The sequence below is a fragment of the Panthera tigris genome, chromosome F3 (assembly GCF_018350195.1).
Source record: "Panthera tigris isolate Pti1 chromosome F3, P.tigris_Pti1_mat1.1, whole genome shotgun sequence".
Lineage (NCBI taxonomy): Eukaryota > Metazoa > Chordata > Mammalia > Carnivora > Felidae > Panthera > Panthera tigris.
Window position 1 is genome coordinate 68,516,722 of NC_056678.1, and position 276,395 is coordinate 68,793,116.

Below are 276,395 nucleotides of genomic sequence, written 5' to 3' on the forward strand. Positions count from 1 at the left end.
CTCAGTGGATAGTAACTCTTACCTATGTGTGTGGGGGGATGTGTGAGTAAGTGGTAAGCGAGTGTGAGGTGAGCGTGAGGTATGTCAGGAGCATAGGAAGCAGGGATCCAAGGCAGAGGGGTGGGGAGGCGGGGAGGAGGCGTCACAGGCTAAGTGCTGGAGTACAACTCAGAGTCCGCAGCGCAGAAAGACAGCTGGAAGGGTGTTTCAGGCAGGGGGAACCACACGATGGTGCCACTTAGAGCCACTTACAGCTTCTATCAGAGCATCAGGCGGATGTTAATTTATGTCTGTTCCCCTCTCCAGTTTTGGGATGAAATTTCTCACGCTCTATTTTGAAGCTGCTTTATCGTTGCCGGTCCCTCAGGGGAACAAATGCTCTTTGAGCAGGCTCTCGTTCGCTCACTGTCCCAGCTCTAGCGGTGCCTGGTGCGTCTCAGGCATTTACAGACATCGAATGAACGAACGAATGAACGAACGAACGGACTTCTCTCCCTCGGCTCCCAAGGACTCAGACTGCCTCCCTTCTCTTCCTCTTGGGCGCTCCTTCCTCCCCACGCTCTGCCTCACCTGCCCGGCTGCACGGCCCCCGAGGCCACGGTCATCGAGCACAGAAGGCCCCAGTCACAGGCACTGGTGCAGGACGGCGCTGGGCCAGCTGCGCAAGAGGAGCCAGAAGCGGAAGGAAGGGTAACCGGTGGTACCACTGAGCCACGTGGCATCTATGGGGCAGGCTGGCCTCGCAGGGGTGGACCGTGGTGCCACCTGTCGGGGCTCCCTGGCCCCGGGCGGTGCTGGGAGGGCACTGACAAAGCCCGCCTCCTCCCTCCCTCCCTCCCTCCTCTCGGCTCGGCAGGAGTGTCGGCCCTGGTCCCCTGCGGGCTCAAACTGTTCTGGGTTTGGTGACACCGCGAGCGGGCTTCCTCCAATAGGCCTGGACTTGACTTCCGAGCCGTCTTCTGGGTCAGCGAAGCAAACCTCTCTTTATTTTTATTTTTTTTGTTATTTACTTACTTTGTGTGAGAGAATGTGTGAGCGGAGGGAGGCGCAGAGAGAGAGAGAGAGAGAGAGAGAGAGAGAGAGAGAGAGAGGGAATCCCAAGCAGGCTCCACATTGTCAGCACAGAGCCGGACGTGGGGCTCAATCCCGTGAACCATGACATCACGACCTGAGCTGAAATCAAGGGTCAGACGCCTAACTGGCTGAGCCCCCCAGGTGCCCCACAGACCGTCTGCCTTTTTAGTGAGGAGTGACCCTCTGGGGTAATTGTGTTCCTGAGTCGTGGGGCCACTGCTCTGTGGTCCGAGGCCAGCACCCGCTTCCTCAAGCATCAGCTTCTGGAAGCCCCGTGAGGCAGCCCCGTGAGGCAGCGTGTCTGGCATCCCCAGCTTCTCATCGCAGTCCCCCCACCCCCACCCCCCCAGGCTTCTGGCCACTCCCTCCCAGCTTGTCTGTGAGGGAGCTTGTCTGTCCTGCGGACAGTCCTGTTCCTCCCTCTTTCCTGCCTCATTGTCTGCAGCGTCCCGCCTGTCATCTCACACCTGCTGACTCTTGTGAGTTCTTTTTGGTTGTGGAGGGAAGAGGCGGTGCCATACAACAGAGTCTCAAGGGCTAATGTGTCCCTGAGAGGGAAGCACTGCTCCGGAGACTATCTGAGCAGGTGACCTTGGAGAGCAAGGTGGCTGAGTGTGCAAATTTGCAGGCTGGATGGCTCTGGGGGGTGGCAAGGCCCAGGGTGTCCCCATGGGAGCCGGTGTCTGAGGCCAAGGGACGGAGCGGTCAAACCAAGCAGGCAGGAAGATCACAGACAGTGGTGACGGGAGCCTGTGGCTAAGCTGCCTGAATGGGAACAGGTGCCAGGATTGGTGGCTGTCAGCACTGAGGAGGGCAAAGGCCACCCAGCCTGGTGGCTATGAGCCTTGTAGGAGCTGGAGTTTCCCAAGAGGCACGGGAGTGAAGGTCAGGAAGCTGATATGGGAAGGAAGGAGGCCACAGACACTCTATGCTGAGATCTGAGGGCTGGGGGGGGGGGGGGAGGTGATAAGACTCTATGCGAGAGGGCAGCAGGGGACAGTGAGACACAGTTGAGGCAGGGAGCAGGAGACAAGCTCTCAGAGGTTAGGATGTGCTGATCATCAGTAGGGAATTCCAGCGGGGATAGGAAAGGCAGGAGTGAGGCCTGAGTCAGGTGAAAAAGAAAGTGGGGGGCAGTTCCGAGTCCTTTCTAGTGACAGAAGAGGAGGGATCTGAGCTTTCTGTGAAGGTGGGCTGGGAGATCGGATCCTGTGCTGAATTCTAAAACCACACCGTGCTCAGCATAAATAACAACTCCACATCTGGATGACGCTTGAGAAGTTACAAAGGGTTTTAATTACATTGTGTTTTTCCCATTTCCTTCTCAAGGCAACCCTGTGAGGTGGGCGTTACCAGTGATGAACCAGGGTGACCTGAGAAGTGTCTGAGCTGGGATTAAAACCCCACTTGGGGCTGCCTTCTAAGTGCACTGATGAGTGCGTGATCTCAGAGTTGCTTCAAAAAAAAAAAAAAAAAAAAAAAAAAAAAGACGTTCCTGGGGACCGTCCTTTTTGCATCTGACCCATGGCCATTCCTTCATCGCTCCTGTGCCGTTTTCCGGCTCCTCCCACGCGGGTCCGGCGTCCTCTCCCCCCTTCTCCTTGAGTGACTCTGTGGCTCGCAGGAATGGGCTCCGGGATCCGTTCCGACGAGCTCAGAGATACGGGCCCACGGTCAGGGCTGGAGGCCACTGCGCTTACTCCTCTGGGACCGGCTGTCACGGCGGCGGGCCTTCGAGGAGGGGACAGACCCTCGCAGCTCCCGACTGGACTCCGCATAAAGTTAGGCAATCCCGTCCGGGGCTGGCCTGCAAGCCCCAGAGCCCACCCCGTCGGGGTCAGCGCTTTGCGGCGGGTCCCCGCACTTCCCTGGGGAAGAGCAGGCGGCGCCTCCAAACCCGCGCTGCCCGCCACGCGAGCGCCGGCCCAAGCCCCTCCGCGCGTGACGTCACGGCCACGCCCCCGGCGCCTCAGCCGCGGGTGGCTTCCGGGAGGACCCACATTCACTGCGGGGTACAGACAGATTAGCTTGAACACGTGCGTTGCGTTGCACAAATAAGGAGGCGGGTTCGCAGACCTCTTCAGCGTGATCTCGTTTGATCGTTTCCCATAATGTTTGTAGGGTTGGGTGGTAGGCAACGTGACGCTCACCTCGGGAAATTTAGAGACGTCCCCGCTACAAGGGGAATGGTTGTGTCCAGGTGACGGTAGGCTCTGGGCGGGGCCGGGCCGTTCCAAGTGATCCCTGTGGGGGAGCGTCTTTCGGGCGAAGGCCGCCCTGAGAGCCACGCCCCCCCTCGGCGTTTGGCGGTGGACGTGCCCACGGACAGGCCTCTCCGCGGCTGCGCAGGAGCAGCTCTCGGAGTACTCGCGTCGGAGCGGAGAGCGCGGCGGGGCGGCGGGGCGGCCGGGTGGCCGGGCGGCGGGGGGAGGACGTCATGGCCCCGCAAGCAGGCGCCCCGCGCCTGGTGCTGCTGCTCAGCGGGAAGAGGAAGTCCGGGAAGGACTTCGTGGCCGAGGCGCTGCGGAGCAGGTGTCTGCGGGGCGGGGCGCGGACGCTGGGCTTGGGGTGGGGTCGGCCGAGCCCGACAACTGCAGGGGCGGCCGCTCCGTGGTCGGGGGTCGTGGAGTCCTCCGTGCGCGATCCCGTCGAACCCCAAGATTCCTTTGTTAGGTTCCCTGTTGGGGTGTTAGTAGCTGAGGGTGCTCTGAAAGGTGGGGGGTCACCAAGGGATCCGTAGGTCCAGGATTCAGATTCAGCTTGAGTCTGTTTACCCTGAACGTCGTGGTCGAGCGGTTGTGCTGGACGAGAGCGAGGATCGCAAAGCGTGGGCGCACGCCGGTGGGTGGGGGACCAGGCGTTGCTGCTGGGGGGGGGGGTGCACCACAGGGGTCGACGAGGTTGTGGGGGAGGGGACCCGGGGCAGAGGTCGCCTCTGGCTCCGCACAAGGGTCCTACCACCTTTCCTGCTTGCCTTTCTCCTTGTCCCCAGCACAGGAGTCAGGCAGTGGACAGGAGCAGCGTGTGCAGTTGGACTGCTGGAATTCGCACCCTGACTCCCCACGTGTCCCCCTGTGACCTTGCACAGCATTCTCCTCCACTCCGTGTCTCAGTTTTGTCCTCTGTGAAATGGGGCTAAAGATAGGGTGGTTGAAAGGATGACATGAGACAATGCACGTGAAGGGCTCAGAACAATTCTTGCCGTCTAGTAAAGGCACAGGAAGTAAATGCTGGCTGGTATTTGCACTTTATCTACATTGGCTTCATTACTTGCAGTGTTGTTTTGAGCGTATCAGGTCTCACTCTGCCTCCGTTTCCTCGTGTGAAGCATAGAGCTAAGAACGCCTGTCTCACTGTGTCAGTGTTTGAGTGAAAGTGTCAGCACCTCACGGTCAGGGCGGGGACGGTGTACCTGGGTCCAGACACAGCACCCAACAGGTGGTGGATTGAGTACATCGGACACTGAAGGAGCGAGTGAATTCTGTTGTGATGACCAAGTCCGTGCACACGCATACACCCGGACCGTGAGAAAACTAGTTCAAGGGCCCAGCAGCGACCTCGTCGAGCCAGAGCATCGCCGGTGGCGGCCGTGCACGGTGTAATTGTGATGTTTGTTCTGCCTGTGAGCAGAACTCTCCCATTCCAGTTTGGGAATAATCCTGTAGGAGACCGAACAGACAGTGCTGTTCCGCTTTGTAGATGAGCAGTTAGGGTCAGGGAGGATGAGACGTTGACAGTTACGGATACTAGCCGCAGAAACGCAACTGCAGAGGGGCGCCCGGCTGGCTCAGTCCGGAGACCCTGTGACTGTGGATCTCAGGGTCATGAGTTCGAGGCCCACGTTAGGTGTGGAGCTTACTTTAAAAAAGGAAGGAGACTTCCGTCCCCTTCCAGCCTCGTCTGGAAACTAGGTTAACTGGGCTTGGACCTCCCTGTCCTGTAGGCTCGGAGCTGATGTCTGCGCTGTCCTGCGGCTGTCCGGGCCACTCAAGGAGCAGTACGCGCGGGTAGGTGGCGGCCTCGCGGCATTTGGTGGGTTGGAAGGAGCCTGCTGTGGTCACTAGCAGGGTCTCTGTGACTACCGTTGGCAGCGTGCTGGACCGTTTGGGGCCATTTTCACCTTGTCACTCGCTTCCGGGCCCCTCCCCCAGCGCGTATCCAGGAAACGCTGCGGACTTGAGCTGGGATTCTCCCCTTAGAAATGTAATCACCTGAGTTGTCAAGATGATCATTAAGTGAAGAAAGCAAGATGTAGAAATGTGCATAGGGAATACTCCATTTATATGTAAACGGAGGAGAGTTCTGAATACGTTTGCTTACACGTTCAGCCAGGTAACCTAACCGATATCTGTGGGGGGCCCTCCTTGGGTTCACTGTTGCCAGTGCTGGGGCTGTGTGAAGCCTGGGCAGGGTACACAGGCCACTGTCACTGGGTGCCTCCAGGAAGGGGCAAGCAGGGGCCGGGCAGAGAGTTTTCACTCTAAACAAATACATAACTTTTCAATTTTGGACCATGTGGATTTAAAGAAAAAAAAAAAGGATCGTAGGGGGCGCCTGGGTGGCTCAGTCGGTTAAGCGTTTGACTTCAGCTCAGGTCATGATTTCAAGATTCGTGAGATGGAGCCCCGCGTCAGGCTCCGTGCTGACAGCTCAGAGCCTGCTTGGCATTCTCTGTCCCCCTTGTGTCTCTGCTCCTGCCCTATTTGCACGCACACGTGTTCTCTCTCTTTTTCTCTCTCAAAAATAAATAAGCATTGAAAAAAAAAAAAAGGATTGTAAAAACTAAATGGGAACTTTTAGAGCCTTAGCTTTCAGACAGGGAGCCTGGAGGGTCAGATCAGCTTCCCATGCAGTGAGGAGCCCTCGTTGCTTGGATTTCTGCCCTTGACTTCTAGGTGCACTTTGGTCAGTTGGCCTGAGTCTGGTCTTCTGGGGCCACACAGAATAAATCTGCCCCCCCCTTCCATGCATCAGTCCGTATGCATGGCAGTATTCTCCTGTGCCTTTTGGTTTTCTCCCACCAGCTAAACAGACCCATTTGTAGGAGGTAGGGGATCCCTGTAGCCTTGTAGCAGCCTGGCGGGTCCTGGGGATAACAGGTGCAGTGGTTTTAACATTAATTCATTTATTATGTATTTTTTTATTTTGAGAGAGCGTAAGCAGGGGAGGAGCAGGGAGAACAGGAGAGAGAGAGTCCCAAGCAGAGCCCAGACATGGGACTTGAACCCACAAACCATGAGATCATGACCTGAGCCTCAGTCAAGAGCCAGACGCTCAGCCAGCTGAGCCACCCAGGTGCCCCTAAGATTTTTTTAGTGGGAACCTTTCCCAAATGACGTTAGAGGAGGAAGTTCCTGGTACCCGGTAGACAGACCTGAGGGTCTCTGGTGGGGGAGGTGCAGGGAGACAGAGGGTGGAGGAGGGGGCTCTCGGCCTGTCCCCCGGGGCCTGGGCACTTCTGGGGAACCCCAGGGTTCTGAGGAGTAGTTTGAAAACCACTGATCTACGCTCCAGAGTTCCCAGATCAGCCCCCACTCCAGACCTACGAGCCAGGCTGGCGTGGGTGTGGCGTGGGCAGGAGTTTGCATCTTAAAAACCTCAATAGGAAACGGATAGGCCAGCCTACCCCTGTACCACTCCTATTCCCACTAAAAACAACTCCACTGGCATCTGGCTGGCTCAGGGGGAAGAGCACGTGACTCTTGACCTCAGGGTTGTGAGTTCAGCCCCGTGTTGGGTGTGGAGCATACTTAAAAAAAAATCCAAAATGAAACGTCTAATGCGTTGCGTTTCTCAAGTCACCATGAGAAATCTAATGGAAACACAGAACCTACCGCTCCTGGCGGCCACTCTCCCTCCCTCTGCTAGAGAGCGTGGGAAACCAGTTTGCAGACAGGAGGTAGCCGCCGGCCTCGCCTCGGGCAGGGCACAGGAACCCAGGAAGTCGGTCGTGGCCCTTCAGTTTGCAGGGGAGAAACGAGCCCAAGAGGGTGGAGCTGCAGGGAGTGAGGAGAGTAGCTGGAAGCTGTCTCAGACCCCGGCCCGCCCCAGGGCCCTGGATGGACCCCTCATCTGGCTGTGTCCCTAGGGAGGGGAGGCGGGGGTGGTCCAGGCAGCTCCCCCTGCCCCAGGAGCACCTGCTGTTTCTGCAGAGGTGCCAGGAGCTTGGGGGGCGGGGGCAGCGGGATGCGGGAGGGGGCCGCCAGGTGTCCTGGGCCGGGGTGGGGCTGGACTGGGCCAGAAGAGGTGCGCTGTTTCACATTTCCCTCTTCGGTTGGAGGCTCAGCCTGTGCCCAGGGGACGCAGACTAATTTCAGGATTAGTTTAAGCCAGGAATCACTGGGGAGGTAAAGCTGTCGCAGAAGAGAAAACCACATCACACGACTTAAAGACACCGAAGTGATTTCTGGATTATCCCCAGGCTTTTCTTCCATCTGCTGCTGTTTGGGGTTCCTTACTCCCTGCAGCCCAGGGTCCTGGTGGCGACCTCGTGGTCCTTGCATCGGTCCCCGGGGAGGGGTGGGGGGAGAGGGCAGGGCTGCCCTCCTCCTGTTTCAGGAGGGACCCGTGAGGCCGGAGACCGGAGGTGCAGACGGTGCATGTGCTTTGGGCAGGAGCACGGCCTGGACTTCGAGAGACTCCTGGACGCCAGCACCTACAAGGAGGCCTACCGGAGGGACATGATCCGCTGGGGCGAGGAGAAGCGCCAGGCCGACCCCGGCTTCTTCTGCAGGAAGGTGGTGGAGGGCATCTCCCAGCCCGTCTGGGTGAGTGTGCTCAGGGCTGCGTTCCGCCTTTTCCGCCTGTGACTCCACTGGCCCCGCCTCCCGCCGCTTCTCATCCGTGGCCTTCTAGCTCCTGCCCCGGTCCCACGTGTCCCATTCGTCACCCAGCAGCCAGAACGGCCTGTTAAAAATAATCCAACGCTTGTCACTCCTCTGTTTGGGACCTTTGTCCATTGTTCCCACAAACCGCAGTGAAACCCTTCACGGAGACCTCTAGGCTTTGTGTGACCGGGCCCTGCTGCCCTGCCGGCCTTCTTGCTCCCTAGGCTGTCACTATACCCGCCTTCTCTCCGTTCCTCAGACACACAAGGTCCTTCTGGAGGCCGGGCCTTTGTGCAGTTCTGCCTGCCAGGACCGCCCTTTCTTTCCGTCCTCATCTGGTTCCCTCCAGCCCCGCTTACGTGGCGCCTCCACCAGGAAGCCTGCCCTGATACCTGAGCCTAAGTGATGCTGCCAGGTGCTCCCCCAGCACCTCACCCCTTCGCTCCGTCCTCGCTCTGGGAGCCAGTAGTATCTCCTTGGACCTGGCCCGGCTCCAGGTGATTTGAGGACGTATCAGGGCAAGAACGGGATGAAGCCCCTGCCCTCGGGGTGGGTGCTTACGTTATTACTGGGGCTGGAGGGAGTTAGGCCGGAAACAGATACAGAACGTGTCCTGTGGGGTGAAGAGAAATACTGAGGAGCAAAGTAAAGGAGTCCAGGGCTCCACGGGGGGCTGGGCTGCTGCCCTGCGGGGCGCCGGGGAGGTTTCCCCCACTCGATGTCACCTGAGCAGAGCCTGCAGGAGACAAGGGGCTGAGCCAAGTGGGTGTTTGGGCGGCCGGGGGGGGGGGGCACGTGGCAGGAGGTGAGGCCCGGGCTCTGGTGCTTCGGGGCCACTGAGCAGGGGAGAGGCGAGGCTGCTGGGAGGGGGCGGTGGGGCTGTGGCTCAGAGCGGTGGGCTCCGCTCGGGCCGCGAAGGCTGAGCCGGCTGGGCCGTGGCTGCAGGGTGGGAGGCGGGAGGTGGTTCTGAGCAGGGAAGGCCTGGGGAGAAGACGGGGAGTTCGGTCTCGGTCGTGCCGAGCTTGACGCGCCTGCAGACAGCGCTGACCGCACCGGAGGCCGCCGTCTGCCCCCCAGACTGGGCCCCGAGGGGGTGAGCGCCGGCCGCTTGGCTCCCGCCCCCTCCGCGCCCGCACACGGGTTCGCTGTGCCACATGTTTGGTAATTGGTGAGTGAACGGAACGTGTCCGCGTCGGAGGGGGAACAGCCGGCCGCTCTGTTCACGGATTCGGTTGTCGAACGCGTGCTCCCGAGGGTTCCTGTGCCGCACGGCGCGCCGGGGCCTGGGATGTGGCCGCGGGTGCGGACCTGGGGCTGGCGGGCAGTGAACACAACCTCCCGGCAGATGGTGACGGTGGCAAGAGCACTTCGTGGACAGCGTGTCTGGACCCAGAGAGACAGGAAGGGGGTCGGGCCGTAGGAAAGGCCTCCCGGAGGAGGGACGCCGGAGCGGAGATGGGCGTGGAGTGGGGGGCCCTGGCCTGCGCTCGTCCATGCAGAGGGAGCCGCACGCGCCAGGGCCCCGAGGAGGACGCGGCTGGCGTGTGGGAGAGGGGGACCGGCCGGCTGCAGCGGAGTGGATGCACGAAGGCCACGGGAGTAGTGCCGGATCTCGTAGGCCCTCGGAAGCTGGGGTTAGGGCTTTGGATCTTCTTAGAATGACGGGGCCCTTTGAGAGGTGGGGTGCCCTGGCCTGAGAAAGTCAGGCTTAGGTTGTGAAAAGTGCTGGTGAGCAGGGACCAGTTAGAGCACCTTTGTTTCTGGCCTCGGTTTGTCTGTCTGTAGAATTACTTTGTTGGACCCGCTGATCTGGCCTCAAAGCCCGAGGCTTCGTCTTCAGCTCAGCGGTGACCACGGAACGTGGTGTGTCGACGGCACACACGTGTGGGCAGAGCGGGCTGTGGACTGCGTGACCAGGGAGGGCTGCCCGCAGGGAGGAGGGACGGTGGGTGAGAATCGGGAAGGGGACCACACCTGTCTGGGCTCTATAGCTCCCCCATCCCCATGCACCTGCTTATTCCCTGGGGCCCTGTCCCGCCACACCGTGTCCTGTCGGTCACCTGCCCGTGTCTTTTTCCTGCAGCTGGTGAGTGACACGCGGAGGGTGTCGGACATCCAGTGGTTTCGGGAGGCCTACGGGGCTTTGACCCGGACAGTCCGCGTGGTGGCCCCGGAGCAGAGCCGACGGCAGCGGGGCTGGGTGTTCACTCCAGGTGAGCTGCGCCCGGCCTTGGCCCCCGAGGCTTGGCACGCCGGCCGCCACCCCACCGTAGACCCTGGCCCCCGCCTCCACGGTCGGGGTCTCCTGCCCTCTTCCTGGCAGGCTGTGGGGGCGTGAGCGACGGGTCGTGAAACGGAACCTGGGGGCCTGTGGCTCAGGACCATCCCCAGATTGGAACGTGGGTGGGGGAGGGTGTCCTCGGGCTAAAGGCTCCTCATGACCCGGGGCTGGTGCCCTTCCCTGTCCTCTCCAGGCCAGTGGGCTTCGCGCGATGTGTCCGGGACCCGGCCTGCCGGCCTGCTGGGTCAGCGGGCGTCCCGTGCGACGCACGGAGTGTCTGTGTGTGGTGGGCAAGGCGGCCCCAGCGGTGCAAGCCCGGGACCTGCCCTGTGGCAGCTGGGACACCGCTGAAGCCCCGCTCCCGCCCGAGGCCCCGTGGGCCGGGGAGCTTCCGCTCCCGACGCTGCAGTCTCCTGGGCGTGGGCACTTCCGCGGACACTCGACCTCGCCTCGGTCACGGTCAGCCCGCCCAGCAGCCGCCTCCCGGAGGGCCGAGCGGGGGTAGACGTGGAGCCGCCCTTCCGGCTCGTCTGGGGTCTCGTGTGGTTTCAGGAGGCCCTTCCACCCTCTGTGGGTGGTGGCCGTGTGGCTGGGCGGTGGCAGAGGGGAGGCCAGGACGGGGGCAGCTCCATCTGGGGCCCGCGGGCCTCCGGGGCTGGCCGGGGCCGACGTCACCTTGCTTCCTGCACAGGGGTGGACGACGCGGAGTCGGAGTGTGGCCTGGACGACTTGGAGGGCTTCGACTGGGTCGTGGAGAACCACGGGGACGCGGGGCACCTGGAGGAGCAGCTGCAGAGCCTGGTGGCCTTTGTCCGCTCCAGACTGTAGCTTTGGGTTCCGGGGCGCCCCTGCCGGACCGTGGTCTCCGAGGCCGGCTGGCGTGAGGAGAGGCCGGGGGCCCGGGGCCCCGTTCCTGGGGGGCTGGCAGGTGCCAGGCAAGTCGAGGCAGCCCCGGGGACCTCGTTTCTTTGTGGAGGGGACTGGCCGTGCCTGAACCGTGTCCACGGTGCCCGGCCCGTGAGCGTGGGTGGCCCTGCCTCCCCGTGGGGACGCTCTCAGCCCCTCATTCCAGGCAGGGGCCCGGCTCCCCAGCGTGGGTCCTAATAAACCGCCTTGGAGCCCACTCAGAGCCCACGTCTCTCCTTTGCCGCACGCGGGCACAGCCCGTCCTGGTGGCTGTGGGCCCCACTGCCCTGGCCTCCCCGGGCACCCGGCTCTGTGCCCCGCCCCCCCCCCCCACGGCCCCCAAACCAATCTGCGCGTGTCGCCGCCCAGACCTGCCGCCCAGCTCACCGTTCCCGACGCCAGCTCCCTGGCTCTGGAGGGCCGCCGGCGCCGTGGGCTCCTCCCTGTCCTCTTCTGCAGTGGCTGTCCCCGTGTCCCCCTTCCGATTCTCACCGGCCGGCCACGTCTGTCTGGCAGTCGTGACCCTGGCTCCCAGAGCCGTGCTGGCCCCCGGCAGGTGCCGGGAGGTTGGGGTGTGCGTGTCATCGCGGCACAGGCTTCCTCACCCCCAGGGGCCTCCGTTCCAGCCGTTGGGCCGGCGCCGAGCTGGCTCCAAGACGGGCTCTTGGGGGCCCTCAGAGCTGCCAGCGGAGGCTGCTTGTGAGCCCCCCGCCCTGACGCGTCACGCCCGCTCCGGGTGTGTGACCCCGAGGGAGCCTCCCGTGTTCACCAGACTCAGTCCCAGTGACTCGCGGTCGTTTCTGACAGGTTGTTCAGAAGTGGGGGGCTCCGGGGGGTCTCCGGGGGACGAGGGGACAAGGGGACGGGCTGTCGTGAGTCCCAGCCTCCTCCCCTCGAGGGCCCACGGATGTCTCGTGGCGCTTTCCTCAGGTCCGGGGGTGCACCCAGGGGACCCGAGGAATGAGCCTGTGCCTGCTTACCCAGGTCCCCAGCGCCTGGCCCAGCAAAGGCGGTGATGGCAGGGACGAGAGACCATTACTGAGCGCCTGCCAGGCGCCACGGGATGTAAATAGTCCGTCGGAAAGCGAAGAACGAAGGACGAGCAGAAGGTGTGGACGTGGTGAACCGTGTCGGTGCGGGTCTGGCGGCCACGGCCTTGGTGGTCACGCGACAGCCTGGGCTTCTGGGGTCACTGTCTGTCACCCAGAGGCAGGTGTCCTCACTCCCGTCGCACCAGGAACCACGCGAGGGCCCCGTGGATGCTTCCAGGGGCCTGCGTGTCCATCCCCCACGCTTGGGCCCGGAAGCCCTGTTTGTCCGCCTTCCAGGCGAGTGTCCCTCGGCCACCCTCCACCCGGAGCGTCTGTCCCCGCCCGCACACGGGGTCGTTCGGGGCTCGGGAGGGCCTGAACCTGGGTCGTGGGGTGCTGGAGAAAGGATCGCAGGTTGTCCTTTCCCCCCAGCTTTTTGAGATGTGATGCACACACGCCAACGTGTAAGTGTAGGCGTTCCGCGTGAGTGTCCGTGTGTGTCGTGAGCGGTCACCGCAGAGCACGGCTAGTCAGCGCCTCAGTGCCCCGTATGTCGTGTGTGTACGTGAGTGTGTGGCGTGAGGGTGTGCGGGGGTGTGTGTGTGAGGGTCTGCAGGGGGGTGTGGGGTGTGAGGTGTGTGCACACGTGTGTATGCGTGAGTGCAGTTTCCTCATCCGTCCGTCCGTCCCCGGGTGCAGTGTTTCCACGTCTTGGCTGTTGTGCGTGTGGCAGTGGTGCACGTGGGGGTGAGACGTGTTTTCTAGGTAGTGCTTTCCTCTCCTACAGGTGATCACTGATCACCGGTCGATCAGGGAGCCTCCCGTCGGGAGCGCTGGGGCAGGGGAGGGGGCTGGCGGGCCCGCCCCGGGAGGGCTGCCCACCTGGTTCCTGGCTCTGGGTATTTGGAAGAGTCACAGGACGTGGCCCGGGAGGCCGGCGGGTCCGTCCCCCGCCCTTCGACAGGTTGGCCCTGACGCCCTCCTCACGTGGGGGCCCGGTGGCCGACCAGAGTCACCTCTGCTGGATTTGAAGTTCCTCTGTACTTGGAAAAAGCCCCACGTTTCTCTAAATATCAAAGTCAAGAATAACCCCAACTTTTGATGCCCTGTGTTATGATGAGCGCGTCAGCTGCTTTTATGTCAGGACCTTCTCCCCACCCCGCTGTGCTCGTCTTTGCCAACTCTGTCTGCGGGTGTGGTATCCGAGGATTGCTGTGAAGTTGTTCTTATGTCACGTCGGTGCTATTTTTTATTTTTTAAAATCCATTCACGTTGAGAGAGAGAGAGCGCGCACAAGTAGGGGAGGGGCAGAGAAAGAGGGGGACCGAGGATCCGAAGCAGGCTCCAGGCTCTGGGCTGACAGCAGGCAGCCTGACGTGGGGCTCCAACTCACAAACAGCAAAATCACGACCCGAGCCAAAGTTGAACACTTAACGGACTGAGCCACCCAGGACCCTGGTACACGTGGTTTTAATAATGATCTGTAGCACTGACATTCTCTTAAAAATTTATTTGATCCATTTCTAAACAGCTTTATTGAGATATAATTGGTCTGTAGTAACCGTACATTTTTGAAGTGTACAATTTGGGGCTCCTGGGTGGCTCAGTCAGTTGAGCACCTGACTTCAGCTCAGGTCATGATCTCGAGGTTCATGAGTTCGAGCCCCTGCGTCGGGCTCTGTGCCGACAGCTCGGAGGCTGTACCTGCTTTGGAATATGTGTCTCCCTCTCTCTCTATCCCTCCGCTGCTCACGCTCTTGTCTGTCTCTCTCTCAAAAACAAATAAACATTAAAAAATTAAAAAAAAAAAAAGAAAGTTCATAGAATTGATAGGTGAGTTCGACAAGATTGTGGGATACAAGGTCGAGTCATAAAAACCAATTGTGTCACTGTTTATTAGCAACGAACGACAAAGGTTGAAATCGCAGTAGCATGAAAACGTGAGGTAGTTAGGGTCGGGTCTGGTGAAGCACATGCGAGGGGCGCCCGGGGGGCTCAGCCAGTTGAGCGTCCGACTCTCCATCTCGGCTCGGGTCGTGGTCTCGTGGTCCGTGAGATCGAGCCCCGCGCCTGGGCTCTGCGCGGACGGTGTGGAGCCTGCTTGGGATCCGCTCTTTCCCCGGCTCTGCCCCTCCCCCGCCCGTGCTGTCTGTGTCTCTCTCAAAATAAACTTGAAAGAATTATTTTACTGAGGTATAGTTGGAGCACAGCGTTGCAGCAGCTTCGGGTGTCCAGCGTAGCCATTTGACCGGCGCGTAGGTCATTGCGGTGCCCCTGGCCTGACTCACCCGTCCCCCGGCGGGCACCTCCCGCCCCTGCCCCACCCCCGTGCCCCCTGCGGCCGCCAGCTTGTTGTCTGCGTCCAGGGTCGGGCTCCTCCGCCTTCCGTGTGTCGTCGTCTGGATTCCGCACGTGAGTGGAGCCGTGTGCCTGCCCCCTGCCCCCTGCCCCCTGCCCCCCGCCCCCCCGGAGCCCCTGCGGCTTCCGCTTCTTCCGCCGCAGATTACAGCCGCCTGGCCGAGAGATCCACACAGGCGGTTAACAGCCCGTTCTAAAACGCGTTTATAACGAGAATTTATTTGGAAGACTTCACGGGTTTACTGCTCACTTTGGGCCTTTCGTGACGGCTCAACTGACCCGTTTAAAAATTTGGTATTTTGATTCCTCTCCAGACGGTGGATGTGCCTTTGGATATCTTTTTCTTTTTTTTTAAGTGTTTTTAAATTATTAAATCATTTTGGGGGGGGGGAGAGAGAGCACGCGCGTGAGCAAGTGGGGGAGGGGCAGAGAGCGAGGGAGATAGAATCCCAAGCTGACTCTGAGCTGTCAACACAGAGCCTGACGCGGGGCTCGAACTCACAGACCCCGAGCTCACGATCTGAGCCGAAGTCGAGTCAGAAGCTTGACCAGCCGAGCCCCGCAGGCGCCCCTCAAAGGATTCTTTTCGAAAGTGCTGCGTCTGTCTTCGGAGCCCCTGTGAACGAGGCCGTGCCGTTCCGTTGCGTCTACACGTGGACGTGGCCCCGTGGCCTGGTTCCGCTGTCCACTGCCCTTTGATGTTGCTGAGCCTGAGGCCGCCCTGAGTTTTGTCCCTCTGAAGGGAGCCTCCTCTCCCTGTCTAGATGCTTCTGGATTTTTTTTCCCCTTTATTTTTGGAATTCACATTCTGGCATGCTCCAAGGCGAGGCGGACACCTGAAACGCCAGTGCTCACGGTTCCCGTAAAGCATTTCTGAGGAACGACGAGGACGTTCGGGCGTCTCAGCCATCAAGTGCCCGTGTGGTCCGGCGTGCAGATGAGCGGCTGCCCGGGTGTGGCCTTAGCGTGACCTGAGCCAGGACCTGAGCCAGGACCCCCTCGTCCGACAGCCGGGTGGGGTGCTGAGCCCCTCTGTCCACCTGGGTTTTTAACCGTTTTCTTCCAGGGGGTCCAGAGAGCGTCCGGACCAAGCTGCGCTCCTCGGGGGCCCCGGCTGAGGGCGGCGGGGGCGCCCCAGGTGACAGGGACGTGGGCCCTGCTGCCTGCTGACTGGCTTTGTCGTGACGGCTTCCGGTTCCGGGGCTTGGGGGGGCGCTGTGTCAGGGACCGGGGGCTGCCTGGATACGTGATGTCCCGGGATGCACGTGTAATGGCCCCGAGCTCCAGATGCCGTGCTTGCACGTGAGGAAACTGAGGTGCGGTGAGGGGGCTGGTTTGCTCAGGTCCTGGAGCACCTGGCGGTGACCGGGTCCCGGGGCTCCTGAGCTCCCTCCGGGCGCATCCCCTGCCCTCCGTGTCCCCGAGAGAGCGCGAGACCTCTCCCACAGGGCGGCAGAGAACGCCCAGCCGAGCCCTCGGGAGCTCGGCCCGGTTCCTGCCCCCCGGGGAGGCCAGGGCCGCCCGGCGTGTCTTGCTCTGGTAAATCAAGCTGCATCCGGGCGAGGAGGCCACGGGGCCACTTCCCGGAAGGGGACGGTCCTGGCGCACTGGGGGACAAGGACCAGAGAGACGGGTGCAGACTCACACGTGCCGTTCCTCGGGGGCGCTGAGGGCACCCGCCAGTGGACGCTTCCCCAGCAACGTCCCCGTGCCGTGACGGCTCCGGTGAGTTTCCAGGCGCATCCAGCCCGCACCAGCGGCGGCCGGGTCCCTCGGGCTGGCCCTGAAGACGACTGCGGGCCCCGGGTGGGGCGCTGGGCCGGCACACCCGGACATGTGCGACAAATGCCACTGCGTGGTGGCGAAGCCGGGCCGGGCTGGCGACTCCCGCGTGCTTTCGCGCCGATGGCTCCTGTTCCCTTGTTAAAACTGAAGACACGGGGGACACGGAGAGGTGAAGGGACTTTGTCGAGTGTGCTGTGTGGTCGGGTTGGACTCCCTGTGGCAACTTGCCCCAGTCGGGCCCCTTCTGAGCCGTGGCCTTGGCTGGTAGCGTTGGGGACCCGGCTCCTGGGGTCAGGCGTGTTCCAGGGCGTGGTGCTCGTGCAGGAGCACAGGGCCGTGACCTCCTGGCCCACCTTGCCCCAGAGCAGGCAGCCACCTGGTAGGTCTGGGCCTGGAGCTGAACCTCGGTTCCCCCATCCGGCCCGCTGGCACCCGTGGAAAAGTGGCGTTTTTGGGAAATGAGTTCTTACTAAGAACTAAAGGATGGGGCCCCTGGGTGGCTCATTCGGTTAAGCGTCTGACTCTTGGTTTCGGCTTAGGTCGTGATCTCACGGTTCGGTCGGGCTCTGTGCTGACTGCTCAGAGTCTGCTTGGGATTCTCTCTCTCCTCCTCTCTCCCTTCCTCTCTCTGTCTCCCTCTCTCCCCTCCTCGTTCTCTTTGTCTCTTTCTGTCTCAAAATAAACAAACCATTTAGAAAGAAGCCAAAAGAAATAAAGGGAAACAGCAATCTAGAGATGGGCGTGTGAACAAAGGGCAGAGGGCTGATGCTGAGCCTGTGTGGTGCTGACTCCCCACTCGCTTCCCTGGGGCTCCCCACGCTGACCCTCCTCCTTCGTTCCCTCTCCGCATGTCTGGCTGGCCCAGAGTTTCCCAGGCCTCCCAGCAGGTCGTCTGGTGTCCTCGGGCCCTCCCAGAAGTTTCTGCACCCCTCCTCTGGCAGTGGGCCCTAAGCACGGGCCCCCTGAGGGGCTGCAGGAGCCCACCCTGAACGAGGAGGACGTGGGTGGCCAGGCAGAGTCTGCCCTGGAGCAGGCTCAGGGGCGCCCTTCGGTGGCCCCAGGCCCAGAGCGGCTTCTCTGCACACCTTGGGACCAGAACCCTCCCCGCATGGACCGCCCGTGGTTTTCTAGTTGAAAACCGGCGGGTGTTTGAGGTCTGCACTCAGCATGTCCTGGATGCGCAAGCTCGGGGCAGGTGCACGTCGGGGCAGGTTCACACCTGCTGTCCTCCTGTCGGTCTTTCTCCATGGGCCTCACTGTGGTGACATCAGTGGGATTGAACCCCACCAGCTCAGAAAACAGTCCACGCGTGGGGGTAGTGGGCCTGCCCTCGGTTCCTGCCTGCGCTCGGCTCCCTCTGCCCTGTGTCCCCATCCGGGCCTGGCCTCCCTCGGATTCCCCGTCGTCCGTCCTCCCCTGTGTCTGCTGACCTGTGGGCGCCACCTGGGCTCTCCCCTTCGCTCCTCAACGCTTAGCAATTCCAATTCGGCCTCTGCTCCCCTCTCTGCAAAGCCGCTCCCTGAAGGCCCCCCACCAGGGATGCAGCCAGCATCAGCGGCCACCCCCTCCCTCCTCCCTCCTCCCTCCTCCATCTCCTGCCTCTGGCCCCGCCCTATCTGTGGTGCCTCCTCCCTCTTCTGGTCCTGGCGGTTCTCTCTCTCCTCTGCTGGCCTCTGCCCTCTCTCTCCCTCTCCCCTGGCCAGTGCGTCCTGAGGTGACGGGGCTGACTTCTGAATGTTCTTGCTTCTCTGCACGGGTGCCCCACAGGCTCCCCTCGACTGGCCTCGTCCTCGCCCGCAGACCCGCTCCTGCCTGTAGGTGCATGTGCCGGGTGCCTGTCTCAGACTGGTGTTTGGAAACGTGATGAATCGAGAAGGGAAATACTGTCAAGGAAAAGTCACAAGTTTTTGTCTTTGGGGGTGGTGACTCCATCACTGGGGACAGGCAGCTCCCTCGTTCTGGGAAAGTTGCCCGAAAGGCGTTCACTGCTACTCCCGGGACAGAGGGGTGACGGGCCCTGAGCGTGCTTGCAGGGGCCCAGCCCCCCGACGCTTGGGCCAGAGGTCTGCGTCTGATGCGTGCTCGGTTCTGGGGTCAATCTGTGCATTTAACTGCTGTCCGTTCTGGTGTGCAGACTGTGTTCCCATTCGGCCTCCCGAGGCCAGTGAAGGTGCTGCCCGGGCGCCCCGGGCACACTGACACCTCACCTGCGGGACACTGAGGCCAGGGCGCTGGCCACAGGGCTGTAGTGGCTGGGCCGTGTGACCGTGTGGCTGCCTCCTCACTGGACGGGAAGCAGCGTGAGGTCCGTGGCCCTGCAGCTGTCGCGGGTGCCTTCCAGGGGAATCGGGAGACAGGAGATGTGTTATCATCCGAGGGACCTCAGAACAGGAGCGCCTCCTCCGGTGGGGGCCGGGGGGGGGGGGCTGTGGTTTCTCGGAAGAGGTGTCACCCTGGGATGGGAGGCTCCAGGTTGGCCTGCGTATTGGGGAACATGAACAGGGTGCTCACGAGGCCGCCACGTCCAGGTTTAAATTTCGTGGCACAGCTTCTGTGGACCCTGCCTCCTTGTCTGCGGACTCACGTGCGTCCCTCCCTTTGCCACAGGCCTGGACCACCTGCCTGCCAGTCGTGACCTCCCCTTTGTGTTTTCTGAACGCGGAAAGCGGCGCACAGATGTACACACCCAAACGCGGGAGTGCCAAGCGCAGAGGGCAGAGCGCCCCGTGCCGAGTCCCCCAAATAACCACTATTCACAAGCGAGCGTCTGCTCTCCCAAATTCTATGCACATATGAGCACACTGTCATTTCTTTTCAAAAACAAAACTAGGGTAGAATTGTACGTACCGCTCATCTCGTAACTTGTTTTCTCTCATTGAAATGCGTGGACGTCTTCCCGTGAAAATGCAGGTGAATCTGCCTTGTTCTCCTGCACGTGGTCTGCCATGCGGCTCTGCCGTGGCCGTGCGGTCGGTCCCTACTCTGGACGTCCGGGGGGTCCGGGTTTCTGCTTTGCCAACAGTGAATGTCTCTGCGCACATTTGTGGGAGTTTTTCTACAGGATAAACCCCCAGAAGGGGGAGTGCTGGGTCGGAGGACACGACCGCTGCCTATTTTAAACAGAGAGCGAATTCCCTTCTGGAAGAGGGACAGCTCTGTGCTGTTGCGGACCCGTCACGAGGATGCTGGCCCCACCCTCCCGGTGTGGCTGGCCTGCGTCGTCCTTGCTGGCCTTGGCTCTTGTCTCTGGCGGTCCCTCCATACCCAGCCTCTCTCCTTTTGCGTATTAATGTATCCAGTACCAGCGTCTAGCTGTGACCTTGCCAGCTCAACAAACCCGTTCATTCAAGGGGCGCCGGGGGACTCGGCTGAGCGTCCAACTTCGGCTCAGGTCATGATCTCACAGTTCGTGGGTTCGAGCCCCGAGTCAGGCTCTGTGCTGAGAGCCTGGCGCCTGCTTGGGATTCTGTGTCTCCCTCTCTCTCGCCCCCTCCCCTGCTTGTGCTCTGTCTCTCTCAAAAATAAACATAAGACATTTTTTTTGAAAAAATTAATCCAGTCAACACACAGTCGGCTGTTCAGTGCGCGCCCCGTTCAAGCACAGCGCAGAACGAAGACGGTGAGGTTCCCGCCGCTGTGGGGCTCCTTCCCGTCGCGGGATGCGGACGTCAAACGCACGAAGAAGCAAACGCCAGGCAGCCACCCAGGCAGCTGTGGCTGCCGTCCTGAGCGCTGATTCGGGTGTGACGGCTGGGGGAGGGGGGCTGGCCGAGCCGGGATGGCCGAGAAAGTAATTTCTGGGGAAAACAAGGTCGGGAGTCGGGGGCAGCGTGTGCGGAGGCCGGAAGGCAGGAGGGAAGGCAGCCAGGGCGGGCGCTGGGCAGAGCGGGGGCGAGATGTGGGTGCGGGGCCTGGCCGGGTACAGGTTTTCGAGCTAGGGCAAGAGGTTTGAATTTTAAGTGTGAAGAGAAGCCGTTGGAAGGTTTTCATCACGGCAGCGATGTGACCGAGTCGTTTTTGGAAGGTCACCCTCACTGGGGAGGGAACAGGTAACAGGGCAAGAGCCAAGCAGGGAGACCGTCAGGAGGGACCGAGGAGGTGCCTCCTCGGGCAGGAGCGCAGCTGTGGGGGGGGGGGGGAGCGGAGCGGACGGACTTTGGACGCAGTAACGAGGTAGCACACGAGGCGATGTGATTTGCTGAGGAGGGGACGCTGAGGGAGGAATGGATTTAGGGGTAGGGCGTCCGGAGTCTGTTCTGCCCAAGACAAAGTTTGAGAGGCTCATCAAACACCCACAGGGGGCCGCCCGGTAGGCGGTTGGGAACGGCGTCTGGAGACCCGGACAGGAGACCCCGGAGTTCTACATTTGGGAGCCAGAAGCACATAGGTGCAGTTTCCAGCCCCGGGGACAGGAGGCGGTCCCCCCCCCCCCCCCGGGGAGCGTCCAGAGAGGAGGAGGGCCCTGGGAAGAGCCCGGAGGTCCTCGATGACGCTGAAAGATGAAACCAAGGAAGCGGTGCTTCTAAGGCAGGAGGCCGAGAAGATGCAAATCGAGACCCAAAGCAAGAGAACAACCGCATTCAAGGAGGGGAAGGTTGGTGGGCACCATGCTGGCGGCTCGGGTGGAAAAGGAGACATTGATGATGTAGCAGAGGACGGGCCGGAGCCTGGTCTTAGGAGGGAGGAGGGTGGGATCCGACTCAGGACTGGAGCAGGGACACCCCGCGTCCTCCTGGGCGGTGGCGGGGGGCACCGAGGGCCGGACGGGTTCCTGCCAGATTCCATCCAGGTCTCCCCAGGACGCAAGAAGCAGACCCTTGGTGTGGTGGTGCTGGCATGGGGTGCTGGGGGGGGGGCGAGGGAGGGATGACGGGGGACACTTCCTCTCAGGGACCCACCTGAGGCTGATTTGCAACCGTCCCCAGACGTTTACTCAGAGGGGAGCCTCTGCCCTTCTGCCAGGCCAGCTTTTCTGCTGCCGAAGGCTGCTCCTTCTCTCCCATGGTGGGGCATCCCCCTCCTCCTTCTGTCCGTTGGAGGGGCGTCCACCCCCCCTTCCCCTCCCTGCTCCTTCTCTCCCTCGGCGGGGCGCCCCCCTCCTTCTCTCCCTCTGCAGGGCATAGGAGGTGGAAGGCAAGGGGTCTGGGACGGAAGGAGGAGAGGGGAGGCACGCTTGTGGGATAAAGCGGAGCCTCCCTGGCCCTGGGCAGGCAGGAGATGGGGCGGGGTGGGGGGAAGAGGGGGGCACTGGGCAGGCTGGACGGGAGCCGCCGTCTGTCCGAGGCCTCCTGGCTCTGTGGTTCCGGTGGGGCGGGCAGCAGGCAGGGGCGGTTGCAGGCGGGATTTCGGCGTGGGAAAGGGAGCGGCTGCGGGGCCGAGTGACTGGGGTGGAACCCGAGTGCGGTTCCCAGGGAGCAGGTCGGAAGTTGCCCTTCCCCTGACCCCTTTCTGCCATGAGCGGCTTTCCCACGGTCCCCAAGCCGAGCGGGGTGCCCTGCAGCCCTTGGCTCCCGTGCCGCACCGCCAGCTGGGGGCGGTTTCTGCAGGTGGCTCTGGCCCAAGGTGAATGCCAGCCTGTGGGAAGAGCACAGAGACTCCGCTTGATTCTCCCCACTGCCAGCAGGGCGGCTGGTCTCCCTTCCCCGTGCAGGGATTTGAGGCTCAGACCCCTCGCGTGACTTGCCCCAGGCCTCACGTTGGCAGCTGAGCCCCAACGTGGTCCCGGGGGGTTCCTAGATTTCTGGGAGGACAGAAATACTCTGCTGTTCTGGTGAGGTTTGCTGCTGTCTGCATGCAGACTGGGTAAGCAGTAAGATGGTCTTCTGAGAATTTGTGTAACGAGAGAGGCAGTGCAGGGCCCAGGAACTGGCCCCAAAAGCTTCTGTCAAGTCTCACCTCCAGCAGATATTAGCCTTGTTGCCTTGAGCAAGCCATTCCGGGTCTCCACCTGCTACCTGGGGCCAGTAATGCCCCCCCCCCCTCCGCCCCCATTCCAGGGCTGCTGTGAAGTTCACATGAGCCAATGTGCTGGAACTCATCAGCGGGAAGCTAACAGGCCACATGGAAGGCTGGGGTTTGATTTCAGCCCAAGAGAGAGAGGATTGTTTTTCAAAAGGAAAAAGGATTCATTGTACTTACTCGGGGATGTCATGATCACACGTGGATTTGTTGTTGAGGTTGTTGGCTGTGAGACAAAGGCACACGGGGCTGTGGGTGAGGAGTGCCCAGGCTGGGAAAATTCCAGACCCCACCGGTCTTGGTCTCCAGGCCCTCCCAGGCAGGAGGCAGCTTGCAAGATTGAAGATTCTGAATGACTGCACAGCTGGGTGTGTCCTTTGTTATGCCCTGGGGTTTCTCCAGCAGGTTCTCCTGACTTTGCACTCACTTGGCCTGCACTCACTCAGTGCCGGCTGGCTGAACGGAGAGGCTGGAGGCTGCTGGGCTGCCCTCAAGGTCACTTGGAGGTGACCAGCTGCCTGGCGGACTCAGCCCCCATCACTCTTACCTTTCTTGGTTCTTAGTGAACTGCTACTCATCCTATAGATCAAAGCGAAAGGACCTCCTCTCTGGAAAGATGCTCCCCCCGCCCCCCACTCCGCCGTGTTACCAGATGCAATTAATGGCTTTCTTCTTTGCTCCCGGATCAGTGAGGATGCTTTTGGTTGCAGGTAACGGAGGAAAATGAATTCCAATAGACTTATGCAATAAAGAGGATTCATCATCTCAGATGACCGAATTTCAGAAGTGACTAACTTCAGGCATGGTTTGATCAGGGCTCAGGCTCTCATTCCCATTAGCTCCCTAGACTCCACTCTCCTCTAGGTGCTGGCTTCTTTCTCAGGCTGACTTCTCCCCAGGGCACGGTGGCTGCCCCCACCCTGTGGACGACACATTCATCCTGCTCACGTGTGGGCTGCAAGAGAGAATGTCTTCTGCCCCAGCCACGGGGCAGAAGTCCCCTGTGGCTGGACTGGGCTGATCCGGATTAGGATCAGCTGTAAGGCTGGCATCCTGTGATTAGGTTGGCATCACTTCCAGGGCCTGAATCAGTCGTTGTGCGATACGAAGGATGGCTTGTGCCAGGCGGGGACCACCTGGGAACTGGCACGGGGTCCGTCCTACCCAGACACGTGGCTGCTACGAAGTACGGGGGTGGGGGTGGCTCCCAGAGGGAGAGCTCTGGGGGAGAAGGGGTGACGGCCGCCAGGCGTGCAGCCAACGAGGTCCATGGGCCCGTGGCGCTGGGCGCGCTGTGCAGAGGTCCTGCGCTAATGCATAGATCCGGTGACCAGCCCGACCCAAGGTCACCAGGATTTTCTCCCACGCTGTCCTGTGGACATTTTCATACATTGACGTTTTACATGGAAATCTGCAGTCCATTGTAAGTGAATTTCTGTACATGGTGTGAGGTAAGGGTCTAAGCTAATCTTTTTGCATATAGATTTCCAGGTGTTACAGTTATTTGTTGGAAGGGCTCTTCCCCCTCTGCTGAACGGCCTTTGCCCACTTGTTGAAAGCCAGGAGTCCACGGCTGTGTGGGGTCTGCTTTGTTCCACGGATCTTTGTGTCTATTTTTGTCCCAGCTCCATACTGTCTCAATTATTTCAGCTCAGTAATGACTCTGGAAATCAGGCAGCGTGCATCCTCCCACTTTCTTTTTCAAAGTTTGGCTTCTTTAGGTCCTTTGCGTTTCCACATAAACTTTAGAATAAGCTCCTAAATGTCTGTTAAGAAGCCCACTGAGGTTTTAATCGGGATCGCATTGAACCTATGGATCAGTCGGGAAGTTGGCCCCTGAACCATCTTGAGCCTCTGGCCCATGACCCTGCTATGCGTCCTGCCATTTCTTACATCTCTAATTTTTCTCAGCCACGTTTTGTGATTTTCAGGGCACAGACGGTGCATGTCCTTGATCAGAACTATCCCTGTGTCATAGTTTTGATGCTCCTGTAATTGGCATTGTTTATTTCAATTTCTGGTTGTTGATGGCCAATATGTAGAAATACCATGGAGTTTTCTATGTTGAGCTTTTATCCTGAAACCTTTTGAACTCACACATCAGTTCTAGTAACTTTTTTGGAGAGTTTTACCAAATTTTCTCCATAGATTATTGGATATTCATGACATCTCTGAATAAAGACAGTTTCGCTTCTTCCTTTTTAATCTGGATGCTTTCGATTTCTTTTTCTTGTCTTACGGTACTGGCCAGAACTTCATGTCGAATAGGTCGTGAGAGTGGGCAAGAATGATTCTCCATTCCCAGGGGGAAGCTCTCAGCATTTAACCGTTCAGTCTGCTGTTAGCTGTAGGCTTTTTGTAGATGCCGTGTATCGGGTTGAGGTGGTTTGTTCCATTCCTAGTTTTCTGAAGGGTTTTCATCATGAATGTGTATTGAATGTTATCAAATACGTTTTCTGAAATTATATCATATATATTTTTCTTTTTTAGTGAGTTCTACTCATTGATTTTTCAAGCCTTAAACCAACCTTGCTTTCCTTGGCTAAATCCCACTGATTGTGGTGTTTTATCCTTTTTATATATTGTTGGATTCAATTTGCTAAATTGTGGTTTAGAATTTTTGTGCCTGTGTTTGTGAGGAATTTGGTCTGCATTTTCTTATAATGTCTTTGTTTTGTGGTGGTATCTTGGTAATTCTAGTCTCATAGAATGAATTGGGAATATTTCCTTCCCTTCAGTTTTCTGGATGAGTTTGTGTAGAACTAGTGTTATTTAGGATTTACCACTGAAGCCGTCTGGGGCTTCCTTGTGGGGAGTTTTTAAACTACAAATTCAGTTTTTTGCTACATATAGGATTACTCACATTATTTATTTTTTCTTGTGTGAACTTTAGTGGTTTGCATCTTTCACACTAAACCAGGCTTTAAATTTCCTCTGAGCTGTCAGACGAGTTGGCATGGAGTTATTTACAATACTTCCTAATATCCTGTTGGCATCTGAGGATCTGTAAGGATGTTATCTTCTCATTCCTGAGACTAACAAATTTTCGACTATTCTCTTTTTCTGATTGGTCTGGCTACAGAGTCATCAATTTTTTAAAAATGTTTATTTTTTAATAACTTTTTAAAAAACATTTGTTTATTATTTTTGAGAGACAGAGAGAGCATGAGCAGGGGAGGGGCAGAGAGAGAGGGAGACCCAGAATCCGAAGAAGGCTCCAGGCTCTGAGCTGTCAGCACAGAGCCAGATGTGGGGCTCAAACTCACGAACTGTGAAATCATGACCTAAGCTGAAGTCAGACGCTTAACCAACTGAGCCACCCAGACACCCCCATTTTTTTTAATTTCTCAAAGATCCAGCTTTTGTTTGGATGGATTTTTTCTAATGCTTTTATGTTCTCTACTTCAGTGATTTCCAACCCTGATCTTCCTTTCTTTCGTTTACTTAGGGTTGTTTTCTCTTCTTTTTCCTGATTTCTTAATGTAAGAGCTGAAGTCGTTCACTCAGGGCCTTCTCTCTTTGGTGCAGGCGTTTGATCCCTGTAGCCTTACAGGCTATCAGCTCCCTACGTACCGCTTTTGCCCAAATTCCAATTTGTTGTGTTTTCTTTTTGTTCAAAATATTTTCCGTCTCTCCCCATCTCCTGTGCGGCCCGTGGGTTATTTGGAAGTGTGGTATTTAGCCTGTAAGTGTTGGAGGCTTCTGCGATCTTTCTGTTGCTGATTTCTGATTGAGGTTCCTTTCGGTCAGGGAATATTTTTATGTGGCTTAAATTCTTCCAAAGTGAGCGAGACTCATTTTGTAGTTCTGGGTTTAGTCTGCGTGGTGGCTCTTGTGGGCGAGCGGTGTGGACGGTGCTGTTGAAGGCACATCCTTACTTCTATGTCCACTTCATCCTAATCCTGCCCCTCTTCTCCTGCCCACCTCTTCTCATTCCAGGGGCGTCCTTGGCCCGTGAAGGGTACTGGGGTCACCGCCGTGGCCTCCGACCAGCTGTGACTCGACCCCTGGGCCCACAGGTGTAGCCCCCTTCTCTGAGACATTCGGCCCCATGGGAGGTGAAGGACTGAGCAAACCTTGGGTTCTGTTACGAGGAAGTAGGGGGGCCGTGGCTGGTGGGGTCTGTTACCTTCTGTCTGACTGTCTCCCAACGTGGCCAGACATCTGACCGTGTCAGAGTTTTGATCACCCCCTCCAGGGGCTACACGGCAACTTCCGAGTGTCAGGTCACCAGAAGGACACTGGGGGCTCCGGCGACCTGCCCTTCGTGCGCCTCTCCCCACCTTGCACCGCCAGCTCCCCGGCACTTGCCGGGGATCCCGGGCCGTGTCTGGGGTCCCTCTGGGAGCTGTGCACCCCACTCCCACAGCTCTGTGGTGCTCACACTTGTGAGCACTGGCCTTTCGTCCCAGGGGCTCGACGAATCTTTTCTGAACTGAACTACAGCCCTGTTGGCGTCTGTCCTGAGCTCCAGGCCTGTCTGGCCCGTGCACGGTTTGTCCCAGCCCCGGAAAAGTGCTGTGTCAGCACCTCCGGCCCCTTCTTTCTCCTGCATTCTGGGTCTCGGGGAATGTACCTTCTAGAGCTGCTCAGGGCAGGATTTGGGGATGATCCTTTCTCTCCTAACCCCATATCCCTCCTGTCACCAAGCCCTGTCAGTCCTGTCTGATGACTCTCCAATTTTTGCTCTTTCTCTCCACCCCGGCGGAGTACAGGCCCCACCCCCGGATGGCTGCAGTGGCCTCCACACTGGCCTTCCTGTCTCCAGCCTCGGTCCTATGCCCGCTTTCTGCAGCCAGAGCAGGGGCACCCCCTGCGTAAATCCTTTCATGCTCCCTCTTCTAACTACTTGTCCTGCTTGTAAGGCCCTTCGCACCTGCCTCCTACTTATTCTCTGGCACCTGTCTTAAGGAGTGCTCTCAAACTCACTGAGCACAGGCCATGTGGGATTATCCCCACTCTCCCCAGCGGGACTGGAAGCTTGCTCTCAGCCGGAAGTGAGACTATCCTGGCTTCTGCTCCCCAGCTGGCTCACGGGTCCTCCCATCAGAACTCAGTCAAGCGTTACAGACCCTGGGAAAGGACCCCACCCCCGCCCCCTCTCCAGGGAGACCTCCCAGCCCCGCCCACTCTCCGGGGACACTCCCGGCCCCGCCCACTATGCTGGGAGACGCCCCCGCCCCGCCCACTCTCCCCAGCTCCGCCCTCTCTCCAGGGAGACGCCCCAGCCCTTCCCCTCATTATACAGGGAGATGCCCTCAGCCCCGCCCACTCTCCTGGGTTGACACACGTGGCTCTCCCCACTGTCACAGACCCTGGCCCCGCACTGTATTTGTCACTTAACAATGTCTTGTGGCACCTCTGTGCTCCAGGCCCTAGGGTAACAGGTGCCCACTCCTTGGGGCTTCTGTTTCAGTGGGTGTCAGGCTGGGGGGCGCCAGTGCTAAGCACACACTGATTACCACGGACACCCTGATGGACAGGTGCAGGGTGTTACCGGAGTAGCCTGAGGAGTTAGGGACGGCTTCCCGGAGGAGGTGGTGGTCGCCTGGGAATCCTGCGGGGGGAGGGCCTGGCAGGCAGATGAAGAAGGTGGGGGGGGGGACGTTGCCAGAGTTCCAGGCAGAGGAGCCCTGGGTGGTGAGGGGTTGGGCTCTCCAGGGGCTGGGAGAGCGTGTGTGGCAGGTGGGGTGGGAAGGGCGCGGCACGGAAGAGAGCCAGGCCGCGGGGGGCCACCCACGAGGACTTGGCTTTTATCCCGCAGCTCTGGGAAGCCTTTCCAGGGTCTGAAGCAGAAGAAGGGGCGGCACGGTCAGATTTGCGTTTTCCAGCGATTTCTGTGCTGCCCTGCGGAGGCGGGTTTGAGGGCAGGGGGGACGGCGGTGGGGCCAGTTAGGTGTGAGGGATGTGACTTGGGGCAGAGGGGCAGGGACGGAGGGAGGGCGATGTTGGGAGCTGTCACGAGGCTGGGTCACCAGGACCGGGGGCACACCTGCCATGTGAGGTGCTGGGGCTCTGGGGGGGTGGTGTGGGGGACAGAGAGGTGGGCGCCGCAAGGAGGGACACACGTTCACCCCTGGCTTTCAGGTGTGGGGCCCGGCGAGTGACCCACTGGACAGATGCCCTCGGGCTTGCTGACCCGCTTTGTCCGCTGAGCGGCCGTCACACAAGAGCCGCTCCTCGGGTGACCACGGGAGAGCCCCGCTATGGCCTTCCTCACCTGGCGGGCTTCCTGTCCAGCTGGTTGCCCCGGATGCCATCGGAGAGGCACAGGTGCATAGCAGTGACTGTGTAGGTGTGAGAGAGGGAGGGGGTGGGAGATGGGGGCCTCGCGCTTCCTTAGTGTTTGCGGCTCAGCTGGGGCCGTGGTCTGGCCGCCCCGCCACTCTCTGGCCCAGGCACGTGGAACACTGTCCTGCCACTGCCACATTATGTCCCCAGACTTCCCCAGAGGCTTGGGGTTCTGTGTTTGCCGTCGTGGGGTGTGACACGTGGAAGGCACAGCTCACCCACCCCTGGCCGCACTGCTCAGTCACTCATTCATTCATTCATTGACTCATTCATTCACTCACTCAGTCACTCATTCAGTCACTCATTCATTCACTCATTCATTCATTCATTCATTCATTGACTCATTCATTCACTCACTCGTTCAGTCACTCATTCATTCACTCATTCATTCACTCATTTGTTCACTCATTCGTTCAATCATTCTTTCAGTCATTCGTTCACTCATTCGTTCACTCATTCGTTCACTCATTCATTCACTCATTCATTCACTTACTCATTCACTCACTCGTTCACTCACCCACCACGTGCTGGGCTCTGTGGAGGCTCCGGGTGGGTCATGGCAAGAAGACAGGCGGGTCCTGCCCCTTGAGCTCACCTCGTGCGCGTCCGGACACCAGGGGTGCTGCCTTTAGGGTCAGCTCGCGGGCCCCAGCGCACGTAGCGTCCCCTGCGCCCGAGCTGGCCGAGAGGAGGCCCTTCCGGAGCCCACGTCTGGTGCTGCCCAGACACACACACCTTCCTCCCAGAGGTTCAGGGCAGTGGCGCCGGGAACAGCAGGACCTGACAAGTGCCTGAGACTCGTGAGCGGCTGAGCACAGCCTGGAGCCGGACGGGGAGCGCGGTGCCACCTAACGAAGATGCCAGGCGGGTGGGGTTGGTGGTGGTGTCTTAGTGGGATGCAATTAATGTATCTGCGCGGCTTCCTTTAATGAAATCAGCGAGACAGAAAGTATCAGGTACACGCTCACTACAACTGCGCTGAAACCGACGGTCTCAGCTGTGCAGGGAAAGCACAATGCACAGAGAAGACTGCAGTCTGCTAAACGTTAACGATACTTCAGGTAGGTGGCTTATACATTTTCTCCTTTATTGTTTTCTGTTCTTTCCAGATTTTTATATGAGCAAGCAAATATTACTATGAGAATTCAGAGAAGTAATTTTTTTTAATGTTTATTTTTGAGAGAGAGAGACAGACAGAGTGCGAGCAGGGGAGAGGCAGAGAGAGAGGGAGACACACAATCCGAAGCAGGCTCCAGGCTCCGAGCTGTCAGCCCAGAGCCTGACGTGGGGCTCGAACCCACGAACTGTGAGATCACGAACTGAGCTGAAGTCGGCCACTCAACCGACTGAGCCACCCAGGCGCCCCTGAGAAGTAAATAAAAACACTGAAAGCCTCCTATGTGTACAGGTTGGCATAGATTAGAAAAGTATTTCCAGGGATGTGAGAAGGGCTTGGTGAACACCGAGCCCCATTGGCTTCAAAGTTCTGGGATTTGATTTAATTCCGTGTGAGCTGAGAAGCTCACGCTCTAGTCAGACTTCTTTATTTGCTCATCTGTTAGTTCCCAAGTGTGTGGCATCCCTGCCTGTTCCTGGTGTTGTCCCCCACGCCGGGCACACAGACGCGTAAGGACAAGCCACTCCCGCTGGGAGTCCCTACAGTGTCGGAGGCTCATGGCAGAGGTCACGGCTGACCCTGTTTGGGGCTGTGGGGATCAGGGAGGGTCTCACGAAGGAGGCTCGTTTGAACAGGGCCTTGAGGGATGAAAAAGAGTTCTCTAGGCAGCGTATCGAGGGACACAGCGTATGCCACGTTGGGGATTACTTTTGGAGACGCCCACGTGCGCTGTGAGGGACGCCGGGGTCTGTGGATTGTCTGCAGACTGCGGTCCTCCCAGCCGCGGGGCTCAGGAGGACAAGGGTCGAAGGTCTGAGCACACACGTCATCACGACCCCGGGGGTCCTGGCTGTGTCTTCCCCCTTTAACCAAGACTCCTGTGTGTCCCAGGCCTCTTTGGAAAATGACCGCTCGGCCTCTCAGTACCGCCTGGTCCCGGGTCTGGAAACATCTGGGTCCTGCCTGGCTGGAAAGACGGGGCGTGACCCCCTGGATCTCTGTCCTCGGCCGCGAGAAGGTGACCCACAGCTGGAAATTCCCACGGCAAGTGTCGGTGTTGACAAGAGTCCCTGAGAAAGTGGTGGCCGGGGGGCTGTGTGCCGAGCCCTCGAGGCCTTTCCCCTCGGGCTCTCCTCCTTCTGTCCTCTGTCCTCTGTCCTCTGCCGCGGCCTCCCTGCCCTCCACGTGTCCCCTCCGTGCGGCCGGCCCCTCGGCCTTCGAGCCGCTGGCGGGCCCTCCCAGGGCTGCTCTGTCCCCCAGCTCCGCACACCTCTCTCCTCCCTCCTCCTTGTCGCCTGCCTGGCTCTGGGTCACCCCCTTACTTGGTTCCAAAGAGCGAGCCCCAACTTGCCCATGAGGGTGCTCAGAGGGGGCGGAGTCGGCGGGCGCGTCTCTGGACAGGCGTCTCTTCAAGGAGCCTGAGTCCGTGACGTGAAAGTGTGAAGGGCTCTTCCACTCCGGCTCCCCGCTCCTGCGTGAGCGGACACATCTCCAGACAGGGAGCCGTCAGGTTTCCTGCAGGAAATTAAAGACCCGGGCACCGCGCAGCGGCGCCCATCACCTGCGCGGCCCGCTGGCCTTCGCCAGAGGCTTTGCTTCCCGGGTGCGTGGAGGCCACATCTTTAATAGGATCCCTTCCCCAGATCTCTCTAAGGAAGGTGGACGCGTGTCTTCTAGATAAGCGAGCTCACAGTAAGGCTGGCGGTTCTCATTTCGGTGCGAGCCAGCGTCTCACCCCTTCTTATCTGAGTCACAAGGACACTGGGCCGGCACCGTCCTCGCCGTCTACACTGGGGAGCTGTCCTGGTGGGGGAGAATCCTTATGGTGAGTGCATCTGGGCCTCCGGCTGGTCTGGTGGACGCAGTGCTGGGCTCGCTTCCTCCTTGAATCTCTGATTCCTTGATTCAGTGCTCAACCCGTCAGCATCTGCTTCAGAGGAAGACAGGCCCCAGTCTAGCCAACATGGCCCCCACCTGCCTCGGTGGGTGATTGGGGTAGCTCTGAGCATGTAACCTGTTTTTGACTAGTGAGACATGGAGGACAGTTTTCTGGGACTGTTTTCCTCTATTAAAAGAAGATCCAAGATTGGTGTGTCTCTTTACTGTTTCTAGACTTTGAAGGGTGGTGATGGGATGCCTGGAGGCACTGCAGCCATCTTGTGATCATGAGGAAGTAGCCAACATGCTGAAGACAGTAGGGCAGAAAGTCAGAAACAACCTCTGTTCATGGGGACACATGCCACCAGATTAATGGCCCCTAGAACGATTTTAACCTCTCCAGTCCTCAATGTGTGGGATAATAAACGTCCTTGTTTTGTGTTTTTTTTTTTAAGTTTGTGTATTTATTTTTGAGAGAGAGAGAGTGGGGAGGGGGAGAGAGAGGGAGACACAGAATCCGAAGCAGGCGCTAGGCTCTGAGCTGTCAGCACAGAGCCCGATGTGGGGCTAGAACCCACGAACCGTGAGATCATGACCTGAGCCGGAGTCGGACGCTCAACCGACTGAGCCACCCAGGCACCCCAAATGTCTTTTAAGAAGAATTTTAAAATATTTATTTTTGAGAGACAGAAAGAGAGCACAAGTGGGGGAGGGGCAGAGAGAGAGGGAGACACAGAATCCGAAGCAGCTCCGGGCTCCGAGCTGTCAGCACAGAGGTGGACACGGGGCTCAAACCCACGAACTGCAACATCATGACCTGAGCCGAAGTCGGACGCTCAACCCCCTGAGCTCCCCAGGTGCTCCTCTTTCCAGCCATTTTTAAAGGGACCAAGAGGGGAGGGGCCAGGTGCAGAGAGCTATTTCATGACATTTCGGCGCTGGAGAGAATTTCCTGCAGAGACCGGGTCCCTTCGCCACCGTTGCCCCAAGTACAAATCACGCCTCTAATGCCAGCACCAGCACTGAGGGGGAGGCAGATACACCCAGCTCTCAGTTCTCCATGGTGATGAGGGACGTGGATGGTTGGAAGCAGCAGATAATCCCGAACCTGCTTTGAGTCACCGGCTTCCGCCGCCCCCCCACCATCACTTTTGTGGTGCAGCTGACAGACCGCCACGTGGATGCCACGTGGGTGCATGTGTCTCTTCTCCCGTCTGGCGCGTCACTCGGCTAAGCTGCTTCAAAATGGCCAAGGCTGGGCCACCGGAGGAGAGGCGAGAGGCTAACCCGCCCCCCCCCCCACCCCTGGCCAAGAATAGGGCCAGCCTGGCTGAGCTTGGCCTTGGAGTCGGGCTCCCGACACCCCTTGGGCTAGTCTGGCGTCGCCTCCCCCAGGACGGGCAGCTGGGGGTCCTGTGGGCGGAAGCGAGCGCCGCAGATGTCGCCCCCCCCCCCCCCGGCCCCGTGGCGTGGCCGAGGGCTCCTTTGCTCAGAGCGCCTTCCCGTGGAAAGCCGCGGGCCTGGCCCTTTCCCTCCCGAGCAACCAACCGCAGGAACTGGGTGTGGCTGTGCTCCCCGCATTCAGCGCCTTCGTGCTCCTGATGCAGTAGTGGAGGGCTCCTTGCTGTCCCCCCTCCCTCTCCGCCAGCGGGACACCCTCACGGGAGAGGGATGCACCGAGCAGAGAAGGAAGGGGCGTTTGCCTGGGACCCGCCGCGTGCCCGCGCGGTGCTAAGTGCTTCCGGCCCGTTACACCACGAGGAGACTGGATCTTTCCGGTTCGAGCGGGTCCAGCCTTACCTAGGAGATACTGGCTGCTTGCTTGTCCCTGGCACTCTATTCTTCTGGAAAATTCCTGTCTTCGTATCCAAACACACAGATCGAGTCCCTGCAGTCCCAGACCTGGGGGTCAGGTGTCTCTGGATCCTTGTAGTGTTGTCCTTTCTCGACACTGGAAGGTCCATCGGCCAAGATCCGTGGGTCTGACAGCACGTGGGACCCTAAAAGTTCTTTGTTGGGCAAGGGGAGGGGGATGGCGCTTTCCCTGCCTTCGTTAGGAGGTGGAGCAATGCCCCAGTGACCACTGACGGGGCCAGACGCGGGATCTGCCGGGGCTGCCCCTCCTGGCTGGTTCAGAAGCTTCTCTAATGGGGGCGGAAACCAGAAGTCAGTACAAAGCCACTGGCCTTACACTCCGGGCTCACGTTTGCCTGTGCTGGAGGCTTAATCGCCAGGTTTGCAGGACGAAAAAGAACTTGCACCAAGAAAAGAGGGTTAGTGGCTCACCAGGCCTCCCAGAAGCCCCCGCGACCACGGCCACAAGGAACGTGGGAGCCGCCTCTTGTCACAAAATCACAGGCTCAGACGCAAGGAGGAGGCGGGCTTTCCTGCATTGCATCCCCCCATTAGGGTCCTGTTGGGGGTGGGGCACATACCCCCCACCCCCATTAGGGTCCTGGTGGGTCCGGGGCACATACCCCCCACCCCCGTTAGGGTCCTGGTGCGTCTGGGGCACATACCCCCCACCCCCGTTAGGGTCCTGGTGGGTCCGGGGCACATATTCTCTCTGAGGTCTGCGGCCTCACCCTGGTGCCATTCTGACCTGGGACTTTCAAGTGCCCAAAGGAAAATGGCTGAGATGAGAGTGCTGGGTCTTTGGGGAGGACACGGGCCTCATGGGGTCCCAGCTGCTCGGTGGAACAGGGGGACAAGAAGTGACTCACAGAGGCAGCTGCACAACACCGGGCTCTTGGCAGGTGCTCCCCGGTGCTGGCCGGGTCTGACCGTGAGCCGCGGTCCAGGTCCGGTGACGGAGCGACGGAGGGGTGCCCCCGGTGGGCCGCACACCCTGCCTCCCCATCCAGTGACGGGCGGCCTGGAAATCTGGAGTCGAAATATTCTCTTCTCCCCTGACCCTCCCGCATCTCCTGGGCTTGTGAGCAGGAAGACAAGGTTCCCCAGGTAGAGGTCATGGCCAGGTCCGAAGGGCCCTCGGTCTCGAGACGTGCCCTCCAGGCTGCTGCTTACCGGCACCTTCTACCACCGAGGGCTCCCTACAGCCCGGCATCCATTGGTCTGTCAGAAACGCTTGCCGTAGGCTGCGCCGTGGCCCCGGGAAGTCCGCGTGGGGCTGTGCCTCTGCCCAAAGCAGGTTCCTCTGCTGCAGTCAACACCAGGCCGCAGGGCTGCGCATCCTCCTGCCCAGGACGGCAGACCCTCCACTCCCTGGCCCCAACGTTTGCGACAGGACTGTCCTTGAGTGGCCGAGTGGCCTCGTGGTCCAGGATGGGCGGTGATTTGTGGCTTTCCTGAGCTGGGATGGGAGTTCGCTTGTTGTAAAATCAGCGTTGGACTGAGTCACCGCTCGTGAGTGAGCCTAGCTGGCTGCCCTACGCCTACTCTGTGGGGACTCTGTGGCCCTGTGTTCAGCGTTACTTCTGGAATTTCCACAGAGTCCGGACGTGGAAGAGCTTTCTGGTTTGCTGCCTGGATCTTACGGCAGAAATAAAACACGAGAGAGGTAAACGTGGGGACTTGGCAAAACCTTTGATCCCTCCCTCCCTCCCTCCCTGTCTCTGCACATGTACACAGATGCACACACGTGTCCGAGGGCTCTCACGTGTGCGTGTGTTTGCCTGTGTCTGGGTCTTTCTGTCTCCAGGGCCTTCCAGGCTGGACACGGGCTTCCCCCAGCTGCTCCTACTCTTACTCCAGGGTCAGTGCCGCGGGAAAGAGGCGCGTGGGGGCGGTCAGGGCCCGGGAAGGGGGTGTGTGGGGGCGGTCAGGGCAAGGCAAAGCTACTCTGCCCCCCTCATGGCCACACCCGAGTGGGGTGGGCACAGCCTACGAGGCCACCCCACCATCGTGCATGTGTTCAGCGGGTGTAGTGTAGACCCGGTGTGCTGTCCCAGAGGCCCTCCCATTAAAGGCCCGTTGTGGCCACTGGGGCCCTGGAGGGTGAGGCCAGCTGTGCCCTGCCCGCTAGCATGTGGCCTTTGGTTGAAAGCAGAGAAAGGAAGCTCGACGTTGGACCCTCTGTCCAGGTGGGCCTGAGGTCTCTGGGCAGGTGGAGGCTTGTGGTCTTGGTGACCTGGTGACCCGCAGGTGGGCAGCTGTGGGACATGGACAGGGGCGAGGGTGTCGGACTTCATGGTGCAGAGCTCAGTGGTGGGGAACAAGGTCTGGTCTCGTGGTAGGGACAAGAATAACAGTGACACTGTCCTCATCTCTTGGACCGATGTTCAAGAAGGTATTATGCTCTGGTCCTCAAGGCAGAGACACCATTATCGGTGGAGGGGCGCATGCTGTGTCCTCAGGCGGGGGAGCAGAGTGGCCACGAGTCCAGCTCAGAAGACCTCCGTGGTTGTCCTTACATAAGGGCCAGGGGCCGTCAAGGTCTCTCCTGCAGACAAGGCCCACGCCCGCTGCCCTCCCCGCCACGGCCCATTGCCACCCACCACCGCCCCGCATGCCCGCCACCCACACCGTCTTTCCCCGCTGCCCCCTCAGGCACACTGCCCACCGTCCGCGCCCCTGCCCTTCCCCGCCCCTGTCCACGCCCCCGCCCCGCCCACTCCGTCGCGCCGTCCACGCCCCGTCCACCCCGCCCACCATCCGCGCACTCCATTGCGGGGCCTCTGCACCCCCCTCCCTGCACCTGCCCCAGGGATGCTGTCCGAATGATTGATGTCCGTTTCGATGGGAGCCTGTCAAGACACCACTGCCTTTCCAATTCTGGCTAAGCCGACTGCGGTTTGTCAGTCTCCCTGCACGGGTCCAGCTTGTTGCTTCCAATTTCGTGCAGTTTCCATCTCGCCTCCCAGCTTCCCCTCAGCCCATCTGATCCTGCTCCCCCTGCGGCGCTTCCGCGAGGCCTCCCGCTGCTGCAGGCTTGGCGGTCGGGCGGCGGCTTGGGGACTCCAGCAGGGAGGGCGGCTGCGGATTGTCACTGAGGAGGGACAGTGTCCATAGCAACCCTCCAGCTGCCACTGTACCAGGAGGGAAGGGGGCAAAGCAGGGAAGTGAGCCAGATGCCTGCCCTTCTGCATTATTCATATCAAAGTGCTGGGCACCGAGGCCGGGCTGCAGCCGGGGGCCTGGGCTTGGAGGGCACGGGGCAGGGGTGGGGAGCTGGTGGGGAGGGGTGGGGAGGGGCGCGGGCGGGGGAGGGCGGAGCTGGCAGGGAGGGCAGAGCTGGCGGGGAGGGGTGGGAAGGGGCGCAGGAAGGGAGGGGGGAACCGGGGGGGAGGGGTGCGGGGGGGGGAGGGGGGAGCTGGTAGAGGGTGGAGGGGGAGGAGGAGCTGGGGGGGAGGGGGGAGAAGGGGAGCGGGGGGGGGAGCTGGCGGGGAGGGGTGAGGAGGGGGGAGCCAGTGGGAAGGGGTGGGGAGAGGCGCGGGGCGGGGGGAAGGGGGGAGTTGGCGGGAGGGCAGAGCTGGCGGGGAGGGGTGGGGAGAGGTGCAGGGGGGCAGGGGGGAGTTGGCGGGAGGGCAGAGCTGGCGGGGAGGGGTGGGAAGAGGTGCAGGGGGGGAGGGGGGAGTTGGCGGGGAGGGCAGAGCTGGCGGGGAGGGGGGAGCCAGTGGGGAGGGGTGGGGAGAGGCGCGGCGGGGGTGGGGTGGGGTGGGCGGAGGGGGGAGCCGGCAGGTAGGGCCAGGGTGGCGTGCCAGGGACGTGCAGCAATCAATCGAGCGAGGAGAGGCCCCTTGAGGGGACCCTGGCTCTGTCCCTTGTCCTCACCTCACTTGTGGGCCTAGGCGACCTCCCATCTCGGAGAGGGAGGCCATCCGTGCTGAGAGGGCGGGGCCTGGAGGCCGCTCGTGGCCCCTCCGCCTTCTCCTCCTGCATCACCGAGGGTGGCAGCAGGGGTAATTCTTCCCCGATGGGGGGAAAAGTCAAGGAACCTGCCAGGAGGAGCTACCTCTGCGAAATGTTCACGAGGGTGCATCCTGGCCCCAGACGCACCCCTGGGCCTCCACGGAAGGAGGCAGGTGGTTGGCGGGCGGAGGGGGGGGCGTTCTGCCTGGGATCTCCCCGCGCGCCTCCCGGGAGCAGGGAGTGCAGAGCTGTGCGCACCTGCCACCAGCAGAGGGTGCCACACTCCCCACAAACCGGGGCAGGCCGCGTGAGCGGAGTTGGGGGGGGCAGGTTGGTGAGCACCAGCCCGCTGGGCCTCAGTCCCGGGGCCGGAGCTGGGCCGCGAACCCCCGGGCCCTCCCTGCTTTAGTTGCCACCGGCCAGCTGGGGTCTGGGGAGGGGCCGACAGCAACAGCTGGCGTCCAGGGCTCAGGCCTCAGGTGCCCGCCGGGCCCCTGGGAGAGGTGGATCTCGCGGTCCCCTGACTCAGGAGGGTGGTCCAGCGAGGGCGGCGGCGAGGGGCTCACTGCCTCCCTCCGCACCGGGGGCCTTGGCCCTCCCCGGGGCAGCTCAGGTGCCTGTTCTGGGCTTGTGACACTGCTGGGGGTGCTAGCTTCCTCTGAGCCCTTGGGACTGGGGCCAGGAGCATGCTCTGTGCCAGGCACTGTGGTAGGCACTGGGGAGGCCCCAGGGAACGAAGCAGACAGAAACCCTGCCCCCAGGAAGCTGAATCTCTGCAGGGGCAAGGGTGCCCTCACCCATGCTACTACAGCGTGGGGCCGGAGCGGACACACCCCTGTGACCCCGGACGGGCCCTGTCAGTCCTGGGCAGACAAGCTCTGGGGACGAGGCTGAGAGCCGTGCCCTGGCCAAGCAGGGATCTGCAGGGGCCTTCCCTCGGCCACAGCACGGTGACAAAGTGCTCTCTCTCCCCAGTTCTCATGCCCTCTCTCCAGACACGGTGTCCGCACCTTTGCTCTGAGCCTTGACCCCTCGAGTAAATAGACACGGCATCCGGACTGACTCATCTGGCCGGACGCGCCAGTTTTCCCCCCAAAGCTGCCGCAGAGGCATTTAACCGTGTCTGATGTTCACAAGCAGTTGCGCAGGGAGGCACGGACGGGCCGGGTCTGTGCGCTCAGAGCGGGGCACCTGCTGGTGTGCCGCGGGCGGGACCGTGGTGGCTCTGAGCCGGACGGGCCGAGCCCCCGTTCCCTGCGGCTCCACACCATCCTCAGGCCTCGCCCGGACCCGCAGGAGCCCCGTCAGCCCCACAGACCCCCACCTTCCCGCTCCTTTTGTCCGACGCAGGTTCACGGAGAAGCTGGAGCAGGAGGCCCGTTTTCTCGGCGGCGGTGGCTGCATGCAGGGGTGGCCGGTGAGTGGGCAGACCTTCTGGCTTGGAGCGGGCATCTTGCCTCCCGAGAACTAGAGCGAGCCAGCCACCTTCTCGGAACCGGAGCTCCGTTTCCTTGTCTGCAGAATGGGACGCTAATCTTACCCCATTGGCTTGTCGAAAACACCGGAGCAGGAGCCCGGCTCCAAGTAAATGCCCCAGGGCGTGGCTCCTTGCGCCGGGTGTCCCCATCAGAGCGACCCGGGTGAGGTTTCAGTTTTTCTCCAGCAAAGCAGGAGGCTGGAGGGGACAGCGTGGTGCTGAGGGGTGGCCGGGAGCTGCTGGTGGGGGGTGCCATGGCCTTGCCTTACCCGTTCTCTGTTGAGGCCTGGAAAAGGCTGGGTGGGTTTTAGTTGTGAGCCCCCCGCCCGGGCATCTGGTCATTCGGGGACCCGGGAGAACTTTGCTCACCGGTCAGTGCCTCCTATGGCCAGTGGCAGGTAAGGGGCAAGCAGCGTGTCCGGGGCCAAAGTGCCCTGAACTCCCGTATCTGCAGACCCGCTCACTCCCTGCTTCCGTGCAGGTCTGAGTGCATGTGGGGAGGGGGGGTCGGGGGAGGTGCAGGGTTGTGTGTGTGCCTTACAATGTACACCATAAGCTCCTGTCACCAAGGGGCTTGTGGTGTGAATTACACACAGGGAAAAGACATGCACAGAGACAGCTACGGCACAAGGCGTGAGGTGAAGTCGTCCCCAGAAAGACACAAGGAAGGTGCTAAGGGAATTCAGGAGGGGATGATGTCACGCTGGGGGAAGGGGCAGAGGAGGGGAGGTCTGGGACGGCTTTGCGTGCTCGCCTTAAATTCCAGTAGGACCGGATACGGAGTGGGGTGGGGGTGGCATTCCCGGCGGCACGAGTGGGAAAGAGCGGGAGTCTAGGGTCAGAGGGGTCCAGGTCCAAATCCCCGACTAACTGGTGACCCAAGCGAGTCACTTAAACCTTTCTAACTATTGGTTTACAGAGTGACGGCATAAAGGATGGGCACTAGAGCCTTCCTGACCTGCCTTTCGGGACTGCTGGGAGGTGGGATGGAGTAGTTCATGTGCGAGTGCTGTTCGGACCCTGGAGTTGCTTTTATTATTAAAATAATAAGGCTTCTAGATAAGAACATGGTAATGGCCGCACCTGGATGGGCTAGTAAGCTGTTTGGTCCGATGCCCCAACCGTCCAGGGTCTGAGGGAGGGTGTGGTTGACTTTCTGATACTGTCTCTCCTTGGAAGGTTAAGGATATCCCTTAAATGCCAAGCCTTGTTATTTTATTTCTCTCTCTCTCTCTAATGTGTATTTATTTATTTGGGGGGGGGGGAGAGAGAGAGAGAGAGAGACAGAGGGAGAGAGAATGCCAAGCAGCCTCCACACTCAGTGTAGAGCCTGACGCGGGGCTCAATCACAAACTGAGATCACGACCTGAGCCAAAATCTAGTCAGATGCTCAACCAACTGAGCCACCCAAGCCCTCCTCATGGGATTTTCTAAAAACTATTATTTATCCTATATCTAAATTCCATCCGTCTATCCCATCCATCCACCCACCCTCCGTCCACCCATCCCTCATCCATCCATCCATCCATCCATCCATCCATCCATCCAATAAACCTTTATTGAGTAGATCCTTGCTTAGCTCTGGGGATACAGAAAAAAATGAGACCCCTTCTCTGTGCTCATTGAGTTCGCAGTCTAGTGGGAAAGACAGCCATATAAGCCACAAATCATCACTTTCCTTAACCCCGTTTTCAGACAGTTCTACCTTTGGCAGCAACAGTTTCCACAGAGCACGGATTATGGGACTTCAAGGTCAGTGATCTTAGGTATCATCTCTTCTATGTCATTCATTTCACCGACGGGGAAATCGTGGTGGTTATTTGTTGTGGAAAATGCTACAACGTCCTCTTGTTTGCTTCTGAATGACCTCTCCTGGATTTTAATTTCAGTTCAGTTCACCTTTATGAAACATCTACTATGGGCAAGATCTGCAATTACAGTGATGGACAAGACACCATTTCTGTCCTCAAGAAGGTCACAGTCAAGGGGGAAAAGGACACACAAACAGGTAACAGCCACACTGCTTGATAAAGACGGGGGTAGAGCACAGGGCGTGAAAGTACAGAAGAAGGGCCCCTGATCTGGATTTGGGGAGCTCAGGGGAGGCTTTCTAGAAGGAAGACCTGTGAGTCATCTCTTGAAGGGCAAAGAGAAACCTGTTAGATGAAGAGGACAGAAGGGCATGCCAGGCAGAAGGAAGCATGGCTTGTTGGAGGACCCGGAAGCGGGTATTATTGGGGCTTAAGGAGGGAGGCGGTGGGGCGCGAGCGGAGAGGAGGTGGGCGAGGGGCAGCGTGGTGTGGGGCTGGTGGCCAAAGGCCGTCTCTTCCTTCCCGGGCTTGATGAGCGCAGCCTCACTCGCTTCCCCCGAGCCCAGAAGCCCCACCGCACCCGCTGGCCTTCGTCCCTGAACAGGTGCCCCTCTATCTATTGTCCCTTGCTTTATTGAGCTTTGCAGATACTCCATGTTTTTACTTTGCAAATGGAAGGTTTGTGGCCACCTGGGTCGAGCAAGTCTATCGGTGTCATTTTCGTAACAGCATTTGCGCCCTCTGTGTCTCTGTGTCCTATTTTGGTAATTTTTGCAACATTTCAAACTTCTTCATTATTATATTTGTTATGGTGATCCGTCATCAGCGAGTACGACTTGTTGAAAGTTCGGATGATGGTTAGCAGTTTTTAGCGATAAAGCCTTTTTCAAAAAGATTTCAAGTAATCTCTATACCCAGCATGGGGCTTGAACTCACAACCCCGAGATCGAGAGTCAATACCCCCTGACGGACTCAGCCAGGTGCCCCGCGATAAGGTATTTTTAAATTAAGGTACATACGTTGGTTTTTGTAGATAATGCTATTGCATACTTAGTAAACTATAGCGTAGTGTAAACATAACTTTTTAAAAATAAAGTTTATTTATTTTTGATAGAGAGAGAGAGATGGAGAGAGCGAGCGTGCAGGACAGAGCATCCCAAGCAGGCTCCGTGCTGACAGCACAGAGCCTGACGTGGAGCCCGGACTCACAAACTTGGAGATCATGACCTGAGCCGAAATCGAGAGTCAGACACCTAACCGACTGAGCCCCCGGGCGCCCGGAGTGAACAGAACTTTTGTGTGCAGGGGGAAACCGGAAAATTCATTGGCTTGCTTTCTTGCGATATTTACTTTCCTGCAGGGGGCTGGGACCGAGCCCGAGGCGTCTCTGAGGCGCCTGGAGAGGCCGATTCGCCTGAAGGAAGAGCCCATCGTGTGGCTCAAGCGCCACCACCCCCACGAAGCCTCAGTGTGCTACCTCCGCCTTCAATGAGCCGTCCTGTCTCCACCACACTTGGGATCTCGGTCGCGGCTCCTTTTCATCCATGAAAGTATAGCCTCTGTGGTGAGACCATAAGCTCCTGAGGGCTGCCTGTGATTACGTTTAGTTTAATAAATACCAAGAAGACCGAGCCCTACTGATGTGGATTTCCGGACACGTGGAAAGTGCTGGGGCTTTGGGGTTGGATTTGATTCTGGCCATGCCACTAGGTCCCCGTTAGTAACTGCGGGCAAATTTTAACACCCGCCTGCTGCCTCAGTTTCCTCCTCTGTAAAATGGCTGATGGCTCCAAGTCACCGGTTGTTCTGAGGACCTGGGTGTAGCTGGGGGCTGGGGGACGGGCTGGGGCTTCCCAGCAGGGGGGCTTCGGCCCGCAGCAGTGGAGGGCAGGCGAGGCGACAGGCCAGGGTGGGGGAGCTGATGCCATCCGGGCCAGGCTGAGCAGCTCCCAGTGTGGTCCGGTGGGCTGGCCCGCGAATACCCGCTCGCATCTGTCCCTCCCCCCAACCCCGAGAGGCGGGGACCCTACTTTTATCTTGTTTTTTCGGGGGGGAAGCTGAACATCAGAAGGTAGTTAGCTGCCTGTGGTCGCGTGGCCACCGTGTGGCAGAGGGGACTCCAGCCTGGGCTCTCGGCCACGAAAGCCCGGGCTCTGCGCTCTCCCCACTCCAACAGGGCGGCCGCGTGGAGGAGCCGATTCCGTGGCTCCGCTGTCCAGCTCCAGCCATTTCCAGAAGAGTCTGCAGTGGACCTTCGGCTCTGGCACAGTTTGGTCCCCCCACGCTGTCCGTGACAGCAGGACATGGTGTAACAGTCCTTGTCTGGATCCAGAGGGCACAGCCGGGAGACTCGGAGGCGGGAGGCTGGCCCAGAAGGGTCAGCTGAAGCGGGAGGCAGGTCACGGTGCCGGAGGGGCACAGAAATGCCCAGGAGCCTGGCCCTGAACAATGATTCTCACAGCCCAGATGCTGTATCTGGCACTGAGAACCGATGCTAACGGCACGTTGGGCTACTAACAACTAATTTATTAGGAAATCATTAAGCCTAACAGGTGCTTTGTCTGGGGATGGGGGTGGGGGGAGAAGAGCAAGAAGACAGAGGGGAAAGGGAGGGAGGGCAGGGCATGCGGAGGGCGGGTGGGCTCTGGAGGGCCTGCACGGCCACGGGCAAGCACGGGAGACGCCAGGCTCGGGTCTGACCCGGGCGCTATGACTGGTGCCGGCGGGGTGGGGGTGCAGGGGGAACGACCACGTCGCTGGTGAGAACAACCACCATCGGGATTATTGTGTGCAGCCGTACTCGGGTTTCTGGGGTTGTGGCTTAGATTACAAGTAATATTTAGCTCTTAATCGCAGCCAACAGGGATTGCAGAGGTGAGGCTGGCACGCAGAGGGCTCTCTGGCCCGTTTGTTGGGAGCTCTGTCCACTTGCAGCTCGGCATTCAAGAGAGCTGCTTTAGAAACCCACTGTGTGTGTGTGCATGTGTGTGCGCGTGCACACGTGTGTGCACACGAGCATGCTTGTGGGCCAGTGCTCGCTCACCTAGGTACACACATGTGTGCACATACCGGGGTGTATGGCTCTCCTGCCTTTCCCCTTCCTGGACAGAAAAATCATTTCTCCCTCTGAAACCCCGGCTGTGCCTGGGGATCCCGTCACCTCCCCTTCCTCACTGATCCCTAAATCAGCTGCGGTTAGAAGGGGAAATGAATTCTGCTCTGCTCCCTTCTCTTTGGAACTCCCTTTGCACACAGTGGGAGCTTAATAAATACTTGATGATGGCTCTGAACCTGGGAAGCGGGCAGCTGTTCCCAGCTCTGACTCTCAGGGCCCCACAGGGCAGATCAGGTGGGGGAGTGGCCACGGCGGGGGGGGTGGGGGTGGGGATGGGGGGGGTTTCAGTCTTCCTGCCAGACGCTGTGGTGACGCCGCAGCGCCCGGGAGCTGGTCTGTTTCACACGCCCTGCTGTGGGAAGGCCGGTTTTCCTGCAAGCCTTCTCTGGGTCCTTCCCAGCACGCGGGCCACTTCATGGAGGACCCGCTTTGCCCTGAGCAGCACAGTGGAAAGGCCTCCGGGCGGACGGGATAAGCAGCTGTGGGTCCCGCTGACCTGGGTTCAAATCCCAGCACCCTCCACCGGCCCGGTGACATCTGGCAATTTACTTACCTGTGCTTGTGTGATCTGTTCTTCAGTTTTCATCTGTAAAAGGAGAATGATGACATCATTTGCATAGGGTTGAAGTGGGGGGTGGAAGTAACAAAGCGGCGCCTGCACGCTTACTGCCGGCGTTCAGTAGGTGAGCTTACCCACCTGGGGTCGGGAGACTGGGGGGCCCGTCTGCTCTGTGACCCCTGGAGCTGTAGCTCAACGTCTCGGAGCATCAGGCTGTGAACTGGGGACACCAGGCCCACGTCCCCGGGCGTCTGGGGTCGACCTGCGGTAGACCCTGGCCGGTAACGACCGGCGGCCTGCCCGCCCCACCCCCGCGTCAGGGTGCGCAGCCCCCTCCTTGCGAGGCCCCGCTCCTCCTCCCCAGCGCGCCGCGCGCGCGCACGTCCCCGTCGCCTCGCGGGCTTGTGCCACACCTGTCGCAGCCGAGAGGGCCGGCCCGGGGTGGGGGTGGGAGGGGCGGCGGAAACTACAGCTCCCAGCCCTCGCCGCGCGGCCCGGGCCGGGGGTGGGGGTGGGGGGTGGGAGGGGGGGGTGGGGGTGGCGGGCCCCTCCCCCGGGGAGGAGCCCGCGCGGGGGCGGAGTCAGGAGGCGGCGGCGCCCCGAGCCGAGCCAATGAGCCCCGCTGCCACCAAGTGGGCTGGGCCTGCAGCGGAGCGCTGGCCGCGGGAGGGGAGAGCAGAGCTGTTGAGCCCGCGAGGAGCGAGGCTGAGCCTGGCCGTGCGCGCTCCCAGAGGGCCGCCTCCTGAGACGGAGTTCCTTCCCCGCTTCTTCTTGCCCCAGGCCCCTCCTGCCCAGGGCCATGCACCCCTGAGTGGCGGCGTCTGGACCCCGGGCAGCCCCAGAGAACCGGAGCCGGAGAACGAAGACGGGGCCAGGACACCTGCTGGGGGCTTGGATGCCCGGCTGCCTCTGAGGACATCTTTGGAGCGAGGGTGGCTTTGGGGTGGGGGGTTGTGCCGCAGGGAATCCAGCCAGGCCCCAAGATGGACACTTCTGGGCACTTCCATGACTCGGGGGTGGGGGACCTGGATGAAGACCCCAAGGGTCCCTGCCCGTCGTCCGGGGATGAGCAGCCGCCGCCGCCGCCGCCGCCGCCGCCCCCAGCAGCCCCCCAGCAGCCCCCGGGACCCCTGCTGCAGCCTCCGCAGCAGCCCCAGCAGCAGCCAGCGCGTCCCCTGTCTCTGCTCGCCCAGGTCCAGAGCCAGCCCGTCCAGCCCGGCCTGCCGCACTCCTCACCCACGACGCTCAGGGGCCCCCCTTCGGCCAACTCCACCGCTGCCCTCCGCCCCTCCTCCAGGCAAGGCAGCCAGTTCAATCTCAATGACCACTTGCTCGGCCACTCTCCAAGCTCCACAGCCACAAGTGGGCCCGCTGGCGGCGGCCGGCACCGGCAGGCCAGCCCCCTGGCGCACCGGCGGGACAGCAACCCCTTCACGGAGATCGCCATGAGCTCCTGCAAGTACAGCGGGGGGGTCATGAAGCCCCTGAGCCGGCTGAGCGCCTCCCGGAGGAACCTCATCGAGGCCGAGCCCGAAGGCCAGCCCCTCCAGCTCTTCAGCCCCAGCAACCCCCCCGAGATCATCATCTCCTCCCGGGAGGACAACCATACCCACCAGACCCTGCTCCACCCCCCCAACGCCACCCACAACCACCAGCACGCCGGCCCCGGCCCCGGCCCCGGCCCCGGCCCGGCCACCTCCACCGGCAGCGCCACCTTCCCCAAAGCCAACAAACGGAAAAAACCAAAACATTGGCTATAAGCTGGGACACAGGAGGGCCCTGTTCGAAAAGAGGAAGCGTCTCAGTGACTATGCTCTGATTTTTGGGATGTTTGGAATTGTTGTCATGGTGATAGAGACCGAGCTCTCTTGGGGTTTGTACTCAAAGGTAGGGCTGCAGTTTCTCTTTATACCTTGAACAAAAGGAATATGTAGGTAGCAACAGAGAGAGAGGGGAGAGAGAGAGAGAGAGAGAGAGAGAGATGGATGGAGAGGAAAGGGAGAGAAGATTGATGGAGGGCGGTGGTGGGGAGAGGCGTTTGCTCAATTAGATGGAGCGCTCGAACTTGGCTTGCTTTCCCAACCCCGGGAGAATTCATTCCTCGCCTTCTGGGGGGAGCACCCCCCGTGCACTGTGTCTGTTGCAGACTCTGTGCCGGGGAGGTTGAAAGAGTCCCTTCTGAGAAACCGTTTTCCTCCTGGCTCACGCGAACCAAAGCGGAGCCCAGCGGCTTCACGCACCAATTAATTACACTCTGCCTTGATGTGCCTGCCAGTCCCCGCGACTCCCCCTCCGCTCCCGCCCTGCTCCACTCCATTTTCCCCAGGATGGAAGAGAAATAAATGTCTGGGTGGGGGGTGGGGACTCCATGCCTGTCCCTTCTCTGCGGCTTCTCCCCCTCTTCCCAAGTTTCTCTTTTCCTCCTCGTCCCCGACAGACTTTTGGGCAAAATAGAAACGCACCCGTGACCCGAGTCTCCCGGGGGGGGGGGGGCACGGGTGAAAACAGGGGCGGAGGGAACCCGCGGTCCTTTCCCTCGGGAGAGAGCACTCAGAATAAAGCTGCTGCCGCCTGACGAAAATGGCTACAGGTGTCCCCAGCAGAGCAGGTGGGTGCCGCCGTGGCCTGAGCCCCGGGGAGCACCTCTCCCTCAGATGGGCTGACAGGGCTCCCGGATCAGTCAGGTGGAGCGTGTGCGCAGCCGGGGCGGCTGGTGGCTGGGCTTCAGCCTCAGGCTTGGAGATCACGGCCTTTGGCGGGGGCGGGGGTGGGGGGGGTGGTGGTGATTCCCGGCAGGTGGGTTCCTGCCACGCTCGGCCTGCTGGGGGCCCTCGTGCTGCGGGCTGGAGGGCTCGGGGGACCCGGGCACTCATTGGACAAGCGGATTTCTTCCCACTCTACCCCTCACCCCCGATTTGTTGTTGGGGAGGAGGGTGTGTGAGTGCATGTGTGCGTGCTGGCCTGTCCCTTGGATTTCTCTTCCTATTTGTCATTTCGGGCAGGGGGTGGCTGGGAGGGGTTCAGCTGTTGGAGGTTTCAAATAGAGCCTGTTTCAGGCTGGGCCCAGCTGCTGTGGGGCTGTCACATTCCTTGTTGAGATGCAGCCGCAAAAACCTAGGAGGTGCTGATCGGATTTCCCTGTCCCCAGCCTCTCTCTCCAGCAGGGCACGGGCAGAACCGTCAAGCCACCTGAGTAGCCAGGACCTAGACTTCCTTCTGTGCAGAGGGTCCCCCAGGGCCCCAGCTGCTCAGAGGGGGCCGCCCCAGCTGGCTGCATGTCCGTAGCATGGGGTTTGAGCCCCTCAGAGAGCAGAAGTGAGTGGGGTTCCCGGCCGAAACAGCTCACTTAGTCATGCCCGAAGGCTGCAGCTCTCAGGGCCGCCTGGGGGGGGGGGGCAGGGCGCTGGCGGGGGGGGGGGAGGGGCTGTCCCCCTCGGCGGGGCTCTGGCTCCTTCCGGCCACCCGTGGGGACCAGGAGCCGTCACCGAGGGAGAATGATGAAGGCCCCGGGACTAGGAGGTGGGGGGAAGGGGAGAGACCAGCACCCCAGTGACCCCGGGGGTCGGAGCTCTTCGGAGGACCCGGCTTGGGGCAGGTCTGTGCGCGTGGTCTTCATGTCACAGGAGGGTTGCCACTGGCAGGAGAGGGGCCAGGGCAGGGAGAGGGCCTCACCCGGAGCCGGAGGAAGCGGGGTCCGGTGTGGAGCAAGGGTCAGGGGGCCAACGGGCTGGGTGTCCCCCGCTTCTAAACCGTTGGCGCTCAAGGCGGCACGAGGGGTTATGACCAGGAAGGTCCTGCTGGGCCCAGCTGGTGCGGTGGCTGCCTTGTGTGCCCCTGGGACAGCCCTGGCTGTAGAAACAAGGCTCCCTTTAACCCGCTCCCCTGCCTGCCAGCCTTCCCGTCTGCCGTCTATTCGGGAAGCAGCATTTCCTGGGGTCTCCCGTGTCAGGGCCCGTGGACCCAGGAGGAGGAAGGCGGCTACCCCTCTCGTCCCAGACACAAACAGGATCATTTTAGGGAATCAGAGTGAAGGTTGGATCCCAGCTCGGTCGCTTCCAGAGCTGGGATCTCGGACAAGCCATGTAACTTCTGCGAGCCGGTCCCCCAGCTGTCAGTGGGGAGAGCGAACTTGCTAAGTGTAAGGCTCCAACACGGGGCCTCATGTCATTGTTATTAATAGTGGTGATGAGGGCAGAGAGGTCTTTCCCACCAACTCTGGCTCCGGAATCAGCTGGGCCCTTGACAGACTGGGAGCTAACGCTCGTCAGTGGCGTGAGAAGTTGCGTCTTGTCGGGGAGAAGTTCTGAGAGGGGCTGGAAGCACCTCCGATCACGGGTGGGTGGTAGGGAGGGCACGTCTGCCCCCAGGCTCTACCGTGGCCAGCGGGTTTGGGGGAGGAAGGAGTGTCGCCAGCTGGGAAAGCTGGGCTGCCCTCTCTTTCGCTGGAGATCTCTGGGTGTCCGGGTGGCTTTGCTGACCCGTGTGGACGTAGTCCAGGCGGGCTGGTAGCCGTGCACTGGTGGGGGGCTTCCCGCTCACGGGCCCTCGGAGGGGTCCCCGCTGCTTCCCCGAGTGATTGAAGGCGGCTGACGGGTGCCAGACCTGCAGCTTTCTGGAGCTCTCTGTTTTCCTCCACGGGGCTGCGGACCCCCCTTTGCGTCTTTGGCCGATACTCGTTGCTGGGGGAGAATCTGCCACGTGGGGCTGGCTCTCTGGAGACGGAACCTGGCCCTGCCCTGAGGCTCAGAGTTCGTGCAAAAGGGAGCCAGAGTGAGGAGGTGAGAAGTCGGCCAGGGTGGTCCTCGGTCCCCTCCTCACAAGCCTGAGGTGACGCGGCGGGGGGGGGGGGAGGTGGGCCAAAGCAGGGTCCAGATGGCAGGAGGGGCGGGGCCATGAGTCCCCCCCACCCCGTAGCAGACAAGTGCCCGAGGCGACCCTCGTGGGCTCCGACTGGTTCCGGGCTATCCCTGAACTGGACGAAGAGTCTAGGGTTAAAAAAACAAATAGGTTCTTTACGTCAAGGGCGTAGACACCGTGGCAGGGCCGGGGTTAGAGGTCCCGCCGAGAGGTCCCAGGGATGTGGTCTGTCACGTCTGTGCCCATCAGGACGGAGGCAGCGATGCTTTGGGGACGCCCTGGCATTCCGTGCTCCTCCAGACTTGGTCTGAGGCACACCTCCGGCCGAGCCGTGTGCACCGGGACCACGGGGCCCGGCCCCCTCCATCCCGGAGCCGAGGAGCCCCCGGCCCCGGCTGGCCGGTCCCGTGGGGGCCTCCTCGCAGGGACCTCTGGTGTCGGCTGTGACCACCGGAGGGGGGGGGCAGAAATGCTGCTGCCACAAGGCAGCCGTCTCCGTCCCCGTGTGTGCCCAACCTCCCGCCCCTACCCGCCCCCGGGCTCACCTCCCTGGCAGAACTGACCGCTGCCGGGGGCGCCGCTGCTCTTCCCGCTGCCCCTGCCTGGCCTTGCTGTGGGGGCCGCCGCGGCCACGGGTCCCCCTGGCCCGTCTCCTCCCACGCGTGGCCTCCCCCCACCCCGGCTCCGGTGCTCCTCCTCCTTCAGAACACCTGGGTGGGGGGGAGGCAGGCTTCTCCGCACGCCCAGGGGGGCCTGGGCTCCTGGCCGTCCGCGCTGCGAAGAAAACGGGGTCCCCTCGGGCCGACTTGTGGGGTGTCTTTGCTGACCTCACAGAGGTCAGGGGGTCCACCCTCGGCCTCCAGCCCGGATGACCGAGCAGGTTCGCGGGTCCCCGCGCGGGAAGCCCCTGTCTGCATAAGGGCGAAGTGGCAGCCGGGGTGACCGGCCCGCGCCTCCTGCCAGACCCGGGAGCCGCGTTGGGCGGGTAGGCGGCGTGTTTGCGGACAGCGGCCTCGGGGTGCCCGTGCCTGTGGTTTCCGGTGTGTTGGCGCTGCTGCACGGGACGGAGCCCTCCGGGGACCCTCCCGCGTCACGGCCTGCAGGGCGCGGCGGCAGGAGGCGGGAGGGTCGGAGCCAGGGGTCTGTTTTGCGCCGAGGTCACGCTGAGTGTCTTGGCCCAGGGAGGACTCGTGAGCCGCCCTGAGAGCGTGGAAGCAAGGCCCTGCTCCCACCCAGGGTGGTGGCGACCTTATTTATGAGCTTCGCGACGGCCTACGGCTGAGTCAAACGTTTGTAACCCCAGAGGGGACGACTCAACAGTACCTGCTTCCCCTTGGGCATCGTCACGCTGTTTGTAACCGTCCGGGAGGGACTTCGGGGTGCCTGCCCCCCCCACCTGCCCCCCAAGCAGCGTCCATCGCTGGGCGTGTCTGCTGTGCAGGCTGATCGGAAAGCCGGGGGACCCCCTCGCCTGCCCCTCACAGAGCTTTCGGGGAGGGGCACTGGCGAGGCCGCGGTCCAAAGACCGCGAAGGTAACTTCAAAACATCGAAGGTAAAGCAACACAAACCGAAAGGAAATTCGAGTAACCACCGTAGAGAAGCCGCGGCCTGGATGGAAATGTAAAATCAGAAGACAGAGCTTTGGTTCTGTGGCAGTTATTTGTAAAGCACATTTGGGGGAGAAAATGAGTACGTATGAGAGAGTGAGGTTGTGAGGGGGCAGCGTGGAGGCCCCGCTGTGCTGGCTCAGCGGCAGGCCCGCCCTTCATTCGGACCTGTTTTCCTTCTCTCTCTTTCCAAACCCCAAAGGGAGAGGGAAAGAATCAGTCATTCCTCTTTAAATAATGAGGGGGGGATTGGGAGGCCACGCTGTTCCCGGAGCCGCGGGGAGGAAGTTCTGGGCCTTTTCTTCTGCGGAGGAAAGTCTGCAGGAGGAGGCCAGGAGGAGGCCAGGGTTCCGCGGCGCCCCCGGGCTCCCCCCGGCCCCCCAGGGGCTCGGCTGCAGACTGACTCCCGAGTTGAGGCCTTTCCTCGCCTGCTGCTGCCAGAGAAACTGTTTATGATTCCGCAGAGAGACAGATCTAGGTGGCCAGGCCGGAGACCCGCGTGCCCCACACTGGGAGGGAGGGAACTGTACCGGGGAGGGGCGGGGAGAGCGGGGCAGGTGCAGCCTGGGTGCCGGGTGAGGTGGTGGACAGGCCCCGGGGCGGTGCTGGAGGCCTGGCCGTACTGCCCCCGGGTGATGATGGACAGGGCGGGTGTGGGGGTTATAGACAGAACGAGAGCTCTCGCTGTGAGGCTCCCCGCCCCCCAAACCTGGCGCCAGCCCCGGGCTCTGGCCCCTGCCCTTCCTCGGGAGGCCTCTTCCTCCGTACCGGCCACCCGGGTGCCCACTGGGGGTGACCGTGGGCTCGGCTTGTCCACTGCTCACGGTTTTTCCGTGCTTTCAGCTCCTCGCGACCCCACCGTGGCCCTGGGGTCGCTACAAGCCGCTCTGTTCGCAGGTGGGAAGTGGGGTGCACAGGGGTGCGTGGGCGTGCCAGGTGCCCCTCTCAGGAGAGATGGTTCTAGATCCAGAGCCCAGGGCCCCAGCACCTGCCGTCTCCCTGTGCTGAGCTGCCACAGGCCTCTGCTGGGGGTTTGAGGGAGGGAACCTCCAAAAGCTTCTCCGTCCTGGTTCTAGAATTGCCTTCTTCATTCACGCTGGAGGCTCAGCTTCCTACCTCGGCGGCGTGAGGCCGTGTTTGGCTCTGTGAGCGGCAGTGAGTGTTACAGAAAGGCTTGTCTGCTTCCCTCTTGCTTCTGACTCGCCGTGCAACTGTTGTCAGGGCCCTTCACCTCTCTGGGCCTCTGGTTCTCCGGCTCGGAAACGAGGGCCGGGCCCTGGCGCTGACCCCCCACCCCGTCCCAGAGCTTTCTGACCCCACCGAATGTGCGTCTGTGATGTTCCACTGCTAAGACCACACAGGCCGCCGTCCTCCAGCTCTGTCCTCGGCCAGGCCCGCACCCAGGTGCCACCCACCCAGGCCGACCGCAGCGTCTACTGGGGAGGCTCCCTGCGGACAGTCCCCGAGGGTTAACCAGACCAGAATGGGAGGGTCACGGGCAGGGGCCTTTCTGGGAACGAGGAGTCTCAGGAGCCGGGGCTGAGGGATGCAGAGGCCAGGAGGGGAGCGGAGCAGGGAGGCCCGGGAAGGTTGCTGGGGCCACGTGTCGTCCTAGAGGCTGGAAGCAGGGAGCGGGATGCCTGCACCAGGGACAAGGGCGTGGGGGCCGTTTCATGGCGAGTTGGCGGGGGCCCTGCCCGCTGCACTTCTGTCCCCAGAGTTGTGACGCATCGGCACGGCCGACCTCCCAGCGTGGCGGTCAAGGGCTCGGGCGCTGGGTTTGAGTTCCGACTTGGAATGTGGTGGTGGGTCCTCAGGGAGTTTCCTGGATCTGAAACTCACTTCTCAGACGGCAAGAGGGAATCTCGGCCCTGCCCGTAGCACGGCACCCGGTGCAGAACCGGGCGCGCACTCAGCCTTGACACGTGCCACTGCTGCCCTGGGGAGCCCCGCGCCGACATGGCGCTCCCGCCGACCCACAGCCACTCGGAGGACCGTGGGCGCGCAGGTCACCTCCCACACCGGTGGCTCTGGACCAGGTGAGCACGTGTGGCCTGTGCCCCCTTTCTGATGAAACCGACGGCCCCCCCTTGGACGACAAGCCCCGGTCATGTTCCCGGACGGGTCTGCACGGGCGCATCTGGGCCGTGAGAGGAAGCAGGACGTTCCCCGGGAGGAGGGGCCGCAGCGCTAGCCTGGCCTGGGCTTCTGGCCTCGTCTCGTGGGACCCAGTTTTGCTCACGGTCAGCAAGCTGTGGCCTGGGCACAGCTGACCGGGTGTGGCCGTGCAAATGGGACAGGTGGAGAGGGAACAAAAATAAGCCTATGGAGTCAGGCCAGAGGCCGAGCGTCCAGGAGGAAGGTCAGGGGGACACACGATGACCAGGCAGAACGAGGCCGAGAGCAGGGGCGGCAGGGAGAGGGCCAGCCGGGGGGGCCGCCTGGGACAGAGCCAGGGGACCAAGGAAGCGCTGGGGCTTTCTCGTGTGACTTCGAGATGACGGGCTCTCCTCTGAGACCCGTGACAGGGAATTCGGGGATGTGGGGCCTGTGGGTTGAGGCTTTCTGGGCTCTGGGTTGCGGCGGGCGGGGAGGTCGTGCCGGGGTCAGCGCCTGCCCCGTGTGGGGCACGTTTCCCCCCACGGGGCTACTTGGTGGCGAGGTAACAAGAGTTGTATTCTGAGCGGGGCCCCGGCAGTGCTAAATGAACAACACGCAAGTGATGTGCGAAATAACACGCACGTTGGCACCTGCTATTTTGAGGCCGCTTGCCGGGCCTTTTCCTTAAGGGACGGGTGTGATGCTGTGTCAAGCAAGCGGGCAGGTGCCTGAAAGGTCGCTCCCCCGGGGGCTGGACTGGCTGGTGTCGGCCCTGGAGAGCGCCCGGGCCCCGGGCCGGCGGGCGGCACCCGTGGGAATCGTGGTCTGGTTCGGCTTGAACTCTTAGGCCTTAGGCCTTGGCAGGCTGGCGGCCGGCCTGGGGCAGCCCCTCGCTGCCGGGTGACCGTGAGGCCGGCGCCTCAGACTCTGCCAGCCTCGCGTTCCCCGTGTGCACGTGGGGCGAGCGTGCTCGTGGCCCGGCGGCCTCGTGGCCCGCACCCCCGCCCCCCCGCCCCCGGTGGCCCGCGAGGGGAGTCCTTCCTGGCCGGGCGCCTGCTTGGCTGCATCCTCGCAGGGATTCGTGTAGAGCTGTTCTCCTTCGTGAGAAGGTTCCTGCTCTTGACGACCTGGGGCTTAGCCATGTTTTCTCTTTTCCGGCCTCTACTGGGTCGGGGGTCGGCTTGCTCAGCCAGTGCCCGAACAGGCCCCCACGTGGCAGTGCCGGGAGCCGCTGACCGAGGTGATGTCGCCTTCCTCCAAGATGAGGGCTCGGGCGGGGTGCGCCACCCTCGGTCGGGCCTTTGGTCGGGCCTTTGGAGGGGCTCCGAGCGGCGGTGTTGTTGGTGGCGTGACGGGGGGGCCCGGGGGAGCCGGTGGCTACCTGGCCGGGGTGGAGCCTGTAAGCCGGGCAGCCACGTGCCACGGCCCTGCAGGTGTGCTGGCCTGGGTGGCTGTGGCCCCTGCCCACCTCCGTGAGGGGGGCAGAGCAGGGGCCACGGGCCTCCTCGCAGGACGGCGAGGCCCAGGGAAGTTGTGCGACTTGTCCGAGGCCTCTCGGCGTGGCCAGCGGCCAGGGCGAGGCCGGGGCCCAGTACGCCTGCTACGGGGAGGCCCCGTTCCAGCTCCCAGGACTGCGGGGGTCCGCGCCCGTAAGCACCGCGTGAGCCACGGGGGACTCTCCTCTGGAATGTGTTGCTCTCCCCCCACTCCTCCCGAAACAGCTCAGCCTTCCACCACGGATCTGTCCAGCTGTGTGGCCTTGATCGGTGGCCTCTGTCTGGAAAGTGGGACTGTAATTCCTTTTGCTGAGGCTGGAGGTGGGCGATTCAGCATGGCTTAGACCCGGCCCCAGGGGGCTCCTAGGCCCGCGCGGGTCTCCGAGGCCTGCTTTTTCTTCCCGGAGACCAGTGGCCACGGGATCCCACGGGATCCCTCAGCTGGTCCCGTGACTCCCTGCCCTCCTGCTCTGGGCTGGACCAGACGTTGTCACTGCTCCCGGAGTGTGGCGGTGCTGAGCCGGAAGGAAGGACGTTCGGCATGAGACACAGACCCACAGACCGGGTCCGCCCTGCCCGCCGGCGAGGGGCAGGTGCCTCAGGGGGAGATGGAAAGTCTGGAGCCAAGTGCAAGTCCGGGGTGGAGGCTGGGTCCCGAGGGTCTCCTTGTGGCCGGGCAGGGCCGCCTGTAACGCTCCTGTCCAGCAGCTCGGAGGAACACGCTGCTCTCATGAAGTGGAAACGTCTTCTCTTTCCATAAAAATGACAACAAAGCAACGCAGTCTTATTCAGGAGTGAAGACGAGGCCAGACCGGGACATGACTCAGGGCTTTCCTGCCTCTTGTCTCATTCAGTCCTCATAACAGCCCCCTCGAGTGACAGATGGCCCGCCCGAGGCTCAGAGAGGTCAGGAGGCTTGCCCCGGGCCTCGCAGCCAGGAGGGAGTGGAGTTGTGGTCTGAACCCACGAGCGCCCTCAAAGCCCACCCTCCTGTGTGGCCACCTTGTGGCCTGGCCCTCTCAAGCCAAAGTGCTTCTCCTGGAGGCGTCCACCCTGCCAGCCTCGCCACCCCCCCCCCCCCCCCCCCCGCTCCGGCCCAGGCCCTCCCATGGGTGATTGGAGCTCGGGGGAGGGGGAGTGCCTTGGGTTTGGGAGGAGGGATTTGTTCACTTTCCAGGAGCCCCGGGAGGCTGGCAGGGCAGGCTGGGCTCTGGGGCCGAGGTCCCCCAGGGGGACAGTGTGTTCTTTCCCCGCATTCCCATCCCCTCTCTTGGGCTTCCTGGCTGTGCGTCCGTGTGGGGGAGGGGGGGTGGTCAGCCTCTGGAACCTCGGCCTCCAGACCTGGGGGTGGGGGTGCCGTGACTCCACCCTCGCCCGGAGGGGAAGTGCCCAACACTGTCATCGTGTGATCGGAAACGTCCAGACGCATGTGCTCACCAGAACCCAAATTGCGGGGCCGCCCCCGACCCCCTGCTGTCTCTGTGCAGCCACCCCCCTGCCTCGTCCCGTTCGTGGAGCCCCAGTTCATGGCTCGTTCTCCTCTGTCCGTCCTGCCCATGTCTGTCCCAGGAACCCAGCCGCTCCCTGCCCTCTGCTCCCCGACCCTCGGTCTCCAGTTGTAGCTGGCTCAGGAGGCCGACAGGTGCTGGTGTCCTGCCGGGCTGTGGGGTCCAGGACTGACCAAGCAAGACGTGGGGCTCACGGGCGGGCTGGGCGGGGCAGAAGCAGGTGCACGAGGCCTGCTGGGTCTCCGTTCCTGCCTGTCCTCCCCCTACCTCCCCGTCTCTCATGTGCCCGCAGCCGCCTCCCAGCCGGCCCTGCTGCATACGTTGTCCAGGAGAGCCTGGCCCTGAACAGCCTGCCTCCGTCACTGCCTGCGTGCGTGGCTTTGGGCGAGTTGTCTTGGTGTTTCTATTCTTACCCTTGGGGGTTAATCAGAAACCCTCTTTCTGGGGCAACTGTGAGGATTGAATGGCACACCCCACAGGCAGAGCACGTGATGTGGTTTGGGCCCGCGCTGAGTGCCAGTCGGGAGCGCAGGTGCAGAGGACGTCCCTGCGCTGGGGTGGGGAGGCTTGTCTCCCGGCCTCGGTTTTGTCATCTGGCAAATGGGAGAGGTGAGGATGGGGCTGGAACAGCCACTCCGGTGGGGAGGTGAGGCCCAGGGAGTGAGCCGGGGAGGCTGGGGTTCCCCGAGCTGGTCCTCTTCCGAGGCCCCCTGTCCCGGGAGTGAAAGCCTGCGAAGGCATTGTGGCTAAGTGGATTTTGTCACTCGGGAAGCAGCTGAGAGAGACAGGCCCTTCTGGCCAGCCTCCCTCCCTGCTGCCTCCTCCCTGCAGGCCAGCCCTTGGCGTGAGGCCTGCTCACTCCTGAGCTCTCCTAGCAGCAGGGATTTAATTACTATAATGTAAGTAGCCGTGGCTTGAGGCCTTTTGGCGGAAGGGAAACAGATTTGTCTTCTCACTGGGAGAATAAAAATCGATGGGAAGGAAAGGACATGTACCTTCCTGGGGCAGTGGGGGGGGGGGGGCACGTGTGCGGTTCAAGGACCCTTGCTACTTGGTTTTTGCCTTCCGTGGCGGCCAGGCCGCCTCTGTTTCCCCCGTGATCCTGGGAACAGATCAGCCTACCACACGAGAGCCTACTATGTGCTAGCACTGCCCCTGAGAAATTTGCAGCTGAGTAGGCACCCCAGCAGGAAAACAGATAACTCTGTGCATTTGGCGGATGTGGTTGAACGTCTATCATGGGCCAGATTGTTGGAGGCTCTGCAGACAGAGCGGGGAAACCACAGCAGACAGAAACCCCAGCCTCCAGGAACTTACGTTTCAGTAGGTGAAACTGACAGTAGACTTTGTAATATACCTGCGAGCTCCGTTAGATGGTGTTAAATGCCCTGAAGAAACACAAAGCTGGGTGGGGAGGCAGAGAGGGCCTCCCCAGAGGTGACATGTGATGAGGGGGTTTTCCGGAGCTGAAAGAGGAGGAGGAAAGAGGCCGGGTCGGGGCCACATCTGAGCGTCTGACGGCCACGCCCGTATAGACCGAAGTCGGGCCACGTCTGGAACTTCACACCGTCCGGGAGCCGTGTTAGAGAAGGTGAAAGGGAAATGTGAAATTCACGTTAATGTTTTTTTATTTAACCCGATATAGTAAAAATATTACCACTTCAACACATAATCAATGGAAGGAATTGCTGAGACAGTTAATTTCTGCTTTTCCTACCGTGTCTTTGAAATCCCGTGTGCGTCTCACAGCACCCTCAGTGGGGCACAGATCTTCAGAGGAAGTCCCAGATCTGCCTTTAGAGTTCAAAATTTGTGGCTAAAAAAGTAGACTTGGACACCCAAGTTGTTGCAAATAGGTCTACAGCTTTCCCAATAAATGAACGGACCATCGATTTTCAATGTAAATTATCGGAAATGAAATATACTTAGAAATCCTGTTGCACGGGCCACGTTGCCAGGCTCAGTGGTCTTGTGGCCGGTGTCCATCTTGCGGGAATTGGCTCTTCCCCCGGGTGAGGTGGGGTCTCTGAGGGGTGTGGTAGTGCTGGGGAAGGGGCGGCGGGGAGACAGAGGAGAGTCAGGAGAGGGCCAAACAAATGTGAGAAGACTGGGGGGAAGGTGGGATTTGGGGCTGGACTGAGGTTTGAGGTGCGTCAGGGGGTGGCAGCCCCAGAGGTGGTGGGAGGTCACAGGACGTGCCCGGGGCGTGGAAGGCTCTGCCTGGGCCCCCGCGCCGTGACGGATGGATGGCCCCTGCTGTTCATTCCAGGGGACGGTTCGTGGCCACCGGCCACATTTCAACAGCATTCACGTCAGTTCTCTGTTCCTCCGACACCACCACGATCACGGGTCGGAGGCCGTGGGAGGTCGCTGGGGTCTTTCTGGGCCAGAACCATGCTTCAAGGTCAGGTTTCCCTGCCCTAGGCTGACCCCAGAGCAGTTCGATGAATGAAAAGGGTCCTGAGCGGTGGAAAGCACCCCTAGCATGGCCGAGATCTGTGTTTCTAATTTTCCCGAGCATCACCTGACCAGGGCGTGGGGCGGGATTAGGGAGAGGCCTCACCGCGGCAGGGCCTGCCAGCCTCACGCTCACCGCCGTGTAGCCCAGTGTCCAGGGCTCTCTGGGACCATGCACGGGGCCGCCGTACCTGCCCCCTGACGGCTGGGTGGGTGGGGGGGACTCGGGAAAGGGTCTACACCTCCTCGCTCCTAAGGCCTCCTCCGTCGGTCTACGCGTGCTGGGACCTGGGCCTGGAGGGCGAGGGTCTCAGGACCTGCGGACCGGGGCCACTCTGCTCCGGCAGCCCAGGCCCGCTGGGACCCTGAGCCTTGTCGGGACTTTGGTGATTTAACGTCGGGGTCTGTCCACGTGGAGAAGGGGGTGACGGTGCCTGTCTTGCCGTTTTGTGAGGTGGTGTTGATGCGGGACCTGACTCGGTGACCGGACACTTAGGAAGGACTGGCCCTCGGCCCTTCCTCCTTCCAGGGCGGCCGGTTCGTTCCCCATCGATGGGGAGAGTGAATAGCGCCCCCCCCCATGACACCTGGGACCCAACCCCTTGCCTCTAGGTCAGGGCTGCCCAACTGCGGTGACTTTGCTCCCCAGGGGCACCCTCAGCGGTGCCTGCTGACATCATCGGTTGCTGCGAGTCGGGGAGGGGTGTTACATCTCGAGGGGCGGTGGCTGGTGGACACCCCACCACACGCCACACCGTCCCCACAACAAGAATCGCCCGGCCCCACATGTCACAGAGGTTGGGAGACCCTGCTTTGGGGGACTGGCCCTCCCCGGCTCTCAGGCGAGAACCGGTCGATGCTGCGTCGGACCCTCACGACACCCTCTGCTCAGTGGCTCTGGCCGGGGCGGGAAGGCCCGGGTCAACACTGGCCTCAGTGGGCGTTTCCTTGGGGAAACGTTTCCTTGTGGAAACGTGGGCGTTTCCTTGTGGGGGTCTCGCGGTCCCCCCACAGGCCAGGTCAGGTCCGTAAATGGGACAGCAGTGTCTCTGAAGCCACCTGGGGCCAGGGGCCGCTCGGCCAGCTGCGACGTGCTGACCAGAGGCCATGGGACTGACTATAGACTTTCTGCCCCAGCCCTGAATGACACTTCGGGGGAGGGAGAGCCCAGGACGCCCCTGCCCCTGCAAGGCTGCACGGTGTCCTCCCAGACCTGCTCCGTCTGGCCTCTTGTTTCGCATTTCCTTGAGCACGTGGGGCTGGTCTCCATCTGGGACGCGGAGTTTGCAGGAAAACGCAGGGCCATTATTTCTGCACCGCGTGAGCGGGAGACAGAGCTGGGTGAGCAGACCTCGCAGGGGAGAGTAGGGTGCGCCGGCCCGGGCATTGCTAGGATCCTTCTGGGTTCCCCCGTGGCCACGACGGGAGACGAGTGTTGCTCTGAGCTCAAGACCCCCGGGAGAGGCAGGGCTTGCAGCCGGGGAAGGGTCCGCACCAACATGTTGAGGGGCTGAGGACCCTCTACCGGGCAGCCTTTCACTGACGCCCGCTCTCTGCTGGGCACTGGTCTCGGAGGGGGACACAGGCGGACAGCACGTGGTTTGGGGTGGTCAGGCCACAGCGGGCGGGCACCGGTGGCAGGTACAGCTTCGTGCTGGGGCCACGCCCGTGCCTCTTCATGTCTGGAGGCTTCTCGGAGGAGGTGAGGGCTGGGCTGGGCTGTGAAGGAAGGTAAGGCTTTGTGGGACAAAGGAGAAGGGACAGTCTGGCTGAGGCCCGAAGCCGGAGAGTTCCGGGTGTTCTCAGGGAGGGGTGGAGGACGTGGGTTTTTCCAGAAGTGTTGGGAACAGAAGGCTGGAAAGGGGCGTGGAAGCCGGTCACGGGGCCTTGCCCAGCAGGCACTCGGGTCTAAAGGCTCAGAGAGGGAGGGAAGGCCTTTGAGCGGCACAGCAGTGTGGCCAAGCCACGGCAGGCTCGTAGGAGGGCCGAAGCAGGAGGCTGGCCGGGAGGGCCCTGCCAAGGTTCCAGGGAGGAAGTCGGGGCCGAAGCAGGCTGCGGTGGGGGCAGGCGGTGTGGGCTCCCTCCCCCCCCCGCCCGTCTCCGCCCCGAGTACCCCGGTTGTACGTGCAGGTCGCTGCGGGCTGTCCCGTCCCCGCTCAGAGCCCGCCCGGCCCAGAGAGCAGCCGCCAGCCCGGCGTCGCCCCCTCCTGCTTGTTTTCACAGCCCCGGGCGTGCCAGGTCGCAGCCCGGCTGGTGGGCTGTGAGGCCGGGCGAGCACCTCAGTCCCTGTGCCCGTGAAATGGGGTAGTGATGCCTGCAGGGTGGTCGTGGAGAACGCAGGTGCAACGTTCTTCGCCCAACAAACGGCCACCATGTTTCATCCGTGAGAGGTGGTGACAGACTGGCCGTGATGAGGTGGGTGGGGCAGGACTGTGTCGCCTTTATTGTTTTTAATTTCTTTTTAAATTTTTTTTGAGAGAGAGAGAGAGAGAGAGAGAGAGAGGGAAAAGTGGGGCTCACCTGAAGCGGGGCTCAAACTCACAAACTGTGACCTGATCGTGACCTGAGCCGAAGTCAGATGGTTAACAAGTGAGCCCCCAGGCGCCCTGGACCCTGTCGCCTTTAAAACAGACACAGGTCGGGGAAGGGGTTGCGATACGGAGTTTTGTCTTGGATGTGTGGGCTCTGAGGGGCTGGGGGATCCCAGGAGGATGTCGGCAGGAATCGGGCCACGCCGGGGTCTTCTGCTGGCGTGGTTCACTTCCCTCGGAGTCAGCGCTCCAGAACCCCAGCCACACCGCCGGCCAGCCCAGCGTGGTGCCCGGGAGGGGGGGCGACACGGCCAGCCCGGGCTGAGTCCCGAGGGGCAAGGGCCCTGGCTTTGGGATCGATAGCCTGATATCCACGCCGGTTCCGCCCCTCTCTGCCTGTGCGACCCGGACAGACACGCGGGTTCTCTGCAGGGCAGTGTGGGCGTCACGGGGATCCCCTGGGGTGAGGGGTGTCGGTCGCCCCACGGTGCCCGGCACAGAGGTGGGGCGGGGGCAGGGAGGGGTGGCCCGTGAGGAGAACCCAGGGCACAGGGTGGGGGGGGCCGGGGGGCGTGAAGGTGTCAGGCAAACCGGGCCTCGCCTCGGGCTCTGCCCTTATTACCAGGATGGCTTTGTGCCTCTGTCTCCACCCGTGTGTGGGGGCGGGGCCAAGGACCGGGTTGGGTCTGGGGGCCACTGTGATGCCTGCCTCTGGGCACGGTGACAGTGATGGGTCTGGGTGGATAAGCGCCGGGACGAACTGAGGCCTAGTTCACACGCATCCCTCCTATGGGGCCTACTGTGGGCAGATCGGGCAGGACTGCCCTGAGGGGCGGCCTGGGGACTGCGGGGGCCTGAACCACCCGCCTGTGCTGGGCCGGGGGAGGCGGTGCCTCTTGGGCTGGGCTTCCTCTCTGCTCTTCTCCTTGGCTGCCTCTCCAGAGATGAGACCTGGCCGGTGTGGACAGGTTGCATGGGCAGGGGTGGGGCGGGGGTGGGGCAGTGCAGACGGCCAGGGGGAACGTCTTCTGCAGAGAGGGTGAAAAATGGGGGTGCCTGGGCAGCTCAGGTCATGATCTCACGGTCTGTGAGTTCGAGCCCCGCCTCGGGCTCTGTGCTGACAGCTCGGAGCCCGGAGCCCGCTTCGGATTCTGTGTCTCCTTCTCTCTCTGCCCCTCCCCCGCTCATGCTCTGTCTCTCTATCAAAAATAAATAAACATTAAAAAAATTTAAAAAAACCGAAACAACTAAGTCAAAGTCAGTCTGCCTTTTATTGTTACCACGTTCCAACTCTTCTAGATAAGGTCGGTGATAAAATTCTCCCGGAGAATTCTCCCTCCTCCCGCGCTGTCTGTGTGGAGATAGTCCAGGAGAGGGAAACTGGCGGGGCGGCAGGGGCAGTGGAGGTGATATGGAGACTGGGCGTTCATGACCCCGCAGGGAGGAGGGCAGGGCAGGGGTGAGGCATGTGGGGTGCGGGTGGCTGCCGTGAGCTGGGGCCACACGGGCCCTCAGACGTGGCCAGGACTTGGGACAAGGGTGTGTCCCACCTGCCGGCTTCCAGAAGGAAAGCCCCAGCTGGGCCGCCGCTGTCTCCCGAGGAGGGGGGACAGGAGACAGGCTGGGGCCCACATTTTCCCACCTTGCATAACAGGGCGTGCGTGAAGATCTAAATGAGCACTTTCAGAGTCTTATTACCGTGATTTAAACAGCGTTGTGGGAGGGCCCACGTGGAAGGATTGTGGGAGCTTCTCTCTAGACTGGATAGGCTCAGCGGACGTGGGGGGTGGGGTGGGGAGGGTGTCCCCGGGCTGGCGAGGCGCTGGGCCCCAGGACCGTGTGCTCGGCCTCTCTTCCGCCTGAACCCTCGGAGGCTCTTTGCCAGAGACAGCAAGGCGTGGTCTGCTCTGGAGCCTGACACCGCGGGTCCCGCTGTGCCTGAGGCACACGTGTGTCAGTCACTGGGGGCCTCAGTGCACCTGTGTGACTGCCTGAGGGGGGTGAGACCCCCCTTCTGGGCCTGCTCCCCAATGCAGGTGCATCTGGTTCCATTTGGAGCCCATTTGAAGCCAGTGGGTGGGTGAGCGGCCAGGCTGCACTGAGACCGTAGGCCCTTCCCAGAAGCTCGTGGCGCATGGCGACGTGGGCAGGATGTGGAGGAGAGGGTGGGGTGTGGTGTAGGAAGGGGCAAGCAGGTTCCATCAGGGGTCTGCCCTGAACGATTGGCACTAACTGCCCGACGGGCTGTGTTGAGAAGGATTCCAAGGTGTGAGCTTGGTGGGGAGAGTGTGGTGATTGATTTGTGATGTCTGTCCTGGGCAAGGAGGGATGCAGGGGTGGGAAGGGGTCTGCTCCCTACCCCTGTGCAGTGGAAACAGCGTGAGGGGCCCGTGTTTGATCCTGGTGAGCAGCTGCCCCTCTCTGGGGCCAGCCTCCTGAGCCCCAGGGAGGGGTAAGGACGAGCTGCAGAGTGGGATAGGGAGGAGCCGCAGGGTGGAGTGAGGACGAGCCGCAGAGTGGGGTAAGAACAGTCTGCAGGGTGGGGTAGGGAGGAGCCGCAGGGTGGGGTAAGGAGGTTGCCCTTCCAACATGACGGGGGACCAACGGAGAGGGCGGAGTGAGAGCACTTTGCGAAGAATAAGCAGCGATTCAAGCCCAGGCTGGGGCCCCCATTGTCGCCCAACCACCCAGGGACCCAAGATGACCTGATGATGGTCCCATCCGCCCTCTCTGCCTTCTCTGCCCCCTGGGACCAGACTGCTCTCTGGCGGAGTGAGAGGCGCACCTGACGCGGGGCCCTTCCTACCTCCGCCAAGGTGTCAACAGAGTGGCCGTCCCGAGACCCCAGGAAAACCCCCCCAACTTCACATTCTGGGACTTCACGTTGAATGAGGAAAGGACAGGAGATCTCTCGCCGTGATTCTTACTCTCCGTTAAAGGTAGCAAAATTGCTTTATAGGCTCCAAAAGCCTGACGAGACCGTACGTTTAATATGCATGATTATGCAAATCTGTGCCGGCACCTGATTTGCATCCTGGGGGGCCTGGAGGAGCGTGCGGAGCGTGAGGGTGGGGGGCTGTGTGTCTCTCGGCCCCTGTGCCTTCCCTGCTGGCCTCTCTGTCCCCCTGCCCTCAGCCCAGCGGGCCTCTCACGTGCAGGGGCTTCATGGACCCCCAGCCCCCCCTCACGCACACACGGCTTTCCCTGAGAGTCCCCGGGGGCCACCGCGTCTCTGAGCGGCCGTGTCTGCCGTCTGCATCATAGGCTTTCCTGGGTCGCTGCGGGCAGTGTGGCCGAGAGCCCCTCGTGGATGTCCCCGGCTGTCCCCCGGGCACCTCCGGGCATCGCTTCCCAGGGTCTCTGCCCCTGGCTGCGAAGCGGGCCCTGCCACCTGCTCCTCCCGCCCTGGGCCCTCGCCCAGCCCCGGGCTGCAGGCTTGCTGGCACCGGGAGGGCGGCTCCGTGTCCCGGAGAAGGGGGTCTGCACGGCGGCCACAGGGCGAGCCCAGCCGGGGAGCGGGCATCTAGCTCCCGCAGAGGCTGAGCAGCTTGTCGGGGCCGCGTACGCAGTAGGCGCCGAGCTTTGCGGGCCGGGGCTCCTGCTCGGCGTGCCGACCACGGACACGGAACGGGGCTCGTGGCCCCATTTACCGACCTCCCCGTGGAGCGGCCGGCCCTGTGCAGAGCCCCTCTCTACACACGCCATCGCATTTACAGTCACCGCGCTTCACGCCGTGTAGACTGTAAGCGCCAGCGGGGATCCCCCCCCCCCCCGCGATGACCAGGATGGGGGGGGCATCCTGACCCTGGTGCTTTGCTGCCTCTGCTGACACCAGACCCTTCCCTTGAGGGTCTTCATGGTGAAAGAGGCGTGAGCACGTGGTGGGTGACGCGTGCCAGGAGAGAGGTTTGGACCAGGAACAGAGTGGCACAGACAGGAAGTCACGGAGGCCCAGGGAAGGTCACAGAGGGTGGCCCTGAGCCCCGTGGGGATACCAGACGCTGTGTGGCACCTGGGAAGAAGCCAGCACAGGGCGCGGGTCGGCGGCCTGGAGGGGGAGTGGGGGGCTTTCAGGCAGGTGGGTGACTCCAGATGTCGGGTCCATTCGGCCCCACGCGGGGGGCAGTACTTGGTGGGGTGGAGCCGGCCTCCTGCCACCAGCCCTGCTCAGGGGGTCAGTCTGGGCAGGAGTGGGGTGTGACCCCCAGGGGCTCCTCTCCTGGGGTCATAGGGTCAGCAGGTGCACTGGGCTCCCCAGCCTGGCCAGGCCCCCCTGAGGGCCGGGGGTTTGCCTGCAGGAGGCCACACGTGTTCCTATATCTACACCTGCTCAGACCCAGGAGTGGGGGACCTGGGGTTCAGAGAGGGAAGTGATGTGCCCCGAGAAACACAGCCGGTGGAGAGGCCGACTGACCCCGGGCTTCTGGTCTGAGCCTTCCGGTCCCTCCCTCACTTACTGGCTCCCCAGCCTCCCTTCTCCTCCTCACCTGCCTCCCTGCCCTCCTCCTCCTCACCTGCCTCCCTGCCCTCCTCCTTCTCCTCACCTGCCTCCCTGCCCTCCTCCTTCTCCTCACCTGCCTCCCTGCCCTCCTCCTCCTCACCTTCCTCCCTGCCCTCCTCCTCCTCACCTGCCTCCCTGCCCTCCTCCTCCTCACCTGCCTCCCTGCCCTCCTCCTCCTCACCTGCCTCCCTGCCCTCCTCCTCCTCACCTGCCTCCCTCCTCCTCCTCACCTGCCTCCCTCCTCCTCCTCACCTGCCTCCCTGCCCTCCTCCTTCTCCTCACCTGCCTCCCTGCCCTCCTCCTTCTCCTCACCTGCCTCCCTGCCCTCCTCCTCCTCACCGCCTCCCTGCCCTCCTCCTTCTCCTCACCTGCCTCCCTGCCCTCCTCCTTCTCCTCACCTGCCTCCCTGCCCTCCTCCTTCTCCTCACCTGCCTCCCTGCCCTCCTCCTCCTCACCTGCCTCCCTGCCCTCCTCCTTCTCCTCACCTGCCTCCCTGCCCTCCTCCTTCTCCTCACCTGCCTCCCTGCCCTCCTCCTCCTCACCTTCCTCCCTGCCCTCCTCCTCCTCACCTGCCTCCCTGCCCTCCTCCTCCTCACCTGCCTCCCTGCCCTCCTCCTCCTCACCTGCCTCCCTGCCCTCCTCCTTCTCCTCACCTGCCTCCCTGCCCTCCTCCTCCTCACCACCTCCCTGCCCTCCTCCTTCTCCTCACCTGCCTCCCTGCCCTCCTCCTTCTCCTCACCTGCCTCCCTGCCCTCCTCCTCCTCACCTTCCTCCCTGCCCTCCTCCTCCTCACCTGCCTCCCTGCCCTCCTCCTCCTCACCTGCCTCCCTGCCCTCCTCCTCCTCACCTGCCTCCCTCCTCCTCCTCACCTGCCTCCCTCCTCCTCCTCACCTGCCTCCCTGCCCTCCTCCTTCTCCTCACCTGCCTCCCTGCCCTCCTCCTTCTCCTCACCTGCCTCCCTGCCCTCCTCCTCCTCACCTGCCTCCCTGCCCTCCTCCTTCTCCTCACCTGCCTCCCTGCCCTCCTCCTTCTCCTCACCTGCCTCCCTGCCCTCCTCCTCCTCACCACCTCCCTGCCCTCCTCCTTCTCCTCACCTGCCTCCCTGCCCTCCTCCTTCTCCTCACCTGCCTCCCTGCCCTCCTCCTCCTCACCTGCCTCCCTGCCCTCCTCCTCCTCACCTGCCTCCCTCCTCCTCCTCACCTGCCTCCCTCCTCCTCCTCACCTGCCTCCCTGCCCTCCTCCTTCTCCTCACCTGCCTCCCTGCCCTCCTCCTTCTCCTCACCTGCCTCCCTGCCCTCCTCCTCCTCACCTGCCTCCCTGCCCTCCTCCTTCTCCTCACCTGCCTCCCTGCCCTCCTCCTCCTCACCTGCCTCCCTGCCCTCCTCCTCCTCACCTGCCTCCCTCCTCCTCCTCACCTGCCTCCCTCCTCCTCCTCACCTGCCTCCCTGCCCTCCTCCTTCTCCTCACCTGCCTCCCTGCCCTCCTCCTTCTCCTCACCTGCCTCCCTGCCCTCCTCCTCCTCACCTGCCTCCCTGCCCTCCTCCTTCTCCTCACCTGCCTCCCTGCCCTCCTCCTCCTCACCTGCCTCCCTGCCCTCCTCCTCCTCACCTGCCTCCCTGCCCTCCTCCTCCTCACCTGCCTCCCTCCTCCTCCTCACCTGCCTCCCTCCTCCTCCTCACCTGCCTCCCTGCCCTCCTCCTTCTCCTCACCTGCCTCCCTGCCCTCCTCCTCCTCACCTTCCTCCCTGCCCTCCTCCTCCTCACCTGCCTCCCTGCCCTCCTCCTCCTCACCTGCCTCCCTGCCCTCCTCCTCCTCACCTGCCTCCCTCCTCCTCCTCACCTGCCTCCCTCCTCCTCCTCACCTGCCTCCCTGCCCTCCTCCTTCTCCTCACCTGCCTCCCTGCCCTCCTCCTTCTCCTCACCTGCCTCCCTGCCCTCCTCCTCCTCACCTGCCTCCCTGCCCTCCTCCTTCTCCTCACCTGCCTCCCTGCCCTCCTCCTCCTCACCTGCCTCCCTGCCCTCCTCCTCCTCACCTGCCTCCCTGCCCTCCTCCTCCTCACCTGCCTCCCTCCTCCTCCTCACCTGCCTCCCTCCTCCTCCTCACCTGCCTCCCTGCCCTCCTCCTTCTCCTCACCTGCCTCCCTGCCCTCCTCCTCCTCACCTTCCTCCCTGCCCTCCTCCTCCTCACCTGCCTCCCTGCCCTCCTCCTCCTCACCTGCCTCCCTGCCCTCCTCCTCCTCACCTGCCTCCCTCCTCCTCCTCACCTGCCTCCCTCCTCCTCCTCACCTGCCTCCCTGCCCTCCTCCTTCTCCTCACCTGCCTCCCTGCCCTCCTCCTTCTCCTCACCTGCCTCCCTGCCCTCCTCCTCCTCACCTGTCTCCCTGCCCTCCTCCTTCTCCTCACCTGCCTCCCTGCCCTCCTCCTTCTCCTCACCTGCCTCCCTGCCCTCCTCCTCCTCACCGCCTCCCTGCCCTCCTCCTTCTCCTCACCTGCCTCCCTGCCCTCCTCCTTCTCCTCACCTGCCTCCCTGCCCTCCTCCTCCTCACCTGCCTCCCTGCCCTCCTCCTCCTCACCTGCCTCCCTGCCCTCCTCCTCCTCACCTGCCTCCCTCCTCCTCCTCACCTGCCTCCCTCCTCCTCCTCACCTGCCTCCCTGCCCTCCTCCTTCTCCTCACCTGCCTCCCTGCCCTCCTCCTCCTCCTCACCGCCTCCCTGCCCTCCTCCTCCTCACCTGCCTGGGACTCACCCACACACGTACTTTTCAGTGTTTCCCTCCCACATCCCCCTGCTCTCAGGCCAGGCTTTGTTCTGGAGAGAACTGAAGTGGGCTGCCCCACACCCCCAGGGCCGCCCGCAGGGTCCTGGTCCTGGGGAAGCCTCGATGGGTGGGAGGGGTGGGGGCGGAGGGGGGACAGTGCCTGCAGAAATTTGGAGCCAGTGGAGAGGCCGACTGACCCCGGGCTTCTGGTCTGAGCCTTCCGGTCCCTCCCTCACTTACTGGCTCCCCAGCCTCCCTTCTCCTCCTCCCGCGCTGGAGTCACAGACGTGCGCACTGGATCCCGACTCCATCAGTACCGGCTGTGTGACCTGAGACTTAACTTCCCTGAGTATCAGTTTCCTTGTTCAGCGGGGGTAACAGTCACACCCCCCTCGGTGGGTCCCAGACGGCTACATTTTGGAATCACCCGGATCTTTCCGGTGCTGACGCTTCCAGCTCCTTCCAGCTCCTGCCCTGTTTATGGGTCGGGGTGCAACCCCGGGTGTCAGGGTTTTTAGAAGCCCCGCCCCCGACACGAACGTCAGCTGCCGGCGCAGGTGTGCGGGGTTGAGGGCGGTAACGCGGCCCCCGGGGAGGACCCAGCCAGGGGAGGGGATTATTTTTTCATTCTTCCCCCTGCCTCTCATTCTGCTTGGCGTGGGGTCTGGAGGGAGAGGAAGCGTTTGCCCCGAGGCCTGACCCTGAGGTGTCTGTCCACGGCCGCCGTTACTAGACGAGTCCCTCCAGGGTGACTTAGCCCGGTGTCCCCGTGAGTCTCCTCCTGGTGGCTTTGGGGATGGGACGCTGGTCCCCACACGGCCTGCGGCGTACCTGGTCTGGCACCGGGCAGGGCGTCAGGGGGACACAGTGGGGGCGGGGCTCGGGCGGCGTGAGGCTCTGCGGGCCGGAGGGAGCGCGGACCCTCAGCCGTCTCTCAGCCCCGGGACGTTGTGTCCGCTGCTTCGGGAGCAAGAGGGGGCCTGCAGCCAGCCCGGGCTCTCGTCCCTCAGACAGCTCCTCGCTCAGCTTCCCTCGGGTGACAAACACTGGGTTTAGCTCTGGGGCCCCTGAGGGGGCAGTCGGGGTTCCCTGCCTCGGGCGGCTCCTCGTGATGTCACCCACCACGTCCCCGCCTTCTCGCCTGGCCACAAACCCTACTTGGCAAATGCCTTTGATCTGTTTCTTTTTACCCCCCCCACCCCCCCAACAGCGGGGCTTTTAATAGCAAGGCCTTTTGGGTCTCTAACCAATCGGTCACCAAATCCTATCCAAAGTGCACTCAGTATGGACGCTTTCATAAAATACACCACCTTTAAGCCAGTGTAAACCCGTGGAATTTGCACACTTCTTTCGCAGCATCTCTCCAAACTTTACGATATTGAAATCGCCACCCGGTGACCTTTTGGGAAATGCTAGATAAATTACAAGAGACCAAGAGGCCGACCAAACAGGGAAACACAGTCTCCAGTGCCGTTCCCTCCGACCGGCAGGCTGACTCCCGGGGCGCCTCCCTCAGGAGCAGCCGGCGGTCTGAGGGGCAGGTCTGGACGTGGCCGTCCGCACGGCGTGCTGTCTGCTCTCTGCCACCCAAACACTCCCGCTGGCGGCCGGGACCGCGGAGGAAAGGCTCAGATGCGCGGCTGTGGGTCTGCCCCAGGCACTTTGCCAGGTGACAGCGGAGCCTGGCTGAGCACAGTGACCCTCCCGCGGAGCCGTGGGGTCTGGGCCAGCCCGTGGCCGCCCGCGCGCGGGCCACCCTCTTTGTGCGCAGGCCGGGTGCTGGGCACCGTCCTCCCTCCCAGTGGGTGGTGGCGGGGACGCACAGCAGGTGTAACGCCCGGTTCCTACCTCGAGTAGGGACACGGGACGTGGAAGGGAAAAGGTGTGCGATCACAGCTGAGGGCCCCCAAGGGGTCTCCTTTCGGTCGTGGGGGCCGCTCCTGTTCTGGCGCCGGCTCCCGGAGCCTGGGAACAGGGTGGGCGGGTGCGCACGTCACCACCCGGCCTCCGGAGGGCGCCGATCGCGGTTCCCTCTGTGGCAGTAGCCGCGTGCTGGCGGGCTCATCTCGGGGACAAGTGGACTCGGCAGCCAGCGCACCTGCTCGGCCACCGCCCTCTGTGACCTGCGCCTGTCTCAGCTGAGGGGCCGCTGGGCCTTGCTGCCGTTTTCCCCACGGGGGTACCACCTTGCTGGCCCCTTGGCTGTGGCCGGTCACACACATGGAGGGTGGGGGAGGGGGGCTGAGAGTGCTCCTGTCTGTCCTCTCTCGGGCTGCCAGGGCGCTCGCTCGCTTCTTAATTGGAAAATTAATTCCATGAACATTAATGGAGTTTTTCTCACACACCGGGCGCTGTGCTAAGTGCTGGAGGCCGGGGAGAAACCGAAAGATGAGAAGAGTTCTGGTTCCTGCACTCGAAGAGCTCACGGCCCGCTCCGCGGTCCTTAATGTGCTCAGATGGGCTCCCCGGGAGGAGGCGGACAAGAGGAGGCCTCTCGGGAGGGTCGGGCGGCGGGGGCAGCGAGCCCGCAGCTGGGTCTTGAAGGCCGGGAGGGGAAGGTCCGTGGCCCGAGCGAGGTGAGCAGGGGTCCCGTCATGCAGGTGCCGTGCTCAGGGGATCCAGCTTTCTCCCGGAGGCCCCGGGGAGCCACGGAGGGATTTGGGCCGAGGGGCGGCACGTGAGTGTTTGCTATGAACGACGTGGAGCGTGTGTGGTTCACAGAAGGAGCACAGGGGTCTCTGGAGCTGGATTCCGGATCTAGACCCAGCAGCTCGGGGACCTTGGCCAAGTCCTGGCTCGTAAGACCGGCCAGCTCCAGCGAGGACATTCTCCAGAGCCGTGACCCTTTGTTCCGTACGTGTCCGTCCACCTCTGGCCACCTGGCCCATGTCTCCCGGCTGTCCCACACACTCCCAGCTGGTGGCAGCTGGACGCAGCCGGGTGACTTCCCCCAACCCCGTGGCTCACGTCACCTGGCCCCTTACGGTTCCGCAGGGACGCTCCCCACACTCACAGCCCAGGGCCCAGCTGGACTCTGCAGGGAGACATTCGGTTCCCCTGGGCCCCCCGGCTCCCGGCCCCAGTGACACAACAGTGGACTGGGAGGGGCCGCCCGGAAGCTAGGGACACCTCGGAGTGACCTCGGTGCCTCTGGAGAGCCATCCTGCTCCTCCACGCCGACCTGGTTAAGGCTTGTCACCGTCGGCACTGGGTGCCGGGCCCCAGCCTCCGGTCCTCCTGCCCGGCGCCGAGCACCGTGCAGGGAGGACGGCTGTGGGGGAGGACGGGCTCTCCTCCACGAGCATCATCCCTCTGCTGTTTGTTAGCCTTGGCACTGGCCCCAAGGCTTCCCCAGGGCAAGGAGCCGGGTGGGGGCTGCTTGGGGTCTCTGCTCACAGGTTATGCTTAGCGGCTGAGAGGATGGGTTCAGAACAAGTGAGTATCTGTTTAGTCAGTGAGATGAGGAAAGTAAAGGTGGCTCGGGACGCCCGCCCCTACCCCACCCTCCTGTCCCTGGACCCCCACCCCACCCCCTGACCCAGGACCCCCCCACCCCGCCTGCTGCCCCAGGACCCTCCAACCCCCATCCCTGGACCCCCCACCCCACCCCTCTGCCCCAGGACCCCCTACCCCCTGTCCCTGGACCCCCACCCCACCCGCTGACCCAGGATGCCCCCACCCCGCCTGCTGCCCCAGGACCCTCCAACCCCCATCCCTGGACCCCCCACCCCACCCCTCTGCCCCAGGACCCCCCACCCCCCTGTCCCTGGGCCCCCACCCCACCCACTGACCCGGGACCTCCCAACCCCTGTCTCTGGACCCCCACCCCACCCCTCTGCTCCAGGACCCCCCTACCCCCTGTCCCTGGACCCCCACCCCACCCGCTGACCCAGGACCCCCTACCCCACCCCTCTGCCCCAGGACCCCCACCCCACCCTGTTCCCACGCCACCCCGGCCCCACCATAAGTGCACTTTACCACCTGGATGCTCAGACCTGTGATGGGGTAGTTCAGCTTGATTCTGCCTCCTTGGGAATTTGGCATGATATTTCATTCATTCACTCATCATTCATTCATTCACTCACCAAGTACTTGAGTACCTACTCCTACGTGCCAGGCCCTGTGTGAGGTAATGGGACAGAGAGACAAATGGGACACAGACCCTGCACAGAAGAGTCTAGGGTCTGGGGTGACCGCCCATGGGAGCCCCGGGGCTGTGGTGCCTGGGGAGCTTATTCAGACCAGGAACCCTGAGCTGACGATCGTCACCTCTGTTCTTGGGACACAGGGAAGTGGACACAGCGCAGGGGGGAGGCCACGTGGGTACGGAGAGCAAGGCGGGGCCGGGGAGGGGCATGTGGCAGGGAGGAGGCGGCAAGCGCTCCAAGACTGCCCCACTCAGCACCCCAGACCCCGCTGTGGCTCATAGCCGTGGCCACCCAGAACCCACAGAAGGACAGGCCCACGTGGTGGCTCAGCCCCGCCCTGGCAAGTCGGCCATAGACCGCTCACTTCCTGCTTGGTGCCTCAGTTTCCCATCTGTAAAATGAGGCCCCTGGAGGGGGATCTTGGCGATCAGCTCGGGACTAACATCCTGGGCCCGGCGCAGGGCGCGGTAGACACGGGGCAGGGGGTCCTCGAGCGGACGGCACCGTGTCCCCGTCCCCATGTGAGCGACACCTCGAAGGGGCTGTGGGAGGCCTGCCGTCTCCTCGCTCTCCCAGCCCAACACCGGAGGCAGGGGTCTGGCCTCTACATTTGCCTGTTTTTCTGGTGTGGACATATTCTTCTCCGAGTTTCTGGTTTTGCTTTTTCTTTCTGTTAGTGAGAGATGCTCAAGGTACAGGATGAGTCTGCGCGGCAGACGTGACTGCTCCCGGGCAGACCTGCCTCCAAGCGCCCGCACACGCTGTTCTGCCTGCCTGGTGGCCGGCTGCCCGCCCGCTGAAGCCCGGGGGTCACGTTCCCAAGGGTCCCACGCAGGTCACACTCACGGGCTTGTACAGAAAACAACGTTGGGAGATTTGGGGCCCCCGCCTGTGTGACTTCGGGGAATTGTGCAAATATCCCAAGCCTCAGTCTTCCCATCTCTGAGATGGGAGTGGCTCTGCCTGCCTCCCCGAAATCAAATAGGAAACCTGGCCAAAAAATGCTTTGTAAGCAGGAGAACCCTAAGCAGATACCCAGGACGCAAGTACTCGGTACCAGATGCATTCTGATACTCGGTCCTCTCCAGAGTTATAGCCTCCTGGGTGCTGAGAAATTCAAGTCACCGAGGGCTCAGGCAGGCGTGAGATTGTCCGTAACAGATGGGGTCACCCGAAAGGGAGGCCGGGTAATCGAGGTTAACGCAGGTGCCGTGACACTGCCTCGCTGAAAACTGTGTCCGCTGATGATGCCGTGATCCAGACACGAGGCCTGTGCGGAGCCTGAGCAGGGGCCCTGGCCGAGGTCTGCGAATCCCAGCCCCCCGCTCTGTGTGGTGGGTGTGGAGGCTGGGAGGCGTGGGCCGGAGGGGCAGGGCCGGCCCCCACGTCTCTCAGACCCTGTGGCGGTGGATCGCACGATTCACTGTCTACACAGGGAAACTTTGGTATCACGTTAATTGTTACTGTTCCTGTTGATGGCGGCGGGTGACGGGCGCACACCGGCCCCCGGCCCCGGGGTGCACGCTCACCCCTCGCACAGACCGTAAACGCCGGGGCCCGGGAGCAGAGTGTTTCCACGTGCACTCTCTGGTCTTCTCACGGGAAGTCTGGAAGGAAGAGAGGACTCTTCCTCTGCCTGGTGGGTGTTAAGGACAGTGACGGAACCATACGGACGGCGTGGCCTGGCTTCCCGGGGGCCGGCCCCACGCGGAGGCGTCCGCTGGCTGGAGTCGGGGGCTCCGTGCCTGCGGAGACAATGAGCCGGCAGCCGTGGCTTCAGGTGAGTGGCGGCCAAGGGGCCACGGCCACGGGCAGCACGGAGTCAGAAGGCTCTCCGCTTACCTCGTGATCTCAGCAAACTGCAATCACCCCGAGCCTCCTGTGTCCTCATTTGTCAAGTGGGGACCACAGTTGTGCTGAGGCTCGAGTGACGCCTGTGTGACAACGGTAGCCTCAGGCCTGACGCGTGCATCCTTGTAGAGTTTGAATCTGGGGTCAGTCCCTGGAAGAGTGCCCTGCGGGGACCGCGGGGTCCCCCGCAGCAGCTCTGATGCGAACCCGCTGGGGCGGGTGAGCGCCTGCCTGAGGTCCGGGCTGCAAGTCCCTGCAGGAAGGAAGCGGATGCGATAAGTACCTAGAGGGGCGGAGACCCCGGCTCCCCGAGGTGTGGCAGGCCGTCTGGGCGGCGGGACCCCGGCTCTGCACACACGGGCGGGAGGCTCTGGGCTGAGGGTTCCTCCGACCACGTTGGTGCCAGAGAGAGGGGGCAGGAGGACGCGGGCAAGTCGGTGGGTGCCGCCTCCGTCCGCGCCAGCCTGCACACGCAATCGCTGGGACCCACGCGGCCCAGCCGGTCCCTGCACGGCCATCCCTCCACGTCCGTGCGGCGTCCCGCGCGCAGGAAGAAGAACCCAGAAGAGGGGTCTCTATGTTGGGGACTAGAGCTTGTTTTAGTCCCCTCGGCCACCTTATGGTGCAGAACATTACTTATTTTCCAGAAGTTATTTCTCTGATTCGCCCCGAAACAGCCTCGGCAGGAACACCTGCTCCCCAGACGGGGTCGGTCCCCGCGGACGGATGGCAGTGAGTCACACAGGGTCCTGCCCGACAGGCGGGTGGGGCAAGGGTGACAGGCGGGTGGGGCAAACACTGGCCCAGCTTCTGGAGACTTAGGGCCAGGTTAGCGCTTTCTGCTACGGCTGTGTGGCCTTGGGCGGGACAGAGTCCCTCTCTGGGCCTCACTTTCCTGGCCTGGAGTGGGGTGGGGGGCAGCTCGCCTAGAAGGCCCCTCCAGCTGAGTCCCAGCATCTGGCCGAGGACCTGCTGCCTTCGTGCCCCGGGGGGGACGTGGCCGTGGAGGTGCCCTCAGCGTCCTGCTCCCGGCTGCCTGGGTGCTCAGGGGGCGCACGGACAGGCTCTTCCTTAGCTGGGAGGCTCCAGAACGGCCTTCAGGCAGCCCGCGGAGCCTGCGGGCGGTTGTTTTTCTCACCATATGGGATTCCTGGGCGTCTTAAAATTTTCATTCGGCCCAGACATTGCTAGGCTCGGGATGGTTCTGCCCCGTGTGGGGGCGGAGATGGTTCGCCTCCGGGCACCAGGCTGGCAGTGGGGTTCCCGGATGGGGCTGGAAGGGGATGGGGGCCTCTGGTGTAGGCAGAGGCAAGATCGCAGGGCAGAGGAGGGACGAGATGGCAGGGAGGTGAGGCTGAGGTGAGGGGCACAGGCGGGTCCGTAGGCCTCACTTGGCATTTTTGAAACCAAAGCCCGCTCCCGTGCCTGCCGGGAGACGCGGCCCGTCCAGCAGAGGTGAACTGACTGGTTCACTGCAACTGGCTGCCAGAGCCGCTGTGGAGGGGCCGCGAGTCTGGCCCGCTACCTGGGTGGACGGGAGGCGACAGGCCCGGCCCGGGCACGCTCGGTTCGAGCTGGGAGCCCAGCACGCACGCAGCTTCCTGCAGGGCAAGGTGCTTGCTTGCTGTTTTATTGGTTTGGGGCCAGACAGGTTTTAATAAGAGCAAATAAAGCGACTTCAAAGCCAGCCACACAGAATGCACAGTTATTTGTTTCACACATTCTGGAACACGTAAGAAGAGAGGGCCTCCTGCTGGCCAGAAGAAACACGGGGACCACGGCCTTGGTGGCGCCGTGGCCGTCTGCAGGGGAAGCCCTCGCGGTGACAGGGACGGGAGACAGAGTGGGGCTCTGCCGCACGCCGGCGCGGAAGGGTCAGGTGGCTGTCTGTAACTCAGGGCCCGGGGCTGCCGGGACCAACCGGGCACATGTGCCCCTCCCGACAGGCCTTCCCAAGACGCCCCTGGTGGCGGATGAGCACCTGTCAACGCGGGAGGAGGCTGTCACGGCCCGGAGCGCTCGCCTCCTCACGGGCAGCGGGGAAGGAAGGGTAGCAAGGGGCACAGTGTTTATGGGAGAAGGAGGCAGAGACGCCGGGTGAGAAAGCGGGAGGTGGTGTCCAGGATGGGGTGGCCCGGGAGGCCCCAGCACCCAGGTTCTGAGCTCAACACAGGCTGGTGTTTGATGGGGGCTGAGCCGGCCTCTTGGGCCTCTGTGTCCTCACACAGAGCGAAGTGTGGCGACTAGCTGATCTCCCAGGATGCCTCCAGGCGCGGCGTTCTGTGTTACAAGTGTGTGTCTAGGGGAGGGTGTTGAGAGTGAGGACTTTTGGCACGGGCGTCTGTGACGCCACAGTCAGAGCAAGGCTTCACCCAAGGACAGCACTCCAGAAGGCCGAATCCAGGTCTCTGAAACAATCGGAGCCTTCCAAAGTAGAGATGGGCGGCCTGATAGGGAGTGAGTTCCCTGTCCCTGGAGGTAGTCAAGCCGACTGAATGACCACGCGCTGGGACTCTTACAGAGAGGCCTGGGCTATTTAACTAGATGGCTTTTAAGTTTCCTTTTCACTCTTAGGTTCTGGGCCTCCACTACTTATGTGTGCAGGTGCCCACTTGGCAGTGTCTCCTGCAGGCTGTGATGGTGGCCCCGGCTTTCCGGAATGTTCTTGTGCGCCTGGCGCAGCAGCTCTCATCCCTGGCTGCACATCAGAATCACCAAAATATTCAAAATTTAACATGTCAGTGTCCAGGCCTCACCAGCAGACACTCTGATTTAATTGTTCTGGAGTGAGTCCAGGGCCCCTCGGGCCTAGATGGGTAGGGACTGTGGTGCCTGGCGGGTGAGCTTTCCCCCACCCCCTACTGCCTGATGGGGGGTGGGGGACAGAAGCCCGGGTTTCACTCTGCCTTGCTGGAGGGCTCCAGTCTGAGCCGTCTGGGCCCCTCCACACCCAGCCCCCCAGCAAACATCGGTGAGGTGCCGACTGTGTGTCTGGATGAGTCGGGCCGTCCTCGGAGCGGTTGGAAAGACCCCGTCGTGCGCGTTTCCACCGGCCATGTGGCAAGCACGTAATATAAAATTTGATTGAATTGCACGGAATCTTTGCCAATGTTGTAAGTGGGGCAGGGAAATAAATTCCAGACAAGCGGGCGGGAGAGAATTCATGATATGCCAGTTCCCCTGTGCTCAGACCTTGTAAAGGAAAGTATCTCCTTAATTGGAATTATGTTTGTGGCCTTGGGGGGTGACCCGTCTGACTTGATATTTTGGTGCCATAGTCTCCCAAGTGACCTTTTTCCCTTCCTTGGGGCGTCAGGCAGCGGGAGAGCCAGGGCCCGGGGTGGGTCATTTCCTCCTAATTGGTGTCTTGGCCGTCACGCCGGCTTCGCTGAGCATCACGCGGCCCCCTCCGCTCAGCCCCGAGTGTCCTTGTTGTCAACCGCGTGGTGTCCCTTACACGCCAGGTTCCATCCCCTTCTGGGAATGACAAGGCTGAGGCCACGGAGAAACGCTCCAGGCCAACCTGACTCGGTGGGTTTTATTCGCGGACGGCTGGCTTCCCTCACTGGCCACGTCCCCGCCTGCCCGCCCCACACCAGGTGGGGCCCGGCTGCACTTGCTGGGCTGGTGCAGACCCCCCGCCCGACCTGAGGCTGCTGGGGTCTGTTGTGCCAGAAGGTGACCGAGGCTCAGCGGTGACGTGGCTGGGGCCCCGTCAGGGCAGGTGACACGGGGCTAACCCCCGCGGGAAGGCCTGGAAGGCGCCTTCTCATCCCTGCCGTCCTCCAGTCCCAGCGCTCCCCGGGGGGAGCCAGCACAGACCTTTGGTTCCTGCTTCCCACGCTGGAATCCAGCCTCCTCCTCCTCCTCCTCGGTCAGGGCTGCTGGGCAAGCGTCCCGGGCCCCAGGGGGTCGCTCGGAGTCGCCCCAGCACCTGGCGGTGCAGCGCACAGTCAGCGTCAGCCGCCGCCCTCCCCTGCGCCCTGCTTCCTGTGTCCGGAAAGTCAGGGTGCAAGTGTCTCCTGCCTGACGCACCTCGCCACGTGCCCCTTTCCTTTGAATACGCCACGTTCGGCTGACACTTGTTGGCCTGCCGCGTGCCCGACCACACCCTCCACGCGCGGAGGTGGACCGATCGGAAACTCCGCCTCCCCCCCCCCCCCCCCCCAGGCTGGGGCATCCACCTTGACGGTCGAGCCAGCGCACATCGGTGGGCAAACTGGGCTTCCCAGCGGAGGTGCGGCTGACCCGGCGACACGGGCGGTTCTGGGGCCCAGGAGGTGATCGGTGCAGGGATCACCCCGCATGGCATCTGGGTCGTGAACCGAGCAACACCCCAAGATTGAGGACGGGCGAGGAGCCGTCTTCCCGCCCAGCCCCCGTCAGCTGGCCCACAGCGTCCCTGCGGCATCTGGGTCCGAGAGGAGGGTGACCTGTGTGGCCTCGGCTCTGTGCTCCCGGGGAATATGTCTCACGCACCCGAGCCGCGGTGGGGGACCCGGAACAGGGAAGCGAGGGAGGCCGCAGGGGCTGAGCCCCCCATCCGGCCCCGGGGTCTGGTCAGACACGCCTCAGCCACCCCAGGACTCCCGGCGCAGGGCCGGCCCGGGGCCTGTGTCCTCGGCGAGTCGCATCTCCCGGGAGAAGGTGCCGCGGGCACTCCTCGCCCCACGTTCAGGACATCGGCTCAGGGTCACGCCCCTGGTCACGCCCCTCGTTCAGGGCGTGGGCTCAGGGTCACGTCCCCTGGTCACGCCCCACGTTCAGGACGTCGGCTCACGGTCACGTCCCCTGGTCACGCCCCACGTTCAGGGCGTGGGCTCAGGGTCACGCCCCGGTCGCTAGAGGGGCCGCCTGTAGGTGTTTGTCCCGCCCCCCCGGCTTCTGCCCGTTTCTGACCGTCCCTGCCCAGCGTCTCCAGGCCCGGCTCACCTGCCCCTTCCTCGGCCGGGTGGGATCCAGGCTCAGCAGGCGGGGGCGGCGGGCTGAGTACCCTGCACGGGGCCCGGCCGCGCCCAGGTGCTCAGCACGTGTGCCCAGTGTGACCGGAGGGCACGCATGTTCGGCCCTTTCTGAGCTGCCGGTGCCGGGGGCGCGTCCGGTTTCCGTTGGCGAAGAAGGAGTCTGTCCCCGTGGCTCCTCTCGCTTCGCCCCATGCGTGTGGGTGCAGGTGAGACCCGGCCTGCAGAGAAGGAGGCCAGAGAGCTTACGCGACAGGTCCAGTGTCCCACGGCCGGGGGACGGCAGAGCCGGGACTTGAATTCTGGTCTTTCGAACTTTCGGAGGCTCGTGAGGACCTTCTCTGTCCGCGGCCTTGTTCTGTCGAGAAGACGGCGCGGGCGACGTTACTGCTGACCGCTGCTCACCGTCCGGTCAGGTACAGAGGTGGGAAAAGGGACGAGGGCAGACGTGCTGGGGGTGCCCCGTGACCCACGTGCTCGGCCGGCCGCCGTCAGGCCCAAAGTGAATCACAACATGGGGGCTCCAGCCGGCGACACAAGCCATCGGCGGACCACATACGTATGAGGGTGCACACGCTGGCACACGCGCTCGCACACTCTGCGCACGCACGGCCGCACGCGCACACCCATGCGCGCACACACACACACACACACACTTTGGGGCCGTCAGCTTGCTTGGGGAGGTGCCCGCACACCCTTGTCCTGGTTAAGCTGATATTTGTGCCCCGGGACTCTGTTTTTCTGTCATTTTCAAGTGTCCCAAATGATCAAGGACATTTAGAACTTCAGCGTCTCTGGGAAGATGTGCTGTAATCGTGACGATTCTGGCAGGCGAGGAGGCGGCTCGGAAGCCGGGGAACACAGGCCCCCACGCTCCACCCAGCCTTGGGGCAGGCGGTCGGGCAGCCCCGAGGGTCCTCACGGCAGAGACTGGAGGCCAGCAGGGCCCGACTGCGGGGCAGACAGGGTACCGGGGCCCGGCAGGACTCGGAGTCTGGAGGAATCCTGGCTTCTTGAAGCCTGCTCACCCGGTGAGCTGACTTCTCCGAGCCTCAGTTTCCTCCTCCACAAAAGCGGGTTGATGATACTGCCGTGGGTACCGCTGTAGCACAGGCGGGTGTCGTAACGAGGGGTCGCAGGTCTGGGAAGGGCTGGCTGGTGGTTGGGGGTGGCTTGCGGGCATTTGGCACACGTTCCCACTCTGCCACGAGTCCCTCTGTGGCCCCTGATGGCGGTGGCTGGCCTGTGCAAGGATGGCTGGAGCTAACTCACGTGGTGGGGCAAAGAATAGAAACATCTGGAATCCTGGGGGGCTCAGGTCATGACCTCATGGTTCCTGGGTTCGAGCCCCGCGTCGGGCTCTGTGCTGACGGCTCGGAGCCTGGAGCCTGTTTCGGATTCTGTGTCTCCCTCTCTCTCTGCCCCTCCCCTGCTCTGTCTCTGTGTCTCTGTGTCTCTGTCTCTGTCTCTGTCTCTCTCTGTCAAGAATAAATAAATAAACATTAAAAAAGAAAGAATAGGGGCGCCTGGGTGGCTCAGTCGGTTAAGCGTCCGACTTCGGCTCAGGTCATGATCTCGAGGTCCGTGAGTTCGAGCCCCGCGTCAGGCTCCGTGCTGACAGCTCAGAGCCTGGAGCCTGCTTCGGATGCTGTGTCTCCCTCTCTCTCGGCCCCTCCCCTGCTCATGCTTTGTGTCTCTCTGTCTCAAAAATAAATAAAAACATTAAAAAAATTATTAAAAAAGAAAGAAAGAATAATCTGGTGTGTAGATAAAATCTGGGTTAGTTGTGTGACCTTGGAAAAGTCTCTCTTATTCTCTGTTTTTTGTTTTTTGGGGTTTTTTTTAATCAGTAAATGGAGACATTGTGGAGTTGTCTGTAGGGTGAGGATGTGAGGTAATTTGTGTAGAAGCCTAGTCCGGGACCTGGCACGCAGTCGGTACTCAGTAAATGTCAGGGAAAAGTAAAAGTTCTGTTTAGTAATTTCAAGAAGCACTTATTAAGCACCTGTTGTGGTCAGAGGTCGGAGGTCACACAGCATGGACACAGTGTCCCTGGTTCTCAGGCTCTCCCCGAGCTTGTGAGCCTCATGCCGTGGTTGTGTACTCTGATGCTTTATATAGCGTGGTCCTGCATTTGCGGTCTTTTTCACATTAAAAAAGTAAAACATTTAAAAATAATTGGAAATACCGTATATGCAGCTTTGTGGTCTGAGTTTTTCACTTGATGTTGTACCATGAGCTTTTCCTCTTCAAACGTTCTCTGCAGAAGTGGTTTTCGGTGGCTGCCTAGTGGTCTATCACTGGCTATTCCCAAATGTATTTAACCACTCTGATAGTGTTGGGCATTTAGGAATAAATGGCTTAAAAATGGCTCATCTGTTGGGATTTAGTCCCTAAGAATTCTGTGTATGAAGGGTCACTACTGTGTCGTTGAACAGCTCTGAGTTGCAGAGTCGCCCAGCTGATGGGCCCCCCACCCCCCGTGGCCTGTCAGTCCCTGTGGCCCCTCAGCAGGGAGGCGAGTACCCCCACGTGCCGTCCGGCCGCCACCTCGCTGGCTGCCGTCGCCGGAAGAACCGTGTTAATCTCAGGCTTCGCTGGATGGAGTTCAGGCAGCAAAGAAAAGATGACAATTCAACATTTGACAAGTAGGAAACATATCTAGTCCAGCCATTCTGATGTATTTTCCGGCTGGTAAACATGTCGACGGTTTCCTTTTTGTGGACGCGTGATAGAGAATGCGAGGAAATCTGCAAAGTCGCGAGGGTCCCGCTGCTCCGGGGCTGGGTGAACACAAGGGGAGGGGGCGGGGGGGAGTCGCCTCTTATGTGAAGGTTCTGAGTTTGAGAACGAAAGGAAGAGGCTCGAAGGAGGAGACCCCTCCCTCCACCTCTTCCTCTAGACGTGATGCAAATAGACTTGGATTCTGATTTTAGTGATTTCTGCCAAAAGAAATAAATTAGAGGGTGAAATGTGCTGCTGACCGCAAACCCTTCCCAGCCAAGGCCCGATGTTCCCCAGATGCCCTCAGACCCCTTGCAGGGAGAAGCGAGGGTCATTTCTGAGTCGAGAGCGCTGTGCGCTGTCCCCGCCGGCCCCTGTAGGCTGGTTTGTCTTCTAACGCAGTCTGAGTTCAGTGCCCGCTCCCTTCAGCCCTCCGGAGGCCCGGCCCGTGGGCTTGGCCGGCGTCTCAGGCACCGGGTCGCGGTTTCGAAGGTAGGACCCTTCCTGAGGGCTGTCCCTGTGCCCCGCGTGCTCCGTGCCCTCCCTGCAGCCGTGGACGCGTGTGTGGGCCCGTGAGTGCGGGCTGCTCTTGGGTACGCCGTGGAGCGTGGAGGCTCAGTGACCGAGCGGGGGACTTCCCGCAGCGGGCGCACGGACCCGCCCGGCGTCCGCCGCTGGAGCTTGTGCGTAAGCCGCGTGGGAAGGCCTGGCGTGCAGGACACTCCCCGGACACCCTGCGGCCCTGGCACGGTGTCACTCGTGCAGCGGGCGCTCAAGAAATGAGACGTGGTGGAAACCGTCACGAATGAATGCATGAACTATTTCGTGAGTCCTCCCTTGAGTCTCCAGCGCCAGCTTGTGCCTGGCACAAAGTGGGCCCCCATAGTTGTGTCAAGTAAACGAACGGTGGGTCGACGGGCCCCGGGAGAGGTTCCCTCCGTCAGCCTGCGGGGGTGGGGTGGGAGCGTGGCTTTGGGTGCCTGCTGGCACAGGCCCTCCGCTCGCCCCAGTGCTTCCGTCCCGGACGACACCCTCTGACCCCGCAGACCCGAGCCCCCTGTCTGCCCGTGAAGCTCTCTGGGGCGGTGAGGTCTCCTCCCTCGAGCCCACTAGGCCGTGGGGTTGGCAGTCCGTCACACCCTGCCTTCGAAATACTTCCGTTCCCGTCGAGCCGTTGTTTAGATCTGCTTAAGTGGGTCCGGCCTTCCCTTCCGCCGATTCTTGTCACGGGGACGGCCCAAAGGCCGCGGGCAGGGCTCTGGGCTTGAGCCCGAGACCTTGGCTCTGAACTCTGGCACGAGGCACTCCCCCTGCGCCTCTACCTGTAACGTCTGTACAGTCAGGAGAGAGGCCAGGGGTGTCGCGGTGATGGCCAAGAGCGGACGCATGAAGCCGCCTTGTGAACCGTAGCGTGCTTTAGGGAAATCAGGCGTGGTGATGCGCCGTGGCCAGTGAGCACAGGGCGTTTGTTCATGGTGTGCATCTCTCGGCAGTGAGTGCCGCCCGGCTCTCGTCCGCTACCTCTGCTCGGGCTGTGTTCCCATCCTCCCTTGGGACCGGAGTCCTCCCTACTTCCTGGCTCCCAAACGCCCAGGAGGGCGGTGAGTCCCAGCCTGGACGCCCCAAATTTGCAGGGGATGTGACGTGAATGACAGAAGTAGCCCAGCCGTCCGCGGCCAGCGCTCGTCTAGGACCGTTCACAAACTGCTTTACTCTTCCCAGAGGCCCCTAGGCGGGTCCTAATGTCTTCCCCATCAGACGCTTGAGACCACTGAGGCAGAGGTGGGGTAAGAGGCCCGAAGCCACAGAGCCAGGAGGGGCCGTGTCTAGGGCACATGCTGCCAGCCCTGGGGCTCTCTACGCGCCCTGGGGCTGGGAGACGGGGTGCACAAAGGGGACCCGCCCGCGTCTGCCCCACCCTCCACGGGGACCCTCTCTGCTCTGCGCTCAGCCCCTTTCGCCCTCCAGCAGCCCCCCTGCCTCCCTCCCTGCTCTGAGCCTAGTTTGGGGGTGAGAACAGCTGCTGGGACGCTCTGATCCGTCCCGGAGGGAACTCTGCATCATCAGAAACGGAAGGAACCTCGGGGATTGTCTGAGGTTTGTTCTCAGAGAAGAGAGGCCTAAGCTGGCCAGCACCGATGCCCAAACCACACGGCAGCACGAAAAGGAACTGTGCTCACGTGACTTACGAGCGTGGACACACAGTTCTGAGCCACACAGCAGCAAACTGAGCCACGGATGGCAAATGTCTTGCCGGCTCCTCCCAGGAGAGCAGACGGGACTTCACCCTAGAAAACAGGGGCTGGGGGTAGCTGCTTGGCCCCAGCGGCTCGCGGCCCAGCCCAAAGGGCTCCCTGTGTGCCGTGGCCTGCACTCCCCGTCCCCGGAGCCCCCTTCCTGGCTGCCCTAATTCTGTCTCCATTTCTCCTGCAGGATTCCATGTTTTCGCTGGCCCTGAAATGCCTTATCAGCCTGTCTACCATCATCCTCTTGGGCTTGATCGTCGCCTACCACACGCGAGAAGTCCAGGTAGGTGCCGTCCTCTCCCCTCCGCGAGCAGCGCCCGTCCCCACCCAAAGCCCACCCCGTGCAGCCGCCTGGTGGTGTTGCACACTGTGGCTCTTCCCCTCCCGTCTGGACCCTCAGAGCGAGGGAACTGGGGCTTCAGCAGCTGTGACGCCGTCTTATTTGGGGGTCCCAGAGGCGAATGTGGCTTCACGATTTGGGGGTGGCTCTTTAACGCCAGTGCACTGAGAACCGCTTTCCTTCTCTCGCTGGGCCTTTCAGAACCTTGGCCACCGAATTCCCCAGGGAGGCAGACCTATCTCCCGTCCCCTTGCACACGCACGTACACGCGCACACACACTCGAATCGCACTGAATCCCTCCGGGACTCTGTATCTCTGAGTGGTGTAGACTTTACCCGCCGCAGACCCTGAAGGCTGGGAGGGGTCATTTTCTAGACAGAATACCCGTCAGATGTGGGGAGGGGCTGCTCGGAAGTGACTGCGCCAGAGAAACGTTGGCTGGGCCTCCGGGCCCAGCTTCCACCCTGGCCGACAGGGGTCCCATGCGGGCCAGGAAGGGTAGACGGCAAGAGGGTCTGTGGCATCTTCCCAGGACACCGGGGCGCCCGCACTGCCCGGCCCTGCAGGCTGACCGGCCCCGCTGGAGACCCGGGTAGTTCTGAAACCTCCAGATGCTTTTTCTCCCACGTATGCGAGTCTGGAGATAATCCCGGTCCCTGGGCTGGAGGAACACAGTTCGATTCGCGTCTGGGCCGCAGGCAACACATTGACAAAGACCAGAGCTCGCGGTCAGAGAGACCAGCTGGGTCTCGGCCGGGACCCCTTCCTACAGGGCGTTTTTGTTTGGCCCTGCAACCTTTCTCGGGCTGCTGTGAGGACAGGATGTGCTCTGGGAGCCGGGAAACACCGTGCCAACCTCGTCCCCGTTACGGGGCATTCTGGGCAGGGTGGGCCCGTCTGCCTTCCTGGCAGTGTCTGGGGGCCCCCGGCCGGCCTGGATGGGCAAGCCTTGGCTCCCGGCCACCCTGGCGGGGCTCCAGGCAGCTGAGGACCAGAGGACACGGATCTAGGAGCTGCGACTCTAGTCTCCGGGGGCTGCGGTACTCAGACAGGCGTGTGCCCTCAGGGCATTCAGACACTGCCACCAGCTTCCCTCCTGGAGCCTGAACTGCCCGACCCAGACCACTGTCCCATCAACCCCAGGCAGGAGCCAGCACCGGCCGGGGGGTGTGGGGGTTAGGGACCAAGACAGGGCCGGGGGTCGCCGTCTGGGCCCCAAACCAGCCGTGGCGCCCGGGGCTTCCCTCAACCCCACCGAACCCTCACGTCCTCATCTGGAGGGAGCCCCTTGGCGCGTATCGCCCTGATCTGCGCGAGATGTCACCCGGGCCCAAGAGAAAAGGCGGAATCGTGGGAATCGTGACACTCAGCCACGCGTCCCTCCCTCCCGTACTCTCGTGGCCCTGGTTCCCTCCTGCGGGCCTGTGGCCTCAGCGCCGGCCTGGAGCGGGGACACCACCTCGCCTGGCGCCCTCTGTCCCAGCCCCAGCTCGCGGCCAGGCTTTGCTTCGTCCTGATTACGGGCAGTAGAGGACACTGTCTCCGCCGTTAGGGCCTGGCGCTCAGCACTTGCAGAAACAAAGTGAAGCCAGTGTCATTGAGTCCTGGCTCAGACACTTCAGTCTGCACGACCTGGGCCAGTAACAGCGCCTCCAGGCCTCAGTTTCCCCGGGTGAAGTATTGGAGTCACATCACCCACTTTGGGTCGGGAACAGTGGAGTCCAGGGTGGGCGGTCATGGCACGGGACCCCTCTGCCCCACTCTTCCAGCTGGGCCTCGCCCGTCCGTGTGCCAGCTGGGCCCACGAGGTGGCCCCCTGCTGACCGCCGGCACCGGCAGCCGGCTGGGCTTCCTCCCGCACCCCCGCCAGCCCCGCCTGGCTCTCAGCTGCCCTGGCTGTGCCCGTAGCCTACCTGGCCTCCGTCACGGGGGCAGTCACCGGCACGTGGCTCCCTCTGGAAGCTTACCCTTCCAGTAAAGTTCTCCCTGCGCCGACCTTCTCCTGCCACGGGGAGGTGGGATGGCGTGGGCCCAGATGGCGTGGGGAGGGCCGGCTCCTGCAGGGCCCCTTGTACGCACCTTGGTGGACCCTACCGTTCTCTGTTCTGTGTCTTTCTCCCCAGACTTCGGGATGGTAAGGTCACTATCTTTACGTTTCCAGGGACCCATGGTGTCTGACGAGCAGGTTATCTGCGGTGCACGTCCTGAGGGAAAGGGTGCTGGATTCTAGACACCCGGTTTCTAAAGCAATTTAGATCATCCCTCCGTTCTGTGGTCTTGGGCCTCATCTATTAATTGGGAATCGAAGCCTTCTAATTCTGTAATTGTCCGGTGCAGGTCTGGGCACAGCCGGGGACCTGCTTCCTGAGGGCGGAGGCGGGCTGCCCCAGAGCCTGGACGCTGGCCAGCGTCCAGGGCCACCCCCCGCCTTGGGCCGGGAACGCCCTCAGGGGGAGCAGGGCAGGGTGTGGCCCATCACCTCCCTGGGGTGGTGTCAGGGGCTTGTGTGAAGGACGTGCTCCCAGACTCCCCACTGCCCACGGGTTGCTGTTGACTTGGCTCAGTTTTAGCAGGGACCAGATGACCGTGTCTGCGCCCCCTCCCCCCTGCTGCGCAGAAGCCTGGGGCACCTTCTAGAATGGTATTCCTAGTGTCAGTCTGGATGACTTGTGTTCTCGAGGCAGAATTCTGAAACGGGGTGGCTTTCTGTTGTGGAGCCTCAGGTGTGGATGTCTCCCAGAGGTGACCAGGTGCCCACCCCCACCCGTGCAGGAGCCTCTGTACCTCTGTGACCTGTACCGCCTGTGACAGGGACGCTTGCCCGTGGGCAAAGGCCTCCGGTGGGCGAGGGGGGTCTCCGGTAGGTGAGGGGGTTCTCTGGTGAGTGAGGGGGGTCTCCTGTGGACGAGGCGTCTCCTCTGGGTGAGGGGGATCTCATGTGGGTGCAGGGGTCTCCTGTGGACGAGGGACACTCTCCCATGATAGGCAGCGTGGGTTTTTGGCAAGTCCGCCCCTCTGCGGAGAGGAAGGGGTCTCCCAGAACGTGCACTCAGCCCGACTGTGCTTCTGAGCCACAAAGGCAGGTGTCCCACAAGGCAGCCCCTGCCACGTTTCTCCTCGGGTTTTGTCCTTGGCTGTTTAGAGGGTGGAGCTTTCAAAGGCTCAGGCGTCTGTTATCCTCAGGCCAGTGTGACCTGGAAGGAAGTGAAGACACAAAACCCAACGCATTTTTGTTTATTTACCAAAACTTTGAAAACGCCGCCGACCTCGCACGGTGTACGGACCGTGTGGTTTGGTGTCACCGGGCCCCGTGGCGGCACTGGCCGCCTCTCCCCGGGCTGCAGACCCGCGTGTGGTGTTGGGGCCCCTGGCGCGGCCCCCCTCTCGCACTCACCACGCGCGACAGGGTCCACTCCGTGCAGAGCCTGGCGCAGGGGCCCAGAGCTCTCCACTGACCGCCCTGAGCGGAGCCACGGCTGGGCCGACGCCCCTGGTGCTGTCCCGGAAGGCGGGTCGCCAGAGAACAGACTTCAGAGTAGCGAGCTCGGGTTCGAACCGCGGTGGTTGTCACATTTTAGTGTCTGGCAGCCCTTAGCAAGTTACTCGATCGATCCCTCCTCGTCAATCTCCTTCCGCAGGGTGGGGCTGAGACCGGTACCCTGTTGTGGAGCTGGGGACACTGGTCATTTGCATGAGGTGTGGCGGGATCCGTCGCCGGGCAGAGTGGGGGCGAGGTGGTGAGTGCGGGCCAGTCTCCTGGGACGTCGCCTGCGAATGCGGGGACGCCAGGATAGCAGCTGGAGCAGACACAGTGCGGAGGGAGGGTCCTCGTCCACTTTTCCAGGGACTGCTGTCCTCCGGCTGCCAGAAAGGGGCCGGGTTCTGGTCCAGGAGCGCGCAGGAGGGGGAGGGGAAGTGCCCTGGCTCAGAGCCCGGCCGGGGTGGGCGTGCACACACCCCTCTGGGGGCAGGAGCGGAGCCGGGTGAAGCCGTCGGGCACACAGCAGGGGCGGGAAGTTCGCCACGGAGCTGTGGAGGGAGCTGACGTGAGCGTGCTCACGGGTCGCGTGCACAGTGAGGCTGAGGTTCCCGCTCTTGTTTGGGGGCCTCCCGTCTAGTGCGGACCCGACGGGAGTGTGACGCTGACCAGCTGGGGGCCTCCAAGCGCATGGACTGAAACGGGACACCGGTGATCTATCAGGTGTGTGTTAAGTGGGTGTTTTTATTAAATGCCACCAAGTCCTCAGCCGACGGGGAAATTACTCCAAATTACAGGACGTAAATCACATTCAGCAGACAGCTCACATTGCAGACGGGCTCACCCCCACGGCACGACGGGTCCGTGGGTCGGAGCGCCCTCCTGGATTTGCGACACGGGCGTCGGTTCGCAGGAGGCGGACTGGCCAGAGGCTCCGGGGCCCCGTGCTGGCTGAGCTGGGGTGTCGTCCCACTGGGGAAGGGAGGACCCCTCGGGCCAAGTCTGGTTCTGGGCCCTCGCCCTTCCTCTCCCCTGAGGACCGCGGGTGTCAGGCGCTCGGCCCCTGGAGGCTGCTTGTCCAAGACCTTGATGCGCTGGGACCACGTTCAGCGCCGTGACGTGAGGCGTGTGTGAAACCGTGTGGCCACAGGGGTGAGTTTCACAGGGAGATGAGGCTTTAGCCGAGCCCCATCTTTGTCGGGAGCGGAGACCTTGTACGTCCGGACAGAACTGGCCTGGGGCACCTCAGGGCGGCGGAGAAGGAAGGAAGGGCCGTCTGTCTTCCACGTGGCGGCTGCCTGACCCCGGTGGGGCTGGGCCTGTGTCCTCGAACACATCTGGTGACGTTTCCTGCGGGCCGGTGTCTGGCTGGGCGAGGCAGTCCCTTTGGGCTGACCGGACGGGGGACCCCAGAGATCCCAAGACCTCCAGGAGCCTCCCCGGTCACCACAGTCCCCAGGCGGGGAGCTGGCTTGGCCCTGGCCCTGACCCCTGAATCAAGCGTCTGTTTCCTGCCCCACCGGCTCCCTGCTGTGCGGTGGGGACGACGTGACTCACTGTTGTGTCCCAGAGCCGAGCGCCCAGCAGAGCAGGTGGGGGCAGGCGGGCCGAGGTCTCCCCTCACTGGGCAGGAGAGCCTCTGTGCAGACTGAGCCTGCCGCTGCCGCCCTGCCACTCTGCCCGCTGGGCCTCCCTCCCTGTGCAGCTGGCAGTCGATTGCCATGGTTACCAGGCTACCCTGGCGGTCTCCGTGTGACATTTGGGGTTTAACCCTTTCTGCTGCAGAGGGCTTTCCCGCCTGCTGTGCTCCCTGAGCCTGTGGGGCCCAGGTGCGGCCTCTCGGCCGCCTGTGTGGACCTTCTGTTCTGTCACTTGGAAATGTCATGCTGTCTCATGCTGCTCGACAAGCGTGTGGAGTGACTGTTAACAGGTGTGCACAGCGCTGCCCTGGGCGCGTTGAGACCTGCCCGGCGGGACGGACAGTCCGGGCTGCAGACTCGGCCCTGGGAGCTCTTGGACTTGTATGCAAATGCCTCTTGCCGGGGCCTCCAGAAGCTTCCTCAGCTCCAGGAGTCTGAGAGGTTAGGGCTGCCCTCTGCCCTCGAACACCAGCAGCAGGATGGAAGGGAAGCCGGTCTCGGGAGGAGGGGGAAGGCGGCCCCCCTGCTGGCTCAGGACCTGGTAGCACTCCCCCCCTCCCCCCCAGGCCCTGCGTCGCCTCAGAAACCACACAGTGTCAGTGAAGTGCCTGTGAAGTGAGGGGCAGAGACACGCTTCTCAAGAAGCTTCCGCTGAAATTCCAGGGTGCAAGACATCACCGTCCATCCCAGTTCGGGGGGCTGAGTGGACCGAGGGGTCTGCAGACAGCCGCCCACGCTGCTGCCCCAGCCGGGGGCCTCCCTGTCGCTGGCCTCGGTCACCTCTACGAGGTTCGAGGGGCCTGATCTCCGTGTGAGCTCGGGCGAGAGCAGGAGGGGGCCCTCCGTCCTCGCCGTGCTGTCCTCTGTGGAGGGAGCAGACGGGGTCAGATGGCCTCCCGGGCCTGTGATCGTATCAGGATTCCGTGTCCGAAGGGTCCGAGGGGAGGATGGCGGGAAGGAGCCGTGAGCGGGCCCGGTAACAGGGACCCAGACTGGTGGCACTCCTGCCCTTCCCCTGAGCGCCTGGCCTCTGCCCAACGGGGGCCTGGCCGTCCCCTCCACGTAGCCTCCTGGGGACTGGCCGTCCCCTCTTCGCATCTGAAACGGGAAAAGTCACAAAGACAGTTCTTTGGCTCCAACATCTTAGTTTAAAGGCGACTCTTACAAGTCTTACGAGGATGAACCGGTCAGGCATCTGAAAGCTTTTAGGGTAATTAAAGCCTGTAACCGACCTCCCTTCCTCCCGGTGCCAAGTCCCGGCCTCTTTCCATGAGGACAGACTGCCCCTTGCCACAGCCCTGGGTCGCATTCTGTGACCCTGAGAGGGCCCACGTGTGCCGTCCACAACCTGCCCAGACCCTGTTTGTCTCCTTTAGTATTGTGCTTGCTACTGTCTTTAGCTGCTGATCTTTTCCGCCCACGTGGTGGGTCTCCTTTGGGGGCGGCGCCAGACCCCCTGAGCTCTGCCTGGGCCCCAAGGCCAGTGAACCCCACTGCCGCGTGCTTGGAGAGCCCCCCTCCCCCCGGGCACAGCCCACGTGGCCGTCCCTGCCGCAGGAAGTGGTAGGAACACAGTGATTGTGAAGAGACCCCTCCCTGAGGACTTGGGGGTTGGACGGCAGCCTGGAGTTAACGGTGTTGTTGCCGCGCCTGACGACCAGCAGTCTGAGCGTGGTCGTGTCCTTCGTGGCGGGAATGACGTCGTCCTGTTTTTAGGAGGAACGATGGCAAAGTCACCACTGGCCGGGTTCTCCAAAACCCAATAACCGGAGGAGACCTGGGCTCTCCTTGGTCAGCCTGTGAGTTAGACAACTCAGTACGATTCGCCTTTTTCCCAACACGACACTGGCACAAACCTGCGGGGTTGCGGGAAGGATGCTGGGCCTGTGGCCAGTAGACCCGGGGCCAAGCTGTGACTTTGCCATTTAAAAGCGCTTTTTAAAAACCGTGGTAAAGCATGCATAACAAAATTTACCGTTTTAGCTGTTTCTAAGTGAGTTCCTGCACGTTGCTGTACAGCTGGCCGTCCCCGTCCGGCCCCAGGGCAGACCGTCGCCTTGTGTGTAACCTTATGCCCCCCCGATGGCCCGTGGGTGTGGACACTCCTCCGGGAGGTGACCTTCTCCAGGCTCCCGCCTCCACCGTCAGGCCCTACTCCAGACCCTGAACCTGCGTCCCCGGCCCAGCGTCACAGGCCCCAGGGTGCGACCCCGAGCTTAGATTGGGAAAGTGGTTTGTGAACCCACCGACGATGGTGGTGGCCCCTCCGCGTGCTGATCTCTGTGTGCCAGGCTCGTGCCCTCTACGACCTCGGGGAAGCCTCACGACAGTCCCGGGACTGGATTCTGTTATCATCCCTGTTTTACAGGTAAGGCAGCTGAGGCCTAGAGGTGAGACACACGGCCAGTGTCGTGTGGCAAGGGGACACCGGGCTGGGCTCCAGCCCGGCCAGCTGTCCGCAGGCCCACTAGGCTTCCTGCCTCGGGGACGCAGCTCTCCCCTCGATCGTGCCTCCTCTCCTGGCCCCACAGGGCCCGAAAAGCAGCCCGGAGGTCGGGCTGAGCCACGGGGCTCCACTCCCCAGACGGCAGGTGTTACCACGGCAGAGTCCGGCGTGGGACAGACAGCAAGCAGACCCCGCGGCAGCCCCTCCAGGGGGGACCCCAGCCTCTGCCCTGCTCTGTGGTGCTTCTCCTACTCATTGGAAATCCTATCCTTCCCCTGGTTTCCCTGCCGTCCTCCCCTCAGGCCCCAGGGCCGCCCCAAGATGGGGTCCGGTACGTTCAGGGCAGCAATCCCGGCCGCCTGGACACTCCCCGCCTGGCCCCCGGCCCTCAGAGCCGCCTCCACCCTGAGCTGCGTGCCCGGGTTGCATCTGGCCTTCCCTTTAGACGCTGACTCTGGGCTGTGAGTGGCCTGGGCGGGTCAGGCCGGCAGCTTCCTGTCTCCCCGCCCACATTCCCTCCTCCTTCTGGCTGTGCTGTACTGAGGGGGCCGGCAGCCTCACCCCCAGCCTCCCTGGTCGGACCTCCGGGGTCCTCTGCCCTGCACACGGAGCATCCCCGACGGTTGGGGCGCCGTGTCCGCCCTGCCCCTGCTGCTCTGCTCTGGGCCCCCTTGGTCTGTGCCTGCCGAGGGGTGTGAGCTGGGCAGCACAGAGGGCCACACGCCTGCTTTCCCGTTCCGTTCCCGCAGCCACAGCCAGTGCCGTTGCCTGGCTTCCGGCCGCTAGTTCACCCTGAATCTAATGTTCTCGCAGACGCTCTGTCGCAGAGCCGCTAAGCCCCTGGCTCCCCACCCCTGGCCCAGGCTCCTACCCTTGCCACACCGTTGGCTCTCTGGGGCGGAGGCCTCCTCTGTCCCCGGCCTTTCTCGGCCTGTGCCTCTGGCCTGTTCGGGTCTCGTCTGTGCGTCTGGTGGCCTCCTTCTTGTCCTCCCACATTCCGTGGGCCTGACTGTGGCAGCTTCATCCAAACCATTGATACAAATGTGGAGCCAGGAATGGAATCTGGGGAGAGAATCCTCTCGTTGGGTTAAAGACAGAAGGAACGGAGAAAAAGGAATTCAAGTATTTGCAGATCTTTCTTATTCTGAGCATTTCGTGGCCTCCCGTGGGCTGTGGTTTTATGCCCCTCCCCCAATAAGCCCGGCTCTGCGTTCACGTGGCCGGCGTCGACAGGGCCGTGCTCAGTGCGGCGCGGAGCTGCGAGCCACCGGGCGGACGCCTTCTCTGTGCGACCACCGTCCGTGAACTTGGCCACCAGCAGACTGGGTCATCACGGTGTTGCCCCAAAGGGCTGTGTCACAGCAGCTGGGCTCGGCTGCGACTGCTGACCCATGGTTCCGCTGGCCACGGCCACACACCAGGGATCAGTGGCCAGCCACGGTGGAGCCGTCCACCCGGTGCAGAGCGGCCCCGGCCCCTGGGTCAGCGCCGCAAGGCCGCTCCGCCCAGCCAGCACTGTTCCGCCCTCAGCCCCCGCCTCTGCCCAGCCAGGCCAGGGACTAAATGCTCCCAAGGTTCCTCCCAGCCCTCTCTGGTGCCTCTTGCTAGAATGTGCCAGAAAGCTTACTGGTTTGAGAGCACTGAGAAATGGCCACCACCGTGTGTGGAAATGGGGGGAGGCGGTGGGCAGGGTGGTTTTTGTCTTCCCGCCTCTGTTAGAAATTGCCACCGCTCTCCGCCTCCGCTGAGGCCTGGACAGAAGCTGACGATGGCACTCGACGCGGGGCTACTGAAGGTCCACTCCGAGCCAGGCGCCGCGGGGACGGCCCAGTCCCTGCCCCGAACGGGCTTATGATCGAATGGGGAGGTCGGCACTCCAGTCCCACCGCTGCCTTGGCTGCCTGCTGCTGGGGCACCTACAGAGTGAGGGAGCGGTGGGCACCGCGCGACCCCCGGCTGCCGTTTGGGACGGGCCTCGAGGGCTGGGGCTCGGCGGGGGCTCGGGTGCCGTGGGGAAGGGACGTGCTCGGGCAGCCGTGGCACAGGGACGGGGTGCAGGTCCTGCGCGGCAGCGGTGAGAGGTGGGCTGGAGGGAGGCCGGAGAGCAGGAGTGGGGGGTCGGCACCTGCTTGCACAGCGGTGGCCCTCGTCTCTCAGAAGGGGCTCCGGGGCCAGGAGGCCAGGGAGCTCGTCCCGCAGCTGCGTCAGTGGAGCGTCGTCCGTGAGCCGGGGAGCCTCACTCAGTGCTGAGCCCACGGGGTGGGGGAGATGGGGGGAGGTGACGGGCCCGCCTCTGGCCCCCAGCTGGCATCGGCGCCACTAGGGGAAGCGTGGACCCGTCTCCCTCCTGGGGAACAAAGATGGTGGCCGCCAGGTGGGGGAGAGCAGGGTCCTCGCTGGCGGTACATGACCCCCAGGCAGCCGGGGCCTCGCGGGGCTCGCTCTGTTGGGTCTTTTTAGACGTGGAGCGGGCTGGGCTGGTGCCTTTACAAGAACCTTGGGGTTTTGCAATTTTGTTCTTTCCCTTATTGCTCCCAGACTCAGCCACCGCCTAAAAACACACGGTTCCCGAGCATCCTGGAGCCCCAGCTTCCCCTGCAGCAGGCGTTTGCTCTGCCCGCGGCCTGCCACCCGCAGGCGTGGGGACGCACAGAGGCCGGGCCACCCTCCAGAGTGCTGGCAAACGGGGCCCCTGTCCCTGAGGCCTGGGCTGGCGGTGGCCCTCAGGGTCAGTGTCGTCACCCAGGGCTGCCGTGGGGGCTTCTCAGTTCACAGCGGGCTCAGGAGGCGTGAGCGCAGGGGAGACGAAGGCTGAGACTGTCGCGTGCGGCCCTTGCTGCTGGTGGCGCATCCAGCGCGGGAGCCGGCCGCCCAGAGGTTTCCCTGTGACCCTCCTCTGAGCGCTGTCGACACCGGCCTCGCTCCCCGGGTCCCGCCGCCGTCCTGTGTCACTTGCGCCAGCCTTCCCCCCTTTCACATGGGACGCGCGGTGCCTGTCACTGTGGGCTGGCTTCGTGCGCATGGCTCTCGAGCGGAACTGACAGGGCTGAGCTTTACGGCTGGAGGCTGCCCGGCTCCGGACACAGGGCGAGGGCGCCGGGGGCAGGATCGTGCGGCAGAGAACATTCTGATCCGGGTGTCCCTTCAGGGTAAATTTAGTTCCTGGGGCTGGTGCAACATTCCAGTGCGGTGGGAATCCTGGTCGGCCTCAGGGGGGGACGGGACGCACCCTCCGTCACCTGCCCGGTCCACGCGGGGGCCTGGGAAACCCCAGCATGTGGCCGTATTTCGGCCACTCAGAGCTCACACAACATTTATTCATTTGGCCCCGACTTCCCTTCGGGCCCGTTTCTCATCTAGTTTGTGGTTCTCGAAGCTTCCACGTTTTCACGGCTGGCGCCTTTCAAGGTGGAAATACAGATTGATAGACCGAGCTCTCACGCTGCCGGGATTCAATCAATAATGGCTGAAATATTAATGGGGCCTTTATGAAAAGAAAATGTAGCACGTGGACGGCGCGTTCTGGGTTTGGATCCAGGAGTTTCCTTCTAAGCTCTGCTGCTAACAGCACCCCAGGCGGATCGCAGTGGCCACGCAGGAGCGCCGTGAGCCCCGGCCACGCCACGGGGGAAGGGTGCACGAGAGCCTGGCCTGGACGAGAGCTTGATGACGGTGTGGCTTCGGACCCTCCGTGCCAGTGACGGCGTGCCTGTGAACCCGAGCCCCCGGCCCTCGGGCAGGGGACACGCCCCGCAAGTGAGGGGCCCTCACCACCGCCAGGGATGGGGCCAGCCGTGCACACGTGGGAAGTTTGTGCCGTGAGTTCGTGGGAGAGGAGGCGGCCCACTCGTCGAGGGGAGGGGCGCTTTGCAGAGGAGCCCTTGGGTCCCCTCCACCCGCTGCTCGGCTCACAGACCCGCCAGCTGTGCGAACAGCTGTGCTCGGGCTGCCTTGCCCCCCACCCCCACCATCACTTCCTGTCCCCATTTGGTCGAACACGCTTGGAAACAGGACTCAACACCCCTTTGGGTCCAAGCGTAAAACATGCGTTCAGAGAAGGAAGCTCCTGTCTGCCCGACAGGCTTGGAGGTTTTCTGCTTCTGAAGACAATCACCCGGGTGATGAGAGTGCTTATAAGGGCCGTGAGGTGAGCTGGTAATGATACCAGGTCGTTACCGAAATGACAGGTGTCGATCCTGACCCACCGCCCGGAGCGTTTTCCTATCGGAAGCAGTTAGAGCCGCCTGTGTGGGCGCAGCCTGACTTCAGCTGCAGCCGTCATGTGACTCGTGTCGTGTTTGCAGGAAGCCCTGCGCCACACAGGTGGGGTCCCTTCTTCCCGGCCGGTCCCGGGGAGCCTGCACGGGGAGAAGAGCTCAGGTCAGGGGAGGGAGAGCCTCGCCTTCGGTGACTTCTAGGTAAAGCCACTTCCCTGAGCCGGACGACCAGCCCTGTGGTCACTAGACGCAGACCGGCTCCTGCCCGCCCCCTCCCTGCGTTTATGCAAAGTCCTGAGCGGAGATCGAGCCCCGGACGCGGCAGGGCATGTGCTGCCGGTCTGGGTGACAGTGCGGCCCGGAGGCGGCCCAGAGGGTCTCTAGAGCCAGGGGCTCCTGGCTTCAGCCTCTCTGCCTCCGTGTCCTCCTCTGTAGAGGCAGGGTCGTTTCAGCGCCATCATGAAGGGTCGTGACCGGTCCAGGAAGTGGTGCTCAGTGGGTACTCGGCTCAGCGTCTGTGCCAGGGTGTGACTCAGGGCAGCCAGCTGCCCCCACTCCTTACCCTCCCCGCCCCCCCCCCCCCCCCCCCGCTGCCCCCATCTGCCTCCCCACTGAGTACCCCTCCCCCAGCCGACATAGGGCCCCGAAGGCCGGGCACTCAGTGTGCACACCCTCAGGGGGCGCCCCCTCGGGCCCTTCTCAGGAGCTTCCCCCCCCAACCTGGGCCGTTTGGGGGGGCTGACCCCTTCCCGGGGTTTGCTCCCCGCTCGAAGGCAAGTGCACTTAAAAATAAGTCCCGAAAGTGGTAATCATTTGAAGCGCGAGAGAGGTCAGTCAGAGAGAGGTTTTGTTCCTTCGTGGAAAAGAGAAGAAGTAGGTGTCTGGTGAGAGAACTTTTTCGGTCAGCTCTCCTTTCAGGGGGCAGGAGCGTGTGGCCTCTGTCCTCTTGGCCTGGCTCGCTCTCTGATCTCTGTCCCTCCGGTGAGTGGGTTCTACAGAAGCTGCAGGGAGGTTGCCCCTAGTGATCGTGCGTAGAAAGGACTAAAAAGCGATTCCAGGGGCATCTTGGGACCATAAGTGGTCACTGCGTGCTGACACGTCGTCTCAGAACACAAAGGGCCTTCTCCCATTCTCTGAGACGAACCGTTTTCTTTAGTCAGGGACAGTGAGAGAAGAAGCGGGGCTCCCCACCTAAGACTGGAGGGCCGCCCCTGGGTGTGGGGGGGGTCTTCCCCCTCCCTCTCCCCCTGGTCTGCCCCAGAGTCTCAAACAGAGGAGGCTGGAGGCTGGAGACCCCCGGCCAGCTCAGTGTAGAGTTTTTATGTGTTTCCTCCTAGCAGGTGTCTCTTGGGGAAGCCTGGATTCTAGGGAAGAAGGAATGCTGCTCACTGGGCGCCCGGGAAGACCCCTCCTCAGGCCGGCTGGCACCACTGGTGCCCAGGGAGGAGGCGCCAGCGGGGTCTGCAAAGGGCTGCGTGCTGTTTGCTCTCCCTGCGGGTCCCGCATTCTGGCCGGGTGTCACCAGGCCAGCTCTGGAGCTGCCCACAGGGACCCCACCGCAAACCCAGGCCCGTAGCATCATCTCCTCGGTGAGAGTTTGGCTCAGGAGAACCCCGAGCCAGCTCTGGCTTCCTCGTGCGTGTCCTGCCGTGGGGCCGCCGCGCTCTGAGACTGACGGAGGCCGCCACGGTGTCCAGCAGGAGCCCTGGGCCCTGCCCCAGCAGGGAATCGACAGTTTGGATGGTCAAGGAAGGAACGTACAGCTTCTTCTCCGGCAGGGATGGGTGGTCACTAGTGGTTCCAGGCGGTGGGCGATCCGCCGGCTGGGGCACAGGGAGGGACAAGGCCGTCCTTTTATTTCAGAGTGAGCTGCTCATGTGATCTGTTCCGTATGAACACACGGCCAGCGACACCATCCGAAACAGCACAGTGACAAAATAGTAAAGTCAGAGTCCCTTATGTTTGGTCAGGACTCTACGCTTCTGCAAAGCTGTCTCCCACACGTGAGACGCACGACTAGACCGGTATTTAGGCCCTGGGACAGCTGGGGGGGGCCAAGAGGTCAAGGGACATGCCCAGGACTGTCCAGAGAGTGAAGGGCAGGGCAGCTATCTCCTGACCTGGGGTGCAGAGCCCCAGATACCCCAGCACTCAAAGCCACTTTAAGTCCAGCTGCAGAAGGGATCTCGGTGACCGTCCTAGGGTCCTGCACTCTGCCTGGTGCAGGTCAGGGCCAGCTTGCAGCCAGCTGCTGACTCCCTGTCCCCAGGGCACCTGTCCCCAGGGGGGTCTCTCCCGGCTATCCTGGGAGCTAAGCCCCACCCACCTGCCAGTCTTTGGGGCATGTTCAGCTGAATTCCTCCGTGATCCCGTGCAGGGGAGGGGACAGGACCCCTGGCAGCTTCAGGTTGTGGGCCTGGAGGCTCTGACCAGGACGGGGCCGTTTGCACTGGGCCCTGACCGGGACAGGCAAATGCGGGGGACCGCCGGGCATTCACCCAGTGAGTAGCAGTGACCCTGAGCTTTGGCCCCGTCACAGAGAGTGACCCTGGCCGTCTGGTGACAGTGCTGACTGAGACCGGAGGGCATGTGCCTCTGTTCATCTCCGTTGGATGGCGTTCGCGGTCTCGTGACAGTAAAAATCATTACATGCAGCGTGCTTTCTGTGTGCCAAACATTATATTAACATAAGAGAAGCACAGTGCGTGTGAGGGTCGTATAACGCGCCGCCCGCCTGCATGGCCTCGGCAAGAATGGTGCCTCGCGGAGCCCAGCTCTTCTCCTCGTGTGGGGTCTGAGCTGCTCACCAGTGGTGAGGACAGAGCCACAGGTGCACAGGCAGGTGCTCCCCCCCCCCCCCCCCCCCCCCCCCGGAGTCCTTGGGCACGTCAGCGCTTCTCAACCTGTCACTCCCTCAGAGGGGACGACGCCTCCTCCAGAAGCAGCCTTGATTTACGCTTGGCGTGAACCCTGATGAACAGTCCTGAGTGCTGGGCTGGGGGTGAATGCCCACCATGGTGCTCCGCGTGGGGAGCGTCCAGGTGAAGGCTCGGCTGTGTTTCCTGCTTTGTCACTGGCCGCTTCCGGGTGTTACCAGTGCCCCCTGGGCTGTGAATGGGGGGTAATGATACCGCCAGGCTGCCGTGAGGACCCCACCAGCTAGCTCATGCCCACCTGTTTCCTGCCCTCCTCCCCTCCTCGCCTCCCCACTTCCTTCCTGGGTTTTCAAGCCAGATCTAAGGCTAAGAGGTGAGCTTCCCTGTCCCGGTAAGTCTTGGTGACCCTCCAGGCCTGATGCTGGGCCGTGAGGCTGAGGGAGTGGGGGAGGGGGCTTCCGGCGGCTGCTGGCTCCTCCCACACCCACCTCTTCCCAGCAGCCATACCCAGGCCTCTGGTTTCTCCTGCATGGGGATTGCAGAGCTGAGGGTCACACATGCGCCGGGGCCGGCTGTTCCCAGGGTCCTGTCCTGTCCAGAGTCCGTGTGTGGCCAGGGAATGCTGGAGGGTCCCCAACGGTCATCTTCAGACCGCCCTCCTCCTTGAACAGATGAGGAAACTGAGGCCCCACGGGGGAGGAGACTCACCCAAGTCCACACAGCGAGTTATGGACTCGACCCTGGCCAGAGCTGGCTGCCGGCTCCACGCGCTGGGCCGCCCAGGTGTCCGGGTCGGACTGACCACCAGCCCTTGGGCTCCCACTGTGTGCCCGGCGCTGTCTTCCCCGTCCAAGTTCAGGTACTAGAACTCGGAAGGGTGCTCGCTCGTTCCCAGGCACTGGGGACACGACAATGAACGTGACGGGTACGACCCCTGCCCTCCAGCTTCTGTCCGGTGGGGAAGGTGTGCCACCACAAGGATCGGGTGGGCCCCTGTCAGTGGAGACAAGGACAGAGAACAAAGTGGGGCGGCGATGGAGGCTGATGGGGCCCCAGGGAGGGTGGGGTGTCCAGGAAGACCTCTTTGGGCTGGTGGTTTCGGTGACATGATGTTTATTTCTACCAATATCCATCCCTCCTTCCCCCGCGGACTGCGACATTGCCTCCTCGGGACACTGAGTCTCAGATGGGTTAATTAGCTCTCCCAGACCGCACAGCTGGTGTGTGGACGAGGATTTGAACCCCACTCTGTCTGTCCCACCGTCTTTGCTTGTCTCCAGGAGTCAGCACAGCCCTGCCCGAAGCGTGCATGGTGATATGGTACCATGAATACGGGCACTGAAAGACCCCAAGGGAGGATGCGTCTGCCTCCTGCTCTTGGGAGAGATGAGGTGAGAACCCGGGCGGCCTTCCTCCCTTTTCTCGTGGGACTGGCCGCGTTGGCAGCCAGCGGGCTCTGTCGAAGACCAGCTTTTTAAGGTCACAGTTTGTCCGGGGTGCGTCACGAGGCAGGCAGAACAGCCCCTGCTTCCGCACGCACGGTCGGCTCACGCCTGGGTCCCAGCTCCCAAACGCCCTTTTCATTTCCTGGTTTAATGGCTGTTTCGATCCCACCAGCTTCATTTGAAAAACCCGACCATTCATCACAAAAGCAAACCGTAGGGTCAGACAAGCTGGGTCCGTGCCTCTGGACGCCACGTCCTGTCCCGCCCTGGATGACAAGCAGCTCGCACACCTGCGCGAGTCTGTGCAGCGTCCCGGGGGGGGGGGGGGGCGGGCACGTTCCTCCCCCGGGGCCCCCGCCTCACACACCTCTGAACCCACGGCTTTATGGACACAGCAGGTCTCGAGTCGTGACTCGTCCCCCAAACTGCGAATTTGCACTCAGTTCACTGAGTCTTTGTGGACAGATGAATTGTAGCCGGGCAGTGGCTGCACCTAAATTGTTGACGCAATTAAAAATTACACCTGCACATCTGTGTGTGCACAAAAGCACGCGTGTGTGTGGTTGGGTGTCAGCGGCATGGCGGGCACCAGGCCTGGCAGGTGGAATTTAGAGCAGTGTGCAAGGCGGGTGCTGCCCTCGGCCGATCGGCCGGCCGATCGCAGACAGGGGGCGGGGTGGACGCTCCTCACGTAATGCGTTGCAGACCGACCAACAACAAAGAGCAGTGGAGGCCAGCAGGGGGGAGGATCAGATACCGGTGGAGGCCTGGGGGTGGAGGCCGGAGGGGGTGTGGAGGTGGGGGGGTGGGGGGTGGTGGAGGCGGGGGCAGGGTTGGAGGCGTGGGGGGGGATGCGGAGATGGGAGGGGGGATGGAGGGCGGGGGTGGGGTGGAGGCTGGAGGGGGGGTGTGGAGGCAGGGGAGTGTGGAGGCCGCGGGGGGGCGGTGTGTGTGTGGAGGTGGGGGGGTGCGGAGACGGGAGGGGGGTGGAGGTGGGGGGTGGTGGAGGCTGGGGGTGGGGGGTGGGTGGAGGCGGGGGGCGGGGTGGAGGCCAGGGAAAGCGTCCTGGGGGCACTCAAGCGTACATGAGCTCTCTGTCATTGCTGAGTGAGCATCTTCTAAGAGAAAATACTTTTTGACGGGGGCGTTCACGATGTCCGCCCGTCTCCCCGTTGCTGGCACCCCGCCTCCTCGCCTCCCTCCCACCCCCAGCCCCCCTGCGTCGCCGCGAGGAATCCGACAGACACACGCGTCTGACCTCAGCAGCGCCTCACTGTCCTTGGACCACCATCTCCCAGCGAGGCGGCGGCGGCCTGGCCCTGCCCTGCTCCGCAGTCACGTCCGGCCGTGCCCTTCCCTCCCTGAATGCAGTGCCGGCCCCCCCACGTCCCCGGCCCTGCTGCGCCCCGGCTCTGCACCTTTGCTCCCACCGCCCCTCCTCGCCTGGCTCACTCTCCAGCCTGCCCTCCCCCTTGCAGAGCCCGGGCCTCCCGCAAACACACCCCCTGTGCCTCTTGGGTGCGATGCTTGTGTCTGGGTGACTGTCCCTCGAGGCTCCGGCCTCCCTGAGCCGCACACCTCCCCCCCAGTGCCTTATCCAGTGTCTCAGAGAAGACGCGTGTCGCCGAATGTTTGGCAATCGAGTAAATTATATACAACTTCCTTCCAGATGTCAGCTGGGAGGGCCCGGCCTCTTTCCAGTGTGGTCAGTAGACGGGGCCTCACCACCGTCACCACAGAGGTGGTTCTGCCGTGTCCCCTTTCTCACACATCCCCGTGCGTGTACCCAGGACGCCCTCTCAGGGGGTCAGGGGGTCAGCCTGGGGCGGCCACCTCTTCCGGCCGACGCCGGTCAGGGAGGGGACGGGGCTCCCAGATTTCAAAGGTGACTGTTCAGGGGCTTCCGCGTTTGTTCAGCCGAGAGCTGCACAGGCCCCGAGGCCTCAGGGATGCGGTGCCCTGTCCCCCGGACACGTTGGCATGTCCTTCTCCCGAAGTCCACGGGCGGCGTTTCAGAGAGTGTTCTACGAGTGACCCGAGGTGGTGTCCACCTCAGCCACTGCCGTAAGGGCTCCTTGCAGAGCTGTGGGCTGCGGGGACCCGGCTGCGGCTGTGTCCCCAGAGGGGGCTGGTGACACACGACAGGCCGCGGGCCTGGCACTTGCAGAGCCGACGTGACTAAGTGACGCCGGTGTTCCTTCCACAGGAGCTCAGGTGTCTTCCCAGAGTCCTCGCGGGGCCACGCGGGAGCAGGGCCGGCTGTGGGGTCCCGCGCCACCGGGCCCGGTTCCACAGGACGGAGTGTCCTTCCCGCCGGGCAGCCCCCGAAGGCGCTTTCTCGCCCATCGACTTCTTCACTAAGCACCTGGCGTCGCGGGGGGGACCCCGGAGGCAGGTTCGGCTGTGGGCCCCGCCCGCCAGCGGCTGACGGCCTCCTGGCCTCCGTCTCGTAGCTGCACAAATAACCAGGAGACTGGAAGCGCGCACGCGCCACGAGCAGCCGGGTGGCCCTGGCTGGCGGGGACAGAGAGCCACCGACCTGGCGCGGAGTGAAGGGAAGGGCGTTCTCAGCTGAGGGAGCAGCACGCGCAGACCCCGCGTGTCCGGGGGAAAGCTCGCCGGCCTGAGAGGCGGCCAGTGTGGCAAAGTGGAGGGAGCGAGGAGGGACGGGACCGGCAGGGGGCGGGGGTGGCTGCGGAGGAAGAGGGCCGGCCCCGGTCGGCAGGCCCTGAGCGGGCCACCTGTGGTCACCTGCACCGCGGAAGGCCCTGAGCAGCACCGAGCTCCGCGTCTGCAGCTCCTGGCACTGTGCCCCCTCCGTGCCCGGGGGGCGGGGGTGGGGGCACCGAAGCCTCGTGGGGCCCCCGGGCGGAGCTGGGGTCTGGCGCTGGCCGGCCGTTCCTCCGGATTGTGTCTCAGCCCCCGCCCTTTAACCCTCGGGGGTAGTTCCCAGCCTCTTGAATAAGTTACAAGACTGAGTACTGATTTGGTGCATTCTTCCTTTACTTTAAGTATTATTAACGAGTCATTGAAAAGTCGGGGTCTACGCTAGTAACTGCTGACCCAGTCACGTGGTTTCTGCCTTTCACAGGGGTCTGCCAATCCCAGCCTGTAAGCCTCACACCCTCGGGTGCCTTTCCCGCCCCAGCCCCCACGGCCCTCTCCCTTCCCCTCTGCTGCAGGGGCAGGGATGGGGATCCAGGTGGATCCCCTCTGTAAGCGGCAGACAGGCGGGACCCCGGCCGCGGGGGCGCACTGCTTGGCGCGGCCCTGGGCCTGTGCTGAGGCCAGAAGGAACCGGGCGGCTGCTGGTGGCTGAAAACCCGGCTTCTCTTGCAATTCTGACTTTGCGTTCGCTGGTTTGCATGTCTGACACCTCACGGGGCACATGATTTATTACAGCTTTTAAACAGCCCTTTCTTCTGGAACCGTCCGTCTCCGTTTGGAATGGGCAGACTGGCTTCGGGGTGCTTGCTCCCTCGTGGGATGGTCTGGGGTTGGGGGCTTCCTGCTCTTGGTGCGGGGCCGAGGAGCTGCCCTTGATCCGGTGTGTGTGTGTGTGTGTGTGTGTGTGTGCACGCGCGAGTGCTCACGTGCACGCAGAGACCCCTTCAGGGATAGAGAAACGTCAAACTTCTCCCTGGATCACAGGCAAGAGAAGGCGACTCCATCAAAACAGACCGGAGAGGACTTCCTTTCCCAGATGGATGGGTCGGGATTCTGCTTAGAAAATACTTCCCTGGGGGGCGGATTTCTTCAACCCCCCCCCTTCCCTCCCCACCCCGGGCTCCCCTTCCTGTGCAAGGTTTGGCCAAAATCCCTCTTGCTGTAGTTAAAGCCTCTCAGGGACCAGTTAAAACGGAACGAAGGATGGGTATAACAAAACATGCAGATTTCCTTTCCTTTTAAAGAGAACTGTGTCTCACGGATATCACCTGAATAAACTCACCAGCTTGCCATTGCCTTTCCGGGACTGTAATTGGGAAGGACGTGCACAGAAATCCCTGTGAAAATCTTCCGTGCTCTGTGTGGGGAGGGCGAGGCATGCCGCTTTCCTGTGGAACATTCTGGTTCCTATTGTTACCCTATATTTATAGACTGGGCTCCACTGAGAGCCCACCTCCTTCTGTCGCTGGATGAAAGGCCACTTAACACACCTCCCTGGTAAGGGGAGAGGATGTGGCGTGGCTGCAGAAGCAGGGCAGGGGCGCAGGGAGGGGACGAGCTGGGCCTCAGAGGGACACCCGTCAGCCATGTCGCGGCCCTTTGTTCCCCTTCCAGATCCCTGCAGTGAGGACACCTATTCATGCCACAGCGCAGACGGGACTTACCGTCATGCCCCTGTGCCTCCGCCCCATTCGGGGCTGACCTCCGGTACCCCCCTAGCCCCCACTGGTCCTTCCCCTCTGCCCCGCTCAGCGCTGACCCCCGGGACCCCCCCCACCCCCGCTGGTCGTTCCCCTCCACCTGCCGCGCTGGCACGGATTTTCTTGCATCACGCTGTTTCCCATGCTGCCCCCTGGCCCCGTGGAAGGATGCTTCCCCGGACAGGATGTTCTTAGACAGGCTGGCAGGTGGGTTGCTATCCGAGAGGCTGGCCCGGTGCCCGAGGGGACGTGAGTCTTGGAGCGGGTCTGGCTCTTCCTTCTGGATTCCTGCAGACAGCAGAGAAGTTTAAAAAAATCCTCAGGTATCTCATAACCCCACTCACTTGGCGGCGGGGACAGCACTGCCCAGAGCCGTGTGCATGGCCGCGGGAGGGCCGTGCGTGGCGTGGTCGCTACCAAGTCAGAGGGCCTTCAGGTTCTTGGCAAAATGCGCACGGGCGCCCGCGCTCCCTTCAGAGGTTCCTGTGAACCATTCTCTGCCACATGAGCAGCTGGACTCTCGTCCTGCCGCCTCCTCCTGCCTGTCCTCGGTGCTTTCACCGTGCTTGTTTCTGACTACGCTTGGGCTGGCTGTTCGATCCCCACGCTGCGGGGCTTCTAGAGGGGCCAGCGGTCAGCAGCGACAGGCGCAGGGCCGTGGAGCCCCCTCCTCCCACCGGCCACAGGAGGGACAGACGTGACCGCTCCCCGCGTGGACGCTCGGATTAAGCAAGCGTTCCTTTTTAAAACACTGTGGTAAACACGCAACACAGAATTTCCCGTCCTAAGTGCACATTTCAGGGCTGTTAGGTACGTTTTCATGTGTTGTACAACCGGCACCGCCGTCCGTCTCCAGAACCTTCTTCCTGCAAAACTGAAACTCCGTCCCCCTCCTCCCACCCCTGGGACCGCCACCTACTTTCCGTCTCTACGAGTTGCACGACTCTACGGGCCTCACGTAAGTGGCATGGTGGGGTTTATCTTTCTGTGGCAGGCGTGTCTGGCTTAGCACAGTGTCCTCGGGCCCACGCGTGCTGTGGCACGGGCCAGAGTCGGCGCCTTCCTCATACAGCTGAGTGATCTTCTGTACGCAGCCCGTTTTCCTCGTCCGCTTGTCCGCTGACACAGGCCCTGGGGCCACCCCTTCCATCTTTGGCCGCTGGGAGTAAACTACAGTGAACATGGGGCGCAAATACCTCTCCGAGATCTTGCTTTCGAGAGCGACGTTTCTCGACCCGGTGCCCGCGAACCCCGGAGAGGATCCGCAAACGGTGGAGTGTCCGCGCATCTCGTGGGTTCGGCGGATCGAGAGCCCTCGTCAGGTTTCCGGGGGCAACAAAAACAGCACCTGCTCGGAGCCCCCAGGGGCCTGTGCGCCCCGAGCCCCCCAGCGGCAGACGCAGGCCCCGCTTGTGTTGTGGCTGCGACCTTTGCCGTCTGGGTGACCCCTGCCGGCTCACTGACTTCTCAGAGACCTGGCCTTCTGATCTCTAGAATAGGGTTAACGGCAACATCCTCCCAGAATTGTTTAGGAAATTAGGCTGGTGTAGCACAGTGGCTGAAAGCATGGTGTGACAGGCTGAATACGGCCCCCCAGAGGATCGGGGGCCTGGTCCCCGGGGTCGGCGAATATCACCTCGTGTGGCAGAAGGACTTTGCAGATGGGGCCAAACTCGGGATCTCGAGGCAGGGAGATAAATGCCGCATTTTCCCGGGGGGACCCTGAACGTAATCATACGTGTCCTCATAAAAGGAGGAGAACCGGTGACGGGAGAGGAAGCGAGGGGTGGGGGACATCCCCTGGGGGTGCGGAGCCCAGCAGAAGCCAGCCCTGCCCACGGCCGTGGCTTCCGTCCAGCGAGGCCGATTTCAGGCTTCCGGCCTCCAGAACCAGAAGAGCAGAACATGTTTTAAGTCATGAACTTTGTGCTAATTTGTTACGGCAGCAGGTGGAAAGCTAATCCACCTGGACCCTGGAGCCAGACGGCTTAGAAGCCCCACCACTTTCCGGCTGTGTGACCTTGGGCGTGTCGCTAACTCAGGCCTCAGTTTCCTCATCTTTAATTCGATAATAATGGGGCCCGTCCCACGCGGTTGTCCCGGGGGTTGGAGAAGCTGGTGTCCGTGGAGCGGCCAGAGCGGTGCCTGCCGCTGAGTGAGCGCCCGGTGCCGCTTTGAGTAGAATTCCTCAGAGCCCGTGGACGTGCCTGGCTGACGGGAGGGCGGACGGAGGCCCCGGCGAGCTCGCGGCCGCGCTGTCCCGGGCCACGCGAGTGTGGGTGTCTGGGGGCGCCCCTCAGCACCTGCACCCCGCCTTTCCAAGTCCATCTTGAGCACCACTCCCCCCAAACCAGAGTCATGGTCACATAGGTGGGAAACCACCGCTCAAAGCTGAGCAGGTTTCTTTAGAGTCTCAGAAACTTTCGTATGCAAATAAGCACAGTGAATCTCCAGGAGACCTTCCCAGACATTGGCCCCTGGACCCCTTCTCACGGCTGTTGCCTGCAGAAACCCCTTCAGAGCAAGTCTGGAGGCCTGGGGCTGCCATAGAAGGTGGGCGGAGGTAGGACAGGCCAGCTGAGACAATGGAGTGGCAGGGTCCTGTTGGCCTAACCTGGGGACAATCCAGAAAACACAGCCGCTGCTGCCGTAGATACATGCCCCAGACAGGACTGTGGACAGACCCCTAGCTTTCGGGCCCGGGGTGGCCTCGGCACAGGCACCAGCCCCGGCCCTGAGCCCCTCGAACGCCCCTCGCCGCCCTCCCCGATGCCCCAGCCGGAGGACTCTCGTGGATGCCTCAACCCCCTCCCCTACCGCTACCCTAAACAGCTCTGAGTTGATCTCTTCCCCATATTGGACTTATATGAAAAATCTCATTGGAAGAAACGATTCCATGTCTGGGAGAAAATGGAAAATCACAAATGGACCCACCCGTCCGTGTCACAGAGGAGGGATCCGAGGACCAGAGAGGGACGAGGACGTGCATGGATAGTCAGTGACTAAATGCTCATTCCCAGTGGTATCGTGTCGGGGGTGAAGACGTTCTCGTTGTGTGAGTGAAGATTACTTGTGCCCTCAAATGCTGGGACTGGCTTTCATTCTCTGAGAACTGGGGACAGGAAGGATTCCTGGTCACCACCGGTCTCGGACCGTCCCAAGCAAACTTCAGGCTCAGGAGTCCCCGTGGGCTCTCATGCACCTGGCAGGAGACCGGGGGTAGACTCTGCCCCATGGAGCGGCACCAGGGGCGACGCTGGCCCGGCAGGGCTGGAGAGCCACCGTGGGACTTCACACGTGGCCCGGCATCCCTTGACTCAGTCGGTCACGACGGTGTGAGATGGGGAGGATTCCTTCTTCGACGCAGAGCCGCCTAGGGCGTCCCCCGGCCACTGAGTCTTGGTGGCAGTGGGGGCAGACCTTTCTGGCCGTCCCCGAACGAGCTGGCCTCTCTCAGAGGTACATTTGATATGCCTTCGCTCCCCTCGTCCCTTTCTTCGGCAGGTCCGCGGCACGTTTACTGAAGGGAGGTTTATGTTAACCATCCCTGCAAACCCGGACATGCATTTCACCCCTGGCAATCAGTTCTTGTCCTTGGGGAAACCTAATTAGGTATTACAGGACTTGTGATGTTGTTTCCATGGAAACCCCCATAGTACTGGTATACGTGCATAATATATGCTCTAGGATTTAAAAAAAAATATATATATATATTTTTTACATAATATATTATTATTACTAGATTTTAAGAAAATTTTTAGTTTCTTTCTTTTGCTTTTGTTCTGCATATATTTTTTTTAAATGGTGAAAATCTCCATGGAGTTTTTCTTCTAGAGGGAGAACAGCAGAGAACACAAAAAGCCTTTTGTGCTTTCTCTCCTTTAATTAAAAAAAATTCAGGGGCGCCTGGGTGGCTCAGTCAGTTAAACATCCAACTTCAGCCCAGGTCACGATCTCGCGGTCTGTGAGTTCGAGCCCCGCGTCGGGCTCTGTGCTGACAGCTGGGAGCCTGGAGCCTGCTTCGGCTTCTGTGTCTCCCCCGTCTCTGCCCCTCCCTCGCTCATGCTGTCTCTCTCTCTCTCTCTCTCTCTCTCATAAATAAACATGAAAATATTAAAAAATAAATAAATAAAAATAAAAATTCATACTTGCACGAGAATCAAAGTTTGCCAGGTTAGTAAGAAAACGTCTAAGCAGGATCTCCCCCAATAGCTGAGAGCATTTTGATGAAAGGTGTTGCTCACATAAAGCAACTGAAAGACCTCGGCCTTTCCGAGTAGAATGGGGGAGCTGGTGAATCCGGTGAATCACCTCCAAACACAACAGGCTGGTCCCCTGTGTGCCTTGGATGGAAGGGCAGGGGCTCCCGGGCCTGGCTGGCGGGGTCCTGCTGTGTCGGGGAGACTCCGGAGCCTCTGGGATCCGCCGCTTGTCCAGACCGCCCGTCCGGGCCCTGCGGCCAGAAGCACCTGTGGGTTCGGGCGCCGCAGGGACTGGGGTCCTGGGGTGACCGGACGGCCCTGCAGAGTCGGGCTGCCGGAGCCAGTGAGCGGCCTGGCGACTCTGGGAGCGGCTCTCAGAGGGAAGCGTGGGGATGGTCTCGCCGAGGCAGGGCTGCGTCCGGGAGGATCCCGCCGGCTTTGCACACACAGCTGTCTGTGCTGCACCGAGAGCCACAGCTAAAATGCGAGTGTTTCTGGAGAATCATAAACAATGGAGATAGGGCGTTTTCTTTTTTTTATGAAAAGAAATTTTTTTTAATGTTTATTTTTTGAGAGAGAGAGAGCAAGCGAGCGCGGGGGAGGGGCAGAGCAGGAGACACAGAATCCAAAACAGGATCCAGGCTCCCGGCTGTCAGCACAGAGCTCGACAAGGGGCTCGAACTCACGAACTGTGAGATCATGACCTGACCCCGAAGTCAGATGCTTAACCGACTGAGCCCCCCAGGCGCCCCCATAAACAACATAGATTGGGTGTTTTCTATGTCTAACTGGCCGTTCAGTGCAAGAACGCTCACACTGACCTCTTTGCTCGTTGCCCGCTCATCGGTTTACCCCCCAGATTTGCCGGCAAGAGTCACTGTCCCCAAGCTGCCTGCACTTTTTCTCCCCTGCACACCCGGTAAGTTCCGACTTGCCCTTGTTCTTTGACTCAGGCTCGCACGTGGGAAGCACTTAGCAGGCGGGATCCTGCACCACGTACACAGCAGCTTCCTGAAGGTTCTGAGCTACTGTCGGATACGTGACCTGCCGCGTCCGCGGGATGGGGTAGAGGTGCGGGAAGCGGGAGTGCCCTCGTCAGGGTCCCCTCCCCGGAGAGGCGCCCAGATGCTCGACAGGCCAGGCCGGCATGCAGGGCGGGAGGGGTGCGGCGGTGCCTTCTGGGCCGTGGCAGGAGGAGGCAAGTGTTGGGCGGGCGGGCGAGTTGCGGGACCCTTCCGTCCAGCCGGCTGAGTGAGGCACGGTTCAGCAGTCTGGACGGGCTTCCCTGCAGGCGGTGCCCCGCTGCGCCCCTTCTCCCTCCGCTGCTGCGTCTAATGTCCCGAGGCCACAGCAAGGCTGCGGCCCAGCTGGGATTCCCTCCGGGCTGGGGAACAGCCACCTCCCCTGGGAGGAGAGGCAGAGCCCTGTGTGAGGATGCAGGCTGGGGGGGGTGGGGGGAGGGCTGGTGGTACGAGGGGGACGGGAGGAATGTGGCCATCCCGGGTTTGCCTGACACAGGCCTTCCAGGCTCTGCCAGGCCCGCCTCGCTCCAGAAGCTTCCGCAGAGGCTCCCCATCCTGCCTCTCTGTGCTGGGGCTGTCTGAGGTCACAAGCCGGTTCCTGGGCGAATGTCGGACCCATATTTAGGTGCCCGCTGTGTCCTCGCCTGCCTGGCTCTTTTGTGTTGAGGAATGATTGACAAATAAAATCACACACGTTTCACATCTACGTTGTGAAATGGTTGCCACCGGCCGGGTCGTAACCGCACCGCCGCCCGGCGTCCCCTTCTCCGTGTGGGAAAGCGTTTGCCGTCGCTCTCTGAGCATGTGCCTGCTGTGCCCGAGGTCACGCGCCCACTGGTCTGACTTCACCGTGCCGTGAAGGTCCCGTGCATTCGGTAGAAATCATACTGGGAATTTTGAGTGTGGGTCGTTTCTTGGGCTGGGAGTGTGTGAGACGGCCCCCCTCGTGATGCGTGGCCAGAGGCCGTGGCGCTCAGCCACGAGGCCACGAGGGTCAGCAGACGACGCACTGGCAACCGCCTCTCCCCACGCGGCCGCTCTGTCTGTCACTCGCCGTACGGCGTCCAGAACATTACGGGACAGCATCCACATCTCGTTAGCAAACGGGCTTCACGGGAGATGGTTCGGGCCCGCTGGAGGCTCCGCGAGTGCCCCGCGCTCGGCCGCGGTCACCGGCTCAGGGGCCCCGCTGCACGTCTGTGGTCGGCTCTCACTAACTGCTCCGTGTTGTCGGGGTTGTACTGAAGGTGTCGGGGTGGCAGGAACGGCTGCGTGTCCTCTGGGCTCTAGATCCGCTGCTCGGGTGGCAGAGGGTCACGTGTGGAGCGGACTCGAGTCAGGGCGCTGCTCGCTGGTCCCAGGTCACCCTTACCTCGGGGACAGGAGCTCTCAGCATCTGGGACAACGTGGCTGGTGTTTGGGGCGACCGTGGGAGGGCGCTCACGGTCAGCCTGGACGGGCCTCCAAGGCCTCTGCCCCATGGCTGCCCAGAGCAGACCTCGAGGGCCCCCACGTCCGCATCCTCGGGGCACAGAGGCTGCCCCGGAACCAGGGTGCGTGGCTGGGGCTCAGGGGAGGAGGGTCCTCACCCCTCTGGTCCATGCTGCTTGAGATCCTGGTTCCAGATTGGCTCCAGAACTTTCTGGGCTTGAAGTTCACCTGGGACACTTTGTTCCAGATTGGACCACCCCTGGGCATCGGCGGGTGTCCTTCCCACGGCGTCGGATGAATCGTTAGGTATTTCATTGGTCTCAGGCTTAGGAGTGAGTTTCTCATGGGGACTTCCGCTCCGGGTGGTCAGCGAGAGACATTGCGCTTTTCCATTCGACATGGTCTGCCCCCCCCCCCACACCCTTCAGTCACCGACGTCCCAGTGACCACCCACCCAGGTGCTGGAGACACGGTCCCCTCCCTGCACACCCTTCGCCCCAGTGGCCGTCTACCCAGGCTCTGGAGGAGAGAGAGGTGGGAGGGCCAAGCCAGACAGGGGACCATCTGACCTGCCCCTCAGTCCTCAGAGGAGGAGACCCAGCCCGAGGGGAGAGCTCAGCCACGCCGGCCCCCACGGAAAGCAGTCATCAAACACCTGGTTTATGTGAGGAGCTGGGCTGGGCACAGAGGCGTCACAGGGAACACGGAGGACACAGCCCCTGTCCCTCTGGAGTTCCCGCTGTGATCGCCAGACCCCCGGCCCGGTGACACTCCGGTCGGCTGGGGAGCTCGAAGAAAACACCCAATGCTGGGGCCTCACACTTAGAGCTCCAGATCTGCTTGGTCTGGATGGCCCCGGGCAGGGGTGTCCTTAGCAAACTGTCCGAGCAGTTCTAGCGTCCCAGGGGGAGAGACCCACAAGGACCGAGGAAACATGACGGGCACATACTGAGATCTGCAATTTGTTATTTTATTTAAGTTTATGTATGTATTTTGAGAGAGAGCGTGCGCGAGCAGGGGAAGGGCAAGGTCCCAAGCAGGCTCCATGCTGTCAGCACAGCATTCGACGTGGGGCTCGATCCCACAGACCGTGAGATCATGACCTCAGCCGAGATCAGGAGTCAGATGCTTAACTGACTGAGCCCCCCACGCGCCCCAAGATCTGCAGTTTGTAAGGGCCGTGGAGGAAGTTGAGGGAGAACGTGGCAGGGTGGGGTCCTTCCTAAGTCTGGGAGCAGCGAGGCCGTCCTGGGGCTCCAGGGGTCAGATGGGAGTGGGCGTGAGGGTGTCCTCATGGGGGACAGCAGTGGGATCTCCTGGGACACACTGGCCACCCTGCAGCCTGTGGGTCCCTGCACTGGAGCCCCATCTGGCAGAGGCTCTCAGTCTGCAGCTGGGAATGGCCGTCCGTCCATCCGTCCATCGCTCCCCCACGCCGTGTGTGAGTGCCCCTCCCACCCCCCCCCACCCCCGGGCCGGCCACCTGGATGCCTCACGTATGTGGAGAGGTTGCTGATGCACACTTCCTCGTATCATCCGTCTTACTGGATCCCGACGCTGGCCCCCCGAGGCGGGCAGGGTCAACACTAACAGTCCCGGGACAGACGTGGAGACAGGCTCAGAGAAGCGGTCTGACCTGCCTGAGGTCACACAGCTAATAACTGGGTGTAGACACTCCAGTGCCGCTCACTGGCCTCGACCCCCACTGCCCCCCCCCTGGGAAACTGACACCAGCAGGCCCTTGAGGGGCACGTGGTACCCCCCGGTGGGGGGGCCGGCACCTTCCTGTCAAGCCGGGCAGAGCCAGCGGCTGGCGTCCCGTCTCCCTCCCCACCGGGGAGTCAGGGAGGTCTGCCACTCACTGCCTCAGCTCCTGCCCACGGTGAACCCCAGTTTCTATGGTAACCCGACGCTGGTTGTCACAGGTGGATGGTTTTCGTTGTGTGTGGGAAGAGTCTGGCCAGCAGTCACACGGCCATGGCGTGGCCTGTCGGTGGCACTTAGGAGCAGAGGGCACCCACAGAGCAGCCACTAGGGCCTTTCTGTGTCTGGGGACGGTGGAAACCTACGTCTGGGAGCCCCCTGCTCGGCTGCCCTGGGGGAGGCGGGAGGGGAGTCCCGGCTCGCGGCTGGGCTCAGCGCCCTCTCCCGGTGCCCCTTGCGGAGGCTGCGCTCCGACCGAGCTGTTCTGTTTAACCTCGCATCCTCAGGCGGGACGGTCCTTGAGAACGGGGCCAGGGCCATCCCCATATGTGACATCCCCACATGTGAACCCCAGCGCCAGCCAGGCCCAGCCACACGGCAGCAGGAATCTCCCCTTCAAGCCGGGGGAGGGCCCCAAGGTCCGCAGCCATCACTGGGCCCAACCCTCATTTTACAGAAAGGCGGGACCCCGTCCGTCTGTGGTGCCCGGAGTCCTAACCGCTAACGCTTCCTGGGTGCCGGCTCGGGGCCAAGCCTGTCGCGTAGGCTAATCCGTCACAGCCTCCCAGTGGTGGCTGCATAGCAGGTGCTGTCTGGTCCCCGGATGAAGAAACTGAGGCACAGTGAGGCTCACTAACGTCCCCAGGATCCCAGTGCTGGTTAGTGTTGGGCTCAGGGTCCGGACCCAGCCAGTTTGGCTCTAGGGCCCCCACGCGAACACTCTGCTGCGTCGTGGGGACAAGGTGCTGGCTGCCCTTGGCATCCCTCCTCTGCCGGGGACGGGCGTCTACACCAGCCTTGGGAGTTCGCTCGCGTAGGAAACACCTTTTCCTCTCCGCGTCCCCTCGAGGGCCTGGCAGGGGCCCAGCGTCCTGTTGTGAATATAAACGAGGGCCTCTTCTTCCCCTTCGCGGCCCTTCCCCGGAGGCCCCAGGCGAGCCCTGGCCCCTCTAACGCGCTCTCTGCCCCCCCCAGCTCTTCGTGATTGACAATGGCGCGGACGACTGGCGGATAGCCATGACCTGCGAGCGCGTCCTGCGCATCAGCCTGGAGATGCTGGTGTGCGCCATCCACCCCGTCCCCGGCGAGTACAAGTTCTTCTGGACGGCGCGCCTGGCCTTCTCCTACACGCCGTCGCGGGCGGAGGCCGACGTGGACATCATCCTGTCCATCCCCATGTTCCTGCGCCTGTACCTGATTGCCCGCGTCATGCTGCTGCACAGCAAGCTGTTCACGGACGCCTCGTCCCGCAGCATCGGGGCGCTCAACAAAATCAACTTCAACACCCGCTTCGTCATGAAGACCCTCATGACCATCTGCCCCGGCACCGTGCTGCTGGTGTTCAGCATCTCGCTGTGGATCATCGCCGCCTGGACCGTGCGTGTCTGCGAAAGGTACACGCGTGCGCTCCGCGGCGGCTGGGGCGGCAGCGAGGCCGGGGGATCGGGGTGGTGGGGGGCGGGGAGCGGGCGGGGCCGGACCACAGGCCGGGTAAGCTAGGTGCCGCGTGCATTGTCCTCGGTGTCCCCCTGTAAACCCGCGTGGAATCCGGTGCGTTCCTCGCCCGTCCTCGCGGCTAACACCTTGCAGTTACGTATTGTCTCTTCCTCTTGGATGTTGACGATGCCTCGCCGGCACTTTCAAGGCTTTGGGAGGTCCCGGCATAAGGAAACTGGTTTCATTTTGTTGAGTCCAGACTTTCTCAAAGGTATTCACCCAGAAACCCTTTTCACTGTGCACTGTGGGAGCCTCGCTACGCGGCGAGCGGTCCGCAGACCGGCAGCCTCGCGTCACCGGGAACCTGTTAGACGTGGGGGCTCAGGCCTCACCCAGAGCCACTAGACAGGATTTGCATGTTAACAAGCTCGCCTGGTGGGGGGGGGACGCGCGTCCTGCGGGGAGGGCTTGGGTCCAGCCCTAAAGTCCTGATCGTACTCCTGGCTGTACGTTGTGCGGGTCACGGTACCTCTCTGGGCCTCAGGTCTGTCACCTGCAAGCGGGGGTCATAACACCTACTTTCCAGGCCTTGTCGTCGGTGCTGAGTGGGGCCCATGCACTGCCTCACCTCGAGAGTGGAAATCAGTCGTAACGGGGATCTTTCGGTAACTCCTGGGAATTTCATGGCCTCTTCGTATAATTAGAAGCAAGCAGCTCCTACCACACGTGGACCCATGCTTCCCTGTTTCCTTTCCTACTTGATCGGAGCCGAGCCTTCCGACACCTGTAATTGAGTTCGCCAAGCCCTTTAAGGTGTCTGAAACCTCCCACACCCTTGCATCAGCCCTGCGTGCGTGTGATGCTCACTGTGGCTTTTAGACGAGCAAATGGGCTGAACCGGGACCAAGACGTCTGCAAGTGAGTTTCATTGCAACTTGAACCTGCCACGGGTCCATGACTATTTTTGACTCAAAAAAAAGCACGTAGTTTGCAAAGTACTCTGTTGCCTTTTATTTGGCGTTGAACGGCCCACCGAGGCTTCTGAGCCCGGGCCGGGCTCCCCTGGCTTCGTGCCCGCGGACGTGCTGAGGTCCCAGCAAAGGCACGGAGTTACAGTGAGCAAGTCCCAAGTCCTCGTAAAGGGCCCCCTCCTCTTGTGAAAAGGCCCTTTGCCCAGACGGCTTCCTCTTGATGGCACCTGAGGCACAGCCCAGCCTTGGCAGCTGCTCCTGGCTCCGAGCTCTGCCGCCAGCTCTCTGTGTGTCGTCTCCGTGGTCTCGGCTTGTTGAGCATCCCCACTTTAGAGCTGAGGAAGCTGGGGGAAAGCGCCGGCCTGGGGTGGAGGTGTGGGAGAGCTGGCAAGTGTGGGCCCGGAGTGTGAACCCGGCCCACGTATGTCTCCCACCCCAGGCGACTCTCGCCCTCGCAAGGAACCTGTGGCCTGGCCTCTCCCGGGGACCAGGAGACCCGACCCCAGAGGGTCACGGCCATTCAGCTGGAGCTCAGACCCCAGGCCTCTGCTGTCTGCGCTCCTGCCCCTGTACCGTGGTCCTGGCTGGGGTGGGGGTGAAGGGGGGTGAGGAGGGACTTCTGGGTAAATTCAGGCCGAGTGGAGGTGCCACCCACACGCCCAGTCCTTCCCCCCAGGGGGTTGTCAGGCCTTGCCCCTCCCCCACAGCTGCCCTGGCTGAAGGGAGCTGCCTGGCCCAAGTTAAAGCCCCAGCGGAGACCTGTCAGCATAGGCCTGTAAAGGCCCAGCGCCTTTACCCGGGGCCGTCCGGGCTCCAGGGCTCCCCGAGGGGTCGCCCGAGGCGCCCTTTGACCCCTGGCACCTCACGGCCGCCGTTGGCCTGCGCCCTGCACCCTGGGTGCCGATACCCGGAGCAGCCCCGGGAGAGCCCTGCGGGAAGCCTGCCCGAGTCCGGCCTTCGGGACTGTGACAACATGTACAAACGAGTGCACTTCTTCCTACTCGGGGAAACGCTCCTCTTGCCGTGACCAAGCAGTTTCTTTCAGGGCCCAGCTTAAGTGACCATGGCCCTTCCCGGTGTCGGGTCATAGATAAGGGGCAGGAGCCAGTCAGTCAGAGCCTGGCCCGAAGCTGGGCTGCCCTGGGGGCTGTGGCATCGGGCCGCCGGCAGGTGACCTCCATCTGGCCCAGCTGACCTGGGGACGCCTCTGTCCCCGCGGACAGCAGGGGGCCCACGGCTTGCCCGAGGTCACAGAGCAGCGTGGCGGTCCTAGAGAATCGCGCGTGTGCCGATGCCCAGGGCAGGCTCCGCACCCCGGCGCTGTTGTCGGCCCGGACCCCTGCTCGTCGCGGACACACACTCCCGGGTTGCTATGGAGACCCCTCTCCGGCAAGACGCGTTTCAAAAGACGTTTCTTGTGTCTCAGGTTGGCTTTTATGTGACAAGGACGGGTTTGCACATTTGCTCCTTCTGAGGAAGGAGACGGAGGTGGCCCTCGCCCAGGGCGGGCTGCCCCTGGCTGCCGGCAGGGCAGTGACAACAGCTTGTTTTCCTTGGACCCGGAGCTGCCTTCCGTCACGGCTGCGGGCCTGACAGCTGTGGCCTGGGCGTTCTCCGGGATTCTCCTGGCCGCCTGCCCGCCTCCCACAGCCCTCCCCCGAGCCTGTCGTGGGAACCTCCTCATTAAGCTCTGTCGCCGCCAGCAGCCCGGCTGGGGGAGAGCCCGGCCTCAGGGGCCGCAGGCTCGGGAAGTGGGCTTTCCTGCCCCCCCTCCCCTCCCCCGCAGGCGTCCCCAGCGTCCTGGGGACGGCAACAAGGGCCCTCCAACATTGATGAAGTGCAGAGAGTCTTGTGATCGAGCAGAGGATGACGTGGGCGGGATCTGTAAGGTTTGGCAAACGACCTCCAGCCTCTTGAACGGATTCCCTGTGGACCTTCCCTCCCGGCTCTGAGTTCTGCACACAGCCAGCCTGTCGCCAGGGCTTTGCTGGTGACGGTGTGAACGTTCATCTCTTTCCACACATTTGTGCTTCAGCGAGAAATGGGATTCTGAAGGCCCTGCCCCTGGAACCGGACGGAAACCACCAGTGGCCCGTTCTTTCTCTCGTTCACACAGAGCCAACCTTCCCATGCCTGGGTCTCAGGTCTGGTCTGATCCCTGGGTCTGGTCTGCGCCAGCCAGAAGCCAAGAAGCGAGGACAGCCCCCTCCTTGGCCTCTCCCTCCCACAGACCCCTGCCACTACGGGCAGGGGGCTTCAAGGCTGAGAAAGGAGTGGGGACGCGGTCTAGGGGGCCCCCTGGGTGGGGCTGACACAGCCCCAGGCCGAGCCCTTGTGGGCAGAGCTGAGAAGGGGCTGTGGGTTCTGATGGGCCCCCAGGGGTTTGCGGTGCGGCCGCCAGCGTGGGATGCACACTGAGACCCACGGGGACGATGGGAAAGACTTCTGTCCAGTCATTTTTACTACAAAACTTCAGCCTTTAAGTACTCACCATGAGAGTGGATGGTAACTCTTGTGCACAACGTACGATAAATACACACACAGTAGAGGGGTTCGCGCCCAGAATCTTTGTACCAACGGGAGTCCACGACTTCGAAACCTTGCAAACCACTGGTTGGAGGGTCAGAGGGCTAGTCAGTGAGGACAGGAGAGCACCTGCCACTTTGGAAGAAGCCTGCCCTCCAGCTGGAGGAGGGAGAGGCCAGTGTCCCTGGGGGCAGAGAAGAGCCCAAGGCAGGCAGGTGCCGGGTCCGGACAGTCACCCCAAAACTGAGGCAAGTTCACGGCAGAGCATGTGGGGGGGATCCTCCCCGAGGCCCTGGAAACAAACCTGCTGCATTAAGAACGGGGAAATAATCCTGCAGGTGCAGAAGAACGTTGTTATGAGAGAGACGGAGAGGAGAGAGCAACATTAGAAGGTTCTGGGGCTTCTCTAATGGTGCAAGAGGCTGTGATTTCTGTGCCAGAGAAGAGGGAGCAGATATGAAAGGAAACCGTATTTGGTTCACATAGGCACAGAGTTCCAGAAAACTAAAATTGTCTGAGCAAAAAGAAAATTCACATTGGAGGCACTGAGTTTTTAAAAGATGTGGGATGTGGAAGACAAACTTAAAAGTTCTTCCAGAATGTAGAACAGAACAAGGAGATGAGAGATGGTGAATCGTGGGTCAGAATTGGAGGTTCTAGAATCAAGGCCAAACCCAAGAACCAGCATAATTTGGAGAAAAAAGCGTCATCAAAGATGTACACCAAGAAAACTTTTCCAGAACTGGCGGCCTGAGGGGTGGGGCGGGGGAGAGGACCAGGCAGATCGGGGGCACCTGGTGGTCCAGTCAGTTCAGCATCCGACTCTCGGTTTTGGCTCAGGTCATGATCTCACGGTTGGGGAGTTTGAGCCTCGTGTCGGACTCTGTGCTGAGTGTGGAGGCTGCTTGGGATTCTGTCTCTCCCTTGCTCCCTGCCCCTGCTCTCTCACTCTCTCTCTCTTTCCCAAAAAAATATTAAAATTTTTTGAAAAAGATGAGACAGATGGACCCATAGAAGAACAGGGAAATGAAGGCATACCTACACGTTTGCAAATAAACTCCTTCTGGAAAACTGCCTGAACTTGAAGGTTCAGCCATCCCAGGACACATGGGCTACACAGAGCACGCTTCTCCTCTGGAGCCCTACATTTCAGACATCAGTGTCATTCCCGCAAGGACACAGGAACAGAAGTCCTGCTTGGAGTTCTGTGGGCTCAGAAGTTTCGGGGAATGAATCCCAGTAAAGGTCTTGATGGGGTGATGTGAGAGCAAGAGAGGTGGGCAACACCGTGGCTGCAAAACCCAACCCCAATGTCAGGCAAACAGCAGACTCTGGGAAGACGAGGAGAAAAAAAAGCCTAATAGGTAGAGGCTGCAAACCCTCAGATTAGAAAGTGGAGAGAAGACAAAGAAGGATGAGTCAGAGCGGACTACCTTCGTCCTCTCAGGTAGAAAAGAATTTTAAAGCCGTATCACTCAATTTTGATAATTAGAGAGATACAGTTTAAATAATTTTTAGACCTAAAGGTAACCACAGGTGGAGTTTGGAAGTGTGACAACGAGGACAGCAGTGGCACCAGCCACGCGTTATGTCACTTAACCACAGCTCCGTGGGGTGTGGGGGCTGCTGCCACTCATCTCTACCGTCCATGTGAGAAAACTGAGGCACAGGGCGGTCCAAACAACGTGTCGTGTCGGCCCCAGGGCTGGGGAGTGGCCGACCTGAGATCCGCAAACCCCGCCCCAGAGCCCCACCTCTCCCCTCTTTGAGAACGTGCCCCCTCCACACCCCTGCACGAGACACAAACAGCGTCAGGAGCAGAAGGACAAAAGAAGTAGGAAGAATTTAAAACCACAGAAAGCGTGAAGCCAGGTGAGAAAGAAAAAAAAAAACCTCACAGTTTAGAACAGTCAACATAATTGAGTTTCCCTCCGCTGTTCGAAAGCAGTGTCTCCTAGATGGGATTTAAAAGCAAAATTTGATTTCATGCTGTTTACAGAAGAGGTTCCTAAAGCAGAAAGACCTGGAAAAACAAATGAATACCCGAGATTTATTAGGTAAGTACAAACCAAAGGGCAATTGAAGAGAAAGCCTCATTTTAAACCAACTAGAATTCAAAGCAAAAAAGCATTAAATGGTCTAGAAGGACCATTTAATATGGATAAAAGTAGCATACACTGTGAACTTCCATGCAAAAATAAATAAGGAGATTGAGACCTGAGTCACTGACTGCTTTAATAACTGATAAATATTGAACTTTGTAGCCTGTAAACAAATAATACATCTTCTTTTTAAGCACCCATGGTACATTGACAAAAATGTCATGGTGTGACCAAAGTTGTATGTGGAGGGAAAACATCCCTAAAGTTTTTTATTAAGGGGCACCTGGACAGCTCAGTTGGTCGGGCGTCCGACTCTTGGTTTCGGCTCAGGTCACCATCTCACGATTTGTGACTTTAAGGCCTGCATCGGGCTCTGTGCTGATGTCGTGGAGCCTGCTTGGGATTCTCCCTCTCCCTCTCTCAGAATAAACATATGAACTTTAAAAACATTTTTAAAAAGGGTTTTATTAAAAGAAAATTAGGGGGGCGCCTGGGTGGCTCGGTCGGTTAAGCGTCCGACTTCGGCTCAGGTCATGATCTCGTGGTCCGTGAGTTCGAGCCCCGCGTCGGGCTCTGTGCTGACAGCTCAGAGCCTGGAGCCTGTTTCAGATTCTGTGTCTCCCTCTCTCTCTGACCCTCCCCTGTTCATGCTCTGTCTCTCTCTGTCTCAAAAATAAATAAACGTTAAAAAAAAAAATTAAAAAATAAATAAATAAAAAATAAAAGAAAATTGGGAATTTTAAGGGGGAGTAAGTACTGATTTTGTGATGTTTTAATAAATAAACGATAATAGCTTAACTTGTTTTGAAAGAAGATCATTGAGAGGGACTTTGCTAGATATTAAAATGTATTATAAAACTAAGTCCCGGTGGTGTTACTGCAGGATCAGTAGTGATAGATCAGTGAACCCTAAGGGGAAGCCCTGAAATAATCCCTACTATGTAAGAACCCAGTAGATGAGGAAGAAAACCACAGTTGATCTCAGTCAAGGGCTGAGAAGCGATAAGAGAAAGAAAACCAAATAGGAAGCAGTAGGTTCTTCAGTGAATGTTAACGGGGAGATTGGAGATTAGATCCCTGGATGAAAAATCAAATTAGAGCCCGCCTCTCACCAGCCATCGACATAAATTCCAGGCGGATTAAAGAGTCAGATGTGAAAGAAGAAACCACGAGTAAGCTCCAGAAAACAAAGTGAATATTTAATCAATCCTGAGATGGGAAGGAACCTCGGAAGAGAACATGGAGAGAGAGACTGTCGCCTCTGTGCACGGCCTGTGCGCAACTTTAGATTTCCACCCTTCAAAAAATACATGCCTACTTAAAAAAGCAAATGTTACACGAGGGAAAATATTTGCAGCAAATGTGACAAGAAGTAAACATCCCTGTTACACAAAGCAGTCTCAGAACCCCATCAGAAAAACTCCTCTCAGAAAGCAAAAAACAATGCCAAAAGTAAAAACGGACAACCACCGCAGAAGAGATACAAAGGCCAGTGAGAACACACTCCTTCAGCCTTGCTAACCAGAGAACCACACATAGAAACGACACGCAGAATGACTTTTTCTCCTCTGGAGTTGACAAAAATTTAAATAAGCGTAATGAGGGCTGGAGAAAGCTGTTTTTGTTGGTGGGGGGGTGGTTCCTCCGGGTGGGGGGACCACGGGAGACCTCCCTCCGGGTGGGGGGACCACGGGAGACCTCCCTCCGGGTGGGGGGACCACGGGAGACTCCCGCTGGTGCTTCAGCACGGCACCCTCTCCAGTGGTGGAGAGTCAGACACCAAATTAAAGGCCAGGGTTTGAGCAGGTAAGTAAATCACAGCGCGTCCTTACAATGGGCAGTTGGGTGACGATGTAAAAATCAGCCTGTTGAGGCCTGTAAGGCAGGAGAATAGTCGTGACACCGGGCTTGCCTCGTATGGGGGTTGCGATCTGAAATCGGTACCAGACGTGTGGAAGGTGGTTGGCAACACAGAAACCCTAAGTGCCCTCCGCGGGGTGTTAGGTGTGATTTCCCCTCCGTTTTATCGTGTTTTCTGCACCCATGTCCTGCCCTCGTGTTCATGCCTCGATGGAATGGGGGGGGGGGCGGCTTCTCCCTCCGCAAGACCCCTCTTTTCATTCTGGGCAGGAGCTCGGGTGTCGTGTCAACAGGGCTTGGACGGTCAAGTCGAAGGGCTGGGGTTTTACACACAGTTGTTCTCAGGTGAAGTTCCTCCTGGAGACCGCGGCCTTGTCCCCAACCCGGGGCAGGTGTGGGAGCACGAACAGTGGGCGGGGGGGGGGGGGGGGGGGGGGGGGCGGGGTCTGCAGGGTAGGAGGGGGTCTCCACGGAGTAGGGAGAGCTAACAGTGAGGCCGGAGGGCGGGGTCTGCAGGGGCGGGGCCGGGAGTGCGAACTCGGGGGGGGCTGGTGGGCGGGGCCGACAGGGGCGGGGCGGGGAGCGGTAACAGGTGGGGCTAGGGGGCGGGGTCTGCAGGGGCGGGGCCGGGAGTGCGAACCGGCGGGCGGGGTCTCAGTGGCTGCGGGATTCAGGTTCAACGGTGAGGTCGGCCGGCAGGGGCTTGGGGCTGGGTCTCTGCTCCAGGGTTGTCCCCCATTCCCGGTCCTAGCAGCCCCCCTTCTGGTTTCAGGGGCCTGTCTGACATTTTTCCGCATCTTTACTCCTCTACACTTTCTCTTTCTCGGTGGTTTGTGATTCAGCAAGGCTTCTCCACATTTGCGGCGATTTTGTGCTCTTTGACACTTCAGCACGTAACGGTTCACTTGTGACTATCGTATTCGCCTTTTATGTTAAATAATAATAGATGACCCCTCTTAGGAGGGTCAAGAATTGGAGAAATGACGAATTTCCGTAAAGCCAGCATTCCTAAGCGCTACGTTTGGGGCCGTGCAGGTGTGAGGTGAACTCCGTCTTGCACTCAGGAGAAACCATCCGATCTTTTCAGCAAGTCGGTCCCCAAAGTACGCCAGCCTGTGTCGAACCTAAAGTCTGGGTTTCCCTAACTGCTCTCTGCTGGGAAGGGGCCAGTGTCTGCCTCCAGGATTTTGCCTTGAGGTAGGCCCCGCTGAGCACCAGCCTTCTCCCTGTGGCTGGGTCTGGGCGAGAACCAAGCTCCACAGCAGGGGGCTGGATGGAATGACCACCGTGTGTGGGAAGGAAGGAAGCTCTTCTTACCAGGTAGCCCAAGGCCCCAGGGTTTAATTCTTATCCCGGGACAGTGGAAAAGGGCTTCAGGGCTGGGAGGTGAGCGTTACCGAAAATCCTATGAGAGTTGGAACCCTCTGAGGGAGCTAAGGTGAGGAAAGGGAGGGGCTCCTGTAGGCCACGTCAGCCACAGCTACTCGTGGGCTGGCCTTAGTCAAGACCGGAAAACCACATTCTATCAGGCTTTCCACGTGTGGCTGTTTTGTGTGACCCTGGTGACCGCCTGGTGCCTTGCACCCGAGGGCAGGCACCCCCCAGCAAGGGCCCCAGGCCCTCGCCCGTAGGCCTTCTCTGCGTGCTTGTGGCCCAGGGTCAGCACGCCCTCACCGCTTCCATGCCGGTGTGGACCCCTGTGGTCCCCATGTCACCGTACCGCCCCTGGGGGATCTTTTCGTGAGACTTTCTCCTCCCGTTTAATGCAGACTCCCCACCCCCGACACTGGGCCACAGGCACCCAGGGGCTGAGCTAGGAAGGGAAATGGGGGAGGACACATCATGTCCCAAATGGCAGCTCATTGAGTGCCCCCCAGACACCCCCGTTACCTAGACACCTACTTGCCCGCTGTGCACGGCCTACGGCTTTTGGCCCCACCACGGTCCCCTGCTGACTGGATCACTAGCCCTGACACCGGTCAGACTCTCCCAGGACGCTCGTGGGAGCTGCCTGCCATCGGGGCTCCTGCGGGCCGGCCCACACGTGCCGACACGGGCCACGTGGGCCTGGCACCCCACAGGAGAGGGCCCAGGGCCCAGGTAGCAAAACTCCTTTTGGAAACTTTAAACATGTCTCGGCTGAGCCAACATACGCTCAGCGGGTGTCGGTGCACAGAGGCCGAGTCCCGCGATGGACACGACCCGGCTGAAGTCAGAGGACGGCCTGGCTCCTGGTTCTACTGTCTGCCTTGCGCACCGTTCATGTACTTACCCTGACCGGAGTCCTACAGCCTCTGCTGGACTCACCCTGGGACCAGGAAGTCACCAGTCTAAAAGACCGTTCCTTCTGAGCAGACAGTTCCGACAGAAACACTTCCTGATGCTGGTTATAATTAGCCTTCTAGTTTGTGACTTGGGTCCTGACTCTGTTTTCTGTATCAACACAAAAGAAACTCAAGCAACACAGGTTGGTGTTCCAAGCACCTCCATCTGGCCAGAGATGGTTTCGGGCTCCTACTGGCGGTGACCGTGGGCGAGCTAGCCACGGGACAGCAGGACCTCTGATTCCCAGAAAGCCCTCGGCAGGGGGAGAGCGTTTAGCTCACTGCGGGCCTGCACTGCAGCGGGCTGGTGTTCCCTCTTCCACCAAAGGCCCCTTAGATATTCAAGAACCCGTCTCATCTTCTTGAAACTGATGGTCTCTGCTCCTTGGACTCCGTTCTGACCTGACCTCTCCCTCCTGCTCGTGCGAGCCCCCACCGGGCGGAGGCCCCAGACCAAATCCAGCGCCCCTAATGTTACACCACCCCCTCTCTTCTTGGCATCCTTCTCCTTCTGACGCAGCTTGAGAGTGGCCGGGCAGGCACGTGGGCTGGGACGGAGGAGTGAGACCCGGGACAGCACGCAGCCCCGTGCTCTCCCCTTGACCTGTCCCCAGCACACGCGGACGCCCCGCTCGGCCCGAGTCCTGAGGCGAGCGTCCAGCACCCTGGCCCCGGGAGGCACCACCGGACAGGAACCACAGCTGAGGTCAGGCCGGGAGGCCGCTAAGCCACGTGGGGATCCGGTGGGGCTCACGGCGTCCAGAGGCCCGTGTCCTGCTCCCAGCCTTAGCAGGGGCGGGCGTCCAGCCTGGGGTCCGTCGCTCCCCCTTGGTCGTCTCCGTGATGAAAGCCGTAGTTGTCCGGCCAGCGGCCTGAGTGCCGAGGGTCGGGGTCTCTTCCCCTGCTTTCTGGACCGTCTCTTCCAGTTTTTCCTCTGCCAGATCTGCTTCCCTGGACTGGGCATCGTCTGTCGTGCCCACCGTCGTGCCCGCCCCAGAGACCCGCCTGCCAGCTCAGGAATGCCCCGGCCTCCCAGAGCAGGATGCTTTAGTATGAACGGCTTGCTAAATAATGGTGTTATTCGTCATATTGGGTCCAGCTACTCACCAGGCACTGTGTTAGGGGTTAAATATACCTTAGAAGACAAAACACACGGTTTTCCCCCTCACGGGGCTTATAGTTTACCAGGGAAAGCCGGTAACGGGGACCAAATGAGCGATTTCACATCTAGGCTACGTGCTGTGAAGAAGTTAAACACAAGGTTGCAATATTTTTTTTTTTTTTTTTTTTTTAAGTAATGGGGTTGGACAGCCACATCCTGCTCAGCCGGGACGTGCCTGGAAGGTTGCTCTGGAGAGGTCATGCGTCAGCAGAGAACGGCTGAGCCGTTTACAGACCAAGGGGGCAGGCCGTCCAAGAAGAGGGAACAGCACGTACAGAGGCTCTGCGCCGGCAAAGGGCGCGGTGCGCGGAGTCACCAGAAGGACAGAAGATGGACGGACGTGTGGCCGTGGCCTGAGCTACAGAGGGGCGGGACGCCCACGGTGGGGGCCTTGGGCGGTGCTAGGGCGTGGAAGCCAAGGGCGGGGGGGAAGCCTCTGAAGATTCTTACCTAGAAGAGTAACACGGTCTGGTTCGTTCTAAGAACATGGGTCCGCCACCTGCCTGGAGAGGAAGCCAGAAGTAGGGAGGGAGCCACTTTGCTGTGGCCCGGAGGGGAGGTGGGGCCCTGGCAGGAGAGCTCTCAGACGCCCCGTGTGCATCCAGGCCGATTCACATGCGTTTTCTCACAAGCCAGTGTCCCGTACATCAAGTCCATGTTCAGAATCAGCGTACGGCCTGTTATTGCTTTCTGCTTCTCTGTTTCTGTCTTCTTTTTCTCAGGAGCTTTGTCAGTGAGCACTAGCTTTTGACTGCAAGTGACAGGAAACTCAAAATAATAGCAGCTTAAAATAGAAGTTTCTTTGTTATGCAAAAGAAGACTTGGAAAGGTCAGTCCAGAGCAGGTATGGTGCTCCACAGCATCAGCGACCCAGGCTCCTTCTGTCTTGTGGCCCTGCCAGCCCTCGGGCATGGTTTCTTCCTCATAGTTCAAGAAGGCTGCTGGAGCTCCAGCCATCCCACTTGCCTTCTAGCCTGCAGGAGGGAGGAAGGGACAAAATAAGATGTGTGCTCTCCCTTTAAAGACTTGTCCTGGAAGGAACACTTGTCGTTTTCATTCACATCCAGTGGTCGGTTACACGGATGGAAAAACATAGTCTTTATTATTGATAGTCCTTGCTCATTCCTGGGTTCTTTTACTGACGAAGAAGGGGAGAAGGGCTGCTGGGTCATAAGTTTCTCCGGGGCTCAAAACCACTCACGCTGCCCGCACCCTTGCTCTGTATTCAGGCATCGGACTGCTATTCCTACTCTGTAACGTCTCTCAGATCCTCTCTGCCCGCCACCTCGCCCGGCCACAGCCCTGCCGCCTTGCACGCAGCCATAGGGGTAGCGTGTCTGGCGTCAGCCTGTCCTCCCACGGGGACGTCTCTTGCCCCTGAAAACCTTTCACTGCTCCCTCGGGATCGCAGTCCCTGCTGCACCCTTTAGTGTCCAGGGCCCTTGCAGTCCCACCTAGACCACCTGTGATGAAACCAGCTTGGTTCAAGTTCAGTAACATTAGCAAAGATTGTAATAGCACCTCGCATTCCTACATGTAAGTCTATTGCGTCCAGAATCGAAAGTGGTGGCAAAAAGTCAGAAAGCCCAGACTCAAAGCCGAGCCCTGATAGGGGACTGGCTGTGCCATCTTGGACAAGTCACTTGCCCTTCGTGAAGTCAGACCCCAGCCAGTCCCCTTCCTTCCCCGGGCCTCGTTCTGACCTGCAGGTTGGAGCTTCAAGCTGTCTTGCCTCCTTCGCGGGGTTATGAAGCTCCAAGAGGAGGAGGTGACAAGCCGGGAGACCATAAAATCCAGGACCCGGGTCTGCTGCTTCCGGGCCGCCCTGGGAAGGGAGCAGACAGGTAGAGCCCCAGTCCCCTTTCGGGGCATTAGGGCCCGACAGCTCAGCCGGGCTCAGTGACCCATCCCGTCCCCCGACTTGCGGGGCGGGGAGGCCTGGCGCCCTGGGGTCCTGACTGCCTGCTGCAGGGCTCTCGGGGTGTTAAATGGGGAGGGGTGTCTTACGTGAGTGTGTTGGGGCCAAGGGAGAAAGAGAAAAATGGGCGAAGCGCATGTAGTCTTTCTTCAGTTCGGGCTGTGAAGTCCTCTGATCGTCTGGGGACGTGCCGTCTGGCACCTAGGCTGACGCTGACGGTGCCATGAAGAGCGCCGAGGTCCAGCGGGAAACCACTTCCCGCTCTCAGGTACATGGCCCTCGGGGCCACGCCTCCGCGTGGGGCGGGGGGCAGACGGTCTTCGGGAAAGTGTACGTCAGAAGTAATGACGTGAACACTATGTCGTCAAGCTTACAGAGTTAAGGAAACGTGAGTCTGGGGAGCTGGGTCCAGCTTTGTAATTACCGTGTCAAGCTTCGTGTGTGCGAGCGCTCCCCTCAGTTACCAGCACCCGTCATTTGTTTTGTTCTTTCGTGTAATTTAAAGTGCGGGTTTTATTTAGGGAGCAGCGTGTCTCGAGGCTTTCGTCATTTCGGAAATTAGACGGTGCCCTCCTGAGCTCGCCAGACGGTCGCTGTGGCCAAGTTAGGCCCAAGGGCCGGTGGGGCTCTGGGCCGGGGTCTCGGAAGCCCCAGGCGAGGGTCACCTCGAGCCCGGGGGAGGGAGGGAGCCGTTTGTCACGTGCTGGTTATGTGCACGCATCCTCCCCATCGCCCTCGCGGTAATCTCTTCCAGTGTTTTCTCCAGCACTGAGAGAAACGGGCCCAGGGCGGCGGGGGCCTCGGCCGCCGTGTGAGCTTCCTCGATTGCTTCTCCCCCAGCGGAAGGCGAGTCCCTAAGAGAGCGTCCACCTGAGTGCCGGCACTTGTAGGAGGCGAGCGCACGGGGAACCTGTCTTCCCGTTCACAGCCGTGTGGGTACCCGCCCCGAGAGGCCGATGCACCTACGGGCCCCCCTCTGGGGTCCTTCGGCTCCCGGGTGCCTCCCAGCCTGGGCATTTCCAGCCTGGCCCTCCCTGACCCATCAGAGCTCCGAGACCCCAGGGCCCAAGGCCCCGCGAGCTAACGGCCCGACAAACCTGTGTTTGGGTGAGCGGGTGACGACGTTGGCAGTGGGGTCCTTCTGTCTCCTGCAGGCTCTGGACGGCGGTTCCGTTGCTCAGGATGCGTTTCATGAAACCACTCGCCAGGTAAAAGCAGATATGTGCTCACCCCAGGGGCCATCACCATCACTTTCATTACCGCCAGCAGCCCCGAAGCTAATCAGGACAGATCTGACCCAAAAATAAATTCAGGAGGCCTTCCCTCCGCGCCTCCTGTGTCTCCCTCCTTTGGGTGGGCCAGACTTTCCTCCGCATCTGTTTGCTTCCTGGCACTCAGACAGCTGTGTGGCCTTGTCTGCAGTTCCTGGGCTCTGCCTGTCCCCAGCTTCTTGTCTGCTTCGGACGCTCCCTCCTCTGGGGTCTTGGCCAGTGAAGGGGCAGAGGTGGGCTGTAGTTTCCGGGCAGGCTTGCTTCCTGGCAATGCGTCATGAGCATCTTCTGTGACGCTACTTCCTGTAAAGCAGAGCGCGGCTGGGTGCCGGGGTACAGGGGCCGGGGGCTCGCTGGGCGACAGGCGGAGGAAGGGGCCCGCGTGGCGGCCCGAGCCCAGCCGTGGCACCAGCCCACCCTCTCCTGCCCCGTTGCCGGGACCTCCTGTATTCAGGGGTCTGAGGTCTCGGCCGGGGGCCGGCAGAGGCTCCGTGGAAGTTGGAGCCCCTTGGTTTGCAGAGGGGGCGGTGCTGGGGCAAGGCTGCTTGCGTCTGTGGTCCGTGCCCAGCCGCAGGCTCCCCAGAGACTGGGCAGGGGCGGGGTGGGGGGCCGGGTGCGATCAAAGAAACCTCCACCGTTGGGCTGGAAGGGGTTCTGGGCTCGTTTGGCCAAATCCTCCCATTTACGGATAAGGAAGCCCAGGCCCAGGGTCCCACAGCAAACTGGAGTCTGAGCCCCCAGCTGGGTCCTCTCCTGGGGTAACCACCGCGGTGCCCACGTGGCTGGTGGCTCAGGCCGAAAGAGGCGGCCGGGGGGTGAGGGCACAGGCCCCAGAGTGCCCCTCTCCGGCGTCCGTCACTTTACCTAGAAGGAAGGGGTTCGCTGCGTTAGGGGTAACCCCAAGACTGTGACTCCCAGGGGCAAAGTCCCCTGCCCAGGTCCTGACCGTACGTCTGTGTGTCCCTTCCTGAGAGAGTCCTGGCCTCTGGGCTAACGTGCCCTTGGAGGAGCCTGTTCCGTGGGCAGAGACCCTCAGAGCAGCCATCTCCGTGCTCCTTGGGACACCCGTCACCACTGGGTCAGTTTAGGGCAAGCCTCCTGCGTATCTGTGTCTCTCCACGCGGCCCCTTGAGGCAGCCGGGGAAGGAGCTGGCTGGGCCCGTTCTCGGAGGTCAGCGACAGGGTGACCTGACACCACGCCCTGCGGACCCTGCAAGCGAGAAGGGGTCTCCCGGGGCCGTCTCGTGCCCCTTGCCCTCCTCCAGCAAGAATGTCTCAGTTCGAGAGGCGGGAAAAAGGAGCCGGGATGCGGAGGGTGGTCTGGCCCCAGCTGTGTCCCCTCCTGCTCCCGGGACCGGGAGATGAGTCAGGAGGGCGTGAGCCCCTCGGCCCAGGCCCCGGCTGGGAGCCTTTCCTTCCGGCTGCTGCTGTCCAGAATGCTGGGGCACGCCAGCCACGGAGACTCACAAATTCCTCCGGTAGGAAAGCGCCCCGCCACCCCCACCCCCCGCCATCCCGGCAGGGAAAGTTGGGTGCGTGCTGGCTCTCTCCATTCTTCCTCACATGGTACTGAGCTTCTGGATTAGCATGACTTCTGATGTGTTCCAGAATTTTCCATGTAGTCATGTGAACCACGGTCTGGGTGGTTTGGCTGTGGGACAGGTGGGCCTGGAGCAGCCCCTGGGACCCGGCCTCCCCAGACTTGTCACTCTTCACCTGGTCAGAGCCCACCCCCCGCAGTCGGGGACACGTGCCCCCCGGGTGCCCAGGCCTGTGGGAAGAGGCCAGAGGCAGCCACACTCCACGTGCAGAGACCGCTAATGGTCAGGGAAGGCCCCGCGGCCACGCCGCCCCCTCCCGGGGGCCCACTCTTCCCGTGGCAGGGGGAGGCTGTGCACACAGGGCTCTACGCCCTGACCAGGAAGCCTCACTGCGCTGGGAAACTGCAAGGAGAAAACTTCTTTCCGGGACTTTCTTCCATCTTCTTCCTCTTTGTTTTTGGTCCCAGGGTGGTCCCCACCTCCCTCCCACCCAACCCTGCCCAGGCACAGCCACGGCGTCTGTTCACCTGGGGAGCTGCCTGCCTTTAGTTCTCTTTGGAAGTCATAAGTGAGAGGACAAAGCCTCCCTTCTTCCCTCTGAGGCTCCAGCCAGGACTCCCGCCTACGGGGCATTGCCCTCCAGGGGGCCGCGTGCACACTGAAGTCTCCGGGAACGGCATTCCGTGGAGTTGCACAGTGTGCAACCTAGCCAGCTGAGCAGGGCGGCCCTGGCATTGGCTCACCCCCTGTGAAGGCAGCTCATGCGGATCCAGGATGAGATGCCTGAGAAAGGCCGGATCCCCACAGTCTCTCCAATCAAGCCCTCTGAGCCTCCCCTTCCTCAGAGGCATGAAACGGCCAAGAGGGGCCAGACCCAAGCTCACACGGGGGCTCTGTCGCGTGGCAGGTGTTTTATTCTGCGCGAGTTCCCTAGCACGGCTGAGCCTGGGTTTCCAGTTCAAGACCACAGCAAGTGGCCATCCTAATCTTGTTGCCGTGAACACGATGCGCGCAAAGGCTGGCCCACGTGGTGCGCGGTAAAGGCCGTTGTTACCTTGTGAAGCCGAGTGGACGTGCAGCCTGCCCACCTGGCAGAGAGAGTCCCAGAGACGCTGCGAGATGAGCGGTCTCTGAGGAGACCCTCCCCAAGAACCCCAGCCACTGGGCCGCTCTGTCTGTACGTGGAAAGCTGAGAACGTGGCCCCCAGGTCAGCTCCACGACGGAGGGCGGATGGCGGGAACAGGCTGGACCGGGAGGAGAACAGTTTACACATGGCGCCGGGGTCCGTGGTGCTGAACAAAAGCCAAGGATAGCAACTGTGAGAGGGGGGAGGGCGGGGAGGCCATGCAGGAGGGCAAGCCCAGGGGTGAGCACACCGTCAGCTCCCGTCACGGAGAAGTGGGGGGTGGGGGGAGGCAGCTCTGTGGAGGGCACCTGATCCGGGATGGCTTTCTGGAGGAGGCGACTTCCTGGGCCCAAGGGGCCAGAGTGAGTGAAGCCCAGCATGGGAGGGGTCCAGTATGGGGTGGGAGAGGGGCCCAGCAGTAGCGGGGGGGCCGGTATGGGATGGGAGAGGGGCCCAGCAGTGGAGGTGGAGGGCGGTATGGGGTGGGAGAGGGGTCCAGCAGTGGAGGGAGCCGGTATGGGGTGGGAGAGGGGCCCAGCAGTGGGGGTGGAGGGCGGTATGGGGTGGGAGAGGGGCCCAGCAGTGGAGGGGGCCGGTATGGGTAGGAGACTGGCCTGGTATGGGGTGGGAGAGGGGCCCAGCAGTGGCGGGGGGCCGGTATGGGGTGGGAGAGGGGCCCAGCAGTGGGGGTGGAGGGCGGTATGGGGTGGGAGAGGGGCCCAGCAGTGGGGGTGGAGGGCGGTATGGGGTGGGAGAGGGGCCCAGCAGTGGAGGGGGCCGGTATGGGTAGGAGACTGGCCTGGTATGGGGTGGGAGAGGGGCCCAGCAGTGGCGGGGGGGCCGGTATGGGATGGGAGAGGGGCCCAGCAGTGGAGGTGGAGGGCGGTATGGGGTGGGAGAGGGGCCCAGCAGTGGAGGGGGCCGGTATGGGGTGGGAGAGGGGCCCAGCAGTGGGGGTGGAGGGCGGTATGGGGTGGGAGAGGGGCCCAGCAGTGGAGGGGGCCGGTATGGGGTGGGAGAGGGGCCCAGCAGTGGGGGTGGAGGGCAGTATGGGGTGGGAGAGGGGCCCAGCAGTGGAGGGGGCCGGTATGGGGTGGGAGAGGGGCCCAGCAGTGGGGGTGGAGGGCAGTATGGGGTGGGAGAGGGGCCCAGCAGTGGAGGGGGCCGGTATGGGGTGGGAGAGGGGCCCAGCAGTGGGGGTGGAGGGCGGTATGGGGTGGGAGAGGGATCCAGTGGTGGCCGGGGGGGTGGGTATGGGGTGGAGGGGGCCCAGCAGATGCTTGCCAGGGCATCCGCGAGAGGCCCAGAGCGTCGGTGGGGCCCAGCCTCTTTCGCCGGGCGGAGTTCCGACTCAATCCTGTACCAAAGCCACTGCTCCCAACCCTGTTTGTGTCTCTTACTCCAGCGACACAGGAGAAACCCAACCTAGGCGGTCCCCGGTTTATAGGGTCCCCCCGCTTCCTTGCCCAAGGACAAGGCGAATCAGAGCACGAGAGAGCAAAGCGAGCTTGTCATAGGGGCAAGCTTTGTACGTTCCCCGACGCAAAACGTGGGCTGTTCACGAGCATCAGGTGTTCAGCCACTGCTGGTTCCGGACCGACGGTTGTTGTAGCCCAGAGCGTGCGCGCCGAGGTCACCCTCCTCCCCACCCTCGGCCGGTGGGAGCCACGGCGGGTACGAAGCAGGGAGGATCTTGTGTTTGGGGAAGACTTGCCTGGCGACCGAGTGGGGCACGGGTTGGAGCAAGGAGGCCGGCTGGGGACACTGAGGCAGTGGTGCAGGTGGGTGCCACTGCGGGCGTGGCTGGGACGGGCAGCGAGTGCGGGGTGTGGGGGAGCCAGCGGAGGCCAGGTGTCCCCGCGTGGCCGGGTGGTGGCGTTTACTGCCCGCAGGTGGGAGATGGCAGGAGGAGGAGGAGGAGGAGGGCCCCGGGGCGGGGCGGGCGGGCAAGTCAGCTGACCTGCCCTTTCCCTCGGCGAAGCCCCAGGCTGGGACCGGGCTGGTGTCAGAGGGTGGGAGGTGCCCGCCGAGTCCGTGGACACAAGATGGCCGGGGGAACAGACCTGTGTCCGCTGGTTGCGGGCCCTCGGTGTCCGGCCGCCCCGTAGGGACACAGTCCAGGTTTGCAGCGTAAGTGCAGCTGAGCTGAAGGAAACGAAGTGGGCCTCCCGGCAGGGGGAGGGCGAGAGAGCGACTGAGTCAGTGACCGGGGAAGAGGAGAGGAGAGACTGGGGGTGCGGGTCAAAGGAGGGGGAGACGGGGGACGAGGGAGAAGGCCGAGCGCAGAGGCTCCGGAAGGAACGACGGAAGGGTGGGGGGGGGGGACCCAGGGCCTGGCCCGCGGCCACCGCCTCCCCACACCGCCAAACGCACACTTGCCGCGATCCACACGGTCCAGTGCCTCTTCCAAACATACTGTTTTTCTCCGGTTTCGTGCTTTTTATTAAACATTTCCAAATCAGGAAACACGGAAATATTTTTTAACACAAAGAAAGAAAACATTGCGAGTAGAGAAACTGACTCAGAAGGATTTGCCAGATGAGCCAGCTGGTTTCCCGTTTCAGAGCCGTTCAGAGAGGGTGACGGCACCCGTCGTGAAGAAAGGGGACTGGCGGCTGGGTCCCCCGGCTGCCGCCTCCGTGGGCAAACCGGACGCCTCGGCACCACGGGGGAGGAGGAGACCGGACGGAGGAGAGCTGCTCGCCCAGGAAGGCTGAGCTGGGCCTTCTCGCTTGAGTCCCTCCCGCCTGTCAGCGAGGCCACGTCCACGTGCGACCCCAGGCCCGCGTCCCGAACCTTCCACGTTTGGCCAAAGTCCGCCCAGAAAACCGCCCGCGGAGACGTGCGTGCCACCGCCTCTGCGAGAGGGTCCGCGGGAACTGCGTCCGCAGAAGGGAACGGCCACATCTGCTCGGTGGCGGGTCGCAGCTGGTTCGGTGGGCGTGGTGGCGGTGATGGCTTTCTCCCCTTTCGGAAACGACCGGAGGCCCTGCCCCCCACGCTGCGAGCTCTTAGAAATAAAGCACGAGAGCTGCCTCGGAGAGACCCTCGGCCGTGGCCTTGCGTCGCCCGGCGGGAGGGAGCCCCCTCACTCTCCTCAACTCAAAGCCAGCCCTTACAACTCAGGACGCCGGCCACGAAAATAACGCGGGGGGCCTCTGTGCACACGCCGCCTGGGCCTGGGGTCCCCGTGGGCAGCCTGGCTCCCCACGGCCGTGCATCTCACATTTCCAGATGCTTACCGGGGAAAGGCTTTTTAAGGCGGGAAAGGACTTCATTGGTTTTGTTTGCCCTGACGTGAACTCGCCTGTGGCTGCGACCACCAGCCTGGCCCATCGGCCGCTCGGGGTCCCCGACTTCCGAGGCCGGCGGCTCTCACCGGCCGCAAGCGGCTCCAGACGCCCCTGAACTTAGGCTGACGGGACACCCTTGGGGGAGTGGCAGCGATTTCCCCGAAGCTGGCATTCCGAGGGCACCCGGTCATTCCTTGATTATAGGGACGCGGCAGAGGCAGGGGCGGGAAGAGGCCCCAGCGCTCGTGAGCGGCTCCCCTCAGTGGGAGCTGGCCAGGCTCGCCAACCCCCCCCCTGCCCCCCCCCCCCCGCTCCCTCCCAGCCACCATCCTGCTGCTCACAGCAGCTCTGTGTAGAATCAGCCTTTTCGCTTACTTGGGGTAAGAGCCCCTGTGCTGCCGGCTTGCGATAGAGACAAAATGAGTCATTCGCTCATTCATTCAACCCATGTGAACCGACTACTGGAGACAGCGCAGCAGACGGGACACAACGTCCTGCCCTTGAGACTTACGCTCTAACGGGGCCGACAGAGCATATATCAGGTGGCGGTATGTTCGTGGGGCAAAGGGGGGCGGGATGGCCTATGTAAACAGGGTGACCAGGGAGCCCCTTACGGAGACACCGACGTTTGAGCAAAGACCCGAAATCATCTGAGGCAAGGGCTTTCTGGGTAAGCGGGTACCAAAGTCGGGTGAGGCTGGGCTGTTGTGGGGCCTGCAGACACGCTGATCGCAGCAGAGCAATGAAGAGCCACGGATGGACTGTGGGCCACAGGAGCCCTGGGGTGGGGGGGGCCACAGGGAGAGGGGTCCAGTGGGAGGGGCCCAGGGTGGGAGGGGCTGGGGGGGTCCCAGAGGGAGGGGGAGGGATGAGGGGGCAGAGTCCCAGGAAGAGGGGGTCCTGGTGGGAGGGGCCCCAGGGAAAGGAGTCCCAGTGGGAGGACTCCAGGGTGGGAGAGGCTGGGGTGGGGGGTCCCGTTGGGAGGGGCCCGGGTGGGAGGGGAAAAGGCAGTCCACAGGAGTTCACCGTATCAGTTATCTGTCGCTGCATAACAAGTTGCCCCATAATTCAGCAGCCTGAGACGGCAGATGTTGCCGACGTCACCGTTGCTAAGGGTCAGGAATTCAGGGGCAGCCTGAGCAGGCACCTCGGCTCGGGTTTCTCGTGAGATTGCAGTCAAGCTGCCCCCCAGGCTGCGGTCTCCTCTCAAGGCTCAGGTTAGAGGGTCTCTGCTTCCAAGTTGGCTCACCCCGTTGTGGGCATGCTGTAGCCCCTCACCAGGCGGGCCTCTCCGTAGGGTCACCTCACGGCATCGCCAGTGGCTTCCCCCGGACGGGAGCGATCCCAAAGAGAACAAGGTTCGGGTCGCTCGGCGCAGAGGCTGTGGTGTTTTTATAGCTGGATTTCAGAGCTGATGGCCCATCGCTTCCGCCGTGTTCTGTCTGTCAGAGACAAGTCGCCAGGGCCAGCCCACTCTCGGAGGAGGGGATTACAGAAGTACGTGGAGGAGGCAGGGGGCCGTGTCTGAGGCTGTGACCACACTCCTGGGGTGCGATTTCATCCCTGTGGCGCCCGGAAGCAGGCCCAGCTAGACCACACGCTGTCCAGGTGTCTGTACCTGTGCGGAAAGACGCAGGAAGCTTGTGCCCCGGCGGCTGCGGTGCCCAAACACAAAGAGCACATGAGGCCATCCAGCAGGCAGGTTGCAGTGAGCTCAGGGACGCTTATTGTGTTTCTAGGCTTCCCAACTGATTTTTACATTAACGTATTTTTGGGGTCTTTCTCTTAGGTTTGGTTCTGTGTTCAATATTATGGAAGTTACGCAAGGATATGCTTAGAGTCCGTTGTTCTGTGCTATTTGCTGCCTTGCCCCCGATCTTCCCATTTACCCTTCTCCAGAGAGAGCACTCTTCCGGAGGGAGCATCTCTCCAGAGGGAGCACTCCGGAGGGAGCACTCACCCGAGGGAGCATCTTCCAGGGGGAGCACTCCCCCCAAGGGAGCATCTCTCCAGAGGGAGCACCCCTCAGAGGGAGCACTCCTCCTGAGGGAGCATCTCTCCAGAGGGAGCATTCCTCCCAAGGGAGCATCTCTCCAGAGGGAGCATCTCTCCCGAGGGAGCACTCCTCCCGAGGGAGCATCTCTCCCGAGGGAGCACCCCTCGGAGCACCCCTCAGAGGGAGCATTCCTCCCGAGGGAGCATCTCTCCAGAGGGAGCACTCCCCCTGAGGGAGCATCTTTCCAGAGGGAGCACTCCCCCAGGGAGCACTCATCCAGAGGGAGCATTCCTCCCAAGGGAGCATCTCTCCAGAGGGAGCACCTCTCAGAGGGAGCATTCCTCCTGAGGGAGCATCTCTCCAGAGGGAGCATCCCTCAGAGGGAGCATTCCTCCCAAGGGAGCATCTCTCCAGAGGGAGCACTCCCCCCGAGGGAGCATCTCTCCAGAGGGAGCACTCCCCCAGGGAGCACTCCTCTAGAGGGAGCATTCCTCCCAAGGGAGCATCTCTCCAGAGGGAGCACCTCTCCAGAGGGAGCATCTCTCCAGAGGGAGCACTCCTCCCGAGGGAGCATCTCTCCAGAGGGAGCACTCCCCCAGGGAGCACTCCTCCCGAGGGAGCATCTCTCCAGAGGGAGCACCTCTCCAGAGGGAGCATCTCTCCAGAGGGAGCACTCCCCCCGAGGGAGCATCTCTCCAGACGGAGCACTCCCCCAGGGAGCACTCCTCTAGAGGGAGCATTCCTCCCAAGGGAGCACCTCTCCAGAGGGAGCACCTCTCCAGAGGGAGCACTTCTCCAGAGGGAGCACTCCTCCCGAGGGAGCATCTCTCCAGAGGGAGCACTCCCCCAGGGAGCATTCCTCCCAAGGGAGCACCTCTCCAGAGGCAGCATCTCTCCAGAGGGAGCACTCCTCCCGAGGGAGCATCTCTCCAGAGGGAGCACTCCCCCAGGGAGCACTCCTCCCGAGGGAGCATTTCTCCCAAGGGAGCATCTCTCCAGAGGGAGCACCTCTCCAGAGGGAGCATCTCTCCCGAGGGGCACTCCTCCCGAGGGAGCATCTCTCCAGAGGGGGCCCTCTGCCCTCCTGTGCTCCTTCGTGCCAGGGCGGGCCTCCACGTCTGCGGGTAACATGCGTGTGCTGCTGCTTTCCCAAACTTCAGTTGTGCGCCCCACTGGCCCCCCAGGTGGAGGATGAGGACACAGCCCCTCGCCCGCCACACCCCCTCCTGCGCAGCCTTCTGCACGTCCGGCCAGCACTCCCCGGACTCTTCATAGCTGGGCCTTCAGCGGAGGATGGCGGCTCCTTTCCTGCAGATCTTTTTGTTTCTCCTGGGCAACTGCCACGTTAGTCCATTTGCCCCGCTCCTTGTGTGTGTTTATCACTAAGTCAGCTCCACATTCTGGCAGCCGTCCAGCTTCCCAGGACGTTCGGGCACGTTCGATTTTCCATCGATTTTAACTTCCTGGGCAGCGTCTTGGAGAGGTGTCTCCCAGAGCCTCTGGCCTGCTCTAGCCGGGGCGGGTGGCCCTCCAGGCCTGGCGCTCGGCCGCGTCCAAGGACCACCCGCCACCGGCCCCCTGGGCCTCCCTCCTGGAGTGTCTCGCTTCCTCGGTCCGGGGGTTCCTCCTTTCTTCGGGTGACACGCAGCTTCCTGTGGCCTCCGGTGAGAGGTGCAGAGGAGACAGATGTTGGAGGCTCTTGCACATCTGAAAATGTCCTCCCTCCACCTTCTGACTTAACTGACACCCTGGCTGCTTCGGAAATAATTTCCCTTTGGAATTTTGAAGCCTTTATTTCATGGACGGCTGGCTCCCAGGGTTGCTGTCAGAGTCCAAAGTTACTCTGATTTCTGATCCGTCACATTTGACCTCTCCCTCCTCTCTCCCTCCCTCCCTCTCTCTCTGCCTCCTTCTCTCTCCCTCTCTCTTTCTCCCTCCCTTCCTCCCTCCCTCCCTCCCTCCCTCCCTCCCTCTCTCTTCTTCTCTCTGCCTCCCTCTCTCTCTTAACTCTGGAAGCTCCATAGCCTCTCTCCTTTCCCCTGGTTTTATCAAATTCCACAATAATGCCCCTGAATGTGAGTCTTTTCGTGTACTGTGCTGGGGACAGGGGGCCCTTGATCTAGAAACTTATGTTCTTTGATTCTGGAAAAAAATTATTTTAATTTCCTTAATGATGACTTCTCTTCTCCTTCTCTTTTTTTTCCCAGTTCTTTTTCTGAAACTATTCTTACCTGAATTGGTAGACAGATTCCATGATTTTCTCGTATTTTCATCTCTGTCTTTTCCTGCCTTTTGGGAGACCCCTCCATTGACCCCCAGCCCTTCTAGAAAGACCCCCTTGTGTGGCACTGACCCGTGTCTCCTGGGGCCAGAGTCTGGCTCCCTCACCTTGATTATAGGGTTTTCCCCACGAGCTCTTCTCCGCCACGGTCTGTATGTGGTCGAGAGTCCTGCTTCTCTGTCAACTGATTCGGTCTGTGTCTTTCATGTTCACAACTGTCCTTAGATTTCTGGGGACCCCGGTCGTCTGCCTGCGTGGAGGGTCTACGGAGGGCAACAGTGCGTGCATTTAAGTTGCAACCAGCTGTTACATGGCCCCTGTATCTGTCACCCGTTTCATAGTAGGAGAAAGGGAAAACCATAGCACACCCTGACGGTAAACTGATAACTATAATAACTGTCCTTAAAAAAAAGACCCCTTTTCCTCCCTAGCCTTTAGAGCAAAACACGGCTCTGAAAAATTCTCTGTTGCAAACACTGGCAAGACATGACTATGCAGGCTGGTGACAGGCGTAAGCCACTGTAAGATGGTGAGTGGGTTTGGAGACGGCTTGGTCCCCACACCCACCGCCCTCAGGCCCCACCCACGGCCTCCCGCCTGCTGAGCCGCGTGGGGCAGCGGGACGTCCTTGGGCCCCCCCCCCCCCGGAGGGAACAGCACTCCAGTCTGGCAGGCGGTGTGTGAATGGCGTCCCTCTGCAGCACACACGGCCAGCTCCCATGCGACTGTATTTGTGAATGAAGAAGAAACCCACAAGAACATAAAGAGAGTGTAGAGACAAAACAGTAAGTCAGACATCAAGGTGACAAAAAGACAGCTACCTGTTGCTAATACTGAGTCCCAACCTGGACTCTAATTTCTTTCTCTCGTAACCACTCGTGTGCGGGTAGAAAGGCCCGGGTCCCGAGGCCGCCGAGCAGCCAGCAACACTAGTTGAAGCATCGGATTTGCAGACAGGCGGGCTGTGAAGGCCCAGGGGCCAGTAACGCACTCGGGAGACAGGCTACAAATCCAGTCCAGACCCGCGGTTGGCGGTGGAGGCTCTCCGCTGCTCCTCCCCGGCCACCTGCACACTTTCCAGCGGGTCTCGTGTCCGGGGCTTGCTGTCTTTCCTCAGGCTTGCGGGCGGCTGCTGGAACAGTCCTCCTTGGACACCAGTGTCTTGTGTCCCTTCTGTGTCCAAGAACTCGCAGCAGATGCCTTCCTGTGTCAATTACGTCTGCAGCCCAAACTTCAAGACTCTCACAAAGGTCTCCTTGCTCCCCTGCTGTCCTAGTCCCTGCCTCTGTCGTGCTGTGGATAGTTTCTCAGGGTGACGACACCTGTCCCCCCCCCCCCCCGACAGTGGCCATTGCCCGCGTCCTGGGACGAGCCCTGGGCTGCTGGTGCTCCTGGTCACTGGCCCCCCTGTCAGCAGATAGGGAAACGGGGTCACAGAGGTTAAGTCGCTTGCCCACAGCACAGAGCCTCTTGATGTGGAGGTGGGGCTTGAAGCCAGGTGAGCCAAGCCCAAGGCCGCCGGCTCACCTCCTCTCCACCCTGCGCCCCAACCTTGCCGTCAAGTCTCAGACCTGACCCGAGACTTCTTCAGGACGGACTGGTGACCCCAGAACAGGCCCTGAGAGCCGGGGTCTGCCTCCACGGCTCCCCCGAGAGCAGCATGCAGGAGTGGAAGGGACAGAGGGGATGCGAGGGGGAGCCTGACTGGGGGTGGGGTGGCACCTGGGGCGGGGGAATATCTTCACCTGCCCTGCCTCCCCAGGTGCACCTGCTGCGCCCCAGCCGAGCCCCGGCTTTCATAAGGGCGCTCCCTCCGCCTGAACCCCTCTCCTCCCAGCCTGCCTGGGGGCTCCGTCCTCTGACTAACCTGCCGGTGTTGGGGTCAAGGTCACTGCCCTTTCCCTCCTGTCACTCAAGCGCCCTGTCTACCCAGTTCCGCGAAAGTCCTCACCGGCCCGTCCCCTGAGCCGAGAGCCCTGACGGCAGGCCGTGTCCCGCTCGCTCGTCTTTGTGTTTCCGTACTTGTCCGTACTTGTCACGGAGCCAGCACACAGGGGCTCTGGTGTCTGGGGGTGAGAGCAGGGAGGGAGAGGGTGGGGCGCCCTCGGCACCGGGCAGGGGGGTGGTGGCCGCGTCCTTCCAGCCGGTTCCTCCCCGGGCAGGGGAGCCAAGAGCCCCGTCCAGCCCAGAAGAGAGACCGTCCCTCTGCGGGGACCCCAGTGTCCCCTGGAAACAGCCCCCGGGGCGCCCCTCCCGACAGCGGTGACGGGACGGTTCTTCAGGACCATCAGCCTTACGGGAGATTGCTAAATGTGTTTGGTGGGTTTGACATTCTCCCCTGCTCGGGAGCCATCATTTCGGATCAGTCACGTCCACGTCCGCTCAGGCTGTCGACTTGTAAGGGAACGTCTGAATTTCATTGTCGCGTGATTTCATCCGAAGCTATTTTACCAACACTCGAAGGGCGTCTACAGTGCACTCACGGCCAACACGGCCTCTGGGACCAAGCTGGGGTGGGGGACAGGGTCAGGGCCGGGGGGCGGGGGGTGGGGGCAGGGTCCGGGCTGGCAGAGTCGTGGCACCTGCCGTCACCAGCACCGCTGGGTCCACCTCAGCAAACACCCAGTCCGTCCCCTTCCGGGTTCGCCCGCGGCCTCTGCGTCCGGGGCTGGCAGTTCCTTCCACTAAGTGCTGTCTCCCCCCCGCCCCCGCCCCCGGCAGGTACCACGACCAGCAGGACGTGACCAGTAACTTCCTGGGTGCCATGTGGCTCATCTCCATCACCTTCCTCTCCATCGGTTACGGGGACATGGTCCCACACACGTACTGTGGGAAGGGCGTCTGTCTCCTCACCGGCATCATGGTGAGTACCTGGCCCACCCGTCGCCCTCCCCACCTGCGAACGCCGTGAGGGCGCAAGAGGGGTCCTCCTGGCAGGACGGCTGCTGGGCGCCCCCTCCCCGCACACCGCCAGGAAGGTGCTTCTCGGCTCAGTTTCCTTTTCTAACACAGTCAGAGCTCCTCGTCCCGGGCCGCCGTGGCCTCTCCACGGCCCCCCAGGTGGGCTGGGCTGGGCTGGCCTGGGTCTGGCCCCCACCCCCGTGCCCCCACCGGCACCACCCCGCGGCCACAAGCGACAGGGCCCTCGGGCCCCACAGACTCAGCGCCACGTCCGAGGGACCGTCACTGGAACTCCCAGAGCGGGGATCCGGGGCGGGCGCTGACCTGGCCACGAGAGGCCCGTGTCCTGGGTCGGTGTGCGGCCAGCTGTGGCCCAGGACCGCCGCTCAGTGACCTCTCTTCAGGAGAGGACCCCCAAGGCTCCGAGGAGAAGGCTGCAGGGAAGCCTGGGGTGGCCTCGGGGGTGTGAGCGCGCACAGGCCTGCAGTTCTAGGTGCCCGGGGCCCCCCCACAACCCCCACACGGTGCGGGGGGGCTTCCCTCTTGGTGCTCCTCAGACTTAGTTCATCCCCGTTTGCAGCGTAAAGGCCGCTAAATTCTCACCAGGGTGGGGGCCGCCCCACCCCCCCTGACCTGACCTTCTGGCACCCATCTCGGACACCAGGCCGCTGAGTTCGGGCCCCTCGGAGCAGAGGAGGGTCTAGGGTCAGGGGCCCCGAGCGGCCGCGCCTGCCTGGACACGCCGTGCCCCTGCAGCTCCTTCCCATGGAGACCTGGCGGGGGCGCACATTAGCAAGTTGGCCCACGGCCCCTCCTGGGGGCGGGAGGGGGGGGGCTTAGCACCTGCTGTGTGAATCCCCGGTGAGCGGTGAGCGAGGCCTCAGAAAGATCCCCTCCCGTCCCCTCCTGTCCATCGGGCGGTAGGAGTCTGTCTGGCCGAACTCCAGCTGCCATCAGAAACCAGGCGATGGCCTCCCTCCAGCACCTAGTGACACGCGGCCCGAAGGCCGAAGCCTTGGCGTCTTAGAGGCTCGGCTGGGGGGGGCGGGGGGTTGGGGGGTGGGGGCGGGGCTCTGCGTGGCTGTGCCCCCGGAGCGCATCGTGGGCAGCTTCCCCCCCAGGCTCCAGGCGTGTGCTCCCCAGGACCCTGGGCCCCTGCCGGCAGCCTCCTCCTCGGGGCGGGGTCCTCGGCTCCTGGGGCGCAGGGCTGTGTCCCCGTGCAGGGAGGGGTGGTTGAAGCCGGGGCAGCAAGCGGGTGAGGGGAGCCCGTATCCCCTCCCGCATGAACAACACAGCTCAGGCCCTTCATCTTCTCTTTTGTTCAAAACGTCTCCCTCTCCGGGTGCAGGGGCGGGGTGGGGGGGCTGTATGGTCAAGGGCCGTGGCCCCCGTTAACGTCCACCGCCTCCCTCTGGGGTCAGACGAGGGAGCCCTAGTGGCCCTTTTCTAGCTGAGTCATTCTTGCTGGGGTTTCTGAGCCGCCCTCCCTCCCCTCCCCCAGCCTCCCAGCACCCCCGCCCCTCGGGTACTTCCCAAGGACAGGTAGGGCTTCCCGCCTGGTTACCATGGACACTGCGGGGCCTGGGGGGGAGGGGGGAGGATGGGTTTGTGTGCTGCGGCTGTAAGTAGTCTTAATCATTGTTTTCTCTTGGCGATCCTAGAAAGGGGGTGATTATCACCCATTAAGCCAGGTGCTCCGTGGTCTGAACGACCTGCCGTGGTTGGCACGGACCCGGCGTGTTTGAGGGGCTTCAGCCACAGAAGCAGGTCTGTCAAAGTCCAGCATCTCTCCTCCAAGAACGTCACGAGCTGGTGACAGTGCAGACAGAAAGCTGTCGGTACTTAGCCACCAGAACTGGAAATGGCAACACCCGGGAGGCGGTGCTTTGGAAGCCTCTCGGCTGCGGGGTGTGGGGTGTCGGGGGAGCCGGGGGCCCAGACCACCCCGCGGGAGCCCCATTTTGGTGCAGCCGAGCCACACGCGCCCCGTGGCCCTTCCTGAGTTTGGGACACGGAGACAAAGCTGTGGGATGTCTGCTGGGGACGCTGAGTCTCCCCCAAGGCCTCAGGAGAGATGCTCTCTGAACCTGGGGGGGGGGCTCAGCGGCGCATCTGCCTCCCGTCAGTTTGAGAAGACGAGCCTCGCCCTGAGACACCTTGCTTCCAAACCAACTGCCGTGCTTTTAGTTGTCGGGCGGAGTCTGCTGTAGAGACGGCGTAAACCCTCCAGGCTGGACTCCCCCATTCGTCACCGTCACCGTAACTTACGCCTCGTTTTAGTTTATGCTTCGTTAGTTAAGGACACTTCATCCTTTCCCCCTCGGACGCTTGTTTTTCCAGATTCTGAGGTTTTGCAGCTGGAAAGCGTTTCTTGGAATCAAGGAGAGGGAGGACCGGTGAGGAGGACTCCGGTCTCCGGAGGGGGGACCGGTGAGGAGGACTCTGGTCTCCGGAGGGGGGACCGGTGAGGAGGACTCTGGAGGGGGGACTGGTGAGGAGGACTCCGGTCTCCGGAGGGGGGACCGGTGAGGAGGACTCTGGTCTCTGGGCCCAGATGTAGGGATGAGCTGGCAGTTTCACCCTCGCGGGCGGCTCCTGTGGGCCTGCTCACCGCACACCGTCCAGGTGGACCCTGCCCTCCCGCCCCTCCCTCGGGGGTAGGAGCTGGCCCAGGGAGACCCAGGAGCCCAGCCGGTGTCACCTGTGACTCTGGACTTGGCACGTCTGAAGGCGAGGTCTCAGTCATGGGTTTGCTCCCCAGGGTGACCCTGTGGAGGTCACGCCAGCAGCCACTTCGTCCTCTCCATCCCACGCCACCCTGCCCCTCCATCTCCCCACGCGGCCCCGCCCCCGGGCACCTGACCTGGAGAAGGGCTCACTGCCCCGGCGGGAACATAGGTGATCACTAGACAGCTTACTGGCAGACACGGCGTCAGGAGGGGCTCCCGTCACCAGAGAGCCAACCGACCGTTACCTCCTGACTCCAGCCTCACCTCCCTGTCCCTCCTGCTCCTCACTCACCCCCGTCGTCGTCTCTCCCTCTTCTTTCCTCTTCCCTGTCCCTTCCCTCCTTCCGCTCCCCCCCTCCGCCCCCGCCCCCGCCCCCTGCCCCCCGCCAGCTGCTTCAGGATGCAGCTCCAGTGTTCCCTGTCTGGTCTCTGCTCCAGCAACCTCTCTCTCTGCACCCCTCCCCTCCCCTCCCCTCCCCTCCCTCTCTGCTCCCCCTCCGCCCCCTCCTCCTCCCTCTTCCCCTCCTCCTCTCTGTCTCTCCATCTCTCTCTCACACACACTGCGCAGAGGACCAGCAGTCTGCATTTCGGATCTCAGCCCTCCACTCTCCAGAGGTTGCTGATGTCTGACCCCATCTTCACAGGTTGTCTTTTCATGGAAATGATCAAGTGAGGCTTCATGATTAGCGACTTCCCTGATTACATCCAGATGATGGGTTTTCCAAAAGAAAAAATAAAGTTCAGAGTATTCTCTGCTTATGTACTCAGATTAGAATTAGAGGTTAAGAACCTAGCATTCTCCAGAGAAATATCCACAAGGAAGTCTTGGCATCTTTAAGTGAAAAGAAATTGAAAATGTAATCCAATCCACCTTACTGTCTCCATGCAGAGATTTATCTTAGTTGTATAAAATAGATGGTTCCTGGGGCGCCTGGGTGGCTCAATCGGTTAAGCGGCCGACTTCGGCTCAGGTCATGATCTCACGGTCCGTGAGTTCAAGCCCCGCATCGGGCTCTGTGCTGACAGCTCGGAGCCTGGAGCCTGTTTCAGATTCTGTGTCTCCCTCTCTCTGACCCTCCCCTGTTCATGCTCTGTCTCTCTCTGTCTCAAAAATAATTAAACGTTAAAAAAAATTTAAAAAAAAATAGATGGTTCCTTAGTTAAAACACTCTAACTTCTAACTAGAAGCCCCTGCATTTAACCAGCTAGGCTGTGGGCCATGGCAAGAGCTGGGGCCCTCTTTTCGGACCCTGTAAATCCAGGACAGTGCTTGAGTGATTGTTTTAATGAAATCCCCAAAGCGACATGATGAGTGGGGGACCCCCTCCTCAGGCATCTTCTGCCCCCAGCTCTCAGGGGCGATTTAAGCAGAGCTGACCCCGGGAGGTGAGGGAGAACGGAGCCTAGGGAGAGTCCTCTCCATCTAATGTCCATTTTTAACACTGTGATAAGTCCCTGTGTTTGGACTGTCAGCCCAGAGTACGTTTGGAACCCCGTATAAAGGAGCAGGATTATATGCGGTCTGGTTGAAGGGAGTGGAGCACAGCTTCCCCCCAGGACAGCTTCTTTCAAGCTATTTTTTGCTTTTGGAGGCTTGGTTAAATCAATTACAGCATTAGACCAGGCTGCCCAAGTGCCCATACACATCCTTTGAAAAGTGGGCACGGTCTTCTGCAAGTCACAGATGCCAAGAACACACAGCCATCCCTGAACAAAAGGAAAACGAGGTCAGAAAGGAGGGTTCACAGACCCAGGCCTTTCCAGTTGGTCGTGCTCAAAATGGTGGTTCCAAATGTACCGAGAAACATGAGACCATCCGATGGGGACACTGAAAAGCCAGGGAACGCACTGGTCCTTCAGCCAAAGCCTCGCACAGGCCTCGCTGCCCACGGAGGGGAGGGGCCTCGCCACGGACACCCCTCCCAGCTGCAGTACTGGGTACGTGCCTTCTAAAGCGCTCATTTCTATTTCTAACTCATCCCGTTAGTCTGATGAGCCGAAAACATCAAGGATGGAGCCTTTCAGTCCTGCCACCTCTAAGTGCTAAACCGGGCTTGTGGCAAACAGTGTGGCATCTAGAGGGCCAGACTGCTCCTCTCTTCCCATGAGGCCATTGTGCGGGATAGAGCAGGGGCAGGGCTGGGGCAGGGCAGGGGCAGGGGCAGGGGCAAGGCTGAGGTAGGGCATGAGCAGGGCAGGGCTGGAGCAGGGCAAGGCAGAAGGATGAGCAGAGGATAAACCTCCCTGTCCCCGAGCTGGCAGGTGGGTTGGGACAGACACTGCACAGGACTCAGATTCACCAGGAGGACAAGGGAGGGCACCAGGGTGTGATCATTCCCCAGACTGTCACTTACGCGGCCGAGGGCTCGAGGAGGGGGCTCTGGGACCCCCCCGTCCGCCCCGCAGAGTGAGAACATTGCTCCGGGAAGGACTGAGGGCGTCTGGGGGTTCCCTTAAGCCCTGGTCGGAGCAGGAGTGTTGCTCTGTCTCCACAGCATGGGCCCGAGGAGCCTCTGGTGGGAGGGAGACAGGGCCAGTCCCGGGGCCGCGTCGCAGCCGGGGCCTCTGGGCAGAAGGACCCCAGTGCGGGCCGAGCACAGCCGTGGGGTGCCGCCTGGGGCTGCGCTGTCTCTTTGTTGGATGGTTCCAGGGAAAGTCTCCAGGGCAGTGAAGCTGGTCCCCCTCTGGTGTAGGCGTGGTCTTCTCCCGTGGCCCCGGTCTGGGGCTGGCGCTGGGCGTGCGCAAGCAAGCCGGAGAGCGGGCCTGGTGTCCGCAAAGCCTTGCCGATGACCGGGGACTGTCCCCGGAGCCTCAGCCCCGCCCTGCTCCGTTAGGAACTGGCTGGTTGTGGGAAGATTCGGGCACCCGGAGGTGAGCCCTTCGGCCAAGCCAAGAGGCTGGCGGGCCCCTCCCGAGGGTGGCAGTCGGGGCCCCGGAAGGCTCCAGGTGCCCGTCCACTCCCAGGACCCCCGCAGTGGGCGCGAAGGGGGGTCCCTCCCGTCTCCTGCCTGCACTTGCCTTGTGCTCACGTGCCCTCCCCCGCCCCTTGCTGTCCCCCCACAGGGTGCGGGCTGCACTGCCCTCGTGGTGGCCGTGGTGGCCCGGAAGTTGGAGCTCACCAAGGCGGAGAAGCACGTGCACAACTTCATGATGGACACTCAGCTCACCAAACGGGTAAAACAGCGCCGTCCGTGACTCGGGGGAACTCTGACCCGCGTGGCAGTGAGCCGCAGGCAAACGGTCCTGCGATGTAGGTCGGGGCACACTCTCCACAGGGGGTCGGGGGAGCCCAGAGCCCGGCCCGCGGCCTCCACACAGGGGCTCCCGTCTCCCAGCGGGTCACGGTGCGCGGTGCAGGCACGGTTGACTCTGCGGCACCCGGTGGTGTCGCCCGCGCCCTCTCCCGGCGGCGCCGAACTAACCGCTCCGCACGAGGCAGCGTTTTCGTTCAGGCTCAGATGTTTTCACAGTAGGAAGGGCAGTTGGGTCTTAAAAATGATACTGGAAATGTATCTAAATCCACTTCTAAATCCACAAAATCATTAAAGACGATCATCACAGCAGAGCCCACGTTTCTAAGTGTCATCATCCAGCCCCCTTCTGGGGTTTCTGGGCAATCTCCTCACTGGCGGTTTAAGGAGGAGGAAAACTGGAGGCGGGAACGGGGAGAGGGGTCGGCCGCAGAAGGCCCGCCAGAACGTCAGGCAAGGGGAGGGCCCCGTGGGAGGGACAAGATGGGTCCTTCTCGGACAACCGCCACACAAGCAAGGTGGGAGCCGTTTCCTAACGACAGCTTTTATGGAGAACTCTCTAGAACTCTCTAGAGCTGCAGGCAAGACACAGGTCAGCAAGAGGATGTCTTGTGAGGCTGTCCTGTCCCTGAGCCGAGAGGGCATCAGAGCCTGCGCTGGGGACCTGGCCGCTGTGGCAGGCCTTCCCCAGGACCCTGTGATGACAGCCGCAGCAGTGAAAGTGTGAGGGACCCAGCCGGCCACTGGACGGCCAGTGCTGGGGGGGCCGCGGGAGCACACGAGGGTGCTGAGGCGTCTGCATGCTCAGCAGAATTATTGATGGGGTTTGACTGTTGGTCTTTGATTACATGTATCGGATTCTTCAAAGAGCCTCCACAGATGTGGAAAGGAACGGGTCCGGGCAAATAGCCTAGCGTTGACATGCGGATGGTTGAACGTGGCACCGCGTGGCCCAGACTGTCCACTGCACAAGAGAAAACACAGTTTACCTTCAAGACGGCAGCGCTGAGGGCCGTTCCCGGCGGGTTTCTGAGTGGGTTTCCCAGATGCCAGCCCCAGCACGTGCACACAAGGCCCGGCTGGGTGCTGACTGAGCAGGTCACCTAAGCCACTGGAGCACCTGGCCACAGGCGCCCTGGCGGCTCCCCTACGAACGATCCGGTGCGCAAGAGAGGGGCAGGACAGCCGGCCTCGAACCCTTCTCAGGAGCTGCTTCCTTACCGTCTCGTCTCCTCTGGTCTGCTCCGTGCTCCTTGTCTCAGGCTACTCAGAGGGCCAGCACCTTCATACGGCGGGAAAATAAACGACCGTCCTGCGGTCTGAGTGTGCGAGCGCAGACTGTGGTGGCCAGCTTCCTCCCTTCCGAGACGCTCCGTAAATCCTCCTCGAGGCCACTTACTTTTTGAAGAGTAGGGCTGAAAACCAAATCAACAAGTATTTGTGGCTCGCTTCTCTGAGAACACTTAAGTCCGTTGAAATGTCCCTTGAGCGTCTAATCTCTTCCCAGAGAAGCAAACACAGCGAAGGGGCCCCTCTTTCAAAGCGAGGATTTTCAAAGCTGGAGGGATCAGGCCTTCCGGAGGCTCTTCTCCAAACCTTGCTTGGCAGGAAGGTGCGCTTGGCCAGCGCTGGCCTCTGCTCACCTTGACCCACTTTCGGAGAGCCCAGCTCCCCTCCTCTGACACCTGCCCGAGCCTCAGAGCAAGACGCAGAGGTGGGAGGAGCCAATGGCAGCACGGGGTAGGAACCCAGTTTCTGGTTTGCCTCAATCCATGGCTGTTCAGTCATTTGTATAACTTGTCAACTCTGGTGGCAATGTCTTCCTGCATTTAGTGCAGTCAGACCTTCTCGGGGCGCCTGGGTGGCTCAGTCAGTTAAGTGTCCGACTTCGGCTCAGGTCATGATTTCGTGGTTTGTGGGTTCGGGCCCCGCATCAGGCTCTGTGTTGACGGCTCAGAGCCTGGAGCCTGCTTCGGATTCTGTGTCTTCCTTCTCTCTGCCCCTCCCCTGCTCGCACTCTGTCTCTCTCTCTCTCAAAAATAAATATTTTAAAAAGTCAAAGGGAAACAAAAGCAAAAATGAACTCCTGGGACCTTATCAAAATAAAAAGCTTCTGCACAGCGAAGGAAACAATCAGCAAAACTAAAAGGCAACTGACAGAATGGGAGAAGATATCTGCAAACGACATATCAGATAAAGGGTTAGAATCCAAAATCTATAAAGAACTTATCAAACTCAACACCTGAAAAACAAATAATCCAGTGAAGAAATGGGCAAAAGACATGAATAGACTTCTCCAAAGAAGACATCCAGACGGCCAACCGACACATGAAAAAATGCTCAACGTCACTCGTCATCAGGGAAACACAAATCAAAACCACAATGAGATACCACCTTACACCTGTCAGAATGGCTCACATCAACAACTCAGGCAACAACAGATGTTGGTGAGGATGCGGACTGCTGGTGGGAATGCAAACTGGTGCAGCCACTCTGGAAAACAGCATGGAGGTTCCTCAAAAAACTAAAACTAGAACTACCCCACGACCCAGCAATTGCACTGCCAGGCGTTTCTCCACGGGATACGGGTGGGCTGTTTCGAAGGGACACGTGCACCCCCACGTTTACAGCAGCACTGTCGACAACAGCCAAAGGACGGAAAGAGCCCAAATGTCCCTCGATGGATGAGTGGATAAAGAAGATGTGGTCTATATACACAATGGAGTATTACTTGGCAATCAAAAAGAATGAAATCTTGCCGTTTGCTGCTACGTGGATGGAACTGGAGGCTATTATTAGTGAAATGAGCTAAGTGAAATTAGAGAAAGACAAAAATCATAGGACTTCACTCATAGGAGGACTTTAAGAGCCAAAACAGAGGAACATAAGGGAAGGGAAACAAATATAAAAACAGGGAGGGGGACAAAACAGAAGAGACTCTTAAATACGGAGAACAAACTGAGGGTTACGGGAGGGCTTGGGGAAGAGGGGATGGGCTAAATGGGGGAGGGGCACTAAGGAATCTACTCCTGAAATCACCGTTGCACCATATGCTAACTAACTTGGATGTAAATTAAAAACAAAAAAATCAGACCTGCCCACAGCGACCTTGCTGCAGGAGCCCTCGGCTGCCAGACAATATACGTGTGATGCACACAGAGACACGCAAAAGATACCAGATGGCCAGCTTTCCTCCTACTCAGTGCTACGAGTCCCCGTCTCTCTGTTCCGTGCGACTGAACATACCTGTCATCAGTCACCCGTGGGCCACCACCCTCCGTGCTCCAGGGACACCACAGTGGGTAACAGGCGGTCCCCGCCCACCCTCAAAGAGCACCTCTGCTCATTGGGCACATTCCCCGGGGACACACGGCTTGAGGAGCACCGTGGGCAGGAGGCGTCCTGTCTGCACGTCAGACTGTCCACGTCGGACCACGGCGTGTGCCACTGGCTGAGGACTGTGTCTCCTTGCCCTTGCTGTGACAGATACTTTGTCTAAATACATTTCCCCACGAAGTCGACGAGTAAGATCAAAACCAAGCCCGTATCTTTCCTGGGCTAGTTCCTTCTCCTGACCACCCTGGTCTCCAGGCCTGGAAACTTAGCAGTGTCTCTGCCTCTCTGCCCTGGACCCCACAGGGCTTCCCGAGCCTGGATTCCATCTGGCCACGGCTGTCCCCGCACACTGGCCCCCGGGCACCCCACGCACCACGCTCAGAACCGGCACAGGTCCTTGCTGCCCTCCCTGCTTCGTGAACCTTCTGGCCCCGGGCTTCCTGCGCTGTGTGGGTCCCCTTAGGCTCCAAGACTCAGCTCTGAACATATCACCCCCACCCCCGCTCAAAACCCTGAGTAACCCCGGTATCTACTGATCGGTGCTAAAGAAAACTCTTTGTTCATTATGAGCATATGTAAAAGTTTTATCACAATCCTGCTGGAAAAACCTTTTTCTTCCAGCAGGTTAATTCAAAAGTTTACTCATAACAGGTCTTAATCTCTTAAAACCTTACCAAGTAATCAATTGACCAGTTATGAGAATACTAACCCTCCCCAGAAAGGGCCTGTGGATTACCTGCAGCTCGCAGGGCCTTAACTAGGGCTGCGGGCCATAACCCCGTGGGCTTCTCAGAGCAGTCAGTTACCGGCCACTTGGCACGGCGGTTAGGGCCCAGGCCTGCGGGAGAGAAAGCCCGTGTGACTGCACCCAGGCCGAGTGCCACGCTGAAGTCCCTGTGGAATTAAGCACCATCCACCACCCTGGCACTCGGACCAAGGAGCTTCAGACTAACTTGGAACCACAGGACCACCCGCCCCCCGCTCCTGCCAGCCGAGGGGCCGAGCCGAGCCGCCTTCCCAGCACTGAGGCTGGCGCCTGGGTGCGGACCGTGAAGCCTGGCAAGGACTCGGGGCAGGACTGGGCGGGTGGACAGAGGAAAGGAAGCCGGCGGGGAGGCTGTGGGGGTGAGGGCGAGGGAGGGGAGGGGGTTGGCAGGTGGGGAGGGCGAGACCCTCTCCTCCAGTGCTAACAGAGGCCTTCGACAAGTGCCTGAAGACGGGGCCGACCCGTGATGTCCTCTGTTCATCTAAATCCAACCTGGGCAGCTCCTCGAACGCGTCTGCCAGGCCTGCCCTGTTTCCTCTCCCGTCCCCTCTCCAGCCTCAGGTGGACCACCCTCCCCACCGGGGACCATTCCGGCAGCTAATGGGCTGGCGATTCCTTCCCTGGAGGGTCACTGGGGGCTCCCCGAGGCTGCTGGAGGCACGGGGGCCAGGAAAGGTGCCTGTCCGAGGCTGTCCCCTTGTCCTCCTGCAGCTGACAACCCTCTGAGGGGCTGAGCGGCAGGCAGCCCGGGCATTGGTGGGGGGTGGGGGGTGCGGGGAGCAAGCCCCTGGCCCGGGTGATGCAGCCAAGAGCTCAGGGAACAGACAAGTGTGTTTGGTGACGTTTCCTTGGGTTGGGGGTGGAGGTGGGGGCGGGGAGGGAGCTCACATTCAGTGGGTGGACAGTGGGTGGGCAGAGGCAGAGCCACTGTGCGTTGAAGGGCCCTGTGGCCCGGTGGCTCCCCGTGTGCTGGACACAGACCCACAGCACCGCCGTCACCCTCTGAGCGCTGCCCCGTGCTGCCTCCCGCCCTCACTACCTGACAGGACAAGCCGCGCGCTGTCTCGGCACGATCGTGTGCCCCTCGAGGGCAGGACCCCGGTGTCCTCGCCGCCAGGACAGGCGCTCATCGCATGTTGTGTGAAGGACACTCGGCAGCACGGCCAAAGAGCACACGGTAACTCCAGGCACCGGCGAGGCTTTCCTGAGGGTGAAGGAAACCGTGTAAACACGAGGTGCTTAGCACAGAGCCTGGCACACGGTGAGCTGGGTAAACGTCAGCTGTGCTACTCTCTGCGAGACCTTCCTGGCCCAGGGCCCGGTGGCCTCAGAGCCGCCCCTGAAGCTCGTAGGTCACCGAGTCCGTCCTCTGGGGTAGACCGCGTGTGGCCTCCCAGCCAGCTTGTGTGTTCGTCCGTTTGGAGCCAGCCTGCCGCGTGCGGGCAGGCCTCCGCTACCCAGCCCTGGGCCCCTGATGGCGGCCGACCTTGCCCGGTCCTCCTCGGGTCCCTGACCCTTCCCGCCCCCACCCCCAGCCCCAGGCGACCTTCCAGCCCTCCTGGCGGCCCTGCCCGCCAGGAGAGCTCAGAGGGTCCCCGGTCCCCCCTTCCCAGCAGCGCAGCGGACCCCAGGAGGGGCACACGACCTCGACCGCTCACACCCCGGTGGCGTCGGCAGTGCTCAACCGGGTGACGGGGGGGGGGGGGGGCCCTGGTCGAGTAGCATTGACCGTCAGCCTGGGAGGGCGCGGTGCGGCTAAGAGCCCGGTTCTCCTTTCGCAGATATGGAGGCGCTTAGCTTTGTGCCAGGCTTTTTGCTGGCAGTTAATTTCAGAGCCGGCACCAAGGCTTACATTTCACGTCCCCTTCCCGAGTGCACCGGGGGCCCCTGCTCACACGGCGTGACCGCGTGCTCGGCTGCCCGGGCGGTGCTGTGCTTGTCCGGCCGAGACCTGGGCTGAAGTGAGGCGCGGGCCTGACCCCCTGCTCTGTTATGTGGCTTAAGCGAGGGCCCCGAGGAGTAGAAACAATACAATAAAGGTGCGAAGGCTTTTCCAATCCCGTGATCCTGGAAAACGGGAACTAGGGTTGTCTGTGTGGAGACGAAGTCTGGTCCGGTCTTTTCCTCAGACCACGTGGAACCTCACGTCCTGCTCGGGCCTGGCTGTGCCGCCAGCCGGCCGTGTGACTCCAGCCCTCACGCCCTGTGTCCCGCGCCGCGTCCTGGGGTCTGGGCGAGCCGACGGTAACTATCATCTGTGCGTGTAGAGTCTGGCGACACTTCAATCCGGGACGACTCGGTTTACCACCCATGACTCCGTGGTGTTGGGCTGTGTCTCTTCCTTCGTCTGTCGCACGGGGGTCGCACTAGCCCCCGCCGATGACTTGGAGCGCGAGGCGCGCGGACCTGGGCCCGACACCCCGTCCACACCACCATAGCCGCCTCCTTGGGGCCTCACAACAGCCTCAGCGTAAGGACTGATGTTTCCCACCTGCGAGGTGATTAAGCATCTTCTCCTAAACGCCCCGGAACTTCGGGAACGAGGATGAGCCCGCAGCCTTTCCGGTCTCACCCGTCCGCTCCACTTCAACGCCGACACACGTGTCGAGGGCCCGCGGCGGTGTTCCGGGGCTCGGCCGGCCCCCCACGGGGGACAGGGTGCAGCCTGGCTCGGCCGATCGTCCTAAGCGCAGGGCGAGGGTTTTTCTCCTGTTTGGCCGTGGGGCCTCCCTCGGAGGCTAAGCGCCCGGGCAAACCGGAGGGTGCACGTGTCTGATGGGCCTCCCCCCGCGCAAGTCGCGGGGGTGCGCCCTCTGCCTTGTCCAGGGGGCTCCGGCCCCCCCCCCCCCCCCCCCCCCCCCGCCGCTCACCTGGGCGCCCGCCGGTGTGAGCTCCTGCTCACCAACACCCGCTTCCTCTCGGGGAAGGGAGGTGCCAGAAGCAGGCAATTAAGCCACTTAAAACCATTTTCCCAGTGGATTTTTACCGAACAAAAAAGCAGTGTTTATGTCACTTAGACATTTCTGAGAAGACTTAGCTGTTCTTTTAAAAACATCCCTTCAGCACCAATGAAAAATAGGCTCCAGCCTCGGTCATAAATTTTCCCAACAGACGCACACAGAAGTTCTCAGCCTGCAGAACAGTGCCTCCCGGGCCCTCGCACACGCCTCGGCGTCTTGACAGCATCCCGTCCGGGACGGCCGTCCGAAGAAGCGGGCCCGGGCACTCCGCTTCCCCCAGAGTCCCTCTGGCCGGGGGCTGCATGTGCACCGGGCCGGCTCCCGCGGCTCCCGGAAACGGGGGCGGCCCCTCCAGACTCCGCTTGGCTCGCGCTCCGTGCGGGAGTGTCCCTTGCTCGCCACTAATTGCCGAAGACGTCTGTGTTTGGATTAAAACCTCGTCCCCTGCCCTCTGGATGTCACTGACGCGTCCCTGCTCAGTCGGGAGCCGGGCAGATCGGCGCTTTCCACGTCGACAGCCGACGGCGTGGAGCGCCGAGCGCCGCGAAGGAGCCGGCCTTGGCCGAGACGCGGTGCGGGCCTCACGCCCGAACGTCTTCGCCGATTTTCAGACGCCGCCTTGAGATCGTTTCAGCCTCACGCCGGCTGCGCTTACGTGCAGAACCGCCGTCTAAACGCCTTTGGCCGTTTGGGAAAGAACGCGGTGGACTTTGCCGGGGCCCCCGGTTCCGTTTGCGGGAAAGACGTTGCCTCTCCTCCGAGGGCCTTTCAGAATCGCCCGCCGTTAAGAAACCCGCTTGCTCTCGGAATCCCAGAGAGGTGCCGGACGGAGGTCCCAGGCAGAGCCGGGAGCGGTGGCCCGCGTGTCTCTGCCCACGGGGGCCCCCGGGGCCGCCCGGCCCGGGGGGGGGGGGCGGGGGGGGGGCTGCAGCCTGACTAAGTGTAGCACCGGGAGCAGCGGTCGAGAGGCGGCCTGAAGTAATCGAGAGACAAGAAACGCCCTCGACCGCAGGCTCGTCCGCTGTGTCCGAGGCAGGAGCGGCAGGAGGTGAACCGGCACCCTCTCCGTCAGGGTGCACGAGTCGCTGAAGGCGAGGGGTCTCTGCAGAGCCGGGTCCCCAGAGGCGGCCAGAGTAGCAAGCAGACGACGTGAACCTCGGAAGACTAACCCGACCGCCTGCCTTGTCGGTTTTTCCTCAGATCAAGAACGCCGCGGCCAACGTCCTTCGGGAGACGTGGCTGATCTACAAGCACACGAAGCTGCTGAAGAAGATCGACCACGCCAAGGTCCGGAAGCACCAGAGAAAGTTCCTGCAAGCGATCCACCAGTGAGTGTGTGCCGGGACCCCCTGACCGGGAAGCACGGGGCAGACCCGCGCGGTCCCCGCTCCGCACGCCCGGGGGGCGCCTGTCACGCCCGCAGCCCCCAAGCACCAGGCGGGGCGCTGCGGAAGGGAAGGAGGGGGAGGCTCCACGGGCGCGCGCCTCACACGGACACGCGCTCACGCACACTCAGTCACTCGCACGCACACACCTGCACCTCCGCGGACCCGCACATCACGCGCTCACGCACACTCGCACAGTCACTCGCACACACACACCTGCACCTCCGCGGACCCGCACATCACGCGCTCACGCACACTCGCACAGTCACTCGCACGCACACACCTGCACCTCCGCGGACCCGCACACCACGCGACACACACACTCACACTTTCACACACATCACACACACTCGCACACACACACCTGCACCTCCGCGGACCCCCACATCACGCGGACACACACACTCACACACACACACACCAGCACCTCCGCGGACCCGCACATCACGTGGACACACACACTCGCACACACACACACACACACCTGCACCTCCACGGACCCACACATCACGCGGACACACACACACACACACCTGCACCTCCGCAGACCCGCACATCACACGGACACACACTCTCACACTCACTCTCACACACACTTGCACACTCACTCGCACACACACACCTGCACCTCCACGGACCCGCACACCACGCGAACACACACACACCACACACACACACACTCACACACACACCTGCACCTCCGCGGACCCGCACATCATGCGGACACACACGCTCACTCACACACACATCTGCACTTCCGCAGACCGCACATCACACGGACACACACACACACACAGAGTCACATGCACATCACACACACTAGTACACACACACCTACACCTCCATGGACCCCCACATCACGCGGACACACACACTCACTCTCACACACACCACACACACACACACACACACACACCCCTGCACCTCCACGGACCCGCACATCACGCGGACACACACACTCACTCTCACACACACCACACACACACACACACACACACACACACCCCTGCACCTCCACGGACCCGCACATCACGCGGACACACACTCACACACACATCACACACACACTCGCACACACACACCTGCACCTCCGCGGACCCCCACATCACGCGGACACACACACTCACTCTCACATCACAGACACTCACACACACACTCGCACACACACACCTGCACCTCCGCGGACCCCCACATCACACGGACACACACACACATCACACACACTCGCACACACACACCTGCACCTCCGTGGACCCCCACATCACGCGCTCACATACACACACACACACACAGTCACACACACACAGTCACACGCACACACCTGCACCTCCGCGGACCCCCACATCACGCGCTCACATACACACACACACAGTCACACACACACAGTCACACGCACACACCTGCACCTCCGCGGACCCCCACATCACGCGCTCACATACACACACACACACACAGTCACACGCACACAGTCACACGCACACACCTGCACCTCCGCGGACCCCCACATCACGCGCTCACATACACACACACACAGTCACACGCACGCAGTCACACGCACACACCTGCACCTCCGCGGATGCCCACAGAGAGGTACTTTAAACACAGTGGAGGAGCAGGGGTGAAGCCTTTCGCTCTCACTGGAGGCTGGGGGTGGGGGTGGGGGGTGGGGGCGGGGGGGGCAGAGATGACCTGAGAGTGGCCGGGGGGTGGAAGCCACCCAGGGCCGGCGTGCACGGAGACCAGACCTTGCTTTCTCGGGGACCTGAGCAGCCGCGACTCTGGTCAGTTGTCACCCGTGCTCGAGGTCCCCACGCCGGGTCCGGAACGAGGGGGACGGGCGTGGACGTGGGGGCCGCACGGGGAGCTCGGTGCCGCGCGCGCTCGGAGAGCACGGCTGTCGGCGACTCTTTCCCACAGACTGAGGAGCGTCAAGATGGAGCAGAGGAAGCTTAGCGACCAGGCCAACACCCTGGTGGACCTCTCCAAGGTGAGTGGCGGGACGTGGCGGGACGTGGGGATGCCCTCTCCGAGGTGACGCGCCGCCGGAGTTCCCGGGTGCGGCCGTGAGGACCCGGCCGGGAGCCGGCCGCTCGGTGCTCGGGGACGGCACGGGGCCGGACCGCAGATGACGTCCGCGTGTCTGTCAGCTGCACGGCCAGGGCCCAGGGCGACGCACACCGACGGGACGCCCGAGACGCCGGTGGCCACGCGCCAGGTCACACGGCTACGACCGGGAATTCGTTTTCCTGCCTCCTCGAATCCCCCCAGACCAGCCTTTCTGGCCCCAGACGGGGGGGCGAGGGGGTCTCTTTACTTCTCAAGAGGCGGACCGCTCACGACCAGCATGAAGCCGCCGGGGACCCGCCCAGCGCCACGCGGGAAGGGCCCCGACAGCGTCACCCAAGAGGTCCTCCCGCGAGCAGCAAGGTCTCCGGCCCCACCCGTCGCCTGGCAGACACAGTGGCGGATGTCCCCCTGGGAACAGCAGACCGGCCGACCTTCACGCCCGCGCTGGTTGAACGCCGCCCGCCGCGTCTCCGGGAGCCGGGCCCGGGGAGGGGCAGGCCCGGGGAGGGAAGCCCCTCGGGGAGCTAAACCGTCAGTGACGGAACGAGTTACCTGGAAGGACCGGTGTGCGGGGAGGGGCTGAGGGAGGCCTCGGCAGGGCTGCGTGGGGCAGGGGTGAGGCTGGGAGAGAGGGGCTCTGGCTCCCCCCTCCCCCCCCAGGAGACCCACCCCGGGCCCCCAGCAGCAGCAGCCAGTCACCGGAGCCGGGGGCACCGTAGCGCCGCGTCCTCTCAGCTGGCCGCCTTCCCACCCCTGCCCTCTGGTCCCCTCGAGATGAAGAAAAGGGGCACGTGGCCTCGGGACGTGATGGGCTGGCGGCCGGAGGACCTGGGTCTTTGTTCGTTGGCTTCGCTTTCTTCAATCAACGCGTGCAGATAATTCCTAACGTCTGAGGCTCAAGCGATCAGATGAGATGCTGTCTGTGCGGATGCTTCGTGAACTGTCGGCGGGGTTTGCAGAAGGCCGTTCTCATTCTGTCGCAGAGGGGAGGCCGAGACTCAAAGGAGGCTCATCGGGCCCTGCAGGCAAATGAACGTGCCGGAAACAGCGTGCATCTCCAGGAGGTTCTGGATTGTTCATTGGTGACGTCCCGTCTCCTCTGGGGGCTCCCGGGATGGGCTGCCTTTGTCCCGCCTCTGCACCGGCTCCTCCGGGGACCCTCAGCGTCCCCTTCCCCATCGCCTCTCCGGCCCTCAGACTTGACCACCTGCCATTACTCTGCTTTTCCCTTGGTCCCCGCCCCCGTGGCCCAGGCACCAGGGTCTCTGCGTCTTGCTGGCCTAACTTGGAGTTTGAGACGAATGAGATCAGGACGTTACTGGCAGATGACCAAGGGCCACATCGCCTGGGGGCAACAGCCAACCTGGCCCTCGGCCACGGCCACCATGGTGACTGGGAGCCACAGGGGCCGAGGGCTCTTGTGGCTCTCACTCCCAAGCCTGGTGTCACTTGTTCTGTTTTGTTTGTTTTTTTAATTTTTTAAGTTTATTTATTTTGAGAGAGAGTGTGTGTGTGTGAGAGAGCAGGGGAGGGGCAGAGGGAGGGAGGGGCAGAGAGAGAATCCCAAGCAGACTCCTCACTGTCAGCGCAGAGCCCGACGTGGGGCTCCAACTCCCAAAACTGAGATCATGACCTGAGCCGAGATCAAGAGTGAAACACTTAACCGACAGAGCCATCCAGACGCCCCTGTCACTTGTTAATTTACTAAGAAATGTCGCTGTCTCATAGAGGAGTGTGTGACAGGCCCACTCAGGAAGCCACATTATGATCAGAAAGTGGCCTGATGAGGGAGATGTCGGGACGTCGGGGCATGACCGTGGGGCATGACTGTGGCTCGGGCTGGGGGCCACGTGGTTCGGGTGCAATGATGGGCTGGACTGGAGGGGGTAGGCGGGCCGGGTGGGACTTTGCGCTGGGGCGGCAGCACCCAGGTCTGTGGTCAGGCAGCTGGAGGGCGCGGTGGGGCTCCTGGGGGACACGGGGTCTCTGGCACACGCCTGACGCAGGAGGGGAAGGGTGGCCCGGCCCGAGCCCCGTTTGTTAGCTCTGCTCTGACCGTCTTACGACTTCCCTCTGAGGAGCAAGCTTATTTGATGGCTCTTGAGTTTCACTTGATTTTCAGCTCCCTGGGGGCTCCCCTCTTTGCCCCTGTTCCCACGGCCTCCTTCGGGGTTCGTTCGCAGGCAGCCCCGGGCCGGAGCCCTCGCGGTCTTCTTCCCTTGCTTCCAGACACTCAGGTCTCGGTGGTAAACGCTGAGGAAACTTCTAGGTACGCGGGGATAATCTGTGCTGTGAACTGTGTCCCACCACGTGCCCCGGACATCCACCCCCCACCCCGTCCACGACTGTTCGTGGAGCTTCTCCCACGTGCCAGGGTCTGTTTTAGGCCCTTGAGACACATCAGGGAGCCCACCAAGGAAGGGTCCCTGCCCTGAAGGAGTCCCCCTCCCAGTGGGTGACACAGTGGGTGACGCAGACAAGGACAGACGCTCAGGGGTAAGAAGTGGGCTAGCGCCACAGAAGGTGGTACGAAAGGGGACGGGAGCAGGTGGGCAGGACCTGGAGCGGGCGTGGGGCGGGGCTGCGCCGTGAAGCGGGCGCGGGACACAGGGCAGGTCGACGGGCTCCGGGAGACGGCAGTGAGGCGGGAGGCTTCCCGGGGGGCCCGATCGCGAGTAAAGGAGACAGGACAGGACGGAGGCGGACTTTGAACCGTGGCAGATGGACAAAGCCTCAGCCGGCCCTTGGGGGTGGGAGGGGGGCCGGACGAGGCGGCACCCCTCCCCACTGCCCGGGCAGGGGAGGGGCTGCGACCCCATGAGGAACTCCGCGTGGCCGCGGGCCACCCGGGGAGGGGTTAGGTCCCTCACCGACACCCACCACTCTGCGGGCCGCGGTGCCAAGGTGCCGGGGCCACGTGCAGTTATTAACTCCTGCTCGATAAGGAGCCCACCGTTCAGAGGGGCCCAGGGCCTGCCGCCCGGCTGCAGACGCGTGCTTGGACCGCGGCCCCGCCCACTGCCCTGTCTTTGACCGTCAGGCTCCCGCAGCCTCTGAGCGGAGCGGTGGGGTCAGCGAGGGCCCGAAGACGGTCCGGAGACTCCCCGCTCTGGGAAACAGTAGCTCTTTCCCCATTAAACGCATTTCCTAACGGGCCGTCGCCGTTCCCACGCGGCGCGTCGGTACTCGGCGCGCCCGCACCTCCAGGTCCCCGGAAGGTAAGCCCTTGTCCGTGGTCGGCCGGACCGGACGCGCCGGTGCGGGCGTTGCCCCCGCGCGACCTGGGAGCGTTGGTTCTGCCGCAGCCCCGGGGCCGACCGACCCGTGCCGACCCGTGCCCGTCTCTCCGTCCAGATGCAGAACGTCATGTACGACCTGATCACGGAGCTCAACGACCGCAGCGAAGACCTGGAGAAGCAGATCGCCAGCCTGGAGTCCAAGCTGGAGCACCTGGCGGCCGGCTTCAGCTCCCTGCCCCTCCTCATCGCCGACGCGCTCCGCCAGCAGCAGCAGCTCCTGTCTGCCCTCGCCGAGGCCCGGGTGGGCGCGGCGGGCACCCCGCACACGCCCCCGCCCTCCGACAGCCCCCTCGGGGTCAGCTCCGCCTCCTTCCCGACCCCGTACACGAGCTCCAGCAGCTGCTAAATGAACGCCCGCTCCGGAAGCGGAACCCGTAGGTCTTAAGATGCAAATCGACTCTGTCCTGGTCACTGCGCCATCAAGGAACGATCGGACCAGGGAGCGCAAAGAAGAGAGACCGGCTAATTAAGTAGCTCCCGTTCGTTCGGCGTGCTTGGTTGGATACGCCTCGAAACCGGAAATCTAATCTCTGTTTAGGTGCCTCCACTTGGGAGCGGGAAGACGGGGGGACGGGAAGCGGTGGCGCAGAACAGAAATCCACGCGCGATCTCCGGTCTCGCGCGGGAGCGGGGGTGGGGGGGCAGACAGGTGCACGGAAGGGGCCGACGGGGAAGGAGCCCAGAGGAGGGTCCCCCGGGGGCGGTGTCAGGCTTGGGCGTGGGCTCCTCACCGGGTTCCTGGGCACACCCCTCTCCTTGCCTCTGGATGACACCGGCCAAAACAGGCGCTGTCTCCTCTCATGCCGGAGTCATAAAACCCAATTTAGACCAAAAAAAAAAAAAAAAAGTAAAAAGCCAGATTTTCCATCCAATATTAATACCCATATAAACCTGTGTGTTTGCACATCTGTGCACGCACACACCCCACATTCGACCCAGGTCTTTTCTCGTTTGAACTTGACCCACTAGAAAGGGACCCGGTACCTTACTGTGCACACAGTAGGCGCTCTGTAATGCACGTGGAGTTGGCTTGAATCTGAATGTGGGTGCTTTCAGCTCAGGGGGTTTGCTAGTGTCGGGCATATTCTGAGCTTCCCTAAAGACGCAGGCTAGAGAGGGCACCTCCCCCTGGGGGCGCACCCCGCTTGCTTGGCTAGAGATGAACACCCAGCCAGACTTGTTGGCATTCCGGAGGGATGATCAGTCTTCTAAAAATAACAGCCCCACAGAGTTTCCTCCGTATATCTGAGCCAGCCGTGTTCCCATGGAGCACGTGAGGGCAGGGCACGGGGTCCCTGCACGTGGGCGCACGCACGCGCCAGCAGGTGGAGCCCAGTGACACCTGAGTGAGGACCAGCACGTCCGGGGCTTTGCTCGGCTGCGTTCACGCAGCTGCAGGCCTCCAGCCCCAGGTGTTAGGAGCGCAAAGGGGCCCAAGTCCCTACCTGGGGGCCACCGAGCTGGAAGAAGTGGAGGGGGGGGCCGTGGTCCCTTCTACCTGGCCTGAGACCGCCTCAAAGTGAAAGATTCCGAGAATAACGGGACCCTCAGGGAGCCCTGTGGGCCGGGACAGATGACGCGGGCTTGTCAGCAGCCTGTTCTGCGCCACGGTGATCTTGGTGCGAAAACTACTCGAATGTGTCTCAAACTCCAAGAAACTTGAGAAGCGTGAAGACCCAGTGTCGTGACAGGCGCTGGGAGGCGAGGCGCGTGGACGCGGTCCCTTACTACTCTGTGTCTGGCCACCACCCGTGTGCTGTGACGCAGCCGTCACGTGCCCCGTCACCGCTCCCGTCGTGAGGTCCTCGACTTCGGCTGCGGGGCGGCGAACGACACCGTTCGCGGTATCCCGTCTGTTCAGGGAAGGGTGTCATTTGCAAACGGTCGGCCTCCCTTTGCGCAGGACATTGTCACGTCTCTGACGTCCTGACATCAACTGGGCCGGGCCTTCTAGGGACAAGGGAGTCACTAGATGGCAGGAGGCGGGTGACCCTGGAACCGGGCAAGACCGGGCGTCTTGCTAACCTTCCCCTTTTCTCTCTTTCTGTTGCTGCCATTTTCCCTAAACGGGCTTGTTCTCCTCGTGGTAACCGGAGAACACGTCCGTTGGGTGTTTTGCGTATCACACCTGCCGCCCCTGCTGTTGGCTCTTTCTTTTTCTACTTGTTCTTTTAACTGTCAGTCATCTGACAGATCACCCTCCTTTTTCGTGTCCCAAGAATGGTGCTCCTGTTCTCAGTGGCAGTGCAGCCGAGCATATAAACGGATGTGGAGGCAGATGAGATAACCATGCGGTTTCTTTACGGCGTTAATTCCACTCACAAGGCGGAGACCGCGTCCGCCTCGCTGCGCCCTCCAGCCCCGGTCGCGGACCGACGGTCCCCGCCCGTTACCTCCTGCTCGCCCTTTCCATTCCGCTGTGACCCATGACGTGTGTGCGCACGTTCCCGCTCACAGGGGTTAGTCTTAATTTCAGATAAGTGGCACGCAAGATTCCACTGCCACCCCCCTGCACAGGCCACCGTTGAGCCATCGAGGTCTGCGGGTAATTCTTCAACCCCTCACTAACGCGGTGCGCCGAAATGAACGCCGAAGACCAAGCTGGCGACACTGGTAAAGAGGGGCTGGAGTCTTCTCCGGAAGCGGAGGCCACCGGCCCCCCGGAAACCCAGGGGCGTCTGTGGCAGGACTTGAGCTCACGGCAGTGCAGTAGCTGTGTGGAGTTTTCTTCCTCGGCACCGTGCCCAGTCTTCAAAGTGATCCAGTCTTTGCCAGTCTTGTGACCGTAAACGGGAGGGCACATCCCTGACGGAGCCCCTCAGCTTCATGTGGGGAAGTTATCCGCTCTCCTGCGAGTGCAATCGACCTTGATGACCTCAGTATTGATCATCCAAAGTGTAGTTCCCCGCCCCCCCCCCCGGTTTCCTCCCCGTAGCCTGCCTTGTGGCTAATCCCGCTGTGCCTCGGCGTCACAGACAGATGGGACCAGGTAGCGGGTGATTGCTGTGCCTTCTCGTTCCCTCGTTCCGAGTCTGGTGGCAGTGGAGATTTAATTGTCTGCTGGAGAATCGGCTGTGTGAACTAACGTAAAACTCTCACAATGACCTCACTCTAATGCTGAACTGAGTTCTGCCCACTCGCGGAAGGCCGACCCAATGGCAGAGCCCTCCTATACCTTTTCTGATAACTCAGTGCCAGATAAAATACCTACGAGTCCCTAAAATATCCAGACACTTGAATTGAAACTCCAGAGCCACCCCCCCGTCACTTAAGCCATATTGTAGCCTCATGTGCTGTAAAGTCAGGGATGGACTGTGATACTCTAAGACCGCTGGTCTCTGTGGAATTTCGGGACGTGGCGTCAGTTGGCAAATTCAACCAGACTCGGGGCTCGCTCCTCCTTAGACTGAAGTCCCAATAAAAACCTGCCCCTTTTGGATCGAAGGCCACGACATCAATAAATTGTCATAAAGTGTCTGAACTGCTCTTACCATCCTCACGACGTGCAACGTCATGACGTGATATCTCTAAAAATGCTTAACGCCACTCGAGAGAACGAGGGGGGTGAGGCCCTGGGTCGTGGCTACCTTCCAGCCTCAGCGGGTGCCGGGCGCGTAGCGGCGACTGCGTAAATTAGGTACAGAGGACGCCTTCGCCAGCCAGTCTCGAGTGAGCCAGGACAGCTGCCGCTTAAAGGCCAAGAAGGAACAGCGTTGAAGAAATAATGATTCTGATACATTTGAGGAATCCCCCCTCAGAGTTCCAGTGATTTCCACGTGGATGAAGGAGAGGAACAGGAAGAAAGCTAGAGATACAGAATCGGAGTAATGAAGTTCCAATGCTGGACCCATGCCTTTGGCCAATTAATGTCACCACCTCACACCTCGGTTTCTCTGTGCTTAAAGGGAAGCTGATAGGTAGCTCCCCTAAGTACAAAGTACTCCGTAGATTTTACGACAGAGTCGCGCTGGCCTTCAGCAGCAGCCACGCCGGGTCCCGTCGAGCCCACGCTTGGGAGTTGCGTGTGAATGTGCACGAGAGTCACCAGAAAGCAATGAGGACACCTCACCTGGGAAGGGAAATCAGCAGGAGGGACCCGGGACTGCCACACGGGCCCCGGCTCCTCCCCCACCCAGGACCAGTGTTTCACCCCAGACCACAGGCGTCGCAGCCAAGATTCCGGGAAGTCCTTGCACCACCCGTAAGTTACTGCTTTAAATCCCGGCGTGCGTCCCCACTCCCGGGCACTCATCCCGCTTCCCCAACAGTGGCTCCGAAGCGGAGTCAGGCTGGCCGGTGGCCATGATGCCGCCCCAGGAACTCGACGACGCTGCCCCCGCACCTCACACGGCCGTCCGGTGGCCTCCAGCGTGGCGGCCGGCGCAGTGATGCCCTAGACATCGTCCCTTCCTTCTCTGCTGCCACCAAAGGAAACCCCGAGTGAGATTGGGGCCATCGATGGCGCCGGGCGAGGGCGTCCCAGGGGCCCGGCTGGACCGCCAGCCCCCGGCCGGCTAGTAGAGGCGAGTGTGCTTCGCCTGGGCTGCACGGGTGGAAGTTAACGTTAAGTTCCCATCAGACGGGTGACACGTAGGGTTTTTGCCGAGATAGGTGGAAACGGCACTCCGCGCAGGGCAGTGTGAGCACACACAGAGAGGAGAGGCGCTGTGACTATCCCTGGAAACGCCCCGCATGGGCTGGAGTTCCTTCTGAACAAAACCGTTCTCGAAGCTCCAACGTCTGACCTCCACGCCCAGGTGCCAACTGTCGAGTGACGGTTGTTTACGTGCCTGAGAAGCGCATTCTGGAAGCCGCATTTGGGCCGGACCGTGTGTTGAAACTAAAGAAGTGTCGTGACCAGTCAAGCTGATGGAGGAAAAGCACAAAATTTAACACCAACCCGTAGTTAGGATCCCAAAGAAATGCTGAATTATAGCCAAAAAAAAAAAAAAAATCAGTGACAAATCCAGTATGACTGTGACGGGAGCAGCCGTGTTCCCAGAGGAAGGACAGCCTCCGGCCGTGTCGAACAGTCCCAGCCAGGACCCAGCCACCTTCGTCAGAGGTTTTAATGGCGCCACTACTCACTCCGGTCCCAGACTCCGCGTTGTGCAGCGAACAGAAGAGGAGACGAGAGAGCGGCAGGATTTAGCGGAGGGAACACGTTCGTGGCCGACTTAGAAAGCGGAGCGTTTGTGTTCAGAACCACGTGACCTTCAGTATGAATTTGCATCTTGCCTCTGTACTGCTTGCTATTTTTTAATGATAGGAGAAAGCATAAGTTTATTTTAAATATGAAATATATTGCTATATTATAAAATATATTGTAACTTTCAATTCACATTTTGTATCAAACTAGTCCTTGGCGGCCTGCGCGTCGCCCGCTCTCCCAACACCTGTTTCTGAGTGCACATCACTGTTAACGACCCCTGCCGACCCGGACCCACAGAGCCGTCACAGTCTGATTCTCTAAGACCTGCCCACGGGAGACAAAAGAACCCTGTTCCAAGCTTAGAGGAAAAATTCTACCCTAAATTCTATCAAGCCATTGCAGATGAGATTTTAAAAGCCATGACCCCCCTGGTAGCTGTGCCCGGCCAGTTCGAAAAATGCTCAGGTTCTTTCTGTGTAAACGCAAAGACCCTGCTACATAAATACGTAAACGATAGGGGTCTCAAACTCGGCCACCCGGCTTTGCCTTCAGGGACGTCAGAATCGGGTCCAGGAAGAGTCCTGTGCTCCTGTGACACAAGGCTCGAAATCTAGGCGCTGTGAGCTTATCTGTGTCAGCGTCAGACCAGACCTGGAGCTTCACTTCCGCAGGTGCAGTGAGACCCAGTGAGGCCCAGTGAGACCCAGTGAGGCCCAGTGAGGCCCAGTGAGACCCAGTGAGGCCCAGTGAGGCCCAGTGAGGCCCAGTGAGACCCAGTGAGGCCCAGTGAGACCCAGCGTGCGGGCGCGAGCCCCTGGAGGAAGCAGGGGCTCCCCGTGTTTACCCCCACACGGGGCTCGGCCCAGAGGGAGGGAGGAAGCAGTGAACAGCTGGACCCAGCAGAGCCGGGCTCCCTTCCTGCCGGTGTAGCTGAGAGGAAGGGAGCCTCAACCGACGCTGTCTTCACTGGCAGAATTGGGGGAAGTTCTCTCCTTACGCAACTCACGAATTCCGCGCTCCCCCCCCCCCCCACCATCTGAATAGCTGAGACACATGTAGAATTTCTCACTTCCCTCCTCTGAATGACGGAGGGACTATTTCCAGATGAAAACAGGATGTGTTTGGTTACAGAACAAAGGTTTTCTAGAATCCGTGGGCCTCCCCCCAGGAGGCCCCTCTCTCGTTTTCCTCACTTCGGGCTAACACCGCACAGGTGCGAAGCGTGGAGCCCCAGGACCCCCGGGACTGTGTCTCCTTTCTCCCCAGACCGGAAGTTCTCGCAGACTTGCTCAGAGTGCAGGGCAACAGGCTTTCTCTGGGGCAGGGTGGGGCCCTCTCAAGCTCGCACGTAGAAGGCCCAGGCGTCAGTGACTCGGGCGTCTGAAAGAGAAGTCTCCAAACGGCCAGCTTCAGGCTGCTCGCGCTTTGTCTTTAGTGAAGGAAACTCTCGGTGTCCGCGCTGCCCTCCGTTACGCGTGAGGCTGGGCTCCGTCAGACTGCAGGACGCCTGTGTTTAGCACTGGGTAAAGGAAATTAGTTTGTTCTCAATTTTACAATTAACCGATGAATGTGCTGGTGGTAATTGATCTGTCCCTCACTGCTTTTCTGCTGCTAAACAGAACTGTCTTTTTTGGCTGTTTCTTCCAGAGCCTCTCAGACTAAGACTTTTACGTTCATAGAGAGCAGGTGCATTCTTGTTTACCCCTCAAAGTTACTCTTCGGTCTAGAGCAAGAGAACCAAATGCAAACTCTTGATTTGGGGAGAGCAGACCTTGCCAGGAATTCGGGTTTGTGGCTGGACGCACAGTGTGGCCCACAGACGCACCAGCAGCCCCTGGGAACTTAGAAATGCAGACTCTCGCCCCCCCCCCCTTAATGAAACTTGGCGTTTTCACAAGATCCCCAAGTGGTCCGTGTGCACGTTAAGCGGTAGCTGGAGAATTAAACCATTTGTTCTTTGACCCTCCTTTACAGAATCACCCGATGAGGTCAAGTCCTGTACGATCACGAGGACAAAAACAGTTCCACTCGAGGTCATATAACGTGTACAAAACGGGCGGTCTTCTCCCAGTCTAATTCCTCTAAAACTTGCTTTGTAGCCTAGAGCCACCGCGAGGCCCCTTCCGGGTTTCTGGTTGTAGCCTGTGCCAGCAGGGCCGGCGGGAGGGTGGCCCGGCCCTGCTCAGGCGGGACAGAGCGAGAGGGCTGTGTGACTTCCGCGACGCCCATCAGTGGGCGCTCGCCTCCCCCGAGAGAACTAGCAAGGGCAGTTGGTTTAATCGTCTAGAGACACTCCCGGTCTCTCAGTCATGACACCCACCGGAGACACTCCGAGGTGAGCAACGGAAAACGAGACTTGCGATGTGGGCGCCACAAATCGATATGTACCCAGAAACGGTCGTGTTCTGAATTAATGGCTTTAACCTGTTCATTGTAAAAAGTGCCTTGGACTTCGATCTCAAGAGGTCAGTATAAATATGTGTGTGTGTGACGTATGTAGGCAAATATTTACATATTTATACACACATAGGTGCACACAGGCACCTGCACATTCACATACAATATACATAGACACGCATAAGCGCTTCATAATATGTTCTATTGCTCTTTGCAGCCCCATTTATTCTGTCTGGTCCTATGTTATTTGTTTAGTGACACCTTTACATAGAGAGGTTCTATTCAGGACATTGATGTATTTTTTTTGTTTTTTACTTTTTATTAAAAAGGTAAAGGATATTAAAAAAAAAAAAAAAGTCAAGTGCCTGAAGGTGTTCAATGGAGCCGTGGTCAGTTTTCTCAGGTCACCGAGGAGGAAAGCCGTCTTTCCCTTGGAAAATATTTTTCTGTTCTGGTGACTCTTGTTTTCCCTCGGTGGGAGCGCGTACATGCCGGCAGTTGCAGACATTCGGTAATTTTGTGACGGTTCACTCTGTGGTCTCTGAAGCCAGTGCCCCCTTTTCTTCACACGTCAGCGTCGGAAGGGGTCCACGCGTGCCGTGCCCGGCTCGGGCGACGGGCAGACGAAACTGCAGGGGACAGGGTTGAGGTCGGTTCCAAACACTGCGTCCTTTCAGGGCCACACAGGAGCACAAGTGGGGAGTTCCGTCCCGAACGAGGCGGGAACCCGTCCCGGAAGGCCGGCAGAGGGGCCCCGGGGAACTTTCTAGGATCCCGTGCCCTGCCTTTCTACAACAAAACAGCCACCTGGATCGATCAGCTTCTCTACCTTAGCCACAGGCCTTGTCTTTCCACAGGGTGGCAGCTTGTGAGGGGCCGGCCCCCCTGGTTAGAAGCCCCCAGGGAGCCCGGGGAGGGTCACCAGGTTTCCATGAGCTCATGTGCTCGGGCAGGCACTTGACTTCTTTAAAAAAGTCAACTCAATCTCTCCAGCTCCCCGCCCAGGTGGTGAAAGCTCATGACAGCCCGGGCTGCCCCAGAGAGGTGACGGGCCACTCATAGTACCGATCAGAAGAGACGTCCCGATGGCAGAGGGGGCCAGAAAGACAACAGGGCTCTGCAGCTGTCCCCGCAGCTTCCCCTCAGCTGTCCCCTCAGCTGTCCCCTCAGCTGTCCCCACAGCTTCCCCCACAGATGCCCACAGCTGTCCCCACAGATGCCCCTCAGCTGTCCCCTCAGCTGTCCCGCAGCTGCAACCACATTTGTAGACTCATAACTAAGAAGTCTTGGTGGCCAGCGTCTGGAAAATCAGCCCCTGAACTGAAACCGCCAGACCCTCACTTTCCTCGCCAGGGATTTTTCTGTAGCTCTAGACAAAAATTAGAAGAACAGAATTTAGGCGCTTTCAGAAATAGCGGTGCGCCCAGGGGGTCAGTCAGTTGAGCGCAGACTCTCGATTTGGGCTCAGGTCATGATCTGGCAGTTACGGGATTGAGCCCCAGCGGCCTCCATGCTGCCGGCTCAGGGCCTGCTTGGGATTCTCTGTCGCTCTCCCTCCGCCCTTCTCCCCGCACGTGCTCTCCCTCTCTCAAATAAATAAATTAAAAACAAAAACCTAGATTTCTAAGAAAGAAAAAAATCATACCTAATATGTGGGACTTTTTCTAAGCTAGTAGACATAAATCAGATCTTCGAATATGTATCCAGCCATGTTTCTGCTGCTGTCCCTTCCTTAAAGCTTTCTTCCAAAACTCCCTCACGAGTGAATCCATCACAACTCAGGGATTATAACCGGTGACTCCTCTAGGCCCAGGACCTCGAGTGTCAGTAAGGCACCTCCCTCCCCCCAGGGAACGGCTATCACCGCCAGTGTTGCACTGGGACCGGAGCTGGAGAAAAGCAGCGCGAGTGGCTGCTGTAAGGGGGGGGGGGGGTCCCCCAAACTCGGCCCCGAGTTCTCAGCGCATCGGGAGTGAGCAGGAACCTGGAGGCTTGGGGTCCGGGCTGGGTGCCCCGAGGGTGGCATGCAGAGACCAGGCCAGCGGCCCCTGAAGCTGAGCGGCCGGGCGGGGGCTCCGAGGCCGGGGTGGGGGCTCACCACTGAGGCAGGGCTGAGCCTGTGGCCTTTGCCACCTCCTGTCAAACTGAGGCCCGAGAAAAAGGGCATCGACAGGGGAGCCGGCTCCAACCCAACACCCAACGTGCAGGCCGCCAAGTTCCTCGAATTGTCTCTGCTTCCTTCCCTTGGACCACACTTGCGAAAACAGGACTTTTTAAAGGAGGAAATCTTAATTTAGGTTGGGAGCAGAGGCCCCTGGAGAAGCCTGCCTGTTTTAGGCCCGGATCTTGCCGGTGCTGATGGAGAAGCCAGACTCAGGACACCGGGGGCGGGCGTGCAGACACGCGGTCCCAAGCAGCCTGGAGCGGGGAGGGGAGTGTGCCCACGGGCGCGAGGACACGCGTGTGCAGCCCGCAAGCCTGGGTGTCACACAGGGGCCCGCAGGCTACACCCCACTCGCTCCACCGCCGTGAGCAGAGGTTGTCAGCCCTTGCTCGCCCGGGAATCTTTGGGAGGCAGCAAGCTCAGCGCCCCCAAGCCCTGCTGCTCCAGAACGCGAGACCCTGGAGCCCCCCAGGCGGTTCTACGAGGTGCCCAGAGTTGAGCACCGATCCGGAGCCTGGTGAGGTGACCAGCACCCGCCCGGCCGGCGCCCCCCGGGACCTGCACCGCCCCCACACAGTTGGCGAGGAGCGTGGGCGTGACACCTGGACGAGGGCCGGGGCTCCCCCCGCCGCTCCGTTCCCTGTCGGCCTGCCTGGCTCCTGTCCCTTCGGCCCACGAAGCTCTCGGGGCGGCCAGGAGTGGTCCGGGCCCGGCCGCCGCGCCCTCTCCCTCCTCCGGGCAGGTGCTCCGTCCGGGCCACGCTTCGCAAGGCCCCTGGCGGGTCCAGCCGCGTCTTCCTTACCGGACACGGTCACGAGAAGTAACGTGCCCTCTCTAGCCGGTGACTCGGTAAACCCAACACAAGGCAGGTAGCCCGCCAAGTGACACTCACTGACCCCCTCCCAACTACCTCTCGCCCTTAGATAAAACGCTGTCCTCTGTCTTAAGGAAGGTGGATGCGCAGCTGTGAAAGCTGGAAGCCGAAAGTGGGCCGGGTTCTCGGATCCGGACACTTCGGCGAAATTCCGGGCCCTCGAGGGACAGCGCCCCCTGCCGGCCAGCCGGGAGCACAGCGACCTGGGGCACAGGCGACCGCGGCGCCTCTGGGAGAAAGCTCCTCGGGGCGCGTCACACCCGCACCTCGCGGCCCAGAGAAGTGACCTGCCCCAAGGCAAACCTTAGCGCAGGGAACCGGCGCGTCGCGGGCACGTCGCGGGCGCCTTCCGTGCCGGTGCGGAAAGCCAGGCCTGCCCGGCGCCTCTCCACCGTCCGGCCTTCGCCCCGGAGCCCCCATCCATCTCGCAAATGCCACGTGAACCCAGGGGGACCACACGGGACGCCCAGCGCCCGCATTACCGACCCCCTGCAAACAAGGGTATCCATATTCCAGGGGCAACGATCACTTTCAAATTCATCTGCCTTTCGTGTAAAGAATTTAGAGCTAACACTTGCAAATCTCCAAGGGCCCCCACTGGTTAGGAGACATTAAATGAGATTATTAAAATAATGCGATTCTATGCCCAGCCTTACGGTGGATTACGCTCGCCGTGGTCCAGGCCACTGACCCTTGTTTCAGTCACTGCTGCGTAGAGTCCATGAAGATGGGCCAGGGCTAGCTTAATCTCATTTTGGTAGCATGAATTTGAAATTTACACTTCATTTTTCCCAGGGATGAGTCACACCCAATAGCCTCTCTGGAAATGCTGCCCTGTCCCCTGGAAAACGGAAGTGGGAGACGAGGACACGGCGTTGCCTCTGCCTAGGGGCAGTGTCCTCGAGGGAGAGGCTTCTTTCCAAACCTGTCCTGCCTCCGACTCTCCAACACTGGGTATCGCTTGGCAACAATCAGGTGTTCCTTGCGAGAGAACGTGAACGGCAGGGGCGCCCACGCGCCGTCACTCATCGGGGGAAATACCGGGGCTTCTGTCCTTTCTTCAAACACCCTCCCCACCTTCTACCTCCTGACCTCTTGGAAGGAGAAGGTGGATACATAATTCTGCGGAGTTTCAGAATTCAGAAGTCCTAAACGTAGTTCTACTTCGGATGTCTTAGGGAATTTTGTCTGAGAATGGCAATGCAACGTTTACTTGACTCTCAAATTTGGGACCACAGGACCCTATTCGGTTTGGGTTCGGGTCCAGTGAGCAAATAACCCTCTGGCGTTGTCTGAACGTCAGGGAGGGGTGCTGACAGCCTCAGTCCTCTCTCCAGGAGCACGGTGAGGGACATGCTCGTTCATTGCCTCTGGTGGGAGTGGAGCACCCACTCTCCCGGTGCTCCAGCCAATAGCCACGGGTTTGGATGTGAACTCACCCCTCCCCCACCTCCACTATGCATTTGGGCGGGATTGAATCCCACTTCCGGACGTGGTGGGCCTGGGCAGGCTCCAGCCAGCTATCTTACCTTACCGCCCTCGTTCAGGGATGGGCAGCTGGCTCAAATCAGGCCAACGTGGGCAAATGCGTCCCAGAGCCAGGCTTCCAGAGAAGACGGTCTTCCCCAGGAACCGATACAACCATTTGTGTCACGAGGGGGGAGGTGGGGTTGACAGGGGGCCAACGTGTGGGGCATGAGGGTGAGCTAAAACCACACAGAAAGCAGAGGTGGAGAGCAACGGGACCTTGGTGACATCCTCGGAGCCACTGACTGAATCTTCCAGTCACCTGAGCCAGTAACTTTGCTTTATAGCAAAGCCATTTAGAGGTGGATTTTTGGCCACATCCAACATAAAGAGTCCTGGTGGAGAAGAACCAAACTTCTGTGCACTTGTCTGATTTCCCAGAGGAGTAACCAGAATGAGAATTAAAGGAAAACGTGGGCACCTGGTGGTTCAGTCGGTTGAGCGTCCCACTCGGCTCGGATCACGATCTCAGAGTCATGGGATTGAGCCCCACGTCAGGCTCTGCGCTCAGCACGGAGCCTGCCTTAATTCTCTCTCTCCCTCTGCCCCCTGCCCTCTCCCCCACTCATGCACTCTCTCTCTCTAGAAGAAAGAAAGAAAGAAAGAAAGAAAGAAAGAAAGAAAGAAAGGAAAGAAAGAGGAATAAAAGTTGAAAACACAAAAATCAAATCAGACAACAAGGAAAGCGAGGGTGTCAGAATGGACTCTGGGGTGCACCTCTTCCGGCAAGGTGGAAGGGGTGGAGGAGGGGGGGCCACGGAGGAGCGTGTTAAATGAAGCAGCCGGGTTCTACAAGAAGAGACCAAAGCAGGCAACGACCCATCACATCATGCCATGTCATATGATGTCACGGAGTGTGATATCACGTCATGCCATGCCCTGTCATTTTGTGTCCTGTGTCCTGTCGGGTCACATCACATCATGTCGTCCGTGTCGTGTCGTGTCACTCCATATCACGCCGTGTCGTGTGTCATGTTATAACCGCAGTGATGAGCGCAGTAAGAGTCATCTTGGTATTATTTGAAAGGAAGGTAAATATTGGTAACTTCAGGATTTGATAAGAAAAATAACAAAGAGAAATAGAAATAGAGGGCACCTGGGTGACTCTGTCGGTTATGCATCCGACTTCAGCTCAGGTCGTGATCTCGTGGTTGGTGATCTCTGGGCTCTCTGCTATCAGCGAGAATCCTGTCTCCCTCTCTCTGACCTTTCCCTGCTCTCTCTCTCTCTCAAAAATAAATAAACACTAAAAAAAAAGAAATAGAAATAAAGTTTATGTTGAAATGAAGTTCAGGGTGCCTGACTGGTTCAGCCAGAAGAGCATGCGACTCTCGACCTCAGGGTTGTGAGTCAAGCCTCACGCTGGGTGTAGGTTTAGCTCCCAAATATGATTGCTTAATATTAGAAAAATAATAAAATCCACCATATTAACACATCAAGAGAGAAAAATCATTTAGTAATCATAGGTTTTTTTTTTATTTTTATTTTTATTTTTATTATTATTATTATTTTTTTTATTTTTGGGACAGAGAGAGACAGAGCATGAACGGGGGAGGGGCAGAGAGAGAGGGAGACAGAATCGGAAACAGGCTCCAGGCTCCGAGCCATCAGCCCAGAGCCTGACGCGGGGCTCGAACTCACGCACCGCGAGATCGTGACCTGGCTGAAGTCGGACGCTTAACCGATTGCGCCACCCAGGCGCCCCTTATTTTTATTTTTTAACGTTTATTTATTTTTGAGACAGAGAGAGGCAGAGCATGAACGGGGGAGGGGTTGAGAGAGAGGGAGACACAGAATCGGAAGCAGGTTCCAGGCTCCGAGCCGTCAGCCCAGAGCCCGACGCGGGGCTCGAACTCACGGACCGCGAGATTGTGACCTGAGCCGAAGTTGGACACTTAACCAACCGAGCCACCCAGGCGCCCCAGTAATCATAGGTTTTTAAAGATGAATCAAGTTCAGTATTGGTTAATTAAAAAAACACTGAGCAAACTGGGCACCCAACGTGTGGTACAATCACCCAGTGGCTCACACTCTAGAATAACCCCTCCTGTTGAGTGTGGGCAGGAATATGGCAAAGGTGAGGGGCTGTCAATCCTGTGATTAGGTCTCGTTACAGAAGACTTCACCTTAGCAGACACAAGAGATTTACGTAAGCAGACGTGCTGTGAGCCGCCCACGGAGAGGGCTGCGTGGCAGGAAGCCACGGGGCCGCCCACGGCCGGTAGGAAGCTAGGGCCCTCAGCCAGACAGCTGCGGGGGGGATGAATTCTGTCGACCATCTCATTGGGCTTGGGGAAAAGACTCGTCGAGGCTCCAGGTGGGACGGGAGCCTGGCCAGTACACCGGTTGCATTCCCGTAGGGCTCGGAGCAAACCCCGCAGCTAGGCTGACCCATGCAAACGGAGCTAACAGAGGTGTGTTGGGCACCATGGACATATGGTAACTTGTTACGCAGCAGCAGAAAATTAATACAAAAGACACCTTTCTTAACCCAATGAATGATATCTACAAAAGGTTATCTTCCTACAACACACATCATACGTCACGACACCATGAACTCAAGACACCTGCTCTTGCCACTTCTGCAGGAGGGCCCTGGCATCGCAATATGGCTAGAACAATCATGAGAAAGGATCAGAAAGGAAGAAAATCATCTGTCTACCCAAAAGCGTGTAGAGAAAAATCATTAGAATTAACAATAATATTATTAATTAATATATTATATAATACCACAATAAAATGATGTTTATAATATTTCTATAAACAGAGTTCGCATAGTTGCTAGATACGAGTTTAACAGATAAAAATTAATTACATTTCTATACCCTATTAATAAGAAGCTAGGAAGTGAAACCAAAAATCTAAAAATGAAACCAAAAGTCTTAAAAATGTAGCAATAAACTAACAAAAGACGTACTGGAGTTTCACAGGGAAAATTATGGAACATTATTAAAGGACAATAGAGAAAGCTGACATAAACAGGAAAATATCCGTGTTCAGATTTATATAGATGCTTACTGTCCCCAAAATTAATCCATAAATTTAATGTAATGCCAGTCGAAATCCATGACACGTGTGAACCCTGACAGGCCGATTGTAAAACTGATACAAAAAGAAAAAAAAAGCCCGACATTTCTGAAGGAGAACAAGGTAGGAGGACTCACCGCGCATCAGGAAGGCTCGTCAGAAAGCTCTAGTAATCAAGGAGATGTGGTCTTTGAACAGGGGAAGGTACACAGACCGAACAACGGAAAACAGCGGACAGCTGACAGACTCGTCCGTTTACGGAAACTTGATTTATTCAAGGACGGGCCTTGCAGATCAGTTGGGGGAGAAATGGACTTTTCAGTCAACAGCACTGAAACAATGATTATTTACATCTCTACACGAACATTAATTCTGGTTGGGTTAAAAACATAAACGTAAAGAAAACCTGTGACACTTTCGGAAGACAATGGAAATCTTTTCTGACACAAAACTCCAAAAGCCCAGGCCACAGGGGGATAATGGACAAATCTGAATATCGCAAGATTAAAACCTTCTATTCCCTTGCTGTTAAGTGAGAGGGTGAACCACAGACTGGGAGATGTTTACAACTTGTACAACTTACAAAATCCAGGAAGCCAGTCTGGGAAAAACAGGCGCAAGAAGGAACAGGAATTTCACCGAGAAGGAATCACAAATGGCCAGGAACATGGCAGGATGGTCCACTTCACTAGCGATCGAGGAGATGCCACCGGAAATGACGACCTGCTATTTCGCAGCCGCGAGAGGGACAGAGAAGATCTGAAAATCAGAGAACGCCCAGCGTCAGGAGTACGGCCAGTGGGGATGCAACGGGCACAGCTACTCGGGACCCGATCTGGCATTAGTGAAGAAGCTGAGTGTGTGCATATCCAGTGACCCAGCGTTATTTGTAAAGCAAACAAGCAAAACGCTGGAAGCGACCCAAACGAGAGCAGAAGCAGATCGATGGTGCACACGGAGTGCTAGGCAGCGACTTAGGGCCTTCTTGCCACCATCCACAGGGTGAGGCCCGGCCCGGAGACCGGTGTCCCCTCCCCCCGTCATGCCTCCGTACCCCGTGCTGTGGAAATACCCTTCCTTCCTCCCTTTTCTTCCGAACTGAAGCCAGTGAAGTAATAGCCACTTCACGGCGCATTCAATTTTCAGCAATCTATTCTCTTCTCCACTGAAAGTGCTCTGATGCTTCTGGCTAAATTAATTGTAAATTGCTCTCTTCCTTTTCCCTCAATATGCCACAATTCTTGGAATCAAAGACGGGCTTCCAAATAAAGACCATCTACAGATCAGATGCCATCGCGCCCACAGGACAGCTCCTCACGTGCTCTCCGGGATGAAGTCCACGTGCTTCCCCGTGATTCCTAATTCTGTCCCAGGGGGACCCCAGCCCACTTGCCAGCCTCCCCACATCCTGCCCCCCTCTCCTCATCCCTCCGCCTCTGCGGCTCTCTGGCTCACGCACACACACACACACACAACTGGGGCCACAGTCTCACATACTTGTAGTCCCGGGGGTTTGCATGTTCCCTCTGCCTGGAGAGCCCTTACCTACATTCTGCCAAGAAAATTCTGCCGCATCCCTCAAGACCCACTTGTGCAAAGCCCCCGCATCGCCCTCCCTCTGCTGATAACAACCACAGTTTACTTCAACCCCCACCGGTTCTCGGCACGTCGGGATCCCCCGGGGAGCTCCCCCAAACTACACGTTCCCGGACCTCATCCCAGACCTACCGAGTCAGAATCTGCCAGGGTGACAGCAAAGCGCTCATCATTTCCAAAGCCCCACGGAGGATCCTGATGCGCGGCCAGGGCTGAGAAGCCGTGGGGGGCAGCCCCAGAGACCACGGGCGCCGGAGCCAAATCCGCGGTTTGAAGCCGGGCTGTGCCGCAGACCGGCTGGCTGACCCGGTGTGGGCGGCTCGGCGCCTCTGGGCCTCTAGAAAACCGGCACCTGCTTCGTAGGGTCGTTGTGAGTCAGCGGGGCAAATGTGCCCGGCACAGAGCAAGTGCTCAGTGACGTTAACCGCCGTCGTGTCTCCCTGGCACCTGTTTCAGGTCATTTTCACAATCGCCCTGAAAGGCAGTGACTACTGATCACAGTTCGCGGCGAGGGATCTGAGGCCCCGACAGATAAAGCAAGCGGGCTCGGCACCCGGATCTGCCTGCCCTCAGAGCCCGCGTCTGTTCCCATAAACCACGCTGCGCTTTATTTTTGTGGCGGGCGGGTCACGATGAGGCGCCCTTGGGTGGCCGCCTGACGCTGGGTGCCGGATGCCAGCAAGTGGGGTCCGTGTTTGGGGCGTCTCCGTATCCCAGCACCTGGTGCAATAAACGCCACGCGGCAGGCCCTCAACAAATATCGGCTGAAGCATGACGTCGGTAAAGGAAAGAAGGAAACGAGGGTGGGAGAGGAGCGGCCGGGAGGTGGCGGTCCCTGAGCTGCCCCCGATGCTGGGGTCCTGCCGCGAACCGCCCACCGGAGAAGAGCTTCCCGAACGTGACCTCCTCCGGGTCACTGGAGTCCCGTGACCAGGATACCGTCACCCTGCTCTTAGGGATGACGGAGGCGCAGGGTGGTTGCGGTTCCCGAATCATCTGGTTTCCTATCTGTGTTTTATATATTCTACGGGTATTTGTTAAGTTATTTGTTTTGAGAGAGAGAGAAAGAGAGAGCGGGAGCGGGAGAGGGGCAGAGAGACGGAGTCACAAGCGGGCCCCAGGCCCGGCGCGGACCCCGACACGGTTCGTGAGGTCGTGACCTGAGCCAAAATCAAGGCTTGGCTGCTCAACCGACTGAACCGCCCGGGCGCCCCTGTGTGTGTGTTTTTACATCAGTTTTTGTTCAGGTATAATTGACATACAACGTATTAGTCTGAGGTGTTCAACATAGCAGTTGGCCATTCGTACACAGCGTGCAGTAGACACCGGTCTCCCCAACACCCCCACCGCGCACAGTTACAACTTTGTCTCTTGTGACGAGGACTTCCAGGACCCACTCTCGGCAACCTTGACACGCGCCAGGCGCTGTTGCTGGCCGTGGCCACTGCGCCGAGCGCCACGTCCTCGGGGCGTGTTTATTTCGTATTCCTTGCGTCTCTCTCCCACCTCGCCCGTGCCCCACACCCCCGGGCTGCTGCCCCCGGCCTGTTGCCCGTGCCCGTGAGCTTGGTGGTCGGCGGGTTGGTCCCGTGTTTACACTCCACGGAGACGTGAGATCCCACCATATTGGTCCCTCTCCGGCTTCCTTCCCTAAGCGCGATGCCCCCCCGCGTCCTTCCACGTTGTCGCGAACGGTAGGACTTCCTTCTTTTTTACGTGAACGAAATTCCACCGCGTCTCTCGAATTCTCTTCATCCAGTCGCCCATCAGCGGACACTCAGGCTGCGTCTACGTCTTGGCGATTCTAAACAATGCCACGGGAGCATGGGGCGCAGACGTCTCTTCAAGGTAACACTTTCATCTCCTTTGGGTAAATACCCAGAAGCGGAATGACTGGGTCACAAGGTAAGTCTACACGCTGTTCTCCACGGTGGCTGCACCAACTCCCGTTCCCACCAACACTCGTCACTTCTCGTCTTTGCGATAACAGCCATTCCGGCAGGCGTGACGTGGTATCTCGTTGTGACTGTCTACGTGCATGTTAATACAGTAAAGCCTCTTCCAAATCATCTATGAGAACAGTATGTAAATCGGCCAACAAAGTTTTGCTACTGATGCTGTTTTTACGCAGCTTGACCTCCTTGAGAAACGGGGTGGAAATCAGAAATTCTTATTTGCCGATGTCTTCTAATGAGCAGAAATGCAAACACCCGTGATGCACCCATCGTGGGTGCCTCTGGGCAGCCTACCTCCGGGAAGGCTTGGGGGATACGGCTGCTCGGGTTTGTTGGAAGGCGGACGTGCCCGACGGAGGAGGCGGGTGGGTGAGTCACCCGGGGGAGCCTGGAGGAGCGTGCGAGGAGGAACCAGCCGCCGGTGCGGGGAGCCCTGTGGCCGCAGCTCCGTCATCTGGGTCCACCCGGACCTGGGACGAGCCCGGGACCCCGGCCCTAGCCCTGCAGCACAGCTGAGCCCTGAGCGGGGGCTCAGGCCACGGGAGAGCTCGGCTGGTAGGAAGAAGGACCGGGAGCCAAGACCACACCCTGCTGCCACAGCTGATGAAAGTCATGGCTCCCAACCTCCAGACCCAGGAATGTTCTCACGTGTCACTTTCACTTTGTCTCGTATAAGCTTTTCGGTTTGCGATCTTCCTTTCTAGCATTCTGTTCCTCCAAAGTCTCCATGTTGCCCAGAGAGCTCACGGGCCCTGGCAGGCGCCGTGTGGAAGGGTCAGCCCGTGACCCGAGGCCGTCCTGGTGAGCTGGGGGGGGGGGGGGGGGGCAGGGCAGGCTGGCGGACGGGGGCGGGCAGTGGGTGATGCCTGCCCAGGTGACTGTGCTGCTCAGGGGGCCACTCTGTCCCCAGGCAGAGGCACTCGTTTCCGAGTGCTTGGTTGTAACTTTTTAAGGAAGGGGGGAAGAGGAAGCACTCAGTACCCCTCGGGTCTGGGGCAGGCTCCGAAGTTCAGAACAAACAGGTTATAATGACCCAGGTCCCAGGTGGCAGCCGAGACTCACCTGGGACCGGAAGTGGGCAGCAGGGCAGTGTCCTCCGAATGTAAGAGACCCAGCTGGCCCCCCTCTGCCCGCCATGAACTATTAATGAGGCCTCTTCGACGGCATTTTATTTTATTTTTTGAGAGAGAGGGCGCAAGTGAGGGAGGTGCAGAGGGAAGGGGAGAGGGAGAGAAGGGGGGCTCACCTGATGGGGGGGCTCCGGCTCACCCGTCGTGGGACTCGAACTCACGAACCGTGAGGTCGTGACTCCAGCAGAAGTCAGACGCCTAACGGACGGAGCCCCCCGGGCGCCCTCTCTCCCACTGCACTTTAAAGCCCAGGGTGAGCAAGCCTGTCTGATTTGGACAACACGGGTGGCGCCTGACCGCAGACGAGAAACGGGAGCTGAGCAGCAGCCCGGCCAAAGGGAGGAGGCCGATCTCCTCCGTCAGACTGGAAACCTCGGCTGCAGCCAAGGTCGCCTCCCTCCAACTCCTCCTCCGCGTCCCAGCCCTTCCCCGATACTGAGAATGAAACCCACCCTGCCTCACATCAGGTTTAATTCGTTGTATGCAATGGGGAGCTGGGGGGTCGGAGGCAAGTTGTGCCCGAGTCATAAACGCGGAACAGGTTCTCATTCACCAGGGACTCGACTGTGGAGCCTGGAGCCGGCGTTCATCCGCTGATTCACTGCTCGCGGGAGCCCACCAGCCTTTATTTTCTCGTTTATGTCCATAGACTGTGTCTTCTCTGTCTATGACAGGTTAATGGATTTTATAATTACTTACTTCTGCCTTGTTTTCACGTCCTGTTCTAGTTCCAGAGGCGGGGTGTGGTGATTGAAACCCCCGTAACATCGATATTTCATTTCCAAAGACATTTTAATTTTCAGCGGGCAGCGCAAGGCCTCGCGTCCCTTCACGCTCAGGTGCACCTGCCCGGCCGCTTCCGCGCGGCCCCCGCTGCTCGCGCACCGGAGGAACCGCGAAACGCACCGCTGGTTTCGGGCTCTTAGGCCTGAAGAGCGTCGCACTGGAACTGGGCGCCGTCTCCTGTTTGGGGGGCACACGGTTCAGAAACGCCCCCAGCACAGCTCCGTCGCCTTTGTCGCTCAGAACGGCGCAGCGGCCGCAGCGTGTGCGGCCCCGCGGCCCGGGCCGTCCGCGCCAGCCCTCCCGCTACCGGGGCGCGTCGCGGGCCACCCAGGCCCCCGAGCCCCCGCTCCTTCCCGCGCGACGTGGACACAGCAATCCCCGCGTCCCGTGCGGGGGCGGCCGGCTGCCGCGGCCCCGGGAACTTGTCGCCGCGCAAATCCTCAGGCCCCGTCCCGGACCTACCGAGTCCGAGGCCCCGGGGACGGGACGGGCCTGCGGCTCCGCCCACTCGCACGTGGGAGCCCCTGGCTTGGAGCAGCCGGCATACAGCAGGAGCCCAATGGTTGCGGTTCCCTCCTTCGTCCTGAAATAACAGCCCTTCGCACGGACGCCTTGGGCGCGAAACGAGCCGGGATTTCGGCCCGCCCGCTCGGCTTTAGCCGCTGCGAACTCCAGCCCCGGACGGCCGCTCGGGAGTGGGCGCCACCGCCCACGACCGTCTTGTACTTCACCGGAAAGACGTCAGCGTCCTGGAAGCACGTGGAGGAAGCGTGGACGGACGACAGAGGGCGTTACTTTATGGGGGGGGAGTCTGGGGGGGGGGGCACAGAGTGTGCAGGGTTCCTCACGGGGATACTTGACTATGGGGGGTCTCTTCATGGGGGGTATTTGACTATGGGGGGGTCTCCTCACGAGAGGTACTCGAGTATGGGGGTCTCCTGGGGGGGACTTGAGTGCGGGGGGGGGTCCTCACGGGGAAGTACTTGAATATGAGGGTCTCCTCATGGGGGGGTATTTGACTATGGGGGGGTCTCCTCAGGAGAGGTACTGAGTATGGGGGTCTCCTGGGGGGACTTGAGTGCGGGGGGTAGGGGTCCTCACGGGGAAGTACTTGAATATGAGGGTCTCCTCATGGGGGGTATTTGACTATGGGGGGTCTCCTCACGAGAGGTACTCGAGTATGGGGGTCTCCTGGGGGGGACTTGAGTGCGGGGGGGGGGGGGTCCTCACGGGGAAGTACTTGAATATGAGGGTCTCCTCATGGGGGGTATTTGACTATGGGGGGTCTCCTCACGAGAGGTACTCGAGTATGGGGGTCTCCTGGGGGGGACTTGAGTACGGGGGGGGGGTTCCTCACGGGGAAGTACTTGACTATGGGGGGGTCTCCTGGGGGGGGAGTGGTACTTGAGGGCTGTAATCATTTCAGGCACAAACAGGTATTCGCAAATTCGCGAACAGCCAGGCCACTGGTGGGGCGAGGCCTTGACTAGATGCTGCCATCCTGTGGGGGAAGCGAGACGGAGCCATGACCACCCGGCCGTCGCGGGCGCCGCGGGCCCCCCGGCGCCCCAGGCCCCAGACCGGGTCCGGGCGGGTTCGAGGGGCAGACGTCGAAGCCCCTGCCCTCGCAAACGGCTGGCGGCCGCCATGAGCCTGTCAGCGGTCACTTCGGCGACGGTGCAGGAGCCCAGGGGAGGGCGGATTCACCGTCCGGCCCGGGGAAGCGGCCTCAGTGCACAGCCTGTCCCCTGAGGGCAGAAGCACCGAGGGAGCTCCACAGAACAACAGATACACCGACTTTTAAAAAGAAACTAAAAATTAAGAGGGACAAAAGCTGCTACTCAAAGCCTCCGTTTCCAGTCTCCTAACGGAGAGACCAAGGAACCTGCTCTCTCTCCCGACGCGCCAGGCGCCCTGCGAGCCTTCCCACCGACGAGCCGGTGCTCTCGTTTCTTTCCGCTCAAATTCTGGGAGGATGTTTCATTTTAACACAAAACACCACCCTCCGAGCAAATGCAGCTAACTGAAATTCTATACATACCTAATCCACGCTTTCAGAGAAGTAGAAGATACTTATCCACCCACCAAAACAAGAAGTTGCTGGAAAGAATGACGGAGCGGAGCGTGTCAACGGTATTTGGAAGGCATCTTGAACGCTCCCGGGGCCAAATCTAGAGAAATCGGGGCATCGAGATAAGTAGTGAATGGGGCTCCGTCCATTGTGCATCCGACTCTTGATTTCAGCTCAGGTCACGACCTCAAAGTGTGTGGGGTCGAGCCCCGCGTCGGGTCTGCGCCGACAGCGCGGGGCCTGCTTGGGATTCTCCCTCCCTCTCTCTCCGCCCCTCCCCCACTCTCTGTCTCTAAATAAATAAATAAGCAAATACATAAACGTCCGCTCCACAGAATGTACGTTGCTATAGTACAGAAACCAGTATGGAGGCTCCTCAAAAGGTTTAAAACGAGAAATAGCACAGGATTTAGCCATCCCGCTTCTGAGCTCACGTCCGAAGGAGACAATCTGTGCCGCAGGGAGATCCGCGCACCCCGTGCCCACTGCAGCTTTACTTGCGACGGCCAAGAGAGCGTCCCTGACGGACGAGCGGGTAAGGGCGACGTGGTGTCTACACGTGCAGGGGCTGCCGGTCAGCCTCCAAGTCAGTCGTTTGTGCCAACGCGGGTGGGCCCAGGGGACGTTATACAAGCGTAATAAGCCGGACAGAGAAGGTCAAATAGTGCGTGCTCTCAGTAGACGTGGAGCCTGCGACAGAACCCACGGAAGCGGAGAGCGGCCCGGTGGTCACCGGGGCGGGGACGGAGGGGAGACGAGATGCTGGTCGGAGCGCTGCAGCCTCAGTTCTGCGGGCGGGATGAGGGCCGGAGACGGAAGTACACCAGCGACCGTACTTTGTACCATGCGTGCTTGAAACGTGAGAGCGGCTCGGGGTTTTTCTTTCACTTGTTCGACTTCCAGTAGGATGACTGCACAGTGTTGTGTGTTTCAGGCGTGTCATAGAGAGATTCGACAGCTCTGTGCCCTGAGAGAGTAGCTCTGAACTGTCACGCGCACACACTCACACACACACACAACGGTAACTGCGTGAGGTGAAGACTGCGGTCATCGTTTCACGATGTATTCCTGTATCAGAGTAGATCGCATTGTACACCTGAGATTCATACGGTTTTTATTTGTCAGTTATACCTCAATAGAGCTCGGGGCAGGGTAAGAAGAAAGTTAGAAAAACAGCAGTAATCCCAAATAAAAGAAAACACTGCCCCCCAAAATACTACAAACAGGAAAAGCATAACTTTATAGTGAAAACGCCTGGCAGACAGCACGTCGATCAAGTGATGGAAGCCCGTGCCACCATCACGGGGCAAATCAGCATCGTGTCCCGGTTGACAGGGTGCCCCGGGTGCCCGGTGCCACGTCCGCCACGCGGAACCCGAACCCGACCCTGAGGAAACAGCAAACTCAACGTGTGCGTTTCACAGAGTAACCAGTAATCTTCACGCGCGTCAAGGTCAGGACAGTCAAGGAAAGCCTGAAGTATTTCCATGTCTTTTTAACTTTTTTTAATGCTTACTTAAAAAAATGTTTTTAATGTTTTATTTATTTTTGAGAGAAAGAAGCCACACGAACAGGGGAGGGGCAGAGAGGGAGAGGGAGACACAGAATCCGAAGCAGGCTCCAGGCTCTGAGATGTCGGCACAGAGCCCGACGCGGGGCTCGAACCCACGAACATCGAGATCATGACCTGAGCCGATGTGGGGTGCTCCACCAACCGAGCCACCCGAGAGCCCCTGAAGAAGTGTTTCAGACAGAAGGAAAGTCAGGAGATGGAAGGACTGAATGCAAGGGGCAGTTCCGACCCAGAATCTTCTGCAATACTGATCTTCACGGAGGCCGCTGGCAAACCTCACGCGATCTGAGGGGAGACGGTGCTGGTGGCACCCTCCTGATTTCGACAGCTGTGTGGCTGTCGTGCAGAAGGTCCTTGTGCGTAGGACAAATGCTAAAGTTTGGGAGGTGACAGGACATCACACTGACGACTCATTCCCCAACGTCTGGGAAGGGCGGGAGTGCTTGTGCTATATTGTAACTTTTCTGTAAAAGGAAAACTAACGTTTTAAGAAAGAATGTCAGTTCTGGAGTCCTATGCCTTGGGTTGTAATCCTGTGTGTTACAGTAGCTGTGGGACCTTGGATAGATGACTGACCTGTGCCTTCATTGTTATGTCTGTTCAAGGCTAACTCACTAACCTACTTCGTGAGGTTATCAGAAGGATTAAGTGAGGACAATGTTACATATTAACAGGGCAACACAATTTATAATAGGAATCATTTAACTTATCATCCACACTGGGATTCTTTTCGGAGTAATAGGGGTGCTGACGGCCGATTCCTCAAAGAGATCATCAAAATGACCTGTTAAGGAGCAGGGTTAAGTTCGTTGCTTAATGAGGGAAGGTGGGCCACCTCCTTCGGAGTGTCTCAGTAGAGGGCGGTCGTGGGTGCACATTCGGAAGGTTTGAAGATCTCATTTCCAGCAGAATGATTGGGATTGACCAAAATCGTGAGTTCAGAGTCAGTGAACAGAGGGAGGCTGGGGTTTTGAACGGCGCCTCAAGAACTAAACAGGCACCAGATGAGCCAGTTGAGTGAACTGCAGCCCTGGGAAAGGGGCTCTTACCCCCATGAGGGCCGGCTGTCTAGATTGAGGTCAATGAACTTTCTAGAAGCTCCTGAAACAAACAGTGCCATTCTCCATCTCATCCTCCTGGGCACGACTTTCTTGGAGTTCGGGTCACGTTAATGCAGTCTTGGCTCTCAATCCTATTAAACTGTGGCCTGTAGCTGGTCTCCATCCTTGCTGACCCCTAACCACACACGACCTGGGACAACAGTCATAAACCAGGATATACGGAAACCTTACCGACCACCAGACAGATACCGAATCCATACGGTAAAGGGGTTATTATCCCCGTTGGCAGAGGAGGAAACTCAAGCTTGTGGCCCTTGGGAAGGACAGCTCATTGAGCCTTGGCAGACGGAGGACAGCTTCCCAGAGGGGATCAGAGTCAAGTTGGTGGTGGACATTCAGCAGGAGCTCATCAGGTGACAGAGGGAGGGAGGAAGAAAGGAACTACAAACACCGCTGTCAGGGCAGGCGGGCGGGGCGGGGGGGGGGGGCGCGGCCTGGCTACGAGGCCCGGGCTCCCTCCCAAGGGTGATGCCCAACCACCAGCTCGGGTCCGCGGGTACCGCGCCCAGGAACTTGAACGGCCGCACGGTGGGAAGACTGCAGACGAGCCACAGGGGTTCGGGAGAGACGCGGGGGCCTGAAATAACCAGTGAGATGGCAGGTGGGAGAGAGGCCAGCAGACGAGGGGACGTGTGCGTGCAGCGGTGGCAGAGAACAGGAAGTAAACCAAAGGCAGACACAACTGCAATTTTTGCGCTAGCCCAGCGAAGCGTTACCCCACTTATTACAGGGCCATCGCAGGAGAGCTGACTGGCCCGAGAGGTGGGGGTGAGTGGCTTTCCTCGCCCGCCCGGCATCGTTGGCCAGTCGCGCCCTGAGCGGGGACCTCCAGCCAGCCTCCCTAGAGCCACACAAACGACTGCTCAGTCGGGGGGGCTCCTGTCTCGGCTGGGGGAGCCACGAACAGGTCACATTGCCACTGCCTAGCGTCCTTCATTCTCAGGCTGGGAAAACAGTGACACAGAGTGTGTTTTATTTTTATTAAAGATGTCATCAGGCATAAGATGGGTTCTTCCCCGCAGTAACTACATTACTTCCAGTAGAACGCCGACCAAATGGCTCTTCCTGGAATAAAATGCACGGGAGAATATCTGGTGCCAGCAGCCAAATTAGCTTAAATCTTCATCCAAAACTCCTGAAGACTCTCTAAGAAGAATTGTGTTTTTTAACCATTGGGACATTAAAAGAAATCGGATACAAAGAACACAATAAGAAGTGGCTTTAGTCTACACTGGCTGAGACAGGAGGGTGGGAGGGAACCCTCTCAATGACAGATAGGGATCATTCTGGTGGAGTGAGTTCACCCCAAATCTCTATCATTATGTCTCCTGTTTGAGGTTTTTATTTTTTCTGAAAAGTGACTTTTTTTTTTACACGCAAGACTATTCTGCTTATAGATTAGTCTCCTCTTTTTGAATTTCTCCCCCTAACAAGTTAAAGAGTGACCCTAAATGTAGACTTAGGGCTTACATTTTATTTTTTTAATTTTTATTTTATATAGAGAGAGTGCATGAGTGTGGGAGGGGGGCAGGGAGGACAGAGAGAGAGAGAGAGAGAGACAGAGAGAGAGAGAGAGCCCAGCACAAAACCTGACTCAGGGCTCCATCCCACGAACTATGAGATCATGACCTGAGCCGAAATCAAGAATCTGACTGAGCCACCCAGGCACCCCAGGGCTTACATTTTAAAAGATATTTTCTCTGCTTTAAAAAAAAAAAAAAAAAAAAAAAGTGAGGGGACATGTTTGGTTGGTTGGTTGGTTGGTTGGTTGACTGGTTAGACCTCAGAGGTGGCCTTTAGTTTTTGAGACAATTGAGTAAATTGTTCTGGAAACTTCTGGAAACATAACCTTCTGTTCATCAAGAATCCTCGCATCAAACTATAGAGCGCACTTACCTTGGCCTGGAAATGTTTTCATTAAATGTTCTGTTTAACTTTAAAGGACCTTTTAGAAACTACTTCAAAGAAAGCTTTACCTCAAGGTCAGCCTTTCTTCCACTTCCAATCTTGCTGTTTTTGTTCAATTCCTATGAAGGTCAGGAGACCGCAGGAGCAGGCGGACGGTGCGGCTTCTCCCCCAGCGAGCACCTCCAGGGCTGTCCGGGCTCGCCGCGTCCCTCCCTGCCCTCCCCACAGCCCGCAAACCACCCACCGACCGACCCCCGAGCCCCCCGCAAAGTGTGGGGAGACTCCAGCCAGGACCAGCCTGCAGAGGGTGGCAGCCAGGCTGACCTCATCAGATGAGGGGGTCTTGTTTTGGGAGGGTCTGCTGCAGGAGGAGGCCCGGAGGCCCCCGGGACACACTGAAACAGATACGCTGAAACAAACGGCCTCTCCGGTAGAACCAAATTAAGGGTTTGTTGTTTGTATTTGTCGAATTTTCAGGTAAGAGCATTATTTTCATGAACAACAAAAAGCGTGTTTCTTTTTTTTATTTTTAAAAAAATTTTTTAATGTTTTTTATTTATTTTTGAGACAGAGAGAGACACAGCATGAACAGGGGAGGGGCAGAGAGAGAGGGAGACACAGAATCGGAAGCAGGCTCCAGGCTCCGAGCCATCAGCCCAGAGCCCGACGCGGGGCTCGAACTCACGGACCGCGAGATCGTGACCTGAGCCGAAGTCGGACGCTCAACCGACTGAGCCACCCAGGCGCCCCAAAAAGCGCATTTCTAAAGGTGGTGTAGAGCTGTATGGAAGTCTGGATGTTGAGGGAATGAAAGGTAAGTGGTAAGATGATGTCTATACCATGGCCCCATTTGTGGTAAGCGCCTCTGAGGGATAATAAAAAACTGGTTGGGAACGTTTACCCTGGAGGGGAAGCAGGAACAAGTTAAATGTATAGGAATAAAAACAATGTGGTCCAGGGGCGCCTGGGCGGCTCGGTCGGTTGAGTGTCCAACTCTGGATTTCGGCTCAGGTCATGATCTCACCGTCCATGAGATCCAGCCCCGTGTCGGGTTCTGCACTGGGCCTGGAGCCTGCTTGGGATTCTCTCTCTCTCTCTGTCTCTCTCTCTCTCTCTTTCTCTCTCTCCCTCTGCCCCTTCCCCACTCATGTGTGTGCTCTCTCTCTCTCTTTCAAATAGAAAAAATTTTTGCTTAATGTTTATATTTGAGAGAGACAGAGACAGAGACAGAGCAAGAGCAGGGAAGGAGCAGAGAGAGAGGGAATCCAAAGCAGGTTCCAGGCTCCGAGCTGTCAGCACAGAGCCCGACGTGGGCCTCGAACTCACGAACCGTGAGATCATGACCTGAGCCGAAGTCAGACGCTTAACCGACTGAGCCACCCGGGCGCCCCTCAAATTAAAAAATTTAAACAAACAAACAAACACAGTGCGGTATTGGCACAGGAATCTACAAAAGTCAATGGAACTGAGATTTTAGAGTCAGTAGCAAGATAGAAGGACATGAAGAAGAATATTTCATAATGATAATGAAGTCAGTTCGCGAAGAGGAGATAGCAATATAAAATTAGTAAATACCTGATATCAAACATCAGAATATAGAAAACAAATACATTAAAACATTAAAATCTCCTTTATGTGATATTAGTATCATTATGTCTGCTTTCTTTTGTTTTGTGTTTGCTAATCAACTGTTAAACCCGTCTGTTATTAGTACCGGTTATGGCATTTTTTCAGTTCTAGAGTTTCCCTTTGGTACTTTTGCTAAGTCTCCAATTCTCTCCTGAAATTGCCCATCTTACACTTTAATTTCTAGAACACATGAATCACCGTTGTCTTAAAGTCTGGGAATGATGACTCCAATATCTGTATCTCCTGGGGGCCTCTTCCGTTATCCCTCTCGCCAAGGTTTTGGTAAAGGCTTCCCTGTTTTACATGCCCCGTCATCAGGTGCTAGACCTAATGTGGGAAACAATATAGAGATAATTTGAAGTAGTGGATAATATTATCTTCACCCAGAGAGGATTTATTCTTGTTTACAGGACAGATTAGGACAGGGCAAACCACCCGAATAAACCCACCACTGAGTTCATTCAAGCTGGATTTCAACCTCTGGGAGCGCTAGCCTGTTTTGGCTTCATCCTTACTCCTGGGGACCCAACGGGAAGGCCTGGGATGTTTGCCAGGACCCCCCTCACTGATGAGCCCTCAACTCCGAGTATCATCTCCCTGGGAAACTTCCAGAAGCTCTGCTCACCTTCTTGCCCTATCAGACTCAACTCCAGAATTGGTAAAGAGGGGCGCCCGGGGGGGGGGGTGCGGTGGGAGGGGGCTCAGTCAGCTGAGCGTCTGACTCTCCATTTTGGCTCAGGTCGTGGTCTCACAGTTCGTGGGTTCGAGCCCCACATCGGGCTCTGTGCTCACAGCACAAACTTGCTTGGGGTTCTCTCTCTCCCTGTCTCTCTGCCCCTCCCCCACTTGTGCTCGCTTGCTCACGCTCTCTCTCTCTCTCAAAATAAATAAACATTTTTTTTTTTTTAATTAGAAACAAAGAGCTCAAGTGGGGCCAAGTTCTGGCCTCACCCCATGGGGCTCTCTTGCAGTGTCTTGACCCGTTTTCTGTGCTCTCAGACATTCTAGGAATACCTTACCCAGCCTAATTGTTCTTTAAAACATTTTTTTCTTTTAACGTTTATTTATTTTTGAGACAGAGTGTGAGCAGGGGACGGGCAGAGAGAGAGGGAGACACAGAGTCCAAAGCAGGCTCCGGGCTCCGAGCTGTCAGCACAGAGCCTGACCTGGAACTCGAACTCGTCAACCGCGAGATCATGACCTGAGCCGAAGTCTGACGCTTAACTGACTGAGCCACCCAGGCGCCCCACACCTAATTGTTCTTGATGGGAGACTTGATCTGACACAATCTGGTTTGAAACATCTTTGCGTGATTTTTATTTATTCTACCTACTTCAGTGAGTCTGAGAAAGGAAGTGCTTAACAGCGCCCAGAGGTATCTTTCCAACTTTCTCTCAAATGAAAAATTCTGCCAATAATAACTTCGAGAGCCCATCAGAAGATAACAGAACACTGTGATCCGGCTCTCGTACATGACCTGCCGTATTTAGTAACACTCCTGGAGGGACACGGAGACGGGCCATTTCAAAGACTTCCTTTGCCTTAGTTTTCTTTCTCTCCCAAACCCCACAGCCAAAGCCTCTGCACCCACACACCTCCCTGCCGCCCAGCGGCCTGTCCCTCCATTTCTAGTTACTCCCCACGCTAGGGGTCCACACTCGCGTGCGTCCCCCCGGAGCTTACAGAAAGGACGTGACGGCAAAACGGCGCGCACGAGGGTTCACACAAAGGGAGTCCGCACTTGGACTATTCCTGCACGTCTTCAAGGACGTCTTCAAGGGCGAGCGCGCCCCCACACCTGTGCCTCTAACGTGCAGTCCCTTCTCCCTCCCTGCTGGTCGTCATGTGCTCAGTCCCTCGGCCTCACCTGTCTCCAGAACGCTGAATTTCAGCGCCAGCCACCGCTGCTGGGGCCCCCTGTGCACAGACGCCAAGCAGGTGCACCGACGGCCGCGCCCCAGGCCGCCCTGCCCGCCCCGCGGCTGCCCCGCTGACCCCCGCTGTCAGACAGCGGGGGACACGCGGCACAGGGACAGAAGGGCAGGGGAGTCGACGTTCACGACAGAAGGAAACGGGTCGGTAGGGAGATTCCTCTCTTCTCTCCCCAGGAGAGTTTATTGAGTGATTGAAGACACCTTTAAGATACTCCTGCAGGCCGACTTCCCTGAGACACGCTTTCTACGGCTTCTGGAAGGACAGTCCCCCAAGGCTGAGCTGTCCCAGTTGTACTAAGTGGCAGCTACTTGGTAAACACATCCTCGCATCGGCTCTCCTTTCTCTGTGTGTGAACCCAAACAAACATACGACAATGCCTGATCCGTGCAGTTAAAAAGACAGAAAAAAGAACGGAGACAACAGCTCTGTGCAAGTCAGAAGGAGAGCACAAAGAGCCAAAGCTTTCAGAGCTCCTGTGCTGTCTAGAGGAGTGCCAACACTGCTTAAATCCTGGACCTTGTTCAATTAGAATGCGTGACAAATTAAAAAAAAAAACAAAAAACAAAACAAACACTAGAAAAAGAGAAAGTAGGGGCGCCTGGGTGGCGCAGTCGGTTAAGCGTCCGACTTCAGCCAGGTCACCATCTCGCGGTCCGTGAGTTCGAGCCCCGCGTCAGGCTCTGGGCTGACGGCTCGGAGCCTGGAGCCTGTTTCCGATTCTGTGTCTCCCTCTCTCTCTGCCCCTCCCCCGTTCATGTTCTGTCTCTCTCTGTCCCAAAAATAAATAAAAAACGTTGAAAAAAAAATTAAAAAAAAAAGAAAAAGAGAAAGTATAATTCCAAATCTTTCAAAAGAAAAATGTGGAATAGGAAAAAAAAAAAAAAAGTTTCAGAAAGAACTCAGTTAATCCAAGAACAGGAACACAAGAAAGAAAAAGATCAGAAACAAAACACATAGAACAAGAAGAAATCAAAAAGTAAAATAGACTCAAAGTCTAAATATATTAGGAATTACAGGACGCCTGACCGGCTCAGTCGGTTAAACAACCGACTCTTGATTTCGGCTCAGGCCATGATCTCACAGTTTGTGAGTTCGAGCCCCATGTCCAGCTCTAGCCTGACAGTGTGGAGCCTGCTTGGGACCCTCTCTCTCCCTCTTTCTCTGCCCCTCCCCCACTTATTCTCTCTTTCTCTCTCTCTGTCAAAATAAGTAAAAATAAACTTTAAAAATATTTTTAATAAAATAAATATATATAAAAACAATTACAACAAATACATGTGACCAAAAATTGACAGTTACAAAACAGAGATTGCCAGTTAAGAATTTTCAAAAACGCGGCTATGTATATGAGTACATCTAAAGCAAAAGAACTTAGGTTGAAAATAAAAGGATCAAAATGACATTCTAAGCAAATGCTCACTACAAGAAAGCTGATTTGACTATGTTAATATCAGACAAAAAATAGGCCTTAAGATAAAGAGCAGCAAAGAAATAGAAAGGGATAACTGTGTAATGACATAAGATTTAGTTAACCAAAAATTATACTAACGCAATTCTAAACATATAAGCACCTAATGAAACACGTTTAAAATATAGAGAATATAAACTGGTAAAAACTACAAGGAAAAATTGACAAAGGTACCACCGGTGGTAGTCATGTCATGAAACCTGTGTTTTCAGCATGACTTCATCTATGACTACTGATCCAAGCAGACAGAAAAGGGAAAAAAAAGACCAGCAAAGATACAGGATATTTGAACAACAAAAGTACCAAGCTTGCACCAATATATTAATTTTATACCCAATAGTGAAAGAAAGCAAACTTTCTTCAAGCACACATGGAACATTTATAAGATTAGAGCATATACTAGGCCAAAAAGCAACTATCCACAAATTCCAGAGAAAACTATCACAAAAACTATGTTCCGATCACAATGCAAGTATTTAGAATTAATTTAAAATTGTGATAGATTCTGAAATTTAAGAACATGTTTTTTAAATAACTCATGAGTCAAAGAAGAAACCATAATAAAAACTTAGATACATTTTACAACTTAATGATAATGAAAACAGTATCTATCAAAACTTGTGGGAGGGACATCTGGCTGGCTCAGTCGAAGGAGCATGCGATTCTTGATTTCAGCGTCATGAGCTCAAGCCCTACATTGGGCATGGAGCCTACTTTAAAAAAGAAAGAAGAAAGAAAGAAGGAAAGAAGGAAAAAGAAAGAAAGAAAGAAAGAAAGAAAGAAAGAAAGAGAGAGAGAGAGAGAGAGAGAAAGAAAGAAAGAAAGAAAGAAAGAAAGAAAGAAAGAAAGAAAAGAAAGAAAGATATGAAGTGGGAAAGTGGGAAAGAAAGTGGGACATGAAAAGTAGTCCTTCATGAGAAAATTATTGCTTTAGATGTTTTTTATATAAGGGGGGACAGGTTAAACATTAATAAAGTAAGCACAAAACTTAAGAAGCAAAAAACAAAATAAACCCAAAGAAAGTAGAAGGAAAGAGATGATAATTATAAGAGCAGAAACAACAATAGACAATGAAACAGGAAGCCAAGACACAGAGAAAATCCACGAGTTGGTTCTGTGAAAAGGCCAACAAAATAGCCTCTGCAGTGATTTATCACAGAGAAAAAATAACATAAGTAATTCATCAGTCAGTTTTGACTATAACCAGACTTGAAGCTGTGTTACGAAGCTGTCATCATCAAGACAGTATGGCACTGGCACAAAAACAGACACTCAGATCCATGGAACAGAATAGAGAACCCAGAAATGGACCCACAAACGTATGGCCAACTAATCTTCGAGAAAGCAGGAAAGAATAGCCAATGAGAAAAGGACAATCTCTTCGACAAATGGTGCTGGGAACACTGGACAGCGACATGCAGAAGAATGAACCTGGACCACTTTCTTACACCAGACACAAAAATAAACTCAAAATGTGTGAAATACCTAAACATAAGACAGGAAACCATCAAGATCCCAGAGGAGAAAACAGGCAGCAACCTCTTTGACCTCGGCCACAGTAACTCCTTACTCAACATGTCTCCAGAGGCAAGGGAAACAAGCAAACGTGAACTATTGGGACCTCATGAGGATAAAAAGCTTCTGCACAGCAAAGGAAACAATCAGCAAAACTAAAAGGCAACCGACAGAATGGGAGAAGATATCTGCAAACGACCTATCAGATAAAGGGTTAGAATCCAAAATCTAGATAGAACTTATCAAACTCAACACCCAAAAAACAAATAATCCAGCGAAGAAATGGGCAAAAGACATGAATAGACACTTCTGCAAAGAAGACATCTAGATGGTGAACAGACACATGAAAAGATGCTCAACATCACTCATCATCAGGGAAACACAAATCAAAACCACAATGAGATACCACCTCACACCTGACTAGTGCAGCCACTCTGGAAAACAGTATGGAGGTTTCTTAAAAAGTTAAAAATAAAATGATCCTTCAATCCAGCAATTGCACTACTAGGTATTTATCCAAGGGATACAGGTGTGCTGTTTCAAAGGGGCACATCACCCCAATGTTTATAGCAGCACTATCGACAATAGCCAAAGTATAGAAAGAGCCCAAATATCCATGGACAGATGAGCGGATAAAGAAGATGTGAGATATATATACAATGGAGTATTGCTGGGCGATCAAAAAGAATGAAATCTTGCCATTTGCAACTATGTGGATGGAACTAGAGGGTATTATGCTAAGTGAAATCACTCAGAGAAAGAGAAATATATGATTTAACTCACATGTAGAATTTAAGAAACAAAACAGATGAACATAGGGGAAAGGAAGAAAGAATAAGATAAAAAGAGAAAGGGAGGCGAACCATGAGAGACTCTTAAATACAGAGAACAAGCTGAGGGTTGCTGGAGAGGTGTTGGGTGGGGGATGGGCTGAATGGGTGATGCGTATTAAGGAGGGCACTTGTTGGGATGAGCACTGGATGTTATGTGTGAGTGATGAATCACTAAATTCTACTCTTGAAATCATCACTACGCTAAATGTTAACAAGCTTGGATGTAAATAAAATAAATTTTTTGACTATAATATGCCGTGGTAGCTGACAAAATTCCAAATTTCGTTTATTTTTTGCCTGCTGCATAGGCCAACTACAGAATCACCATCAGACTTTCCTCCACGTGTCCTCTCCATTTGGGGACCCCCAGGGACAGCCGTGCCACTCTCATGGCAGAGAAGAAAGAGCAAGAGAGCTAGGGCAGACACATACGATAGCCTCTAAAATGTCTGCTCAGATATGATGTCACTGTGACCAAAGCCATTGCCAGACGAGTGGGTGTCCATATTCCTCCCACAAGAGACACTTCAAATCAGGTAACAGGTGTGAATGTGCAGTCCTCTTACAAGAAGGGGGGCAAATATTGGAGGAACAGTAACACAGTCTATCACAAGCAATATTATAGACGTGAAAGGAGAGGTAACTGCAAACACGGCAGGGACTGACAACACTACCAACAGCTTTGCGCCAATAAACTTTAAATCTTAGAGGAAGTGGAGAAGTTCTTTAAACCGCTTCAAGGAGAAATAAGATACCTAAACAGTCTCACAGTCTCATGAGTATTAATGAAATGAAAGCAGTATTTTAAAATCTTCCCACAGGGGTGCCTGGCTGGCTCAGTCAGTAGACCTGGTAACTCTTGGTCTTGAGGTGATGAGTTTGGGCCCCACCCTGGGTGTAGAGTTTACAAAAAAATATATAAATAAATAAATAAATAAATAAATCTCTTTCCACAAAGAAAATACCCAGCCCAGATAGTTTTATAGGTGAATTCTCCCAAAACTAGAAGGGAAAGATATTCCAGAGGATATCTAAACAGAAGGAATACTCCTTGTATCATTCTATGAGCCTTAAAACACAGATGAAGGCAGAATGAGAAAGGAAAATCACAAGCCCATGATGTTCATTAATACAAAAGTAAAAATCCTACATAGCATATAAGCTGAGTAAAACAGCATAGAAAATTGATCATAATTTATGGTCAAGTAGTTTATCATAAGAGTGTAAGGACAATTTAATATTAGAAAGTCTATAAATGTCCTTTATCAATATATTAAAGGCAGAGAAAAATATGATCATCTCATTAGCTGTAGAAATTTTTTGATTAAATTCAATATCCATTCAAAATAAAAACTTTTCAGTAAATTAGGAACAAGAGGAACCTTCTCTGACAAAGGGGGTTTACAAAAAGCCTACCAAAATATCATTCTAAATTTATTTACCAAAAATAATTCTACAAAATAATTCAAAATTTACTTTTCAAAACTCAAAATCAAGTCCAGACTGCCCAAGTCAAGAACGTCAGGGAACATCACCATTTCTGTTAATTAACTAGTGTTATATTTTCAGAAAAATAAAAAGCAAAAATGACTGGAACTGACATTATTTTCATATAATGATTGTCTACATATTGTTTACAAATTATTAGAAAGAACAAATTATTAAAATCAAAGACTAAGTGTTGTATCCAGCATGGTGGCTGGATACAACATCAATATACAAAACTCAAATTTATTTCTACTCCAGCAACAGACCATTACAAAGTGTAAATTTAAAGAATATCCCTTACAATAGCATCAAAAGCTACAAAGTATCTAAGAATAAACCCAAGAAAAAACGTGCAAGATCTGGATTCAGAAAATAATAAGGCTTTACTGAAAAGACATTAATGAAGACCTAGTAAAAAGATGGCTATTCCTTGTTTATGAATTGGAAGACTCAGAATCATAAAGATGTGAATTCTGTCCAAACTTATATGTATATTCAACGCAATGTCAATTAAAATCCCAACAGGTTTTGTGTATGTGAGTGGGTGTGTGTGCCCACGCAACTCGAGAAGCTCGTTCTAAAATATGTCTGGGAAAACATAGGGCCAAGAATAGCCAAGATGGAAGATGAAGAAGAAAAATAAGGAAGATTTTCCCTCCTAAATAACCAAGACTTTTTATTTAACTATGGTAATTAAACAGTGTGGTGTGGACACTAAGACAAATTGTCCAGTAGAACAGAATAGACAGTTTAGAAATACGGCCATGCACAAACGGAACGGTAATATATGACCAAGTTGGCATGACAATCAGTTGGGAAAGGAGGGGCTAGTAAAAAAACAAACCTGTGGGGTGGAAAACTCATGTGCATGTAAAAAGTAAAACCATAAGCCAAAGTAAATTCCAGAGAGCATAAGAATTCAAACATCAAAAACAAAACTAAATATGTTTGGAAGTATAAGTTAATGTATATTGGGGTGCGGAAAAAAACAGAATAAACACTTATAAACTCAAAGTTAAGAACATGTATTTATCGGAGCGCCTGGAAGGCTCAGTTGGTTAAGCATCCAATTCTTGATTTTGGTTCCAGTCACGATCTCACAGTTTGTGAGGTGGAAACCCGCGTTAGGCTTTGTGCTGGCAATGCCGAGACTGCTTGGGATTCTTTCTTTCTCTCTCTCTCTCTCTGCCTCTCTCCTGCTCATTTTCTCTCTCAAAATAAGTAAATATTTAAAAATTAAAAAGTAAAATTCTTAAGTAAATTTTTTTTAAAAAGAACACTTTTATCAAAATAGGAAGTGAAAAGACAAGCAACACGACATGAGAAAAAATTTGCAACACATAAGTGACAAAGGAGTAGTGTTCAGTGCAATCCACTAGAAAAAAAAAAAAACAGCGAGGAAAAGACATGAGTGGGTATCATAAAAGTGAGTCAAGGATGGCCCCCTAGGTTGTTTGTTTCCGTACAGCAGGCTGGCACCTATAAACTCAAAACCTGCCAGTAAGTACCAAGCTCAAATTTTTACACATCCGGTTGTTTTAAACACTGTTCCGACAAGCTGTTAGCCACTTAGAGCCACGTGCCTGTTTTGCATACTTCACGAAACTGCACCCAACATCCGCTGGTCACAGAGAAGATAAACCCTGTGGCTATAATGACCCCAACCTGCAGCTGCCCTTCAGAGCTTTCTGACCCAGCGACTCCCTGCTGGGCTGCAGAGCAACGGACACCTAACATCTGGTCACCTAACCTCTGGTCTCCTCTCCATCTAAATGCTCCAGAGTCTCTGGATTGTCTAGTTCTGAGGGCCTTCCCCACCTACCAATCTGTCAAAGGTGACCCAAAGAAAGCCTGTGTGTGTGTTACCGCCACCTCGTGGTCTTATCTTTTTCCTCGCTCTGCCTTGACATCCCTCCAGCCCCAGACACTTGTATTTCACAGTCAAGAACTACAGATGGCCAACACACTATATGAGACGTTGAACCTCGGGGATATGCCGATAAAGCCAGGACAGGACACTATATAACTCCCCTTTCACGGCCCGAAATCAAGAAGCCTGCAGTGTGAGGGGAGATATGGTGCTGGTACAAGTGGAACTGGCGGCATAACCACTCTGGGTAAAGATACGGCACCATCATATAAAGTCGAACGTGACACACCCAAAGCCCATCAATTCTACTCGTAGGTAAATGTGCCCAAGAGAAATTTTTGTACAGAAACACCAAAAGGCACTGCTCGTAACCACACTGTTGGAAATCGCAAAAACAAACAACAAAAGCAAAACTAAGCAAACAGACCTAGAGATTGCATAAACGTTCAGCAGCTGGAGAATGGACAATGATACACTCACATAATGGACTATTATGTGGCAGTGACAATGAATGCTGGTGTCCCCCCAGGATAAGCACGCTGAAGCCCTCGTACTGGGAAGCGCTAGCACTCGTGACTGGGACTGGGGGTGCAGGAAAGAGCCCCCACGGAGACCCCTAGGCCTTCGGCCACATCAGAAGTCTACCCCCAGGAAGGGGACCAGGCTGGCACCCTGCTTCCAGCCTTGAGAACCTGTTGTTTCTAAACCCGTGGTGGCTTGTTAAAGCAGCTTGAATGGGCCAAGACATTTAGCAACATCTTTGTGAAAAGTCCAGAACGCTAGACAAAAGTTACAAAACGAAAGTAGTGCTATATCGCTTAATAATGAATATAAACGTGAAAGTCCGTTGCAGCGATGGGAGAGTTGCTGTAAACACAAATCAGGATGGAGACGAATTCCGAGGGGCGGCAGCGGTGAAGGATGGAGACTCATCCCCACACTGAAGTCCGTGGGTCGGGCGGTGAGAGGGCGAACACCGAATGACCTTCGAAATTAAACGGGCCGTCCGAAAAACAATAAATAAAGAAACGGGCCATCCGAGGACCAGCGGTTGCGGCGTCGTAGTAACCGGCCCCGTGCACTTGACCGCCACCGAAACCCCCGAGGCACCTCGCGCCGCGCCAGGCCGGGAGCGCACCCGCGGGCCGCCCCCCGCACCGGCACCCGGGCGAGCCCCCGGCAGCCCGGGACGGCGGAACCCCCGCCACCGCGACGCAGACAAAAGAGGCGCCGGTCACGTGACGCTGCCGCCCACGCCCGGCGCGCCGTGACGTCACCACTCGGCGACCGGGCCATTGATTCCCGGCGGCGGCGGCGGCGGCGGCGGCGGCGGTGGCGCGGCTACGTGGTGGGGGCGGGCGGGGAGGGTCCGCGGCCGTGGCAGCCTGTGGGGTCGGGCCGCGGCCCGAAGGATCACCGCACCGGGTAAGAGGCTGTTTCCTTCTCTGCATCCCCTTCCCGGCCGGAGCGGCTGAGGAAGGGGGCGCGGGGCGGGGGCGGGCGGGGAGGGTGCGTGCGTGCGCGTGTGCGCCGGCCCGCGCGCGCGCGCGTGTGCGCCCGGGGCGCGCGGATGCTCTGGCGCGCGTGCCGGCCGGAGCCCAGCAGCCGGGGACCGGGGGCGCCGCCGCCCTGGGCGCGAGAGCGGCTGGACGCGGGGCTCGCGGGGCTCCCGGGCCGCGTCCCCGCCCGGACTGCCTGCGCCCCGCGGCCCCCCGGCCGGCCCGCGCCGGCCCTGCGCGCCTCCCGCGGGGAAGGCGTGGGCGTCCGCCGTGGACAGCCCGCAGCGGGTCGCGGCCACCGCGCCGAGCCTCGGCCTGGCCCTGCTGCGGGAGGCCTCGTTGCGTCACCTCCCCGTCCTCCGTCCTCCATCCGCCCGGCGTGATTCTTGGGCCCCGCTAGCGGGTAAGCCTGCCGCAGGTGTTCCGTGTGATGTCAGAGTTTGGGAAACTTGCCTTTCCAGAAGGGATACCTGTCCTTGGGTTTTCCGGGCAGCGGGGGGCAGTCTCAGCAGGCGCCTAGCCGGGAGGGCAGGGCACTGGCACACAGAGGTCCCTACGGTGGCTGCTGCCGGAGGGGGAGGCCGAGTAGGTCACGGGGAGCGTCAGATTGTCGAGCGAATGTGGGCGAAGGTGCCAACTCCATCTTTACCGAGCAAGGCTTGTCCCCCTCGCGTCGAAGCATCCGAATGTCTTTTTCTTTATTTAACGAACACTTGCGTGCTCGCTGCACGGGCCGCAGAGAGGTAAGAGTGGAAAGGGGCGTGAGCTTTGGAGTCAGGTGTGCCGTCTGCCATCTGTGCGACACTGAGTTATTTAACTTCTCTGCTCCTACTCGGGCTTATCTGCAAAACGAAGGTAATGATGTCTGCTTTGCACGGTAATTGTCAGAATCCGAAGTGCCAAGCTGTTGGGAGTAAGGGCACGGCACCCAGGCGCTTGAACTTGCTCCCTTGCTGAAGGTGCCCCGTTGCTTCGGCGGATTGAGAGCGGGGAACTTTTTGCTATTTTGGATGTTTGCTATTCTGCCAGATACGATGAAGCAGACTTGGGGGGGGGGGATCTCAAAACCCACGATCTCTCCACTAAAGACCTCATAAAATTGTAGAACTGGAAAGAGGTTAGGGCTTCACTTATTAAGTAATTATTAATTAATAATTGCTTCTTATTGAGCACTTGCTGTGTGCCCGACACTGTCCCAAGCGCTTTACATACACTAACTTCTTCATTCGTCCGGCAACCCAGTGCAGGAAGTAAGCATATCCCCATTTTGCAGATGCAGAATAGGAGTCTCAGCCACAATCCTGAGACTAGTTAATGGCAGAACTGGAACTTGAACCCAGAACCCAGGCTTCTCAGGCTGTATGGAGCTTGAGCCTTGTTATTTCTCAGTGATGAGAGAGAGAGGGAGAGGGAGAGAGGGAGAGAGAGGGAGAGAGGGAGAGGGAGAGAGAGGGAGAGGGAGAGGGAGAGCACGCCCTGGCAGTGTGAACCTGTGTAGGGAGATAAGGGAGGCATAAGCGGAGCTTAGAGGGCCAGTATTTGCTGCAAGAATAATATTTCAAATTGTTCAGTGATAAATTATCTTTTATTTTACATTTTACCCAGCATGGTCCAGATGTGAACCGAGATTTGGCCTTTTCACCCAGAGAAAAAGGAAAGGCTCACGGGCACACAGTGCTGAGATCGTGGGCACACAGTAGGTATTTGGGAAATGCCTGTGGAAAGAAGAAAAAATCTTGAGGTATTGTTATTTCTGCCAGACTGAGACCCATTGCTCAATACACAAAGGCTGCCTTAAGCCACTGTTACACAGTAACAGTATAATATGAGCATCTTTCCTATTCATGGACTTAAAGATTTGGTGGTTTTTTTTTTTTTTAATGTTTGTTTATTTATTTTTTTAACATTTATTTATTTTTGAGACAGAGAGAGACAGAGCATGAACGGGGGAGGGGCAGAGAGAGAGGGAGACACAGAATCCGAAGCAGGCTCCAGGCTCTGAGCTGTCAGCACAGAGCCTGACGCGGGGCTCGAACTCACGGACCGCGAGATCATGACCTGAGCCGAAGTCGGCCCCTTAACCGACTGAGCCACCCAGGCGCCCCAATGTTTGTTTATTTTTGAGAGAGAGCGTGCACACGCCAGTGGGGGAGGGTCAGAGAGCAAAGGACCGAGAATCCAAATCAGGCCCTGTGCTGACAGCAGTCAGCCCGATGCAGGGCTCGAGCTCACAAACCCGGAGGTCATGACCTGAGCTGAAGTCAGACACTTAACTGACTGACCCACCCAGGTGCTCCCAAGGACCTAAAGATTTAAAGCTGTGTCTCAGGCCAAGATTGGAATTCTGATCTGTGACCAACTGATGAGAGTTTTCAAATATGTGAACAAGAGAATCTGAGCTCTGGGCATCTGTAGTGATCTCTTGAGATATAGCAGTTTATTTTGCTTTAACATCGTAGGTTTGGACCATATTGGGTCCAGCTGCCTGAGTTAAGTTTTCTGGAGAACACCGGATGATTGTTTGGTATAGAGGTAAAGAGTTCAAGATACTAGCTTTGTGGCAATATGAAATACTTAGGAAAGACCTGTGACTAATGGGCATTAATGTGGGAATAGTAAACTGGTTTCAAACAGTTGATGTTGGTGGTGGTTGCCGTCAGCTGTCATTCTGGGTTCTATTAACGATGTCTTAGGGCTGTAGAGTGGATTATACCAACTCACAGGTTTATGTTCCTCGCCCATATAGACTTACACGCCCCCCAAGTTCCTCCGCCCGAGAAGCTGTTACTGCCTCTGTACCCTCCCAGGTGCCCTAAAGCACCCAATTCACCGTCTTCATCAACCGTAATGGGAGAAACTCTGCCAGGGTGTATGCTCTCATCCCCCCGAACCCCGTCACCACCACACACAGAGTAAAGCTCTTTCCCAAAAAGAGGGTGCGTTAACCCAGTCGTAGATGGCAGAAACCCAGTGTGAACTCAAGCAAAAAAGAGCCCCTCCGCCTTTGACAATTTAACTGGAGGTCCAAGGATGAGCCTCAGGTGTGGCTGAAATAATGTCACAGACTCTTGGCCCTGCCTTTCTCTGCTCCTTTTTTTGCTTATTGGCCTCATTTTCTGCTGTTTTCTCTGTACGCACCGGCAGCCCCAAGCTGATGACTTTGCAGTGCTCTTCTGCATTGTAAACTGGTCACTGTGGACAAGGGGACGGGGACACCATAATTGGACAGGTGTGTCACGGGCCCACTCCTGGGATGCCAGAGTAAACCGCTTGTCCGTAACCACGTGGAATGACTGCCGCGTGTACGTGTGCGCGCACCCCTGCTCGGATCCTACTTCGAGGCCCTTCCGGAGCCTTCCGACTGGGACGCCCGCCCTGGTTTTGCTTGTCCGTCAAGTTGTTGCTGTGTGGCCCTGCTCCTGTGACCTCTGACCTTTCCACACCCGTGCTCCCACCACATCCGCCCTTCCCCACGGCTTCAGACGATCTGCTCTCGGGGTTCAGGTCACGATTCTCCCAGAAGCCTCCCTGGGCCTCCGTCGATGGGTTAGGCCCCCTTCTCTCTGCTTATGGATCAACACCGGAACACGGCCCTGTTGTAGATTTGAGGGCCCCCGTCCTTAATTGGCGTTATTTCTCTTAACACTTATAACCCATCGGTGTTGCGTGGTTGTTTGTTGCCTGTCTCTCCTCGTTAGAACATCAGCTTCATGAGAATAATGAGTAAAAGCATTTTTGTTTCATTTACTGGTGTGTTTCTAGGACCTAGGACAGTGCCTGACACGCAGCACGTGCTTGGTAAGCGTTTATTAAATGCATGAATGAAAGTCTGCCCACAGGGAGAAAATGCTGCCATCGTGTTGATGAGGACTCCAGTCTGCCTGATAGATACAGTTCTCGCTGTAAATGTCTGCAGACTCCAGGACTCCGGGCCCACCCTGCAAATGCAGAGCCTCTCCCCGTGTGCCTGCACAGGCCAAGGTCGGGCCCCACGGAGAAGCCACGTGGAAATTCCACCCCGTGAAATGTTTCGCTCCCCACTCAAACCTTTCTCAACAATGATGTGGTGTATATGGAGGCTTTTTCTATAGTTTGAGGCTTTTCCTTAGGGTATTTATTTTTAAAACATTTATTTGAGCACTTATAATGTGCCAGGCATTGTTCTAAGCCTTTTATAAATAACTCATTCTTTGATTGGAGTTTTGGGATCAAGAGTTGTGAACTTTAACATTTTTTTCCTTTTGAATACCAAACACTCAAGAAAGGCTAAAAAATCCCAATTAGAAAATTCTAAAAGAGATGAGACCTGCAGCTCACCTCACCCTGCAGAGGCCGGCCTGTGGTGCGTGCCCCCCTGACCTTTCTGGGGTTTTACAGTCGCAGCTGTTAAGTAAATGAAGTTCTGTGTGCGTCTCTGGGCTGCAGACGTAGAGGTGCCCGGGTCTCTCTCAGGGACTTACTGCGTTTCGCCCCCGTGCAGTTCTGCGTGGCCATCTGCACCTCGCCTCCCCCGTGCGCTCGTCCGGGCGCTTCTGTTCCGGCCCCGCGCTGGCTCGGGGTGTGTGGCGGCCGGATGGGGGGGCCAGTGGCGCTTCGGCCCCGGGGCTGTGCGGTGTTGGTCTTCCGCCCTGTCCCCGGGAAGGCCCACGTCTGCCCTACATACAGAGCACGTCTGTCTTTCCCGGAGTGGGGCCTTACCTTCCAGAAGCCTACCTGTGCCATGCCCACTCCCAACGAAAAAGGGAGCGGGTGCCCTTTAGATTCTTCTTTAGCACAGAGTAGTTCTCCTAGAAATAGACGCTCGGGGTGAGGGCCGCTGTGTAACCCCACGCTCCCCTCCAGGCACCGGGCCCCGCCTGCATCTGCTGCGGCCTGCGGTGCTGGGCTCGGTCCCGACGCGCTTCTCGAAGACCGCTTGCCCAGCACCCTGCCCAGCGCCCTGTCCGCTCCGGGACCCGGCGTTTTAACGAAAACCGGAAAATCTTTGTTACATTGAAAATTACTGTCTGGTTTTAATGTGTATCTTTTCTTATGATTAAGTTTGAGCTCTTTACAGACGGTTACCTTGTTTATTTCCATTTTTTAAAATTCTCAGTCAATATTTTGTCTATTCACTTAATTGCATTTAAGTTATTTTTTACAAATTCTACAAATTCCCTTAAAAAACCTGAATGTGTGCTCCTTATAAAAACAACTTTATATGCCGTGGATATTTTTCTGATTTGTTGTTTGCCATCTAATTTTGGCTTTTTCATTAAACATACAAAACCTGCTTTTCGTTATTCTGTAGACGAATTTTGTGCTTTTTGATTTCTTCCTTTGCTTGCAAGCTTTAAAGTGTTTTTTTCTCATTCTGTATTCCAGTATTTTATGTTTTGCTTTTTTTATTATTTTAAACAGCTAATACTCCATTTTATTTTAGATTTTAACAAATATTTTATGAAAATGCTGCATCATGTTTTAAATAAAATCAGTTTGAATTAGATGGTCTATATTTTATTTTACATTACATTAATGCATATATGTTTTTCCTTTTTAAAATAATTTATCAGAATATCAAAGCTTGTTCCACAAAACTGAGATTGAAACATATGTATGTATAATTCTTTTAATTTTAACGTGCTTAGCATATCCACGAATCGCCGCACGGCATAGTGTTTCTCTGTGGCTGCCCATGTGGGGTAAGAACTCGTCCACGTGTAGCCAAAGGACAGGTGGAGCCCCTCCAGCCCTTATGTGCTGTTTCCCTAAGACCCATTTTTATTAAGATACAATTACGTGCAATAGACGGCAAATACTTCAGTGAATACTGATAAATATATATGTCCGCTAGTCACCACCCAAATCGGGAAATTAAAACCTTTCTATCACCCCAGAAAGTTCCCTCATGCCACTGCCGGAAACCAGTCTCCCCAGAGTCACCACTGTTGTGATGTCTGTTATCTCCATACATCAGCTGAGCTGCTGTAAAATTTCACACAAATGGAGTTCTACAACGTGCACTTCTGTGCGTGGTTCTTCCGGTCGGGATCAAGCGGGTCGCGCGTGTCATTACCCTGTGTGTGAAGGGACATCGGGTGTTTGTGCGTTCGTCACATGACGGACGTTGGTTTGTTTCCAGTTTGGGGCTCTTAAGAATAAAGCTCTATGACCATTTTCTTCGTCTTTTTTTGTTGAGGTACGAAACACATTGCTACACGAAGTGTAGCATTTTCAAGCACATGGTACAGTCGTCTTACGTACATTCACATCGCCAGCCAACCGTCCAGAACCTTTTCTCTTGCAAATCCGAAACTCTGTCTCCATGAGGTGGCAACTCCCCCTTCCTGCTCTTGCGCGGGTCTCTGTTAGCCTTCTTCCCTTCTTCCGTGGTGCCTTTTCGTGGCCGCTTCTTTGTATCTTCCTGGTAAGTGCGTGTCTGGGAGTATAGTTGCTGGGTGTCGGTGGTGGGACGCTTAGCCTTAGAAGGAGCGGCCAAACGGTTTCCACGGTGCTGGCACCGGTTCGTGTTCCCGCCGGCAGTGTATGAGAGTTCTAGCTGCTCCGTAGCCTCCCCAGGTTCAGATACTGCCCAGGTGTTTTTATTTGAGCTGTTCTGGTAGCTGCGAAGTGGAGTCTTACACTGTTTCCACTGCTACACTTGGAGCTGCTTTTTTTAATGCTTATTTTTGAGAGGGAGAGAGACAGTGCGAGCAGGGGAGGGGCAGAGAGGGAGGGAGACACAGAATCCCAAGCAGGCTCCAGGCTCTGAGCCGTCAGCACAGAGCCCGACGCGGGGCTCGAACCCACGGACCGTGAGATCATGACCTGAGCTGAAGTCCAGAGCCAATCATTTAACCGACCGAGCCCCCGGCGCCCCTAGGCTTCGCGCATCGTAAGGGCGAGTTTTATGCCGTTTGTATTTGTTTTCTTATTCTTACTGGACCCTCCCCCCCATTTGAGGGGTGGTAATGCTTTATAACAGGAAACTTGAAAATTGCAGAAAACTGTTAAATTGAATAAAATCACTGGTAACTACGCCTGTCAGACACCCGTACGTGTTGGCGTGCTTCACACAGCGCCGTGTGGCTTATCCCGCACACAGGCCGGTGCTGGGGTTGCTTGATTGAGCAGCTCGGCCCTGTCCCGGCCTCCACTCTGCCACCCCAGGACATCACCTGTTGGCAGCAGGAATCCTTTGTCACAGGAAGCCCTGACAGCTTTTTGTGTTTTCTTGGCCAGAATTGTCACATGTATCACTGGCCGGAGAAACGGAATCGCCAAGAGGAGGTTATTAGATGCCCCACAATCCTCCCTCCGGGTCTGGGGAGGAAGCCTGGCCTTCTCAGAGGAAGGTGGGCAGAATCGGGCTGCCTCAGAAAGGAAGGCTTTCTTGTGGGGTTGGTCGGTGCCTGCCACTTGGGCGCATTGTTTTCCAAAAGCTGAAGTTGTTCTGTGTTTACAGTTTTGTGTTCTGTTCACTTGTTATGATTTAAACATTTCCCGTGGCGTTAACTCTGTAAATACCACTCTTATGTGTCATGTAACTAATTCATGGGTCTTCCAGAATTTATGTGACCATGTGTTCAACTTGGGACTTGACGGCTGTTTTCAGTTTTTCCCTATTGTAAACGATGCTGTCGCAAACGTAAGTTTTCATACTAGATTTCGGGTTTTCCTCCTCAAGATGGATCTTTATTATTATGTTCACTAATAATAACTATGCAGTCCTAGGATTACATTGTCACTAGTGGTAATGGCTGTTGGCTGTTAGCTGAAGTCACGGACATACTTGAGACCTCTGACGCCCAGTGTCCAATTACTTTCGTACAACACTCGGACCCGTCGTCCAAGTAGCCGTTTCTTCCCCTCCCTTCTTGGTCTTCTCCCTCCCACCTCTTCCTTTCATCCAGTCATTAACGCATACTCCTCTGACAGGTAATTTGTCGTGTACCTTCTATCACCAAAGCACCGTGCTGGGTCACGGCTGTAAGACTTGTGCTGCTCAGGAGAGACGGACGTAACGCGTAATCAGATAGCCTGCAAATGCTTAGCTGCAGCTAGTGCTAAAGACCGTGAAGAAAGCTTCCTAGGGTTATGGGTACTATAAATCTTATATGCCTTCTGCTCCCGGCACAGGGACAAGACGAGGAGGAAACGGTGTGTGCCTGCAAGAGTGCTCTGTGGCTGTTGGACAGACAGAGCGGAAGGTGCCTTTTGTGAAGTCTGCTCAGGGGACGTTTAGCCAGGAAGCGGGGCACGCTGCAGACCTTGTCGTGACCTTGGGCCTTTATCCAAAGAGCAGTGGGTAGCCATAAAGGGTTTAAAGGACGGAGATGGCGGTGACCTAATCGTATTTGAGAACATTTTGGGTAGGGCCAGCGTGGGTTCCTAGAGTCCAAGATGAGACTGCGAAGGCAGACGTAGAGTCCCCAGCTACCACTGGGTGGTCTTATTTTTTTTGACCGATTTATTACATTTTCGTGTCTTTAGTTGTTAGTGCGATTGTTTCCCCGAATGTTTGACAGGCGTTTATACTTCTTGTTTGTGTGTGCGAATTGCCTTTTTATCAACTGTACTGTTGATAAAAGCACAGCGTGGGGATGGCTTAAGGCCAAGGCCACCTGCTGTGAGCCAGAGTGCTGGCTCTGGGACTTCCAGCAACCTCCGTGGCTTTGGTCTGCCTCAGTTTCCTCTTTTGCAACATGGGGACCGTGATTGTGTGCCTCTCGGGTGATGGGGGTTGGAGGGTAGGCCGGCGTGCCGGCTGCAGAGCAGTGCTCACCACTGTGTGTAAGTGTCTGACACGCACACGCGCACACGGCTCTGGGTCCCCCGTGTGTTGTAACGGGTTCCCTCTCTGCTTTCATGTTTTTATTAATATATTTTTAAACTGACTCTTAAACACTGTCCTGTTTTTTGAACCACAAACTTTATCTGCAGTGAACAGATGTCTTCCCTTGCTGTGAAACAAGTCAGACATTCTGACTTAGTTTTTTAGAATACTTTACAAATAGCCTTTTAATCCATTTGTAATCTATTTTGGCTTATTACTGTAAGACAAGGCTCCAAATACGTTCCCCGCCCCCCCCCCCCCCCCAGAAGCCAATGAGTTGGCGAGCTCCCTGTGTTGACACACCCTTCCTCCCTCCCTGCTGCTTTTGGCTCCCTGTCACATGTCAGACCAGTATACACGCTTTAGGGAACGTGGTCCTGCCCTGTCAGCCTGGAGCTCCATCCTTGTGTCGTACCAGCCTGCTGTGAATTAAGACAGTGTAAGTAATCATTGGTCAGATACTCAGTCCTTTCTGCCCTGACCTCATTAGAACTTGCAGTGACCAGCTACTTACTTTGGCTCAGTTCGTAAATTGTCCCGCCATCTCATTTGGGGTTGGCGTATCCTTGTACTTAAGAATACACTCCTCAGCAGAGTTGTATACTTTTCCACATGTAGGCTTTCACATTTCTTAAGATTATTCCTAGATGTTTATTTTTTTAATGTTTTAGTTGCTGTTAAGAGTACAGTATTTTTACCCTACACATAAGAAAGAAGTTGTGTTTTGTATATTTTTCTTATATCCAGCCATATTCCTCGACTGCCCATTGGTTCTAAGAATTTTTCATTCTGGGGTCAACTGCAGTTCTGATACTATCTGCAAATAATCTGTTTTTTCTTTACTTTTAGTGTATCTTTTTTTCTGCTTTAGGATATGCTAGAATTTCCGAAACAATGTTAAGTACCGTATTTTTTTTCATTCTAAGACTTTTGAGCATAAAGCATGCTACTGACTCAATAATAGCCCGGGGGGGCTATCATATGAAATATATACACACCTTGTAATCACATCACAATATCAGAAATGTTAGAGGTGCACCTCAGAATTGAAATAAGATAACAGTAGTGGTGGCCATCCTTACTTTATTCCTCATTTTATTGGGAATGCCTAACCCATTTTAAATATGATATTGGCTGCTGATTTGTGCTGGACAGTGTCTGTAATATTTTTTCAAATAAAACAAAAGGTTCTAATTCTGCCAGACAGTAATGGGAAAGGCGTACTGTTTGGTTTAAGTAAAACATGGAAATTGTGGCTGTGCACATGTCGTCTCTGACAGCCGGTCTGTTTCAGCTTTCTCCTCTGATAACCTCAGATGGCAGGAACCCCTGGACCGAGCAAGGCCTGTGCTAGTTTCGCACTCGGAGCTCCCTGTTTGCCCCGGCCGTCAGGATGGTGTGTCAGCTTCCTAGAGCTGTAGTACAAATCGCCATAAATTTGGTGACTCAAAACAAGAGAAAATTGCTCTCAAAGGTCCGGAGGCCAGAAATCTGAAAGCCGCATCACTGGGCCAACATCGGGGTGTCGCAGAGCCGTGCTCCCTCCAGGGGCTCTGGGTGAGCATCCCCTTCCAGTGTCGGGCGGCCGCCTGCATCGCTTGGCCTGTGGCCACGTCACTCCTGTCTTCGAGGCCACGTTCTTCAAACCTCGCCTCTCTGTCTTCACACACCTTCTATACACAGAGCTGGTGTGTGTAGTCGGGAACGTCTGTGAACTCGTCGGTGCCGAAGGAAGGCTTTTAAAGATCTGTGTTACTCGTTCCCTCTGGAAAGAACACTGCAGATGCCTGGAGACGGCTCCGCTTTCGTTCACAGAAAGTCCGTCCACCGGAAGTGCGCCGAGAGCCCCTCCACCTCGGCCCCTTCCGCCGTCCCCAGTCTCCAGCGCTACAGCAACCGAGACGCGGGCCGAGCACACGCCTTCTAAGACTATTATGAAGACAGAATTACAAGCTGGTCAGTGCAGGCTGGAGCGCGGAAAGAAAAAAGCGACGTCAGCATGTCGGTTCGGTAGTAAATGGGTCATGCCGGGAAGCGGCCACTTGGCACGTGGCTGTGCAGCCACCGGCTGTTGGTGAAACCCGCCCGCTCACCCGGGACACAGCGCGGACCGAGGGGCAGAGGCTGCCTTCGAGCCCGCCCAGAACGGGACCGCGCTTGTCCCCTCCGCCTCCCACGAGCCTTGGAGACAGGGACATGACCCTCGCCAGGAGCTGGGGCTGAGCCCATCCACCCACGGGCCGGGCCTTGGGAGGAAGAGATGGCGAGGGTGAGTGGGAGGGCCCCCCTTTGGACCCTGCCTCAGAGGAGCCCAAACGGGGGCCGGGAGCCGAAGCTCTCCGCCGGCCAGCGCCACACCGGAAGTGAGCCGTGCGCTGGGTGCCAGGCCGGCCGCAGGAGAGGCCGTTTCCGGGGCGGGGCTTGACGCGTCGAGTCACCAGAGGGCCATCGTGTGGGGCTTTAGAAGACTAAACACACACGCACGGGTTAGACTTGCACGTGAGGGGCGCCTGGTGTCTCAGTTGGTTAAGGGTTCACTTCAGCTCCCGTCGAGATCTCACAGTTCGTGGGTTTGAGCCCGCGTCCCGCTCTGTGCTGATGGCTCGGAGCCTGGAGCCCGATTCGGATTCTGTGTCTCCCTCTGTCTCTGCCCCTCCCCCACTTGTGCGCGCGCGTGCTCTCTCTCTCTCTCTCTCAAAAATAAAGATTTAAAAATTCTTCTTAAAAAAGGACATTTGGGGTGCCTGGGTGGCTCAGTTGGTTAAGCGTCGGACTTTGGCTCAGGTCGTGATCTCACGGTTCATGAGTTCGAGCCCCACGTCGCGCTCTGTGCTGACGGCTCGGAGCCTGGAACCTGCTTCGGATTCTGTGTGTCCCTCTCTCTCTGCCCCTCCCCTGCTCACGCTCTGTCTCTCTCAAAAATGAAATAAACATTAAGTAAATAAACTTTCATGTGAAATGGGTAGCACGGCCTGTCAGCCATTACTGTTAGTATGGTTTTGCTATTCTTCCTAATATTCTATCTTTGCCATGTGATAATGCTTGCTATCGCAATGCCTGGTGCCTATAGATAGTTGATAAATACGGCTTTTCGCTCCTCTACCGGCTGACTTTGGGTACAGGCGCCCGCCTGCTGCTGAGGGAGACCTCACGGTCTCCTGGGGCTCCTGGGGCATCCCTTTTGCTCTGCTGGGATTTCAAAAGCCAGTCTAGTGACTAACATCAGAATGGGCGTTCCAGTGAACGCGGCTGAGGGGCACTGGTCGGCAGGGCCGGCGGGGCACCGGTCTGTCTGCAGAAAGCTGGTGGGGTTGATGTGGGAAGGCCCGGAGGGTGTTGAAAGTTACGTTGGTGTGGTGCAATAAAAAACCCAGTGATAAAGGACCGAAAGGGAAACAGCAACCAAAAAGGGCAATAAACGTGGGCTTAATGGGCTTATTATGTGTTTCCTAGGAGCTAAGGTAAGAAAGGGAGTTTATTTATGTGCATATCCTGTTCTGAAAAGATGCCCTAATAGTTAAAAATAGCTTAGTAATTTGTTACCTTTTTTGATAGCGTGTTGCAAGTCAAGTAGCATGCATTCACACGAGTCTGCGCCTCTTGCCGCGGGACTATGCGAGCACATACGGAAGGAGTTTGCAGACACCTGCCTTACAGAAGGGAGAGAGGATTCGATGTAGCCCCTGTGCACAGCCCCGTCTGGCTGTAGGACATCAGGGACTAGGAGGACTTGTAAATATGCACCCTGCAGCAGCCAGGTTATACACAACAAGCCAAATTAATCGTTACAAAGCCAGACCACCATTCATAATTAAAAAGCAAAGATAGCAGAGATTGGAAACTAAAGGCCACTCTGCAGCCCAGGTGACAACGGATCCTCCCCGGGGGCTTGGGGGGGGGGGGGGCGTCCAGGCCCCTGAAGGCAGGTGCGGCCAGTGCTCTGCAGCCATGACGCGGAAGGCCGACTTTGAGAACACCGAGTGAGGAGTGAGGGGCTCTGTACCTCGTCTCAGCGGGTAGGTCTCCGCCGGCGGCTGGTCGTAGCTGGTAGCCCTGGGTGATGTAGTCAGGACAACTTGCGTCTGGGGTCATTTCTCAACCTGACACCTGGCCCCGGGGGGGGGGGGGGACCTGTGTGCTCACGGTGCCACTGTGCACAGAGGAAACACGGGGAGGGGAGGCACTGGTGAATTAACAGTAGACCAGTGGGGGGGTGGGGGAGCATTTGGACTGTTTGCTCTTTGGTATTTTCTGCAACGTTCTGCAAGTGACATGTTACTTTGGGTTAGTTTTTAGAAAGTGTTTGATCCAATGTGTGGAGTCCCCACGATAGCACAGCGCACAGATGGCGGGCAGCGTCACTGCCCTGTGGGAGCCAAGCACCCAGGGCCGTGAGATGCTTGCGAGTAAGAGAGCTGCTGGGACGGTGACGAGCAGTTGGCACTGTTTCCGGGAGAGAGCTGACGCTCTGTCGGGGAGTGAAGCCTTCTGCTTCAGCACCGCCTCCCATGTGAGGTTAAAGGGACGGAAGAGGCACCTTCCCTGTAGCTGTGACTGAGGCTTTTCCGGAACATTCTGGTAGAAGGGTCAAAGGCCATGGGATTGTTTAGCCCGAAGGCAGGAAACCAGAGGTAAGACCTAAGGCATTTTACTTAAATGGAAAATAGAACATAGGGAGACAGGCTGGGGTCAGGTACAGAGAGTTTCTTGTTTTTAACCTTTTACCATTGTGAAGTGTTGTAGCACATCCACGCAGAAATGTACATAAAGCCCCAGTATGTGACTTCATGAACTGCGGCCCAGCAGCCAGAAAGTTCCTTCCCAGTCGGAACACCCTTCTTCCTCCCTAAAGGGACCCCGTCCTGGCTTCTGTGTGGTGCCCGCTGTAGTTTTGTCTGGTTTGGGACGTGATGGAAGCGGACAGCTAGCGTGTCTTTGCTCAGCGTCCTGTTTAGATGCCGACCCGCTGTGCTGCGTGTGGCTCCAGCTCTGCGGTGTTTGATGCCGTGGAACGTTCCGTCGCCAGTATGTGCCGCCACCTATCCGTTGTATTTTTCCTGGACGTTTGGGCTGCTTCCGGGTTGTCTGTTCCCAGTAGGGCCACTCTGTGTACGTGCGTCCAGGTGCAGAAGTGGGACTGCACACTTGTAGGGCGTGTATATTCCCGCCCCGCGTCGTGAACTGGTTTCCGGTAGGGAGTGGGAGCTGCTGCCCACGTGGTCGAGTGGCCGGTCTGGGGGTGGACAGTAACTCTGTGGCCTTCCCGTGCATTTCCCCAACGTGAGGACATCGAGCGCGGTTTCGTAGGTTTGTTGATCTTTCCAGCTTCATCGAGTTCCTGTGCTACATTCTACCCATCGATTATTCTTTCCACGCAGTGGTTTACGGGTCAGTCACTAAGTGCGGAATGTCAGGAGGCACGGCACTGTGATCCTTGTCGGGAGTGCTGGTCCTCCCCAGCAGACTGTTGGCTAAGGGCACCTGCCCTTCCCCAAGGACACCTGCCCTTCCCTGGCACGTGGGAGGCGCGTGGGAAGCTGTGTTCAAGGACCCAGGCATTTTCAGAGCACAGAGAAAGTGCTCTGTAGGGAGAAGTGCACAATGAGGGGAGAATGTGCAAAATGAGGGAGAAAGTGCTCTGTAGGGAGAAGCGCAAAATGAGGGGCTGCAGAGGCACCCATTCCCCAACCCAGAGCTGGGTGAGGCTTCCTGGGGAGAGGATATTTGAGGCAGCCCCTGAGAGCCTTTGGTCAGAAGCAGCGCCACAGGTACATTCTAAGCCTAGGAGGACACGCACAGACGCACAGGAGGGGGGAGCCCAGCCCACTGCCCATGGGGAGCTGGAGGTTGGGTGCTCCAGGGAGACCGGAGGGAAAGGGCACCAGCCGGGCATCGTGACCTTACAGGCCGTGGGGACGAAACGGCGATGAAACATAGGAAATCAGTTTCTCACTGGGGAGGAATGTGGACTGCTGACCATAGGACTGACCTCTTGGACAAGCCTACGTGAGATCAGTTGAATTTCCCCCAGCAGACAACACAAGTTATCTTTGGGGGAGTCACAACTGCAGTGAGCGCAGAGTGGGGGTGCAGAGTGAGGCCTGGGCTTATCAGCAGCCCGCCTCAGGCCTCGGTTTACACGTAATTTGGGAGTCAAGCCTGCCTACCTGGCAGAGCTGTGAATGCGTGCTGGGATGGCGTCACCATTAGACCCTAAATGGTGCCCCGGCGGTGGTGGGTTTAAGTCGCTCACAACCTGCTGGGAGGGTAAGTGGTGGGGGGCGGGGACGGCGGCTGAGGCAGAGGCCTAGCCTCGGGCTGTTTCCACAGAACTGGGCTGGGGGGGGGGGGGTGCGGGAGTTGTGTCCCGGGGGTCCCGGGCGGGGCAGGGCATGTGCTGCGTAGCCGCCTTCCTGAAGGAGTGACTCCAGTGGTCCTGCAAGCCGAGGGTTAGATCGGTTAGTCGGCGTCTGTTGGCTCCGCTCAAACCCCTCCTCCCGCTAAACTTCCCAAAGAGGCGGTCCTTCAGAGGAAACGAAAGTGAAATTGAGCTGGGCCACTTCGCCGAAGCCCGCCGGCCGCGCGCCCAGGCTGCCTACTGCGCTGTCCCCGGGGGCGAGTGCGTCTGCCCGGAGAGGGGAGGGGGGCGGCCCACCTGGGGAGGGGAGCGCCCGGAGGGGGAGGGTCGCCAGCGCCGCTCCAGGTCATGCGTCGGGGACGCCATGGACCCCAGGCAGGTGAGCCGGTTGCGCCCGGACGGGCCTCGGGCCCGCCCGTTTGCGTGTGTGCGTGTGGGTGGGCGTGTGCGCGCGGGTGTGAGCGCGGGTGGGCGTGCGCGCGCCGCATTCTGGGCGTCTGCGTCGTGCCCCTCGATTGTGCAGAGCCGAGCAGCGGGCAAGGGCGCCCGGCCTGAGCCCCGGTCCGGGCGGCCCCCTGCCTTTCTGAAGCCGCCCGGCGCTGGCGCCTCTTGGGCAGTGTGCCTCACTGATAGGCGTACCCTCTCTGCACGCTCTCCACTTCCCTGAGGCTCCTGGGGAATGAAAACCAGCCCTTACCACCTGTGGGAGAAAGTTTGTACACAGCAGCTTTATTCATCGTTGCCCCAAACTGGAAAACCCAAACGTCCCTCAACAGGTGGTTGGACCAGCGCCCTGGGGGATCGGGACAGTGCTGTACCGCTAGGCAACAGCAAGAGGACGGAGCCTGGTACAACGGGCGGACCTCAGGCTCACTTTGCTAAGCGGAAGCGAGCCTCAAAGGACTGCACGCCACGAGTCCATTTACATGACACTTTGGGACGCCCTGCGCTGGGGGGACAGGAAACAGATGGGCCGAGGAGCGGTTGTGGGGGCGGGGTGTGGGGACAGGCGGCGCTCGGTCGTGGTTGTGGCCACAGTATAGGGCCGCGCGTGCTCGGACTCTGTGCGACCAAAACGCATAGGATATACGCCAGAGGATGCGCTTTGTGTAAATTATGCCTCCGTTTTTCAAAGACGCGTGCTTTTGGTTCCCCTCTGCCAAAGGACTAGGGATTCCCGGTCTGAAAGGAAAGCATTCCTTGGCCCAGAGCGGTCTATTACCCGGTGGAGCCCGTGTGGTAAAGGTGGGGGCTCAGCTCTTGAGCCGACATTCCTGCAGCTACACGAAAGCGAATTTACAGGCCAGTGAGCGCCGACCGGCTGGGAGATGCTGAGACATTGGAAGGGTCCCCGTCAGCTGGCTGCCGCCGTCCTGCTCTCGTTCCCATTCAGTGGCTCCAAAGGGCTGTCCCCAAGCCATGCTTTGGCTGGGCTTGGCTTTTAGGAGACTTAAGGGGGTGTAAGGACAAAATAACCTCCCTGTAGATTTCCTCAAAATAAGTGCTATGAACAAACACAGTGTACTTTCCCTTTCCTCCGTGTTCACTCTGTGCACACGTATATATGTGCATGCGTATATCCTTGGGGGGTTTTCTGTTTGTTTCCAAAATGAGATTATAGAACATAATGTTCTTCAAGTTGCCTTTTTGTTATTTAACTTAACTTTGTGTCATTCCTAAATTTTTCCAGGTGAATACAGGTAGATTACAACACACTGTTTAAAAAAAAAAAAACCACAAAGCAGTGCTGTCCCATGGCCTCACTAGCTCAGCCCCTCATCTGTAGGGGGACATTCAGATATTTTGCAAGTGTTGCCAAGTAGTAGCAGTTTAAATCTAGAAAGCATCTAGCTAGAAACTGACTTCAGCCGCTCTGCAAAAAAAAATTCTTTTACCCGCGTCACTGCGACAGCTAACAGGAAAATCCCTAAAGTCCCCGTAACAGCCCTGCGAGGGCGCAGCTCCCTCTGTGCCCTCATTCGCTTGGGCGCAACACTATGGTGGGGGGGGGGGGCGGGGGAGGGGGTTGGGGTGCAGCAGGAGGAACAGAGATGGGCTCGCGCTCCTGGGGTCGTCTTGTTCGGCAGACGCTTCAACAAGTGTTGGCTCAGGATGGGCTTTGTGGCTGGAGCTGTCTTAGCGCTAGGAGTGCAGAGATAACGGACGAGGGAGGTCCTCCTCCCTCCGGAGCGCCCTGTGAAGTGGACTGTGCCCCTCCCCCATCGGTACTACCTGCGGAATATTGGGAGCGGAGGCTTGAGTAATTTCTAGAGCACCTGCCAGTCTGTGCCATTAACAAGAAAAGCGGTAGTATGCTAAAAGGTAAAGCTGAGAGAGAGGGGTTCAAGCAGAGGAAACTCCAGAGGGCTGGGAGTCCGAGGTCTCCAGAGAAGGTGGCATTGAGGAGCTGTCCAGGGACTGGGTCAGAGTTGTGATGGGGGCGGCAGAGAGCGCAGGGACAGGGGATCGAGTGCAGGCTTTGTGGCAGCCCGGGTGAGAGGTAATAGGCTGGTGCTGGAAAAAGCCACCTTTGTGAGAAGCGGGGTGGGGCGGGGGGGTAGCCCTCTGCAACCAGCCAGCAGATGGGGACGGGGGAGGGAGGCAGGCGGCCGGGCTGGCTCGGGTTTCTACCTTTAATAATCACAGGGAGAACGCGGCTGTCCACGGTCCACGGGGGCAAGAATGGCAGAGGGGCTGGGGGGGCGGGGGGAGGAGGTTAGTTTGGTCCAGAGTGTGTGGCGTCTGAGCTTGTGCCGGAACGTGAGCGGGCGGGTCGTCTGAGCTTCAGCACGAGGCGGTGGCTGCGGAGACTAGATTTGAACACTGTTTCTGAAGGGGGGGGGTGGCGTGGAGGAGATCAAGGGGAAGGCAGAGTGGCCCTTGGACAAAATCTCGGGACTGGTTATATGTAAGGGTGGGAGAAAGGGACGCGGACAGACAGGTGGCAGGAGCCCTTTGGTGCCGTCCTCCCCGGGAGGCGGCAGGAGGACCGATGGTGAAGAGCTGCCAGTGCACGGCCACCAAAGCCAACCGCAGGGGACACCTAACCCAAGTTCAGGAGCAGGGGTTCTGCGTGTCCGTGGAAACCTTGGAGCAGGAGGAGGGGCAGGGGCCTCGGGCAGAAGAGGGACCAGCCCCGAGGCCCCGAGTGGAGGGCAGGAAGCCTCAGGAGCCGTGGACCCACGGGAGCCCCACGGGAGCCCCACGGGAGTACGGTGGGAGGTGTACAGACCGGGGGTGGGGGTCGCCCTCGGACGGGGCAGGAATCTGCAAACTGCAGCCCTCAGACCGCGTGTTTTTGTTCTCCGTGTTGCGTGTGGTTGCCTTGGCCGCTCGGTCCAAGACCTGTCTGGTCCCGCTCGGAAGGCTTCCTGACCCTGGGGCGAGGTGCAGGTCTGAGGTGTGGCAGCCTCGGCTAGAGGAACGGGGGAGCGAGTGGGGAGTGGACGGGCCCCTCGTGTGGCAGCTGTTGAGGAGCCCACGTGAGGGTGCCGGAGCGTGACCAGCCAAGTGCCAGAGTCCCCTCGTTGTGACCAGAGACGCGGGGGGCAGAGGGTGAGGGTCACCGAAGGCACAGCTGCCAGCAGGTCCCTGGAGCCTCCGGGAAGTTCAGACAAGGGGACGAGCGCGAGGAGCATTGTGGGGATATGTTGACCCCGGGTCCCTGAGCACCTCTGGCCACCGCTGTCCTCCAGGGAGCCGGGGCGGGGCAGGGGGTGAGCCTGGTCCGTGCCGGGGCGGGACGGGCTCGCCGGCGCCCGTGTTCTGGTAAAGGTGTGGCAGCCTGAGGGAGCCCGGGGCCGCCGTGCCGGGGAACAGGATTCTGCCCGCTGTACACGTCCAGCCTCGGAGGCTTTGGGTCAAAGCGCCCGGCGTCTCTTCCGTACCTGGGCACCATGCTGAAGCGTGAGGACGGCGTGGCCTTTTTTTTTCCCAAGGAAACCGTCCAGCCCCCCAAAACCAGATCCTGGGCGCCCGCGAGGGCCTCCGGCTCATCAGTCCCCATGCGCGTTTCCCTCTCTTCCCCCGTCCGAACGGGGCCCTGCCGAGGCTGCTTCCTGGTCCCTTGACTCCCTGGGCGTTTTGAGGTTATTGTTCTGCTTTTGTTTTTAAGACAAAGTGACATTTGTTTGTGTGTTTGTCTTCATCTTAGAAGGGTAATGATTTGAGAAGGTGGAAGGATTCCCTCTCGACTCCCTATAATCCTGCCAAAGGGGAAGGAGGGCGCTAGGTTGCTGGAGAGGCTCGGCTGCGGCATGAGAGCCCCGCGTGCTCCCTCATGCTTCCCTCTGGCGGTCCCCAGGCAGTACTGGGGGGGGGGGGGCCACCCTTGCCGGGTCACATGCCCACTCGTCCCTCACCCCGCCCCTCCAGAGTCAGGTGCAGCGCCCCAGGCAGTACCGACCTGGGGGGCGGGCTCACCACTGCCTAATGCGCTTTCTTCTCCGTCTTCTTCTGCAGGGGTTCTCCCTCCACAGGCACCACTCCCACCCAGTTCAAGGCTGTGAGCCCAGCAAGCTTAGACACCAGCAGCCACGGCCAAGGTCTTACCCGAATAGTTTCCAGCTCCAGCAAATAGAGTTCCTCAGGGGGCGGCTCCCTGCCGTGCCCCTCACTGGAAAGCAGACCCCTTCGCTGCCACCGTTCGCCCCTGCACTCTGGCCGCGGATTCCAGGACCACCTGCCAGAAGCAGGGGACTGGAGACCTGGGGTACCCCCAGGGGCGTGCCTCCCAGAAGTCAGGTGCTCCAGAGAGGGTCCTGGTGTCCTGCCCCACGTGGCAGGGCTTTGCCGAGGAGAGGCGTCGACAGGCTTTCCTCACGTTTCCAGGACCTAGGTATCAGCCAGGGCCAGGAACGGACGGTCTTAGAGCTTTTGCGGGAGCTGGGGGAAGGGAAGGCGGCCACAGCACATGATCTGGCTGGGAAGCTCGGAGTCCCAAAGAAGGAAGTCAATCGAGTTTTGTATTCCCTGGCAAAGAAGGGTAAGCTACATCAGGAGGCGGGAACGCCCCCCTTGTGGAGAATCGCCCCCGCGGTTCAGGCCTGGAACCCGCGTAGCCAAGTAGCCGACGCAGACCGCGCTCGCCAGGACGCTGGGAACTCGGACCCGGGTTTGGACCCTGAAGACCGAAGCTCCGAGTCTGAGTCGGAAGCCGCTCCTGAGCCTTCGGACATGGCTGAGATCAAAGAGAAGATCTGCAGCTACCTGTTCAACGTGTGCAACGCCTCTGCCCTGAACTTGGCCAAAAACATTGGCCTCAGCAAGGCCCGAGACGTCAGTGCCGTGCTGATCGACTTGGAACGGCAGGGGGACGTGTGCCGGCAGGGGACGACCCCCCCGGTGTGGTACCTGACTGACAGGAAGCGCGAGCGGATGCAGATAAAGAGAGACCCGGACAGCGCGCCCGAGGCCGGTCCGGCCGCCGTCCCCGAGGCCAAGGGAGACGTGGCGCTCCCGCCCCGCGACGCGGCCGTGCCCCATGCCGCGGACGACGCGGCGGCCGTAGAAGACGCGGAGAATGGCCGGGAACCTGCCGCAAAGCTGGAGGGCAGGCGGGAGGCCGCGCCGGAGCCGGCGAAGCCAAAGCCGCCCGCTCAGGACAACGGCCCCTCGAAGACCGGGTACGTGGACTTTGAAAACGGCCAGTGGGCCACGGACGACATCCCAGATGACTTGAACAGCATCCACGCAGCCCCAGGTGAGTTTCGAGCCATCATGGAGATGCCCTCCTTCTACAGTCACGGCTGGCCGCGGTGCTCGCCCTACAAGAAGCTGGCGGAGTGCCAGCTGAAGAACCCCGTCAGCGGGCTGCTGGAGTACGCCCAGTTCGCCGCGCAGCCCTGCGAGTTCCACCTGCTGGAGCAGAGCGGGCCGCCCCACGAGCCCCGGTAAGAGCCCGCCCGGGGCCGCGCCGCCTGCCTCGCCTGGCCCCGCTGCCCCCTCGGTGTCTCTGCCTTCTGGCTAAACCGCCCGTGTCGGCCCCTCCTGCAGATGTAGAGCAGGGAGCCAGCCAGAGTCCCGGCCGAGCAAGGGGCGGGCTGGGCCTTTGGCCGGGACGCGGCTTCTTGGGACAGGGCTGGCTTTCGTGCCTCGGCGTGGTGCCCGCGTCCCCGCGGGCCGCAGGTGACGGAGACGACTCCCCGCCCCTTCCGTGTGCCTTCCCCCCCCTTTCCAGAGAGGCACGGGACGGGTGAGCCGGGCCAGGCTGCACGTGCAGGCAGCAGCTTCAGGTCCCGGCCCCCGCCCTGCTCCGCTCCGGCCGGGAGAGGGCGGCTTCCGAGTTCACGGCTACCTGCCCGTCGAAGGTGGCGGTTCTGATCTCGCCCGCCGCCTCTGCACACGTGGGTGGGCGAGCCCTGGCTGTGGCTCCTGAGCTGTGAACTCAGAAACTTCCTCACTCAGGCAGCCGGCCGGGCCCGGCCCCAAAGGTCCCTGCAGGCCCCTGGACAGACCGAGGGAGGCGGGTGGGCCCGGAGGGGCTGCCGAAGGGCCTGGTGGAGAGCTGGGGTGGGAGAGGGTTCCACTAACCTCTGCGTTCGCCACGGGCTGCCTTCCCAGCCGCGGCTGACTCTGTCCCTTGCAGGGTGGCTGTTGGCGGGCGGGCTGGGGGGTGGGTGGGGGGGCATGTCCTAAAGCTGCGAGGCCAGGACCCGTTTCTCTCTGGGCTGGAGGCTGGTGGCTGGCAGGCTCTCCCCTCCCCCCACACCGGGGGGCAGCGGGTTCTGTGGCCAGCCTGCCTGTAACTCCAGGTGTAAGACAGCATCAGGTACATCAGAAGACCTGGGGAACCAGAAACTTGACCTACTTTCCTAAATGAAATCCCAGGTTGAGCAAAGAGCGGAACAGATTTGAAAACTTGAATGCAGGAGGTCCAAGCAAAGTCCTGAGGCCTAGAACAAAGGCTTTTTGGTTTTCTGCATAACAAGGGGGAGTCCTTTCTTCTCCAGCTTCACACACAGAGCTGTAGAAGGACTCAAAAGCAGAGAGCTCTGTGTCTCTGAGGGAGGCTGGGGACAGAGGCAGGCCCCAGAAGCGGCAGGTATCTGACCCCGTGGGTGTCAGGGCGCGTGAGGCTGGGCAGCGAGGAGCCCCCCAGAGGCGGCCGGCCGACCACAGACGTGGCGGTGGTGGTGGCTGTGGCTCGTCATCGTTTGCACAGGCTCTGTCTTAACTTAGTGTCAGCAGGCCGCAGGCGTCCCCCAAGTGCTCACTCTAACGAGCTCTGGGGACGCAGGCCCTGGCCGCTTTGTTTCCGGAAGGCAAGGCCCTTCCCCCTTGGTGGGGCAGAGGCCTCAGGGTCCTGGGCCCTGTGGAGAGGGCGGCAGGGACGGCCGGGCCAGCACTCACACATCTCACTTTCCATCAAGATTTAAATTCCAAGTCGTCATTGGTGGCCGAGAGTTTCCCCCAGCAGAAGCTGGCAGCAAGAAGGTGGCCAAGCAGGACGCAGCCCTCAAAGCCATGACCATCCTGCTCGAGGAGGCTAAAGCCCGGGACAGCGGACGGGCAGAAGAGCCCTACGACTGCTCCGTAGAGAAGGGGTCGGACAAGGTAGGCCTCCTGTCCCCACATCACGAGCATACCCACATCTTAACCCGCCTCTGCACGCCGCCTCAACGCAAATAATGGGTCCGTGCCCCCTCCTGCCCCCACCACACCTCCCGCGCCTCCTCCCCTCAGGCCCAGCGCCCCTGCCTGCCCACCTCCCCGGCCTACCTGGAGTTACAGACCTCCAGACCAGAAAAGGACCTTAAAGATGACCGAGGCCGGGGCGCCTGGGTGGCTCAGTCGGTTGAGCGGCCGACTTCGGCTCAGGTCACGATCTCGCGGTCCGTGAGTTCGAGCCCCGCGTCGGGCTCTGTGCTGACAGCTCAGAGCCTGGAGCCTGTTTCGGATTCTGTGTCTCCCTCTCTCTGACCCTCCCCCATTCGTGCTCTGTCTCTCTCTGTCTCAAAAATAAATAAACGTTAAAAAAAATTAAAAAAAAAAAAAAAAAAAAAAAGATGACCGAGGCCAAGCCCCGTTCTTGGCAGATAAGAAATGAGACCCAGAACGTTTAATCTTTATTTATTTTTGAGAGAGAGACCGAGTGTGAGCAGGGGAGGAGCTGAGGGGAGGGAGACACAGAATCCGAAGCAGGTGCCAGGCCCTGAGCTGTCAGCACAGAGCCCGACGCGGGGCCCGAACTCACGAACCGTGAGATCATGGCCTGAGCCGAAGTCAGACGGTTACCCTGCCGAGCCACCCAGGCGCCCCTGAGACCCGGAACGTTTAAAGAACTCACCCTTCCCTGTGGCGCAGGCCCAGAACCCCCGAACCCCCTTCCTTTGGAGGTCAGCCCCCCACCCTGTGGCCGACCCGTTCCCTGCACCACGATGGACAAGCCAGTGGTTTCTCCGGTGTTTTGTCTCGTTCTCTCCAGGCCACGGAGTCCCAGCCCAGCGCCACGTCGGCAACGCCCTTCTTCTCCGGGAAGAACCCTGTCACGACCTTGCTAGAGTGCGTGCACAAGCTGGGGAGCTCCTGTGAATTCCGCCTCCTGTCCAGAGAAGGCCCCGCCCACGACCCCAAGTACATCGCTGTGTCCTGTGTCTCTGCCGAGGCTTCCTCCAAAGGGAGCCCCCTGCTGGCCTCCTGAGGGACGGCAGACTGTCTCACTGAGCGGGCGCACCTGTTCTTGCTGTGCAAGACGGGGGCCTCGAGGGCAGGGTTGCAGCTGTGGAGCAGACAGTCTGGGATGGGGGACTCGGGGCGAAGCGGGGACCGGGCGGTAGGGAGACCCTCGGCTCGGAGGGTACTGGCGGTGCGTCTCCGAGAGGTGCCACCCGCGTGCCTGCGGCCCCGCACGACACGCTCGAGAGGGGGGTCCCTGGAGGAGGTGCACCTGGCTTGAGGCCCACGCGTGGCGCGGGGCTCAGCCAGGCTGAGGGGCGGGGGCCGGGGCCGCGGGGGCCGAGGCACAGAGGCGACGCGTGTGAGGGCTCGCCGGCCCCGAGAGCTCGCCCCGGCAGGGGCCGGGCCGCGTCCCGTCAGCGCCGTTTCCACCCCTCCCGCCAGGTTCCAGTACTGCGTCGCTATGGGAGCCCACACCTTCCCCACCGCGAGTGCCCCCAGCAAGAAGGCGGCGAAGCAGATGGCCGCAGAGGAGGCCATGAAGGCCCTGCACGGGGAGGCCACCAGCTCGGCGCCTTCCGACACACAGGTGGGCCGCCGTCACCGCCCGGGGGCGCGGGGGCGCCCCTCAGCTTTCCACAGGCGCTTACGGCTCCTCTTTGCGTGGCCGCTTCTCCTTCAGCCCGGAGGCGCCAGCGTGGAATCGGTTGAGAACCTGGAGTCCGGGATGCCCAGCAAGGTCAGGAGGGTGGGCGAGCTCGTCAGATACCTGAACACCAACCCCGTGGGCGGCCTGCTAGAGTACGCCCGCTCCCACGGCTTCGCGGCCGAGTTCAAGCTGGTCGACCAGTCCGGCCCCCCGCACGAGCCCAAGTGAGTGTGCCGGCCCCGCCGTGGCCTCGGGGAGGAGGGCCGTGCCGGCTGCAGTGGCCGGGGTGGTGGGGGGGGGGGGCGGGGGGGAGGGTCCCGCCCTGTCTGCGTGGCCGCCTGCAAGACGCTCGGGGGCCGCCCAGAGGCTCGCGTGAGCAGGCTCCTCTCGCTTTTAACCGATTCCAAGTTTTAATTTTTTTTTGACGTCTATTTATTTTTAAGAGAGAGAGAGTGTGAGCCGGGGAGGGTCAGAGAGAGAGGGGGACACGGGGATATGAAACAGGCTCCAGGCTCCGAGCTGTCAGCACAGAACCCAGTGCGGGGCTCGAACCCAAAAACCACGGGATCATGACCTGAACCGAAGTTGGACCCTTAACCGACCGAGCCAGCCAGGCGCCCCTGGTTTCAAGTTTTAAAGGAACGTGCAGAAAATCATTCCGGCCGGTTGAAGGAGTAGGCGGGGGAAAGGCTCCTTTCTCTGCTGGTTTCCTTCTGACTCGTTACCAGTTTCCACACTACTTCTAGAAACTTCCATGCTTGTACTAGTGCATTTTCTTTCCATTTTGGTTTTTTTTTGGTAAGTTTATTTACTTATTTTGAGAGAAGGTGAGGAGAGAGAGAGCGAGAGAGAAGCCTGTCAGGGGAGGTGCAGAGAGAGGGGAAGAATCCCGAGCAGGCTCCAGGCTCAATGCAGAAGCCTACACGGGGCTCGATCTCAGAACCGTGAGATCACGACCGGAGCCGATAGCAAGAGTTGGACGCTTAACCAACTGAGCCCCCAGGGGCCCCCTCTTTCTGCTTTTTAAACAAAAATGGGCATAAGTTATATCTTCTGTTCTACACTGGCTCCTTAACTTACCAGCGTGCCTTAGAGGTCATATATAGCTCAGGTACACACATCTATCAGACTCTTCTCCACAGCTACATATTTCTGTATTTTTTCTACGTCTTTTAAAAATTTATGGGGTGCCTGGGTGGCTCAGTCGGTTAAGCATCCGACTTCGGCTCAGGTCACGATCTCGCGGTCCGTGAGGTCAAGCCCCGCGTCGGGCTCTGGGCTGATGGCTCAGAGCCTGGAGCCCGTTTCAGATTCTGTGTCTCCCTCTCTCTCTGCCCCTCCCCCACTCATGCTCTCTCTCTGTCCCAAAAATAAATAAATGTTAAAAAAAATTAAAAAAAAAATGTATTTGTCGGGAGAGGGGCAGAGAGAGAGGGACAGAGAATCCTTGGAGCCCCATGCAGGGCTCAGTTCCACAAACCATGAGATCATGACCTGAGCCAAAACCAGAGATCAGGTGCTTAACCGGCTGAGCCACCCAGGAGCCCCTAAATCTTTTTTTTTTTTTAATTTTTTTTTTTTTTTAACATTTATTTATTTTTGAGAGACAGAGACGGGGCATGAGCAGGGGAGGGGCAGAGAGAGAGAGGGAGACACAGAATCTGGAAGCAGTCTCCAGGCTCCGAGCTGTCAGCACAGAGCCCAGCGCGGGGCTCAAACTCATGAATCGTAAGATCGTGACCTAGGCTGAAGTCGGACGCTTAACTGACTGAGCCACCCAGGCGCCCCAATCTTTTTTTTTTTAACATCATCTCTGAACCCAGTGTGGGGCTCGAACTCACGACCCTGAGATCAAGAGCCACGTGCTTCCATCGACTGGCGCCACCCACAGCTACATGTTTCCTTGAATAGATGCTTATGGTTTCACAGTCGTTTTATCGGGCAAGAGATATAAAAGGTCTTTTCCGAAAATGGACACCGCCCCACCTGGGCGACACCTGGTAGGGGACACCTAGCACCTGGCTTAAGAAAGAGAAGGTTGCTGTCGATGTTGAAGCCCTCACTTTGCGTCACTGATCTCACCAACTTCAGTGACGACTGGGTCGGACTCGCTCTTGCTCCTAGAGGCAGTCTTGGTGCTGTGTGTCTGTGCCGACCGTTCTCAGGAGGGGGTTTCTGGGCGAGAAGTCACACACGGTTTCGAAGGGTTTGGGTTTCCGTGTAGGTGATAGACTACTCAGAATGAGACCCAACAGCCTCGTCCTGACTGCTCCCCTTGGCCCCGCGCCCGCCTCCCCACACACCCACGTGGTATAAAGTCATCACTTTATACCACGCGTCCTTCCAGAGCATCTGCGTGACGACGCGAGCCGAGCTGCCGCGTGTCCCTTGTGTTACGCAGAAGCACAGACGCGCTTTGGCGTCTAGCCTGCTGCTTCCACACGACAGTGTAACCGTGGAGTTTTCCGTCTCCTGTCCCGTTCTGTGTCCAGAGGCGTCCCTGCGGTGCCCAGGGCTCGGGCTCACCCCCCCCCCCCCCCCCCGTCTCGCCAGCCCCCTGGGCACCAGTAGGCAGATTGTCTCCAAACTTTGCCGCTGTAGAGAGCGCTGCAGTGAATAACTTCCGTGCGTTCGAAATTTTGATAAGTATCGCTGTGTTTTCCTCCAAGGAGACGATGCTTATGCCTCTGGCAGCAGTAAGTACAGAACGGTCCTTCCCTCTTCGCCGTGACCAGTACAGAATCACAGGCTTCCCCGGGAGTAAACCGTTCCTTAGAAGTCTTTCCAGAGCCAAGTGGCAGAAGGCAAAAAGCATTTGCCATTCATTTAAGTAAATGCAGATTTTTTTTAGCGTTCCCAGACCCCAAAAAGTCACCTCTCTCAGGCATTTCTGATTCCTTAGGACGCATCTTGCTAACAGATGCACAGAATACATCCAGATAAAGCACGGGCGCTCAGACCCGCTTTGGAGTTACCGAGGCTGGATCTGAGCCGCGGGGGCGGGGGCGTGTGCACGCCGCTCTGCCTTTTTGCATAAAAGCAAAAGTCCTCTTGGGATTTCTTTTGGTTAATGGGAACAGGCACTCGTGTGGGTCTGTCCCAGAGGGGGAGTGGCTTGACACCGACTTTGGAAACATTTGTATCAAAATGCTTCTCTTTGCTGTTGTAAAACGCTAGCAGCGAACTCAGTGCGGCACAAAGATCAGCCTGTGTTAAGATATTTATTGTTATCGTTACTGTTACCGATAGATGGAAGGAGGAAGCCCACAGGTCATCTCCAGAGATTTTAAAAGGGCATTTAGTTAAAATTCAGCGTCCGTTCCATTTAGAAAGCCAAGCTGTTGATAAAGCACAAACTGTCGAGTGCTTCTTAGCGTGACAGAGTAAGTGTGAAGTCAGCAGCCCGCAGCCTCCTTCACGTTGAACCTGGAGCTGCTCCCAGTAAAGTCAGGGGACACGTGGGCGTCGCGTCCTCATTACTCCGTGGTGCTCCGGCATCACAAGCTAATGCCTTCCGTTAAGACAGAGAAGGATGAAGAGAGGGAGGTAGGGAGGTGAGGGTTCGCAGGTGATGTGATCGCATCGCTGAAGTATTCGGGACAGAAACGGGAGTTCAGGAGAGCAGGACGGCGGAAAATCACCTGGAAACATCAAGAGCTTCTCTGCAGCAACAGGCAGTTCGAAGTCGTAGTGGAAGAAAGCCTGTCTGCAGCAGGCGCTAAACGCATAAAAGACCTTGGCGCGTTCTGAGCGGGGAAACACACGGGCTCTGAGACTCCGATTAGGTAGAAAAGTCCCGCGTGATGAGAGCAGCTGTCCCCAGATTACTTACGTTTAACGCGATCCCAATAGAACGCTGGCAGAATTGATTGATTTTCCACCTGGAAAACGTGATTCCCGTTTTATATGAAAAGCCCACGTGGGGGAAGAGCTAGGAGATGGAGAGCGGGAGGAACCCCATGCCCGGCGGCGCATCGGCCTGCGAGGGGGGAAGGCGGGTCGCACGGCAGGTGGACGCAGACGGGCCCTGTGGTGGGCACAGGGCCGCGGGTCGGGGGACGGGAGTGACTGGGCGGCAGGGCGAAGGCTGCCCACCGCGTCTCACCGCCCGGTGTCCGTGTCCTCGGTCACGTCGGATCGCAGTGTCCGGGACTGAACTAGGAAATCGGGGCGCCCGGCCGGCTCAGTCGCTGGAGCATGCGACTCTTGATCTTGGGGCTGTGAGCTGGGGCCCCACGTTGGGTGTAGAGAGGACTTAAAATCTTAAAACGTCCGTAATACGTATACATGTATAATGTGTATTTACAAAGAAATAGGTAAAATCCCAAAAGCACTGGATGGAAGTGTGGATTTCTGTTCGAGCATCTTGGACTGGCAGAGCCTCTCCAACAAGACACAGCAGATGAAGTCCCAGAGGGAAGAGATGGAGACGGGCCATCAGCACAAGTGGTGTTTCTTAGAAGGATCACCTGAGGGAAAAACACTCAGGGCCAGTTTCTTTACAAATGAGGGATTCTTGGGGCGCCTGGGCGGCTCAGTCGGTTGAGCGTCCGACTCCGGCTCAGGCCGTGATCTCACGCTTTGTGAGTTCGAGCCCCGCGTCAGGCTCTGCGCCGACCGCTTGCTCAGAGCCTGGGACCTGCTTCGGATTCTGTGTCTCCTCCTCTGTCTGCCCCTCCCCCACTCACGCTTGGTCTCACTCTGTTTCTCAAAAAGAAATCAATGTAAAAAAAATTAAAAAAAAAAAAATGAGGGATTCTTTTCCAGTCTGATAGGAAAACAAAGACGGTGAACTGTCCCCAGAAAAGCATCAGGAAGTACCGACAGAAGGTGCTCGACTCCCTCTGTAAATACACACGGTTGGCGACCCCGTGGCGTCCGTGGTGCGTCTCAGCGTGCGGTGGTTACGGCGAGGTGGGGCCGCCCCGGGGAGTCCACACCCGCGAGGGACGGGGACAGGCGGTCCGTGCCCGTGTCCTCCGCAGGCCGGTTAAGGAAACTGAGGTGTACCCGCACCACGGAGCACCTCGCAGCCCTGAGCCAGAGTCCGCCCCGTGCGGGTGAGCCGTCCAGGGTGCAGGAGGGAGGGATGTGAGCGCGAGCTTGCGGACGGCCACCTAGGGTCCCTTCTCGCGGGATGAAAAACTGGCGGCGGCGTTTGCTTCTGAGGAATGAGGGATTCCTGACTTTCGCTGTATTCTTTTCTTTTTTTAATTTTTTAATGTCTTATTTCAGAGAGAGAGAGACACAGAGACAGAGAGAGACAGAGCTCGCGCAGGGGAGGGGCAGAGAGAGGGGGGGACACAGAATCCGAAGCAGGCTCCGGGCTCTGAGCGGTCACAGCACAGAGCCTGACGTGGGGCTCGAACTCACAAGCCGTGAGATCACGACCTGAGCTGAAGTCGGACGCCCAGGGCGACTGAGCCACCCAGGCGCCCCGACTTTCACGATATATTAATATTAACTGTTTGAATTTTTGTGGGGTACCCAACTACTCAGTTTTAAAAGGTCCTTAAAGGAGAAGAGCTCATAAAAATGGCATCTTATTTTAAGTTTTCTTTTAGTGATAAGTAACGTTGATCTCTTCATATTTACGTGCTACTTGTGTTTCCTCTTACGTGAACTACTCATAGCTCTTGCCCTAGTCCATCCTTTCTTACTTGACTAGGTAAGAACAGGGCGGGAGGAACGGGGAGAGGCCGTTGCGCTCCTGGCCTCCGCCTGCCCTTTGCGCCCAGCCTCCCCCCCCCACCCCCCCCCACCCCCCCCCCCCCGGCTTCAGCCTTGTTCTTCGTGCCTGCGTTCTGGCCTCTCGTCTTCTCCTGGCACAGAACCCCCCCCAGGAGTTTGAGTGACTCACGCAGAATTTCAGAAATTATTGTGACCCGCACGGAGCGCAGGGCAGACCCCCGGCCACAGCAGCGCCCACGCACGTGGGGAGGGGCGAGGGGCTGGGGCCGCAGTACCCGCCCTGCTGTCGGGGTGACACATTGTGCCCTCTGTTTTCCCCCTCTCTGGCCTCCTTGGAAACCACCGAATGTGCCCGCCAAACACAGACCTTCCCAGAGCTCTGGACCGCCGTGTCCAGTCTCCTGTCGCTTCCGCCTGACCCTCTGGTCCCACCTGCCCAGAGGAGAGCTCTTGGGTGTCGCCCCGCGGCCATTTCCCCCGGTCCTTCCCGTGTCAGTCGGTGACCCCACTGCCCGCCCTCTGCTCCACGGCCACAGCCCTAGGGGCGGGCCAGCTTCCCTCCCCTGCACGTCCTTCAAGCAGACCGTCCCTCGGCCCGTGTGTTGTGCATATATAGTTCGGCCCAAACCTCCTGCCGCCTCCAGCGCCGAAACCAGTCGGTGGCCTCCTGCTCTCCCAGCTTTGTTCATCCATTCAGGAATGTTGAGGGGCCACATTTGTATTTGTGTGGACGGGCGCCAGATGCGAATCAGGGATCCTTGATAGGGACAGGTGTGAGGTCTCCTATCTCGTGCGTGTCACCAAGAGCTCAGGTTGTGTGATGGGTTGAGGGTCTGCTCGGCGGCCTGACTCAGTAGGGAGAGGCGCCCACGCGGTGGCCTCAGGGTGCTTAAGAGGAGGACGGCGCTTCGGGAGGGAGCGAACTCGGCCCAGGTCGGCGCTGGGAGGGGAGCTCGCTGCGTTTGGTACTAGCCGCGGTCCTGTGACGGGCACCCCCCTACCCGCATCGCACTGCGCAGGACGCCCCTCCGCCCTCCCTGCGCCGCTCACCGCCTCCCGCCCTCAGCCCTGCGTCTCACCAGCCTCCGAGCAGGCCCCCCGGCTGCACGCGTCCCCCCTGCCCGCCGCCCCCCTCACCCCAGACCCGTGCTTACGGAGCGCTTGGACCGTGGCTGGTGGCTTCTGTGTGTAGCTTTCAAGCGACAGGTCCCCGTGTCCCACACATACAGGCCCTGACGGGGCAGGGACAGGCACACCCCGTTGGCGCTCCCACGGACCGGGTGCCACACGCGGAAGGTTTGCGGGAACCTGCGTCGAGCGCGTCTGTCGGCGCCGTGTTTCCAGCTGTTCCGCTCACTTCCTGTCTCTGTGCCACGTTGTGGTGACGGTCACGGTACCTAAACCTTTGCGTCACTACGTTTGGTGGTCTGTGACCCGTGATCGCACGTCGCTGACAGCTCAGGTGATGGTTAGCGTTCTTTCGGAATAAAGTATGTTTTAGTTAAGGTACGTGTGGGGTTTTTAGACCCAGCGCTGGCACGCCAAGAGACTGCGGTCTGGCGCCAACGTATCTCCACGTGCACTGGGAAACCAGAAAATGTATTGTGACTCGCTTTACCGCGATACTCACTTGATGGCTGTGGTCTGCAGCTGTCTGAGGTCCTGCACGCCTATCTGTCTTCGTGCGTAAGAATTCGTACTTTTCAAGCGCGCGGAACAGGCGTGAGATTCTGCGGAGTCTCTCAAAGGCCCGGTTTGGCCCCCGCTGCTTTCTGGCATCTGTCACGCCATGTCCCTGTCCTCCTCCTGCTCCCCCCACCCCTCCGGTCCGCACGCCCCGGGGTGGTGGATGGAGGAAGGAGTCAGGGCGTCCCCTGCACCGGACAGGCCGCTCGGCGTGACTGAGCGTAAGAGGACCGGCTCTGTTTCCTGCCTGAGCAGTTTAGGACGGGGCTGAAGCTAGGATTCTTGACACCCTGGCGGGAGACGCCCGTCACGCTCTCCCGCCCCTGCCTGGACGGCCGGCCCGACCGGCTCACGTGCCCAGGCGTGCCCCTCCCAGGGCCCCCTCGTGAGAGCTGAGCCCCTTGCCTAAGGCACGTCTCCACGTCCGACCACGCCAAGCCGAGGGTCCTCTTGGGCCGACCGGGAAATTAGGAAACGGAATCGGGTGCTTCGAAGTAGAGTGTTAAACCGCGAGGGAGAGCGCCGCTGCCGTTTCTGCCTAAGCTCTGGACAGAAGTACCCCTGCCGTATTTCCTCACACCCCCTCCCCGACCTGCTGAGCTTTGTGGTGCGGGCCCAGAGCCCTCGCGGGCAGCCGCGTCCCCTCAGGTTTGATGACCCGATGTTGTCATCCAGTTCTGGGGCCACTTTCAGTTCGTGACAAGTGAGCCCGGTTTTCCGTGTATACGAAGTCTCCCTTATAAACGCGTCTACGCTGAAGAAGAGTCGGCGTAGACAGAATCGGTAAGTAACAGTCCGGGTGACCTCTGGCTCTGGTGGACGTGACATCGTGAGTCCCCGGTGCCCCGCGCCTCACGCGGGCCCCTCGCGGCGACGCGGTCGCGGTCGGGCGCGTGTCTCTATCCTGCTTCTCGTCCCGAAGGTTCGTGTACCAGGCCAAAGTCGGGGGTCGCTGGTTCCCGGCCGTGTGCGCCCACAGCAAGAAGCAAGGCAAGCAGGAGGCGGCCGATGCGGCGCTCCGCGTCCTGATTGGGGAGGACGAGAAGGCCGAGCGCATGGGTTTCACAGAGGTAACCCCAGTGACAGGGGCCACTCTCAGAAGAACTATGCTCCTCCTCTCGAGGTCCCCAGAAGCACAGCCAAAGACAGTTAAGACGTCTACTCTTGCTGCCATCTTCTCTCGGGGCCTTACCTTGCTGTCCTGTGACGCACTCCTGGGCTTTACTCCGCGCCTCAGTAGCACGCACAGCGGGGACAGCGCGGGCGGGCGGGGGGGGGGGGGGGGGGCGCGCCGCGGGCCTGACGCAGCCTTGTGCCCACAGCTCCCCCTGACGGGCAGCACCTTCCACGACCAGATAGCCATGCTCAGCCACCGCTGTTTCAACGCCCTCACCAACAGCTTCCAGCCCTCCCTGCTCGGCCGTAAGATCCTGGCCGCCGTCATCATGAAGAAGGCCTCGGACGACCTGGGGGTCGTGGTCAGCTTGGGGACAGGTCGGTGGGGCCCCCCGGCGGCGGGAGCGGACCGCCGTGCGGCTCTTAGCGGCCGCGGTCCACGCGGACGGTGGGGGGGGACGAGCGCGGGGAGGCTGGCCGTGCCCTGCGGAGAGGTCACCTTCTCCCCCCGCCCCTGCTTGCAGGGAACCGCTGCGTGAAGGGCGACTCTCTCAGCCTGAAGGGGGAGACGGTCAACGACTGCCACGCGGAGATCATCTCCCGGCGAGGCTTCATCAGGTGAGCCTCCGCCCGTCCCTCCGCGACTCGGGCCCCCGCCCTTTGCACCGGGGCGGCCGTCCTCACGGCGCCGTCCCCGCAGGTTCCTCTACAGCGAGCTGATGAAGTACAGCCCGCAGACCGCGAAGGACAGCATCTTCGAGCCCGCGAAGGGAGGCGAGAAGCTCCAGATCAAGAAGACCGTGTCCTTCCACCTGTACATCAGGTGTGTGGTCCCCGTGTCCACCTGGACGCCAGGCGCGCGCGGTCCCCGCCCGAAGCCCCGCCAGGCTCCACGGTCGGTTCCCGGGGGCACCCTGGCCCGGAGGTGAGGCCTGCGCTTGAGGGCGCGTGGACGCGGCGTGGCCCACGTGCCCGGCCGCCCCCCCCGGGGGCTGCAGGGGAAGCCCCTCGCCGCCTCCACGTCCCGCGCTTCCCGAGCCCCTGGGCTCCGGACGGGGCCACGGCACGGGCCCTGACGGCCGCCCCCGCCCCGCAGCACGGCCCCGTGTGGGGACGGCGCCCTCTTCGACAAGTCCTGCAGCGACCGTGCCGTGGAGAGCACCGAGTCCCGCCACTACCCTGTCTTCGAGAACCCCAAACAGGGCAAGCTGCGCACCAAGGTGGAGAACGGTGAGTGGCACCGTCCCCCGCGTCCCCACAGGAAGACTGCCGAGCCCGGGGCCACCGCCGGGACAAGGCACGGCTGCCACGCTCTCGGCGTCCGTTGCCAGAGCTCGAGGGCTGCTTTGCCGGGCGGGGGGGCCCAGGGACAGGCGTGGACCGCAGGGGGGGCGGGGCTCCGCTCTGAGTCTGGGGGTCATGTGGGAGCCCGAGGGCCCACCCGGAACTCAGGGGACAGCCTGGCCAGAAACACAGCTTCCCGGGAGGTGATCTTACCGCCACGGGGAGGGCGGGGAAAACAGGAGGGGACAGGAAACGAAGCGCACGCGCCCTGGGCTGTCCGCTCACGGCTGCCCCCACGCCCTCGGGCCGGGTCACCTCCCTGCCCGGGACCCGGGACCCAGCAGCTGGCCCCTGGCTGTGTCCCCAGAAGGTGGGAGCCGCCCCAGGGTCTGCCCGTTGGTGAACAAAGTGGCTCTGTCCACGTGGTGCCGCGAAAGGGGGCGGTGCTGGCACCTCGCTGGACCCTGAGGACACACGAAGTGGAAAGGTCACATGCTCCGTGGCTCCGTTTATACGACGTGTCCGGAGTACAAAGGGGGCGACTCTGTGGAGACAGAGGGTGGACCAGTGTCGCCTGGGGCCTGGGGTGGGAGGGGCCGGCCCGCCGGGTTTCTCCCGAGGGCCGTGAAAGTTCTGACTGGGGTGAGGGTCGCACGCCTCTGCGAACGCAGTAAAAACCACAGAACCGTGTGCTTTAGTTGGGTGAGTTCTATCTCAGCAAAGCTGTTACAACGAAAGCAAGGGGCGCCTGGCAGACTCAGTCGGAAGAGCACGTGACTCATAATCTCGGGGTCACGAGTTCGAGCCCCACGTTGGGTGTAAAAACCGCAGCAGCGCCCCGTGGCGGCTTCCCAGTGCACCGCACAGAAAAGCCAAACCTGCGCGCCCGCCGAGGGCTCGGGCCCACTGGCTCTTCGTCGGCAACCTGGACAACCAAACCTCTTGCTGTCTCAGGGCCTTTGCTTGTGCTGTGCTCTGTGTCTGAAACTGTTATTCAGCCGTGGCTTCTCCGCGTCTCTTGCTCTGCCTGCAAGTCCGTCCCGGGCGGCCGCGCCACCCTCCCAGCCTCCGGGCCCTGTCGCCGTTCAGAGTTTGTGCGTGTGGAGCATTTGCTCGCTTGCTGTCCGTCTGCCCCTCTCCTGCTGCTGTCTGTCTGCCCCCTCCTGCCCCCTCACCCGTGCACACGTTCCAGGGGCACAGAGGTCTTCTGGGTCGCTCGTCATTGTTCCCAGCACCGAGCACGGTGTTGGTGCGGCCAGAATGAGCCCACCAGTGCCTTGGCCCAAGCGTGAGGCGTAGAAGCCCCGCGGCAGGAGTGGCCTGGCCCAGGGGCCCCCGTGGCTCTGACCCAAGTCCCTCCACAGGGGAAGGCACCATCCCAGTGGAATCCAGTGACATCGTGCCTACGTGGGACGGCATTCGGCTGGGGGAGCGGCTCCGAACCATGTCCTGTAGTGACAAGATCCTGCGCTGGAACGTGCTGGGCCTGCAGGGGGCGCTGCTGACGCACTTCCTGCAGCCTGTGTACCTCAAGTCTGTCACCCTGGGTGAGGGTCCCGTCGGGCCGCACGCATCGTGGCTGGGTGCTGACGCGGCATCTGCGCTGTGCCGTGTCCGGTGGCCACCCTGCTGCAGGGGCGGGCTCAGCGCAGGCGCTCACCGGGCGGGTCTCGCAGTGGCTCACGGAAAGCAGGCTCCAGCCGCAGCGTCGCCTGGAGCCCGGAGTGCCTGCGGGTGCGGGGCGCCACCTCTGTCCTCACGGCCCCACCGGGACCTTCTTCACGCTCCCTGCACAGACGGGCATGGTTTCCTCTTTGCACCCAGGTTACCTGTTCAGCCAAGGGCATCTGACTCGGGCCATCTGCTGCCGTGTGACCAGGGACGGGAGTGCCTTCGAGGACGGACTGCGGCCCCCCTTTATCGTCAACCACCCCAAGGTGTGTGGCCCCATCTGCTTCCCCTTGATGTTTTCTCCCGTCCGCGTGAGCCTGTCCGTGGCACCCCTGTATCCGCTGTGGGCAGGGGATGTCCCGAGGGCTAGTCCCTCTGTCCCCTTGGATGCTGAGGGCTTGCTTTTCTGTCTGCAGCCCGTTTGAGTCGAGCAGGGCTCAGTGAGTCTGGTCTTCAGACAGAACCCTAGATACGGGGAGGGATCCCGGCCCCCCCCCCCCCCCCCCCCCCCCCCCCGCCGTGTGTTGGGAGTCCCCAGTCCCTGCCACAGGACCTTCTCCTGGAAGTCTCCATCTTTCCCGTCGCTCCCGGGACCCATCCCAGGTTGGCCGCGTCAGCGTGTACGACTCCAAGAGGCAATCCGGGAAGACGAAGGAGACCAGCGTCAACTGGTGCCTGGCTGACGGCTACGACCTGGAGATCCTGGATGGGACCAGAGGCACCGTGGACGGGTGAGGAGCCGCGGGCCGCCCCGACTGCGTTCCCCAGAGCTCAGCGGCCGCTTGGCGGCTGCCCCCTGTACCTCCCCCACCGGGCTCCCCTCCCTCTCTGTCCCCGGGCAGTGCTGAGCTCTCTTGTTCCTCCAGGCCGCGGAACGAGCTGTCCCGGGTCTCCAAAAAGAACATTTTCCTCCTGTTTAAGAAGCTGTGCTCCTTCCGGTACCGCAGGGACCTGCTCAGACTCTCCTACGGGGAGGCCAAGAAGGCGGCCCGCGACTATGAGGTGGCCAAGAACTACTTCAAGAAGGGTCTGAGGGACATGGGTTACGGGAACTGGGTCAGCAAGCCCCAGGAGGAGAAGAACTTTTACCTCTGCCCCGTGTAGCGGGCCGGGCGCCGCAGGGTGGGCGCGAGGCGGGCTGTGCTGTCCTGTGGGGGTGGGGGCGGGGGCATGCTGGGGACACCGGGAACTGGGTTCCTGCGTGCCCGGCCTCTGGGGGGGGTGCCCACCCCTGCCCTGCCTGCGGGGGCGGCGGGAGGCGCGCCTTCTCTTCCCGCCACGCAAGCACGAGGGTCCTCGCCCACGACCCGCCCAGCCCCACTTGGCTCCCGCTGCCCCTCCCTGTGTTTGCCATCGACCTGTTGCCATCTTGGCCGGGGCCCCGTCAGCTCTGAGTCCTGGCAGCGCTGGGGGCTTCAGCGGCGGACTCTGTCCGCCCCCCCACCCCCTCCCCGCCGGCTCCCCGCGGCCCTTTTGCGATCCCCTCCTTCTGATCACGGAGTTTCTCCTTTTCCTCCCAGAGGGTGAGAGGCGAACTTAAGCGGGCGAGACATCCAGGAGTCCGTCAGTCCCGGGGCCGTGGGGTCAGCGACCTTCGGGCCTTGCACTTTAGCGGGCACAGGGGGCGGGGCGGCCGGGAGGGCTGGCGCAGCCTGGGGGTCCCCCAGCGATAGCAGAGGGCCCTGTGGGGCGACGCCGACCACCCAGGGGGCACAGACCCGCCTCGCCAAACCACCAGGCCGCAGCTGTCCTCCTGAAGCATTCCTAGGGATTTGTCCTGCCAGCAGGGGACAGCAGGGCCACAGACCCCAACCCACTGGTGGCAGAAGTCCTCCGAAACAGGTCCTCCCCGCTCAGATAATCAGGACTTAGAACAAGGGCACAATGTCACGTTGGGTCAGATCACTGTACCGCCCGCGTGTTTCTCGTGACCGTGACGCCAGTGAAAGTTGACGAAGTCGTGGGTAAACGAAGAGTTTTTAAAAATGTCATAAGTGTTGATTCTTAACTGCTACAGATAACCTGTAATTGCACAGATTTAAAAGTCAGACTTAATTTTCCATTTATCCAAGTGCTTTTGTCTGCGAGGTAGCTTCAGGAGGGCCGGTCACAGGCCTGAGGTCTCCTTGCCCGTTAGGGACCCTTTAGAGGCTGACACTCGACAGCACTTGTAGATGAAACAGCAGCTCGTCCTAAAGCCCCGTGAGGCGGGACCCCGTCCGCACCTCCAGCCAGCGTTGACTCCCGTGGTCCCAGCCCTCCGTCTCCCCGGAGTCCAGCTCTGGGCCCGAGTCAGCCGGACGCGCTCCAGACCTGTGCCCGGGCCCTGCCCCTCCAGACCCGAGCCCGCCTCCGGGTGGTGGCCGTGTGTGTCCGAGAATGCTCCACGCCGGCGCCCCGAGGAGCCTGTCCCCCGCCCCCCGCACCCCCACACTGCTGCCGAGGCGGCCCCGTCTGCCCCCACCTCTTCAGCAGTAGATACGCCCCCCTTCACACTTCTGTTCTTGTGGCTACTGTTTCCTCTGTGCTTTTGACCAAAAACTGACCAAAATAAAAAAAAAACCCAAGTTTTTAAAGCATACTGAAGATGTCTTTGTGGAACAGCCAAGTGTCCCAAGGAACCGGTAGGGAAACGGTGCCCGTCGCCGGGCGGAGGCGCCTCGGAACCTGCGGCCCCCGCTCCACCTTGGGTGTTAGGACCCCAGCTCTGACCCAGCTGCCTCCTCTTTAACTGGCAGCACGCGGCCCTCAGAACCCCAGCCCCGCGCCCCGAGGTCAGAGGCGCCGTCGCAAACTTGTCGCCTTCGGTTTCTGCTGTAGGAAGAGGTTTCTGCCGGAGATGCTGCTGTGCGGGGACGTGCCCCCCCCCCACCGCGCCCCTGCACCCCCGCCCGCCCCCGCAAGGCTGGACGGGGCAGAGCTCCCTCCTGCCCTGCTCTACTTTCTTGTCCGGTGTTTGTTTTTAGTAACCAGGACGCCCTCTTCCTTTTTTTTTAAATGATCTTTGTAGTCGGTTCGTCCGGACCATGGCTGTTGTGCCCCCTCCGGTTATCACTTGTGAAACGTGTCACCGCTGAAGCTATTTCCTGTACTCACGTGGAGAGGCTCTGTGGGTTTGGGTCCTGGTGTGACCCCAGGCGCTGGGTGGGAAGAGCCCAAGCTCAGGCTTGGTGTGGCCGTGGCTGCGGTTCTGCTCTTATGTGTCCCTTGGTAACAGTGACTCACGTTATACATTCCTCAGAAATAAAAAAGGAGACTCTGAATTGTTAGAAAGCGTGCGGCCGTGGCTTCCTGGTGGGGGGACCTGGGGACGGAAGGAGCTGTGGTCCTGGGGAGGGACTGGGGACAGAGGGGCTGTGGTCTTGGGGGTGGGGGGACTGGGGACAGATGGAGCTGTGGTCCTGGGGGGGGGGGAGGGACTGGGGACAGAGGGGCCTGTGGTCTTGGGGGTGAGGGGACTGGGGACAGACGGAGCTGTGGTCCTGGGGGGGGGAGAGGGGGAGGGACTGGGGACAGAGGGGCCTGTGGTCTTGGGGGTGGGGGGACCGGGGACAGATGGAGCTGTGGTCCGGGGGTCGGGGGAGGGAGAGGGGGAGGGACTGGGGACAGAGGGGCTGTGGTCTTGGGGGTGGGGGGACCGGGGACAGACGGAGCTGTGGTCCTGGGGGGGGGAGGGGGGGAGGGACTGGGGACAGAGGGGCCTGTGGTCTTGGGGGTGGGGGGACCGGGGACAGACGGAGCTGTGGTCCGGGGGTCGGGGGAGGGAGAGGGGGAGGGACTGGGGACAGAGGGGCCTGTGGTCTTGGGGGTGAGGGGACCGGGGACAGACGGAGCTGTGGTCCTGGCGGGGGGAGAGGGGGAGGGACTGGGGACAGAGGGGCTGTGGTCTTGGGGGTGGGGGGACCGGGGACAGACGGAGCTGTGGTCCTGGGGGGGGGGAGGGGGGGAGGGACTGGGGACAGAGGGGCCTGTGGTCTTGGGGGTGGGGGGACCGGGGACAGACGGAGCTGTGGTCCGGGGGTCGGGGGAGGGAGAGGGGGAGGGACTGGGGACAGAGGGGCCTGTGGTCTTGGGGGTGAGGGGACTGGGGACAGACGGAGCTGTGGTCCTGGCGGGGGGAGAGGGGGAGGGACTGGGGACAGAGGGGCCTGTGGTCTTGGGGGTGGGGGGACTGGGGACAGACGGAGCTGTGGTCCTGGGGGGGGGGAGGGGGAGGGACTGGGGACAGAGGGGCTGTGGTCTTGGGGGTGGGGGGACCGGGGACAGACGGAGCTGTGGTCCGGGGGTCGGGGGAGGGAGAGGGGGAGGGACTGGGGACAGAGGGGCCTGTGGTCTTGGGGGTGGGGGGACCGGGGACAGACGGAGCTGTGGTCCTGGGGTTCGGGGCTGGGGCCCACCCCCACACGCCCTTCCTCACGAGCCCACCGGACGGACGGGATGCCCCCCGGCCCAGAGCAGGGACACTCTTGGAGGTGACCGCCCTGCCCCCACAGGGCACCCGCCCCCGGCTGCTGCTCGGTCTGGCCCCCAGGGCCTGCAGGGAAGCCCATACTTGGAGCGAAGTCCCAGGAGACCCGCCGTGGCTTCCCCTGCTTTGCGTGTGGAAGGCACTGGACTGTTCCTCCCACTTGAGTTTCTGAGAGGACTCACCCCTGTCCACGTGGTAATTTAGTCCACGGTCTATACCAGATCCAGCCGAAGTACCTGACGGGGAGGCTGAGTCCCAGCGAAGCCTCCTTCCCCGTCCGCTATGCAGATGGGACAGTTGAGGCTGGGAGGGCCAGTGACGTGTCCAGGAGCACATTAGGGACCACAGTTCTGCATGGCTGTCACTCGTGGTCCGTGAGACCCCGAGCCCAGTCAGCTGGACAGGTTTCCAAAGACCTCGAAGGGGAACATCTGCCCCACCCGGAACCGACCAGGAGCCCGTCAGGCGGCTCCTGGTCCCACGCGGAGGGCAGGGTATCCTTCACACCTAGTGCAGGTGCCGGGCGCGTGTGCAGAGGGAACGAGATGGCCCCCACCCCCACACCAAGTGGGCTGGGAAGCAGGGCCGCCCACGGGGGCCCACGGGTGTCCTCGGCTCGTCTCAGGTGCGGGAGGCCCACAGTTGAACGCCACTTCTGGGTTGGGCCCATGGCAGAGGGGGCTCACGCGGGCCGCAGCTGTGAGGGGACCTGTGAGACCTGGCCAGCCTGCCTCCGGCCCCTTCTTTGAAAGGGACCCTCCCCCCAGAGCTCCCTCCCCCCCCAGGAGCTAGTTCTGGGCTCTGTGACTCGGGGCCCGGCCGCTCGGCCGCTTCCTTTCCGTCCGATGGGTGTCCGCGTAGGGCCCAGAGCAGTACTGGAGTTACGGCTGCTCCCCAGTCTCGTACCATCTGTCACGCCTCACGAGTCGTTCCTCCAGCAGGTCCCGGGTCCCTGAATTTGCCAACCCCAGCCCCCAAATACGAGACAGACAAGACAGCTTTGGAAACCTCTTTCTTTACGAGAACGTGAAGTTCCTAGTGCGTCTGGCCTGGAGTTGGCTAGGACCGGTGCAAATACTCCAGGAGCACAGACGAGGGAGACCAAGGCCAGTGCGGGGGCAGGGGGCGCAGGGAGGGTGGGTGGGCGGGAGTCGCAGCGACACCTAGACCTACAGTCCCTTAGGAGCCACGTGACGGCCAGCCGGGCCGCTGGGCCACACACCGAAGGTGCCGCTTCACGCTCCGGCCTGGGCGGGTGACGGGCAGGTGACGGCAGCCCACACACTGGGGAGCAGCCGGCTGAGAGCCGGAGTCTGCTCCGGCCAGGGACTGGGTTCACCGACGCCCTAGCCTTCCCCCAGCCGCCCCCCACCGTCCCTCCGCCTCTCTGAGGCGGCTTCTGTGTCGGCGGGAGCCCCCTGCCTGCAGGCCGTCCGGGAACAAGGGCCTGGGGCTGGAGGAGGCAGGAGTCGAGCCCCCAGATCCTGCCTCTGCCCTCCCTGCACAGCCCTCGTCTGCGGAGAAGGCCCGTCAGGCGGCCGCCGATAGACTGCTCGCCTCCTGCCGCAGCGCCGGCCGTCAAAAGCAGAGTCGGACAGCGTGGTTGGCACACGGCCTGTGGCCCCGCCGTCCCCGGGAGAGACGGGCCAGTCACTGCCTCGGCGCCCCCTGACGGCACAAGGGAAGAGGAGGGGCTGTGCCTGTCCCCAGTTCCCAGCACCCGAGGGCTCAAACCCTGCTGCCCTCCCCTCCCCGCAGCGGCAGGGGCCCCAAAGGGCGGCGCCCAGACATGGGGAAATGGCACCGCCCCAAGGGCCCAGCCCGGTGACCCCGTCGTACGCAGCCGTCCGTCTTTCCGCGCTCCAGCCCTCAACCAGCTCTGCCCTCCCCGTTTTACAGACGAGAATGAGCAAGGTCACGGCAAAGCGCTTTCGGTCTCCAGGCCTTGTTTTCCTCATGTGTCAGATGCCCACGAAACGCTGGGCAAGCTGCCAACTTAGACCCCTCTAGCGTTTTTGGTGACTTACTTGGACAACAGCCACTCGCAGAAAGCACTTAACGCAAGGCCAGGCGCAGCGGCAGCTGACAGGGCCCTCCGCGTGGCCCAGGCCTTGACGAGGGGCGGGGAGAGCCAGGAGGGAAGGCCTCCGGCGGGCACCCCACCCTCCAGGGGGAGGGCTCTTTCCAGTTGGTGTTCTGGTTCCTGGACTTTCCCAGGACTCTGAGTTTGCCGTGGGTCCAGGCATAATGCAAGCAAGTCTCAACTTGCTGCTCTAGAACGGGGGGGACAGGGGGGGGCGGGGAGGGGGTCCACGGGGCCAAGACACCCCCCTCAGGAGAGATGAGCCCATTCTGGCAGGCGGGGACGCATGCCGAGGCACACCTGGCCCAACTACTGGCCGGACATCCGCGGCCAGGACAAGCCTAGATCGGCCCAGGGGCTACGAGCTCGCACCCGTGTTGGGAGGAGCTGACCCGGGAGGGAGGCCAGGGTCAGGGCTGGAGCACAGCCCAGGAACAGGACGGCGCTTTGCAGAAAGCTCTCCAGAGAGAGGCATGGCCGTCAGACCCACCGAGCATGCCCCGCAATGTTCTCCAGTCCCCAGCTCCCCAGTCCCCGCCCTGCTTCAGGGGCCTTGCTTTGCTCAAGGAAGAGACACGGGGTAAGGGAGGGTCTGCGAGGGAGGCTTTCAGGACAGTCAGGTGAGCCCAGCGCCCCAGCTCTGCCTGCCCCCCGACCGCACGTTCGCGAAGCCTCTGCTTCGTGCCAGGGACCGACTGGGCTTCTTGGAGAACCTCCCTTCCTCCTCGGCACCCCCCCCCCCACCAAGAGGTAGTCCCGCCCCCATGGTAGAGATGGGGGCTCCGAGGCCCCGCAGGGCAAACAGACTTGTTCCCGTGGCTGAGCGAGCAGGTGGTGGGCCAGGACTAGAATCCACACTGAGCCCGTCTGGCGCCGTGGCCTGTGCCGTGTGCGCCCCCACCCGATGGCACTGCCCCCGCCTCTGCCGTGCCTGCCGAAGCGGGAGGCCGGCTGGGCTGCGGAGGACAGCACGGCGTGCCGGCAGGCCCTTTGGCTACGCGGGGCGGACTGACCCCTCCGTGGCACCGAGGACGGGCTGGGACCGCAAATCGGAGCCACTCACGTGGCAGGGGGCCCTGCCTCTTGACAGGGCTGAGAGGCCAGGGGGTCCCCAGCTGGTCGCTGGGAGCAGGGAGCGGACACGGCCCCCGGGGGCCCGGGGACAGAGGCAAAGACCGTGCCGCGTGAGGAGCCGGAGGCGGCAACGCGACCCGCCTCACCCCAGCTCGGGTCTGGCCGGCGGGGGAGGGCTGGGGCGGCGCCACCGCTTCCTGCCCGGCGCCCTCTGCGGAGGGCACGGAGGCTGGGTCAGCTTAAAGCCGACAGCTTTGGTTTCCCGACTCAAACGCCCGGTCAGTTCAGGGGGCCGGAAGCAGGCGGCGAGCGCGCACTGCGCACCCTCAGAACTCAGAGGCTCCCCCGATACCCAGCCTTGCCCCCCACACCCTGGCCTGAGCAAGGAAGGGGTGCAGAGGGAGCTGGGGCTCCGGGGCCCCTTAGGAGCGGAGGGCTGTGGGGCTGGGCTGGAGGGCCCCCCCCCCCGAAGGAATCCGACCACAGCGCCAGGTGAGCCCCCGGGCAGACGCCCCCGCCCGGGCGCTGTCCACGCATCGGGCCACACTCAGGCCCGCCCCCGGCCCCTCCCTCCCTGCGCCCGAAAGGCCGGGTGGCACTCCATCAGGTCGGCCGGAGTCGGCCCCGCCCCGCCACCCTGCCCCGCCCCGGCCCCTCCCCTGCCACTCCTCCCTCGGCGTGGAAGGCCCACATCCCCATTCTCCCTCCTCAGCCTTCGTGCGCCACCAGCCTGCCTGGCCGGTGCAAGGGGACAGGCCGGCCGCCGCGTGCCACAGGTGCTGGGGAGGGGCCCGGGGGGGCGGGAAAGAATGGATCTGCGGCAGCCTCCCCCCCCCCCCGCCCCCGCCCCCAGCTCACTTGTCCCACCTCCGCCCCAACTACTGGCAACAGAGGGCACGGGCGAAGGAGCGCGGGCCGGGGAGGGCCTCACTTGGAGCTGGGCGCCGAGCGGTCCGCGTGCAGGAAGGCGGCGGCGGCGAAGTTCTGGAAGAGAGGCTGCAGGAACATGCCGATGGTGCCAGAAACGCAGACAAAGACAAAGATCCACAGGAAGAGACGGTCGATCACCATGGCGACGTACTTCCAGTCCTCGCTCACCTGGACGGAGGGGCAGGGGGCCGCGGGGTGAGAGGGAACAGGTATAAGCCGGTCTCGCTACACACACACCGCCCGTCTCCCTCCGTGACCCCAGACTGACGTTTCCAAAGTTGCCCTGCTCAGAAGCCTCTAGCGGCCCGCTGGCGCTCGCAAGGGTGCCAGTGACATCCGAAGGGCACCGCCGTCCGCCGCCTTGCGAGCCACACTCACCGAAGCCCAAGTCGTGCTCTCAAGGCTCTGTGCCTCGAGCCTCCTTTCTGTCTAGAATCCTGATCTTCCCTTCTCCGCCTGGCGAACTCCTACACATCCTTTCAAGCCCAAATCAGATGTTGCCTCTTGTACGAAGTGCTCTTCCCTGTTACTCCTGCTCAGAGTGAACGCCGTCCCCCTGGACACCGTGTGCACATGTCCTCCACGGTATTTTTCCTGCACCGTGTCCCCACTTGGATTTGCACGTCTGCCCCCACCCCCACCCCAGCCAGCGGGGAGGTCCTAAACCGCAAGGACCCTATCTGATCCGTCGTGTAACCCCAGCGTCTGCCACAGACTGCCAGCGAATGCTGCCTCTGCGGGCCTCGCTCCTCGCGGCCGCCGGGGGAGCCCCATCCCGCAGCACCACCTCCGGCACGGAGGCTGAGGACTGGTCCCCAGATGGGACCAAATCGGTCGGAAAGAGAATAACCCCTGGGTCCGACCGCTGCCACGGGGCCTGCACGAAGGGCCGGGCTCCCCTCAGAGCCGCTCCACCCGGCCTGCGTCGGGGCCTTTGCACCCGCTCCCCCGGGGGCCTGGGAAGGAGGCAGCTTGAGCACTGGCTCACCTGTCACACCTGTGCCTACTGTGCACCTGGCACCAAGCCCTGGGGTATGACTGGGAGCAAGACAGACGCAGGCTGTGGCTGAGGGCGCAGACAGGCGGGACGGGGTGGCTACGCGGCGGCCGGCCCTCATAGGAAACAAAGGACAGACGCGCCACCTCAGGTGTGATCTGGGACGGCCTCTTGGAGGAAGTGACATTTAAGGTCACGTGATAAGCGGGAAGGCCGTGGCTGTGGCAGGAACACAGCGAAGAAAGAAACAATCGGACAAACCCGAACCGGGACCTTCCGCCCGCATCCTCCCAAATGTTGATGAAAAACAAAGCTGAGAAACTGCTGCAGGTCGAAGAAGAAGAGACAGGACAACGAAACGCAACTTGAGCTCCCGGGCTGGGGCGGGAAAGTGCTACGGAGACCATGACTGAGAAAACCGGGAACATCTTAATATGGGCTTCATGGCAGATTAAGACATCATGTTAACTCTAAATTTCCTGAATTTGATCACTGAACCTGGTTGTGCGAGACGGTATCTCTGGTCTCGGGACAGACACCCTGAGGCGCTTGGGATAAAGGGTCGCGATGTCTGCGACTTACTCTCAAACAGGAGAGCAAAGACTAATAATAGTAATAGACTTTTAAAAAGACTTTCTTATTAAGTAGGCTCCACACCCAACCTGGGCTTGAATTCACGACCCTGAGAGCAAGAGCAGCATGAGCCACAGACGTCCCAGTAAAAAGAAAGGGCATTCCAGGCGGAGAGAGGTGTGCAAAGGTCCTGAGGTAGCACAGAGCTTAGCTTGCTTAGGCCGGTCAGCCAGATGACCCAAGGACCCAAGCCAGGGAGACAAGGTACCACGTAAGGAGATACCGTGTATCTGGATGGAGCAGCTGACTGAGGGAGACACCTAGGAGACCCTGCCCTGGGCCAGGCCTCCAGCCAGGGCAATAGAGTACAGATGCCGAGAAGGATTTTGGAGTCTGTGCTCACGGGACAGGATGTGTGCTGATTTGGATGCGGGGGGCGGGGGGGGGGGGAGGTTTAAGAGAGAAAGAGAGGGGTCAAGGAGCACTGCAGTTTCTGGTCTGAACCACCGGGTGGACGGGATGCCATTTACTAAAAGGTGGGAAGGCTGCAGGTCCGGTATAGACGGAGCACTGGGGCTTGGACGAGGAGAGTCTGAGGCGTCCAAGTAGGCCACTGCGCCCCGGGCACCCAGCGCAGCGCGCGCGCGGCACAGAACGGACTGCGGCAAGGGCGGGGGGACGGGTGGCTGCGCCCCGCACACCCCGCCTGCATCTCCCACGTGGCCTCGGCAGCCGAGGCTCCCGCCGCAGGTCCCCGGGCCCGGGCCCGCCCTGCGCCCATCGGGAACGTACCCCGCTCCCTGGCCAAGCCCCCGGCTCCCAGAACAGGGCACAGAAACGCCAGGCTCTGAAGCCGCACCTCCCCCCCGGCCCAGCCCCTCACGGTAGTGCTGGAGGCGCCCCTCTTCGCCGCCCCCCAAACCGGAACGGCCGCATCCCGGCGGAAACCTGGCCCGTCACCATGGCAACCACTGCGGAGCCACAGCCTGGACGCGGCCCGGGTACCGGAAGCCTGACCGCCCAAAGCGGGCGGGGGGAAGGCGCCCGCAGAACTCTCCCCCTGCGCGGTCTCGCGGCTCACGGAGCAAAGAGCCGGGTGTGCGCAAAGCGCAGGGTGCTCCGGGAAGCCCTCGCCTCCACCGGCCCCTCCTCCAAAACGATTTCTCCGGGTCCGGCCCCCCCGGGGCCCAAAGGCGCAGATAGGGGTCCGGGACTTGGGACTGTCCTCCCCGCGGAACCTCTTCTCCCCTCCCCCCACCCCCGCCCCGGCCGTCCTCGGTTCTGCCGCGCCCCGCCCCCCCGCCCCGCGCGGTGGGGCGCACGGGCGACTCGTGCCCTTTGTGCCCAGAGCTGCGACGGTCACATCACCAACTGGGGCTTGGGGGGCGAGCGGGGGCCACCGGCCGGCCGCCAAGCCGTAAAGGCCCCCAACGCGTCCCGGGTCGTGCGCGCCCCCCACCCCCACCCCGGCCGGGTCCGGTCCGGTCCAGCCTCCCGGAAGCCCACGGAGAAGGCCACGCCCCCCACGCTCCCGGCAGCCTCGGCACCGCCTCCCGGAAGCCCACGGAGAAGGCCACGCCCCCCACGCTCCCGGCAGCCTCGCGCGGCGGCGCCACTCACGCTCTGGTCGTCGTCCTCGCTGCGCACGTGGTCCGCGATGAAGCGCACGCCGTCCACCGCCGCGCGGAGCCCGCAGCCTTGCGCCGGGCCCGTCGGCTCCCCGGGGGCTTCTCGGAAGAGGAGGGCGCCCGCCTCGCGCTCGCGCTGGCGCCGCCGCAGGCGCAGGCGCTGGCGGGCGCAGCGGTGGCGCGGCTGCTGCATGAAGAGCAGCGCGGGCAGCTTCTCCAGGAACACGACCTTGACCCAGGGCGCCATGGTGTGCGTGGTGGGCGAGCGGTGGTGCACGTTGAGCACGCACACGCTGGTGACGATGGAGAAGGTGACCAGCACCATGGTGAACATGAGGTACTTGCCCACCAGCGGCACGTCCAGCGAGGTGGGCGGCACGATCTTGGAGATGAGCAGCAGGAAGACGGTGAGCGCCAGCAGCACGGAGATGCACAGCGTCATCTTCTCGCCGCAGTCGGACGGCAGGTAGAAGACGAGGATGGCCAGCGAGGTGATGAGCACGCAGGGGATGATGAGGTTGATGGTGTAGAAGAGGGGCTTGCGCCGGATGATGAAGTCGTACGTGATGTCCACGTAGGTGGAGTCGTCCGGGTTCTCGTTGCGCCGGCCCGGCAGCGCCACGATGTCCCACTCGCCACTGGGCGTGAAGTCGTCCAGGCTGGCCACGTCACTCTTGAGCACCAGGTCGATCTCCGTGCGGTCGTAGGTCCACGAGCGGAACTTCATGGTGCAGTTCTGCTGGTCGAAGGGGAAGTGCTTCACCTCGATCTTGCAGGCGCTCTTGTAGATGGCGGGCGGCAGCCAGAAGATGCTGCCGTCGTAGGAGACCACGGCGTTGGAATAGAAGGACACCTCGTACATGCCGTCAGCGCTGCCAGAGGACGCGCACAGTGAGCCCCGGCTCCAGCGTGCCCGCACCCTACCGTCAGCCCAGCGCCGAGTGCGAGGAAGACTCGGGGTGGGAGACCCAGGTGTGAGGGTAACGCGCCAGGAGCGTACAGAGGTGCGGCAGGGAGTGAGCAAGAAGGGGAGTGGGTGAGTTGGTGGTCGGGAGGCCTGTGAGGCCTTTCAGAGGCAGAAGCGGGTGGATGAGGGGGGCTGTCCGCTACTTATCGCGCATCGCGCAAACTGGGTGCTCCACATGAGGGTGGAGAGTAAGGAGTCCCAAGCAATGAGGGGGACAGAGGCAGGTGAGAGCGGGGCATGGACCCACTAGTGATGTGGGATCTTGAAGGTCAGCGGGGTTGTCGCAGGAAAGGGGACAGAACCCGGGGAGAAACCGGGACCGCCAGGCTCTTTGATCCTGAACGGTGTTCCAGGGAAGCGTTTTCTGGAATCAGCGAAGGCGCTGCAGCTGCCAGCCCTTGTTCGTATCCCACCGCGGCTCCAAACGCCAGGGGCTCCTATTTGGCTGGGAGGGCACTGGCCGTGGCCCAAATCGCCTCGGGGTCCACACCACCCCGCAGTGGTCTGGGCCTGTTTGCGTAGTGACTGTGTCTGTGCCAGTGAGAGGTCCCTTCTCTTCCCAGCATGAGCTGATGTAGTTTCCCCAAGACCCCTTCCCTCCCAGAGCATCCTGGTCATCTCCACCCGCCTTCCCGTTGCTCCCAGGCCACCTACTTGTTGTATAGGACCACATCCGGCAGCCAGATGTGCTTGGAAGGGAGCCGAACCTTCTTCATGTTGTCGAACTCCTCAGGCTTCCAGGTGAGGCGATAATCTTCCCATTCCTGGGAAAGGGGGAGAGAGCATTGCCAGCCTTGACCTTGGTGGGGCTCAAGGTCAAGGACAGAGACTGGGAGGATGGGGCATCTGGCTTGAGGAGGCTTTTAAAACCCACTCCCTCCTGACAGTGACTTCTCTGCCCAGCCAGTGTGGCTCATAAAATACGTCCTCATTTAATTTGACATCTAAGCCAAGATATTAGAATCTACATTTTACAAATAAAATGGATCTCGCAGATCTTAACATGTTCAAAGTCACAGAGCTGGTGAGTGGAAGAACCAAGATTCAGATCAGTTATTTAGGAATCCAAAGTCTATACCGTTCCGCCTTTCTTGAGGAGATTAAAAGAGGAAAAAGCGCATACAAAAAAAGGTGGGGGGGGGGGAGCGGGTAGGAGGAAAGAGGAGACCGGGGATGTGGGCCGGGCAGGAAGAGCACTAACCTGGGTCAGCCAGACATTGGTGGTCATGATCTGTTCCCGCTCATGCTGCAGAGAAGAGAAGTTGCTGAGAAGGACCCCCAGCTGCTGAGAAGGCCCCCCAGCAGGCAGGCTCACTACAAGCACCCGCGTCCTTCCCATACCTCCCCAAGCCTTGGGAACTCCAGAGGAATAAGCACAAACATGAGCACAATCTTGGCTCTTCAGATTTCAGTGGCTGGGCAGAGAGTTTGGGACCCGTACTCACCACACTAATGAGCTGGGCCAGCGACACCATGAGCTGTACGGTCACCAGCTCAGAGCCATTGGTGGCTGGGCGAATGAGCTTGTTGTACCGGGAGGGATCTAGAAGGTGCTCCACTAGCCGCTCCTCCGTGTCAGTACCCCGGACGCCTGGGCAGGGGAGTGGGGGGCAGGAAGGAAGGAAGTGGGCAAGGGGGGCCCACCTAGCATCCCGCTCTCCCTAGCCAAGTGGGCCAGCCAGGCTGAAACAGCAGCGTCCCGCTGCTCCATCCCTAAGGATACAGCAGAATGCCTAGGTCAGCCCGTGGGGGCCCCTCATGGCGAAGCGGTTCTCTGAGATCACTGACCGGGGAGACCAGGGAGCCCCACACAGATGTCTCCAGACTAGGAACCCATTCCGCAAGGATTGTGGAGACCTACTCTTCCTGCAAGGTCTCAGACAGTGGTCTCAAAAGACTGGAGATTTCATGTTTTCATGGCTTCTCCTGAAAGATCCCTGCACTTCGAGGAGAGTTTGGGATGGTGATGAAAGGGAACGGCTATTTATATCACACCACACGACCTTTCTCCTCAGTCAGTGCCCATCTGTGTGTACGAGTAACATTATGTGCCTCCCCATGTGACTTTGGCTGTGACCCCACCCCACCCCCACCTTCAAAGGCACTGCTGGGTTGGAGAGGATAGCTGGGCTGGGCTGCCTGTGCTGTAGGTCGGACCCTGTGTTCAGTCCCAAATTCCACACGCACGGGAGCCCACCTCCCATGGCATGCAGGCGTGGAAAACATTTAGTTGTGTAACCCCTTCACACCTGCCCCTCCACATACTCTCTTGCAACTCTGCACCCATGTGCCCCACCCCCTCGAGCTCCTTCCTAGCCCTCAGCCTGGCCCAGCGACTTCCCTCCCAAGTCTTCTGTCCAACCCCACAAGAGAGTTGAGAAGTCACTTCTCGCCCCTTCCTGCCTTGCCCCTGCGGAGTGGCCAGACTCAGGAGCCCGACTTGGGGTACAGGAAACGCTGGAGAGCTAAGGGAGGGTGCCGATCCAGCTAGAGTACTTGTGAAAACGTTTCACGAGAAGTCGGGTGGCACCTCAGCGGCAGCGTGTGCCCTCCTGACACCCCAGAAATCGCGGGGAGACCCCCTCCCTCCTTCCTCTCTGGGCCCACGCCCTCCCCACCACCGTGGCCCGCATCTCTTTCGCTTCCTTGCATCGCTTACTCCTTCGGGGACATCCTCCTCCCGTTCAGTCCCCCAGGCGCCCCCCCCCCCGCGGACACCCCCAGCTCTGGGGGTCCCCCTCCCACCCCGGAGCTCGGGAGCCCGAGGCGGTCCTCACCTGCGCGCAGCCCGAGGAGGCCGCAGCCGAGCAGCAGCGCGGCGGGGCCGGAGCGCAGGGCCATGCCGCGGGCGGGGCGCTGTCCGCGGTGCTGAAGCCGCGCGGGCCGGGGCGGCCGGGCTGCGGGAGGGGGCCGGCGGGCGGAGGCTGTTCGGGCCGCTCTCCCCGGGAAGGCGACTGGGACGGAGAGGGGAGGAGTCTCCGCCCCGGAGGCGGAAGCGCCGGAGCCCAGAAAGAAAGGGGGTCCCCAGGTGGGACGTGCTTCTGCCCAGGCCGCGTGTGCGCGGGGCGGAAGCGGGCGGCCCTCTGCCCCCAGCAGCTCTGGAGCCGCTCAGCACCCGGGCACCCAGCGCCGGAACGAGGGGGCGGGATTCGGGAGGAGCTCTTGGCGTTGCCGCCCTCCTTGTTCGCTCTCACCAATCCAAGCCGTCCTGCCTGTCTGGAAGGACGAGGGTTCCGCCGAGCAAAGGCATTTCAGGTCCTCAAAGAGACAGGGGACTCTGGGCTTGCCGTTTTAGAAAAGCGAGTGTGGAAACAGAACCCCCCCCCCCCCACACACACACCTGTCCCGTTCTCCGCCTCCATAAGCTCCCTCAGAGGCCAACCTCCTGCCCTCCCCCAGGGGGCCTCAGGTGGGGACACCTAGACCTGGCCCCAAGAGAAGGCAACTTTCAAGAGCGGCCCTTATCAGTTAGTCCTGCCCATTCCCCTCCAGTCCAGTCTTCGGCCTCTGTGTCACAAAGGGGATCCGAGGACCACATCACACAGGCCAGCCGGAGAAGGAAAGCAACCGTGAGACAGAGAGGGTTCACAACTCAGCGACATCTTTGATAGGAAGAGCCCGGAACGTTTAGTTTCCGAGCCAATAAAGGCTTCCCTTTTTCCTTGGGTGGATTTTTGTCACTTACGACTAAAACTTTCCTGACTAGAGCAGCCTTACCGCACATGCAGGCTCCGTCTTACTCCGTCTCTTCTTCAGCCTCATCGAGACCACTATGTGCAGCCCCCACCCCGACTACAGGTGCGCTCTAGAAGATCGTGAACATTCTCCACCCCACCCCCACCCCATCCTTCACACCTCAGGGCCTTTTGAACAGGGCGTTCCCTTGGCCCTTTTATCAACCACCTTCTGTTTATTTGAACACTTGACAGAAATGTCAGTTCCTCAAGGAAGGAGTATTTGACCGAGGACTAAGCCCAGCGCCCTGCTCTATGTTTGCAGAGGATGTCCATCCAATGAACGAATCCGTCTAAGGCAGTGGCGGTCTCCGCTGCTGAATCATGAACCAGCACAGCGCCCCGCTTCTCATGAGGGCTTGACAAATAGGAAAAGGGCTAGTGCAGGACCAACACCTTCCAGTGTGTAGGGGAAATCCCTTTTTAAAAGTTCAGCTAAGGGGCGCCTGGGTGGCTCAGTAGGCGAAGCGTCCGACTCCAGCTCAGGTCACGAGCTGGAGCTCAGGTCAGCTCAGGTCAGCTCAGGTCAGCTCAGCTCGTGAGTTCGAGCCCTGCATCGGGCTCTGTGCCGACAGCCTGGAGCCTGCGTCAGATTCTGTGTCTCCTTCTCTCTGCCCTTCCCCTGCTCGGGCGCGCGCTCTCTCAAAAATAAACATTAAAAAAATCTTTTTTTGAAAAAAGTGGAAGTTCAGCTAAAAGCAACTTATTTGACACGTCCTCAATCCTGATATTGAAGAGCAAAAATAAGACAAGTACCAGAAAAGGAGTGGGTGGCCACAGGCCCTCTGATGCACGTGGGAGTGGACACACACACACATAAACATGTAATGATCTACTAAGAATTAAAAAAATCTTAGAAGCAAGGAAAGAGTGGAGAATAAAAGCCTTAAGGAAAAGAAACGTGTGCAGTCACTCCTTTTGGTGAAAGGGTCAAAGGTCGGAAAGAGACCCACCTTCAACAATGTAGATCAACATTTGTTGGGTGTCTACTGTTTTTCAAGGGTTGTGTGCGTCTTGAGACCCAGCTATGAAGGAGGTCCAGTGCGGTGGCCGCTCTAGCAGGGGCAGGGACATGGTGTTCTGGAGGCACAGAGCAGGAAGGTCACGGGGTCTGGACACATGCAGGAAGTGGAGATAAAACCCAGCACTGAAAGAGGAGAAAGCCAGTAAGCCAGGCTGCCTAAAGGCTCTTCAAAGACCTGAACAGGAGGGACGGGGAGCCGTACGTGCAGATGTCCTCAGTACTTGCCATCTCTCTGTTGGCGGACACGAGGTGGCCGGGGAAGGCCGTGAGTCTTCGCTTATGAACATCACTCTCTGGAGTGGCTGCCTGTCTCTGTGGTGACAGACTAGCGGGTCTCTGCCTGCTCGAAGCCCTCGGTTGCTCCCTGGCGCTTTTGGGCCAGTCCAGGCAGCCTGCTCATCTTGGCCTCTGTCTTCTCTTTTCAGATTCCTCAGCTTTTGCTTCAAGTTTCTGTTTTGTTTTTGAGAGACAGAGGGCGCACGAGTGAGTGACAAGGGCCGAGCGAGAGGCACAGAGAATCCCTAGCAGGTTCCGTGCCATCGGCGCAGAGCCCAACACAGGGCTTGACCCCACGACCCTGGGATCACGATCTGAGCCGAAATCGAGAGGCGGACACGCAACCGACCGAACCGCCCAAGCGCCCTGTATTTTTACTTTCTAAGTAAGAGACGGAATGCTTCACAGCCTCGTGTGCCATCCCTGCCCAGGGCTGTGTTAATCTTCTCTGCATCACTCCGGTGCTAGTGCACGTCCGACAGGAGCAGTACTTCCAGCTCGGCAAGGAGTCCTGAGCACAAGCACCCAGTGGCCGAGGAGAGCCAGAGCGCCCTCCCCCTCGTGTCTCCCTCGCACACTCCTTCCGCGTCCACCGGAGAGCCAGGCATTCAGGGAGAGAGGACAGGTCCAGAAAGCCGCGCAGGGCGATGGGCAGACATGGGCGATGAGTCAGCCCCGAGGCAAAACAGACCAGGCAAGGCTCTGGTGAGACACTCCCATTGCCTCTGAGGGTAAGGAAGGCTTTTCTCTTAGGAGGCACTGCAACGGATGTTATTTTCCTTTGTTTAGGGTATTTTAAATTTAAAAACTATTTATTTAAAAACTATTACCACAGTTATACATATTCATGAAGACCAACTGGAAAATACAAATTAGCAAAACAAAGTACAATAGCGATTCATAATCCTACCTCCTAGAAAAATAATCGTTAATCACTTTACATATAAATATCTAATATATCTGTATATTAAATGTATATAGTATATAATATCTATACAAATATGTACCTATCTATATAATAGGTATCCGTACGGATATTATAGATCTCTAAATTTATATGTATTTAGATATTAGATACAAAATACATATAAATTATAAACATACAGTTACATTTTCGCAACACAAACACACCCATACGATCTCACCCAGGTAAAACAAAAGAACATTACCAATATCCAGAAGCCCCCCATTACGTCCCCTGCCAGTCATTACTCCCTCCAGGATCTCCACAAGTCACATCATGGGGGGAGGAGAGTGGGGAGTGACTGTCAAAGTTCTAGAACTCGACAGAGATCATGGGCACACAACACCATGAATGTACTGAATGCTGCTGGAATGCACACGGTAAAACGGCCAGAACAGTAAATTCTAGGTTACAGGTGTTTTTCCACAATTCAAACAAATGAAAGAAAAGTAACCCCTATTTTGACTTCTCATAGCATACGCTGACTTTGCCTACTAGACTTTACGTAAATGGAATCGTGATCTTTTGTGCGCTTTTTTGGTTTCGGTTTTTTGTGAGAATCCTGGATGCTGTGAATGCAGATGTCACTCATTCAGCCCCGTTGCCGCCCTGTGCTCCACCGTGTGGCTATGCCACCACGTGGTCATTCCGCTGTCCCGGAATTCAGGTTGTTTCCAGTTTTGTTAGCGATCAGCCCGGCACTGGGGTGGGTGGCTCCACGTGGATGGCTCAGTCGGTGAAGCATCGGATGCTTGATTTTGGCTCAGGTCGTGATCTTGTGGTTCGTGGGTTCGAGCCCCGCATCGGCTCTGTGCTGACAGAGAGCAGCCTGCTCGGGATTCTCTCTCTCTGCCCCTCCCCCACTCGTGCTCACTCTCCAAATAAACTAAAAAAAAATGCAGGCATGAGCATCCTCGTTCACGTTTTTGCTGTACAAAAATAGGCATGTCTGTTGGGGTCCTAAGTAAATCACACACATTACTTGCACTTTTTTAAAAAGGACCACACTGTAAATCTAGACTTGTCCCCTTCCTTTTTCGTTTACTCCTTCTCAAATACCTTGTGGCAACTATTTTTAACAGCTGCACATATTCCATTGCAGGTAAATTTGTGCACGTTTCTTTAACAATCTCCAAGTCACATTGCTGGACCAAAAATTTTTAAGTTTGCCGATTAATTATCTTGCCGATTAATTACATTGGTAAACTGGCCTCCAGTAGGCTTGAGACTCTCAGGGTCGCCCTGGGGCCCCAGGCCAAAGCTCCAATGGCCAACACCTCTACGGTTGCCTCCGCCCCCTCCTCGTGCTCTCCCCTCTTCTCCCTTGCCTTTCTCCTCGACCTCCTTCCAGTTTGGGACCCAGTTCTTTCTGAACGTCTCCTATTCCCCCTAAGGAACTCGCCCTTCACACTCCTTCTCGGGAGTTGATCCTGACTAACGTCACCCTCCAAGGGCCTTACCCTTCTTGAACCCCACCACTGTGTTCATCACACTGCATCAGCTGCTGCGTCTGCTCCGGTTTACCCGATGCCCCGTGTTCCTCAGGGCGGAGCGAGACATGCCCAAAACATCGTCAAACGCGTAACAGCCGCCACGGAAGGGGCCTCCCCCGGTGCCAGGACTCAATGCACCCCCTGGTGCCCCTACAGTTCCTGGCAGACACATTTGTCGAGTCTGTGACCGAATGCTATGCTTCTGGGGCTCCAAGCAGAAACCGTGGGTTCTGCACCAAACAGGTGCGTCTGCTCACGCCGATAACACGAGCCCTTTTGGAGGAAAAACACAAATCTCTACAATTCGTTTTTCAAAGAGCAGCCAGAGGGATCAAAATTTTAACATTTTAAGTCAGATCGTGCCCCTCCGAGCTTACGGTCTTCCACGGTTTCCCGCTGCGCTGAGTAAAACCCGAGCACTTCCGGTGGCCTCCACGATGCAGTCCCTGCTTCTGACCCTGGCCTCGTTTCCTACCCTCTCTCCTCCCACTAGACTCAAGGTACGCTGACCCTTCACTCCCCAAAAACCTTCGAAGTTCTTTACCACGTGCGCCTTCCTAAGCACTTCTCACACGTCGGGTCACTAGGTCTCCCGACAGCGTCATGGGGAGCCGTCACCACCTCCGATCTCCGTGCTCCAGGAACAGAAGCCGGAGCAGAGAGGCTAACGGACTTGCCTGGTTAAGGTCCTTCCTGATCTTAAATTAAAGCCCAAGTTCTTAAACGGGGTTGCCAATATGTGCCAAGAACTGTCCGTGCCTACCTCGTATCACCCTAGACAAAGCCTTCCTTCCCCTCCTCCAACTTGCCACAGACCTACCTCAAAACCTTTGCACAGGCCACCCCTCCTGTCTGGGACAGTGCCCAGTCCCCTCCTCCCTTACACAATCCTACCCGTCCTTCAGAATCGAGTGCGCCACTTGTCAGAGATGCACCTCTCCAGGCTTGTTCTTTGAGGCACTTACCAGAACTGCAATCTCACGACTGGCTGTGTAACAATTCGTGGAAGCGTCAGACTTCCCACCGGGCTGAATGCACGGAAAAGGTGAGGGCTGGGTCTGTCCCATTCCATGCTGCATCCCGGTGCCTCACACGTCGTGGGTGCCCGGTAAATATTTATCAATCCTCTCTCGATCTAGTGAGTCAGCTCGCTTCAGATTCCACCTTTACCCTATCTGTCTCCCCCAACAGAAAGTAGGCTCGAGAGCAGGGCGTTTCCTTTTATTCACTCCTGTTTCCCCAGCACCCAAACGTTCACTGAATCAGTGTAGCCATCACTTCCTTCCATTCCTTAATTCCCGGGCCCTCCCCACCTCAGCACACCGGACAGGACTTCTCCGCGAGGGCGCCCCCAGCGAGAGCAGAGATGAGGAGCAGAGTACTAGAGACAGAGCACACAGACCTCACCTCATTGACCGCGACTCTCGTTCCCTCACTGGAGTCTGTGCGACACTGTGAGACTGTCTCGTCATCTTATTTCCTTCTAATCAAAACCCTTTTAGAAATATGGAACTCAGGGGGCACCTGGGTGGCTCTGCCGGTTAAGCTTGTGACTCTTGATCTCAGCCCGGGTCATGACCTCACAGTTCACGAGATCGAGCCCTGCGTCCAGCGCTGACGGCACGGAGCCCGCTTGGGATTCTCTCTCTCTCTCTCTCTCTCTCTCTCTCTCTGTCTTTGCCCCTCCCCTGCTGTCAGAATAAACAGTTTTAAAGTTTTTTTTTAAATGAAAGTGAAATATGGAACTCAGGATTTTCCAAATGGCCGCATCTGTGGGTATTTTGGGGGAAGGATCGGAGTCAAGTGGTGTGACAATCTCCTGAGAAGGCGTCAGAGAAAGGCAGAGTGGGACAGGCCAAGCACTCTGCTTACTGTGTGTCCTCAGGCAGCCACGCCTCTCCCCCACTCGCAAACCTGCTGGGGGTACTAGAAATACCTCCAAGACACCCTCAGGAAGTGCGAGTTCTCACCCCAGCCTTTTATGCTACCAGCTTGAACACCGACAAAAAGGGAACGTGCAGCTAACCCTTCAGGCTCCCCAAAGGAAGTCACCGGCCCCAGGAAGGGCAGAACTCGTCTCGATCACCGTTAAACACCCAGAGTCAACCGCCACAGATTGGGGAAACGAGGCGCCCAGCACCCGGCACCGGGGCGCACAGCCCGCCCCCAAGGACTCTCTTTCTAGTCCGGGGTGGGGAGGGGGAGGAAGGTGGCCAGGGGCCCAGGCGCGGGGTTGGCCCTCGGCGGAAGCCAGCCCGGGCCACCACCCCGCCCCCGCGCTGCTTGATCCTCGGCGACAGTGCCACCTAGCGAGGGCCAGGGCCACCGCGGCAGGCGGCGCCCACCACGGCTGGGCCAAGGGCCGTGGTCGGCCGGCCTCAGGCCCGCGGGCCACACCGGCGCTGCCCGGTGCCCGGCCCGCGAGGGAAGCCCACGCAGCCCCGCAGCCTCGTCTCCGCCCGCGGGGACTCACGAGGCGAAGGGTCAGGTACCGGCCGCGCGGCCTTAAGGGGCCAAGCACCGCACGGTGTCTCCCTCCGTCCTTTGGCGCGGGCCCTGTACGCACTGCCCCGCCCGGGGTCACCGCACGGACGAGGAAACTGAGGCTCACAGGGGCGGTGGCGAACCCAAGGTCACACGACCAGCTGGTGGCGGGGCGGGCACGAGCCTGCAAGCCCCGGGAGCCGCCGCATTCGCCGTGAGCCCCCAGGGGCGCAGACGCGCGAGCCCCGCACTCTCTCTACACGCCGCCGCGGCTCAGGGACCCGGACAGGAAGCGACTCCCGCGCGAGGGGCCCCCTGGGAAGCACGCGGCGCCGGGGCACGTGACAGGGGAGCGCCGGCCGGGCCGACGCACGGGCGCGCGCACGGCGAGCGTCCGCACGCGCGGAGGCGCCGACGGAGCCGGGCCCAAAGCCCCGGGTCACGTGTGCAGGGCAGCAGGCGAGCACCGGGGGGCGGGCGGGCGAGAGAGGTCACGTGAGGGAGGCCGGCGTCGCGCGGTCACGTGAGGGGCGGGGCGGGCCGCCGGAGCGGAGGGGGAGGGGCGCGCGGCTTCCGGCGGCTGGGGGCCGGCGAGCGGGGGGCCCCGTCCCGGAGGCGGCGGCGGCGCCATCTTGGCGAAGGGGGGATCAGGAAGTGCGGACCGCGGCGGCGGCGGCGGCGGCGGCGGCGGCGGCGGAGCCCGAGCGGAGGCCGGAGGCTCCCGGCCCGCCGGCCCCGGAGCGGAGCGGAGCGGAGGATGCAGCAGCCGCAGCCGCAGGGGCAGCAGCAGCCGGGGCCGGGGCAGCAGCTGGGGGGCCAGGGGGCGGCGCCGGGGGCCGGGGGCGGCCCGGGGGGGGGCCCGGGGCCGGGGCCCTGCCTGAGGCGGGAGCTGAAGCTGCTCGAGTCCATCTTCCACCGCGGCCACGAGCGCTTCCGCATTGCCAGCGCCTGCCTGGACGAGCTGAGCTGCGAGTTCCTGCTGGCCGGGGCCGGAGGGGCCGGGGCGGGGGCCGCGCCCGGACCGCATCTGCCCCCGCGGGGGTCGGTGCCCGGGGATCCCGTCCGCATCCACTGCAACATCACGGTGAGGACCCCTCCGCGCGCCCCTGCGCGGCCCCCTGTCAGGCACCCGGGATCGCCCCACACCGCACGGCTCTTTGCTCTCCGAGGACCGGGCAGGCCGAGTTCCCCCGCCCCCCCCTCGTCGGGGCCCGGCGCCTGCTCCGAGCGGGTCACACTCGCCGCCGCCGCTGGAGGTTGTGCACCCGGCGTCCGCCGCGCACCCCGACATATGGCGCCTCGACTGGCCCTTTCCACCGGCCCACATCCCGTGGGCCGTGATTTGGCCCCGCGCGGCTTTACCTGGCCACCTGCGGAGGCCCCTTCCTTCTTCCCCTGCTGTCACTTTTGGGTTCCAGGCCTGTGCCCTGAGCTCAGCCGCGGGGACCCACCTGGCCTGGAACTCCACGTTTCCGTGATACCTCCTTGTCGGCAGTGCCTTTGACTTAGGACGTTGCCACCTGTGGGATCGCTGCCCAGGCACCTCTCCCGAAGCCCCCCTTTGCTCCCTGAATTTTTACTAAGGAGCGGTTCGCAGGTCACGGACTCTTCTCTGTTTTGGTCTCCCTTTTATTCTGGTGTAACCTCGAACTGTCCTCCTTTTGCCCCAGCTGGTAGCAGACCTCCTCTCTCCTGTTCCCTCGGAAATCTCCCCTTGCCAGGGGTGGGTGCTTTTCCCAGCAACGATGGTGATGACTGAGGACGGCGCCCTTGATCCTGAGCAGCTACAGTCCCTTCTGTGCCCAGTGAACACCATCGCACACGAGGCTAAGCCAGGAGACATCCTGCAGGCCTCCTGCCCCATGTGTCCTCAGACCTCCCCTGAAAGGGGGCAGCGACTGAGGACTGGGAGTGCTCAGTGCTGCATGGCCTGGCACTTACCTGCTGGGACAGTAGTTAGGCAGCAGGGGGGCCAGCGCTTTACCCAGCAGGCTGTCTGCACCCTGGAGGGAGTAGTCAGGGGAAACACTGACCCGTGAATCAGGTGGTACTTGGGGCCCTGGTTTCCTATCCCTTTTCCTTCATTGAACCAGGTCAGGGTGCGGTGAGCCTCAGCCTGGGCTGGACGGTGCTCCCCCAAAGCGCATGTGTCCCATTTTTCCCCGTTTTTTTTCCCCACCTTTTTCCTACTAAAAAGTTGAGATTGGAGAACTGGGTGTGGTTGAGTCAGGTGAAGACTTGAGTATCTTTCATGATTGCTTCCCTCCAGCGTTTGAGGATTAGCGCTGTGACAGAGCTAAGACCCCTGCAGAAGCGGGGGGGGGGGAGCCCCCTGAGTTGATTCTGTTCCCGAAAGGCAGGAATGCCCCCTTCTCTTCTAGCTGCCCATCTAGTTCCGTCTTTGTCCCCAGAAGGAAGCTAGGCTGCGAGGCTCTCAGTCCAATTCCTTGTGGCCCCCATAAAGGAGACTTGGCGAGAACTATGCCCCCAGTTTTGGGCAGAGGGGGGAGTCTGGTCAGGGTGCACTTGGTGCCTGGTCTCAGGAAGCCTGGGAATGTCAGCAGCGTGGGCTTCCTCCCCCCAGCCTGCCTCGCGGGGCCCTGCAGCCCGCGCCTGCTCGAGGGAGAGAGGGGGAGCTGGCCCGTCAGCGGTTCTGTGGGGAGTGACCGGGTCGGAGGCGTCTTCCTGCCACCCTTTTACTGTTGGGTTCTGGAGGCTCAGCCTAGCGTGTGGCTTTCCTTCTCCAGCTGAACCGAAAGTGACCGGCAGCCTTCGTTGTTTTCACGTCGGCGTGATTGTGACAAGGGGTCCCTTCCTGAAATCACCGTGGAACTCGAGGAGCAGAGGGCTGGAGGGCTCAGTGCCGGGTGTGGGACAGGCCGCCCGCAGCGCCGTGCGTGGGAAGCCTCCCTCCCCGCTGGTGGCGCGGCGGCGCTTCCCTGGCTCACTCTTGAGAAGAGGAAGGGTGTTCAGGCTGTTTGGAAAGGGTTCTCTCGGGGACTTGCTCTGCTCTGGGATTTGTTGGGAAGCTGGTGGGATGCCGACCTGCTGAGCTGGGCTTTTGTCGGGGGCGGAGGAGCAGAGGGACCAGAAGCCTTGGGGGACGGGAGGCAGGCAAGGTCTGCTCTTCCCAGGGCTGCCGTGCTGACCACTCTCTCTGCTCTTTTCCCTCAGGAGTCCTACCCTGCTGTGCCCCCCATCTGGTCAGTGGAGTCCGATGACCCAAACTTGGCCGCTGTCTTGGAGAGGCTGGTGGACATAAAGAAAGGGAACACTCTGGTGAGGGGCCGGGTTGCCGGGCCGAGGCTGCCCTCTCCTCTTATGAGGCCCACATCGTGGAGACGCCTCGTGAAAGGAGACGTATTTGGGAAGGGGGCGGTACAGTACGTCCAATCCCCGGGGGCAGACTCCGGGGCAGGGGTGCGGGGCGGCTTACTAAAGCCGGACGGAGAGCCTTGCACCAAACCCAGCCTTGGTCCAGGAAACCCCCACACACGTGGTCCGTGAGATCCAGAGGACCAGGTACCGGATCGGGGTTTAGGAGCTTGTCCACGCACGGGTCCATACTGGGGTGGGGATGAGGTGTCTGACGTCACCGCCGTCCCCTTTCCCAGCTCCTGCAGCATCTGAAGAAGATCATCTCCGACCTGTGTAAGCTGTACAACCTCCCTCAGCACCCAGATGTGGAGATGCTGGACCAGCCCCTGCCGGCCGAGCAGGTGAGCAGGCGGGGCCCTGGGCCCGGTGGATACCCGCTCGCGGAGACGTGCTTGCGGTAATTCCTCCGCACTTCCGGCCGCTGCAGACGCCTGCACGGGTCGCGACTCTTGGCTCTTGTCCTTCAGGTGGGGATGTAGGTAGATGGGCACTGGTGCCCCCAGAACTTCCCCAGGGGCAGCGAGCTCCGTGTTGAGAGGAGGGGGAGTTTTTACCACCGGCGGTAGCGGTTGGTGGCCTTTGGGGACCCAGGCTGCTGGGGGAACCAACGGCTGGTGTGAGTCTGGAGACGATCGAGTCGAGGAGAGGCTCCTCGGACCGGGACGCGGGAGGTGGGTCGTGCGGCCACTGTCCTCTTAACGTGTGCACGTGGTAGGAGAAGGACGGGCCGGTAGTGAGGTCACTCCCCGGGCCGTGGCTCCATCCTGACCGGCTGGCGGCACGAGGCAGGGACACAGCCGCCAGACCCCGGGCTCCAGGGCGGAGGTCAGAGGCCACGTGCTGAGGCTCTGATCGCTGTCTTTCCCTCCCGGCCGCAGTGCACACAGGAGGACGTGTCTTCGGAAGACGAAGACGAGGAGATGCCTGAGGTAGGGTTGCGCCCCGGGGCGGCACTGGCGGGAAGCTGTTTGTCAGCAGCACTGAGCACCCGCTGTGTACAGCGTTCCAATGTAGACCGGGGAGAGAAAGGACTGAGGACAGGTTTACTGGCCTAGAGGAGCAGCCGGTGTAGCGGGAGACAGGCCCCCCGCAAGCACCGAGGACAGCCGAGTGCTGAGGTCTTTAAGCCAAGTAGTCCACGAGGTCCCTTTAGGGGCCCTTGGGAGTTGGACCCGGGCTCCCATCCTGTACCCAGCTGGGGAAGGGACTCCCCCAGCTGTGGTTTCCTTGTTTCCAAGGCAGCTTGTGACACCTAGTACGTATGAGTGTCGTGAGGGTGAAATGCGACGCCGCGTCTAAAATGCCCCACGTGGTCTCTGACGAATATTAAGTAACTTTGGTCCGTTCTCCAAAAACGTAGGCGCTTTTACAGAAAGTAACGTAGTAGTTAAGAACCCGAGCTTCAGAGCCACATGGAGTCCGACTCACGTCTTAGCTCCGCCGAGGGTCGTGCGGCTTTGGGCATGGTGATAAACCTCGCTAGGCCTTAGCTTGCTCCTCTGTAAAACGGGAGTAACGGCGGAACAGCAGCACGGCGATTGTGGGACGTCAGCCGGGGCGTGTGGGGTCTGCGACAGCACCCGGCACGGGACAGGTGTTCGTGGATGTCCGCGGCTAGCGTCGGAATTAGGAGGTTAGTGGCAGCTGCGTTGTGCCAGGGTGAGGACGCCGCTCCGGTGACACTTCTGCTCCTGAGTAGCTCCGCTGGGACCTTAGACGCACGAAGGGCCGTCACACATCTCTCGGCCACCGGCCTCTGCGCCGCCCCACGCACAGCGAGCTCCCTGCCCACCTGGGTTGGGGCGCACGAGGGCCCAGTCCTCTTCCTGACCTCCTCCACCTCGTTCCCCTTGGCCTAGGCGCCTCCGCAGACCTGACCCGGGCCCCGCACCCACGGGGAGGGCAGGAGACTTGTGCCCCCGTCTTTACTACTCCTGGGAATCGTAGCGACCCGGTGAGAAGTGAGTTCTGAGCCACGGTGTCAGGCCAGCGTCATTCCAGGACTACAGAGGGGCCGCTGCTATCAAGGGAGAGTGTCAGGGACAGCTGGAGCGGGGTCGGTCTCGGGGACAAGATGGCCGAGTCCCCACTTGCCTTCCTGGGTCCTGGCGGGGTCCTGCCGCCTGAGACCGACCAGGAGATTTTCCTGGTGGGCGTGGGGCCGGGGCACTCTGGACCCGGAGCTGGCTGTGTCCGTCCGTCGGTCTGCTGGACCGACCGTTGTCCTGTACCCTTTGACCCCGGCCAGGTGGGACCGGGAAGGCAGTGGCCCCTCTGCATAACCTGTGTTGGTTCTTTCCTCCCCACCCCACCCGCCCCGTCCCGTGCCCCCCTAGGACACGGAGGACCTGGACCACTACGAGATGAAAGAGGAGGAGCCGGCCGAGGGCAAGAAACCCGAAGACGACGGCATCGGAAAGGAAAACTTGGCCATACTAGAGAAGATCAAGAAGAACCAGAGGCAAGATTACCTGAACGTACGTGCCTCCCGGGGAGAGGCCGGGCCGAGGGGTTGGAGGGTCCTGGCCGGGAGGGGGGGCGGGGAGAGGCCGGGCCGAGGGGTTGGAGGGTCCAGGCCGGGAGGGGGGGCGGGGAGAGGCCGGGCCGAGGGGTTGGAGGGTCCAGGCCGGGAGGGGGGGCGGGGAGAGGCCGGGCCGAGGGGTTGGAGGGTCCAGGCCGGGAGGGGGGGCGGGGAGAGGCCGGGCCGAGGGGTTGGAGGGTCCAGGCCGGGAGGGGGGGCGGGGAGAGGCCGGGCCGAGGGGTTGGAGGGTCCAGGCCGGGAGGGGGGGCGGGGAGAGGCCGGGCCGAGGGGTTGGAGGGTCCAGGCCGGGAGGGGGGGCGGGGAGAGGCCGGGCCGAGGGGTTGGAGGGTCCGGGCCGGGAGGGGGGGCGGGGAGAGGCCGGGCCGAGGGGTTGGAGGGTCCAGGCCGGGAGGGGGGGCGGGGAGAGGCCGGGCCGAGGGGTTGGAGGGTCCGGGCCGGGAGGGGGGGCGGGGAGAGGCCGGGCCGAGGGGTTGGAGGGTCCAGGCCGGGAGGGGGGGCGGGGAGAGGCCGGGCCGAGGGGTTGGAGGGTCCAGGCCGGGAGGGGGGGCGGGGAGAGGCCGGGCCGAGGGGTTGGAGGGTCCAGGCCGGGAGGGGGGGCGGGGAGAGGCCGGGCCGAGGGGTTGGAGGGTCCGGGCCGGGAGGGGGGGCGGGGAGAGGCCGGGCCGAGGGGTTGGAGGGTCCAGGCCGGGAGGGGGGGCGGGGAGAGGCCGGGCCGAGGGGTTGGAGGGTCCAGGCCGGGAGGGGGGGCGGGGAGAGGCCGGGCCGAGGGGTTGGAGGGTCCAGGCCGGGAGGGGGGGCGGGGAGAGGCCGGGCCGAGGGGTTGGAGGGTCCGGGCCGGGAGGGGGGGCGGGGAGAGGCCGGGCCGAGGGGTTGGAGGGTCCAGGCCGGGAGGGGGGGCGGGGAGAGGCCGGGCCGAGGGGTTGGAGGGTCCGGGCCGGGAGGGGGGGCGGGGAGAGGCCGGGCCGAGGGGTTGGAGGGTCCAGGAGGGTCCAGGCCGGGAGGGGGGGCGGGGAGAGGCCGGGCCGAGGGGTTGGAGGGTCCTGGCCGGGAGGGGGGGGGCGGGGAGAGGCCGGGCCGAGGGGTTGGAGGGTCCAGGCTGGGAGGGGGGGCGGGGAGAGGCCGGGCCGAGGGGTTGGAAGGTCCTGGCCGGGAGGGGGGGCGGGGAGAGGCCGGGCCGAGGGGTTGGAGGGTCCAGGCCGGGAGGGGGGGGCGGGGAGAGGCCGGGCCGAGGGGTTGGAGGGTCCAGGCTGGGAGGGGGGGCGGGGAGAGGCCGGGCCGAGGGGTTGGAGGGTCCAGGCTGGGTGGGGAGAGGCCGGGCTGAAGGGTTGAGGGTCCTGGCCGGGAGGGGGGGCGTCTGCGGGGCATCCGTGTAGGGAGCAGGCCCCTTCTCCGGTGGGCTGATCCAGGGCGCCTGCCGGGCCGCCCCCCTGTCGCGCGCGCCCCCCACTCAGGAGCGCGGATGTTTGTGTCCTGTTCCTCCCAGGGGGCGGTGTCTGGCTCGGTGCAGGCCACTGACCGGCTGATGAAGGAGCTCAGGGATATCTACCGGTCACAGAGTTTCAAAGGCGGTGAGTGCGGGGCGCCGGGGGGCGTCTGAATCTTGATTTCGGCTCAGGTCACCACCTCATGGTTCGTGGGTTTGAGCCCCACGTCGGGCTCTGCACTGACAGTGTGGAGCCTGCTTGGGATTCATTCTCTCTCTCTCTCTCTCTCTCTCTCTCTCTTTCTCTCTCTGCTCTTCTCCGACTCGTGCACGGGTACTTTTTCTCGCTCTCAAAAGAAACTTAAAAAAAAAGTCCTGGGATACGTGAACATTTACGAACTTTTCAGTCTAAGAATGCAGCTTCTCAAGCCATTGGCTTAGACTGGGTGTTTGTCCATCGGGGTGAACCTGGAGTCTTTGATCTGTGTTCTGTCGGCCCGGGAGGGGTTCTGCATCGGGGACCGTCCCCCAACCATCCTGACCGCACCTGTCGTCTTCCCTCCTTCCAGGAAACTATGCAGTTGAACTCGTGAATGACAGTCTGTACGATTGGAACGTCAAACTCCTCAAGTGTGTGGGGGCTGGGCAGCCAGGGGGGGCGGGGGGGGGGCGGGGGCATCTCTGGGGTGCGGAGGGGCTCATCCCTGAGCTGCCAGCGGTTGGCCGGGAGAGCGGGAGCCGGGACCAGGGGTCTGAGCCCAGGCTTGTTGCCTCAGAGTCGACCAGGACAGCGCTTTGCACAATGATCTCCAGATCCTCAAAGAGAAAGAAGGAGCCGACTTCATTCTACTTAACTTTTCTTTCAAAGTAAGGCTTCTGTTTGTGCGGCTCCCCCCGAGCCAGGCTCCTTCCCTGCCCCGCAGAGGGCGGTCCTGCAGGCACTGGCCCCTCTGATTTCTCTCTTTCCTCTCAGGACAACTTCCCCTTTGACCCGCCATTTGTCAGGGTCGTGTCCCCGGTCCTCTCCGGAGGGTGAGTGGCTGCTCGGCAGGGGCGGAGGGTGGGGAAGGGGTGCGGAGCTCTTGACGGGCAAGCCGCCGACTCCCCTCCCTCCTGCAGGTACGTTCTGGGTGGAGGCGCCATCTGCATGGAACTTCTCACCAAGCAGGTGAGCCTGCGTCCCGCGGTGGCCCGGGAGGGGCTGTGCTGACCGCGGCGCACGCTTGACTTCGGGTGACAGGCAGGGCTTGCACCCGCGACCCACATGGACAGCCGAGGGCTGGCTCCGAGGTGCCCCCGCCGGTGGAGGGGGGCGGTGTCAGGCGTCGGGGCCCTTCGGACACCCTCCTGACCCGCGCGCTGCGGTGCCCCCGTCCCCAGGGCTGGAGCAGCGCCTACTCCATAGAGTCTGTGATCATGCAGATCAGTGCCACGCTGGTGAAGGGGAAGGCGCGAGTGCAGTTCGGAGCCAACAAAGTAAGCAGCCCGGCCCCGGCCGCTCGCGCCCAGGGCCGAGGGCAGGAGGCCTCCGGCGGGAGGGCGGTGGGGCTGTGGTCCCCGGGCAGAGGGTCCTCGGGCGGGAGCCGGGGTCTCTGGGGGGCGGCTGTGGAAGGTGGCGGCCGTCGGGCCGCGGCCGGCCGTGCTGACGGTGGCGTCCTGTCCCAGTCCCAGTACAGCCTGACGAGAGCACAGCAGTCCTACAAGTCCCTGGTGCAGATCCACGAGAAGAACGGTGAGGCCCGGGCCCGGGGGTCGCACTTCCCGCCACAGCCAGGACCCCTTCCTTGGGTTTCTAAGCCTTTACCGCCCATCACACGGCGCCTGCCCCCGTCCCGCTGTTCCCCCCCATTCCCCCCATTCTCCCCCGCCCCCATTCTCCAGAGAAGGGCCCGAGGGGGTAGCGTCCACACCCCTGCCCCGGAGAAGCACTGCCCGCCCGGCGCACAGGTGCAGGCCCTCCTGACCACCCTTCCAGAATGCTCATCTCACTGGGTCATCTCAGATCGGGCGCCTCGTTCTCCCCGTCTTCGTGGCCTCCAGTGGGCAGTTTCCCAGCTCCCCGACACCACCTGCGTCCCGATGACCCCGGAGGTGCCCTCCCTCGGTATTGGGGCCAGGGGGGGGGCTGGGGCCTCTACCCGGTGACTGTCCCCTCGCTTTCTCTCCAGGCTGGTACACACCCCCGAAGGAAGATGGCTAAGCCCGGGGAGCCGCCCTCCTCCTCCCCAGGCGCCACTGGACCAATTACTTTTGAATGCTGTGTTCGGATCTCACGCCGCCTCCGTGGTCCCTCCCTCACTTTTCCCGGACGTGACATAGCTCTGCCTCTCGCGGGACAATGACGGCTATTGTAGGCGCTAAGGGAAAACAGAACTGTCAAGTACTCAAGACTGACTTACAGACCAACCAACCACCTGGCTGGAACCCCTGCTAGCAGGCACTCTTATAAAAGAAACTTTCGAGCCTCCTTATATTGCTGGAAACTCAGCTGTGCTCCAGACTAGAGCCTCCTTACCTATGCTATGGATTTTTAATTTATTTTCTCTTATTTCATGTACACTGCTTTTTTTGGTTACAGTGTATGATGGATGTGTATGAAAAAAATGTATCTTTGGGAAAACAATTACAGTTTGTTAATTTGAAGATGCTGGTCTTGACTCCTCTTTTTCTTCCCGCCTCCCGCCCCCCCCACCCCGTGCCTCCCTGGCAGTCGGGGAGGGGCTGGGCCCAGCCGGCCGGGGGAGAGGCTGGAGCACTGGGTTCGTCCCCAGGTCTCTCCCCGCGGCCACCAGCACTTGCCATCCCCCACCCCACCCCCCCGTGAAACGCGAAGCCCAGCATAGCTGCTAAACCACAGCGGAGCCAGCCGCAACGATGACCTTGATTCTTAGGACTTTTCTTCCCTAGTCGCAGATGTTTCCAAATTTCTAAGAAAAAGATAGATTTTAGAGGCCGCTTCAGAGAATTGCTTCTACATGAATCGAGGGGGTGGGGGACGAGGCCCTCCCTGGGGAAGGTGGCTCCGACCAGCTCCCAGTGACTGCGGATGCCCCCTCGCTCCAGCCTCCCGCCTCATCTGGGCTCAGCCCGGAAGCACGTCGTCTGGCCGGGAGAATCCGGGTTCTCTGAAGCCGCTCGCCTAACGGGTCCTGCTGGAAGGGTTAGCTTCGGGGGCTCGCTCTGTACCCGGGTTCCCACCCGGGCTCTGGACACTGCGGGTCCGGGGCGTGGGGTCGGGGGGAGACCTGCCTCTGGCCCGGCTCACGCACACTCGCCTCGGGGCTGCGGCGGCCTCTGTGGACCCCTCTGCCTGCAGACTGGGGCCGGGCCAGGCGAGGCTAGTGCAGCCGCTAGTGTTAGGAAGCCCGGAGCCAGGACGCCACCTGCGAACCTGCAGGCTGCCAGCACCCCGCCCTGCCGCGTGGGGGACCCGGCCGGTCTCCGTTTCCTTGCACGGATTCGAAGTCCCGCCGCGGCTGGACAGCTGCCCACGCCGCCCGGGGCTGCGCTGACTGCCCACGCCCACCTGATCTGGGTGCTGACAGACGCGGAGGGGCCCCCCCAGGGTGGGAGGGGGGCGGGGAGAGACCCGCCAGAGAGCGGGGGAACTTACACCAGCCCTGAGCAGGGTGTAGACTGTGTTTTTAGTAACGTGTGCTGTGAGCTGTCCTCTGTATAATGAATTTTGTAATGTATTTTTCTCACCTACCAAAGGATGAAACAAAATTATTTAAATAGTTTGGCTCTAATAAAACGGATTACTTTTTTATTTGTAAATATTTATTTAAACAATGTCTGCACCCAACCTGGGGCTGGAAGTCACAACCCTAGGATCAAGAGTCACCTGCTCCACCAGCCACGGGCCCCACTAATAAAATTATTTATCTTTTTTAAGTCTGTTTATTTTAGGAGAAAGAGTGTAAGCACAAGCAGGGGAGGGGCAGAGAATCCCAAGCAGGCTCCATGCTGTCAACAAAAAAGAATCGACACGGGGCTCAAACCCACAAACCGTGACCTTGTGACCTGGGCAGAAATCAAGAGCCAGATGCTTAACGGACTGAGCCACCCAGGCGCCTCACTGATGAAATTACTTGAACGGCACAGGGGTGCCTGGGTGGCTCGGTCCGACTCTTGATCTCAGCTCAGGTCTGGGCCTCAGGGTCATGAGTTCAAGCCCTGCACCGAGCTCCACGCTGGGCATGGGAACCTGCTTAAGATCTTTTAAAAATAAAAATAAAGGAACAGAGGGGTCCATGTTCCCTGACATGAGGGGGAGCGCCAGCTCTGGTGAGCGGAGACCAGCTCGAAGGGAGCCCTCCACCTTTCCGCTCAAACTCCACTCCCCCTTCCTGACCTTGAGTCGAGGGCTCTCTTGAAGCTGCAAAGCACAGAAGAGAAACGAGGCTGTAACATCCTGAGCATGGAACGCCCAGGGCTCTTCTCTGCACCAGGACAAACGAGCTGCTCAGGACGGCGGGGTTCCGGGGGGCCGCGGGGGGCAGGCACACCACAGCGGCTCCGGTCTCACGGGGCAGGGCCGGGGACGGTGGCCACACAGAAGGATCAACACCCAGATTCACGAAACATGCCGGCATTTATTCGGGGTGACCGCTCGGCGCTGAAGTGCTCCCCGATCCCACCCGGGAAGGCCAGGAAGACCCAACGCCGGGCCCCTCCGTTCCTCAGAACCACAGGGCAACGACGCCCCTCCTGTCATGCTTCGGGTGCACAGAGGAGGCGTGGGGAGGGCCCGCCGGCTGCCTCAGGCTTCAGCCTCACGGAGGCTCCAGACACAGGACACACGGAGACGTCTGCCTCTTCTGAGGGGTGAGCTGGGGGCCAGGCCACGTGCGAGTGGCAGCAGCTGTGGGTGCCGGGACCTCTTCGTCCCAAGGTCTCGAGAGTGCAACGCGTCTGAGGACGGGGCAGGCGGACTGGGACGGGGAGGGCGCACGGTGGCCGCGTCATTTAAACTCTCCGAACATCAGGATGCCCGACTGGAAGAGAGAGAGTTGGTCTCCGTGGAAAGGAAGGACCGCCCGGCCCGTCCACCCAACCCCTGGAGAAGTTCAGTTTGTTTCTTTAGGGGAAATGCCAGGTGACGGTGCGGCACGGGAGGGCGCACAGACAGACACAGGGCAGGTACCTCCAAGTTCAAAACACCAGTGATGGATCGCCTGGTCCGAACTCAAAATGCCTGCAGAACACAACAAGGGCACCTTGGTGGCACCAGGTCGGGTCATGGAGAAGGAAGGGGAGGCTGCGAGGACATTGGGTGGGGGGGCTCCTGCTACAGGGCCCGGAGAAGATTGCTGGGGGCCGGGGGGACCATAAAGAAAGAGCATGTAAAAGTAGGTCTATTATCGTCGCTAAAAGTATTGCCGGGATCTGGGATTTTACGTCGTCCGGTGGGAAATCCTGGGGACAGAAGACCGTGTTTGTTCAACTCTGCTCTTGGAGTTCTGGCACCAGGGTGGATGCTGGAAGGCAGGGAAGCCTTCACCAAGTGGGGCGGCCGAGGGAGGGCGCTTGCCAGAAACCCACCCTCTGGGAGCCCTTCCCCCACTCAGAGCCCGCCCACCCGCGCCCAACCCCGGGCCTCCTGTGTGTGTAAACTGGCCTCACGGAGGGGACCTCGGGTCTGTCCCCAGCTGTGCTGTTTCGTTTTTACGAAAGTGAGGAAGTTCCTTTCACCTTTCTGAGCCTTATTCTCCTCATCCTCAAAGGGGGACATCGTACACCTGCCGTCCTGGGCCTGTGACTCCCCAGCCTGGGCGGCAGGGGCCCTGGGCATGCAGTGACCCGAGACGACCTCTGGGTGGAGCCCACGCCCCGGGGGCGCAGCCGTCCGAGGCCCCTGGCCGCTGCTCTTGGGGGAGCGCCTCTCCACCCTCCTTCCCGGTCCTTCTTCACCTCCGCTTCCCCTCCTGAACCGCCCCCCCCAGCATTCTCTCCCCCGTTCACACTTCATCCAACCCGACCCCGACCCCGACCTCGACAGAAGCACAAAGACAAAGGCCGAGCAGAGGCATCTCCATCCCGAGGGTGTGGAAACCGAGGCCCGACAGGTGTCTGGACCTAAAGAAACCACGCGTCAGGAGACCCCGTGTCCGGTGCTCACCTATCGTGGCTTTCAGATTCTACTTTCCCTCTGAACAGAACCCTTTCCCGGGGAAATCAACACACATGAACCAGACAAAAGCTGAGCAGCTCTGGCAAAAGTTGGCGGGGGGGGGGGGCGCCTCTGTGCCCACAAGCAGGCCCTGCGGTCCCTCTCAGGCGCCCAGCAAATACGCCAGGGGCAGATCCGGAAATTGGGGTGAGATCACAGAAGACACCCCGAAAGGCACCCAGAGGCCCCGGCCCCCCTCAGCTGCCCCCTGGTCTCCTGGTCACCCCCCAGCTCCCCTCAGCTGCCCCCTGGCCGCCCCTCAGCTGCCCCCTGGTCTCACCCCTGGTCACCCCCGGCTGCCCCTCAGCTGCCTCCTGGTCTCCTGGTCACCCCCAGTCCCCCTCAGCTGCCTCCTGGTCTCCTGGTCACCCCCAGTCCCCCTCAGCTGCCCCCTGGTCTCCTGGTCACCCCCCAGCTCCCCTCAGCTGCCCCCTGGTCACCCCCGGCCGCCCCTCAGATGTCCCTTGGTTGCCCCCTGGCCGCCCTCCAGCCGCCCCCTCCCCGGCCGTCCTGCTGAGGCCCCTTGCATCTCAGGAGGGTGGAGGGAGGCTCACCTTTGTCCAGCATGAATGGCTGAGTCAGAGGGGGGATGGCCCTGAAGTTGTCACTGTCCAGGCCGCACAGGGACCGCACGGGGAGGGTGGCCGACCGGCCAAGGTCGACGAACATGACCACAGCCCAGGCGCCCGCCCCGTCCAGCACCCAGCACCTGGCCGAGGGAGGGACGGGCGAGGGGACAGTGTTCAGCCACCACGGCGGCCCTCGACGGGGGGGCTGGAGGTCAGGGCTAGGAGCACCTTCCCCAGCCGCGAAGCGTGTCAGCAGAGGGACCTCGAGAGGACGCGGCAGTGGAGAAGCCAGAGTCCAGGGAGGAGGAAGGAGCCCCAGGGCGCTCGCCCGACCCTGCCTGGCTCACAACTGTCCCGGGCCGCCCCGAGCCCCCGAGGTGGCACTGGGCCGCACGGCGGAGTCAGGCAGGGCCAGCGCGTGGAACAGTGTTCAGGCGCCAGACCCGCAGGCGGCACGAGGGACACACGCGTGTGTGGACGCCACCCCTCCGCCAGCACGGCTCGTCCGCCCCGCGCGACCGAGGACGAGCAGGGAGAACCGGCAGCACGCCCTCCCCGGCGAGGCCCTGCAGCCCGAGGGGGCGGCCAGCAAGCCCAGCCGAAGGGGGTCCGAGGGACGATACGGGTCACCAGCAGCCCCACCTCCCCTCCCCTCCGACGTGGCGATGGCGGCCGGCCAGCCCCGGTCCCAGAAGCATCCCCTCGGCAGCAGGGCGAGGAAGGAAGGAGCCTCTGGGGCAAGAGCCGGAGCAAAGGGCGGGAGGGTGGGGTCTCCGCCAGCAGGAGCCCCCCCCCGACCCCCGCACGACAGACAAGTGCCCGACGCCGAGCAAGACAGCGCCGTGCTGGGGGCACGCCAGGCCGGGCGAAGGAGAGGGCCACGGCGACTCCCCGTGACCCAGGACACAGTCCTCGCCCCCAGGCACTGCCCCCCGTGTTCAGGCGCACCCCAAACCTCCTGTCACTCCGCCAACCACCGCCTCAGCCACGCGTGCTCAGCAAGCTTTGGAAAGCCCGCCAACCACTCATCCCACGGCGTTTCCAGTCACACTCTGGCGTCCCCGCCCGGGGACCCACACCCACCACGCCGGCCACAGGCCACCACCGCACAGAGCGGGGGACGGCCTCAGAGCCCGGATCTGCTGGCAGAGTTCCTGCAAACGGCCCCCACCCCTGCCCCACCTGCCAGGGGCCAAGTGACGTCCAGTCACATCTCCCTGGGGGTGGCGCCGCATCCCGGCGTACCTCATCTCCAACAAGGCTGCCCCCCAGGTCCCGGTCGCACAGGGGTCACGAGGAGCCTTACGAGTGAGCTGGGTACAAGCTGGAAAGCAGACGGTGGAGTCCTGCAGGCCCCAGGACCATCGCTCGACCACCGCACCCCTGCCCCCCTCAGACGCCGGCCCTGCCCTCGGAGGCGGAATGACGTGGCGGGTGAAAGTACTCTTTCCACACCTCAGCCTCCGGACCCTCAGCCGCGTGCGTCCCTCTCTGGATGGGTCTCCGCAACCCAGAAAGCACCCAAGGGAATAGGAAGGGATTCCTCCTACACTGGCACAAGCTGGGGGGGCTGCTGGGGTGGGGAGGTCGGGAGCTGCAAAGACATATCCTGGGCACAGACGGCGGCTGGGATCTCACGGGAGGTCCTGGCCAGTCCTCGAGCAGAAGCTTTGTCCAAAACCTAGAAAGAGAAAACGTACTGGTCAGTGTTTATTTCACTCCGGCCAGACCTGGAGACAGAAGGCATCGATGGCATCTGACTTTGGGGCTCCCCCACATTCGTTCATGCTAGGACCCTGAGCCGACCCAAGGAAGGGCATCCAGACACAGGGAGGTGGGGAGGGCAGCGGCCGGGAGGGCTCCACCGGGGTCACAGGATCCGGGACCGCGGAGGGAGAGGGTCACGCTGGAGGCCAGCTGGTGCAGAGAGAGGCCGGGCGCCCCTCCTCTCACCGCAGCCCTGCGCCCCCCAAGCCGCGCTGGCGTCTCCGGCCCCGGGCAAGCCCACGAGCTGACCGCTGCCAGGGAACGCAAACGGCCACTGTCCCTAACGGCCACAATGCCACAATCCCACCAGACGTTTACTTCCTTCTCTCCAGACGCACACCCCTCGCCACTCCCCTGTCCTCAAACTCACAACACGCCCCACTCGACCTCTGATGCAGTAAAATACACCGCAGACCCCGCGTCCGGGTGTCCGACCCGAGTCACCGTCGGGGACTCTGCTCAGACGGGGAGGTGACCGCCACACGGGACGACGCTCAGCCTGTCAATGTCAGGAAATGTGTCACCACCCAC

At 60.0% G+C, this 276,395-nt stretch overlaps 6 protein-coding genes and 4 long non-coding RNA genes across 13 annotated transcripts; 5 read left to right on the top strand and 5 right to left on the bottom strand.

The window, feature by feature from the left end:
• Nucleotides 1–3,422: 3,422 nt before the first annotated feature.
• On the top strand, nt 3,423–11,332 carry PMVK (phosphomevalonate kinase). The gene is made up of 5 exons (XM_042976605.1): nt 3,423–3,606; nt 5,018–5,081; nt 7,689–7,841; nt 9,985–10,114; nt 10,874–11,332. Exons 1-5 carry the CDS (start codon nt 3,512–3,514, stop codon nt 11,008–11,010), a joined length of 579 nt encoding a protein of 192 aa, XP_042832539.1. The 5' UTR covers nt 3,423–3,511; the 3' UTR covers nt 11,011–11,332.
• A 16,112-nt stretch (nt 11,333–27,444) lies between these two features.
• LOC122235844 lies at nt 27,445–31,929 on the top strand. Its single transcript, XR_006213918.1, has 4 exons — nt 27,445–27,757; nt 28,308–28,493; nt 29,450–29,572; nt 30,520–31,929. It is a non-coding gene; the product is annotated as an uncharacterized LOC122235844 (long non-coding RNA).
• A 13,318-nt stretch (nt 31,930–45,247) lies between these two features.
• On the top strand, nt 45,248–166,978 carry KCNN3 (potassium calcium-activated channel subfamily N member 3). Its single transcript, XM_042975676.1, is given in 9 exon segments — nt 45,248–46,015; nt 46,017–46,166; nt 84,211–84,306; nt 114,387–114,805; nt 141,942–142,083; nt 147,914–148,024; nt 156,364–156,491; nt 158,466–158,535; nt 161,970–166,978. Coding segments are annotated over 9 exon segments (2,160 nt in total). The 5' UTR covers nt 45,248–45,262; the 3' UTR covers nt 162,261–166,978.
• On the bottom strand, nt 148,835–162,070 carry LOC122235756. Its single transcript, XR_006213800.1, has 5 exons — nt 161,991–162,070; nt 153,243–153,407; nt 152,174–152,275; nt 149,323–149,516; nt 148,835–149,065 (listed from the first exon to the last, which is right to left on the bottom strand). It is a non-coding gene; the product is annotated as an uncharacterized LOC122235756 (long non-coding RNA).
• A 34,288-nt stretch (nt 166,979–201,266) lies between the features above and the next one.
• ADAR (adenosine deaminase RNA specific) lies at nt 201,267–240,587 on the top strand. 4 transcript variants are annotated; one of them, XM_042975480.1, is made up of 15 exons: nt 201,267–201,358; nt 221,067–222,496; nt 223,976–224,159; nt 225,031–225,179; nt 225,666–225,810; nt 225,904–226,094; nt 234,170–234,395; nt 234,570–234,741; nt 234,888–234,981; nt 235,064–235,186; nt 235,460–235,593; nt 237,012–237,194; nt 237,472–237,584; nt 237,922–238,049; nt 238,185–240,587. In XM_042975480.1, the coding sequence occupies exons 2-15, from the start codon at nt 221,781–221,783 to the stop codon at nt 238,420–238,422; spliced, it is 2,796 nt and encodes a 931-aa protein (XP_042831414.1). In that variant the 5' UTR covers nt 201,267–201,358; nt 221,067–221,780; the 3' UTR covers nt 238,423–240,587. The 4 variants fall into 4 exon arrangements, with proteins under 4 accessions (XP_042831414.1, XP_042831411.1, XP_042831413.1 ...); XM_042975477.1 differs by lacking the exon at nt 201,267–201,358 and adding an exon at nt 216,811–216,984; XM_042975479.1 differs by lacking the exon at nt 201,267–201,358 and adding an exon at nt 216,811–216,984 and having other exon boundaries at nt 234,170–234,317.
• On the bottom strand, nt 203,040–214,332 carry LOC122235730. Its single transcript, XR_006213748.1, has 3 exons — nt 214,251–214,332; nt 213,791–213,893; nt 203,040–203,147 (listed from the first exon to the last, which is right to left on the bottom strand). It is a non-coding gene; the product is annotated as an uncharacterized LOC122235730 (long non-coding RNA).
• Nucleotides 214,880–216,994, bottom strand: LOC122235729. Its single transcript, XR_006213747.1, has 2 exons — nt 216,903–216,994; nt 214,880–216,683 (listed from the first exon to the last, which is right to left on the bottom strand). It is a non-coding gene; the product is annotated as an uncharacterized LOC122235729 (long non-coding RNA).
• Nucleotides 240,588–245,847: 5,260 nt separating the features above from the next.
• Nucleotides 245,848–252,879, bottom strand: CHRNB2 (cholinergic receptor nicotinic beta 2 subunit). Its single transcript, XM_042976757.1, has 6 exons — nt 252,816–252,879; nt 251,484–251,629; nt 251,240–251,284; nt 250,693–250,802; nt 249,064–249,943; nt 245,848–246,041 (listed from the first exon to the last, which is right to left on the bottom strand). The coding sequence occupies exons 1-6, from the start codon at nt 252,877–252,879 to the stop codon at nt 245,871–245,873; spliced, it is 1,416 nt and encodes a 471-aa protein (XP_042832691.1). The 3' UTR covers nt 245,848–245,870.
• Nucleotides 252,880–260,755: 7,876 nt separating this feature from the next.
• On the top strand, nt 260,756–269,999 carry UBE2Q1 (ubiquitin conjugating enzyme E2 Q1). The gene is made up of 13 exons (XM_042976345.1): nt 260,756–261,097; nt 263,188–263,292; nt 263,628–263,732; nt 264,270–264,320; nt 265,728–265,868; nt 267,417–267,501; nt 267,926–267,986; nt 268,133–268,223; nt 268,330–268,388; nt 268,476–268,524; nt 268,737–268,832; nt 269,022–269,088; nt 269,525–269,999. Exons 1-13 carry the CDS (start codon nt 260,771–260,773, stop codon nt 269,554–269,556), a joined length of 1,269 nt encoding a protein of 422 aa, XP_042832279.1. The 5' UTR covers nt 260,756–260,770; the 3' UTR covers nt 269,557–269,999.
• A 1,912-nt stretch (nt 270,000–271,911) lies between these two features.
• Nucleotides 271,912–274,356, bottom strand: TDRD10 (tudor domain containing 10). Its single transcript, XM_042976475.1, has 3 exons — nt 274,083–274,356; nt 273,350–273,434; nt 271,912–272,553 (listed from the first exon to the last, which is right to left on the bottom strand). The coding sequence occupies exons 1-3, from the start codon at nt 274,195–274,197 to the stop codon at nt 272,511–272,513; spliced, it is 243 nt and encodes an 80-aa protein (XP_042832409.1). The 5' UTR covers nt 274,198–274,356; the 3' UTR covers nt 271,912–272,510.
• Between the last annotated feature and the right edge of the window lie 2,039 nt (nt 274,357–276,395).

Excerpts from the sequence above, each read along its gene's own strand:
- UBE2Q1 (XM_042976345.1), top strand. The coding sequence starts at position 260,771 with ATGCAGCAGCCGCAGCCGCAGGGGCAGCAGCAGCCGGGGCCGGGGCAG. Across the intron at positions 267,502-267,925 it reads GTCACAGAGTTTCAAAGGCG|GAAACTATGCAGTTGAACTC; the intron begins GTGAGTGCGGGG and ends CCCTCCTTCCAG. Across the intron at positions 268,389-268,475 it reads TCCCCGGTCCTCTCCGGAGG|GTACGTTCTGGGTGGAGGCG; the intron begins GTGAGTGGCTGC and ends TCCCTCCTGCAG.
- ADAR (XM_042975477.1), top strand. Across the intron at positions 225,180-225,665 it reads GGCCCCGCCCACGACCCCAA|GTTCCAGTACTGCGTCGCTA; the intron begins GTACATCGCTGT and ends CCCTCCCGCCAG. Across the intron at positions 225,811-225,903 it reads CGGCGCCTTCCGACACACAG|CCCGGAGGCGCCAGCGTGGA; the intron begins GTGGGCCGCCGT and ends CTTCTCCTTCAG.
- PMVK (XM_042976605.1), top strand. The coding sequence starts at position 3,512 with ATGGCCCCGCAAGCAGGCGCCCCGCGCCTGGTGCTGCTGCTCAGCGGG. Across the intron at positions 7,842-9,984 it reads GCATCTCCCAGCCCGTCTGG|CTGGTGAGTGACACGCGGAG; the intron begins GTGAGTGTGCTC and ends TTTTTCCTGCAG. Across the intron at positions 10,115-10,873 it reads GGGCTGGGTGTTCACTCCAG|GGGTGGACGACGCGGAGTCG; the intron begins GTGAGCTGCGCC and ends CTTCCTGCACAG.
- TDRD10 (XM_042976475.1), bottom strand. The coding sequence starts at position 274,197 with ATGTTCGTCGACCTTGGCCGGTCGGCCACCCTCCCCGTGCGGTCCCTG. Across the intron at positions 273,435-274,082 it reads GCCATTCATGCTGGACAAAG|GTCCAGACACCTGTCGGGCC; the intron begins GTGAGCCTCCCT and ends TGGTTTCTTTAG. Across the intron at positions 272,554-273,349 it reads GTCTTTGTGCTTCTGTCGAG|GCATTTTGAGTTCGGACCAG; the intron begins GTCGGGGTCGGG and ends TGTGTTCTGCAG.
- CHRNB2 (XM_042976757.1), bottom strand. The coding sequence starts at position 252,879 with ATGGCCCTGCGCTCCGGCCCCGCCGCGCTGCTGCTCGGCTGCGGCCTC. Across the intron at positions 251,285-251,483 it reads TGGCCCAGCTCATTAGTGTG|CATGAGCGGGAACAGATCAT; the intron begins GTGAGTACGGGT and ends TCTTCTCTGCAG. Across the intron at positions 246,042-249,063 it reads GCGAGGACGACGACCAGAGC|GTGAGCGAGGACTGGAAGTA; the intron begins GTGAGTGGCGCC and ends CCCTCCGTCCAG.